The sequence below is a fragment of the Pezoporus wallicus genome, unplaced genomic scaffold (assembly GCF_028554395.1).
Source record: "Pezoporus wallicus isolate ANWC-B61680 ecotype Strahan unplaced genomic scaffold, APGP_CSIRO_Pwel_v1 scaffold_3294, whole genome shotgun sequence".
NCBI classification, from domain to species: Eukaryota; Metazoa; Chordata; class Aves; order Psittaciformes; family Psittacidae; genus Pezoporus; species Pezoporus wallicus.
Genome location: NW_026635478.1, coordinates 1,681,313 through 1,969,670, shown reverse-complemented (window position 1 = coordinate 1,969,670; position 288,358 = coordinate 1,681,313). Strand labels below are relative to the sequence as shown.

General features: G+C 37.6%; 2 protein-coding genes across 5 annotated transcripts; both read right to left on the bottom strand.

Annotated features, from left to right (window-relative positions):
* Positions 1 to 142,950: 142,950 nt before the first annotated feature.
* Positions 142,951 to 164,558, bottom strand: NEDD1 (NEDD1 gamma-tubulin ring complex targeting factor). Its single transcript, XM_057425157.1, has 14 exons — positions 164,343 to 164,558; positions 162,374 to 162,468; positions 160,867 to 160,983; positions 159,224 to 159,364; positions 153,733 to 153,962; positions 152,474 to 152,675; positions 150,706 to 150,889; positions 147,754 to 147,876; positions 147,509 to 147,556; positions 146,838 to 147,058; positions 145,659 to 145,821; positions 145,220 to 145,376; positions 144,314 to 144,380; positions 142,951 to 143,621 (listed from the first exon to the last, which is right to left on the bottom strand). The coding sequence occupies exons 1-14, from the start codon at positions 164,476 to 164,478 to the stop codon at positions 143,517 to 143,519; spliced, it is 1,989 nt and encodes a 662-aa protein (XP_057281140.1). The 5' UTR covers positions 164,479 to 164,558; the 3' UTR covers positions 142,951 to 143,516.
* Positions 164,559 to 171,634: 7,076 nt separating this feature from the next.
* On the bottom strand, positions 171,635 to 287,273 carry CFAP54 (cilia and flagella associated protein 54). 4 transcript variants are annotated; one of them, XM_057425127.1, is made up of 69 exons: positions 287,020 to 287,273; positions 281,703 to 281,808; positions 277,259 to 277,405; positions 274,981 to 275,152; positions 273,124 to 273,182; positions 272,144 to 272,287; positions 270,283 to 270,396; positions 270,082 to 270,183; positions 262,666 to 262,864; positions 261,500 to 261,583; positions 260,229 to 260,341; positions 259,890 to 260,058; positions 259,155 to 259,240; positions 257,034 to 257,168; positions 256,200 to 256,350; positions 254,251 to 254,309; positions 252,318 to 252,446; positions 251,489 to 251,636; positions 250,718 to 250,795; positions 250,513 to 250,634; positions 248,595 to 248,768; positions 245,106 to 245,198; positions 242,534 to 242,719; positions 241,401 to 241,543; positions 238,813 to 238,960; positions 237,281 to 237,436; positions 235,564 to 235,686; positions 233,287 to 233,427; positions 231,883 to 231,979; positions 228,765 to 228,854; positions 227,546 to 227,672; positions 226,608 to 226,677; positions 225,367 to 225,491; positions 223,401 to 223,631; positions 222,867 to 223,000; positions 221,011 to 221,189; positions 220,076 to 220,303; positions 218,489 to 218,712; positions 218,258 to 218,393; positions 216,460 to 216,574; positions 215,267 to 215,416; positions 214,563 to 214,760; positions 213,493 to 213,580; positions 212,833 to 213,039; positions 211,850 to 211,916; positions 210,051 to 210,233; positions 207,790 to 207,876; positions 206,668 to 206,790; positions 204,180 to 204,233; positions 202,647 to 202,857; positions 202,188 to 202,294; positions 201,035 to 201,204; positions 196,136 to 196,238; positions 194,559 to 194,697; positions 193,449 to 193,606; positions 193,068 to 193,250; positions 191,704 to 191,830; positions 190,110 to 190,265; positions 189,447 to 189,555; positions 187,567 to 187,672; positions 186,721 to 186,813; positions 186,064 to 186,205; positions 184,223 to 184,423; positions 182,767 to 182,975; positions 179,715 to 179,864; positions 177,870 to 177,976; positions 176,891 to 177,080; positions 175,465 to 175,542; positions 171,635 to 172,169 (listed from the first exon to the last, which is right to left on the bottom strand). In XM_057425127.1, exons 1-69 carry the CDS (start codon positions 287,178 to 287,180, stop codon positions 172,050 to 172,052), a joined length of 9,414 nt encoding a protein of 3,137 aa, XP_057281110.1. In that variant the 5' UTR covers positions 287,181 to 287,273; the 3' UTR covers positions 171,635 to 172,049. The 4 variants fall into 4 exon arrangements, with proteins under 4 accessions (XP_057281110.1, XP_057281118.1, XP_057281126.1 ...); XM_057425135.1 differs by lacking the exon at positions 175,465 to 175,542; XM_057425143.1 differs by lacking the exon at positions 261,500 to 261,583.
* Positions 287,274 to 288,358: the final 1,085 nt, after the last annotated feature.

Below are 288,358 nucleotides of genomic sequence, written 5' to 3'. Positions count from 1 at the left end.
CAACCAGCAGTATTTTAAACATATCTTCTTAGTTCTCACTGCAAACAAATCAAACGCTGAACTCAGGAGCACCCCTCACACACGAGCATGCTTAAATTCAGCTCTTATTCTTTTGCTTGAACAGAAGACAAAAGCATGTTTGCAGTTTAGTGAAATGTTCATTATTTGTAAGAAAGGAAAGCAAGGGAATGTAAATTGTAGGTATCTGTGGCCAGCAGCATTTCAAACTAATTACCCATTTAGAGGGTAACTGGGTCCATTCTGAATAGCAAAAGTTTATTATCTAACTATGTCATTACTTTTAGAGTAAGGGATGATTCATCTGTAAATTCCTAAGTAAAGTAAAGTAGTGGCAAGGATTCATCCCCAGTTTTCCATTTCTTGTATGAAGGCATCTAACACAGAATTCTCACACATCCCTTCTCAACATATAGAAGGGCAATATCTGAAGTTCAGAAGGTTGCAGCTCTGAAAGACAGGCAAGTCTCTCGTTTCTACATCACAGCTATTCCTGGAAGAATAACAGGAATAAGTAAAATAAGTAAATAGAAGTTTTAATCTTGAAATACATCAGACTTCAGAAACATACCAGTCTACCTGAACTCAATATATTTAGCACCTATGAAATTACCATTAAGCTCCTTCAGGGCATGCTGCTGTATGGGGTATCTTTATATGCACATCTTTAGGCAAGGACTTGATCTCCCTGTGATTGATAGAGGCGCTTACCACAATGGAATCATAATCAAGTCCGAGGTCCTCTGGAGAAATAAGAACAAATAATAATGACAGTAATGCTTTAATAACCTACTAAGCAAGAATCATTTCTGCTTTCTTGTAAGTTAATGTTTTTTTCCTTATCATTTATATCCATAAGATGTTGAGACTTATGTGACCACATTGTGACCACACTAGGGTCTTCTGCAGAATACCAGCCATAACTAAACAGCAGCATGAAGAACTAACATATGTATTCAACAAGTCTGGGGTTCTTTAGATAAACATTTTTGAGTTGAAGAACTTGCCTACAAAGCAGAAGGGAGAAGCTTGAAAGAGGAAAGGGCAATTTTATCATTCCAAGAAAGCAAGAACCCCAGCATTTCAGATCACCACTGTATGTGCTTCCTGAAAATGGATGCATTTGTGAATTTTGCAGTGGCAGGGGACTATAAGAACCTGCATTTTTGTGTTTGGAGGTATATGAAATATGTTGGTTTAGGCCAGTGGGGAATGGCAGATAAAAGGCTAGGAGAGAAAGGCCGGGTAAGAGGCTGGATTTAGAACAACAAAGGGTGAATTAGTGGGGAAGGGGAAGAACCAGTTAACACTGATGTAAAAGGATTTGCACTTCTCTCAGACCTGTGTTTATTCTGCCATTTATGGATATGAGAGGCTAGGGAAAAAATTAATAATAATAAAAAAATGGCTTATTCTACCTTTGGGTGCTAAGCACCTTGAACAAATGGGAAGGGGGAGAAAAGAAAGCCATACAAATGGGAAGGGCAGACTCTTACACACAGTAGTAAACAGACAGAATGCAAGAAAAGCACATCCTACCAAACACGTAAGATTATTTGTTGTCCCCCTCCTCCTCTGAGGTCCATAAGACACCCACATTCCCTGTTAATAACTGCAAAATGCAGATAAGACACAATGTTTGATGAAGATAAGCTCCAGATCTCTCAAAATAAAGATATACCACCTAAACAGATAAATATTATATGGCAAGGAATATACCTACAGTAAACAATTCTGTTGATGCAATGCAATTTATAATCTCATTTGTTGATTTTGGAACAACATGTTTGTCCAGAGCCTGTAGTAAACAACTAAATGTTCTCTCATCAGAAAGAGCAAATCAACCAAGTTAGTTAAGAACTATTCTAAGAATACTTAATAGCATCCAGGTTCAGTGACTGATTTTCTATTTTAAGCAGGAAGAGAAGTACAGCACAAACAATCTACAGGATAAAAGCCTGACAGCAAAAACTCCACACATACCAAAGAATAACATGTCTATGACAGCTACAACAGCAGCAATTTTCAGCTTCTTACACTACTCACGCAACGCACTTTGCAGTCATCCCTCTTGCATAAATCTGTATGTTATAATTTTGCATTCCAATGGATCAGTTTGTATGCTCCGTATCTGCAAATGAGCCAGATAATACAGAACGTGAGAAGTGATTTGTGCTATCAGTGACATCAGGAGTTTTGCAGCTGTAGTTATTAACAGATATTTTTTCATCCAGCAGCATCGACTAAAATCAATCATTCTGATAACTAGGCATGGCATGAGCTGTCCGCCCTGTCATTTCAATCTGATTAATCAGACATACACAGACCTTTACCTTAAAGGACCAATTGCTCACATTTAATCACAAAGATACATCCAAGCATACCATCACAAGTTACTAAATTTAAGTACAATTTACGTCTTATATTTTGGCAAATACATTTATGATAATATGGCTGTGGCATATAGATGTATTGTTTCATTCATTCTAGAAACATTAAAATCTAAGCTAATGTGTTGTACTTTGAATCATTTATCACATCATATTTGCAGCTTTTGAAGCTTCCATTATACACGTATCTATCTGCAGATTTATCCTAATAACCCAGGTGCAGATAAGTTATTAGTTATTATGTCTTCTTCAGACTATGCTTGCTAGACAGTGTGTATTTTCATCATAGATGAAAAGATGAAGATGATCATCATGATTTTCATCATAGATGAAAATTGACTTCATCTTACCTAAACATCCTACATTCTATTAACTGGTCTTTCTTTTGTTTCAATCTTCCTTTTAAACCTTGGAACAAAGCACAGCGCTTCCATTAAGAGTTATGCAAGAGCTGTTCTTTCTTTTTTCAGTTTTGGGGTGTGGGTTTTCTTTAAATCTGTTTGCTTTTCTTTTTAAAAGGAGAAGCATAAAAGAGAGTCTTTACGCAAGCATAAAACTCTATAAGTCAAAGTAGACCGCCCCAACAAAACCACACTGCTATGCTAAAAAACAAGTTGAATTTCAGATCTGTCAAACCAGCAACATATTTGACTCTGCTTGAAACATCCTACATTCCAGATACACTTCTCAATTTAGGCCTAAAAGCACAAAAGCATTCAAGCATCCTTGGGTTCACCACTACTCAGCAAACCACACAGGCATATGTTTCAAGTGAAACTTTCAGTTCAGAAGCCAATGAAATATAAGAATGGGCTTAAAATTCAGTGTTAGCCTTAGTGTTCTGCTGATACAAGTAGACAAGCCCATAATCTTTGGCTTTGCTGCCAAACTGAAGTAATATGTTGCAGACAACTGTATTATTTGCTATGTGTACCCAAAAGGTGACTCCTTAAGCTTTTAGATTCTTCAAAAGTATAAATTCAACAACATTTTACAATAGGGTATATTTTACTGAAGGGTCAGATCCATATGCAAAGAATTATCTTTTATTTACTGTTTCTACACTAGATAATACTTTCGCTTTATAACATGTACTTTTTCAGACTGTTGTACTTGAATCTATGTATGAACTGCCTTAGTAACATTTTTACATTTTACATTTAAATAAATACATTTTAAAATAATTTAATAAGTATTTTATTTAAATAAGGCAACAAATTGTTAGTTTAAAATAAAATACAATGTGAAGAAACTGGACCTTTCTTTCATTTGTAGCCCAAATGTCCAGGAGGCCCCTAAATGACAGGCTTCCATCCTATCTGCTCCCCAGCTGGGCTCTCAGAAAATGACAGGTTGTATAGGTTGGTGAGCACCACTTGCCAGAGAAGAGAAAGCATTCTTTTGCCAAATAATTTTGAAGAGAAGAGGCAAAGTGTTGGAAGCAACCGGAGTTGTTTATCTTTAAATAAATTGCAGAGACATAGATTCATGAACAGAATGCAAGTATTCACTCAAAACTGCACAGTGCATTTATTTGCTCAGTCCTGAACTGGGAGGTAGAAGGACACTGCTTTCCACCACGTCATGCACCAACAGTACATACATTATAACAATTCCAGAAGTTCAATCATCACTTAATAATGCAATCAACACTAGTCAGGCAGAATGTAATGGGAGTGTAATCACCACTAGAAACTTTAATGTAAGTGCCCTTTAAGATACAGAAAGCTAACTTTCCAAAACATTCCTCCTCATCACCCTAAAGTATTTTTCAGAGCAAGAACAATTGTTAATATTATTATACCCACCCAACTTTTGGTCTTGGTGTTGCAATGCACCTTTATCAAGTAGAAAACAGGTATCAATGAACCACACATCAACCTATAGTTTATGCAGAGTATCTTGTTGGGGATACAGCAAGTGATATTTTGATTTTTCTTAAGCTCTGCAAAGCAGATTGAAGTGAGGATTTCTGTAGATACAGCCATATACAAATCAGAAATTGAGAAAATGCAACCACAGATCAGAACATTAGTGCATCTAATGTGTAGCCCATCTCAATAGCTGCTAGCATCGAAGAATGTGCAAAATACCCACCGTTAATACATGATGATAATATCTCCCAAGTCACAGGTTGCGTCCACACCGTTGTCACTGAGAGCTACTCATTAGCCAGTTGTTGATTTTCGAGTCTCTATTTAAATAAGTTTGCACTTTTGACCTTCTGAAATTGGTAGAGATGCCTTTCACAAGTTAAATTCTGTAGTTGAGGGGAAAAAACAAAAATACTTAAGTTTCCTCCCTTCTCCTTCCCCCATCTAAGCCTACTGGCTCATAATTACACTAGATTCCCCTGGTTCTTTGGAAGATGATGAAGAGCTAGTCCCTACTTATCCCCTCTGCAGCAATCATCTTTGTATTCACCTCTACCACAACACTTCCCACATATGTACTTCTTCTATGCTTTAAAGTTTCATTCTGTTCAGCCTTGTATATAAAGTCATCTAGGTACACTTTCTGCTTTTTTCTTAAGACCATTTGATAAAGAACTTGACAAAAAAATAGTCTGAAATTCAGAGTAAATCAGAACTATGTTTCCCTCTTCAAAAGTTGAAAAGCTGTTAACTATCCCCCACTACATCACATTTTATTCATTTGATTTCTTTTCAATACTACACCACAGCAGCCCTCTGGAAGAACTTTTTCAAGTATTTTCTGTTTATGACCTTACTGTTTTATTAAGTATTTTGTTATTATGAAAAAAAAGGCTTACAAAAACTATCAAAATCATTTTCTTGAAGACAAGAAATTTCAGCCTTTTTTGATTTATCCTTCTAAAAATGTTTTCATGCTCAGATTTTTCTGTATTCTCTCCGACACTTTTGTGTGAGACCAGTTGATAAAATAATGTACTGAGCATTTCAAATCCAATTTGAAATCACTGATTTAGAAAGGCATACTAACAGGTTTTGACTTCTTTATTCCCACTCCTTATGTCTTATGCTGCATTCATGACTTCTCACCCTACAATTAGAAAACTGACCTGCCCTGACCAGAAGGCATATAGAATGGCAAAAAGCAAACTGCACAGAACACAGGACATTACAGCTTTACCTCTTTCTACCCAAGACCTCACAGCTCATAAGGAGCCTCTTAAGTTAGGGTTTCCTTATGTAAAAATAATGTAAATAAATCAACAAATAGACACAGTAAAGAGTAATTCCGAGTGGCTATTTTTTCTCACCACACACACAAAAAGCTTTTTTTTTTTTAATGTAGTAATGAATTTTTAGCCTCCTGAAAAGAAACACTTACTTTTATTACAAAAATCTAGTTTAAAGAGCTGAATGTCACAGGATATCATAGGAGCCATGAACTTCAGTGGGACTGTTCTTTTTGGCCCAGATTACCAAGAGTATCTTTCAAGAGAGGACCCAAGTAGGCATCCATTAACCAGGTAGGAAGAATTTCTTTCAACAGATTAATGTAATCCAATAAAATATTTCTTTTATTTTCCTATTAATAACATAGTACAGCCAAAGCAGGACACTGAAGACAAAGCAGTGGCTTGATGGATTATGAAATACGTCACACAGCAAGGCCCTTGACTTTCCAAGGGGGAATGAAGCAATTTGAATGGTCGGGATTTTCTTCACTGATTAATTGGATTATATTACGAGGTTTTGGGGAGTGGGGGGTTGTTTCTTAAATAGGTTTTAACTGGCCACTGTATGCTCAAGGTCGATGTCTGTTACTTCATTTTTTTAACCTAATAATTAAAATGAATTTAAGATAAAAAGCAGTACATTACTTCTTTCCAGTTGGGCTGACCCATTTTGCAGCTTCTAGCAGATGAATATACTTCACCTGCAAAAAAAAACCCAACATATTTTGTCTCCTCAGAGAAAATAAATTTATCAATAATGAAGCAATATTATGATCAACTACAGTTTCATATGACTCAATTTGTAGAAGGAAGGTTACAATTTTAAATGGATTTCTGTGTGGAGAAAATTTAAAGAAAGGGTTGTTCAGAAAACCTATTACATAATGCTCCTCAAAATTTCTAACTTGAATGTTGTCTCTGAGAAGTTAGAAATGTGGTCAACATGGTGTTCAACATAATCATGAACTAAGGCTTCTGGAAGACTATAATGTGGTTTTTCAAGAATGCCAGTGTCAGATTTTATCTCATCTGTAACTGTCATATTTATTTTCAACTAATTTAAGAAAGTGAAATACATTTAGGAAACAAGGAAAGTTGAGTTTATCAGAACTGAATCTGATACGTTAACAGTGTAAGTAATAAAATGAGGAATATTAACTACAGTCGATTGCTATCATCATACTGCAGTACAATGAGGATCACCTAGACACCATGCAATTCTTAGAGCTTAATTTTTATTTTTTTTTAATATGTTTAGTGTATTTCAGGAAGTCAACATTGTAATAATTTTCTAAAATAAACCGGGGGGGGGGGGGAGGGAGGAGTGATAGAGAGAAGTTGGTGGGGGCAAGCAAGAAAGAATTCTGCCATCATGCCCTCTTATGCCAAGCCTCTAGACACAAAGATGTCAAAAAGGATGGTTCTTACTGATTTAATACAATGAATATATAGAGAAGAAAATAAAACAGAATAGAGAAAAAGTCCCAGAACCTGTAATCAATATTAATATGGGGGGAGGGGGCTGGGAGAGAAAAAAATGAACAGATCCAAAGCAATATTTTAAAATAAGGTCAGTAAGATATATTTTATGCATATTTCATCATTAACTGATATGAATATACACCCAAAAAACCTACTAAGAATTTAATATTATAAAACTCTAAAAATTGCATGGTATGTTCTAACTGCTTTCAATTGTCAAGTGAGATGTGGACAGTGAGATAGGTCTGAAAGCATACATAGATTTTTTCTTTTTGTCATTGTAATATATTTGCAATTATAACATTACCTAAATTCAGCTTATATATCAACAAACATAGGAGCCAAACAGGCCTTTCCTTTTAGTTACATTGCAGTGATGTGGTCATAATTGACATTTTTGTCACGTTGCTGCGTAAGTCCCAGTTTGTGCTGCATAAATGCACAGAAATTCAGCTGCATTTCACTGTTCTCTTCACCTACCTGCCATTTTACTTTCTGTTCTCTTCCACTCTGTCTCTTCCCTCCAGTCTTTCATTGAGAATTCAGTATTACTTCTGCTTGTTGATAGGAAAAGGAGGCTATAGTGTCTGCAGACTGCATGGTCCTGAACGAAAATCAGCAAAATTGCAATCAACATCCACATAAGGTCCTCTAATTTCATTCTGAATATGAAGTATAGTTTAAATCACAACACTGCTAACGCTGAAGTTAAAAAAAAAAAAGAAAAAAAAAACCCTACACTAAAACACACAACCCTCAAAACAAAACCAAAAAATGACAAGAAAAGCCCCACAATGAAACAGAATATGTGATGAAATGAAAGAATTTATGCTCTAATTTTTATAGAATAGATTTAAGATAGGACACATCAACCATATTAATATTCAAGTCTTTCCCTTTAAGTATCACACAGCCACTAATCAGAGCTGAAGGAGACTGAGCTTTTCTCACACTATTCATTCTCATTTTAAAATGACTTAATTTTGAACTATTTTATATTCAAAACACTTTTCTTTATCTGGCATGTAACCCCTATAGTTCAAGTAGTTAAACAAACAGCACCTAATTTTATATTCTATAAAATTAATTTCAATAGAGTGGCTGATAAAACCCAGAAAGGTTTTACTATTTTATAGGTATTTCTAAAGTTTGTCCCTCCAGAATTAAATCTTCATAGCAGCCACTTCATAGGCAAGATGTTTTTTTAATGAGGTGTAACTTACATACGCAGTAGAATGTATTTCACAATACACCTGGTTGTGCTATTAACATATAAGCATATCTTAAGAAAAAAATTAAAACAACACAATGAAAAGCAAAGATTTCATCAGAGAATTACAGATCAATCATGGTACCCAAACCAAATGGTGCTCCTGGCACCACAACGGTCATACACTGGTTCTGTTTAGCAGCAATGTTTGCCTTACACAGTTAGCACTTCTTACCCATCTGAAACTCTCAGCTCAGCTTTTGCTTTTACAACCAGACCTCTGAAGCTGCATCTACTGGATTTTTAAATCACCAACATTATTGATTCCCTTGTAATTTAGGTTTAGGGTTTTTTTCTGATAATAAGATTCAGTTCATCTTGTCACACTTGAATTGCCCGTGATAATCCCTGCTTTCCCAGGCCAACACTGGTTGCAAAACAGAATTATTGAAATGCCAAGGAAGATTTTTTCCAAGTACTATTCAAACACCTGGACTAAGGATTTTTCCTTTTGAACATCATGCAGGAATTTAAAGCATCTAAGAAGGGAGACAAAACTTATTACAGCAACATGTAAAGAGACAATATGAATATCTTAACTATTTTTAGAATTGAAAAGCTTGAGGACACATCCCCCCCATCAGTTTCAGGCAGCTTTGCACAGGGCCAATGGGAGTGATGCAAAGGGTCATTCTTCTGCCTTGACCACAGCAGCATTCCAAAAATACAGTTGCACATATGTGCAAGAGTACTCCCATCCATCAGCATTTGTTTTGTTCACTGAAATGACTCAGCAATGTCCTGCTGCATTCAAAATATCATGAGGGCACAGAAAGAGAAAAGCCTGGGCTGATGTTACCAGTGAACAGAGCCTCTGAGGATGGAGATGGCCATGAGAGCAGTTCAAACTAAACCTCTTGCCACCTTCAGCAGTGTCTAAGCAAAATCCTCCTACCCACTCAGTTCAGAAAAAGGAGAGGAAACTCACGACAGTGAGATAGGAGGAGACTGAGGAAAGTATGTTTATAGACAATAAGCGCATACGGCACTTACAGTAAGAGCACTAATGGACCCCCAGAATAGGTACCAGTGCAGACAGAAGTAGAAGGGCCAGCTCGTCTCTGAACTACCCTTCCAGATGCATTAAATCTAATTGAATACATTAGTCACAACACTTTTGTCTGTATTTATTTCTGGTTCCACTTATACAAAAAGCTATGTTCTCATGGCAGGAATCTCTGCCTCCCCACTTTTCCATATTGCCTGTCAAATCACACACAGGCTTCACTATGGCAAAAGGTAATGGGCAGTGAGGTCCTTCCAAATCTGGACAAGAGACAAACAGAATCTTCTGTGACTCCCTGTTTTCTCAGGATGGTCCATAGTATTGCCATTTTAACAGAAGTCCTTGACGTATATGTCTTCTCTCTTGAAACCCACATATTCCACCCACATTCTCTCCTTTTTGCTAAGTCTGCTTGGCCAGAGAGCACAGCTCTTCATGAAGCCCCTTACACTGTAGGCGGACAGCAGCAATCACAGAACATATTGCAGAGATTAAATGAAACTTGAGGAAAATAAATCTTTTCTCTCTGATCTTTTAAAAGAAGTAAGAATTCAGAAGGGAGGAAAATGGTGATATGAATAAGAGCACTTAGTGCTTTTTGAGCATGTGTTCTACCATGTTTCCAGCTTAGAGCAATCCAGTCATTGTACTTTTCACTTAAGCTGCAAAAGCTGTATATCGGCTGTACTCACTTTGTCCCATGATTTTGGATACTGGTAACTTTCCTTTCAAAAGCCTGAAATCAGTGCTCTGTAGAGCCTTTCTCACATCAATGGGAATTAATTTTTTTAGGGGGTATAATGAATTTCAGAAGAGACTTCCCTAACAGCCCACACTGCTGTCCATCTTAAGTACATTCCTGTGATTCCATGCAGAAAAGCAGGAATGAAAGGCCAAGTTTTCCAACAATACCTTGTTTCTTCCATGTAGAAGCACCCCCCCCCCCCCCCCCCCCGGCCTGTTGAGGAAACATTGCTTTTTTGAGAAACAGCTCCTGCAACCTTCAGTTTCTCATGTCTTTGCTGTACCAACACTGTCTCTTGTGAGAAGTGTCTCCCACTGAGTCACTTTTCTCATGATATTTTGCTCCCTTACAGACTGTCTATTAAATTGTCAGCTGTCACAGAGGAGCAACTTTGTGAACAGTTGTAATAACAAAATCTCTCCAATAGCAGTGTTCCCTCCATATGCATACCAGTGGGGTTTATTTATGCTCATAAAAATTGTTGGAGCTTTCTTGTATATTTTCCACAGAAACTGGGAAGATACATATCATCTAATCCAATTTAAAAAAAAAAACAAAACAAAAACCCTTCATAAACTGTTTCCTACCCCTTATGGTTTGACTGCTGTTATTTATGCTGCTTTATACTCCTCATCAAGGTGGTCTAACCCTGTCTGTGCCATTGAGCTGGTGCCAGATACCTGTACAAGTGACACACAGAGGCACATCACAGCAACCTCCCCTCAACTGTGTGCTGCACTGATTAATGGGGATTGGTGCCCAAACATGCGTAAGAGGCTTGAGAAGCATCTGATAGCTGTTAGATTTCACTAAGCTTAGGTGTTGACACTTCCCACCCACTTTCCTCACCTGTGCAAGACCAGAGCAGGGAAGTGAGGCAGGGTGGTTAGACCACATTGACAAGATAAACACACGCCCTTGAAAACGCCACAGTCCTATTGATGTCAAAAAGCAATGGATTGGGTCCCCGTCAGACACAGAAAGCAGACATCTGCTTCACTGCAAATGCAAAGAGGAATTCATTAAATCAAGCATAGTCTTATTCCAAACCAAACATTATTAACATTTGAAGTGCTTAAAATTTTTAACTAATGTAAATTCCCTTCAAAGTCTCTTGATTTCCTGTGTTAAATAATGATAAATGTTCAAATCATGAATTTTATGATTTTTTATTATTTTATTGTTTAATTTTGTTGAGGCTTCTTGATACTTCCCCTGCGCTGCTCCCCCCTCCCTGTTCTATGCATTTCTCTCCCCCGCTGTGTGCATCTGCTGTGTCTCTCTCACTTGCTCTCTCCCTGCTGTGTACATCCACTATTCCTCCCCACCACTCCTATATGCATGTTTGCCATCTATCTCTCTCCCCCTCCTGCTGTGTGTATTCACTGCCTCTCCCCTTCCCCCAGCACATGCATCCATCGTGCATCTTCCTCTGCTTCTGCTGTGCACGAGTCTTTTCTCAGTAACTCCTACAGGCATTCAAGCACAACCTCCGTCTGCCTGTCCTTCCTCTTCTCTTTTTTTTTCAGCTCCTCTTTGCATATCTCTTATCCCTGCTTATCTTTATCCTTTTCTTCCTTCTGTCTTTTTGATATTCTGATTCCTTCTCTCTCCTTATCTGCACCACCCTTCCCTCGGCTTCCCCTTTGTACCATTTCTCTCCAATTCTCTCGGATCTGCTCTTGCAAATTGATTCTATGGGTAAAATGTTCTGCTTGCGCTGCAGAGGTGTGCAAACCTGCATTGCAAACCATCTAGCACTGTGTCAAATCTAATGGCAGCCAGCTTAATTTGCAGAGTAATTCTTCCTTCCTACCAACAGACACACAGGGTAGTCTCCCAAAAGACTTTTCCTACCCTTTTTTCCTCATATTTCTGCACGACTGGGTTTATTTCCATGTAAAGCAAAGTAGTTAAGGTATCTCAGTGCATAACTGTTAGGTTCATATTGGCAAAAGGAAAGGATCTGTTACAACACCAAGCCTAGCTATTGCAGTTAGGGTCATGACAAACTAAATATATTAATTATTACAAAATAGCTGTGTAGATATTGAATATTGTGGATGCTTATTGGCCTTGTGAAAGAGCAATCAGTAATGCGTAAAACAACACAAAACACTAGAAACTTGGTTATCTCTGCTTCCCTTCTCCTTGCCAGAAGGACCAGTGGTCATCACAAGTCAAGAGGAGCAGAATATTACAGGCATGGGCTCTGGCCATGCAAGCTTAGTCCCAGGCAACCCTGGAGACCCTGTAAGGTTAGATGTCCCTGAGGTGGCCAGGCTGAGATGGATGACTTTTAAAAGACAGAGAGCATCTCCTAGGCTGATGAACATTTGCTGGTTGGTGACTGCTTCAAGCTGCTGCTCATGACTGGTGTAGCAAGTCACAAGACAAACACTCTTGGCACAAGCAAGACTCCCATATCTCCTGAATGCTCAGTTCTTTCAGCCCCCTGAAAAATGACAAAGGCACTTCACATAACAACTGTTCACAAAGTTGCTCCTCTGCGACTGAGCTGACAATTTAATAGACAGTCTATAAGAAGACAAAATAGCATGGGAAAAGTGACTCAACGGGAGACACACCAAGAAGGTATTCTTCGTTATGTTATTCCACATATCTGCAATATGTTAAATATAGAAGCACTAACCAAACGGTAACACAGACTGGCTTTTGAAAAGGCATATATTCATGTTACAGGCATGCACAAACATCCCGCACACCTAAGTCTTACTAAGGTTTTTCAGATCATCATCTACTTAAAAACAGATTGGAACTAGAGTGCTCCCACCTATCAGTTCTGACCGTAAACTTGGCAAAATAGTTCCTACTCCAAAATGTGCAGCCAGTTCTGTAGTTTTTTGTCAAAGTCTTCTGTTATTGTGGTACTTCACCAGATTGCAAGTACTTCCAGAGCCACTGACAAATTTTATTGAACCATATGTGAGTTGTTAAGATTGTCAGTAAAGTACTCCCTGATATTAAATTCAATTTACTTTTCTTCCATCACAGACAGCACTGCTAATCTTCCTGTTTTTAAAATGAGGCAGAACTTTATATTAAAATTCATAATCACACCTGCTTTACATTTTGTATTAAATAAGTACGTTCTGTTTTAAGAGTGCATGATCAATGTCATTTTAGTAGGAGGAAATTTTGGCAGTTGCACAGAAAAAAGGGATGAAGGATTTAGTGCTTCAAAAATGACCTGGGATTGAGAAATAAGCTCAGTTGCTGAATACCTCTGTGAAAGTGATCAACGCAAAAATGGGTAACATTGCCACTGACATTTTCATCACACAGTTTGAGTGTTGACACTCCAAAGAGATAATAATAATGGTGCAAAAGATCAAAGTTCCTGTCGCAGGCTTTCTGCACTTTCAAGGAGATGATGGTACATCAATTTATACCTGGTTCAGTATTTAGAAATGTTCTTTTTCTTTCTTTATTCAAAGAACTTTAAGACTCATCTACAGGACTCTGTGCTAATGAATAGATTCTACAAAGAAACACAAATTGGGCAGGTCCATACCTATATATGAAAGCTTATAAAGTGAACTAGGATATTTCTAATGAAAAGAACTTTATAAACATGGACAAACAGTGGGAAAATATAAGGGATATTCTTTTCCACATCAAAATACCTGTAATATTTTTGTTACCTTCCTAAAGTTAAAAATGACATTTGTATTTTAAAGAATAAGTCACCACCATATCCCAACCAGACTAAAATTAATTTTTTCTTGGCCATCTAGAAATAGGTCAAACCAGTTCGAATTTCCTGCCCCTTTTGCCAAACAAACGTTCTTTATTTGAGAATAAATTTCCACGCCTTGACGAAATAAGCTGCTCACAGGAGAGTGATCTAACAAAAATGACTGAGGCTCAGGATATGAATGTAGAACTGATTGCTTGACCTGCTCTGTAACACAGCTCGTATCATGCATGTGCACCTGAATAGCTATAATGATTTGCACATCTTCTGTCTGAATGACTGCCATCCTATCTGTAATAACTTTACAAGTTAAATCACCATCTGTTTCACAGGCTTTCTAATGTTTGTATCTCCCTTTTCTGTCTGTGCTAGTTTTGGCTAGGGTAGAGTTCAGAAAAGAACAAAACTGTTTTCCTGTATTTTATGAGAAGAAGTATCCCTGCACTCAGCTGGAGAGCTAAACTAATGTAACTTAACTATCTCTATCAAACCAAGACATGGGTTTTACCATTCAGAGGAAATGAAATGAAAGCCAAGACCCTGTTGCCCCTATAGACAGCAAAATAGACCAAGAAACACATTACATATTTTCTTTCCTCTTTCCATCCTATCTGGTAAAGCTTCTTAAACATTAATGTAACAGGTGATAATGAGTGTACATGAAACAGATCTCTGACATGTACCAACATAAATTATACACTATTTATAAGGATACCACGTAGGTCCTAGGAAGCCATTTCCATGCTGCTATTCAAGTCTTCATTACTAAAAACAAAAACAAAAACAAAAAAACAAATAAAACAAAAACAAAACAAACAAGCAAACAAAAAGAAAAAAACACAAAAAAAAACAAACACCAAAACCAAACCAACTCACACATCAACACACAGGAAGCCAAACCTCCCTCTTCCAAACCTAAACAAAAAACAAATCAAACAAACAAAAAAAAGTCCAAAACTCAACAAAGCCACAATGACCTAACCTGGTCTACAAAACTCAGGGAAACAGAACATATGCCCTCCACCATCAGGGGAATCCGTAATCTCATTCCTTACATTTTTACTACACAATTACAAAAGCAGACAATGCTGGCATCTGCTGCATGTAGCTCAGAGATGATACTGTGCAGGTCAGAGATTTACAAAGGTCTGGCAGGAAGGGGCTCAAAGGTAACCTTTACAAAACATACCCCAATGTGGATTTGCAGAAGCATTCTGGCACAGTCAGAATTGCTATTCAGCTCCCAACAGTCCAGATTAAAAAGTCAGAGTAGAGATCATAGTGACTACTTATAATATCTTTCACACTGGACAAGATTAAGGTTAATCAGTTTGTCTCTCCCTGTGCCTCTCCTGGACACAGTCAGAATCTTTGGGGTTTCGTTAATGCTGAAAAAAAGTGTTACTCAATTAAAATGACAAATAGGCATTAGAAACTGACCACTTACAAAAGGAGCTTCTGCTATGCTTCTGTATGCTGCTTTATTATTCAGTTTTACTGACAAAAAGAAAAATTACTTTCCACTAGTTGTTTGTCATAGTCTGCTCTCTTCCCTCCCCATGACAAGCAGTTCAGAGAGTTAGCAACACGGTGCCATCTATCAGGAAGCACAGAAGCAGAACAGTTGTGAAGTCATTTTTTCTAACACACATACACCCTTAGTCTTCCCCTCCCTCTCTCTCACATACACACCTTTTCTGTCCACACCACAGTTTTACCCTCTTTAAACTGATAAAGAGCCCTCAGAGCATTTAGTTTACAAGTTAGAGATGTAGCCTTAATGGTCATTACTATAACACTGAATTATGCTGTCAGAAGAGCCAACAGCCCAGGAAACCCTTGCCTGATCCCAAACATCACACAGCAAAACCACAGAACATCATGTTAATGACAAGGAGTCATCCTGTGAGCACACAGGTTCCTTCCCTTGCCCCAGGGCAGGGTTACTTACACCAGCCCTTTATGCAGCCAAAGGCTATCTAACCTTTTATTAAAGGATGTCCAGTAACAACATCTTCACACCCTCCCTTTGCACACATAACTATCCAGCAATAGTAACCTCTAGATTGCGTCAATTTTACTGTGGCCATTAACCAAAAATGCTTCCAGGGAGCCAAGCAAGAGCTAAAGCTTTCAGAAGTCCCATTGGCAGCAGTTGCAGAAGTTACCTGCACAGAATGGAGGGTACAAGATGGGTATTAGTTCAGAGCAAATTTTTACCAAAATGGTTGAAAAAAGCAAACATACAAACAACAACAACCACTCAGGGAAAAGGGAAAATAGCGTAGCTCTGAAGTTTCTCTGTCCCTTACTACAAGAAAATGGGAGGAGTTATGCTACTTTACAAAGTTGCAGACCATTCTCAATGGAGAGTTCCTTGGGAATTTGAAACCAAAACAGCTCCCACACTGCAATTCCAGGATGAAAAGCAGAAACCAAAACAGCTCCCACACTGCAATTCCAGGATGAAAAGCAGAGCCCTGCAAGCTTTGAGATGTTAACCTCTCTTATTTTCAATTGCAGCACTACTAGCAGGGAGGGTATCTTGGGCATACAGACTTTTATCAGCTCCAAATAGAAGTTCCAAATATTCAAGAAACTGGATGCTGGCAGTTTTATACTGTCTTCTCATTGCAAAAGGAAAGAATTCATGTACAAAGACACTGTCTTCTTGCTATTAAAGCAAGCAACAGCTGAAAAACTCTGCTGTGTGAAGCATCTCTACTCATCTTCCTTGTAATCACCTCCAAAAGTCACCACAGATTTTGAAGTACAGGGCACTGAAACAAATGTTCAGTGCCTTTTAAAGTGTCCAGAAATTAATGAGCTGCCAGACTCATCAATTTCTAGAAATCAAGGTGACAGAACTATCAAAGACCCAGAGAAGTAACCACTGCGTTTTCTTGCCTGACCTTCTGTGATGATGTGCAGAGGAATGCAGGAGCCACAGGCCTTATTAGAGGGAAACAGTGCTTTGTTCTTGTAGCTTTCAAAACAAGGTAGAATGATCTTTTCCAATGCAGCTGAAGCAATTCTATCACCAGTGTCATTTTTTTTCTGATGTCTAAGCTGCCTTCTTCAGAACCAGTTCTCTCCATAAACACAAAGAGCTGGCCAAAAGACAGAATGCGGGTAGCTGGGCTTTCATCCACAAACCCAGTAGCAATCCTTGTTAAAGGAAAAATGTACACTAGAAACCAACAGTCATTACTGTTTATTTGCTGACAGACATAAGCCCAGATAAGGGGGGCAGCTTAAGCACACGGTCCAGGTCTCTTGCAAGGATAAGAAGCCCACTGCTTGGAAGGAGACAATGTGTTTTGGAAAACCAGACTCCCTAAAACCTGGATTCTGCTTTTTTGGCACTCAAGTGTCCTGACTGATTATTCCAGCTCATTTTCACAGTCCCATTTGACAGACTTTGTCAGAAACCCACTCTGCCCTTCCACCTTCTCCCTCACTTCAGTTTTGGCCTTTTACTCCTCTTTTGTTTGGTTATCCCTTCCACCCGCCTTCCTTTTGTTTCTCTGACATAAAAATAGAGAGAGAGATGACAGGTGACCTGAGGAAAGGATCAATCTAGACACTGAGAGAAAAGAGGCCCGACATGGTTGTCTGTAGATTACACAAATAGGGTGATGTATATATAGGATGATCTATAGGTGCTAAGTGCCCTGACTACCTGTCCTGCAACAGAAGAACAGTTCAACAATAATTATTCTGAGGGAAATACACATACGACAGCCAAGCACAAATATGCATGAAATAATTCAAGTACAGGTTATCTGATAAAAACTCGTTAGTTTTACCTATTAAAAACAAAAAAAGAAAAATAAAAAACAAAAAAGCAAGCTCCTAATGAACCTTCTACCTTATATGAAAATTTTAAGAAAATGTTGCTCAATTCTTACACCAGGCATGTCCAGCTACAATACCCAAATAATGTAATGCTTAATCTATGATCAGACTGTCTGGAGGTAGGCTTTTGCTTTAAGCCTAATTTAAGCTATTTTAAATTTTAAACAAGAAACAGACATTCAGGGAATTAGTATTGACATATTTTTCTTCCCAAGATCAGTAAACTAAACAATCTCCAGAAGGAAATTAACAAAATAATATCTTTTATGAAAAACAAAAACAAAAAACCACAAACCAACAAAAAAAAAAAAAAAACCCAGGTTTGTAAAACAGACACCTAATATAAATACAAGAATAGTTATGGTTAAGACTGCAACTTAAAAATGAGCTATAGCAAGGAAAATTAGAGCTACAATATCAGCTGTCTTTTTAATTAAAGTATTTTTCCTCTTAAAAGACATTTCAGTAGGACAAAAGAACTTGAACTGCATTCTGTTCTCAATTGCTTGACATAACCTGTCAATTCACAGTGAGAAAATGAAATTGTATCTATAAATGCTGAAACACTGGGCCATTTATTAATCAGTCTGGTTTTTGAACTGAGTTTCCTACTGATACATTATGAAATCTAAATATTTTTTACATGGAGAAGCACATATGAAGTCAGTAGCAAACACACTGCAATAGCAAGTCAACAGCAAAAACAGTGCATTTATATATAGTACAAACTGCAGCAGAAATTAAAGTAGCAGATGCACAGAGCAGCAACAGTAAAACAGTGCAAGGTGTTGAAAATCCTAAGAAACAAAGAATCTTACAGATGCACAAGATCTACTGTGTTGAATTCCAATCTTCTTGTATGTATCTACACATCTTAACCCTGTTATGAAAACCACAACTTTTTAAATAATATTACACATACACTATGCCTATTCCTTTTCACCTCCACCTAGATTCATACAGGTACAGCACTCTCCATACTGACAATTATAGCTCATACTCATTTGCTGCTTTTTCTGCATACTTACATTAATTTTGTATTTCATTCATTATAGGGTTTATTTTACTTTATTGACAAAGGGCCAAAATCCTTAAAGTTGTGTTTGAAGTGTCATGCTGAGCAAGATGACACTTCACGGCGCACATGCCCAGTTGCATGCTGTCCCCTACTCCTACAACTCCTGTTGTACCAGCAACCATCTACTTCTCCCTTAGGTTTATTAGACATGTCATGGAGGGTCCCTTCCAGCTATGTCATAAGATAATCCTGTTTCTGTGTAGATTGCCTGGTAAAATGGGAGAAAGTGATCTGTTTTACATGCTTACTTGCTTAGTTTCTCAAAGATCAGCCAACCAGTCACCTTTTAAGGACACTGGGTGATTTTTTGCTTTCCAAATCAACAGCTAAGCATGACTGTAGACAATGCTGAAGCCAAGGAACATACCGGTTTCAGACTTAGCCAGTAGCCCTTTACAAATCTCTTTCCCAGAATATCATGACTCCCAGATCCTGGCTCCGAACTGACCCCACTGTCAAAACACCTTTAAAAGGAGTGCTGCAGTTTGCTTCTCCCAGCCTGACACATAGTGCTTGTGAGGTATCCAGGCAGCAACTTCAATTAAATTTAATTTCAGCAGGAAAGACCTCTCAAGTGTAACAAAGAAGATATTACAATACCTACACTTAATCCTTTTTACCAGATTGCCCTACAATGCTCTGGGTCTATGACATGGAGTAAGAAGTGACTGCATGAAATTTTCAGGGGATGCAAAAGCATTTAACACCTTAAGTAAAAAGTAAAAAAGACAGTCCACCATAGCATTATTGAGGCAAACAGCCATACTCGTTCCTTAAAGAGAAAGAAATCCCTTTGCTAAGCAACCCCCTCATTTTGCAATGCCCTCACCCTAGTGAGGATCTTTATTACCCCCGCCCCCCCTTCCCTCTACAATTGCATTTTTCCTCAAAAGCAAACACCTCCTGATGCCACCTTCCCTCTGGACATGGGGAGACAATGGCTTTTTTGTCTGAGATGTGGCAGATGGCACCCTCAGAGCTGAGATGCCCAAGGATCCTCTCCTTGTGGTTGCCATGGCTCATTAAAGCAGGCAATAGCAATGCCAGTGCTTGAGGACTGTCTTTTTTTCTGCAGCAGCAGCAAAGGCATTTCAAAGGACAGCCATTAATAGCAGATTTCTTGATTCACCCTGACTGGCTGTTAGGAGCCCTGAAGAATTGATACCACAACCATGGAGACAGATCCAGAGAGCATCACGTGTCCCCACTCTCTCAGTCTGTGGCTTTTCCAGAAATGTCAATGATCACAACATCTGAGAAGCAGGAAAGAAATGTTGAAGCTGGAAGAGTATAAAAAAGGGAAGGAGCTTTCCTTAACTCCCTCTACATCAAGTAATTGCCTAGGCATATAACACTGAGGTCATGTAGAAAATTACACTATCATACCATACATTATGAACATTACTTGATGCTTAAAAAAAACAACCTCATAACAAACCAGAATTTGTGTATATATCTTCTTATAAATACACCATTATTTACTCAACTTCTGAACTGTATGTAAAGAGGTACATATACCTCAACTTACCAAAGCAAGCACAATAAACAACCTAAGTATGTTTAAAACTGTATTCACCTCTGACTTCTTTACTTATGATTAACATGCTAATTTATATTGATTGATACTAGTTTTGTGATGGCAAGATTCAAAACTTCCAACTTTGGGGGAAAAAAGACACTCACACCCCACCCCACCCCCAAAATAAAAACAAACCCTAAAACCTTCAGAAAGACTTTTTTCTTTTTATTCTCTAATAAATAGATAACTTTTCATTTTGTACTGCCTGTAGGCTTGGATAGTCAATATCGATTCAAGGTTTTATGTATTTCATTGTATAACAGACAAGCACAAGATCTTTCGCTCCTTTCTCTGCTCTTACTGATACTAGATCTAACAGATCGCATAATCCCAGACCTTAAACCCTTCAACACTGCACATGTATAGTTTTGCACTGCCTCTTAAGCAAGCCTTCGGTTATACAGCTCTCCTAGTCCTTAACTTCATCAAAAGACAGTAAATCTAAATAATTCTATTGACTTGAGCAATCAATTTGGGGATTCAATGCATTTTTGGATGAGGGCCCGAGGGGGGACAGTGGGAGGAAGGAAAGGGGTACAAGGGAACCTGGGAACCACAGTACTTACTACAGCAATACCACATCAGAAAGCACCACAAGCAGGAATTACAAAGCTCTGGGGACCCTTTTTGCACGTGTACAAGGAACGTGCTTTAAATAAAAGAAAAGCTGAATGCCAAAATGCCTAGAGGGTCAGACAGGCTCTTTGTGAACTTCCAGACAGAACCAAGACACTGGAAAAACAGTCAAGTGCCACTGTGGATCTCGCTGTCAGTTATTACGTAAAGAAATAATATGACCTGCACTGCAGAAAAGGCCTTGCTTCAGAATGGATATAGTAGTTCTGAGTATATATGTGTGTCCGTAGACAAACCATCTCTCAGCTTGTTAACAGAGGGTTATGTGTCCTGGCAAGTCTCATGAGACTGTATTGCACAGACTGAAAACATCTTTGTAGCAGTTTCAGCTAATAGGCCTTTCTGCTTCCTAATGGACCCAAATATGTCTTTTGTGATACAAGCCTCTTGCTTTTAGATAACCGAAGCTTGGCAAGTGACTTATCTTCAAAACATCAGCATAGATTATTTGTATGTGCCCATTACAGGACAGCAGTCAATACAGGCTTTCTCAAATCAGAATAGATCTCGGGAGAAGTTACATCAAACTACAGAAGTTCAATACCAAACTACAGAACAAATAGCTGGATCCAGTAATCACCTGAATGGTCCAATTACCAATGGTCCAAAAGTGCAATTACCAAGGCTGTTACAGCATACTTAGCATCCTTCATACCTCCTTCACAAATGACAAAAGGAGTTAACATTATTCTAAGCAACATTATTTCGCAGTCTCTCTGTAAGCAAAAGGATAATAATCATAATAATAACAAAAAATTCAGCCATAATTCAAAGAAAAATAAAAGGGGGGAGGGATAGGGTCGACAACAAAAACAACACACCAAGCCACCAAACCAGTTTACTTATATATAGCTTATATATAGGAAAGGGTTGGGGGGGGGGGGGGGGGAACTGCACTTTGACTTATTTTGTAATAAATAATGGGAGCACAGGTATGTTTATGTTCACCATTAAAAAGCCCCAAGAAAATCTTCTCTGCTGGCATTTTTGATAAAATTTTAGCAGACTCTCCAGTCTGCCTAATTGCTATGATACCGTACGCAGCCTGCCTCAAAGCACAGAACATATGGCATCCTCAAACGATCTGATATCATTTTTTCTTTTAAAACGTAGAAGTCGGTCATTGTTACCCCTCTGTGGAATTACTCAAACAGCTGCTACCTTCCAACTAAGAGGTAAGAAAATCTTTGCCTTTTTTGCTGCTGTTAATTTCACTGACATACTTCTGTCATATAATGAGAGTCAGTAATACGGCTATAATGCATTTTAATGTTGCATATTTGATCCGTGGTGTAAACAACACTTTGTTGAAGACTGACATCTACAAAAGGATGCTTTTCATGTTGCTTGCAAAGAAATACAAATCATGAGGTACACGCTTTAAACTGCAAGAAATTCATTTGATAACTAAAGCTATATGAATGATGATACACCGTTGATGTTCACTACTGCAATCACAAATGTGACACTTGAACCCACTCATAATGCATAAAATGTATTAGTTTTAGAAATATTTTCAACTCTTTATCACCAAATAGATTATTCCTTTTTAAATTGTCCTTTACTTACAGAATAATGATTTGCTAAGATGTACTTTTAGTTTATAATTGGAAAGTAGATGTGTCTAATGATACCTTACTCATTCTACATACAGCAGGGTTATGAATTTCTGGTTTCTGAGCTCTCATCTTCCATGGTTCACAGATCCCATCTCTCCTTGATCATCAGGGTATCTCCCCAAATTGAACTTTTTTTTCCCTTTCTATTCTTTCAAACTGACAAATTTTTCATTCTTTATCAGAAGATTAATGAAATAATAACTAAAGTGAGAAGAAGAACACACCACCAAAAGATACAATGATAAATGACTAAAAAAACCCACAAAGTAGAGGGGAAAAAATAGAAATGAGAAAGGGAAATAATCAGATCATGATCATACACTATAGGAACCACACATGAACATCACATCTCCCACATGTGATGGGGAAAAGGGGGGCAGGCAGAAAAGGTGCCCGAAATATTTTTACAATTGAGTCATGGGGACATTCTCATAGGGATCATCCTGGATCCAGCAAGAGAGTTGACCAAGCTTTGTTTTCCTTCTTTTTTTTTTTTTTTTCTCCTTTTGAGTTTTGGTTGTAACTCACAGTTTTAGCTAACAGATATAACCTTTTCTTCCAGTAGAAGAACACTAACAGAAAACAGTCAACAGTTAAAAGTTTCCAGAACCAGCAGATGACAAACATTTTTATAGCCTAAAGACTGCAGTTGTATTACAGTTTATTAATAAATAATTTAATCTATTATAGAAAAAGTGCATAAAGTCCCTCCTGATAGTTCAAAGGCTCATAATAAACCATATTTTCAAAATCTTTATGAACTCCAACACACCTGCATAGAAGAACAACCTATTCTGAAAAAAAACCCTATCATTTTACTATACATTAAGTGCCATCAGTATATTATTGGCCCTGTAATAAATAGAATTAACCAGGAAATAAATTACTGAAGAAAACTAACTACGTAAAAGATATAAAATGACCCAATAAGGGAAGAAATCACAAGGCATCCAATCCACAATATACATTAAACTTCAAAGACTTTTAGATAGCTCATAACAGACAGATCAGCAATGGCTTTGGTTTAACATAATTACCTGCCCCCCACCCCAGCTTCAGACTGAATGGGAGAAGCAGAGAACATACAAGTTCAATGTGTAACATGTTAGAATCTCTGCAAACATAACTTTCAACAATTTCAGAAACATCAGTAATTTAAAGAATTTATTAGAATTTATACTGTGGGATAGGTCCTTTCATGATTAGGTCCTGCTCAAAACTCAAAAATATAAAACACTCAAAAAAATAGATATATAAAACAAAATCATTGTGATGTGATTGAGCGTTCTTCCTAGACTTTTACAGCTTCTCCCAATCCTATGCTCTCATAGAAAGACATACATCATCTTTTCTATCAAAACTGTCTTCTTTTTATCATGGTTCCCTCCCTCAAAAATATTTCTATTAAGGTTTTCTTCTACTTTTATCAATGTAGGGGATTGTTAAGAATATAAAAATCTTTTCACTGGGATCTAAGTTACCTTGAGAACAGATATGCCATTTTTGCCAAGACATAAAACAGGCATCTCTCAATTATTTCAAATTTCAGGATTTAGAAGGGATAGTTGGATACATGCACATGCATATTTACATTACACTCATCATATGGTAAGAATATATTCTTGTCTATAAAGCCCACCATAAGCTTGAAAAAAAATTACCAGTGAGGTGACACTGTCATTCTCTTGTGGCACAGCCAAAAAAGTTCCAAATAATTATAATCAGTTTACAATTTTCCCTGTTGGAAGTCAAGAGTTTCCATGGTGCAGAGAGAGAGATTTTCTTGTCAAATCATCTGTGAGATCTATTTGAAAGAAGCTTTACTACATACTTTTCCAAGCCTTATTTGCACTTAAGCCTGGTAGTGTAGGGAAACAAAAAACATTTAAACAGTAATACTTGAGATAGTCTGTCTGCTTATTAGATCCTGCAAGTTAACTGAAACTTTACAAAAAGTAACCACAGTGCATCTATGCGGCACTTGGAATTAAGAGCTGTATAACAAACAAAGTTTATCAATCATTAACTTCAATGCCTTCAATGTGAGCTCTATAGCAAAAGACCTCTTACAGGTAGCACATGATTACATCTCAAAGCCTGCACAAAAATCAAACGGAAGAAATAAGCACACATGCATAGGAATGACATCCCCATCCCTTAAATGTTCTCTTCCACCCTATGAGGACCTGCTAGATTTCGATCTCTTCTGCAGAAACCATACTTTTCATTTTCCACCTGCTTCTAAGTAGCATAAGGAACGCCTCCTCAGAAACAGGGTCCTCTATTTAAGAAAATAAACGAACAAACAAGCAAATAAGTAAATCTATCTGAAGTTGTTTGACAACTGAACAACCAAATAGTCAAAACCAAAAAGCCCCAGGCTCCTCCAGCAGTCGCATCAGGCTGGGATGGGGGAGAATTTCAACACTTCAACACCCAGTTCAAAAGCCAAATCCTTGGTTTCTCCAGTAGGTGAGTGATAGCCTTTCATTGCTAACGACACTGTAACGGCCCTTTCACACCTTTGTGAACTTTCTTCATTAAGAGCCAGCAACCTGCTAAACAAATGGATGATCTACTTCAGTGACTCTCAGAGCAGGGGACAGTTCTTTCAGCAATGCCAGCTGAAGCTGCTTCATCCCCCTCCAAAATCCTTTCCCTGCTTCCCACCCCCTCTTCTGCATTGCCATCTCAGTTAAACATCCTTTATTGCCATATATCCATATATGATATTTCACAAGACAAAAAAACCCTCCGAATTATGATTTTTTTAATCATTACAGATCGATTTTTCAGCCACTTCTGTATTAATAAGTGAGCACTGTGTAGTTAACATTAAGACTGTAGTTCCAAACACAGTTTAATGAACTAAAAAAAAACAAAAAGGAAAAAAGGAAAAAAGAAAAAGCAGAAAACCCACCCTTACATGTATGACTTATTTCAAAACACAACATTCAGCAAGGAAGAAGACAGAAGGATAGGACTCAACTATCCGTTTATACGGCTGTGAGACTGCAGCACAGAACTTCAGCCTGCTCTGATCGCATGTGGATTGCAGTCGGTACTCCTCAAGGCATCACCCACAGCTTCCCAGGTTATGCACAGAGAGAAGGGAAAAGCTAACACCTCCCTTTTTCACATATGGTGCTAGCATATGCTAAGCAGACAACAGAACTGTAGAGCTGCAGACAGGAAACTAAAAACCTCTGCTTCAACCCACAGAATGAACAGGGGCAATTCCAGCAGTTAAATACCAGCAGTATGTCAAAATACGTTAGACTGAGCCCGTGGTAAAAGAAGCTAAAGATTTAAGTGATGGTCATCTGGTTGACTGCCTGCAGGTTACACTGTCAGAGCACTTAGAGGTAGAATTACACAGAGATGACAAAATAACTGGTCTTTGGTCTCTATTAGGGGAGGAGGATAGAAGGAAAGCCGATGCCAGTTAAGATAAAACCACATAAAATTCTTAAACCTAGATTATAACACTGGAATATTAGAAAATAAGGAAGTGCTTTTGATCTGTATTTCTGAGGAACAAAATAACAAAGGAGAGTTCTAGACTGGATCGTGGCATTGGTACCTAATATTAATAAGCAAACCATTTCTGATCTTAATTTTTTTTTGGCTTAAAGATTTCAACTGCTGGTTTAATTTCTTCCCCAGTAGGAAGAAGTATTCCACTGTTCATTTAGTGAGATGGCAAATGATAGTTACTGTCATATTACTGAACTCTGTATTTTTACCATGGGGGGTGAAAACCATTTAAAAACTGCCTAGTACAGTTCAGACCACTGCGAGTTTTTATTCGCTTCTCTCAGAGACAGCACATTTGCACCCAAAGAATACATTCTCACTATACAGGCATAGCTTAAAGTTTTTGGCTCCAGCACACTGTGTGAGAAGACACCGATTTTGTGTGCTCAAATCACAGCTGTATGCCTGGTTATCTGCAATCAGGAAATCAGGCAGGTAGCAAAGACTCTTAAGTGCTGTGCCAAACCAGAGTACCTGATAGCTATCATCACCCTGCCCCATACTGACATGTCAGCTGTCTTAAGCATCTGCTGAGGAATAACCAGGTTCCTTTTGATGCTGATCAAATAGCTCATAGTCACTGACAGGGCTGGTCCCTTCTTGGTGCTCCTCAGCTCCCAGAAATGCAATTAGGATCTCTCCTTGGCCCAGTCCTCTGAAGTAAGCTGGTTCATGCTGTTAAATCAAGAGAAAGCAATTCACCACATCCCCCCTCCCCCCCCCGGCTTCTTTCCATAGCCTTTCTAACAGTGGATGATTCATCAAGGATCAGATGAGCCAGTGCCAGCAAGGACACAATGCCTGGTGAGACACCTAGGATGAAAAACCACTTTCAGCAGCAGCAAGCCATTAGATCACTTCGGTCACTTCGTGTAATCTCAGCCTATGCCCAAAGGATCAGTGATTATGTTGTTACCTGTGGCCAGAGAAGAGGTGGAAATGTCAAGGAATAGAATTGATAGAACCTTTTTACCCAGACTTTCACAGCAACAGTGAAGCATTAATTTTGCCCATCTTTTGCATAAGCAGACACAAAAGTGCTTTTTTATAGCTACAGACTAACACTCAAATTTAAAAGCACTACAGAGACACTTTAGTAGAGGCACTAATTTGACAACTTTAGAAGCAGCAAGTGGGTTCAGAAGCAGAGAAAGATCTGAAACTATATTACTAACTTGGCTTGAAAGTTAAAGAAAAAAAGGAAAAGCAGTCTGTGAGATGCCAAAAAAAAAACAACTGATCTAAGCTAAACTTGGAAGTCCATTCTAGTTGTACAGAAAGCTAAGAGTAACTTTACCTCAATCCACTGATATAGCCTGTTCACCCAAAGGAAGCAGAAAGTTTTGAAGCCCTGAGTCTGCTAAACCAGGGGTCCAACCACAAAGCAGCTTAGAAAGCAAAAGGACTAAACAAACTGGCTGTACACCTTGCTTCAAAAGATGTATGTTTCAGGCTTCACAAATATCATGGTCTTTACATTAGAAGCAGTTCTGCTTAGGGGAATCACCAGGCCACCTAGCTCAAAGCCTCAAGTAAAATAAATAAATAAATATCGTACCTTTTAAAAACAAGAACAATCACAGTGTAAGATCTCATGGAGTTAAGAATCCTGCCAAAGATCAGCTTTCAGGGCTTAAACAACAGGTCAGGGAAGATATATCAGCAAAGATCTCACTGGGTGTGCAACTTTGTTTGTGGTACCATGTCTTGAAATGCACTTTGCATATGAATTATGAAAAACTGGCACCAGGGGTGGGATTCTGTGTTTACTGCCTCCTGAGGATCTGTAAGTTCTTAATGAAAATACAGTGTTTGTTAGAAATTAAGCACAAAGATCCTTCAGCTCATCTCAGGATCTTATGCAGAATGGCAGTTTCTTTCTTGCACCATTAATTAGCATTAGCAATAAAAGGTAACACATCTCATTAAATACAATGTTCTGCCATAGCTGTCTAATAATTTCATCATTTTCAAACTGTATTCTCTACAAAGAGCCTACAAAGATTTTTGCACAGGGATAACTTGCAGCTGTGTATATAATATCAATAAATGATATAACAAAACCCAACAAAATCCAGCTCACTTGCTTTTAGTTTTCCCTCATTATTCTTAGTAGGACAAACTTTGTTGCTTGTCTTTGTAGGGCTGGGTTAGGGGTTTTTTGTTGGTTGGTTGATTTTTTTGGGTGGGAGGTTTGGGTTTTTTGGGGGGAGGGGCATGTTGGGTTTGGTTTTTTTAATGAACTAAAGTATCCAGATGCAATCATGACTTCACAAAATGAACACATTTAATGATGAATAAAGTATTTTGCACGATTGCATATCAAAGTAGAATTACTTTTAAAATCAAAGTCATGTCATGATCATTCTCTGTAAATATATGTGACTACCAGAAAGCCATGCTTCTATTCAGCAGAAACATAAGGCAACTAGCTTTGCTATACCATGATGATGGCAAATAGCGAATATTAAAAAACAGGAAAAAAAATCATATTAAGGGAATACTGAGAACAGTCTGGCAGAAAAGGTGGAGACAACTGATGGGGACAAGGAGAAAAGGAAAATTTACTAACTTAATTTTCCCGCTCAACCCAAAATCTATAGTAGTAATAATAAACCCAGACAAAACTGAGTGTATTCAGATACCTTAAATAATAATATACTAAATAATAAAAAGGTAAATCAAATTTATTTGTGATATCAATATCATAAACTGAACTGGAACTGTGATAAACTCGCAAGTAATAAATTCAGCATCAGCAGTCCACAGAAAAGTGTGTATATACACTGTGCATACACCTCTTATTACTGTTTTCATCACTAAACAAATTCTTGCCCAGTTATATGTAGCTACTAGTCCCAGTTGCTACTGAAAATCCACACATCATCAATCAAGCTCAACCGCTCCCACAGAATGTATTATTGGAAGGTCAGTCTAATACTGGATAGCCAAGGTAGTGTTGATGAGAGTAAGATTATAAAGTTTGACATTTTTATACTAAATCAATTCTGAGTTATGTTTTTTTCTTCCCAGAGCGATAAACTACCACTGCTTCAATCACTGCACAAAACAGGCTGGGCAGTTATCCTCACATTTGCCACAAAGAATCTGTGTCTTTCCATAGAGTACACACAGCCCATTCTGTGCAGAAACTTCCCACACACTACAGTTTGCAAGTGGAATAAATCAACCTCAAGTTTAAGCTGTAACATAAAGTATGGATCACCGCAGCATTCGGTCATTACTACCATTCCTTAGTACAAAAAAGCAGTAATCCTACTACAAGACTTTTCAAATATAAAATCACTAATGTCCCTGTAAGAAAAGTATTAACACTTTACTAGACAAATAAAACAAGTTCCAACCAACATGAAAATTTCTCTGTAGGTCTACCGGAACGTATAGTTTAACTCAGCCTTCTCTGTGGCAAACTGCTATCGCATCAATTATGTTTACACTTGACCTGTTATTGTGTACCACGGGTCCATGCCACCTCCCATCTCAGCTGGAAGGTCAAGGAACAGTTGAGAAATGATGAAGAGCAGCTTTTTGAACCACCTCTCAGGACAGACTAGCATTTGTAGTCTGACTGAGAACTGAAAGAGATATCCTAACAGCCCAGCTGCAGCTAGGGCTTGTGTTGCCTTGCAACCATTCACAACAGGAAGACCACAGAAACTTCACAATCAAATGCTACAACTCAGCTGGGATGCTATAGCTAAGAAACAAGCACTAGACACTAGACCTAAATGACATACAGTGTCTATTCAGCCATGAGATCAGGTCCCTGTTCTGTTACCTCCACCCCACTGCTCTGCTCCAGGATATGCATGTTTTGGGGACACCCAAATCAATACAAGACATGACAGGACCCAAGATCTCCATATAAGCACAGCCAGTGCTCATATCCCTCCTTTCACATGCAGTTTACTAAATCAGTGTGTGGATGCACTAAATTAGAGAGAAGAATAAAAAAATGTTGAACAAACAATTTTATTTTTTTTTAATACCACATACAGAATATTCTGTCAAATTGTGGTCTGTCAAATGTAGTTTCAGTTATCTATTTACAATATGAAATAATCCTCCAATGAAAGAAGGAATATCACAGAAACCTACAATGATTCTGAAAGAAAAAAAAAAATTTACAATATATATATACTACTGAGCCCAGGGCACATCAACATCAGCTAAAGTAAAGGAAGGACTCCAGTGATGACCTGAAAGAACTATAATTAACAGGATGAAGAAAGTGATTACTCAAATGTACTCTGAAAGAACTGATCTTTATATGACATTCTCCAGGAGACAGTGCCAAAAACAAATAAAGAAACAAACAAAAAGCATGCTTAAAACAGATAGATGCCTCAAGTCAAAGCGTAAATTGGGATGATCAAAACATTGAGTTTCTGTTAGCAGAAGTCACATATTTTGGGGAAGAGGGAGGAGGAGCCGGGTTGGGGGAGAAAATCTTCTCTAGTTATCTGAATACTAGAAACCTCTGATTTAAGAGAAAAATTTACTCTGACTGCCAAGACAACCATACTGCCTTGACTTCCATGAATATAGCTTCTTCCTGATGGAATGTCACAGAACTTCTGAAAGCCTCTTGGTAAAACTGGAATTCCTAAGGTTCTCAGGCTGCCTGATACATCACAGGGAGCATCGGGAGATCATAAGTAAGATGAAGTGCCGATGATCTCTAAGGTCCATTCCAACCCAAACCATTCTATGATTCAATAACCTTCAGGCACTGAGCAAAGTCAAGGGAGACCACAGTGCACAGGTTGTCAACCATACACTACAGCAAAGCACATGCTCTAGCAAAAGTCTACTAAAACTAAAACATCTGCACTTCTCTGAGCTAGCATTTTCCAATTCAAATTTACTTCCTTCAGCTTTCAGTGGAATATTAAAAGAATTACAAACAGCAGGAAAATGATAAATTCAAAGTCACTCAACTATTCAATGGAAGGGCCAGGAATAAAGCTCTGCAGTCCCTGCCATCTGTAGTTGTGGTCTGTTATCACAAAATTCTCCTCTAAGACTTCCACCTCCTGCTTTATTCAGACTCTCATAATTCCTTAGCTTTCCACGTGGACACGTAAGATTGGAGAGCTGGCCTTGCCGGGTGTAAATGGTAAAAGACGGAGAACACTTTGTTTCATTTCACTGGGCAGTTTCTCAGCTGGGTCAGTCCCTTAATTTGGTCAGTGCACTAATCATACCAGTGCTTCTGTCAATACAGCTGAATGGTTGACAGTGGGAATGGGCATCAGGGAGCATCATCAATCTGATCCTGCCAGAACATTTTACAGTATCAAACCACAATCTTTTCATTAAATTAATTAATCTTGATTTAATTAACGAGTGAACTAAATAGCACTCTTTCAGAGATGGAAACTCATGTTGTCAGTAAGATACCAGAGTCATGGCAAGCTCAGATCCTAATGTGCTACATCTGCTCTTCAGTAGACACTGTAGGCAAACACTAGAAATACTTAACAAGGTCAGAATCTGTCAGTGCCGTGAGGTCTTAGAAACATTTTACATCACTGTAACAGAAGCCCTCAGAATGCCTGATGGGAAATAAAAACTTGCATACTACCTCCGCCTGCTGTAGCTACACTACCTTCTAGGTCTAGAGCTAAGTGGCTACTGTTAGCTAAGGAGAGATACGGACATGTACTCTTGTGCAGGATGAATGTACCATTGGCAGTTTCAAACAGCCTCAAGTCTGCTTTCTATAGTTAGTCAAGAGGTGGAAATATGTTTTTGAAATTTAAGCTAATTATTACTATTTTTTGAGAACAGTAATAGTACAATTATTCGGTGTTACATGTGGTAGATTGCCTCAGGTGAAAGGAAGCATGTATCCATATATTAAGTCTGTGGATTCTCTTTAACATATTTTACATTATGTTTCCCTTTTACTTCTTTGCAATGCTTTGCTTGGGGAACACTATAATACATCACTGACTACCTTTTATGCTTCTGCAAGTACTCATATCCTCAGTCTTAACTCTTCATTAGGATGACTGTCAGCTGTTTGTTTGGGGGACAGAGTTTTTAAACGAGAAATAAAATGTATCAAAATGATCTCACATTTCAAAACTACATGAGTAGTATAACTAAGGTAATCACTTCTCAGACAGTGAGAAATACCACTAGGCAAAAGGATACAATGCTGATAGATTATGTGTTGATTTACATGAATGTCAACATATTGGGAAGCATTACAAACCATTTAATCTACCATCAGAGTAGAGAACATTTAGGAATGAAAAAAAGACCAATAGTGCTTCATACACAATTTGGCTTGAGGGACCAGATGTATTATAGCTTCCATATGTCCCAGCCTACTAAATGCGTTTTTAATGGTGAGCTCTTGCAGAGCAAAATCTGCACAGTAGCTTGGGTAGTCAGTCAAAAAACAAAAATCATTTCATCCAGATTTGCCCTGAACTTTATTTCAGTGATGCTTCTGCATGCTCTGGGAGCCCCACAGGGGTCACAGAAGGGACTGAAGCATCACAGTGCTCTTTCCTAACATAAACCATAATAAGCCTTTCTGGATATTGTACAATGTCAGGGATATTAAATATAGATTATTGTTCTTATGACTCAGTATCACAGGCCATACTGACTAAATATATTGAAAGTTTCCACAGATAGGGGAACACATACCAATCTGTGATAGTGATAGATCATTAGTACTGGAGCACTTCTGTGTATCAAAACAAAACTGTTCCAAGCAATTGTCTCTCCAACAACAATGCTCTGGTGCTGCAGCTCCCTCAGGCCTTTCAAATTCTGAACAATTTTTCTTGTTTGGTACTGACTCTAAAGGCCCTAGAGATCCCCAGTGGAATTGAAACCAGCAGTTTTCATTGTTTCATTGGACAAGCAGAAGCTCAAGATAAATAAGGCACACAAAATTCATACCTGAAAATTACTTTTGTCAAGAGGACTAAAGGGCTAAGCAAGGGTTACTTAGTGCAACCCAACTTGCCATTTGGCAGACACCGGTATTAGGATCCCTTCTCTGGGTTCCATGACATGTATTGTTCACTGAGCAACAGAATAAACCCCAAGATTTGTAGGTTAATTAGCATTCCTTTAAAAAATTATACAATGCTTCAGTGACTGAAAGGCCAAACTTCTATTTTTACAAAAATTACACAGACGCATAGGATCTCAACTGTAATTGAAGTCTGGTAGGAATTAAGAGTTAAGAAACACTATCATGCAGAATACCTGAATGGGTTATTAACAGCCAGCTGAGATACTATAAGCTCCTACATGCACTTTGCTGAGCCTCTAGTGCAAAGTCAATGCACTTGGACAAATTACTTCAGACATTCTACACACTAACAGTGCATGTAACTTGATTGCATAGAATAGTATTTTTACATGTCTAAAAATATGAGTTCAAGATATAAGTTATTGCTAAGTCATGTAAGAGAAATTTTAAATACGGAAAAATGTTCAGACAGAAGTTTCAGTGAACTGCTTTTTCTATTAGAATAAAAAAAAAAGATTAAATTAGAATACATGAAGGGGTAATTCTGCTGTAACCTCTCAGAAGAAACAGATCCAACTCATGTGCTTATACCACCTAATATGATTAATTGTATGGACAAGTTTTCTGAACTTCCAAGGCAACCTGGATATTCCTAAATTGACAGCCTGCAAAAGCAGTTTCAGGAAAGGAACAGATTTTCACCTTAGTGGTCATAGCTTAGCAAACAGATCAAATTTCATTGCAAGCCACAGAAAAATTTCCCTACTTTTTGAATGACAAAGATGGTCCCCTCCCCCCCACACCCCACTGCATCTACCATCTGCAACAAAACTCCATCTGAAGTACCTTAAAAAACATTCAGCCTCTGATCATTACTTTCCTGCTCTTAGAATCCTGTAGAGAGCAATCATTGTATTACTGTTAAAGACGGCAAGTTATCAAACAAATACCTTCTAAAAAAATTCATATGCGTATTTTATACTCAGAAAAACAAGCTTCTTCAAACTCACAAGGAAAATGAAATAGTTCCAGGTACGACGTTTAAATCACCTCCTAGATTTACAAGACGCTTCATACAGACTTACACTGCTATCTACAAGATTTATTGCAAATGATTTAATGTTACTAAGATGTCTCTTTATTCTGTAATTTGCTCTATGCTGGAGACACTTTCACCCATTTGGACCTGCAGAGTTCTTTGTGCAAGGATGTGCTTGCATTGAACAGATTGAGTGATGAAGGTATCAGCCAAAAATAAGTAAAGCAAAGAACCCCCCCAAAATTTTAGTTTTCAATAGTTGCCAGTTAGACATCCCGAAAATAAAAATTCAACGTCAAGTCACTCTTAATCTAAACAGCACAAGGAATATGGGAAGGGAGATCATTTTGAGGGGTTTGAATGTTGAGGGTTTTTCTGCTTGTTACTGCAACTCAGGTATGATCTTGGAGAAAAAGAACAGAAAAAACTCTCAACACACCTGCTTCAGAGCTAATCAGAAAATTTCATGTTAAAGTCTCATTACTCTTCATTTCTCTCCACATTAAGCATGAACTTCTGTTTCCTCTGATGAGTATGTTTACTAGAAATTAGAAAAAGTAAAATTTTGATGAAAGACAGACTTTGCACCTGGCACACTCTCCCGAAGCATCACATCTGTCAGACACAGGTTACTTACTACAGTGTTGCATCAAATGTCTTGCCCTAGTAACCAGTTACTGCCTTTCTTCCCTCTTCTATCAACCATAGCTGATTAGTTCAATTATTATTAAAACCTTCACATCCACCAGATCTTAAACATTTAAATATGTGAAAGATGACTCTCCAGAATGCCTTTTGTTTTTCAATGAAACTATAAACAGTGAAATAATTTTGCAGTAGCTTGGGCTTCCTACAAGCACTGAATCAGACCACAATTGCTCTAGCACAATTGCAAAACAAATACTCTGTAACAGTACCTTTAAAACTGGATAAGAGATTTTTCTGTATGTAGCATGACAGGCACAGCACCTCAGTTGTTAAAGGCCAAAGCCATATGCCATTGCATGGCATATTTATTATACTTAATTTTGCAGTCTCTGAAACCAGGTATAGGGGTCTGCATCATCTACAGAAAAACACCTTATGAAATGAGGCACGGCTTCTAGATACGTAGTTAGTACTTGCAAACAGCAAAATTTCTTTACAGGCATAAAAGCTTTTTGTGTACTCACAAAACTTACTTTACTGGCTGAAACCAGCTCCCTGGAAATTACAGAACATGCTCTGCACCCAGAGTCCCACACTGAAATCAGCAGCCAGTGGTTTCACTCTTCCTGACCGTGGGAGAGCAAGTAGAGAGGTGTGCAAAGCTTAAAGGCTTAAGCCATGATAATGAGCTTGGCATCTGGAGAGACCTGGGACTTCTAAGTTCCCTCTTCTGCAATTCCTACTAATGAAAGCTTTAGGAATTTGGTGTTTCTTCAACCTAGCAGCAAAGGCACAGTTCAAAAGTGCTAAGTCATGAACTAGGCAGATCCTGGTATTTTTTTACTTTGCACTTACAGTATACTGTAATAGCATTCCTGTAACATTTTTGGAAGCACTTTAACTTCCCCAGATTTGAAGAGGTCTGAGGAACATCATTTCACACTTTATTTTTTCTTCTTTTTATTCCTGTATTTTTGAAAAGCTTATGAAAACAAAACAACAACAACAAAAAAAATAAAAACAAAACCAAACCCAAACATATTCAGTTCGCCTTTGTAAGCCAGCAACAGGAAACAGTGTTTAAAACTGTATTAAAACATACCTTTATTTCACCTAGCTGGTAAACCATATTCTCATACGGAAAAGGCACAGCAAGTATCTTTTATACCCATTATTCACTTATATTTGGAAATGCTGCTTTTTCTTTAATGAGTTTTTCTGCCTCAGAGAGAAGGTTGAAAAGACTGAGGCACAATTAGTTTTTGATGTCACATGATGCTCTGACAGAAGGTCAATTACAAAACCAAGGTAGATCACATCACTTTGTGGCCATTTGATGAAGCAGGACTAATGTTTGTATTTTATTAGTTAAACTCTACATTACTTATTAGGAAACTATACATCCTGCAGAACATGCATCCTGTTAAGAGTGCCAACAGTTAAGGCATAATAGGAATGGGACACTGACCTTTACCTCATTTTGATTCTCCAAAGTATCACCCAAGATTCTTAGGGACAAGCAAATTAGATCTCCTTCATTCTAAATGAAATGTTTATAACATAACTACTACCCACTTAGGATATGTACTAGATATGAAATCCCTTACTCCATCGCAAAAGACCTAAATGAGATCCACCATGTACCCTGGGTGACGTGTGCCTCCTGTCTCCAGTCACATTTCCTTTTTCATCTCAGGATGTTTTTCTGTATATCCTTGTCAAACGATGAATTTTATACTCAATTATGGTGAAAAAACAGTATTTTTTTTCTATATTCTAAAGGAAAGTATTTGTGTCTCTGCACAGTAAAGGTTCACACTCATTCAAACACGAAACAAGGAGTTATTCATGACTTTCGTCCCCCCTGCTGGTCTCTAACAACAGAAGAGCACTTGAGGTAAAACATAAGTTACAGAGAACAGAAGGACAGCAAATAAGGTTATTATTTACAACATCAGATAGAAAACCTGGTAAGTAAGAACAAAATGTTAGGAATCTTCAGTTTAAGTTGTGTATCTACTGGTAGCAGAGCAGAATAACTTTTGTGAAGAAAAATCATGCTATTCCTACCCTTTGGTTCCTGAAAATTCACCAGAACACCAGAAAAAGGAGAATGGATTGATATCGAGTTTCCAAACAGCCTTTGACAAAGTTCCATGTAGAAGACTTAAGAAAACTAAATCATCACTATGTGTAACAATAAAATCACATGCCATGGTGATTTGGCTAGAAAATAGCCAAGGCACTGAAAACCGTAAGCTGTTAAGTTTGTCATTCTTTTTTCCTTTCTTTTAAACTATCACCTAAATCTACCACACAAAATAAAATTTACAAAACAAAAATACTGTCAGTGACATATGCCTGAAAATTTCTTTCAAGCATTTTGCTTAAAGAGGTTTACAAAATAAAGACTTCAAGAGCCTTTGATATTAAAAACTGAACAAAACATTTTTAGTCATAAAAAGATTTTTGCCTTCAGTAAGCTGTGATTATCAGAAAGCAGACAAAGCAAGCATATATTAGCAAGTATAAATAGCAACACCACACCAAAAAAATTACATATCCCTAACTGCCAAAGACATTCACTGTAAAATGGCAGTTTCTATGTCTGGACAGCTCAGGGCACCATCTGTACAAGCCATATAGTTAAATTTTCAAGCAGATACCTTCACACTCTATCTTGTGATGCCCTCACAGGTGCAAGAAGTTCCTCAAAAATATCTACAGAGCCAAGGGACTGTCCTCTTTCACTTTCTCTCTCAAAAGTCCTCAATGCCTGGACCCCCCCCATGGTAGAACCTTGCAGCCCAATGAAAGAACCCACAATAATTGTCTGCCAACACCACAAATCCTTGCATGACAGGATCAAGCAACAACAGAAATTTGATCCAGATTAAATATCAGCACACAATCTTGTTTTTCCCACATTAGCAAGATCACACAATATCAAGTTTCTTCTGGCTTTATATTAGCTCTGGCAGAAGAAATGAAACCTGCTCTGGCACGAGACTTGTCAAATGTAAAGCTAATCTAGAAAAGCTTTCTTAAAGCCGTATTTAAAACAAATTATTTCATCACCACTGCCTATGACCCTCAGCAGTATCACTTCATGGCCTCCCTACCTTTTCCTACTGTACAAAATGGTCGACTCCTCCTGTCTTTTAACCCTTCAAAGGGAATGTCTTTCTTTTCCTTCTGACATCATAAGAAGCTGCCTAAATATAGTCTAAAAGTTGGGATACTTAGCATTATAGCAATAAAAGAATCTCAAGACATTGCAATATACAAAACCATAAAGAAAACTGGGTTTTGTTGAAAGTAAAATCATTTATAATTTGAAAAATATGCTACCCTTCCTAGAGTAACACTAGGTAATGCATTAAATAATCTCATTACACTAATCGTCTTTGTACCATGTATGAGAGATCTGAAAACTGATCACCAAAACCAATCAGGAAATCATTCCACGAGCCTAAGCACACAATCTCCAAGAAAAGACTTTTTGACTTTCACTTCCTCTACAAAAGCCATGGTCAAATATTAAGAAGACAATAAGCTTTGCTTATCTTTCATTGCTATAATGTACAGTAAGTTTTAACTGAAACAAAATGACTTCTGATAATCAGGCAGATGTCATTTTTCCTCACTACCCTTAAGAGAAGTAGCTCTCTCTTCAAAAGAGGAGATAAATTTTCCTGCTGAACTTAACATATACATCATTCCTTCATTTTGGAGCATAAATAATTAGAAACTAGTATGTACGTTTTTAACTTTGTAATATAACTTGTTTTCCCCTTCCATCAAGAAAAGGGAGAAAACTTGAAAACAAATAGGGGTAATACATTGGAGCTTAGGAACAAATAGTAACCACACAGCAAAATCTCTTGCTAGTTATCTAGGTTAGTGAAAGTAGAAGAGGCCCTGAAAAGCTGTAGAAGACATTTAAGAAAAAAGCTAGTTGACTTGACAACAGGATTTGACAACAGATGCAGAAAAGAGCATTTCATGCTGCAGATTGATAGGCTCTTAAATAAACTACAGAACTAGTAAAGTAAAAAAAAAAAACAAACAAAACAAAAAAGGGGTTTGACAACAATAGTCAATAACAATACTGCCCATTTTCATTATGATTATGATACAGAATTAAAACTGTATCATTATGATGATATCTGCACAATTCATATTTTTTATGGATCCTCATTTCCACTTCTTCTGAGAAGTAAAACATAAGTGGTAGGAAATATAAAAAAGTATGGAAAGGCCAAAGAAAAGCAAATATCAATTACTCTGACATTTGAGGACAGTTAGATTTTTCAGGTTATAAATGGAAAAGCAACATGATACGAATAAGCGAATAAAAATGACACTATTTCCAGTGTCATTAGGCTGTACAGACCTTTACAGGGGACACGGCCCCCAGGCCATTGCAACAGAAGAGAACAGAATGATAGCACCATTGCTCACTTTTCCATTATGGAAGTTTGATACCCTCCTCTGAGAACTCCTGGTCTAATCCATCTAAGTAATTCCTGTTTCAGTTAATGTTTCACATAACTTACAGATATACACCTTAAGACATTTATCACATAAATTACATCATCTTAAAATGGCAACATGGCCAATTTAGTGTGCTGGGAAAAAAAAGAGAGAGTGAAAATATGAACTGATGACAGGGAAGAATCTGGTCACAAATTCAGTAGGTATTATATAGTTACTAGATAGTATTTGCAACCATGCTGAGAAAAGACAAGACACAGATACCTGTAAGCCTGTATGTATCCACAAGCCTAACAAGTTTCATAATGCAACATTTTTTTCCTATCAGACAAAACCTGATGAAAGCCTAGTTCATGATTGCTGACATAAACCCCACTAAATTGCGGAAGAAGAATTAAAACCACTTCTCAGCAAACAGATCATGATTATAGTGATGTGCATTGTCTAAAATAGAAAAGTATGTCAGGTTTTGTCCTGCAGCAGAACAAAACCTGTTTTGTCCTGTTTTGTCAAAGAATGTGCAAACAACCTGATTTAGAATAAAGATTTATACGGGTCAGAATGAATTCCAATATGTCCTCTGGTTCAAGAGGCTCTGTGAATTTAAGACTGTCAGCAGACAGTCTGAACATTTTGAAAATGTTCCACACATCCCACCCTTTCTACTTCAATATGGATAGGAGGCACGGGACTTAGTAACCCAGCTTCTCTAACCTTTCTTTGAATTAAAGATGATACATGTGGTGTTATTTTCAGAACTAAAGATTCCAACACAATTCTATAAAATCATAGAATAGTTAAGGTTGGAAAGGACGTTAAGATCATCTCGTTCCAACCCCCCTGCCATGGGTGGGCCACCAAACACTAACCCCTGTCACCCAGACTGTGTCCAGCCCAGTCTTGAACACTGCCAGGGACGGGGCATTTTTTTTAAACCAAAGGTATGTTCCCTGTAAACAAATTAGCTGGCACAAAAGAACACTGCTTTCTTGTGGACTTACATACAGAACTCTTCAAAACATTATTGAACATAAATTGTTTTGTATTTATATAAATACCACCATTAAATTACTCTCCAATTTATTTTACAGAAAAGCTTAAACAATTTTGCTTACTTAAACTGCAAGTGAACTAGTCTTGCCCTCAGCATTTACCCTTCAAAACATTCCAGCCAATTTGAAAAGGAAACGTGGTGCAGAGGCGAGAAACAATACAAAAGAGATCTTTCCATGCAAGTAAATCCTACTTTCTTCTTCCATTCAAAAATAATGTCTCTAAAGATAAGTTCTTCAAAATGCACATGGCAAAACAGTGACACTTAACAGAACTTCTCCAGTAAACTGATAACGTCTGTTGTTAAAGCAGTCAAATGGATTTATAGAGTCTAGGAAAATGCTTAAGCAAGAGGGATTAATTATTACTAAAGTGACTCCCAAGCCATTAAATTTTATCAAGTGCAATTTCTTGAATAGATAGCTCTTGACAGCTGACAAAATGTTAAGCTTTAAAAATATTACCAAGCCTAGAACTACCTACCTCCAGAGGATTTCGATTTTCTCACTAACATCCCTGTAAGGATGGCACTAACAGCTCCGTACTGATCATGTTCTTATTTTCAACAAATTATTAGTTCATAAAGGCAGAGGATATAATGCAGCAATGAAAGGAAACTTGAAGTAGAGTTTCAGAGTTAACAAAATGATCTGACAAACATTAAAATGTGATTTATCAGATTATCGCAACTCTCACAGTCCCCCCAGTTTGTTCCTGCTGAGTAATGACGACTGTCTGAAAGGTAACAGGAGTACAACAGCCTGATAATATTACAGCATGATCGCTGTGACAATGCTCCTGCGATTGCATTTTGCTTAGCTATTCAGTCATTCAGGTAGGGTGCTTAAGTAGACTGCTGACATGTAAAAACACTGCTTCTTTGAACATTGTAAGTGAAGCATTCATCCTGCAAATGTCATTGTTATTTTGATCGTAGTGTTCATAAATTGGTGAAGGGCTAATGGAAGCTCCAAGTGAACACTATGCAATCCAAAACAAACAAAAATAAAGACTCTGAAATATTATCAGCCTTCTCCTGCACTGTATTAGAGCTGCAGCACAGCACAATATCCTGAGCTTTACCCAAGCCATCATGCTAAAATAACAAATTATTCTGACTTCTCCCCAGTTTTACTCAACACACAATATGCTTCTCCTAAAATACAAAACACTACCTCCTCATTGAATTTTTTAGCAAGAGTCTGTCCCTATTCAAAAGGGAAATCAGTTTTAAAGCACCTTCCTCAAGGGAAAAATTTAGGAGGAAATTTTTCTACTAAAAGCTTTACAAACTTATATCTAACACAAAATTTTATTCTGTATAACAGTATATTTCATTTATGCACATACATACTGATAAATCAAATAGATCCAAAATTAAATGTCCTGAAGATGCATCCTTAACTGCCTTATTCATAACTGTCTTACTCATCAAACCTTTGTCTTCTACTTACTTTCTTTTTTTTTTTTTTTTTTAAGGGTTTACAGGGAAATTTCTCCTTACTTAAATCCTGCCAGAGACAGATTCATTTGTATTCACTGATGTTAACAAAATCCCTTTGGCTCAAGGTGCAGGCCAAGTTCAAATAAAATGTAACTTTAATTTGGCAAAGGAACCCAAATAAGTGTTACAGACCTTTTTGCTTGTTTTGGCTGAAAGATTTCCACTGAAACCATGGATGAGGATATTTTTCAGGCAGCAACAATGCCTGGGTAAACATCTCTACTGCCTTGTAGCTGCTGCCTGGGAGATGGAGGCAGATATTGCTATAAATGTCCAATTCGTTTACTGAAGTTGCATTAGGAGGACAAAATTTGTGCACAACAAAATCTGATTCAACTTGCAATTTCTTTGAAAGTGCAATAGAAAGCACTTATTTAATACAGTGTTTGGAGTCTTGCTTCTTTTAAGGTACTATGCTCTGATTTTTCAACATCCACAACCAAACCTAATGTGAGTACCACCTCCTAAGTAGAGTGGAAGCAGTGACTGATGGCTTTTGACCAGAAGCCATTGCATTCCTGAATTAAAAAGTAACAACAAAACCCCAAACCACTTTTAAGGCAGAGATTCAAAAAGAATGAAAGTACCAGTTATGAACTCTGTTCTTAGAATACGAGAGTGCTGCATCAGTAAAAGAGAGGTGGCTGAGACTAGAATTCATTGCATTAAGACATGACTATATGCATGTAATAGTATGCAGGTGAGAAGTAAAAGCAGATCACATAGAAAAAAAGCAGCATAAAAATAGACCATAAAAAGTCAATTAGTATCCCAAATACAGGAAAACCAGGTGGTGCAGGAACAGATTGATAATTATAAACTGCAAAAGAGAACATTAGGATAGCGAGATGATAACGCTGAATAGATGAGAAGGAAAACTATTAAACTTTCTGAAAAATGTTGCTGTTAAAAAAATAGCAAGTCAACAACAAAAGACAGAGGAAAACAAAAGAAGCTAAAAGGAAAACATCTGCAGTATGTTACAGAAACTTCTGTCTCCAGTTGAGTTAGCATTTCTTACACTTTTCTTATTCCACTTTTATACTTTCTCAAGCTCACAGCATCACATACATGTAATTGTTTGCTCCAGTAAGGAGAGATAATGATCACACTTTGTACAATAATAATTACAGCTTAATTTTGTTTTTTATCCTCAGAAACCAGTGATGTTGATCACATACCTAACAACTCTCTTCACTGACAAAAAGGTACCTATGGATGTAGTATGACCATGCAGCCAAACTAGTCTAATGATTGCTTGCTGCCATTGCTGACTGTGCATCCAGCATTGGCATTTACCTACCCAGGGCATGACAAATTGAAAATAGTAAAAAACAAAAAAAAAAAAAAACGAAAAAAAAATAATACCACCAGTACCATCTCTCACAAATTTAGTTCCCTCAAAACAGCAAACTATATCAGACAATTAAAAAAGCTAATCTAGAACATGAGATCAGACAATAGACTAGGAACAGGACTAGCACCCTGCCTCAGTGGCAAGAAATTAAGGTGGTTTAAATTAGCTAAGTCGTAAAAGCACATTTCAAAATCCTGAGCATTTTCATTGCCAGCTGAGGATCTATCAATGAGATAGTCATAAACAGGAAATCAATTATAAGTTGAATAGCTTTCTGTAAGATCTTTGTCAAAATGCACCTTCTGGCAGGCGCTGAAACATTACCCACTTACACGTAATACTTTGAAATCCCCTGGACTAACCAGTGGGTATATTCCTGGTGAGCATACCACAAATGAAGTTAAACTGGGCTGTGCATGTCTCACCTCTGACCATTTTCAGTACCACCAGCCTTCCCCATGCTAAACCTGACCATCACCTGATTCTTCCTGAAGCAAGCCCAAGGTCACTAACACCCACTTGGAACCCTTCGCATCTGGCAACTCTAGAAATAGCAGACCCTTAAAGGAGCTGAATCAGTACCTCTGTTTTTTAAAAGTCTTCTAAGAATTTATTCTCTGTATCCAGGAGGTCACACTTGAAATATGGCCAACCTTGCAGCCTCCACAGGAAGAGGATGAAGTAATTAGTTAAAGTGGCCAACAGACTTCCTGTTGGCTGCTTTCTCCTCTGGCCAGGAACAGCTCACAACAAAATATCTTCCAAGCTTCAAAAGCAAGTTTATCCTCAGGCTGCTGTAACATTATCACATACAGAGTCATTGAGGGATCAGGTACTTGACAGACTCTTGCAACAAGCGGCTGTCCTTTGCTTCTTTTATAGCTTCCTTCACAGCTTTGGGCTGTAAACATTCCCTGAGAACTTGGATAATGGCACAGGTAGCGTCTGCAGTAGGCTATGGTCAAACACCCAGGTGACAAACAGGATGTGACAAAAATTCGTATTCTTTCACGTAGTAGCCCATCTAATACCAAAACTCTTGTGTGCTTCCTATCTGCATCAGGCTGGGCAGGGAGTGAAAAAGAAACAATTCAGGGTCCTAAGGAGGCTTTTGACAGACAGTGTACTTAGGGCAAATGAACATCTGAAGTACAAATATTTTTATACCACCCCAAAATAGCTCAAAGTCTGTCTTCAGAAGTATCAATAACTAAGAGCAAAAGCCTCCAGAACATAAGAGCAGCTGACAAAAACCATCAGTGCTGTACAGCATTTGACAAGAAGTACAACAGCCAACCCGGAGCTCAGAGAACAGAAATCCACTACCCAGCCTGCAGTCACCCAGAGCTCACCCCTTAACCTGTAACCAAGCCTGACCACCCTCTGGCCTTGTCCCATGCAAAGTGAAAACCATTAGACACACAGACAAAAGTGTTCTCATCACCAGAGCTGGATATAAAACTTTTACAAAAGATTCAGTATTCACTTTATACTAACATTCCTACATGAAAAAACAAAAGCCTAGTAGCCTTTAAAGACAAAGGATGTTTTCTTCTCAGTTTTGAGACTGAAAGGCATGTAGAAAGGAATACTACAGAAGAAGTAGCACACTTTTTTGAAAACCATTCCTGGTTTGAATAGACATTTATTTCAGAAATATAAAAAAAAAGTTCATTTCATCTTTCTGGTGAATGAGAAAAGAGAAAACAGACTAATTGAAACCTTATTTGTGTTACAACTGTTAACAAAAAATACTTCTTTTCTTCCATTGTTAAGAAGCAAATAGTGACAGTTATTTTTTTTAGGTCATTCTTTGCTCATTTTTATTGGAAAAGAGGAAAGAAATTAGAGTGCAAAACAGAAAATAGGAAAAACAAAAGCAAAATGGCAATTTTCTGCTATTATCACAAAATTATAAAGAATAGTTTAAAGAAAGTCTTTGTATTAAAGACCACCAGGAAATGAAAAAAAAACCCAAACAATTGTATAATGATATCAACTAATCTCTTAAGATTCATAAATTAACTCAATACATTCATCCTCTCAGTATGAACCTATTCTGTTGCTGCTTCTTAATAACTATTATAATAAACATAATAAATTTAAGCAAATTTCAGCTAGAAAGCATGAGCATGCTCTACTGAATCTTCATTTTATATTTTTAGCTTTTGAGAATATTCAAACTTACGTCTTGAAATTTCTATATAAAGCATTTATTTTCCTTATAAGTGTAGCAATATCAGAGATTTAGGGGCTAAAAAAACAAACCCCCTCACATTCTTCTTTCAGAAATTAAACCTCTCAGCCATTTGATTCTTTTTTATTTGCACCCCTCTTTTTTTTTCCCTTCCCTCTCCCCCCCCCCACCTTCCCTAGAGAGGCCTACTAGATATAAAGCTGCTATTGCTCTGTATGGAAATAGAATGTATTGAAAAGTAGACTGGAAATCATTTCTGTGCTATAGGATGGGGGGTTATTTCTAGACTGTAATATTTTAGCCTTAGTGTTTCATTAACATAGGTTTTTGCCTGCTTGCATTTCTAAAGTTCAGTTTTATTTTGGTTTGTCATTAAAATGAAGCACAGACCTTGCTTTTGTAGCCTAAAATACAGCCAAGTTGCAAAATCAGCTTCTGTTGACTTGCTAGTTGAAAGAAGCTTTGGGAACGTAACATTTGCCTGTTTTGGGAGAGGTAAGAATGGGGGATAGCAGAGGTTTCTTTTGTTTGTCATCATTCACATGACAGACCTACACCCTCAAATAATTTAAATTTTGTGTGCCGCCAATGTAAGTTCACAATATTATAGTTTACAACTTTATTGCGTTCATTATTATGCCAAAATAGCTGTTTCTGTATAGGAAACTAACAGAAAGACATCCTTTCTAAAAACAAACCCTTTGATTCATCAATGTTTAACAATATTGAAACAGACATGTAGACTTTACCCAAATTTTAATAATATCAACTCTATTAAAAGATAGTAATAGGCTTAAGCAAGAACTAAAACTTAAAGCAAGTTTCTTGCCACAGTTCTGAGCAACTGAGAAGAAAGCACTACATGAAAAACTTGCCATAAACCCTGGAACACATATTAACATCCCTAATTTACAGATAAGGAAATGATGCACAGATGTTATACCCAGAGAGGAACATGTACTTAACTGAGAATAAACATCCAGAATTAGCATGCTCACCTATGAACAGATACATTGCAGAGCTGCACTCAGCCCACATCTGTGTAATTGCATCAAATATCTTGGTTAACAGGGTTGTTGCTAGTATTTCTAGGGATCTCATTCTCAATCAGTTCTCCATTAATTCAAGCCAACAATTTGACTTATGATGCTTTCAGGGAGAACTTGCTTGCCCTATTTGAGCAGAGGTGTTTTTAGCTCACATAGAGTGGGCATTTTGCCTATGTAACTTCCCTGTTTTTGTTTGTCTGTCCTGGCCCCATGTTATGGTGTCGGTGGATAAATGCCTCCTGTGTGTTATTGCAGCTGACAGAAAGATGATGATGGAAGGCAGCAGGGATGTTTTACAACATTTAATCCAGGCAGATTAGTGTTCTCTGGCATCAGCAGCAGTGACATTACAAACATTGACAAGGCAAACAAAACACCTACTGAATGATTCAGCCACTCCTGGCTCTTGGTTTTCAAAAACTTGGTTCAAGCCTTGTGCAAGACGATGGCTAGTGTGCTGGAATCACATAATTGTCCAGAAACAGCAAGAGCATCATGTAAGAAAGATTCCTATTCTTGAAACTGTATGAAAAACTTGCCATGACCCATGTTAGCAGAGGTATATAGCACACATCCAGTGCTAGCCTGTTCACTGTTAGGAAGTCAAGTGAGGAGATACGTAGTTTATTCTACAGCTATCCCACAGATACTGCTTATGTGAATATAATTATGCTGGCTACCAAAGGCCTTCTGCACCTTTCTGAAGCCATCAATTGCACATGAATGCCAGCTACTTGCCAAAGACAAAAAGTAATAACACTCAAACTCTATGCCTGCATTCGTAGATCAGAAAGGAAGGGACATAAACATCAAAAGGTTTATGTCATCAACCAAAACAAAAAACCCCACACAAAGCTGGCAGTACCAGCTTACAGAGAAAACCTAGTACTTACCTGCTTTGTATTTTTGTTGGATAACATGGTAATTAGGCAGTGTCTTTTCCCCAGAATTGCAAGGGACCCTGCCTTGACCTATAATCATCCAACATCCACAAACAACTGCTGTTTTCCTTTTCTGTATTAACACTACAGCATCTGCCATTCTGCACAGTGCTGGAGGTCTGTGAAAGGTACTGTGCACACTAAATCCCTTTTTATTACTCTTCCAACAATTCCAAGGAGATAAAAAACATACCTGTTCTCTTTACACACCTTACTTCTCATTGCATGACAGTTCTTTCAGATTACAGATCATCCAACATTTTAAGATTTAACCAAAGATTTCCATAATCTCTATACACTCAGCCTCCACAATATTAAACTAAATCTGCTGTCTTAGATACAATTTTCTTTCTAAATGAGTAACATCCAGAGCCCTCCAGATGCCATATTAACAATAATTTAACATATTTCTAGCAATAAGGTTCATTTTATAATTATTTGCCATGAGTACCCTGTCATAGATATTCGGAATACTTTTGCTTTAAAGACATACGCATGTGCGAAGCACTTAGAAGTAATGATAATGTAATTCATTACTATTTAATTACAAATTAGCCTTAAGCTTTAACCAATGTTTATGTGGAAGACCTAACAATGTAGGAAAAAACATTTATCAGTCTACGTTTTCACCTTGCGCTGGATTAACAAGAGACTCTCAACTCTTTCATTTTTTTTCCTTTTCTTCTGTCATTTGCTTTCTGATTGTCATTTGCTTTGTGATTGTTCCTTTTTTTTCAGGCTGTATCTTTAGAAGATTTCTATTTTAGTATGTTCTTTATCTGCAGTAAGTCTCACTCCACCATTTCTAACCATGACTTTTCCCCTTCTGATCTGTGATTTCCTGACTTGCCATGCTAAAGTGTTTTACAAATGCAAATTTCTTTTTTCTCCATTAGCTAGGTACTGCTAAATTCTGTTATTAATCACCCACATAACAGCTGTTTTAGCAGTTTAAAATTCAAACTCTATCTGGAATCTACATCAAAAGAAGACAGCAAGGACAGTATATAATAACTGTTTCATCTTAGCACCATATTCTTTCTGCTACCTAGAAACTAATTAGCACAACATAATCACATATTTCCTGTCTAGTAAAGAAACAAGTTTCATAGGATAAAATTATTTGTACCATGAATCATTAGCCACTGCTTAATCATAGTTTGTATGTAATGAAGTGCTTTAGGTTGACCTCTGATACGCTACTCCTTATCTGAAGCAGTAAAATCACATAAGTTACATAAAAACTTGAGGCAATTTAAATTACTCATCTAAGTTGTAAGAAGTTGGGGATTTTTGTAGACATTTTTTAAAGTATAACATTGGTAAATGATCATTTCAAAGAACTTTTTTCTCAGAAAGACATAAAGGAATAAAATTCAGTTATAAAAATAAACTCACGGGTATTGTGTAGCTACCTCATTAAAAATTCAATGCACAACATGAACTTAATACTTAAGCAAAAGGTGCCTTACTTCAGGCAAGCCAAAATGCCTGTTTTTTCAAGCTGACATTTTGCATATGTATTCATGAAAATACTATGTTTACAAGCAACATTAATTCAGATAGGCCATGAAATACAGTGTCCTGACTCAAAAAATAGCTTTTAAACAGTCTAATTAATTGGTTATCACTGAATATTGAGCCTCTGTGCCAAAAAACACTGCAAAAGTTGGCAAGGCTTACAGCAAAGTAGCCTGGGAATAAAACCTGATATTCCTCTTCACAGTTCCCTGCTAATAAAAGCATTAACTTTAGAATACGTATGACAGGAAGTGAGGACCTTCCGTTGCCTCTCTGATACACTGGTGGTGGCAAATGGGCAATTTCCATATATGTGACAATTTACTAGTGTTACAACACATACCCAAATGCCTGAAGGCACTGAAGTGCCAGTCAGGAGAGCAGGGACACTGGTGACATATGATTATAAAAGAAGCAGCAAAGGGAAAAGTTAAAGAAAAGCAAAACAAAACCAAACAGCTGCACCCACCTACAACTCTGAATAAATGCTTCAGTGAAAGTTTCTTTGTAGAAGTGTTTTTAGAGGCACGATCTGAAATTTCATGTTCTCAGAGACACAATGCCATTCACTCTTATGAAATCTTAAACCAAAGCTGAAACTCTTCATTTCCCTGTGTCCATTCCTCCGAGTTCATAAATAGCTTGATTCATCCAGAATTAAATGCGCTGTGGCAAAAGTAAATAATCTTGTTACGAAAGGAGACGAATGTTTTAAGAGAAACCAAAAAAGTTTGCAAGACAGGGGTTGGGCTCAGCCACTACCATATAAGAGTTCATGAATAATTCAAAATTACCTGTGCTTGCCTTACTGAAGAAAATACCACACGAAAGAGATCAGTTGTCCTCTTTGTTCATTATTTATCATACTGTAATATCTGGGAACCGTTTAAATTTCTCTTTAAATGCACAACTCCAACTGTTATTAATGACACCAAATGATCTATACCACTACAATACACACTCTTGAATCTCTAGAAACACTGTCAAGATTCCCTTTTTTAAGAAGCTACTTTTTTTTCTTATATTTCCAACTAGCAGTGTTAAAAGCATCATCTAATATTACTGTACGTAAAAGGAGGCACACTTACAACTTTTTAAGTATTTATCTAGCCTTTTCAGTTTGTTCACTTCATCTAATTGGTAACTTGACTATAAATAGGTGGATTTTTCTTTTCAGGATAAACATCTAACCAAGTTCCAAACCTCTTCCCCAACTCAGAAGGTAACTGGGGGGTAAAAACCCACAGGAAAAAAAATGCAATAAACAATAAAAGGGACAGTAAAAAACAGATGCAGTAATAACTACTTTGAAGTCATAATTCTTTAAAAATTTATAGATTTCAAATTCATGAAATATTTCTTCTGCTCAGGAGCCAAGCAGACTACAAGCTGTTTGAAGAAATGGCTTTGGTCCCTTAAATTATATACATTAATTATATTCTGGGATGGGTGGGGGGAAAGAAATGGCATGTAGAGCCCTTTGCATATGCCTAAAGAGTTTTATGGTTTACAGGTCTTTAACGATCAATTACATTCTCTTCTAAAATTGTTCACTCTAGGCCACACACCTCTCAAACATACTTTTTCTTAGTGGGACATGTGTATCTGAGCATACTTCTTGTCACTTTCTGAACAGCTAATATGCTTTAGTGATTAACAATGGTCCATCCATCACATTTCCCTAGAACAGATATATCCACAGACCCAATGGCTGATGTATGATTCAAAAAGTAAATGTCTTTCCTCTGCACTTTCTAAAGCAAATGTCAGGTGGCTTTCACTGTTGTATGAAGCATATTGCTTCAGTACACAAATCCAACTTGCATATCTCTTCCAATATTCTTATTCCTTCATCCTTTTGGATGAAGCTGTGCTAAACAGAGCTATAAAAAACATGCGTATAGGTACACCCTATGAAGAACACTAATAGCCACCTGCTTACTCAACTTGGTGCATGGGCAAGTGAGACATGTTTTACGTTCAACATACTTGGAATCCAGCTCTGAATGTTCCCAAAATTTCCACATACATTTTTGACAAGCAAGAGGAGTATCCAAAACGTCTTGGCTCCCTGCCACCCCCCTACTTTCTACAGAGCAATTTTTGAGGAATCAGTTCTTATTCATTAAGTATTAGGACACAGAAAAAGCAGAAATTTGTGCTCTGAGGAATTTGGCAAATGATCAGTAAATATTTACCAGCTGCTCAGATCAGCTGGCTATTTTGAATTTAATCTAAGTATAATTAAACAATCAAGATATCAGGATTGCATTTAACAGTGTGGAATAAGACCATTCAAACATTCTTTTATTGTAAAGTTATACCAGCATTAATGACCATCAATGCAGATTCTTTCACTGCTAGACAAGTATGAGATTTTGGTTAACAACTACACCACAGTAGCTTCATAAATCATTGCCAGGTATTTGTAAAATGCCATCTGAGAAAAAAAAATCAATTTGAAGACGTTCACAGTCATAACAAAGTGGCTTGCCAAAGCAAACTTGTCTCCAAAGAAATAATGTTTTTGTTTAAATGTATATCGGTGCTTCATCTAGCAAACCATTCCTAAATGAGAACCATAGATTTTTGGCTTACTTTCTTAACTTGGGCTTTTGCCTGAACCGTTTTCTTTATTTTTTAGGAAAATCATTAAAGATTTTCTTCCTCCTTTTTTTTTTCTTTAAAGCATTTAAAATCCCAGTGCGAAATCTCAATTGGAAGGTTTTCAGAAGCAAATCATAAACTACTTGAAGGAGCAAGTGGGTTTGAGCTTTTCAACAAAGCACAATCTTTATCAAATTCATTCAGACACTGGAGTTAAACAGATGCTAGTAAAAGCAAAGCAGCATAAGGCGCCCTAATCCTTCTGCCAATTTCTCGGCTTTTGGTGTCTTGTCATTTCACTATTACCTATCCGTCTTGGAGGGGGAATTTAAAAAAAAAAAGAAAAAAAAAGGAAGGGGTAAAAAAGGTATACAAAAAAAAAGCACATCAGGATTCCTCTTGCTCTGGACATGAGCAACTGGTAAAACAAACAAAAAAAAACCCACCCAATTCTCACCTGCCTTAGGTTAGCTTTACAAGAAATATAATCACTATTTTTATGAAATCTGAGTCTGCTGAAATGATAAAGATTAAAATATCTTTTCATAATTATGGAAATTCTAAACTTAACAAGCATATTTAAGTACAACTGGTACATAAATTATGCCTATGATTACAAATGTTAAATACTACAGTACAGGCCAAGAAATGGCACTTGTATTCCATGGCAGCTAAATTCCCAGCTCAGTAACCCAACACCTCTACAATCTTACAGCACAGCACTATGAAGGTTTCTCCTACACATGGAAAATTCAGAACCAGCCTGAGTTTGTATCATCTAACTTGCACTTTGTTTTTAGTTTGCTTCTTTACGACTTCTTTTGGTGAATCACTGCCTTTTAGAGATTTCCTGATTAAAAGTAAGAAGATAAAAATAAAACCTATTTAAAATCTTCCTCCCCAAAATGCATGCACATTCATTTTCTTCTTCTAATTATTGTTGTGATTATTATTAAGTTAACTAATTCCATACATGAGATTGGATGCTCTTTTCCTTTCCAGTCTTCAAAGAAATAAGCTCATGTCAGTGCCTAGAATCACCTTCAGTGGCTTTATTTCAGTGTTTGACTTCAGTCACTTATTGGATATTCATTTTGCTAAGTCTTCATGAAAAAAATTGTTTAGTGATGGAAGTCCACTAAACATCAAGTTTGACAGTGATATGAAGACCCATTCTATTCAATTTAGAAGGTAAATCTAACAGACGTTAGGTTTAACCACTAGATAACCACTCTACTTGAAGAAAGCATATGGGTTATATAAGACTCATATGTGAAATATAAAAGGGACAGTAAGCAGAAATAAAACAGCATGAACAACAGCCTGCACATGGTCAGAAAAAACATAATGCAGATCAAATAGGATCTGTTCTAACAAACAAGTAATCAAATATTTCTTTTCAGTTAAAAAAAAAATCATGCAGCTGAATGTACAGTAACTATTAATAGTCACTGAAGAATAAAGCAGGTGCTTATTAAACACACAAGGTTAGTGTCATACTACAAAGTTGATGGTTTATGTTTTTTCTTTTTGATCACATGACCTTCTAAGCTCAGCTAAGAAGAAATGAGATGTATAGATAGCTCCTCAATGCACATAAACCCTCACAGAGGATGGGAGGTGGAAGTCACTCAGATATTACCTGTTTGAAACTCAATGCTAAGAGGCAGAAAAACCAAAAAAAGAATTAGGCTGAGAGAGAGAGAAAATACAGTATCGTCTACTGCACATCTCAGCATTTCAAGCTGTGGTTATGGAAGGCTGGGGACTATTTACCTACACTGAATACAGAAAAAACATGAATGCATCTCTTGCAAGCAGTCTGGTAGCTGAAGAGGGCTTATTAGCTCCTGGGTACTAATGATTCTGGATTCAATTCAGTATCTCCATTCTTGAAGATACTCAAAAGCCATGTTGATACAATCCTGGGCAGCCTGCTCTAGGTAGCCCTGCTTGAGCAGAGGGATTGGAACACATAACCTCCAGATGTCCCTTCCAAAGTCAGCTCTTCTGTGATTCTGTGTCTAGGAAGTCACATTCATGAGAAGGAATTAAGCATGTGCCACTGTCAGGGCCCTGACCGCATCCTCCTTTTGGGCTTTAAACTCACTAAATTCAATTAACTGGCTAAGTCTAAGCCCAACTCTGTTCCTGACAAGACTCGCTGAGGCTGTAACCACTGACTCCTATCTCTGCCGCACTATGGCTGGGCTGTGGCTGTGCCCGCTCTACCACCACCCTGGTTTTCACCCTGGACCAGACCTGCTGGCTCACATTCAGACATTCTCCGACTCATTGTGGACTTGCTGGGCAATCACTGGACAGTCTCTAAACCCTACCACTGTCTCCAGACATAATCCCCGACTCACACTGCCCAGCACCCTGGCTCTTTGTTTGGGGTATCACTGCTCCCCACCTGCCTTGTTACCATGCTTGGTTCCCAGCCCACCTTAGCTGCTTCCCAACAGCCCCAGCATAAAGAAAAATTAATTTAATCAGTAGGAAAAACAGAAGAAAATGCAATGGTATATTGCTACTAAATGTCAAAAGGCCAGGAATCAGAAGGACAAAAAAGTCAATACTTGTATTATTTATGCTAAACCGATTTGAGATAGGTACAAAGCAAGAACCATATCTGCAAATACAGCAGAAATTCCTGGAATATGGTAATATGTAGCACAGATAATACAAATTTAACTTAGAATATAATAAAATCTAAACACACAGGGACAAAAGAATGCTAGATTTATCTGGTAATACTACAAGGATTGAAAGATAATAGTGAATTCAATTTTTAAATAGATACTTTGAGTCTGAAGGAGTCCAAAATACTCCAAAGATGATAAACACATTACAGCAAAAGTATAAATGGTCATTTCTTACCCAGGGGTACAGGTAAGTGCAGTCAGCCAATGTCACAGTAAGCAGCAAGGACAGAGAAAAAAGTCTGGTGAAAAACATCAAAACAACCTCCTATTTTAACAAAAGCGTCCCTTTGATCCTTAGCGCTATGAACAAACAAAACCAAGTATTGTTTTTCATTAGAGTAGGAAAAAGGGGGAAAACAAGTTCTGAAGTTCTTCCAGAGTAAACTCAGTTCTCAGTGAATTTAATTCCTTCGGAAAACTTATCAAGCCCAATTTGCTGGAACTGGTGGAGAGAAAAGGAAAATGAGATATTCCCACAAGCTTCAAAAATAAAGTATTTCTTTTTTACCTGTATTGTACTGAGACATACTCAAAATGAAGCAACCTCGAGGAAAATAATGGTACTATTGAGCATCAGCCCAGCCTTTTTTCAACTGTAAATTAAACAGAAAAGCCAATTAGGAAGAATGATGGGCTCTTGCTTTTACTAGAGATAGCTTTTGTTCCATTTTCTAAGAGCCTAGAAAATCTGGCGGTTTGCAGATTTCTAAGACACATCTTCTGTGAGATTTCTGCCCTCATAACCTGCTGCATGCAGTTATGCACTCTTTATGCTTTCCAGAATTAACACCTAGGAAAGGATTACTATGGTCCTGTCCCAAACATCATTCATGCTTTTCACATTAATTTAAATTTCATATTTTTAATGTAGATGCTTTAGGTATTGAAATACATGGCCAAGCATCTGAGTAACAGAGAAATAGTTTTCAGAGCTGATTATCAATAGCAGTGCCCATGCAGAGTCAAGCTGGAGAGGGAAAATGAGGGGGAGCTTTGTTCAGACGAAGATCTGACATTTCAGTTGAGAACAAGATGACACTTAAAAGGTGACTTTTCCTTGGCCCACCCCTGTAACCACAAATCTGCCCAATGACCTGGGCTGACCCCACTGCTTATCCTGCCCTCTCATAAGCAGCTGTCTTTAAATTCTTTTCACATCAGGAGAGTATTTCAGCAAAGGGAGAACCATTAATTTTTGTGGCTTTATGTGACATTTCTGTTTTTTTGGCAGAATTTCTCTGAACTCAGAGCTCAAAACCAGATTTTTGTGAGTCAAGAAAAACAGTGAGGTGAGAATGTGACAAAACTGATTCTTCCCCCCTGCAGCTGCTGAAGGTATTTTTCAATAGGCCTTTAGTAAAAGATTTCCTTCACACATTTTCAGTGGTGCATCACCTCCTGACATTTGACTAGACACACCATGAAATCCTTTTCTGGCGAAGGAAGAAGGAATGCATGATGAGGAATACAGGACAAATTAGGATGCAGAGGTACGAAAAGTAGAGGCATTTAAAAAAAAAGACATTTAAATATCTTCAAACTTGAAAGATATCTTTGTAATTCAAATACTTTTGAAAACCTGAAATATCCTACAGTTGGTATGCAGAAGGCATACACAATGCATGTGCAATACATTCAACACCTTTATTTTTACTAAACACACTTGTTCCTCCCTTTGCGGGGGTAGCCTCTTTTCTAGTTCAATTTATACAAGACTGAATCGGGGTGAACAACACAGCAGTGCTTCATATAGTCCCACTTACAAGCTAAATACAACCCTGCCTTAGTAGCTTGGTAAGAAGCTACTCACAAGACTTGAGGTTCTCGTGCTTGGGCCACCTCACCTGGTACCTCCATCAAGAATGAAACCATTCAAACCAAACACACATCATCACTATCAGGTAGTTATAATTCCCCTCTCAGTCTGAATACCACCTCGGCTTATGACAGAGCTAAGGAAGTCTGGAAATGGAAACTGCTACCAGATATGCAGTTTCTCTCTCCCCACCTGCAACCAGCCTTGTGGAAAAAGGTACAGCAAACACCACAGCCAAGGCTTTTTATCACCAAGCATTTAACACATCATCGTATGTGCAGCTAAAAGCTACTGATTCACTCTTAAGGATTTAGGCAGGTATCACTGCCTTTCCCACTCATGGATCCAAATTCATAGACAACCCTGAACTACAAATATCCTGGAGACACGAAGCCTCACTGAAAAAAACAAACCCAAAACAGTTCCAGTACAGTCTAGAAATGACAGTGTGCAACACTGCTGCAACCGAAAAAGTTTGTTAATCTCAGCTTTTCTTAACACGCATATCCCAGCGACCACATGCCACACGCTCTCGTGTCTTCTCACCTTCTGTGTTTGCAAAAGGTATCTTGTATCATTTGAAAACAGACTTCCATCTCTCAGCTAGTCTTGAAGATTTATAAAATTTCTGGATAGAATAGAGGTAATTTTTAAAAGCCCAGACTATTGCATCTCTTATGATCCATTTCAATTTATTATTTAAACAACTAACATACAAGTAAGATCCTAGTGCACCACTTGGGACAACATGGATCATTCCCACACAACACTTCAAAGCAACACAACTCCCCCAAATTTATGACAACAGAAAACTTTAAATCATACACTATCTCAGGTTGGAAGGGACCCATAACGATTATCAAGTCCAACTCGACATGTAACCTTGCATGTTCCATACAATATAAATTATATGAAATCTGCTCATTTTAGCACTGATCCACTAGCATTTATGAAGGGTAAATATGGCCTTAGCTTTTAAAATAATTATGGCCAGTAACTGTATTAAAGCAGAAAACTTGAGTGGGAAGGTTCTGCAAAGACATGTCCTACCTGAAAAGGTTATCATAGAAACACACAGTAAGCACTGCCAAGCGATACAAAAGTTCAAATACACATAAGTATTATCCTTCAACAGAAATCACACATAGGGGATTAAGAAACAACAGACTATTTAAAGTTTTATTCTGAGCTAATCCTAAGTATTTTCTCTGTTGCTTTTATGGTCACAGTCCTGTAATAGTTTGTATTTGTTAAAGAGAAGTTTAGAGAGTTATTCCAAATAGGGGTATCAAACTAGAAACCAGTTACCTCAATAAACAAATAGGGCTATCCACCACTTTTCTTTGACATTGTGAATTCTAGCTTATGAAAATAACTATTGCTGTTAATTCTCTCCCGAGTTTCTTCTCTTCATCCCACCCATGGGAAAGAAAATGGGGTAAAAAAAAAAGAGCAATGTAGCCAAGAGAAATGGGCTGTTCTGGAAGAAATATTTTTACTACAAACGACTCTCTGGAGAGAGAGAAACTGGGATGTCATTATAAAATGACTTCCCAAAACACTACCTGTTCAAAAGATCTTTTCCGGCACCTGCCTTGGTTAGGTTCCTAAAGAAAAAATACCTTCTATAGATTTACTGTTTCAATTTACACAGTCATTTCAGATTCCCTAAGGTGTTGCTGCTAGATGTTGGAAAAGAAAAACTGTGCTGAATTAAAAGTTTTGGCAGATAAGATTTCTTGGCATTTTTGGCAAAATGATTCTAAAGAGCATAGAGTTTAATAGAAAGGAATGTCCCTTTGAAATCTAATTAGCATCTCCTTATGATTTATGAATTAGATGTAGAACATGCATTACCTCTAAATAATACTTTAAATACTTACGTTTACATTTACTGCTAAATGGTTAATGAAGAATAGTGGCTTCATCTTCAGCTTAGTAACTGAATGATATTTTCCAACTGTCACATTCTAGCAGAAAGTATTTATTCAATCATAAGCAGTGCTAATAAATACTATTTGCTGCCATTTTCTAACAAGAAATGGTATCAGCTGCCACCTGGATAATGTAAATACATGCATGCAGCTTAGAGATACAGGGACAGAAAAGGAATCTAAATTCTAAACCTGAATATTGTTGGGTATTTTTAATATTTCATTTTGAAACAAGCAAACAAAAAAAACCCCAAAACACTTGTTCCTTGCCTTCCACTTCACATTATTGAATACATTCTCTGGGCTGGTCTTTAATTTCTAAACACTGACAAAAACTTAAGAAATTTGACAAAAAATGCTCAGGTTTTTTTCACTGCCACCCTCTCAGCTTACAGAACTTCCTGTCTGGAATGTTTTTCCACTCTGATAATTTTACAAAATCCACTTAATTACAAATTCCTTTATGGAATAATTAGACTTTAAAAGCTTTAATAAGATTAATCTTCTATACTTCACTACTTCACATATATACAGTGACCAGAGGTGACCTCCAGGGTTGAATGTATGAGAAATATGCAACCTCTAGAGTATCTTCCAAATATACTAATACTAGTATCTCAGGCATGCATAACGCATGCACATGTACATTGCTACCAAATCTTAAAGGTAGATTTTGCTTCTAGTAGTGAAAAAGGTGGAAGTATCTTACAATGTCTGATCCTCTAGCATAGAAGTTGTTGGCAGAAGAACATTTTACAGAACGTTTATTAGATAAGTTAGCAATAAACCACCAAATGCTTTTATATCAAAGCTAGTTCATTATTTTATTATTGCTCAGGACTAAAAAGAGAAATCTTACATGATCACTTAATATTCCTACACCTTTGTATCAGCTTTCCTTGCCTTTAATCATAACAACACACATACCTGCATGAGATTAAAAATACTGCAAGCATCCCACAGTATCATCCAGTGCTTAAATGTGTTGTCCTCCAGAAGTATTTTCTGCGTATATTGAAGTTGCTTGCTATGAAGTATCAACTTTTCCAAAGCTTTCCTCAAATTCTGTCATCACTTTCTTTACCTAAAACTCCTTAGGCATAAAATAAAATTGCCTGTAATCTAAATTTTTAAAATGGAATTTGTAGAATACAAGTATCACATTTCTCTTATATTCATAATATTTTTTACCACTTTTAACAAAAAAAAAAAAAGTAAAACCATTCAAATAAAGTGGTTAAGAATTAAGCTCAATATCATGCATGCTGCTGAGGAGTGGTTTGCAAATAATTACTGATTTTTTTAAGAGTGTGATCTATAGCAGCATTTAAAACTCCATTTCAAAATATAAATCTATGCACGTTACTATATTAATAACGATTAGAATACAAAAATAAACAAAGATAACGTACAAAAGGCCCCTTTTGCTTAGAGACTGATCTTTTCAAGCTTATTCCAGTACTTTACTTGCTCCTAATTATTGTTCAATATTCCTTTCCCAAGAGCACATTAATAATAATAAAAGGAGGCTCACAGCTATGATGGCTGATTTAGAGGTTCAAATTCTTCACTGTAGCAATGAGATGGTTTTTAAAAAGGCAAAATGCCAGTCACGAGATTCTACTAGACTATTGGTAAACTACTGACAGCAGCACTGCAGCAAATCAATCAACAATGCAAAAAGCTGACAAAGAAAGAAGAAAATAAAGGCTTGCACAAGTTTGCAGTTTACAGGCTTTTGTTGATACATTGTGCTGCCTAACGACATTTTATATTATATTACAGGAGAATTCTAGAATTTGGTGCTAGGACAGGTCAACAAAATCTAAATAAATTTCAAATTTAGGAATACATACAAAACATAAAATATTCCCCTCAGACACCCAAGAAGAGACAAAAAGACAGCCACATTCCAAAATATAACTATTTCAAAAATTAACTATTAAAAACAGCTTTTAAAACCAATGAACTCTGATAGGTTTGGTTTGGGTTTGTTTTTTTTCTGTTGGGTTTATTTTCTGGTGGAGTTTTTCTGGGGTTTGGGGTTTTTTTTTTCTATTTTTCCAGGATGCTATTTTTAACTAAATTATTTGCATTAAACTTGAAATCTAGTTGGGAGTTAGAAATCTCTCAGTTAGGGCTAATTGACTTTGCCTCACATGCATAAAAACTCACTAGATTAAATTACAAGCAATCAGTGGTATTTTTCATTTGAAACAGCCTTTGGTGAGCCTCATTTATAAACAAATAAGACACAGCATTATTAATTTATTAATGGACTCAATGTAGTATATAATGGCATCATTAATACCAAAGTCACTTCTGTTCATGTAACTAATCAGAGTTCCAGGAGGGGAAAAATTAATGAGATAAATGTTTGGGAGAAAATACAGAAACAGCAAGTACGAAAACAGTTTTTTAAAAGGTCTATTGAGACCAGCAGCTGATGAACTTCTGACAAGAAAAGGTTGTGCACAGTGGTCAAAAGGCAAAGGCAGGATTGGCTTGGCCAGTGAAGTATCCAGTATCACACCAGTTTAACCTGTCTAAAACACTGACAGTAACTAGCTTTAGAAAACATCAGTACTAAGTATTGTTGCCCATTTTTGTCAGGACCCTATGAAGTATCAACAGATAGGTCTTACTGTCACTGCCCAGCCTCCCTCCTGCCTGCCTGTACCTCAGGACTCTATTTCATATCAGCACGGGGCCATCAGTCCCTGCCCCAGCAACACCACAGCCGTGCCCATCTCCAGCACGGATTCTGGCCCTGCCTCAAGGACGGACCCTGGACCTGGGTCATCCCTCCTCTGGCCTGGGACTGTCAATGGAACATGTCATCAGCCCCTAGCTTGGGGTGCAGACCCCTTGGGACTGTGCCCCATGGGTGAGGGTCACCCTTGGCTCCCTGTCCCTTAGAGATCAGCCAGTTCTTGCTGCTCCCTGACAATTTCAACTGAAGCTGAAGCAGACAAGTACATTAAAGTGAAAGACAGATGGTGGTGCACTGAAACAAAGGTTTTATGTTCACAAAATAAACAGAATTTCCAGTTACATCTGCCTATGCACATATTCAAACAGTTTAGCTTAGGATGCAGGTTTTTTAAACTGTATTGCTAGATTTTGTTGCTTACTTGCAATACAATCATTTTAGAAGATTTTACACAAAATTCACAAACCTTTTAAATCTACAGTAAACACTGGATTTAGCACCTCCGTTTTAATTCATGCATATTTTGTTTTATATTCATGCTGACTATGCTAAAGTTTTAACTAATTCCATTCCATGTTGCTTCATGTTTCCTTCTCTCAAACTACATGCTTGGGAAAGGGAACTTCCACCTGTTCTGCTGTCCCAGACAAAGTGACCAGCTACCAACTCTCAGCCCTCAGAGACACCACAGCAATGCACTTCCTGCACATCCTGCAGGTGCCTCTCACTCTCCATATGGCTTCTCAATGACTCTCAAAATTACCCAAAACCTCCTGACTGACCACTTGTTTGGGACCAACCAACCTGCAGTAGCTTCACTTGGCTCTTTGGCAGCCTCACTGATTGGTAATGTATGCACCCAGAAAACACACTATGGTTGGTAATGAGCCCTGTGTAGCAGGTGTGGAGAACAGCCTCCCCCAGACCTCTTTGATGTGCTACTTCTGATTCACCACCCATGCTAGGAAAGCACTCGGCAGCTCAAGCCATGCTTCTCTTGGGTATGACATAAAACAGAAACATGGAGTTTGTTTTAAGAGCTTGCAGCCATTTTCTTGGGGGGGGGGGGGGAAGGAGCAAATGAAAGGAACAGATGCATGCAAAATAAAGCAGTAATTTATAAAATAAAATCCTCGTTCACCCAACAGCTTGCCAAGTCACATCTTGTCTCCTGGCTTGACATGGCCCATGTCAGAGATGACCGACGGAGGGATGCAGAGGAAGGAGAGCACGAGTTAGAAGAGATTACAAATTAGACAGTGAGAGAAAACCTAACAGACACAAGGAGGAGAAGCCAAGCACTGAAGGGCTAACAGCACAGGCAAGCAGAAGAAGCTGTCAATATTGCAACAGCTTGATAAATTAGGCATTTTCAGCTGTTCGGTCAATTGCTGAGGTGAGCAGCTCGGGAGAGGACGCCTTCAACACCGGAGCGGGGGGGGAGATCAGCGTCCAGGAGCCTCAACTCAGAGCTGCGAGAGCCACCGAGGGAGCCTCAAGTCCTCGACAGGACCTGCCCGGGAGCCGGCAGCTCAGCTGACGAGAGCGAGCAGCTGACGAGAGCGAGCAGCTGACTCACACGGGGCGGAGCCTGAAGCAGCGGCACCAGCCCTCGCTGGGTAAAAACCTGCCCCAGGGAGCGCGGCGAACAGAGGGGGTCGAGGCGGTTTGTGCGGGCAGGCGGGCGGGATGGTGAGTGCTCGGTGTATGAGCAGGGCCCGGTGCGGGAGCTCTGCTCTGGCTGCCCCGGAGCTCAGGAGTGTTGCATCCCAACCAGAAGGAAATGCAGCAGGAGGGCCAGGAGACCTCCTTGGATGGATGAGGAGTTGCTGAGGAAAATTCAAATGAAAAAAGAGGCTTATAATAAGTGGAAGCAAGGACAGGTGGCCTGGGAAAAGTACAGGGATGTTGTCCGGGAAGCTAGGGACCAGGTTAGGAAAGCTAAGGCCCAGTTAGAATTAAACTTAGCTAGAGGTATTAAAGATAACAGGAAGGGATTCTACAAGTACATAGCAAATAAAAAACAGACTAGGGAGAACACAGGCCCCCTCTGGAAGCTCTCGGGAGAACTGACTACACAGGATTTGGAGAAGGCTGAGGTCTGAATGACTTCTTTGCCTCGGTCTTCACTGGCAAAGGCTCTGACCAAACCACCCAAGTCTTGGAAGGCAGACGCAGGGACTGTGAGAATGAAGACCTTCGGCCCACTGTAGGAGAGGATCTGGTTCGAGACCATCTTAAAAATCTGAACATGCACAAGTCCATGGGACCTGATGAGATCCATCCATGGGTCCTGACGGAGCTGGCAAAGGAAGTTGCAAAGCCGCTGGCCATCATATTTGAGAAATCATGGCAGTCAGGTGAAGTTCCCGATGACTGGAAAAAGGGAAATACAACCCCCATTTTCAAGAAGGGGAAAATGGATGACCCAGGGAATTACAGAGCAGTCAGTCTCACCTGACTGGCCTGGCAAAATCTTGGAGCAGATTCTCCTGGAAGGCATGCTAAGGCACAGGAAAATCAACAAGGTGCTTGGTGACAGCCAGCATGGTTTCACTAAGGGGAAATCCTGCCTGACCCATTTGGTGGCCTTCTATGGTGGGGCTACGGAACTGATGGATGGGGTAGAGCAGTTGATGTCATCTACCTGGACTTGTGCAAAGCATCCGACACTGTCCCACACAACATCCTTGTCTCTAAATTGGAGAGACATCAATTTAATGGATGGACCACTCGGTGGATAAAGAACTGGCTGGATGGCCTCACACAAACAGTTGTGGTCAATGGCTCAGTGTCCGGCTGGAGATCAGTAATGAGTGGTGTCCCTCAGGGATCGGTGTTGGGACCAGTCTTGTTTAACATCTTCATCGCTGACATGGACAGTGGGATTGAGTGTGCCCTCAGCAAGTTTGCCAATGACACCAAGCTGTGTGGTTCGGTTGATACCCTGGAGGGAAGGAATGCCATCCAGAGGGACCTTGACACACTTGTGAGGTGGGCTGATGCCAACCTCATGAAGTTTAACCATGCCAAGTGCAAGGTCCTGCACCTGGGTCAGAGCAATCCCAGGCACAGCTACAGGTTGGGCAGAGAAGAGATTCAGAGCAGCCCTGCAGAGAAGGACTTGGGGGTGTTGGTTGATGAGAAAATGAACATGGGCCGGCAGTGTGCACTTGCAGCCCAGAAAGCCAACCATATCCTGGGCTGCATCAAAAGGAGCATGACCAGCAGGTCGAAGGAGGTGATCCTGCCCCTCTACTCTGCTCTTGTGAGACCTCACCTGGAGTATTGTGTGCAGTTCTGGTGTCCTCAACATAAAAAGGACATGGAACTGTTGGAACAAGTCCAGAGAAGGGCCACGAGGATGATCAGGGGACTGGAGCACCTCCCGTTTGAAGACAGGCTGAGGAAGTTGGGGCTGTTCAGCCTGGAGAAGAGAAGGCTGCGTGGAGACCTCATAGCAGCCTTCCAGTATCTGAAGGGGGCCTATAGGGATGCTGGAGAGGGACTCTTCATTAGAGACTGCAGTGATAGGACAAGGGGTAATGGGTTAAAACTTAACAGGGGAAGTTTAGATTGGATATAAGAAGGAAATTCTTTCCTGTTAGGGTGGTGAGGCACTGGAATGGGTTGCCCAGGGAGGCTGTGAATGCTCCATCCCTGGCAGTGTTCAAGGCCAGGTTGGATGAGGCTTTGGGTGATATGATTTAGCGTAAAGTGTCCCTGCCCATGGCAGGGGGGTTGGAACTAGATGATCTTAAGGTCCTTTCCAACCGTAACGATTCCGTGATTCTATTAAAAGTCAATTGACAGCTCAGCCACATCCTCTGTCTCTGGTGAGTTTACAAAGGAAGATGCTCCCTCCCCCTCTTACTAAGCATATTCCCACTTTTACAGGCAATTTCAGACTCCAGAAACTGTTAAATCTTCCTGTTACAGAAAGTGCAGCCCACCAGTTACACCAACAGACATCTGCCCACCCAACTGCACATCACCCTCAGTAGCCTCAACACCCCCCACCCCTCTCAAACACGTACCAGTATTTGTGTCATCATCAAGGTCAAGGCAGCAGAAATAAAGGCTTGTGAGCCCACTGATCAGTTTATACTGAAAATGCCTGCAGAATGCAGACTTCAAAGACTTCAAAGCCAAATTCCTCATTTCATAGCCAATCTTTCAAACTGCAGGTGATTCTATGCAAAGATATGGATAGGCAGAGAAAGAAAAGTGGGGACATGCATAAAGACAGCAAATGTCTGATGCCTCATTTTGGATCCATATTTTTTCCATGAATTGTGAAGAATACTGTGTGCATTTATGTGCATTACTGAGGGCATGCATTCGGTCTTACCCAATAAGCACGGGTTGCTTCCCCAGTAAGCATAGTCTGCTTCCCTCCATTAAACCAATTTGGCAAACTATCAACCCACAGACATGCTGAGCCACTGCTGCCAGCTTTCAAAAAAAAAAAAAAAATCACACCAAAGAAAAGGACAAAGAAAAAAAAAAGAGGGGGGGAGAAAAAGGAAGGAAAAAGTAAAAAAAGGAAAATCAATCAAGATAACTGGGAATATCCCCCTCCCTTCCCAAAGACACGAGTGGAGAAAGGAGAAAAAAACTTCAAGAGCAGTTTACATTTAAAAAGTCATTCTAAACTGATTTAGCTGAGGAAGTTCAAACCTACTTTGATATGTTGGATTATAGTGTGAGCTTGTCCTTCTGATTAGCATTAGGACACTAAAAGAACTGACTAACATTTATTCCTGTCTAAATTATGACAGCAATTGATCCTTTATTATTAAATTTACAAATTTACCTATGATAAATATGGTTTGAAACTTCTATACATTTAATATTGGAGAAAAACATTGAATCACAACCAAAAATGTTTTGCTTGTTATTTACTGCAGTGTGAGCATGCAGCACATCTGTTGATATCACAGAAGACACTCATGGGAACGAGCTTGAGATGTATTCAGGATGTGTGACTCACCGTCTGGGATAAGGAAGTGTTTAAGAAGCATCCCTGCTTTTGGTGGCCTAGGTGACTGATAAAAATCACAGAACAATTTAGGCTGGAAGGTAGCCTCTACAAGTCACCTGGCCCCAAACCCTCCTTCAAACTTCTTGTTGAATCTAACTTCAAAGTTAGATCATGTTCTTAAGAAATACCCAGTTAAGGTTTGAGCATTTCCACTGACAGAAATGCCCTCTCTGGGCACTTTTTCTAGTGCTTAATCATTATGACAGGCGAAAAATTATTTTTTTCTAATATCTGACCAGATTTATCTTGTAACTTATGCCTGTTGCTTCTCACTGTGTGACTGGTACAACCTTAAGAGAGGTCTTCTTTGTAACTTCCCATTAGATACCTGAATTTGAACACTAAAATTATCCCCAAGCTTTCTCTTCTCCACACTCAACAAATTCAGACACTTTATTCCCTCCTGTATCATTTCTCCAGCACTCATCTAGGTGACCCCACACTGTACTCTCTAGGGATCTTTTGCTGGGAAGTCAAAGTTGGACATAGTACTCCAGGCGTGGACTAACAAATGGTGACAAAGATGAAAAAAAAAAAAAATTACTTCCTTCAACCTGCTATCTGTATTCTTCCTACTACAACCAGGCATGCAACTGTTTTCCTGACACACATGTTCAGTTTGTCCAACCCAACGCCCAGGTCTTGCATACTGCTCTTACACAGTCTGTGCTGTCACACAGAGTAACTCTCAGAACAGTAAAACCACCACAAGCCTACCAATTGCTTCACCTGTGCCAAAGCCCTGAAAGAGAAAGCCAGCTGCTGCAGGATAAACTGTCACATGAAGGTTGAGAGGTCTGTCACAGAAAGATGGATGGACGCTCTACCCCAGAAGTTGCAGTCTTTTCTTCCATGTCAATCCCTGTCCCTAAGTGAAATAAGCTAAACGCAGAATCTAACCAGAAAGTGTATGTAATCTGCTTGCTACAGTGCTGCAGAGCAAGTTGTTCCATTTAAATGCAAAACTGAAGTGTCAGCAGAATAGGATTTACCAGCTTTTGTTATGAGACAGTATTTGAGAGAAATGCTCAGAAGTCATCCAGCATTTCGAATTTTAAAAATTTAGAACAACTGAACACAAATTTTCATCTAACTTATTGAGCAAAGAAGTGTAAAAGGTCAAAGCAAAATATTTCTAATATGCGCATGCCACAGAACAGGGTATCAGGATGGGAATTTGAGGATGCAAAAGCCAGCCATATCATTTTCCTCCTGTAAAAATGAAACTATTAATCAGCTACGGATAGGAACTTGCACAGGCTTTATCCACACCACTCTTCAAAATGCTTCTACCTTTTATATATGCATTGTAAGAGGAATACAAAGCAGAAGGTGTATGTATATATACAGTATGTATACTCAGCATACATACTACATTTACCAAATTATATTTACCTCCCTCAAACATCTGATAATACACTTGTTACTTAAGTTCTGATTCAGTGAGGTATTCTACCTAGCAAGCTATTATTGTTTCAAAGTCCTCACAACTTCTTGAGGCTTTACTATTATTGTAATAGGCTCTATTTCAAATATTCCCAGATGATACAGAATTGCCCAGGAGAATACACCAACCCTTTACTATAGACACTAATGGATCCTACTGTTTAAGCAGCCCTTTCTTTATGCACAACATTTAACATCAATTGCATCAGTTTGGTACAGCTTTATTATCCTAATAATAATCAGCTTCTCCTTCCCCATATCAAAGATTAGATAAACACTCAAATACCTGAGGTGCCACTCTTTTCTGATGATGGATTAAATGTTGGAGTTGCAGTTTCCTTAAGGATGGCTAAACTAGAGGCTATCTGGAAAGGAGTGTAGACCCTGCCAACATGAATGTATTGTTTAGTTGAGCAAACAGAACAGACTTTTTAAAATTCTTTGGCTGCCTAATAGATTGAAAACAATCCAGCAAACCCTTTAAAAAGAAAAAATATGATCTGCACAAAATGTTAACATGAAAGCTTAGTCGTCCTTGTAGCATAGCGTATAAAATAGACAGATGAATGGTTAGTTATGAGTCCCAGGCTTCCAAAACTTATAGTTAAATCCCTATATGCATTTTGCCGCTATACTATGTTTCTGAATGAATGGCAACTTTTAACTACTCTATAGAAGCAGTGCTAAATCCCTCAGCAGTGCAGCTTCTCAGTATGCATAAGAGATTTCTGTTGAGTCTTCCTGAAAAGACAGTGTAAAAACATGGGAATCTGAAAGGAAAAGCAGCCAACATATCTTTCAAAATAAAATGAAAAAGGAAAATCACACACAGAATAGCTGAAGCTGGAATGGATGCCAGCAGGTAACCTAGTCCAATCCCCTGCTCAAAGAAGGGCCAACCACAGCAGGTTGACCACGGCCATGTCCAGTTGGGTTTTAAATGTCTCCAAAGATGCAGATGCCATATGGTCTTTGGCCTGATGGGTCTAGTCTTTGATCACTCCCACAGGATGTAAATTTCTTATGTTTGAGTTGAATTTCCTGTATTTAAATTTGTTCCACACTGCCTCTTGTCCCTGGGCATCGCTGAGAAGATCCTGGTTTGGCTTTCTTTACTCCTTACCATCAGCAGTACAGGTGTGAGATGGAGAGAAGCATGGAATGAGAGGATCCGGAAATAATGGTCACTACTTGTGAATTATAACTTACCTATCTATATTAGACTTGTACAAAAACCAGATGACATGCAGACAAACGCCTTCCTCCACATACTTGTGTTTAGACACGATTTCTGAATTTCCAGGAAACTACACTAAATATGTATTTATAAATACAATCCGTATTACATATACTACAGAATATAAGCAGAAAGCAAACTCTCATGGCCAACACCCCCCTTTCCCCAGCTCAAAAGCCATAGTAATGTAACATTCTTAGAAGACTATTCCCAGTTTAAACTAAAACTAACCAGTTATGAGGCCACCTACAGTAGCAGAATTTGAGTCTTCTTACATACTACATATCTGATATTTATGAAGTAACACTTAAAGGACAACTAAGGGGAGGAGTAATAAAGAATTAGTACATGAGGGACAGGACAGAATATCCTGAAAGAAAGAAAACCAACCATTCGCAAAATAAAATGCCTGTATTTTTAAACAGTGTAACACAGAAACCACAAGGGGTAATGGGTTCAAACTTAAACAGGAAGTTTAAGTTAGATATAAGGAAGAAGTTCTTTACTGTGAGGGTGGTGAGGCATTGGAACAGGCTGCCTAGAGAAGTGGTAAATCCTCCATCCCTGACAGTGTTCAAGGCCAGGCTGATAGAGCCTTGGGTGACATGGTTTAGTGTGAGGTTGTGAATGCTCCATCCCTGGCAGTGTTCAAGACCAGGTTGGACGAGGCCTTGGGTGATACGGTTTAGTGTGAGGTGTCCCTGCCTGTGGCAGGGGGGTTGGAACTAGATGATCTTAAGGTCCTTTCCAACCCTAACTATTCTATGATTCTATGATTCTATGACATGGTTTAGTGTGAGGTGTCCCTGCCCATGGCAGGAGGGCTGGAACTAGACGATCTTAAGGTCCCTTCCAACCCTAACTATTCTGATTACTGTTCTTTCCCATTTCATAATATACCTGAAATTTAATCTTCTGGTATAGGAGATGCAAGTACTTCCTGAATTCTTCCCTACTAAAGATGGGTGGCATTGAGCTTCACTTGAGTGCATAGTTAGTTGTGGGCTTCCTAGGTAAAGTAAAAGATGCCATGTGTATGACAGAACCATGAAGTACACGTTTACAGAATTTTGGTCTTTGCAGGAACTAAAAAAGGATGTTGCAATAACGAAAAAGATATTTTAACTGAAAGCAACTTTCATGTTTTACTGAAAACCTCTTCTGATTTTACCCTAAAAACCATGTCAGCTTCCTTTTTTACTTTTCTGGTTTGTTTCTATCCAGTAATTTCTCATATTTACATTTTGCTGTAAAAAAAAAAATAAATTCTCATGAGTATCCATAACTACTGATTGCTGCACAACACACATGGGTCTTCACCTATAAAAATACTCCTGATATAATACTGAAATAAGCTTTTATTTATTTATTTATATTTTAGTCGGGTTTTTTTGTTTTGCTTTACTTTGGAGGGGGTCATTTTTTTGGGAACGTGAAGGAAGGTGTTATTTTGTTTCTAAGATAGAAACCCTATTCCTAACCCAATGCTGTTCCTATATCCTCTCACAGGTATCTGTATAAACAAAAAAAGTTGGCAAAAATAAGAGTAATGGTCCACCACATTCTGCATTAAGGTTTGGTATACTGCAAACACTTTCCTGTATTTTAAAATACCTTAGGATATTACAGAAAGTTTTTATATATTATAAGGAAAAAGACATTTTGGTTTACCACAAGAAAAATGCTGTACACTCCTGACAAATTAATCTTTCCTTGTGCCGTGACACTTGTTTATGAACCTGTAAAGACCTGTAGAACTATTTCGGGTAATGCATAAGTCATAACTACCACCAGGTAAGAAAGAGAACTGCATCCATAAACCAAAAGAGATAGTAGTGTGATAATTCATGTTGCATTTTGAACAAACGGAACTGTGCTCCACATTCTCAAATAATACTGTATTAGAAACTTAAACTACACTGATTTCTTGAAGTCTCTGAAGTTTTGCAAGAACATGGTTAGCAACACAATGAGTTGGCTCTGTTTCACAAGGGATTTTTTAATCTTCTTTTCTCTCAGTTCAGCTGTTAGAAAAATAAAATTCCTTTAATAAAATCCTCCAGAGACCATCTTTGCTACAAGTAGAAACTATCAGGCTTCCCATCCTCACTTAGTAACTGTGCACTTGATCCATCTGTAAAATACATCCATTACCGCACGCTGATCTTCTCAGTGAAGTAAAGGAAGATTTTCCAGCTATTTGCAAGCTATAGATCACTACAAATTCTCTCATACAGGCAGCCACCAGTAGCATCTACAGTTACAGTGTTTTCCTGCATCCTTTCCACAGGCTTCAATTACTCCTTCAGAGTACAAAGACATTCTACAGAAAAATTTCAGGTTACATTATAATGGTTTGGAAGAGCCTGCACACATTTCTTTAAAGTTCACTGGTCCTGTAAAATGACACTGACACAACTTTAAACCAAAAGTAGCAAATATTTCTGTGACCCTTTCCTTGTAAACTCTGAGTTCATACATTACACGTCTCATAAAGTTACTGCAACAGCCTAAAGCATTTTCCAAAAGAAAAATAAAAAAATCTGTGAGGGCCACCTGACATTTTAAAAGATGTGAAGAATCAATAAAAACTATCTGCCTTCAGATACTTTTCAGATGGGAAAAAATGCAAAGCATAAACCCCTGTACTTCATAAAAAAATATAACTACAAAGCTCTGATGCACAACGAAAAGTAGAAATACGTGTTTCCTTTCAGACAAATCCTGTGTTCACAAACTCTGTGGGCCCTAAATAGCAGCCAGGGCCAGAAGACTTCTGTAAGGGCTAGAAAAAGGTAGAAAAGCTTAGCTTCAAATAGGGCTACACAGCACTTTGGAGTTGTACAATGTCATCAAATCCTGAGGTAAAAGTGGCATCAAGTCAAACAAGGTTCCAGTTGGATAAAAATCTTCCAGAGAAATCTTCTGGACAAGTCTTTCAGGAAAAAAAAAGAAACAAGAAGTCGCTCAACGGCAGTCAACTGCAGTCTCTACCTACTGGCACTGACACTGCTGGATTTCAACAGTATCATCTATTTTTATACCAAAGAGCAAGAGACTTAGAGATCCGTATTTTTAACAAAAGGCCAAAACTGATTTACTTCAACCATCTAGAAGTCTCAAAAGGCAATAATTTTTTTCTCAGAAGTATTCCAGTTTAAAGAGGGTAGATTCAGGCTGGACATGAGGAAGAGATTTTTTTTTTTTTTACAATGAGGGTGGTAAAAAAACTGGCACAGGGTGCCCAGAGAGGTGGTGGATGCAGCAGTCCTGAAGACACTCAAGATCAGGCTAGATGTGATTCTGAGCAACCTGATCTAGCTGAAGATGTCTGTAGGGGGTTGGACTGGATGACCTATGAAGATCCCTTTCAACCCAAACTATTCTATGATCTTCTAGAAGCCTGGCCCCCTTTTTAATGCCCTGTGAGGGCTTATGTACAACTGAATCATCTCCTCACAGAGACAAATCATTCTGTTCTTGCAAACCAAGAAGCAAATCATGAGGCAAGTCATCATTTTAAAAACAAAGAGCGGATGATGGTACTTTTAGGCTGGAAGGTAACCATTCATTCAGTAATCAGTAACCTGACTGATTTAGGTTCTACAGGTATAAATAGACATAAATTACTTACTAGATGTTAATAGTGAAGTTGATTGTGCAACTGTTCATCTACCCTTCTAGTGATCACAAAAATATATAAAATTCTACTCAGAGATGCCTGAAAGAATTCTTAAAATTTTCAGATTGACCAGTGCTTCCAGAGTTAAAATACCAGGGACTTGCACAGAAATGCCATTTAAATCAGGACACCATTTCAGTCAGACAGCAAAGGAAAAACATAACGAAAAAAAGAAATAAAATCAAATGTCAAAATATTTCCAGGTTTATACTGTTGTTAATTCAAGCCTAAATATAAAATAATGATAAAATGTGAAACTTCCACTCTAACAGACATTGTTTGATAATTCCTTGTAATTTTAAATCACATGGTACATGAGAATGGATAATATCATACAAAAGAGATCAAATAAATGAGTTAAAATTACACAACTCAACAGTCAGTAGTAACATTTAAATCTAAATAGACAGTTCTGAAAAAAAAATAGGGGAAAAAGTATCTAATAATTCAATAGGGAAATTAACTAATGAAACACACACATTTAAAGTTTCCTCCTCTCACCTTTATTGTTATTAATGCATTAGTCAAACTATGATTGCAAAGTGAGATTAAAGTATGAAAAACTCTGCCCCAAAGAACTGACGACTGAAGCATCAGTGTAGCACTTGAGGAAGTTAAACTTTAAATAAATAAATAAACCCCTCAACTGCTCCCTTCCCTCCTTTACAAAGCTATGCACCTGTCAAGTTTTCTGGAAGAAGGGCTTTCTCTGAGACACTTCCCATTTTGACTGGGAACAGGAAAGAAGAGAAAGGTATCAGTACACCAAAAAGACCTTATTTGTAGTTCCCTTTCTTCACAGATTGCAGCCTTCACACAGCTGCCCTCAGAAGCTTCCAGCAGAAGCTGGCACCTCTTGCTGCCAGGGTTGACTTACTGCCTGCTTGCACCCTGAAAAAAGGGTGGACACTGCCCTGTGGAGCCTTGTAACCTCAGCCACCCTGTTGTCCTACAGCAACAACAGCACCAGCAACAGCCCTGAGGCTGAGCAAAGCCCCACACTGTGCTGACAATCCAAATGCAGAGCGTAGCACAGAAGCAGGATTCCCATTCCCTGTCTGGTCCAGTTCTTTCCCCAAGACTCCAACATTTACATTAATAATAAGCATTACCTTCATGGACACCATGGGAGAAGCTAGGATGGATGCCCCTGGATGTGTCTGCTGCTCATAGCTTTCCCAGAACAAAGTGGGATCTGCTCTCCTGCAAATCCATGCACTGAGTTAAGTAATAATGGTAGTCATGATTTTGAGAATTTTTCCTCTGATCATGCTAATGTTGCCTGTCATTTTATGGTTAAAAAATGAAATATGGTAGATTTTTCAGGGATTTTACTTTTAAAAGGTCCCAAGAAAGTCAGGAAAACACATGGGATTACAAATTCGTATCAGCATTTATTTATTTAATGCTGCCTATTTAATTGATGAGGCAAATCTATCAACTTTAAGTTTTATATAAAATCAAGGAATAATTTATAGAATACACCTACTTCTGTGTATTTCTACATATAAATAGCACATATTTTTCATTTTTAAAACCTGGTAGACAAAGAGACAAGCCAGAAATTCATCACGAGCGCCAAACAAAATACTATCCCAGATTTGAAAAAGGTGGAAGTAATAGCATATTCATGTTTGTGTGGCCATTCATGCACAACAGCACAATAAAATACACAGACCAAGAGAAATCCAGCACTGGTTGTTAAAGAAAAGAGTTATTCATATTAATTAAAAAAAAAAACTTTTAATATAGAAAATAGTCATTTGAGCTGTTTAGAAATATGTGTCTGAAATGCTAAAGTCCACAACAGATTAATAGGTAAAATATAGGCAGGACAGCTGGGATCTTACAGTAAATAAAGTATATACCACATCTGACAATTTTTCTTTTACTTGTAGCACATTTACAAACCCCTAGTGGTTGAATTAAATTAAACGATTTTCTTACTCCTAAATTGGCCAATTCCAAGAAGCTTTGTCTGATTTAGTTTAAAGAAAGACTCATTAAGCAGTAGCCTCCATTTCTTTCTTTGCAAGACAACGTGAGATGCAGTTAATGATTTGAGAAAGAATCTGTAGGCTGCAACTAATGATCCATTTGGGTCATGGTTTCTACTGAACTTTTCATTTCCATTTACAAGAGATTTTGGTATCTTATACAAAAATATGGCTGCATCTCTTGGTCAGTGTCCTTTCACTGACAGCCCTCTGGATCTGCTGAGACTCCATATCAAATAAAACTTGTATATCATGTGAAAATTGCATATTTTGGGGTGTCCTAATTGAAGACCAACATAGAAAAATTGTTTTAACTTGTCAATATACATTAAGTTGTAATTTAATACTTCTTGGAAAGTACTCATACAGATTTTTGCAAAATTATTTTGTCTTCCCTGCATACACAGGATAATTGTGGGAAGTCTGTTAGCTACTTAACAGGGCTGAATACATTAACTGCTTCAAGTTCTTATTACTGCTTCATTCACTGATGCTCCCATCAGCGCATGCAACATGCATATATATACACTTAAGTGTATCTATATACGTGCATATATATACACATACATGCTTATGGTAAATCTCACGCCAATTTTGATGTCAACATTTCAGCCCAAAAGAACTTTGCTGCAGTAATGGTAACCTTTTTTTTCCTTAATGGAAACCAAAACCAGTGAAAACAACCATTGTAAAAACAACAGAGATTAGCCTAGAAGCCATTTCTTAAAAGCCGGCATTTGTTTTGATAGGTAGATTTCCTACCAGATTGCTATGAAGAACTTCTGAAAAAAATCTCTTTGCAGGAAGACAGAGCTCTATTACTTTAATTTGCTCTCTCACACCAAAATCTGTTTTTTTTCAAATTTTCAAATTTTTCAAAGCTTTCTTCAGCTGGTAACTCCTCAACCCCAGACACCAGCTTGTTCCCCATTTAAAGCATCAGATCAAATGCATACACGCATAAAAATGAATCTGTCCCTTAGTATGTGGTTTACTTTCCCAAGCATGAAATAACTGAGGCTGAAGAAACAGTGGCACTGGTGGAGCCTCTTGTTTACTGAGTAGATGGAATTGAGTGAAAGAATGGCAACTCTGTTAAACCACAACAGGACATCCTAAGTAGAAGGAAAACTTAGATGGAAGCAAAATATTTACTTTCCATTTTTCTTCATTTTGCTACATGCCAGCTGGAAAAGAAATTCTGACTGTAACACATTGCCTCATTACCAGTTAGAATTACTATCTTCTCTCCAACTCTCTTTCTACATTATTGCCCTTTCAGTTTCTGATAACTACCAAATACACAGCTCTTATAGAAAATAGCCAGGTCAGAACCACTCTCTACCTTTCAAGAAATTGAAGGATTATAGACTGAGCTCCTGACAAAATTGCTGATTGCCCTCCTATTAAGAGTCTCATCTGATACAAATTATCATGAACTTTACATTTCAACTTTCACTGGATTTCAGCATACTTACAGTCTGCTTCCTCTTGCGGGATGTTATTAACTATCATTACAAACAACTTTTCAGAAGGAATACAACATATCCTAATACTCTGGAGCACTGTATCTGCATGTTGCAGGTACCTCTATTCTAAATTATCCTCCCACTCCACTATTACCTCACCTCCCACTCTCTGCAATAAAAACAAGATTTGCTTGATTTATAAAGGAAGTAAACATACTGTTTCACTAGTTTATAATAGCATAAAATGGACTGAGCATGGTTCAAAGATACATCTGCACAACTGCTTGATCTATATAATTTAACCACATTGTATTATTTCAGCTTTACACTTTAATTGGCTTTGGAAGAAATCTATAGAAACTGTGGGGTTTTTAATACAGTATATCCAAGATAGAGTCCTGATATTTTCTAACACATAAAATTACATTTGAAATAGCGAACTAATGTAAGACTCAGAGGACACCAAATGACTGAAGACTGCCATTATTCAGGCTCAACAGAAAACTCATCCTTTTCTTTAGATTTGTATGAATAAATACAGGTCTCCAAGACTACCATCACCTTGTATTTCTTGGTTTATTACACATATAGTAAAAAATCAAAATATCATAAATTTTCCAGACCAGTTTGCTCCCAAGACATCTATGCCTCACGCATTTTTGTAGTTCAGACAAGTTTTGTCTCAGAAGTTCAAAAAACCAATCCAACTAAACCTCAGTCCATTAAAAATACATTTTTCAGCTAGATCAGTTAGCTGATCTGTTCACAATAAAGCTACACCATAGTTGGTACATTAACCAGGTAAGGATATGGGATGGCTGCAGAGAAAAGCAGAAGAGCAGGAAAAATAAAAGACAGAGGGAGAGAAAAATGAACAGCATACTGCTGTGCTTTCGGTGGCAGTGCCAGATCAGGACCATGAGCAGCTCATAGAATTAGTTTAAGGTCACTGCTTATTTGTGGTCTTGCTTCTGCCAGCTGTTTAAAGCAAGTTTTGGTGATGAGCTATGCTTCCAGTAAAACTAGCCATTAGAAGTGGATGTCCAGCTAGTCACTCCCTACTGAGACTTTGAATTATAGCATAATTTGGGTTCAAAGAGACCTGTGGAGCTCCCCTTGTCCAAGTCCTCACCTAAAGCCAGGCTAAATTTATGCCTCATCACACCACTTAGAGCAATGTCCAGTCAACTTCTGAATATTTCCAAAGAAGAACCAAAGACAGATTGCGACTGCGAATCTACAATTGAAGAGAGTACCTGGTACATGCCAACTGCAAGCTAACCATTTGCAGCAATCCTTTGGTTTAGTATTTTTATTTATGCTTATTTAAAGAGTTAGTAGAAGCACCAGATTTTACTTCGTATCACATTGCTGAAGACCCCAAAATAGGGAGGAAAATGATGAAATCGCCACCTCAATGCTCAACAACAAAAGGAATTATGGTTTCAGGAAAAGAAAAAAAAAAACACCCATCTTTGAAGAACTGAAATGCAGTCATTTTAAGGAAAACAGCCTTTTGCATCACTTCCCATTAGTTAAACAAAAAAAAGATAGCACACATTCTAACTATGGAAAATGCCATCCCTTCACTGGAAAAGCAAGCTACAGGAAAAACAAATTATTATGGCTGCTAAATACCACCTACTTTTGAAGCAAGCTAGACAAATATTTTCTGAAAAATGACTCTGCTAAGTTGAGCTGGATGCAGATACCTCTCACCAGTCTAAATAAATCTTAAAACATGGAAGTTGAGGAAGCTGATGGGGTAGCTCCAGTGACAGTAGAAAAAAGATGAAGAGTAGTAGGATAAGGTTGCCTCTGTCTCATTCACTTCTATTTCCTTACAGCTCCTGCCTACAAAGGCAAGAAAAAATGGACCGGTAGCAACAGTGCCAGCACCGGCAAGAAAGAATAATTTTGATCTGAGACCAGAAAAGCCTCAGGTGCCCACTGATACTGATTACCTTTCTCCTACTGCTGCCCCTAAGAGACGTAAGAAAAGATTTGGTTTATTTATAATGCTGTATGTGTTGGAAACACCTTTGTTGACTTGAGCTCAACATATTTATAGCTTATTAAGTAAACGGGATCATTCTAACACAGAACAAGCCACTGGGACATATTCCAAGGGAGAAAAATACATAAAAACAGATGCTTACAATCAATTTAGTTTGTTTTCAGAACTATATAGTAACTGCATGGTTATGGCAGCCTCCTTTTATTGATTTATTTCACCTTTAAGAAACATATCAGGGAGACTAAAGCATTTCACATGTAGTTAATGGGATAAACAGCCTTTTCACCTGTACTTCAAGGCATCCAATCCCTAGCCTGCATTGCTAGGGACTAAAAGACATTATCATCTGACAGCTCTTCACTAACTTATGTAGTGGAGTGTTGTGAGTAAAATCACGTTAAGAACTCTTCCAGATACCTCTCCAGCCCTCCAGCCCAAACGGTACATTTCATTACTACACCCTGAGTCAGAAAAAAGTATAAAACACAAAATAGTTTGAGAGACAAAGCTGGGGGGGGGGCAAAAACAAATGGAGTCTCGTCATACATGTAAACCTGCATTAATCCCAAATTGGATACCTAATTAAGATTATTTAATTAACATACATTTTCCATTATTTTCATGAAGGCTCAGAAAATATAGCACAGTTCACTCATGCAACAAGCTTTCATGTTAGCCTCTTTCTACACCTCCCTGCTGGCATGTTTGGCAATACTGCTCATCACAAAAATACATTGAGCATGTTTGCTTACTCTTGATACATGCACACATATTTATCTTCCGTTACAGTAACTACTCTATCCATACTCTTCATTCAAGTTAAAATTCCTGTTCATACACCCATTCTACTCAAAACCACATAGCTACTCTGCTCCTAAAATAATTATGCACTGTAACCCTTCTCCTCACATCTCTTCTGCTCATTTTATGTAAGGCAGATCTTAATTTGTGAAATGCTATAATAAAGCAATCTTAGGTAAAGTATTGGATCCCATGACCTTGGATTTGTTGAGACTTTCTGTTAAGCATGTAATACACTACTACCACTTCAAAGAAGGTAAAACATTCATATCACAACCATAGATTTAGCTTCTTTCTGTTGGGAAGACTTAAACTCAAAAAGGGTAGTTAAAAATTAAGAACCTGTCCTGTCACCTAAAAATGGTCCTTCTAGGATTCCTACTTTATGCAAAGTCAAATTAGTTACAAAATATAATCAGTAGCAAATTTGTACTATTTCCTATTTTGGTTATTAATTTTTCATTATTACTTGCAAATACTTTTTACTGCAGACTGACAAAATGGTCTCTATGGCCTCCCTCTCATCAGGAAACACCTTCAGATAATAAACGTTTGTCAGCATCTCTAGTTCACTTTTCTTCCTGTAACTCCTGAACACATTGTGGGAAAGTAGCTGTTCCCTTCCCTTACTCTCATTTTGAAAAAGCATAAATAGTGAAGAAGAACTAATTTAACCCTTGGTAGGATTTTCCTGCACAACTTTGAACTAATATCCTTACCTTTTAGTGCAGTCCTGAGAAAGCACTGCTCTGCATCTTGTCATTTGTATTGAATCATGAAAGATTTTAAGATTCACATGAAAGAAAGTATATTTTAGAACATCACAAATACAAAAATATCTCAAGTATATGGAGGAAAACCACAGACTTGACTGTCCCTTTTACATGGGTGTCAGCACAGCAAATGCTGCTCAATGCTCAGATGCTCAGCGAAGGAAAATGACCTGCAATGGTGTCCAGAAATTTGTTCTTAATAATAACCAGTATATTAAAATGTCACATTCCTTTATGAAACAGTCTCTGCAAATAGTTTTTAAGAGAACTTTTTACTGAGATAAAGAAGAAAAAGCCTGCACACTAGGGCAGCTGATAGACTTGTGGAATTTATTAAGTTCAGCATAAATGCTAAGACTAAATGAGCTTCTTTAATTTCCATAATGAAATTGTTTTTGTAAAGTTAAAAATACTGTAATGAGGCCAAAACGGTGTGCTTTCAGAGACTCCCATGGTGAAACAAATGAGATTTTAGCTTCTCTAATTGGGCATACTGCAAGCTGGGCTTGATGCTGTCCTCAGCACAGGATGTTTGTTATCCCTAACAAAAAGAGGTCTACAGCTGTCAGCATAATATCATATAGCTTTTCTGAAGCCAAGCCATCAGAAGGAAGGCTGCTGCTCTCTGACTGGGACCACCCAAAGGGAGAGATCAAGTAGAGAACAGCTCTACTCTTCCCTGATTAAGAAGTTATTCGTAAGGTAATTTGTTTACAGCTATTACAGAGAAGCTTTTGAAGCAAGGATTGAGTATTCCCAGAATCCTCCAAGAGAATTTCATTTGATTAAATAATGAATATGGATATTCCCTTCTTCTTTCATTCCCACCCACCCCTTTTCCCCTTGCTTATTAGATCTCATTACCTGTCAACACAGGCCTTCAAAGCCTGCCTGCTCCAGCAGGAGAAAGAAAAATGTTACGGACATTGCGTTGCATCTCTACTGCCAAAATCTCCTGGTTTGCTGCCATGTGCAACACCACAGTGCTGACCTCCAAGCCTTTAAAACTTGAGACTCATTTTTAATAATTATTATTTTCATTTTTCTCCTACACTTGTTTTCAGGTGGAAGCAACAGGAAACAAGAAAATACTGAAAATAATTTTGCAGCTATAAAAACCAGCCAGTTATTTTTTTCACATCTTAACAATGATTTCATATCTGAAGCAAGAAAAATAATTCTACTGAGAAAGACTGCTGAGTATTGTTCAGGGCTGAAACAGAGGGAATGTGACTATACATACTTTAAGAAGCTAAAGAAAAGGATATTTAATTCTAATTAGGTACATGAAAAAGACAGACTCCCCCATAAATGCACACTGATGGAGGTTACTACTCCTTTACTCCAAACCTAAGCCATCACTGTAAGATCAAACCGTTTAACCCCTGACAGAATATTTTACTAGACTAAAAACATTTTACTAGACATTTTTACTAGACTAAAAGTGTCAAGCCATAATTTTAAAGTTACTTCCTTAGTTACTATTTTAGTTTTACTGTAATGATTCTATTCATTGCTTCAATGTCACATTCAGAATGTTCACATATTTTTGTATCTAGTCTTTTATTCATTTCCTGATTTTCTGCTCTGCTTTCACTTTTCAAGCATTCTATTGCCAAAATGCTACAAACAAAAAAATCAGGTTTTTTTACAGAAAGTTTTTGGAAGCTTGATAGTCAGTTCTGCTGACTCAAAAAAATAGGAAATATAACCTTTAAGATGAGAAAGCAAAACATTATGATGAACAATAAATAAAAGAAAATCAGAAGTTCAACAGATGTTGAAAAAAATAATACAAAAAAAAGGAAAGTACAGGAAAAATAAGTACAGGTAAAATTTTAAACCATCAAAATCAATGAATTTTTGTAAATGTATTTCACCCTTTTGCTTAGGTTTTGAAGACTGCAAAAGAGCATGGCAAAACTGCACAGGAGGAATGAGAAATAAGGTTCTCCTTCAGCAATCAGAACGTTGTCAGGATTGTATAAGACATCCATTTAAAAATATATCATAGCAGGTATATGTTTAGAAACTCTTGGGAAATTACCTTTCTTCAACCTATTTCCATGACTGTATTACGTTAATATTTTGCAAGGGAATTTAGGGAAATATTAGCAGGAGATAAGTAAATCATTAGGTTTTTTTCATCTTAATTCAAATTTATTCATTAAAGCTTCCCAAACAACTTCTACAGTACATGAATCAGATTTAAATAACGAGATATTTTAATTAATTTGAACTTGGAACTTCACTTTGGATCACAGAAAGCTTCTTAGAGAATGCTCAGAGGACCAGCATGGGGTAAAAGCAAAATACCACATTACTAGGAGTTCAAAGAAAACATATCTTGAGAGCATCCTACACAGACAATGATTCCAGGACAAAAATAAAGAGTGGGAAACTTATTACAGGCTTTTGTACAACTGATTTTAAGAGTATCCAAGAGTACCTACCTTTGTGTCTACTATGACAGAAGAGGCTAGGCAAAAATTATATACTTCTTACATACATTCATTAATATGTGTAGAGAATTATTCAAAGTACAGCCTTTAAGGTTTTGAAAGAACACAGACAGTCTGAGCAACTCCCCCCATATACCTACATAACACTGTAAAAGATGTTATTATGCCATGTATCTACATTAACTGAAGGAAGGGTCTAGATTACACAGCCTAAGGGACAAATGCAAACATTAAAAAACTAACTGCCTCCTGAAACAGGCATAAGACAGATTGTAACTGGCAACTGGCTGTCAGTTTTCAGGGAAAAAAAACAAAAAAAAAACAAAAAAAAAACAAAACAAAAAGAAAACAAACAAATGATGATGTATTTTAAAAAAATATGTATCATCTCAGTGTTAACAACAACTCTAAACCAGTTTTTTTACTAGATCATTTATGTCTTAATATTTAATTTGGATCTAACGTATCCACTAATTTATTTCAGTTAGCCCTCAAAACAATAGGCTATCTTCGAAAATTTTTCTGTTATACTTGCATTATAAAAGGAGAAGGTGTTGAAGTGCAAAATATCTTTGTCTCACTGTTTTCCTTTTACACATTGTTACCACAATGAACAAATTACATTGTCCCATCAACGGGCACATCTGAACAAGATCTATCCTGACACAAAGCAAATAATAAATCTCTCCCTGTAATGAGTTCTGCTTTCTAATATATTTGCCCATTATTTTAGTCTAGAAGATTAAATTTTATAAAAACTATAATACAAAGCACACGCAAAATGTACATACATATATATAAAAAAGCTTTATGGCTAAATCACATTTTGGTATTCACATTATTTCACAAATAACATGTCACCTTTATTTATACTGATCGGACCAGCGGTTCTTTTCTATCAATTGAAGCAGCTAATTTACTTTCATTGACCATCCAGCAGTATAATGTACCACCTGCTTATTGTGATTTTCTCTGGCTAGACATTAAAAAAAAAAAAAAGAAGAAAAGATAAGAAAAATCCCTTTTCTCCCCCATTCTGCAATTTAACTTTGTCCAAATTTAATCTTAATTTTTTAATTCTCTGAGGCATTTTGTGAGTGAAAATGCTGGTATTTTTACAGCACCACATCTGTAAATGCACAGTGTGATTAGTGTAAGACAAATCCTTCAGGTATATTGCAAGTGATGCAGCATAGCTGAATTTATTTGAAGCAATGCAAAATTATTTGGGTTTTTTCATCTGTTTATTTGTTCACAGGCAGACAGATAAAGAAGATTAAGCACTTTTTTCCACTGTTGTGTGGAAGTAGAAGATGCGCATATGGCAATAAAAGGGCAGAAAACAGTGTTATAATAGATCCCAATATTTTGGAAATAGTTTGCTTTTCAGCCCACTTCAATATTTTAATCAAATTAAACTCCTTTAGAAAAATGTAAGTAATAATGTGATGAGGAATCCTATCTAGCCAAGTTTTCTTTGCTGTTTTTATCCCCATCTAAGAGTATTTCTATTTCTTTGTAAACATTCACAACCCCACCAAATGCTAGTTCATATTTACTGCTGAAAAACAGCAAAAGGAGCCAGAAGCATGTTATGTTCAGTCTGCTACTTCATTTTGGGTTAAGACACTACAGTTTTGACAGTAGGGCCATCTGCTGTTAACTTTCCTTCTCATCATAATACTAGTCCAGTCAAAAGCAATTAAGTGTGCTTTGCCATTATAATATGTAGATAATTATGATAAATTACAGTTTTTAAACCAGCCTTGAATTATGCATATGGTAGGTATTTTCCTTGCAGTTACTGATGTAAAAAATGTTCCTGCATTTGCAAAATATTTCAGCTATCTTATTGATGATGTTAGTTCTGTAATGAGATATCTACAATGAAATTTCTTAGGCACAGAGCCTGACAGTCATTAGAAATCTATTTATATCTCAGCAAGACATTTTGCCAAGTAGATAGAGTGGTAACATTCAGCACTGCCATTATACAAAATACTCAGAAAATGGTCTATGTTATTGTGTCACAAAAATCCGAAACTTATGCAAACGTACAAGTAAGTACCCAGAAGAATATTTTAGAATTTGTTACAACATGGAGGTACTCAAGAGTCTAACACAGGCTAAAACAACTGATAAAACCATCACTTGAAGAACTACACACTAATGTTTTCTGCTGAGCTCCCTTTGACATTGCTCAAGTGAACCCCAGGATTAGCCAGGCATAAATAAGTGACAATTTAAAGTGGAGTCAATAAAAAATTTTCCTCTACTGTAACACTGGATTTATCTTGAGGATACCTTTTTATTTGGGGAAGAGAAGAGAGAGGTGGGATGTGTGTCATACTGTCATAGTTTCTCATAAGTTTAACTGAAAAATCACCACTGTTAATGTTTTATTTTTAATGTTTCCCCAGTATTTCCTTGCAGTGAATGGATTTCTTGAGAAATAATCAGTCTCTACGATGCATCCACATGCTTTTCGTGACCACACCAGCACTAAGTGATAATCCAGGACCATACATCTAATTCTCACTGGGAATGTGCTACCCACTATGAAATCTGGCTCTTAAATCCTAAGCACTAACAGCAAACGGCAGCACCTGAGTCATGGCAGGTCGCAGAGGACCGATGAGGAAGAGAGGCATAAAAAATATGACACAATAATGCCAGCAGCAGCAGAATCAAATCTCAGCTCTGTTAAATGCACAGAAATGGTGTCTGTGTGGCAACGGCCTTATCACCTTCTCCTCATTATGGCCATGCAGTGTTCAAATACAAGTCAGAGAGATAAAAGTCAGCAAAAGATAACTCTCAATTCAACCGACTTCAAAAACTTGCAGTTAAAGACACAAATGGTATGAATTGATATTTAAATCCTTTCTCTCAGAAAATGCAGCAGAGTAGTGTTTTCACAAAGCAGTGATACAGACAGAAAACCAGTGGTCAATATATGCTCTGCTTAAATGTCAGATAGTTTGCTCTTTAGCTGCACTTGCAATAACCACGTAGATTCAGAAGCAGGAGATAGCAACAAAACAAGAGCAGAAAAACCCTATCTATGCCTTCTGATTCTGAGCACTTCAAGACAGGAAAGGATAAGATCTCTAACTAAAAGGAATGGAGCATTTATATAATTCTGCTAGTACAATAGATGTGTTTTCTCTCCATATCCCTCTGGTAGCTGAGTCACTGCTGCTAACAGCTGCCAGCACGTTACCATACCTTTTTCTCCTTGGCAGGACAGGCAAATTGCTCCCCACAGAGCAGATGCCAGTCAACATGGCAAAAGGAATTGTGCTGAGCATAATTTCTCTTCCCATAACACTAAATTGTTTTCAAAATGTTTGGTTTCCGTCAGACCACTGCTTGGGGTGAGCTGTTGCTTCTACATTTGTTTTCTTTCGAGCATAACATTAGGTTGTACTCAATTTCCATAATCAATTAAGAAAATGCAGTGGATATTTTTATTTTGGAACTGCTAAAGAATGTAACAAGCCATTCAGCTGAAAAAGCCCTTGTTAAAAAAACTATTAAAAACTTAATGTTTAGCTAATTTATGTTTACAAGATTAGTTTTGCAACACATCACACAAACTAAATTTTAGTACTCAATACAGTTCTGCACCAAGGATTTCAGAAGAGGATATCTGGATTGCAAGGCTTCATGTCTAATACAACAATACAATGCAATGTTGAGTGGGGAGAGATGCATGTAGCCTATAAACTGTGGTATAAAAGAAACTTTTTTTGCCCTTTGCAAAAAAATACATTTTCTGAATAAAAACAAGAACTATAGTCTCTCCTTGATTGATTAAATTGAATTCATGTGTGAGCCAGCCCACCCTCAATTGCTAATGCAGGAGTCTGTTCAGCAACATGCAGAATGACAAAAATATACACTGAAACTTTTTGGAAGCAGCAATGCTGATTTCTATCTCCTTAAAAATGTACATCAAGATCCAGAACACCTAAACATAAATGCAAATAGAATTTAGCAAGAAAAGTCTTCCTTTTAAGCAGAAACATTCTCTGCATACTTTTAACACAAATCTGCTCTCGAAACACAAATCCTACATCAAAATATAATTAGCACCATAGCTACAACTTGTGAGTTAAAGGGAAAATGACATAACACAATAAACTAAGCAGACCTGGGGAAGCCATTTCAATGGAGATGTTTCAGTTTGGTAACAGTATTGTATGTGCATTTTTAGTGTTGCATGAATAGTAATTGTCATGAATGTATTCCAACTAAGAAACACTAACCCCAAACTAAAGTTCATACAACCTCCAGTTTACAGGCAAAATTTTTCTTTCCTAGGACTCTGTATTCCACCTGTGGGCCAAAAGGATGCCAAGGTAGGAAGCCCATTCACAAGGTAATATAATTTGAGGGGACCATGGCACTTGAGTAATTTCCCAGTACAGCTACAGGTGTCAGCATGGACAAATCTAGGGAGGAAAAGGGATTAAAAAAACAACATAAAAAAATTTATTTGATGGCTATCCTCTAAAATACTTACATTTGAGAAGCGAAAATGTTTATTATTAAACCAGGTAAGAGACATAGGAAACATATGCAAAACATTAGGTACTGTTAATGCCTAAGTGACCAGTTTTGGCAGGGTAAAGATGTGCACCCTAGAAAGTGATGCCTTGGTACTCTCTGTCAGCAGGAAAAGCCTATATATCTTTGTGAATGCATTAAGCTTATACCTGGTCTTCAGCAACCAATATGGGAAGTGATTTTCTTAGTAAGATAGGATGTTTGAGTGAAGCCCTGCTTGGCACTAATTTCTTTCTAAATGTAAATAATGAAACACAAATGAAGTGGAACTCTTGAATTCTCTGAGGCTAAACTCAAAAGATACCAGTCTTCACCACCTTCACTTGCATCAACTCTATTATCACATTTTGTCAAAGCATCTATTAATCTCACTTCCATGGTATTTTAAATATTTTCCACAACTGCAAGTTGTGAAGATCTACTGAAAGTTGTGTTGTTTAGTACCACTGAAAAAAAAATGATATTTTCTATTAAAAAATAAATAAATTTTGAATTCCCAATTTTATTCAACACTGAAGTCTTCTGTATCAGATAAGCTGTAATGCTACTCTCTACAAGCACTCAGGAGGAACTATTAGCATTTAATAACCATCTTAACTCTATTCAGTAAATGCTCCCACTCTTTTGGTCCCTTATCACTCAAGAGTGGCTTCATCTGCCTGAAAGCACCCTCCTGCCATGAGCCTGGCAGCCAAAACCCCTGCAGCACTATGAGGGAAGTACAAAGCAGGCTGAAGAAACCTCTAGCACAGCCTTTCAAAAAGATAGCACATCGATCTTCCCAGGACTGTCAAAGACACCAACATAGGAGAGTGATGTCCAAACACACAGAATGATGTCAGGAAAAAAAGCTAAATTCACATGTTTGGTGTACATAAAAAGGAGATGAACTCAACATCGGGTAAATACCACTGGACTTGTATTGTTATCATCCATTCTACCCCTCCACTGAACCAGTTATCTGCATTCCCAGGCAGGCACAAAGACCTTGAAGCCCTCAGTAATATTAACAGTGCAGTAAGCATGTCGCAGGCAGCTGGCTCCCCCCATACAGATGGGCATCTGTGATTACCAGAGTTAAAAAACACAAAGCATGCTTACCGAGTTGCATGCTTTGGCATAAGACCTGTCATTTTTGCCCTCTGAGCACCTAGTATGCCTGAAATGCTTTGAGATAGGGTAGGAATCACTGCATCCTCAGGAAAAATACTGTGACTGTGTTATTGTCCCAACCTATCAACTAATGGGATTTACAAAAAAATCTACCTAAAAGTACAACTTGTTCAGTGTATCTTAGGATAGAGAACAGCGAAAGTAAAGTATCTATCTATCTCATACTGTTTTCAAACCTGCCAAGTAATAGATGAAGGAATAAGATAATCACACAAGAACAATTCTGAGGACTACAGAATTATTTTTTCATACTACAAATATTATGTAGAATAAAAGAGTAGAACTAAGAAATATGTCCCTTTTATGCAGGTTCTCACTTGCAATGTACTGCTTATTTAATGACTGTCTGGACATACATACATACAATACAGCATCTCAAATACCTTCAAAATGAAGACTCTGCCTGTGAACCCTTCTTCTGAAGCAGAATGTCTTCTAGAAGAGAGTATCATTGTTACTTTTGGATGCCTGCTATCCACTGTCAGAAAATCCTAAGTTTTTTAAACAATGCAGGAATGAGCAGTAAATTGGCTGACAATGCTGTCTTTTAACTCAGACTCAACACTAGCCCTAGCTGTGCTCACTTCCAGTACGTGGCAGTAAGCTAGCACAAGAGGAATGGAAATTCTCTCGTGTTCATTTTTACAATGATTCAGATTCTTGGCAAAAGAAGCAGAAGCAGTAAAAGTAGAAATATTCATCCAGAGTATCTGAAAGGTAAAGGTAAATTTCAAAACACCTTACTTGTGCTTTAAAATAAAGATTTGCTGACATCTGGTATGGTTCAGCTGGCTGAATTGCTTTGATTACTCACCCACAGCCAAGTTCTTTTTTATTTATTCATTTACTCATTTATTTCATGGTTATAAAAATGTGTTTCATAATAAATATGGAGAGTGACAACACAATGCTGATTAACAAATATGATGTTCTCAATTTCTTTAACAGATTTCAGCTTTTAAAAAGAAATTGTTTGTCTACAAAAATGTCAGTCCTAAATTTTATCCATGCCTCTGCTGTCACAACTTGGTTTTGCCTTTCTTTGGATATGCTAAATTTATAGGTGTTGACAAAGTATTAAGAACTATAAGAAAAAACTGTCTGTGTGGAGCACTTCTATGAAATTGTATTATAAAGACTGTTCCTCTTCTAGCACACAACAACCCTAAGCTGCAGATCACAGCAGGCTAAGAGACTTCCCTGGGAAAATAAAAATGCAGGCATGTGTACATTCACACTGCTCTAAGAACCTACTACAGGCCACCAACAGACTAAGCCTATCACATCTCTGGTCTGACCTAATGTAGTACATCCACATGAACCAATTTCCCACAAGAAGCATAAAGGAACAGAAAAACCCAAACCCCAAAAAAATAGTTCTCAGATGCCACCTACCTTGCTATTCACCTTCCTTACTTTCCTCATCATCTTAAACTCCATCACTTCATGGTTGTGTAGCCTGGGCTACCATACACCACCACACTCAACAGGCCCTCTTTACTCATAAGGAGGAGATCCAGCAGACCATCTTCTTTGATTGATGGGCCTAACGCCTGCCTCAAAAAACATCCTCAACTCATTCCAGAGATTTCCTTGATTCCTTGTGTCAGACTATGTTACCTTTCCTGAGATACTGACAGGTCAATCACAAGAAACAGCTTCCTCCAGTTCTCCAATTTCATACAATTCCTTTCCTTCAGGCAATCTCCAATAGGTGCTTACACACACATTAATGTTAGACTCTTCTTTGGTCTTGACCAGCCTGTTTGTTACTGCTTCCAAAGCAAATCTGGCTCTGCGAATTCAAGCCACTATTTGGTGCGGAGCAAAAAGCCTTTCTTCCATCTTATCAGTGGGTACTTCCAAAAGAATCTGCAGTCATCCACTGCAGCCCACCATTTGTGTCAGCTCTCCCACATCACAATTCTGTGATGGCATACAGAACTCTTATTCGTCCTTTTTGCTTCCTATGCACTGTATGTTCCTGTAAAGGTACTTGAGATGGGCCACTACGGTAAGCGGGGAAGGCTCATGTATAATTTTGCCATTTAAACACTTCTCTGGCCCTCATTCCTCCATTTATCTTTAGGCTTTGGTCTCCATTTCCTGGTAAACCAAGGTTAAAGCTGTTCTCCCTACATTAGCAAAAACAGCTGCACGTGCTAAAAAGCAACAACCCTACTATCTTCAAGACAGGCTGCTCACTTCCAGTCAGTATTACAGTCATAAAGGGTACCTTGAACAATATGAATCTAGCACACATTGATACAATGCTTACTTGAATCTGCAAATGACCTGAATATTGAATATGGTTCTAAAATATACCAGCACCCATGCAGCTGAATCAAAGCTGTTCAGACACGTGCTCAAACTTAAAATCACATGTAAAGCATTCTTTCCCCACATTAGAAGGACATAAATTTATGTTTGTATTGTTGAAGAACAGATTAAAAAAAAACAAAACCAACCAAACAAAAAACCCAGAACTACATGGTGTACAAGATGCATGGCTGCTCCTATGATGAATTTCTGAATACAGAAGGACAACAACTCCAGGTGATTCAGTTAAGCAATGAGATAAGGATGTGATTACCCTTTCACCACATGTTCCAAAATGCTTCTTTCTCTACTTCTTCATATCTGCGTGAAGCAGAACTTTCTGGAAAAAAAAGTGTTGTTAAAAACAAGTACAGTAACCTGCTGAGTACTAAGAATGAGCTACTTTTATGTCTGAAACTTCCCACTGCTCCTAAACAGATTTGTGACTCCAGGTAGACTCATCTATCTCATTAACAAGAAGTACTATTAGGGGAAAGACAGAAACCTTTGAATTTAATTAAAATTCAAGTACATTTTGTCTGAATGTACATTTCTAAATATGTTGCTACATACAAAAGGAAGAGCATAATAAAGCTGTATCTACCCACTTGTTTACAGAGAAAGAATAATCAGCTAATATTTTGAGAGAGTGCTATGAAAATATTCAAGGGAGTGGGGAGGCATCAACTACTAAAGTTTGGCAACTCCTGCTTATAGCTTATCTTTGTGTGCCACGGCCTACTCCAAAAGTTACCTAGTAGAAAAAAGTGCATCTTGATACCGTAACTTCAAACTCAAATGTCTTAAGGCTGGAAATAAAGACAGTTGAGGGGCAGAGGAGCATGGAAATGCACTTATCAATCCTGACTTCTCTTTCCATTATAATTTGTGACTAGGAGGCTGCACAGATTTAAGATTCTTAATCATATAAATCTATTTTTAAGTAACCTTTTAATTTCTTTTAATCTCTTCACAGTTGCTTTAGCTAACTGGTGATCTTTGTAGACTGCTTGCATTACGTGGAACAGAAAGCCTAGCCACTATAGGTTTTATAATTATGTTCTCAGTCAATACCACCAAACCAGTGATCTCATTTTGAAAGTAAAACTAACAAAAAGATGTGTTACCAAGAAAATACGCAAAGGGAGAAAGGAGGATCATGAAAGTGTTGAGGAGAGAGGAACAGGGAAAAAGCTTAAAGATTCCTTTTGCTATAGAAGACAAAGCAGAAAATCAAATCTAGAAGACAAAGCACAGAGCTAAGACAGTGAATTTTAATTGCTCTTCATATGAATTCTTAAATATTTCTACTGACATCACTGAAAGCACACTTATTTTTCTTTCCCACAAAGTCCGGAAGGAGAGGGATTATCCAAGAAGGTTCACTGGGCTTATGACTGTTAATGAAAAATTCTGCCGTCATGCTCAGTGTCATAAATTTTGTTTTGCACAATAACTGACAAACACAAGATTCAAACAAATATCTGCTTAGCTATAGATTCTCTACTCCTACAAAAAACAAGCTGAAAGCCAGTAAAAAAAAAGCAACCAAACTAAACCCAGCAACAGCAACTTCAGTGTCATAAGAGACCCCCTACTTCAGAAGCAAAACCCATCTGAAGAAGCCCACGCAGGTGGTGGGTCTCTCCTGCAGTCTGAGAATTACAAACCACATTTGTAAGATGGGAGTTTTGATCCAGTCTCCTGAGGTAAAGTCCCACTGACTTTAACTGCTTTTTTGGTGAAACACTACAAAGCTACAGCCCAACCAGAAGAAGCAGCAGCAACGATGTTCCTTTGATCTATTATGGTCCTATACCCTTGAGATCCAGCACCCCAAATCAAGACAGCAGACCCATCACAGGTGATGAACCTCCCAAACATCATTCAGGCATAATTCTTTTCAGGGTCAGATCAAAAGGCCATCTAAACCAGCAGAAAACAGCTCACGCTCACAGAAAGAATATAAGAAATAAATCTAGTATAGAATGGTCATTCTCAAATCTTGCCTTCCAGTGAAGACCACTGTTGTGTGTTTTTTTTCACTGCAAGCACCCCCATAAAATTCTACCTCAACAGAGTGCACTGGAAGCTGATCAATACCAAACCAAACCCACAGTCATCTTCTATTGTTTTCATGCCTACACCTCACCTTTAGAGGAGTAACAACATTCTAGTTCCTGAGATACAATAATGAGCTTCCCTTGTGCTGCCATCACCCCTTCAGTCCCATACTTGCATGAGTGTCCTTGTTTTGGCTGGGATAGAGTTAATTTTCTTCCTAGTAGTTGGTGCAGTGCTGTGGTTTGGATTTAGTATGAGAATAATGACAATGCACTGATGTTTCAGTTGCTGTTAAGTTGTGCTTACCCTGAGTCAAGGACTTTTCAGTCTCACATTCTGCCAGTAAGGAGGGCCACAAGAAACTGGGAGGGAGCAGAGACAGAACACCCAAAACTAGGCAAAGGGGTATTCCATACCACAGCACACCGTGCCCAGTATATAAACTAGGGGGAGTTAGCCGGAAGGCCCAGATCACTGCTCAGGTCAGGCTGGGTATCAGTGAGCGGGTGGTGAGCCACTGCATTGTGCATCACTTGTATTTTTTTTTTTTTTTGCTTGTTTTATTCCTCTCTCTGTATTTCCTGTTATTATTATCATTAGTATTGCCAAGAAACATACTGTCCCTTTTCAAGAAGGGAAGCAGGACCAACAAATAGCATACTGTACCAAAAAACAAACAGATAAAAACCCATGACACACAACAACCAGGCCGTTTGTACCATTTGTACTATTTAATTCATGTGGGAAGCAGAGGGAAGAAAAAATAGTGAAAAGGACTGAACTTCATGGAGGCTTCATCCCTCAAATCAGGTGCCAGAAACTTGCTCAACTTCAGCTTGCAAGCGTCAGAATTCAGAAACCTTGTAAGTTTTCCATTGCAGCAAAAGGCAGAGCTTTAACAAACTACAAGACTTTAATTAGATATTAAATAAGATAGCCTTTTCCCAGCTCCATCCCCCAGGATATGTTCAAAGGGAGCTGCATTTCACACACTGAAAACATGAACAATTTTCAGCACTTGTAAACAGCAGTCTGAAGAAATAGAGGAAAAAAGTATTAACTTTCAAGGCTTTGCTTCTACAATCTGACAGAATCAGGCAAGCTGGAAAAATTCTGCCAACCTATCTCTGAAATACACCGCAATGTTTTAATTAAAACAATTTTGTGCTTGTATCTTTGATCTAGGATCAAAGTGATCACCCCATATAAAGCTGAACCAAGTATTCAGGTATTTCAAATGCTGAATGATGGGCCAACTGAGGATTAAAGGTCAGGCCAATAGCCAAAAATGTAGTAAAACCAGACAACACTAAAGAACGCTTAGATCTTCACAAAATGCAAATAGCCTTCAGGCTTGCTATAAGATTACTCAAAGTGAGACAACATGATCTATTCAAGTTGCACTCCAGGCTGTATGTCTAAAGACATGGTTGCGCTCATGACTATCATACCAATTTGCTGTATGATCTGTTCTTCTGGAGTCACCTGTATTTCCCTACTGACAGGGTAGATTTATTCTGCAGTTTTATATGACTATCATGGTTCCAGTTCCCTATGGGGTGTATATCATTTCGCTTTGGGCTTCCTGTAATCTGTCCAAAATGCTTTTGCCTGGTAGATTTTCATACAGCTGGGAATGAAGTTAAGGTCTCCTCAACAATCATGGTTCCTCAGGGACTATATATGAAATCATTATTGCTCACATAGTAAATTCCATGAGCATAGCATATCGATGAAACCAATGCTCTTTCCAGTGATTTATTTAGTTGTTGACTTTTAGTTTCCCTTCCATGTAAGGGCTTTTTGGTTGTTTTTTTTTAATCAGAGGTAAGCAAGTTTCTGAAAAGTTCTAGTTTGATCCTGGGCTACCAGACAGCTAGAGCATTAACAATAATTCATTAAGGACCACTCAGGTTTTGACTGAGATTCCAACAACCACTACAGCCTTTATTACAGGTCTGTCAGAGCAACTAAACCTGAGCAGTAACTGCCTGTCCTGAATCTCTCTTCTACCAATGCTTTCTGCATTATATCCTGCCTGCAGTTTGCATCATGTCTGCAACAAAACTAATTCAGCTACATGTTAACAAGTGTTTCTCAGGATGGCATTATAGGAAATAATCAACTTCAAGATGATACTACAGTACTACACAGATACTACAAAATACAAGGGTATTACTAACAATCACAAAAACAGAGACACACAAAAAAGGGCAAAAGAAGTGAGTGGTGTAACAATCCCATCTTGAAAAGTGTAAAGTTTTGTCTGCTTTCAAGAGAGGGTGGATATTCACACCACTGAAGCTTAGGTGCTTATGTACGCAGCTAACTTCCTGCAGCTCCCCAGTACTCAACAGAGAAAGAAAGGCTTTTCTAAGAATAAATTCAGAGAAAAGACCTAGTGTAAGTATTCTGTAGAAACAATTTCTTCTAGAAGGGATGAAAACATAAAAGGAGCACTGAGGTTTGGTGGTTCACACTGAAACACAAAGAAATACTAAAAAAAAAAGGAAAATCCTCATTATATCTTCCCATCTCTTCAGGCTGGCAATGTTTGATGAATCAGACTTTTGATATGACTGGATTACTACCTTCTCATTTTCTTCAAGAAGTGTTGCTCTCTGCAATTCTGAATCATGGCCACAGAAAAGAGATTTCATGGATATTTTGATAAGAAGGTACACAGAGTTCATATCCTCCCAGCATAGCAATGATAATGTTTACCTAGTGTTTGGCTTCTGTGGCTATACAATTTAATTAACCTTATGGTAACATCAGCATGACCTACGGTAGAATAAAAGATGAGGCTTCATTTGTCTCACTAATTTCAATTTCACTGTGAAGTTTCAAAGCAGTGATGGGGAAAGTACAACACAAAAAAAACCTACCATATTCTGTAAGATTCCTGAATGATGAAAAATGACTATGAATTACCTTCAATACATGAACTACTGATTATTTGCTATTGTGTCACTGTGAGTAGTATCTTTTAATGTTACCAACATGCAGGGCTGCACTGTGAAAAGGTCATAATGTAGGTTTATGTCATCCAACACTTAAGGATTCACAGATGATCAACAACTGGTCAGCCAATAATCTTATTCATGGTCCTGGATTTGTTTAGAAAACTGAGAACTTGGTTCCTTGACTTCATTTTATGTAAATTATAAGATCATATACACGAATTATGCATTTTGCAAGAGAAATGCTTTCATGAGAGTTTGCTCTATGAAGAGCAATGGTAACACAAATCACCTTGAGAACACCTGAAAGCTAGTCACAGCATAAGGTGTGTAATTCACACAAGAGGTGGACAGAATAGAGATCTTCCTATGGAACAGAGATCAGATCTCCAGTCCTGTAGCTCTTCAGAGCTTTCTAAAAAAAAAAAAAAATTTTTTTCTGGCATTATTTGGATGGTTCAACACTTTCTATTTAGTTACATTATTCAGAAATTTGTTTATGGCAGCATTCTGAGATGTTAGTCATGCTCCTTGTCTTTTATTCTTAAAAAAAAAAAAAAACAAACAAGAAAAACAAAAAAACAAACCACCACCCAAGAAAAACCCAACACATAAATCTTGCAATTAAAGTAAATATAGAATAGTTAGGGTTGGAAAGGACCTTAAGATCATCTAGTTCCAACCCCCCTGCTGTGGGCAGGGACACCTCTCACTAAACCATGCCACCCAAGGCTTCGTCCAACCTGGCCTTGAACACTGCCAGGGATGGAGCATTCCCAGCCTCCCTGGGAAACCCATTCCAGTGCCTCACCACCCTTATAGTAAAGAACTTCTTCCTTATATCCAATCTAAACTTCCCCTGTTTAAGTTTTAACCCGTTACCCCTTGTCATGTCACTACAGTCTCTAATGAAGAGTCCCTCCCCACCATCCTTACAGGCCCCCTTCAGATACTGGAAGGCTGCTATGAGGTCTCCACGCAGCCTTCTCTTCTCCAGGCTGAACAGCCCCAACTTCCTCAGCCTGTCTTCATACGGGAGGTGCTCCAGTCCCCTGATCATCCTCGTGGCCCTCCTCTAGACTTCCTCCAACAGTTCCATGTCCTTTTTATGTTGAGAACACCAGAATTATGTTAAATATATATATGTTTACTCTCTATATATATATTAAATATATATTATCTTTGGATTTCTTCTGTTTCAGACTAAGGCAGTTGATAAGCATTTGCTTAATTCTTGCCCAAAACACTTCTGCACACACAGGTATAAAAGCCACATAAGACTCAGTTCAGTTGTACAGCACATGACAATCATAATCCTGGCTATAGCAGCTGACATCTATATCTGTTCCTCCACCTGGTGAGTGGTAAAACCAGACCAATCTTGAAGAAAAAGATGAGGAAGCTGTTATGATGAAGTTCCATTAAGTTACGTATGAAATAATTTAAAGTCCCTCCATAGTGATGTATAAAATAACTTAGGTAGCCTCAAATGTCAATCACTTGTTACTACTTTTAAAAGCTGATACTTTTCACTACTCTTTAGCTGATACTAAAGAAAAAAAACCAAAGAAAGGAAACAATCTGCAAATACAAGACATGTGATAACTCAGATCTCCTCTTTCACCCAAGATCTCTTCCCTCCTCTAAGTAATTTTTGTGAGAATAGTTATCTTCACTCAAAATATTCTTAGGAATAAAAATTGCTGTAATAGAAGGGTTGCTAGCTGGTGAGCTCAGATGTGCAACAAATGCTACAAACATATGCCTTAACCTTCCCCCCATCCCCCAAGGTATTCTTCAATGCTTGCTATGGAAGAGCGAGTGATTACTAGCACTTCTTAAAGGAAAGGCTAGAAGGAATGGGAAATGCAACTACGAAGTGACATAGTGGCCTGGAATAATTTCAGAAGTGAAATGGAACACAGGGCACAAAATTTTCTATGCTATATTAAGAAAGTCTCTTCAGTACAACCAAAGCCAAATCAGAAGCTCATAAACATTAGTCTTTTTGCATTAATTTGCAGTCAATGCCTGGTCATCTGTGATTGAATTTCAGTCAAAAGAAGGGGCAATTTCAGGAACAGAAGGACTTTAAACTTACTGCTCTTTGAGCAGCTAAACTACTGGCACCTTCCACATCCCTCACAATCCCCAGAGTTCCTTCATCTTCCGAACACCTGGCATTGTAATAGCCCATACCCAACATCCCCAGAACCATGCCACTATATATCCAAGTTTATTCCTACAGTCCTCAACACAATACTCTTATCTTGTTCTCTCCCCACCCCCCCCCCCCCCCCCCAGCACCGCAAACTAGCTCCTTCCAACAATACATACTAAAAATAAAGGCGATAAGAGCAGAATGCTCCCTTCCTCACAATGGAGGCATTAACATGGGTCTCTCCACTCCATGTCAACTCCAATTTTCATACAACCTCTAAGACCTCAACTATTTTAGGATCTTGCTTTAAATTGGCCAAAAGATCCATAAGCTATTAGAGCACAGACAGAAATGGAATAATGGCATATGGCTCATTCCCTTAAGCAGGCAGGCAACAAGTTAGATAAGAGGATGCATTTTACAGAAGAATATTCATGTCACTACTCTGTGTCATTTAACATTTTTAAATTTACAACTTTTGTCTGCTAATGCACATCCATTTGAAAAAGGTAGACCAAGGAAGAATGTCAATATAGAAATACCTAGAAAGGTTTCTTAAGCACAGTGACACGCATCCCAACATTGAGAAGCCAGTTTAAATAAATAAAATCAGTAATATTTAGGTAGATAACAGCAATAGTTACCAGTGATACCCTTTGCTGCCTTGACAATAACTCAACCTAAAAGATTTTTTAAAAAAGTTCCCTGTCATGCAGATGAGCTAAAATGCTGATTCCTGAATAACAACATATTTGGACCATTCTATGGTACAGCAAGTCCCTATAAAAGGAATACACACAACAATAGAGATAATGGAAAACTGACACCTTATACACTTTGTTATTTTGCACTGTTTTCTGAAAGGCCAGGGTAAAACATTGTATGACACACTGCAGGGAAGACCAAGAAAGGAACTCGGCAATTAAATTTCCCAAATGAATGACATTTTTGACATTTCTCTTCCCTTAAGAAACTTCATGACTTGGCATGGGTTTTTGTTCTGTTTCTCCCTAAGAAAAAAAAATCAAGATAATGATAGTAATTGGTAAACAGATGAGTGAGAAATCCCAGCAGCAATCTCATATTAAAAGGCCACACTGAGTATTACTGAGGAATACTGCTCAGTCACATTTCTGGTTGACTCACACATGTTTATTTTGCTCTCTTCTTTTTTTTTTTTCTTTAAAGAAAACTTCCAAGGAAGATATATTTTAAGAAAGTCTCAAAAGGTCATTTAACCCTTTCCTTGCCCCTGGTAGAATCAGACAACCTGTGTCCTAAGACTTCAAGCAGCAGATACCCCCATCCCTCACCAGGCTTTAGATAAGGTTCCTTCCCTCACTCACTTTCACAAAAGTCCTTTCCTAACACCTGACCTGAATCCCCCTCATTACAGTTTAACTCACTGCTTCTCCTAGTCTCAATAGGCCTTGTAATTGCTCTTTCCCCCCTTTATTATTCTTACCTTCACACTTCTGCTGTTTACCCCACCTTTCTTGAAATTCAGTGCCCTCAACTTCATACATAAGTTCAGCCAAGAACCTATTATACGTAACATAATGTAATGTTGTTTGTAATTTTTTTTAAACAACAGAATAGTGTTGAGTCACATTTAGTGTAGTATCCAATACAGTTGTTATGTTTCTTCAGTTTTGTCTAAGCAGGTGTTACTCCACCTTGTATTTGTGCAGTTAATTATTATAAAGTGTAGCAAACTGCAACAGTCCTCATTAAGTTTCACCCAACTTTTTACATACTCTTGGTCTAGCATCTTTATCCTAATCCTGTCCTCCAAAGCTCTTCTCGCTGTTTCCTCCTCATGATCACCTGTAAAGCAAGAAAGTATTCTGAACAGACCTAAACTAAAACCCCAGAAACACATTCAACCCCCTGTTCAATAGCAGATGCTTCACACAATTAGTCTACACAGTTTCCTAACTACTAGTTGATTCGGCTTGCAGCTGTTTCATCTATTATGTATTTCTTTTGCTTGCTTTTAAGTGTAGCATGCAAAATAAAAGTGCCCATGTGTTTAAGGCAAGATGCATCTCATCTGCAGCTTCTCTGACAGCTATATGGCCTGCCACTTTTATAAAACTGAATTACACTGGCTTGGCAAGAGTTGCGCTCAATCAAGACACTCTGTATTTATGTTTATTTTTTCAAGGTATTTGGCAAAGATTGTGAGCTCATGCACTTTTCTTTCACTTCAGTTAGGTACATGTCCACAATTCTCTGATTCTCCTCTTCCCTTTCTATTCTCTTGCCTTTTCCATCTTTCTGAAAATTCACCCTTCCTTGATGTTTTCTTCAACATAAATATTTCACCCATTTCCCTAAATGCTTAAGGGAGACATTCATCAGGCTCACCTAATAAAACAGACATCTTTCTCTTGCTCTTTTACAACAATCATGCTAGCTACAAGGGAAGATCACCATTAATTTTAATTTTTCTTCCTTTTAATCATTACACATAGACCTCCACATTCAAATTCAGCTGCAGCCTGTACCTTAGAGCAAGGATGTACAACCTTGATAAACCAATGCCATTCCTATTAATAAGGCAATATAAATATTCACGCCTCTGAATCACTTCACCAAATTTGTTATAGCGTATGACTGTGACTACCTAATAAGAATTTCAGTTCTTCCTCTTTATTTCTTGCAAATCTTGTATGGCATTTCGAAATTCAATTTTTTTCTAACAACAGAAAAGGCATATACGCATTTCACAAGTACCCAAGAAAAAACACACTAACTAGACAGAGTGACAGCATGCATAAGGACATGCACACATATCCCCATCTCATTTTCTTAGTAATGAACTAAATTGTTGGTAAGTCATAGCAATAGCCATTGTTCTTACCCATAGGCTGTTGTGTATCTTCCTTGTGTGTCCAAGCTCATCCTTTTGTAAACTTGTACTAGACCCCTATTCCCACAGAAAATATGTATTTAAAAAAAAATACACTAACAAACAGAACAAAGGAAAAAAAAACAACAAAAAACAAAAAAGTCCAGCTTGGACTAGGAATGAAGCAGCCTCTCTGCTGATTGCAGTCTCCAGTCTCAGGGTATCAAAAGCCCAGAACTTTGCACAAGGTTTAAGTTTACCTATTCTCTCAATTTCCAGAGGTGCTATGATATACAAAAACAGGCTTCAGTGGAATTTTGGGTGGCCAGTATAACAATCACTGTTAAAATATGGATCTTTAGGAGCTGTATTAACTTTGAACATCCAGAACTGTCAAGGTTTACAAGATTTGTTAACTGATGGACATAGCAAACTCAACAGAAAACAATTTTTTCTTGTCTTTCTCTTCATTCCTCTCCTTCCTCAACAGCAGATACTAAATTAAGTTTACATACAAAGATACTGATTTTAACAGTTCTTTGGGAAGCAAGGAAGGGTTCCCCTTTGTTTTCATTAAAACTATAATCATAGAACCATAGAATCGTTAGGGTTGGAAAGGACCTTAAGATCATCTAGTTCCAACCCCCCTCCCGTGGGCAGGGACACCTTACGCTAAATCATATCACCCAAGGCCTCGTCCAACCTGGTCTTGAACACTGCCAGGGATGGAGCATTCACAACCTCCCTGGGCAACCCATTCCAGTGCCTCACCACCCTAACAGGAAAGAATTTCCTTCTTAGATTGTAATTTAGACAAAAAGGCATGATAGCTTACATGATGGATGCATAAGGCAATGGCAATAACTTTTAGGAATTACTAATGACCAGATCCTCCTCCCCTGCAAGAGCTGGGCATGTATGAATTGCTTGTTTGTTTAAAGTAGTACTATCTCAGCCATATTCTTTCCCTCACTCAACACTTTGCCTCACTCAACAAGATGTTCCAGTCATCTTCAACATGAGACCAGCCAAACCTTAGCCCCACTGGTAAGAAGCACCCTGAACCAATTCATTTGTTTACCAGGAAGTAGAAGGCCATCCTTATTGCCCCTACCCCACTGGACATGGAAATGGTGAGAAGGGAGCTGCCTGCCTGTGGTGGTAATTAAACACACACACTCCCAAAATCCATTCTCAAATGCTGGTTTATGCTAACCCCCCAAAATACACAAAATTTTATCAGAACTTAAGATGATAGAAAATGCAGCTGCCAATAAGGAACTTAACTCACTGTTACTTCACTCTCTTCCTTTTCCTGAATCCCAAAGCCAGGTAAGACATAAGCTTTTGGCAGATTTCTACCTTTTCATTTTTTTTTCTTTTGTTGCTGCCTTAACATTGCCTCCACATAACTACTGTATTTGGGGCTTTGTTTATAAAAGAAGTTTGGCAAAGCCCAGTATCCTTCACAATATACCAAACCCATAAATATTAAAACAAAAAAAAACTAAATTATGTAGGATTTTCTATACTATCAGCAAGCCTCTTTCTTCTTGCTATGTAGCCTTTTATTAAAATCTAATACTAACAACAGATTAATGTGACAGCCAAGAGTATACAAACCAAGTTACAAAGGAAAAAAGCTTTTATTACTTTTCCAAAGACACAAGGTAGCTTAAAAGTAACAGATGACAAAAATCACTAAGGGAGGGGGAAAATAAGTGTTTCTGGAAAAAATATTGAAATTGTTAAACAGTTAATTGGATTGCAGGGCTTACAGTTAATACGGCTAACGCAGCAATGCTCCTTAGACAAAGTCTTTACCTCCACTGCATATTTCCCCATGTGTAAACCAAGTACTACAGAACTTCAAGTTTTACTTTTCTTCAGCATTTGAGAAGTTTCAGTTCATATGATGGGAGTTATGCACTAGCATACAGTACCAATACAGACAATAACCAGGACCAATAAGAAGTAGTAGCAAACTGGATTAGTCAGATGCCAAAGATATGCATAACAAAATGCCCCAAAACAGGTTCTGTCCAGCTGGAATTCTCCAGGGGGTTAAGACTTCAAATGCAACAGTTGCAGAGCTCCAGCTGGAAAAGTCCTTCTCAAAAGTCATTAGACATCAGAGAGTGAGTCATTCTTTGGTGAACATTAATGATAAAAAGTTTCAATGCCATTAGTGAAGTCAAACGTTAAACTTCTTCTAAACCATTAAACAGATGTTCCAGCCTTTATGCTAGCATGACTTTTTTCCTAATTGCCTCAAGTATGCCTGTTGAGTCCTGTGCAGAGTTGCAGGAACTTCAGCCAAAACTTTTCTCATCTCCTTCCACCTTTGCAGTTCCTTTTCTTGATTCCCTCATAGAGAGCAACAGCAACAGCTACGTTGCTAACAAAGCTGGGTCTCACAAACATGAAGAGACAAGGCTACAGAAGTGACAGCAGCAGGGGAAGGAGGAACATGTTCTGCAGGTGGGTTTGAGCATCAGGAAAACACAGTGGTGGGCTGGGAGGTAGTGCACAGCAGAAAGGGGCCAGACACAACTCCAACTATCCTGTTTACTTCAGCCCCAGAGTGAAAATTGCCCATGGAAGAATCTACTTGTTGGCATAGGTTAATCGCCTGTTAATCACAGAACAGGTCTTTAGAATGAACTGTAATTAAGCCTTTTCTCTCCTTTACTCCCCCTTGCCCTTAAAGACTATTTACTGCACAGTTCTGCCCCTTAAGAGGCCCATGAGCCTGGGAATGAAACCAATAGAGTTCTTTATTTTCAGAAGACATTGACTGCAAATAGCTTCCAGCTGAAATGTTAGAAATCTTCTCAAGTAAAACGACTTGATATGACTCATTTGCTAATGTTATGAGCCCATGGCACAAAACATCTTAAAAAAGACAGTTTTGTCTAACTGCTTATTAAATAGAGTCAATTTTTATATTACTATGTTTTCATTTTCCTTCTACATCTCAAATAAACTAATTTTGCAATAATTAAGCAGTTTGCTTTAATATACTCCTGCTGATTTAAACAGGAAACAATACAAGCAAAAGGGTATACTCTTTATTAGGTCAATGATAGTTTCAGTTTGGTGCAGTAAATTAAAATTTTCATTATACACAATTAAGCAACTTCGTTAATATTAACTGCCATTTTCCTCACTGGTTTGGTTTAGTATATTTAGTATATGCAAATAATTATACTGAGATACACATGCATACATGCTCTTTCCACTTACTATGCCTACATTACTTGCAGGTAGAAACCAGTAATGGGCATCTGAAAGCCAGTTAAGTAACTACATCCAAAAGCCATCTTTCCACCAAGAAAAGCTGTCCATCATGGGCAACAGTGTAAGAACTACTCTCACAGATGTGTGAGTTAGATATACGGGAGCATTATATGTGCCATGCTGTCTCATTACTTACTCATTCTTTTAATAAAGCTGAGCTTATTTGTTTTCTAGTTACAAAGCCTGGGCAAGGGTCATAACCTGGACTGAAATGCCACACCACAGTACAAAGCCACTCCAATAGAATCATAGAATCATAGAACAATTAGGGTTGGAAAGGACCTTAAGATCATCCAGTTCCAACCCCTCTGCCATAGGCAGGGACACCTCACACTAAACCATCTCACCCAAGGCTTCATCCAACCTGGCCTTGAACACTGCCAGGGATAGAGCATTCACAACCTCCCTGGGCAACCTATTCCAGTGCCTCACCACCCTAACAGGAAAGAATTTCCTCCTTATATCCAATCTAAATTTCCCCTGTTTAAGTTTTAACCCACTATCCCTTGTCATGTCACTACAGTCCCTAATGAAGAGTCCCTCCCCAGCATCCCTATACGCCCCCTTCAGATACTGGAAGGCTGCTATGAGGCCCCAACTTCCTCAGCCTGTCTTCATACGGGAGGTGCTCCAGTCCCCTGATCATCCTTGTCGCCCTTCTCTGGACTTGTTCCAACAGTTCCATGTCCCTTTTATGTTGAGGACACCAGAACTGCACACAATACTCCAGGTGAGGTCTCACGAGAGCAGAGGGGCAGGATCACCTCCTTCGACCTGCTGGTCATGCTCCTTCTAATGCAGCCCAGGATACGGTTGGCTTTCTGGGCTGCAAGCGCACACCAAAGCCGGCCCATGTTCATTTTCTCATCGACCAACACCCCCAAGTCCTTCTCTGCAGGGCTGCTCCGAATCTCTTCTCTGCCCAACCTGTAGCTGTGCCTGGGATTGCTCTGACCCAGGTGTAGGATCTTGCACTTGTCATGGTTAAACTTCATGAGGTTGGCATCAGCCCACCTCACAAGCGTGTCAAGGTCCCTCTGGATGGCATTCCTTCCCTCCAGCGTATCAATAGTTAACACAACATTCATATTTGTAGAAACATGAAGTTTTACTTTGCAAAAGAGGGAGTTACATTATGGAAGTAGTAATAAAAAAAAAATAAAGAAACCAAAAAAATTTTATGAGTGTCTACCTTGCAGAAGGGAAGCAATTTTAAGCCAAGTAATTGGTACATTTTTTAGCGCATTATGTTTCTCTAAACATGTTCCTGTAGGTGGAGATTAGCATACCTTTTCTTCAAGGGGAAAATTACTTGTCTTCTATAGTGACTGGAGCTGTCATTCCAAGAGCTGACAAATGTTAACAATCTCTGGAGGTGTTCTTTACAAACATCTCAAAAATAAATATGTATATTCAGATCAAGGATCCAATGACCAAAGAAAGGTTAAAAATATAAGAAAAATGTCACAATTTGAATATTCATAGGCATCATATATCCATCAATTCCAACATAAGGAAAACTATTTTAAAATAGCTTTATCACATTTAAAAGTAATACTGAACTCTGCCAAAAATATTATTTATTAACAAAACATTTACTGCACCTTCCTATCTACTTTGCAGATTACATCAAAGAAACAAAAGTAGACAACAGCTCTTTTCCAGCCATCCAATCTACTGTGCAGACAAATTAGCAAAACCCTTTCATCTGCATTTCAAAAACTCTACAGATCTTTTTCTTTATATTATGTTTTTGTGCTCTTCAGTGCATTCTCAGCACAGTTTCTTGAAAGTGTTTCCAATACTTGCAACAGCAGAACATGAAACTGAACTGCATTATCCCACATGCTTACAGCACGTCCACAGAGTCCAAACAAACCAACCAATTTGGTCAAATTGATTTAATAAAAAAAACACAGTAACTACTGTAATTTATTTAAGCTATGATGCCAACATCCCAAGACACTGTCTATATGCATAACACACTTAAACATTTAACGTTTCAATGATAAAACTCATCTTTACAAAAAAATTATAGCAATACACTAATATACAGAACATGAAAAGACATGCAAATACATTTCATTTCTCTTTGCAAGAAACTGTCAATCACAAAACAGGGTGTCTTACTGGGACTCTGACCAAGAAACTGTCTTTTGCTTACCCTTTCCATATTATACTTCAGAATAACGGCTATTAAAATCAGAACCAAGTAGTCAAGCTTCTTTGCCCAAGATTAGACTTCAGCTAGGAGCCAACTACAGTGTCAGACAGCCTTAGCTAAAATTACAACTACACATAATGTAGGACCACCTTCAGAGAGCTATAATCTGAATTATAATCAAAATAATAGAAAAAAATTGGCAGTCAATACAACTCACTAATGTAAAATCCAAGAAAAGTAGAAAAGAAGGAACAGACTGGGAGACTTCCATTATGTTCACATTATCATTTCAAAACTTGAAATTTCTCAATCTCCCAATGTAAACCAAGGATATAATTTTAAAATTAGTACCCTATCAGATGAATAACAGAAATATAAATAAATAAACCTTCCAACCAGTTTAGCCCAGGACTATAGTTAGCTCATTCAAATGAGCCAGGAAGCACACCACAGAATTCTCAACGCATTTAAAGAATCTCCTTCTTGGAAGAGATGGACCTTCTTTTTCCTGCTCAGGGTTAGAATTGAGGATTAGCTTTGAGCACGTGATCATCATGTGATGGACCCAACACACAACTCCATATAAATCCATAGGTTCTAAATGATGGGATTTAGTGATAACTGGCTGAAAATTTAGGCTGCCCGAAAGCAGAGATAAAAGACTTAAGATACAGTGACTTCAACCTTACTATAAAGCTGGTATCCCAACAATAAAGGGGACCAAGTAATATGGATTGAGGGCATTCAAACAGACAATTTTTTCAAAGTTTGGACTATACCTGCTTTGTGTAGTTGAACAGGAAAAATCACAGCTTCAAATCAAGAAATGCAAAATACCCCACTGGACACAAAGCAGAAATTCTTGTTTACTTAGCTCTTCTTCACCTTCCCCATTCAGAAACCTAACTTCCCCCCCAGAAGCAGCACCTGACATTTTCTTTTATTTACTGTGGAGACAGATCCAGATTACAACCCCTTGTTCCACAGGTGGAAAGGACTCAAGGCGTCTCACTATGGATGAGCTATACCTGCCCCACCTAAGAAGCATCTCATGCATCCTCCCACACTTAGCCAATCATCTAAATCCTGCAAAGTTTAAGAAACAGAATTATTCAGCAGGATCATACTTCTACCAGACAGGTAAATACATCGAAATTTCTCTCTGCCGATTGGATGAAAATGGGAGAACAGCCTACACCATTTAAGCCTCTGAAAGGCTTAAATGAAAGACAGATTATAATTTACTTCAGTTCATTACATGAAAGTTCAGAGTGGAGAAAGGAAGGAAGCTGTGATACCTTATCAGTCAGTAAAAAGACATTATTTTCAAAGCAAAAGTAATTCAGAAAATGATGAAAATACATTGTAGAAAACAATTATGTAATTAATATTCAGTATTATATAGAGAATACATTCTGACATTATACAGGTTAAGAAACTGAGAAATACTTCTAAAGAGAGAAGGTCATATCCATACAGCCAAAACTATTTGATTATTTCTACTTTCCTTAGTTTTTCTTCCTCTAAACAGGACTGGGATTATTCATTAGCTGACTGAAGCCTGCACCACATCACATGCGCTGACATTGTGCAAAGCCTGTTATTAATTACTTTTTTTGATTATACAACTTCTTTGTTTGCAAGTAGGAACAGTTTTTTGTCATTAGCCATGGTGAGATGCCAATTTAACTTACACTGGAACAAGGAAGATGTGGGAGTAAGCCAAAGTTAAAACTTTCTGATACTAAACAGCAGGTTGCCTGATATCGTCAGCATTAGCATTTAAGCTCACTGCAGCTCAACTCATTTTGTATCAGAGGAGATTTATATCAAGCACTGGGAAGGCAAGCCATCTTCTGGTTCTGTCTTATGGAATTAGCATCAAGAACACAAATTATAATAAGCAACAAATAAAAGCATAATTAAGGGAATATTTCAAGTGCTATCAAAACTTGTAAAGGTTACTCTGGTGCTAGAAGCATCTTCTGAACATCTCAGTCTGAGGTACTTCTTGAAATTAAACATTTTCTTTTCCAGTTGAAGTATATAGTTTAGTGGAACTTTATATATGTGCAAGCTAATTTGAAGCTACATAATTTGTTTCAATTTACGCCATTCTGAAGTAAAAATTAATGTTCATTTATCTCTTTGTTCTCACCTTATGCTGATATCCCAAAAGGTGTGAGACTATGTCAACTGCAAACATTCACAAGGGCATTTTGATGATCTTCTGTTTAAGTTGAAGCTTGGTATGTACCATGTCCACGCTTATATACATCTTAGAATGGTTTGGGTTGGAAGGGACGTCTAGTCCCAATCCCCATATCATTAGCAGGGACGTCTTCAGTAGCATGAAGAAAGAATCATTTTTTTCTTTAAAATTCTTCCCCCTGAAAATAGGGTCTTCTGCTTTACAGAAATTGAAATTTACATTTGAAAGACCAAGCTTGCTTCTGTCTTTTACAAGCAAAACAACTGTCTTGCAACCAACTTTCCCTACCACTGGATCAGCTTCAGATGGCTCAGTAACAGTTCGGAGGAGTTCCCACCAGAGCTGGAAGCCTGGCAAATGCTAACTACAAGCAGTAAATTTGAGCTTAATTTTACAATAGGCAGCCCCTGCCTTCATCCAAGAAACTTGTGCCTCATTTTAGATAACATTCCATTTCTACCTCACACAAAGTCCTAGAAACTACAACTGCATTCCTACTCCCCATCAACGAATACAGCTTGGAATGAAGATGGCAGAAAACATGCTGCCACCTTCCTGATAACCTCTTAAGATGTGACTTCTTATGTGAGACAATCTGAACACTAAGAACAGAGACAGGGTCATTTTAGACCAGACTTGCTTTCTAACTGCACATCACAAATGAAACCTTTTTTTCTAAGGTATAGAAAAAGGTTCTTAAAGATCTTAAGTATTTAAGTCACAGAAGCAGGAGATGAAAAATGACAACTCTCCAAAAAACAACAAAATATACTGGGTTGTTTGTTTTTTTAACAGCCAGATTTAAAAATGCCTCCCTCATCAGCATGATAAAAATAAGGATTTCATCTTTAGCAAATGGCAAATTCTTAAATGGAGTATTAATTTAAATAATAGCATATCAACACTGCAGCTCTGACAGTTTACATTAATTTAGCAACACAGAAAATAATGAGGGTTTCTTCACTTAGGCAATTAAAAACAAAAACCAACAAACAGTGTAAGATCTAAAAGACTACCTACTGAATCAGGAGAGCGAGTTTGGAACAATTTACTTTTTGCATGTAAGACCTGCATAAACTTTCTTCAGGAACTACCACTGCTCCTAGTCTTGCTTTGCCATTTTTGCATTATGGAATTTACATATTTTCTCTTTTTTTTCAAAAATTATCCCTGTTATGAGCATTTTCTGCTTTTGAAAATGACAGTATTAGACTATTCCAGTTGAGGAAAAAGCACCACAAGAGTGAAATCTGGGTAATTTAACCTGGAACAGAAAATCACTAGGAAACAAGAATAACAAAATCCACAACTAAGTAAAGATATTTCGTCTCAGAATATTATTTGATTAATAGTAACTCTTATGAAACACTGATTCATACAAGAAAAATATTTTCAATAGAACTATTTAACTATGCAATATAGAGACATAAGGAAAAAAATCCCCAATTTTTCTCTCTTTCTTGAAATATACAACATGAACATACTTTTTCAAACATAGGATGATTACTTAAAGGCAAGAAAGTTCCATTGTGTTAAGACAGAACTTCTTTATTAGAAAATGCTTTACATCACCAAGTCAAAAAGAGCTGACATCCAAAAAAACCCTCTGTATTGTTCTACTGCATTCCATTCCTGTTTCATCAACCCAATATTTGTGACAAATTAATTCTGCCCTGTAGGCCAGTGAATTTCTATTAACAACTTATTATGGAGGAAAGTAAAAACAACACAGTCAAGAGCTCTACCCTTCAGACAAAGCAAGCTGTCATTCTGCTTAACTTCTACAACAAATGTAGTCAGACCCACATGAGAGAAAAGAAACACCATTTGGCATTCAAACTTGAGGTGCCAGGATGCATTAAAGCAGAAAACAAGCCTGGATTGATTACTCCAATTTTAAAAGGTCAAGAATTGCTAAGATTTTTTTGTTTGTTTTAATGCATATTTAGTTGATTTACCAGGCAATTGTTTTAAATTGTAAATTATAACCCTGTATAATGGGTACTGCCTTAATTAGATTTTAACTATATGCTAATCTGAAAGTGAGTTTTTTGTTTCATGCTTTCTGAAGGTCTGCTAATAAATACTGCATATCCCATAAAAATACTACATTTATAATTATATTCTTGTAATGTAAAATGCAGAGCTTCTACAAACTACGACCGTTTAGACACATTTAAATTTCATTTGAAAATGACATTTTTGTTTCCCTCATATGACCAGTGTTTTATGTCAACCACTTTCCAAATGGACAGTGATGATTAAAGAAAAGATAGAAGCTTATCAGTATAATCAGTGGTAAAATTGCTGCAGTGCTATTTTCACTCATGATCATCTTATCTTTGAAAACTAAACTTTTACTAAAGCATTTGACCTTAAAGAAAATAAACACCCTTCAGGCAGCAATGTCAAATTTAAGTCACTGGAAATATAGAAGGATAAGGCCAGCATGCATGATGCATATACAATCTGTTAGACTACAAGGTTAATAACATTCAAACCAGCAGCACCTTTACTTGTCTGGATTTGCGGTGGCAGATCCCCAAACCAGAGGAGCATTCACTCAGAAAGGAACAGAGTACAGCTGCACAGCTAATGGACATACTGCTCCAGCACCCAGCCTCAGCACAGGAATCAGCTGATCAGCAGCCACCACTGAAAAACTGCTTTAATTTGGTGGTTACCACCTATCTCTCCAATGACTTGGTAACAGGATGAAAGTATAAACATGTGTTTAAATATGCTGCTGACATCATACAAAAGTTAAAAGCTGATCTCGCTTCCTTCACACCAATTACTCCAATGGAAAATAGGCATGGAGGCGGTTCTGTGGAACATGACCTCTGCAGCTGCATCGCTGTCTGCAACCATTGACCAAAATTACTGCATGCAGACCGTTCCTCCCTTTCCCGTATCTCAATTTTCCATGCACAGCCATCAAATTTCATCTTTCAAGTTTTGATTAACAGAAGTATTATTGCATAAAACAGCCACAGACCAAAGATGGAAGGAGAAGCAGAGGTAATGCCCATACACCTGTCCCCACTATGCATCTCTTCAGACATTTCTCTTCGGGACCAAAGTGTATCTGAAGTACACTACCAGTTATATGCTCAGAAGTCCAGAAATGGATCCAGCAAAATCTTCAAATAACCACAATGTGTGCTAAAATCTGAGCAAAACTGCAGAGGAAGCCATACTCATCAATGCAATGAGATATGGGAAGTAAATTAATCTTGATTTGCCAAAACTACCTACCTGGTGCTCTTAGTCACTTCTGCATTTACACTGGCACTTCAAAGAGCACTGTAGTGAAAATACATGTTCCTGTTGAAGCTGCACACCTAAATTCTAGTGCAAAATTACTTAAGCAGCATTCCAGACATATAAGTTTTGTTATGGCTTAGGTTTTGTTTTGTGGTTTAGGTTTTCTTGTTGTTTTTCTCTTTTTTTAACTTGAAGTAACTTTATTCTACCCTTAAGCAAGTAAATTGCTCCTTTCCATGGAGCACTGTCAACAACAATCCTGCATAACAAAATGCTGCTAACGCTTCACAATGAGGTTTTCTGTTGGTGCCCAGAAATACATCTGCAAGAAAGGGTTTATTCAGAACTAGGTTTGTAAACTAAAATAATATGTTCGTATCCCTTCTCCCTCACAGCTGCTGATGATTACAGGCTCGAGATGAAACATATGCAGAGAGGCTGGTTCTGAAAATACAGCCCTTAAACAGTGACTTTTTTTGCTGTTTACCTTCTGATCTGACTCTTGACATCCACAGTTTATAATCGACAAACATTTTTAAAAGCTTTCACATTTTAATTATAGATACAGGCAGAAATAGTGCAACATGGGAAAAAAAGACCTTCAGACCTATCTGGGGCTGGCTGTCTCCAAATCCCTGCCTGCCTATTTCACCCAGCAGACAGACAGAGTGCTGTTGGAGGGGAATTTATAATGTCCATTTATAATTATAATAATAACTAGAATTTCCCAAAGCTGAGGGAGCGGGACACACACCTGTGCCCGAAGTCACCACATGCAATGCTGCCGTGCTTTCTGTATGCTCTGGGTGCACATGTGAAGGGTTTCTGCATGCTGGAGAGTCTGATTTCCTTAGCCCTTTCACATTCAGCTTTTAGGAATGAATAGACCCTGGAGTTTAAGCACATCATTTAAACATATTTTGGAAACAGGCGTTTGTTTAATGTACATGCTTGTCTTTAAACATAACTTTGGATGCCAGTGTTAAATTAGCAGTGACCATCATCAGGTCATTAACGTGAGAGATAAAGTCCTTATGCTTCCACAGGATAAAAGACTAAACATAACTGATACAAACAAGTACCAATTTCTTTCTCTGACTAATTTAACAGAATCACTGATGTTGGAGGACCCCCTGCTCAAAGCAGGGTCAACTACAGCAGATTGCTCAGGGCTGTCTTAAGTCAGGTTTTTAATACCTCCAAGACCGCAGATGCCACAAACTCTCTGAGTCCAGTGTTCAATCACCCTTAAAGAATACATTTTTATTGCATTCAAACAGAATTTACTGTATTCAGTTAGTGCCCATTGCCACTCATGGCCCTTGCCTCCCATGTTGTCACTGGACACCACTGAGAAGAGCCTGGCTCTATCTTCTTTACTCCCCCACCAGCAGGTGCCTACTTGCCCTACACGGGTAAGATCCTCTTAAGTTTCCCTTCTCTAGACTGAACACTCCCTCTCCTCATCGCCCTTTCATCATCTCCCTGGCCCTTTGGTGGCCTCACTCCAGTAAGTCTGTATCTTGTACTGGGAAATGTGGCACTGGCCCAGCACACTTCAGCTGTGTTTCACCATGCCTGAGTAGAAGGGAGTAGAATGAGTAAGGGTATAATTCTAATTACATTCAATCTTGCACACACCTTTCCCACATGGCTGAGATGGAGTATCCAATCTAAAAGTAAGAGTAAGGCTTTCCCATACTTGTGAACAAGAGTTTGAATTTCTCCTTCAAAATATTTTCATCTTACTAAGTTCACATTCCCGTGAAGGTAAAACCACTTTTATCCTGATGTGTAAATCTGAAAGTTAACAAAATCTTTGGGCTTTTTACCACATAACCCATAAAGTACAACGCAGTCAAAATTGTCCTTCCACTCATCCAAGCCTATCATGCTAATACCAAAAGCAATATAGCTGAACAAGTATACTTCTATGGTATCAGAGAATTTCAAAATGAAATAAAATCAGAATTTATATAAAACTATTATGACCTCCAGCCTTCAGAACTGCCAACACAAGAACATTAGATTTACTCTTCAAGAGTAAATAGCTAGCCTTGACCATGTGAAATCTACAAGACTCATTTTTATATTTGTGTATGTATATAAATTACATTCCCCCCTGCCACAAGCCTAAAAAAAGACACAGCTCATCTTAGCTTGCAGGTCTTGTAAAAACTTTTGAGCAAGCACAGGAGTAAATATAGCTGAAGTTTAAAACTCTTCCTGCAATGATTCTCTTGTTTCTGCCACGTGTCCTGTGCAATGGGATCTATCCATTAGGGCAATGAAACTGCCTTCCTGTGCGTGGGCAGCACCTAGTGTGCTGTCAAGGCTACTGAAATATGAACAGAAACAGTAAGACTAAAACCAGCTTTTGAACACAAGGCATTTAGGCATACTTTAAAAAATAAATCTCCTGCATGTTTTTTGGAAGCTGAATTCCACCTCACCAGATCACACCATTCACATCTTTGTAACAGAGGTTTTTTAAGACCCTGTACTACAAAACCAAGCGAGATAAAAGGCATTTTTAAAGGAGCACTGGGGTAGTTATTAGAACAAGCCACTTGCACCTTAAGGTGAATACAGGTGTAGGCTGCCTTTTTTTAAAAACAGCTGGTCTTCTAACTCCACATAACTTTTCATTACTTAATGCTTAATATTTTAGAATGGAAAGAATGCACAAAGGCATGAATGAAACCCGTTTTTGTACTACGAGGAGAAATCCTCCTAAAGTAATATGGTCCCATAATTCAAAATCTGTCCTAGGCCTCCTCTATAACTTCAGAACTGTCTGTAATAGCATATGAATGGTTATGTAGAATATCCTTGGCTTAGGAAATACTGGAGTGTCATGCATAGCCAGTAGACAACCTGTGATCTAAATAAGCACCTGGTTAACTTCAAGTAGTTGCCCTTTTCAGCATTATAACTTTTTGTCATCTGTGACTATACATATTCATGTATATACACATATTTATCAGCAAAGGTTTACAACTACAGCAGTCAGTTAAGAGCAAGCTCACTCTGGCCATGATTAGGAAGACATTTCTGAGTGGGGTACAATCAGTTTGCACACAGCATTATGCATACCACAATCTCACAGCTTCTCCAACTTATATCTGGCTGCTACTGTGCACTGGGTTCCTCTGTGCCAAAAGGCTGTTCAGATACCTATTCTCACTTGTTTAGATATTTTACTCACCTTTTTGCTTTCTTTAAATTTTTCTACATTAAGTTATAAAGTACTAGACAGCCAAAATTTTTACTGCATTCAAACAATGCAATTTTTTTTTTTTTTTGGCAGTTATTCATAAAGTTGGAATTTAAAGAACAAAAGCCCCTCTTTTCAGAGGTGGTAAAGAAATCCCACTGCTGAGTTCTTGGGAGTCAGCATAAGGTTTTATTTATACCAGGAGAAATTATTTCAAGGTGAAGATCTGCCAACAAAGTTCAGCCACAGCAGAAAATATTTTCAGGGTCAGTCCTACCAGCATTTTATCTTCCCTCCCCAGTTTCTGGTTCTCAGGTCAGTACCTGTATGGAACTGGCAATTCAGTTCAGTGACAAACAGGAACCATTTTGAAAAGCGGTTAATTCCGCTACAATTATTAGGTACTCCAAAACATTCACTCAATAGACTGTCACTACCATAGTTCTTCTTTTGTGTTATAGGATCTTTAGGTATGAATTTGAATTTGACTTCTTCCTACTTTGCAGAAAGATGTAATGCAAATGATGTCAAATCTCTTTTTGTTCAGGTATAAAACTTGCTGCTAGAGACTAAACACCAAAGTTAGAAGGCACAGCCTTATTAAATATTAATATTCTGCTAGATTTTTATATTCCATTTCAATATATTTGTGGCCAATAACCATCCATTTTCCCTGTTGCAGGAGCTGAGCAGGTGTGCAGGTAGCTGGTTACCAAGACAACATACTGGCAAGGGATTAGAGCAGACACTTGTATGTGTATAACTCTGAATAATGCAAACACTGTTAAGTGATACATTTTTCATTATCTGAACATCACATGATGGTTTATGCCATTTACGTGGAGTTTTTTGCCTGTTGAACATGCTACTGCTAGGAGCCCAGTTCAAACCTCACAAGCAGATGCAATTATAGTTTCATTATAACAATGAAAATACCACTTTGCACGTTTCTTCTATGAGCTCGGTAAGTAGTTGTCCAAACATCTGTTCCATTCCCTATATCTCACATTTAGAAGAACTAAGCAGCAAGACATGCACATTTATAAAAACAAAAGTAAGGTGAAGAAATATATAACTGCATCAAATATATCCACATCAGTAAGGCTGGGTACTTTGAACAGATACTTCTCTGCAGTAATTCTCACCTAGTTGCTCAAGAGATGGATACCAGGCCTTTAGGAATATCTTCAATTTTGCTTTGTTAAACTGTGGAGAGCACTGCAGAACATTTGACAGTGTTGTATCAATGAGCTATGAACTAAAATGCTAAGCAACAACCTATTAAAAAAAAAAAAAATCAACACAGGTGAGCAGAAGCCATGGATTAAAAGCTTTTCAGTTCTTATTGACAATTTGGAATGCACCTATTCAAAACAAAATGCATACTACATGTGCTAATTTTAATGGTTCATCTTCATTTCACATACACTGCCAGAGGAGAGAAAACCTATGGCTTTCTCCACACTTCTCATAGTACTAGCACACTCAACTATACCAAATTATGTCATCTAGGAAAGCACAAGATAATGAAAAATGGCCTTTTTTAGATTCACTACAAATCAGATTTACAAACTCATATAAGATCAAACAGCTATGTTCTAGAATTCAGCAAGCCTAAACCTCCACTTTACAATCATCCATAATATGCAGAAGTTTCCTCATGTAGATGGAAAATGTTAAATGTCAGTGTCATTCTGTCCCCAGCAACATGAAGGAGAAAGAGGTACAAGTACATGATCCTTCAAACGAGTATTTCTAATATTGAAACTAGGAGAAAAAGGTTTAAGTGCCACTACTTTAAATTCACAGATTTCAAAATGAGAAAGATAAAACCCGGTGTATTTTAACAGATACACCTATGCTCTTCAAAGGCAAAGAAGAACTGAAAAGACTGAAAAGACAAGTTCATGTGGTTTTCATCTTTGTTCTATACCATAACTGCTTCCTGCTATGAGCAAACCACCTTCCCTTGCCCAGAACTGAAACACCACTTTCTCTGCCTCCACAAATATTTTTGGGGATGTTTCAAAGTCTTTATCAAAGTCAAATCTCCCCAGAATGCTGGAAGTTATGTGGGCTTAATCTCACTTCAAAAAGTTCAGAGCTTAGAAGACACAGAGGAACCCGGTGGATATTAAATGCATTTTAGCAATTGAAACTATCCTGCTTTCAAATACCTGGTGTCCTGGTACCTCTGGAAGTCCTGCTAGAAACAAGAATACTTTTGGAAAACTTCCACATTCAGCAATTAAAGGTAGAACCTCAACAGCCAAGTACTTAAAAGGAGGCTTAGGCTACTGAAATTAACTGATGAAGCATCTACATATTTCTCAGTCCTGTGACATTAAGGCCTTCAATATCACAGATAGTGAATCAAAATGAGACTCCCTGAGCTTTGACATACCTGAGCTTGAAAATCCTGATGCTAGATGTTTACAGATTAAAGATGCAAACACTTGAAACACTTCAGACATGTGACTGACCACTTGACCAATACTATTTAGTTCAATGAAGCAACTTGCATGGCCAAAATTAGGCTTATAATTAACTGTTTCCAGGAAGGGCTTTAAATTTTGCTGCAGAGTGCTCAGAAAAGATGACTCAACTTGTCAACTGCTTAATTAGACAGAGTTGTAATTCTCTCACTAGCTTCCTCCAAAGAAACAACCATCCATTTCATGTTGCAAACATCCCTAATGTCTCATCCTGATTTATGCTCAAACTTAGGAGAAATATCGCTTAAAATCAAACTCCAAAGCATACAAACAGGTACTTGTGGAGCTCATGCCAGCCATAATCTCACTGAAGTAGTGCAACTTTACAATAGGAGTATTTTTTTTTTAACTACTGTAAGTCTTCTGTCACAAATAGCCACAAAGTGTTAGGCTTTGTCAGGATCCCAAGAGCATTTTCAGCCCCCAGTGTCCCTGCCCAGTCCCTTGGAACTCCCCACACCCTGGCCAGGACACAGAACCTCACTTCAGCTCCCTGGGGCCATCAGTCCCTGCCCCAGTGATGCTGCAGCAGTGCCAGTCTCCAGTTCCCCACAGCCCTGCCCTGTCCTGCCCCGCCATGGGACTGAATTCTCAACTACCCACAGTAATGAGGGAAGGTAAGAGATAATACAGACTAATCAAATTCCAGATAAAATAACATGTAATGAAATTAGAAATGGTACAAGACTATTTCATACCGTCATTTTTAAAGAATTCAACCAGATTTCTGCTGCTGTTGCTTTCATAGAATAATTGTTCCTAATGGGCAACAAGTGCAATAATATACAACTAAAGCTTCCTGCCGTAAGAAGGCAGATCACTATCTGCCTCTTCCTCCAGAACATTATTCTTCTGGTGGATTAACCCTGTCAAACAATCAAATGCCACCCAGCTGTTTGCTCACTCCTCCTCAGTGGGATGGGGGGAAAATATAGGATGAGAAAGATTGTGGGTGGAGATAAAGGCAGAGATATTGCTTACCAATTACCTTCAGAGAAAGAAAGACCCAATATGGGGAAAATTCGTTCAATTTATTGCAAAGAGAAATACAGGCAGACATTAAAGCAACACCCTTCCTCCCTTCCCCCAGAGTCAACTTCATTCCTCCAGATACCTTCCTCCTTCCCCAAGCAGCAGAGGGGAAATAAGGGAACAGGGACATGACAGTCAGTACACAGAGGTTCTTCTCCACCACCCCTTCCCTCTCTCTCTTTTCCTCTGCTCTGGTGGGAACTCTCCCAAAAGGCAGCTGTCCTTCAGGAAAACTTTGATCTCCAGTATCCTCCTTCTTCTTCTCCTCTGGTCTCTATTTCCCTCTGCTGCTCGACACACTTTTCCCCTCCTCCTCTCTCTGCCTGGCATTTTTTGCCCCCTTTTAAAATAGCTTTTTTACAGAAGTGAACACCCGTGGTTGATGAGCTCAGTTCAGAAATATGGTGGGGCCATGCCCAGCAAGGGACAGCCCCTGGCCTCTTCTCACAGAGGCCACCACTGCAGCTCCCCACCCTCAAAATCCTCCAGGGACACCCAGTGGAATGCCAAACAGCATCCAGGTGTATCACCATGAAGTTTCTGGAAAGAAACCGAGACCAAACAGTATACTCAGAGTCCCAAATCTTGAGAAGTTCAACATTATGGCATCACCTATGAGGAATTACAAATTAGAGTGAGGCAAGAGGCAAACAACCCTTGTGACAGCAATGCAGAGCTCTGGGGATGTTGAAGACTGGCAGAACAGAATCTACACTCTCAAAAAAGGACCAGAAAGAGAACTACTTCGGTTTAGCTCTTAGAGATGGGGAGTAATGCGGTTTACTGAACTTAAACCTGGTCACCTTTGCAATATAGCAATAATATCTCAATTTAAAGCAGCACAGAAAGAGTTTGTGCTAGAGAGACCACAGGCATCTAAGTATCCACTCTCCTCCACAAAACCCCTTTGCTTCAAAGCATATCAGAGCTTTTGGTTGATGAGATTTTGTGATTCTTATTTATTGCGCTCATGTTGTGATCAATCATATAGATTTTCGGCTGGTGCATTTGCCTCAGAAATTGTCATTTCAGTTTTATCTGCTGTTGCCAAACTTTGGTCTCTGAGCTTTCTTTGTTAAAAAACATCTTTATCACTATACACTACATTTGCCCACAGCATTTCCCTTGCTGAAGGGGGCTCTCATGAATGCTTTCAAAGAGGGGCTTTCAAAGATGTAACACAAACATGCCCCTGTTCAATTTTAATTACAACAGAAAGATATTCCCTGTGGTCTTTGGCAATCCAAACATTACAGAGACTTCAACTAAGAGCTAATTAGGTTAAAAACAAACAAACAACAACTTGTTTGCAAAACATATTACTTAAACATTCATAAGATTCCAATGCGCCATAAAATATTGTAGTTTCTTGAGGTTATGTTTGTTTCTACTTAAGCAAGAATCTAATTCTACATTTTTAATAATAAACCTAAAGCATTTAAACTAATAGCTTTAAGAGGTTCAATATACATATACCAATAACAGCCATCCTATTAGACATTATCACACACACAGCCACTTGTACAAACTGTGATGGCCTCCAGGAAACAAAACTGCAAGAGAAATGAAAATCTCACAGTAATATAAATACATCTCAGCAGCTTCTCATTCATAAATAATACTGTTTATATATCAAAATTGTATTTTCAGACAAAGGAAATGATAAGATTATACAGTACCATCTTTCCATTTGGTTTGGGTGGGTTTTTGGCTTTGTTTTTTAAATCAACTGCATCCTACTGTGGATTGTTCTTTAATGTAAGAGGACAACCATCGCTGGCATCCTCTCCAGCCTTTCAAATACTTTTTATGTAATCAACCTCATACTTCTATTGAATCCTGTAGAGTTAAACTGCAGGATTTCGGACAAGGTTTTTATCAAATCCAGTGGCACTCCAGAAACACTGCTAGTGTTTACAAAACTGCTCCACCATTTCCCCCCGCTAACAAGGGAAAAGGAAAAGGACTAGGAAAAGGAAAAAGGGTTAAAAGGAAAGGAAAAAAAAAAAAAGGAAGACCCACAGCTATAAAGGTTATAAAAACTAGTGTTGTTTTCCATACTTTAAGCCTGTAAAATTCATGGAATTGCAGTTGCTTCACATGTCCCTCTTCACAGCAAGAGACAGGTACAGGCACCTGTAATGGAAATATTTTCAGCTGAGAGCTCTTACAGGGAGAGCTCTTTCGTCTACATCCATTTCTGTCAATGCATACACAAAGACAATGTGTGCTACAACACCCTCAGTGGCAATTTCTCATGGTTTCTCTAACATGTCTGACCTAATAATCCAGGGGACAGCTAATTGCTCTTTATAGCTGTGGCTAAGCTGAATGGCTAAAATTAGCCTACGTGAAGCTGAGACAATATGGACAGAATAGAAGAAAACAAATGTAAAAATTTAGCAAGGACCTCAACTCATGCTCAAAGGGGTATGCCTCCAGTGTGTATTACTTGCTGAGACCTTGTTTTGATACTCAAACAGAAAACAAGTAACTGCATTCTTTCTGCATCCACAATCATCTATTCTTCATGCTCACCTTTACCACAGATGTAAAACTTCCCAATACCCTACAACAACCTCCAGTTGTACAGCAGAACAATGGAATACACAAATATGGTGTGAAACAGAAAAAAAAAAAATCAGAGATTAAGGGGATTGTCAATGGGCATGGAGGATCTGCAATAACAGGGAGCGAGTTAGATTTGCTTTCTCAGGTGACCCTGAATGTAGAGAATAAGGAGACCGCATCTATAGTCAAAAAAAGGCAAAATCCTATAAAGTCCTACTGGCTCTCTGTAAGCAAGCAGCAGAATGCCAGAAGCCTACCTAGCATCTGTGTAATATAATCATGGTACAGCATAATTACACATAATCATTTATTCCTTTCCTGAATACTAACTAACAGCTTAAAAACATGTACCTTAAAGCTCTTGCTGTAGGTCACCTCTACCTGTCAGAAGACTTATTCCATAAACATACTGAATGTCATCTAAAAACTCCATCATATACGCACACACTAGTCTTTGCAAGACAAAACAACCACCTACTGCAGATGCAGCTCCAGCTAATCCAACCTGACTTTGTTCTACAGCATGTGCAGTTTGTTCTGGGAACACTTTTCCCTCCCACCAGATACTTTTGGAACTAATCTCCATTTTCTGAAGAAACAGAAAAAAGAGATTAGGCTACCTGAACCTGTACAGAAAGCAAGTTGTGGCTTTCTGAGCAAAACCACAATCCATGCAGAGCCGGCTCATGGCCTCTTCTCTTGCCCTGATTTTGCCCTAATGGTCCTGTACTGATACCTGCAAAGACACTGGTGGGTCTGCACTGACTCTCAGCACTCCAATTCTGGGAAGACCAGATAGCTCAGCATTAGCATAGCATGAAAATCTGGACTCATTTCAGGTCTAGTGCTCCAAGCTGATAAACTCCCTAGAAACCCAAGCAGCACTTGGGACCTGGCCTGGCCCTACCAAGGCTCACAAGGTCGGGCAATGTCCAGGAATAGCAGTACTACTGAGATGACTTGGTACCAGCATAGTTCAGTCTAAATCTCACAGCAGTGTAGCTACCTGGCAGAACTGCGCAGGCTCTTCACAATGCCAGGTCTGCCATCATCTTTTGTAGCCTAAACATACGCCGATAGCTGGAACTGACTGTAACCCTGCACTCCGACACAAGATGCAGACATCTTCCTCCCACTGCTCAGCACTATCTCCTTATTCCTACTTTCCCAACCTCCTTTCACAATCAGCAGTAACTGCTTATCTCCTCTTCTGTATCTTCCTCTGATCCTCTCAGGAGAAAGGGCATTGGCAGATACTGCATGATGCCAAAAACACCGAACGAGGCTGGAGAGGTGACTTACTATCATGCTAGTACTATAAAGCCCTCTTCCTCAAGTCACAAACTGCTTCAGTTCTCAGAGCGCTGGAGTTTGTCAGGCAGGTGGTTCACAGTAAACACATCTTACACATGGCAGCAGGCATGGACCTTTGAGCAAAGCGAGCAACTGCAGCATCCTGCGTGCAATCGTTTCTGCGCCCCTTTAAGCAAGGTACCCTTTCTTAATTTCTATGTTTCCACAGAAACACCAGATGAAAACTAAAATCACTTCCCTGCTGCTCTGTGGGTTTTATTTGCTTGCAGAAGGTAACAAAGCATCCATGAACTGTCCATACAGAATTAGAGTGATGCAGTGTAGATTAATTCAGAACTCACTGTACAGCCAGGTCCTTGGCATGGAGCAATTAAAGCTGGCTAGAATTTTTTAAGAAGCAACGCTGCTTCTGCATCACTCCAAGATGAGACCATTCTCTGTGTATGAACTTTGGTCAGAAAGAAAAAGCTGACACTGGAAGTCTGAAAAGCCTCTAACTGCTAGACTTCCAAAAAAGAAAAAAAAACAACAAATCCAAAACACAGCAAGATAGGTCAATGCACTCAAGTTCTTCCACAGAAGCACTTCTAACATTGTGGGGTTATTCTGTGATCTGCTCCACTGGCAATGGAGTTGTTCCAGAGTATTTCAGAAGTACTGGACCTCTTCCTCAGTAGATCACAAAAGGCCCAATGTTAACTACCTTCAGTTTAATGTAAAAACCTACCTGCAGTCCATAGTACATTTTACAGAGGTGGATGCATTTGTTCTCATTGTCTTCTTTGTTATTTGCAACACAACCCACATCATCCTTCTGCTCCCCCACCATAATTTTACTTCCACAAAGTCATTAAAAAACAGAGACCCTCCTTGACATGTGCGCAGTGAAGCTGCATTTCTTGAAGGCAGCAGTGACAGAGCTGTTAAATTAGCCTCTACCAAATGGAAGAAAGTCTTGTAAGAGAAGGGTCCAGCCTCAACTGGGTACTTACTTCAAGTGAAGGAAAAACAGTAAAATACACCTTCTACGTGGAAGAGAGTTAACTGCTGAATTCCTTCTGCTGTCCTAAAACTCACATGTGCCTCAGGGTTCATGAGATGCAGCGATAATGGCAACATTGCTGAAAATTAACCAGACAGAATGTAAAGAGGACATAAGAGTAGGAGACAGTCCCTCAGCCACAAAATCAAAACCACCCAGCACATTAAAGAAAAACAAGTGTGAAGTTCTCACTGAGGTTCTTAACTGGAGTAGGGTAAACCTCATGCAAAATATACACATAGCTCCAAAACCAAATTACTATCTCCATTTTCAAAAAAAAAAAAAGCCCAAAACAAACTGATGCTGAACAGTGGACCAGACAAATGACAGCTAATAAGTTCTCAGAGACAGAAATTACTGAGATGGAAGCAAAATCCAAACAGCTTACTGCTGTCAAGTTGGGGTGGCAGAACAACCTTAATCACAGAACACTGAAAGAAGTGGTACATGAAATTGCAAGTCTGATAGCAGGGATATTAAATAAATCCATCAAATGAGGGAGTACCACATGACTGAAGAAAACCAAATATGGCGCCTATACTTGGGAGGGAGGAAAGAAAGAGGGGAAAAAAGTCATTTTGGTAGTACAGACACACCAGTCATCTACAGATAGCACATAAATCTTGAAGAAAGAATGGGAAACAAAAGGAGATCAAATGAATTACAGAAAGCAGATCATGTCATACTAGTCCAAAATCATTCTTTTATTTTATTCCCACAAAAAGCGTTGTGAATATCATCTATCTGGATTTTAATACATCATTTGCCAAAGCACTACACAGGCTAAACTGGAAAAAGCGAGAAAAGTCAGCAAAAGTATAAGATATATAAATTAGATAAACTACTTAAAGGATAAACAAGAGTAAGTGAAAAGTACCAGGCAGAAAGCTCCTTTACTAAAGAAGTTCCTTCAGATTAGTCTTCAAGGACACAGAATTGAGCATCAGAAGGGAAGAAAAGCACAGCAGTGAACACAAGACAAGGTTTAACAATGCAAGCAACATACAGTGCCTTTAAGAATTGCAGGTCTAAGATCAGGATGATTCCAAACTATCAGCATGGTACTATTCATAAGACCAGGAAAAGTGTAGCCATGAGAGCAGGCAAATGCAACTGATGATGCTTTCAGAACTATCTGGAGAAGGGCCCTGAGGTTGGCCAGAGTTTTGAGGTGGATCACATTATACTGAGCCTTTTACAGAAAACCATGTTTTCTGGAGCAATCTTAGGTCTTCAATTTCAAGAAAGTAGGTTCTATTGGAAAAAATCTAGAATACACAAACTGAGTAGGGAAGACAACAGAAGAAAGAAGGGAAAGGACCACACTCTGGGCTCTCTTTGCCCACTGAATCCCTCCAGGGGCAGGTCTCTGCTTCCTGACTTGATTATTCAGGAACTTTCTGAATTTCAACAAACTCCACACAGACCTCTCAGAGGCCACTCTCTGTACTCCCCACTACAGACTCTTTCTGCTTCAGTCTCCCAGTTTACAGAGAAGCTCCTGGGCATGACCACAGTTTCCCACAAAGAAGCAGCATCTCCCTCTCTTCTGCAGGTTGGGATCTTCATGCAGGCTTCTTAAAGCCATTTAGGAGACAATGCAAGCAAACAAAAACCACCATACATCACACGTGTACAGTACATGACAGTATGCCATCAGCAATGTCCAGGCATGTGGAGTGCTTTAATTATGGTCAACATGAACAATGCTGGTCAGCCCATCAGGGAAAAACAAACTCGAGCAAGTGCAAAGAACCCCTAGCATAAGCATGGGGGATATTTGGGAGGGAAAGCCTAAAGGAATACGGATTCTTTGGCATCCTCAAAATCCCAGGTGCAGCTGGCAGAAGAGCTAGGCAAGCACAGAACAAACAGCAAAATCCACCCGAGAAACTTCCAGGACCCTGAACCCTGTTAGCTGGCACTGACCTTTACACTGTGGTGACTGCTGCTAACAGGCTATCAACCAGTGAGCCCAAAGGTATTTCAGGTGCGCCTACAGAGGCACGCTTGCAGCAACAACTCTGCTGTAAAGCATGCTCAGGGGGTAGAGAACTTGCTTTTTCATGTGAAAACACTGCAATTTGTCTAAGCCAAAGTGAGAAAGAACAGTCCCTCAAAACAGAGAACAAAAAGGAATATAAGTGAATTTGTTAGTATGGGCATAAATAAACTCAAAATTACAGGAGTTTGGTTATAGAGCAGCTTTCCAGTAAAAGAAATCAGGGGAAATTGCCTGACTGGTGCTGGGATAGAGCTAAGCTGTTTCTGAGGAAAAGCTTCACCTCTAGAGGAATATACGGTCAACAGAGACTGAACCTGGTGATGGGGTGCTGGTGCCCATCAACTTCAACACCAACCCAAGCCACATCTGACCATGCCATACTGTTCTCGCCTTTTCTTTTCCCTCTGCCTGTGTATATCACTTACCTGCTGTGCCTTTCTCAGTTCAGATGGCAAACCCTCCAGGACTGTGACTGTGACTTTTTAGGTATACGTATCATTCCTGACAGAAGCCCCAGCAAGGCCTCAAGGCTTTACCAAATGTACTTAGATAAAGCTTAACAGGATCCATGAGCACAGTCAGTGAAACTGGTGCCTGAAGAGGCACTTCAGCAGGAAGTTAGACTGGCTGAGCAGTTAGACTGAACCGTTCGCATTTGCTGCCTCCTCTACGGTAAAACTCAGGTGCATGTCTACTAATAACAACGTTTCCAAAACCAGTGTGGGAATGGAGTAAATATATAAATAATCAGAGCTCAAACAAAGTACACATGAACATTTTACCAGACAAAATGTATAAATACTCTCTCCATCTCCGTGCCAACAGACACTTATCTCTGTGTGAGAGAACTCGAAGCACTAATGCAGTGGCAGTGCTCATGTAATGCAGACAGGCAGAAATCAATGTGCAAAACCTGGTACCCACCCCCTGCTCCAAAGACAGAATTTAGGCTCTCACAGGTATCCCGTTCTCACACTTGTGTAGTTCCGTATAGAAACCAGAGAGGGATGAGGGCTGAGGACCTAAAAAAAGTGGTTTAGAGATGATACATCTCTGAGCCACAGCATCTTCCAGTAAAGCTTCTTTCTTTCAAGGCAACCTCCCCCCCTTTCCTACCAAGTCACCAGGGCCCAAGTCCCAGTCCCTACTGCCTTATTCCTTCCCTCTTCCCACCTCCTGACACAGACTGGCTTGTATTTCTTCTGCATTTAAATAACCTGCTGCTCACTTGGAGCTCTGGAAACAGAAGCTCCCTTTTCTGTTTCAGGATGCAATTTAACCTCAGCCTGCAGCAAGAGGGAACCACTTAGGAAGATCTCTTTGAGCTCCCAATAACTCTGAGATGCAACATTCTTGCTTGCTCAGCGAGGCTGGGACATCCAGTTTAATTGCACAGAGATGACAGGTAAGTTTTCAGAATTTTATTACTGACACCTATTTTTCACATACTTCCAAACTTGGCAAGAATTAAATACAGGCAGCAAAAGAACTGTTTTCCTCTAAAAATGCAGAATTCTGCCAAACCTACCTCACAAAAGCCCACAACACCATGGTTGAAGGGGCTTTTGCAAGTGACAAAACAACATTTTTCCCCCCACAAATTCGTTTTCAAAAGGAACCCTAAGCATTCTAACAAGACAACAAACAAAAAAGGCAGCTGGCATAAAAACTCTCAGTCCCAGTGCTTAAGAGGTTACTACAGCTAACGGGAGAGAGCCTGCAGGCCTGACAGAAAAAGTCTTCCCATCTTACAGTTCAATAAGCCAAATGTTTCTGATGCCTTGAGTCCCATATTAAACTCACTTCAAAAATAGACTACATGTAAAGGAAAAGTTGTTTACTCTAAGCAGGAATATCAGAAACCATTTAGAATTAAGAAAACTTCACAGATAAGGCTTTCTTTTTAATTTTGGAAAAGACTAGATTAAACTCAAGAAGGGTTATCTCATACAGATGAAATTGGGACGAAATTTTAGGCCAGAAAAAAAAAACTATGATCAGCACCAAGAACTACTTTCAACTTTACGGAAACCACAAACAGAAGGCTTACAGAACAGAAATACCAGCTCAATCAGCTCCAGTGGGAGCTGCAGTCAGCAGAATCGCTAACTCCATTGTATTAGGGGGGACAAAAAGGCACATTGACTAAGATGTAAACATAAGGCTTAACATACAATTGTGTTCAGAAAACTGACTAACAGTATATGCCAGCCTGGTACCAAACAGACTGTTTCTCTCTGTATTCTTCAGATCACGGTAGCATGCTGAACACACTGCCTTAACCTACCTGCAGCACTGAAAAGCCCCACACATTTTAGAAGGACCAAGGCAGGCAATTCCAGATTATACTGAAGTTCCATTTATGAAGGGAAAAATTTCTCCCATTTGACCAGTTAGGCAGTAAAACAGTAAAGGCAATGATAACTAGCATAACTAGCCTATGTATATGCTTCCATTTTTGATGGCACAGCTGGAGGTGAAGCAGCACTTGAGAAAACAGCTTAAGAATCCCTAACAATGACAGCAATCCCTGCACCTTCCAGAAGAAGGAACTCAGACAAGTGTTTACTGATGATGATGATTGCACAGTATGAAGAGCTTACCTACCAAGTTAGCCAAAACTTGCCTTCCTCCTGGACAAAGACAGCTGAAAACATACCATGCAGCCTGACAGTGGTCCTCTAGCAAAATCTGAGCCTGGCAGAGTTTCAATCATCTACAGCACAAGGCTCAAAGCATACAAGGGGGAAAATCTGCAGTACTGCTCAGTGGTTTCAGGGATGTGTGGGGAGATTGCAAGTAATGGTGGGGAACCAGAGGAAAATGAGAGGTACTGAAGTATAAGGGCAACTGGTGAGTGCAGGATAATGGATACCAACTTGGGTGGATAGGTCAAGAGAGAACACCACTATAGGAAACCCAACTTTGTTGTCTCAGATATTCACAAATTACTGTTTCTTTGTTTGTTGTGGTTATGTCTCATCCAATCCAAACTTGCCTCAGTGAGGGATATAAAAAGAGGTGTAACACAACACTTCTTCTGTATCCCATTCGGAAATTCTCTGTGTCCAGCCCCCGCTACTCAGGCATGCAACCCTTCCCACCTTCACTCTCCATGATGGTGTATTATATGGGTGTGAGAGAAACACAGCTGCCGGAGCACACAGGTGGGACTCTCATATCAAATAACTTCTCAAATATTACTGCAAATCCCTTGGCATCCTCCCCAGAGACATCTGACTCCACTTATTATTTCATTTCCTGTTTGTTCCATTGGAAGTTTCCTTTTATTTAATTTCATGCAGCTTGGCAGAAAAGCATCAAGCAATTAAAATGAGGTATATACAGCACTCACAAAATACTGCAGAAGTCTCTGATGTTCTCTACATCATTTGAGTTAATTCACATTTCACAGATACATGCCTATAATGCCTCCTTTCACTCTGCACTTCACTCCCATTTGCAGATATTACAGTTGAATTATATAACTGAATCAATATTCATCAGTAAAACATCTAATTAGCCATCAGTTTTATACCTTCAATGGCTTTCATGTTAGAGTTGGCCCAGAGATGACACAAGGGTTTCAGCAGCAGGAATGCAACCACTGATCTTGGCACACAACCACACGGTAGGGTTTTGCTCACTGTAGAAATTACAATGTAAGTTGCTCCTTGAGTGTGGGACCTCACCAAAGTGAAACTCTTAACTTGAAAGCAAAACACATTCCTCATTCTCAGAGTCGTGAAATCACTGACATGAACAAAATGAAATCCAGTGCGATGTCATCTTCCTTATTCTGAAGACTGAGCAAATCTTAAAAGTTAAGAACAGTTGTTCATCTAATCAAGTTAATTCAGAAACCTAAAGAGAGGTAAGGGGGGGCAGGAGGGAAGGGAGGAGGGTCTCAATCAATTTCGTGTCTCTGATGATCTTCCCAGGAACATCATGTTAGAATTGTCTATCTAAATTCCAGACTGCTGAAGTGCTCACTGTCTTTTAATAAGCTATAAAAAGTTCAAACTGTTTCCAGCTCCAGTTCCAAAACTCAGCAATGTAGTGAAGTAGCATCAATAAAAAAGCATAGCATCTTGGCAACAGAACATGCTGAAAAACTCTGCGAGATGCAACTCAGCTTATGAGTTTCAGGCATTTGTTTATATGCTGTACTCCTTTTTCTAAGTATCCATCTTGCTTTACAATTAGAAGTTTCTAAATGGTTTCTGCAAAGTTATACCAGGATGTATTTTGTACCTTCTATAGCATCTTTGCAACACTACCCTAGTGCTCCAAAAGCTTTGGCACAGGAACGTGCAAGGAAAACTCCACTGCAAGTCTAATTTACCCAGCAATCTGTAACATAGAACAATCCCTTTGAACTCTGTGTTTCAAAACACAACGAGTTTATTCATTTAGTCCTTACAGAAACACAGTTAAAAACTGCAAAGGAGGTTTAACTCCTGAAGCCACTATCAAATACTATCATCCATAACTCCAAATCACAAGGGACCACCACATGCACCACACTATTTCAGTGCCAGTTAACACACTGTTTGAGCTCTCAAAACAACCAGTGTATTCTATTATAAAAATAACACTTTCACAATTGATGCAATGAATATAGAACAGGAAACTTGAAGAACAAATCCTCTGCTGGTATAGATCCATCTACTTCAGCTGAGCTCTGTTACAAATAATTTCAGCTTTATTACTTAGTAAGTATGCAATTTAAATAGCAATCCATTTGAAATTAAGAATCTCTAGTACTTTATGTGGATCACCACATGACTATTAAGATAACAAAATTAATCACAGGTTTTCTATGTCATCCTGGGTGGTTTTCATGGTTTCTACTATTGTAGCAGTGACACTATATTTCTCTCTGACACTGTCTAGAAGTTAAAGCTCTTTCCTGAGCATTTTCGTTATCACAGTCATTCCCAGATTTGGGGAATGAAACCTGTGCTATGTACCAGTTGGTTGTGTCTCTACCCTATTTTCAGGATAACTAACTGTTCACATAATGCAGCTTCATGATCTCAGAGAGCAAAATCCGGCCATGTGTCTTCAGCCAAGTAATCAAGAAATAGAGTGAGCATAATCATTTTCACTTTTAAAAGCTGCTGTTCCTTAAAAAGGGATAATAGTCTGACGTTCCAAATTTATTTACAAGTTGTTTATCTATCTCCTGCAGCTTAGGAAAATTAGAGGTTCATTATTCTGCCTTGCCTCAGCCACATTTTAGGTGCTCAATTTTCAGCTGAAACCACAGGTTCATCTCTCCTTGCTTTCATAATACATTTCAAACCAAATAACTGTCAACTTTCACATATGGTCTCAAGCACACATTTAACTTTGTTTTTGTTTTCCTCTGCTTCAACACCTCCTCAGATTACTCAGCTTAATTCTCTCTACCAAACACCATTAGCATTCAGTCTTGTTTTATTTACTACCTCCTCCTGGGTTTCACCCACTTAAGATCTCCCTCGTGGTTCTTTAAACCCAAAGCCGTACAGCACCAAGCACACAGTGCCTGTTTCCCTTGTACTACAAATTCATGACACATGCATCAGTGTGACTCAACTCCAAATGAGCATTACAACAGTACTTGCATTAATTGTGATTTCTGACAGCCCTGGAGAGTCTTCATATTAAGAAATGGTCTCTTGAAACAGGTCTAAGCGTGCTCCCCCATTACATGGCAACAAAAGGCTAAAGTGAGAGGAAAGAAATAAGGGGGCACACACTAGAAATATGCATTAAGAAAAGTTAAAGAGAAGGTAAATTAGATGCCACTCCACTCTATTCTAACAGAGAATGCACACAATGAAACAACCATAAACTAGAAGACTTTTTTTTTTTTTTTTTTTTTGGGGGGAATCACTTAATTCCAAATTGTTACAAACCACAGTATTCCTAGAAAACCACTGTTAAATGCAAAACCAGAAATTCATTTACATTGAATGTGAAATATTCCCCATAATACCGTTCTTAAGTAGAAAATAATTTTCATATATATATGCTTATATATATAAAGTAAATCTATCCAACAGATCCATGGAAAACCTTCCTTCTAGGCTGGTTATTCAGTAATTACTCACAACACCATGTCTCACACCTTCCCAAGGCACCACACTCTAGCTAACATCAGAAAAAAAGAGTATTAAACCAAATGATGGTGTTTAAGCCAGGACTTAACCCTAAGAATTCAGAAACACTGAGTAAAGCAGCAGTACCTCCTTCCCAAGCTGACAAACCTTGCTTTTATTAACATTTGTGACACTGCTCCTTATTGCTTTATTTCAACCTATTACTCAGAAATATTCGACTTTTCTCCAACTAAACAGAATAGCACTCTATGAGATTTTCTAGAAATAAAAGCAGCAGCTCAACATCAGTGCAGTGATAGATGAAGAATAAATAAAAGCCATCATAAAGTAGCTAGGATGAAGAAAGTGTTCTAAAAATAAATATTCACAACAGCTTACAAAGAAATATGCACTGCTTTAACCAACATTATTAAAATATATGAACCCTGAATCATTGCTTGTGCTTGATGTCATAGGAAATGAGTGTTGTTTCTGTTCTAAATGCCAATGGCCATCACCATTAATAATTAAATGAAAAAAAAAAAAAAAAAAAGGAACAGTCCATAGACTGTAAGGAAGAATCAGAAAAGGAAAGAAAAAAGTGTTTCAGTCATGGGAAAATGACTCCTTCATGACTTCACAGGCACCTTGGCTCTTTCCTTGCTCTCATTCCTTTAAGTATACTATTAAACAGCAATGTTCAGGACAGGCAGCAAACATAGAACGATACACGGAGTGACTTCATATGGATGAAGGGGGGAATGTAGATGTACTACCCAACACTGGGTCCTTGACTTATCTACCTTGAATTCCAGCCATACCCTCAGTAGAGGGAAACATTTCCCCAGGGACTTCTGCTCACATTTGCCCCCACAGAAGCGATGCCTGTTCACTGGCTGGAGAGGGGGCACAGCCAAGTTCAGCATCCATGCCCTTCTCCAAGTGTCAAGGACACTTCCTTAAGCCAGCCACACTAGGCAGGGAGCCAAATAAAGTTTCAAATGCTACATTCAGTTGTCAGTGTCCAAGGTCCCCTCCAACCAGAGCATGTGAGAAAGCATGCATCACCATCTCTCTGACCAGTGAGCCCTTCTGCACATCGTTAAAAGGACATACACACCCTCTTCCATAGCATCTAGAAGCACCAACCATCAAACTTCTCCTTGTGTCACACCTATAATGCTACCACAGACACAACTTCTACCAAACATCTTCTAGTCTTCCAGTCAGGGTGCTGATAAACAGCAATCCAAAAGCTCATCGGTGAAGATCTTCTTGAACATGTTACCCAGGCATGTTGCTCTCTGCTCTTCACTGAACACAAAAGCATAGCTCAGTGTCCTCCCAATTAAAAAAAAACTAGGAACAAAGATCTCCACAGCTCCCTTCACAGCTGCATGCAATCAGACTACCCTAGGAGACTACCCTAGGAGAAGCCAGCCCCCCTACAGCATCCACAAAGCCATGCAACGCACTCCTGAGTGTGAACGACCACAGAATCCAGCATCTTCAGAAATTAACACAAATTTCCTCTCCCTTCCTGAGCCACAGCCACTTCACACATAAACACAGCCTCAGAAGAACACTCTTGTCAAGCTGAAACAGCTACAAAACAAGAAAAAGGTGATTCAGCTCTGAGGACAGGCTCTGCTCTGCTCTAATGAGCACTGACGCCTAGAAGAGTGGAAACTAGTGAGACAGAGGCTTTCAAAACTCACTGTTTCCTTTACTTCTATGTCCTCTCCTACTGACCAGAGGCTGATAGGAAATTTTGCTATTGTTAAAAGATACAAACAAGATAGTCAGAATTGCTCAGAATCCAATCAATACATTCTGGCCACCAGTAACAACTCCAATCATAATTCCTCACCCTGTATAACTAGATTTAAGGTCATCTGGCCTTATTCTGGGTATCACCACTTCTGTAGGTATTTTTTTTCCTATCGCACTGGTAAGTCCCATAACTTACGGTAAAGTGAGCCTGACCTGAATTTCCAACAAGTGAAAACAACTGTACTGAATCTATGCTAAAACTCCATATGCTAAAGGTCCAAGACTGTGAGTACTTAAATCCCCCTTTAAGCATCTAAATACAAAAGGTAAGCACTGAAGTTGCCAACCAGCCCCCACAAGCACCTGACAGACTCCACTCTCTGCTGCAAGGTACACAAAGGTACACTACTAAAATCCTGACAACACTAAGTAACCTTATACCAGTTTCCATCCAGGCGCTGACAGAGAGCAAGTAAGACTGTCCTATGACTGGGCTCATTTACAGGACCAGAACCAACATGAGGACTATATATACTACATATATATACATATATATGCATGTCTGCCACACAGCAATGACCATGGAAAAATTATAGGTTCTGTAAGCAAGACTTCTTTTGTCATCAAGAGATGCTATCTTCAAATCCCTTCAAAACCCATGCCAACGGGAATGAGATGAGACTGTGTGTTTGCACTCCTCTAAAATATTGGACTGAGCCATACTGAGCCCAAATTCATGCACCCCCATGCATGCTGATGCAGCCCAGCCAAGCCAGTCATGTCTAGCACTTTCTCTTGGTTATCTTTGTACTGATGTGGCATTAGCAAGGATGGCTGTTCTCCAACAGCTGTAAGACCTCGTGTTAAGCCAGGAACAGTTCTCCCATCCTGTGACTATTTCAACATTTTTGTGATGACTGAGTTCAACAATTACTAAACAATTATGACACAGAAGACGTTCTTTGGGTACTTGCCATAAATGAGGAGAATGTTACTTCTAGTCCCTGCTCTACCTGCACTGGAACAGAAATACCGACTGATCTTTCTGCGTGGCCTGCATGAGCTCCGCTGTGTTAACCATTCACCACAGCCAAGAGCTAAAGCAGGGTACCCCACAATGTCAAAAATCACCAAGACCTTTAACTATACAGGGCCATGTGCAGTCTCACTTTATCAGAGCTGCATAAATACAGCAATACTGGGTTAAAAAAGGTCTGGTTCTCTGTCTGACAAGTTAAAAATACCCACTAAAACAGTTTAATTACTTTTTCCCTTGCTCTAAGCTTAGGAAGTTTACTGTTTTCACAGTGGAAGGAAATGAGCCAAGGCAAAAGACATCATCTGGTAGCATCCTACTTCTTATTTCACATCTTCCTTCCATCCCTAGAAAATAACATACATCCTGGTGAATACATCCTATATTAATTACCAAGAACAACTGTCAATAAAAGATTCCTTAGCGCTCTTTGAAATGCCTTTAATACCGTGATATCACTTCCATGTAACTCTACGATGAAATACAAATGCCTTTGCATCTCCCCGGCGCTAAGTGTTGGAATGAATATTTAAGAGGCTTCTTCGAGTAGTACTTAACGCGCTGCACAAAACCAGTGCCGTGACTCGCCTGTTGCAGGAGGAAAGAACTAACCGGTGGCTCATGCGGCCACCGGCGGTTACGGCTCACACTAATTAATCACTTACCGACGGCAGCGGCGACCCCCACTCCCCCGGCCCCGCACACGCCCCAGCTCCGCACTCCCGCTCGCAGCCAGCCGAGGGCCGCCACTCGGAATGCACCGGCGCGCCGGGGACGCGCGGAGACCGGGGTGCACCCGTGGGACGGACGCCGCCGCCGCCGCCGCCGCGGAAGGAGCGCCCAGGCGTGGGGCGGCCCTGCCCTCTGCGGGGGCCCGGCGGTACTGCGGCCTGCCCGCGCTCCTGCCCGCGGCCCGGGGGTGCGACCAGCGGCCGGAGCTGCACGGCCGTTGGTACCTCTGCGCCAGGAGACCGGGCCGGGCCGGGCCGTCGGACCGAGGTTTTGTCAATGCGAAAGCGTAGCAGCACGCTCCGAGCCCGGCACTAGACACCTGCGGGCTTCGTCTCTGCGCGTGTAACGTCCCTGTGCGGTGGTACCTGACAGATAAAGCACCTTCGGGGGTGGGGGCAGCAACAGCGGCGTGCCTTCGCTTCTGCCTGGCCGCTGAGCGTGCCCCAGCCCTCCGCCCCGCGGTTGGCCCGGGCACGCCGAGGCGGGGAGCGGCTGTAGGAACCCACCCTGGGCCGCCGCCCGGCCGCCTCCATCCCCGCTCCTCACCGGTGCCACGCACGGGCGCCGCCAGGGCTCCCCGCCGCCGGCCCGGCCCGGCCCAGCCCTCGCTCGCAGCAGGAGCGGCCTTCGCCTGCCCGGTGGAGGGTCAAGGCTCTGCCCGCGCGGCCGCCGGAGCATCACGGCGGGGAAGGAGCCCCGCCCGCCTCGGCGTGGGGCTGCGGGCGCAGAACGCTTGGGAGGGAGGCCCGGAACGAGGTGCGGGAATACCCGAGTGCCGACTGTGCCGCCTGCCCCACGGCCGCAGCGCGGCGGGCTCATGGCCCCCAGGCCGAGCAAAGGGGGCACGTTTGACTCCTTGCTTCCCTCCACCTCTGCCATGTAAGTTTTCATCACAGAACCCCATAGGTCCTGATTTGTTTTCTTTGTTTTTTTTTGTCTTTAATGCTCTCAGACAAGCCCTCTGAAGTTGATCACTCGAGGCATCACACCCTCAGGGCCGTTAATTTGATCCCGGTTGCTGAACTAGTACCAGTAGTTGCCTGTGCTTTCTCTTTAGGAGGCTGGCACAGCATTATCGGGAAAAAACCCAATAGGTGGCTGAGATAAGTGTTATGGATAGAAAAGTTTGTTTACGCTTAGCCTTGGTGTGATGGAGTGGATGCTCATTGAAAGAAGCATTTCAAGGACCTGGAGGGCTCCTGTTATTGAATCCTCAGTGCTGTGACTCAGTGTGTGTGGCAAGGGCTGTAAATCCTCTGAGAGTTGTTTTCATTCCTGGATGCTCTTAACACACAGCAACAGTGGTGAGAAATGTCCATCTTTTCCTCTGCAGCTGGAGCTGGCTTCTATTAGCCAAGCCTTGCAGGTCCCTGCGTTAGGTTGCTACCTATCAATTTACTAGGAAAAGCGAAGACTAGAAAAGCGGCTTCAGTGCAGAAAAACACAAACAACTGATCTACTTTGTAAGGCAGACATTAGAGGGATTATTTTTTTAAGCATATCAGTTAAGAGGAGCAGTTCCAGGTTTCTCTTCAATTGCAGATAAGCTCCAAGGTCCCCATCTTCAAAGGAGATTAGCAGGTGAACCAGGTTAATTGCTCAGTCATCATTAGGTGTGTCTCTTCTTCTCCCTCCTTCCTAAGGATGCAGTGTGTGATCATCAAGTACAGTCAGGTTTCTCAAGGCCATCCTTGATTCCTGGGAAAAGAGGGCAAAGTATGCACAATGCAGTGATCCGAAGGGTGGACTCTTCCCTGAAGTCACATTCTGCCCAAAAAGGAAGCTGCTGAACTGATTGAAGGCATTGTAACCAACACTGGATCTCTCAGAAGGACGAACCTTCACAGTCCTGTTCAGTACTCTTCCTGGTAGCTCTGGTACTATGTATGCAGAGACTAAACGCACGGTAATAGGCAAAAGTCACAAGCAGAGCAAATTATCAGTGGATTCTAAGAACTAAATATGAAATATTTTGGTTTCTTCCCCTTGCATTGAGTGAGACCTCTTGCCAAAGGTGATTGCTAGTGGGTGAAGAGACTTTTGTCTTTTGCCTGGGTCATTGCTGGAATTGTAATACTGACAAGCTACCAATTCCCTCACATGTATAACTATGCCATGAAGTTTGCCACACAAGTGCCACTTAAATAAGGTGGAAACACAAGTCAGCTGCTTCAAGCAGTGAAATAAATGCATACACTGCCTGTCTTGACTTGGCATTAATCTGTGAAAGGTCAGCATCAATTAAGTGCTTTCAGTTACCTACACGAAAATCAAGTACATTTCAACTCTAAAAAGATGAAGGTTTTTAAAAAGGTGCAGCAGTGCTTATCTTGCTTGGTCCCACTGTGCTCCCATGAAAACCACATGGTCCCATTGGTTTTCAGACATAAATTCCTGTATTTTTAAAACGCATGGCATAGCTTTCAAACCATTCATACCCCTGACCGGTCTTGCACTTAAAAGTGGAAACACCTAATGGTCACACTAATGCCACCATTATTTGCCTGATCATGGAAAGTAACATTTAAAAAACACCACGAAAATAAAGAGCAAAATCAACAATGGGATGGGCAGTTACAGGAGTCGTAGTGTCATCGTTAGTTGGGTGTTAGTTTGACAATAAGTTCAATATGACCCAGCAGTGTGTGCTTGCAGCCCTGAAAGATAACCATATCCTGGGCTGCATCAAAATGGGAAGAGAAGTGATCTTGCCCCTCTACTGTGCTATCATGAGACCCCACTTGGAGTACTGTGAGTTTAGGTGTCCCTGGCACAAGAGGGACATGGACCTGCTCGAGTGAGTCTAGCGGAGAGCCATGAAGGTGGTCGGAGGATGGGAGCATGTAATGACAGGACAAGGGGTAATGGCTTCAAATGGAAAAAGACTTAGATTAGGTATTAGGAAGAAGTTCTTCATTGTGAGGGTGGTGAAGCACTGAACAGTTTGCCCAGAGAAGTTGTAGATGCTGCATCCCTGGCAGTGCTCAAAGCCAGGTTGGATGGGGCTTTGAGCAGCCTGCTGTGGTGGAAGGTGTCCCTGCACATGGCAGAGGGGTTGGAACTAGATGATCTTTAAGGTCCTTTCCAACCCAAACCATTCTATGAGTCTGTGATTCTGTGATCATTGGAGAACATTTGTCCCTCACAGTTGGGTTTTCTGCCATTTCAAAATGGCCCAGGGCAACTCAAATACATCAGTCATGACATTACTTCCTGAATCATCTCCTTGTTGTTCCTGGTTTTTTTGTCTTTTCCATCCTGAAGCATCAAAGTTACTAAGGAAACAAGAAGCGGCATTTATGTAGGTACTAGTGGGCCCCACCCATACATGCCATGCAAAACGAGTCTTGATTCGTGGTGTGTCCTCCATCTGGTGGATTATATTCCATGAGAAAGGAAGCCCTGCAGCAGGGCTATGGGCAGAATGAGGCTTTGCTGTATACCACCCTGGAGAGAGTGTCTAGGAGCAGGGAAAGAGACTTGTAATTGCTTCTGCCATTGCTGAGAGGCAGGGACTCAGCAGCTTTTCCACAGCCAGAGGAGCTCATGAGATGTCAAACTCATGGGACAAGTATTTTGGGCACAGCATAGTGACACTCCATCCCCACACTTTGAGGAAGAGTGGGAGGTGGAGCTCCAGCACTGCATCCATGTCTTTAAGGTCAGTGTGGCATGGAAAGAATTTTGTGTATTGTGGCATTAGGACACAGTGTCTATTGAGTTTAAATTTGCCTTAATTTTCAAGACCTGCTTCCTGCTCTTGGCAAGAGGATAGACTTCAGTAATAATAGAACCATAGGACAAATCTGCAGATACTTGCGCAATGTTGGAAACTTAAAACTTGAGTGGATGATAGTAAGCAGCAGATAAAGCATTAGATAGATCTTGTAGCATTTTATTTATTCAAGTAGACAAAATGCATCAGCATTTTGCATCGCAAGGAGTGTGGCCAGCAGGTCGATGGAGGTGATCCTCCCCCTCTCCTGACCCTGGTGAGGCCACATCTGGAGTATTGTATCCAGTTCTGTGCTTCTCAGTACAAGAAAGACAAGGAGCTACTGGAGAGGGTCCAGCGTGCTGATAGACGATCAGGGGTTCAGCTCTGAGGCCCCCACACAAGAGGGATATGGACCTGCTAGAGTGAGTCCAGAGGATGCTCCAGATGTCTGCAACATCCCTCTTATGAGAAGAAACTGCAGGAGCTGGGCCTGTTTAGTCTAGAGAAGAGCAGACTGAGAGGGAATATCATTAGTGCAGATCAGTATCTAAAAGGCAGGTGCCAGGACAATGCTGCCAGACTCTTCAGTGGTGCCCAGCAACAGGACAAGGAGCAATGGCCATAAACTGAAACACAAGAAGTTTCACCTCAACATGAGGAAGAACTTTCTTTACACTGAGGGTGCAGAGCACTGGAACAGGCTGCCCAGGGTGATTGTGGAGTCTCCCTCTCTGGAGACATTCAAAACCCACTTGGACATGCTCCTGTGTAAATTGCTCTAGGTGCCTGGCTTGGCAGGGGGGTTGAACTGTATGATCTCCAGAGGTCTCTTCCAACCCTAAGGATAAAGCGATTCTGCGATTGATAAGGAAGTTTAGTGATGAGCACTGGAACAGCATAAACCCAGAACTGTTTTAAGTTTTGAAGCTATGAAATTAGGGGGACAATCCCATCTACTTAGCCCAAAACTTTCAAGAAAGGATTGTGTTGATTTGCCCTAAATTTTGATTGGCGAGTCTGAGACCCTATGAAAACATGAAGAACTTGCTCTTCAGAAAACAGCTCACCCTCTGCAATAAGGTAATTATAAAAAAATAACTCCAGGTGGACACCTCTTGGTATTCAGCCATTCTGGTAAGTAGTGCTACAGGAATGCAACTGAGAGCTAGTATTTATTTATAGCACTGATTTTTAAAACTAATTCTGAAACACTTCTGCCCTGTATTAGCTACTGTACGTGTTTTTGTAACCTGCAAAGGCACGTGTATGTAAATAACCTGCATAGGAAATTGTGTTCTTTTCTCAAGTGTCCTTTTCTTGGTGTAATTTGTTTCCTTTGCCATTACTCAGAGGACAAGTAGGGAGGAAAAGACTAAATCAGAATTATCACTCTTGCAAAATAATAGGCTGGAAGAGCATTGTCTCAAAAATTTCCATATAGTGACGCAACTTTGTAGCATAAGAAATTGGATGGGAACCATAATAACTTTCAATTGCATGAGCCTTGGTATTTTTAGCGAGAGTGAGAAGGCAAATGAAGAATTCAAGAGAGGTGCAGAGCTCAAAGCATGACCATTTGTGCTGCGACCTCTTAGAACTAAGGGAGAACAATATTCTGCTAATAAGGACAGCAGAAGTTTCTACAGCTCAAACAGATTTCACATGATCCTCAGAGGTACAGTGACAGTTTTAAACTCTCAAAGGCATTTGTGCCTATGGCTAAGCCAGGGCCTGCATGGGACAGCAGCCAACACAAAGCTGGGAAGTTGCCTCTGAGAACTGCTAATGCTAATACATAATGGCGAGTGGGTGCATTAGGACACTGATCAGCCCATTTTAGAGCCCCAAGCCAGACACAAAGTTTTGACATGGTGGAGCCCCAAAACACCATAGGTGTTACTGCTCATGCTGCATCAGCTTTTGGAGACCACAACTGGTTCAAGATGGGCAGAGTCCAGAAAAAGAAGGACCAGTTGTCATGCCACTAAGCATCTCTGGTCCTTATAGAGATGAAGGAATGGCACTTTCTACTTGAGTTTAGGTCGGAATGTTTTAAGTACCTGTGAGGCTAAGGAAAAAGTAGCAGCAGTCTAAACTTCTCTTCCCTTTGCTTTAGTCACTGGTTGTCTAAATCCAGGTGAAGAGGGAATAACCTGAGAGCTTCTGCAGATTTAGTGTCGGTTTCCAAGCTTACTCTAAAATCTAAGGTGCCTTCTGGACCAAGAATATTTTTTTTTTGTGTAATCACCCCTTCCTCCCCATATCATGAAGACACTCTTGAAAAGCCAGTTTATCAGATGCACTGCCTTCCCCAGAAAGCTTAGCAGTTTATTTTGAAAACAGCAGGTATGCGTTCTAACCCCAGGCTAGCTTTCCACAGGATGAAAACATCTCCTATGAGCCTATAACTAAAACTGACTATTTAACAGAAAGTGTTATTGGCAACTGCTGCAGACACCGTACTAGGTATGATGGATCATTGTCCACACCTGCATGATTACTTCTCATGGCTCTTAGTCCCACAAATATATCACTAAGCTAAAAACGATGGATTTACAATGACTTTCAAAATATTCATTAAATATGATTCCACTGTTGTGTTTCCTTGTCCTACAGCTGTGCCAGTCACAAGTATGAAAACAGGAACTGTCAGAGGACAGGTAGGGCCTGTACTTTCTTTTCTGCAGAGATGTGCAGACACAGCTGATTTCACAGTTCATCTTGAAAACACTTCAGAATTGTTTATTCTTGTCCCTCTAGCCTGGGATCTTATCTTTGCTAGTGCCTGGCACAGGATGCTCAAGGAAGAGTACGAGACTCTTTCCACAGTTTCTTCTTAAGAGAATTTGTTACTTTGCTTCCCTAGGATGCTCTGCAAGAGGCAATGTAAAAATGGCCATATTGAGCCCAATCAGAAAGTGCTGCTCTTGACACACACCAGTAGCACTCACAGACACATGTGAACTGATGGGCAAGCATATTGCATGTCACCTGTCAGTCATAAGGATCCACCAAGTATAAGATCTGTTATTTCTGTATCCAAATTGTCTGTGACTATTTTTCATCTTAAGGTTTAGTATCCAGAGTTATAGAGGAACTCTACAGTTTTGCAATGAAGTCTGTAAAGCACTTTCTTCCTTTTTGGATGTCTTGTTCTTTGTATAGAAGGGGCAGTGAGCAACTTCCAAATTCATCTGTAAGTTAAGTGTCTGGAAGATGCAGGATCTCTAACTCACCAGGAGCTTGGGAGACAAGATTACCACCCCACCCCCAACATTATATATATATATATATATATATATATATATAGCTGTGAACATGATCTCTGTCATGGCTGTAACAATTGCCAAGTTGGAAAGGGGAACTGTACATCTGCTCTTTACTACAAAAGCATGAGGTAATGTGAACATTCAGTGAAAATGATTTGATGCCCTACGTGAACCCACAGAGGCAAAAGAGAGATTACTGAAGAATTTTAGGTAGACCTCTACATATTCATGGATCATGCTCATGCCTGCTAAGGTAGAACAATTCCAATGTAGATTATTCTCTTTAAGTAGGTCACCACAGCATTTTTTTCTCAAAAAGGTTAAAACAAGCTTTATTTCAACATACAAATCAGATTTGTGTACAAGGCAAAACCTACCCGTATGGTGGTAGGCATAATGGGTCTCCACATGGCATGTGTAGCTACCTGCACTACAGCAATCCTGGAATATGGAAAAAAGCCCTAAAAATCTTTTTAAAAAGGCAGAAATATCTCATTTTAATCACTCTTGCTATACTCGCCTCCATCTGGGGATTAAGTAAAACATTATACAGTTCTGAGTCAAGAAAACAAATTATCTACAAGCCAAATACCCAAGATACATGTCTGATTCCCTGCTGTTATCTGGGTACACTCACAAGAGCACTTGGGGAACAAATCAAGAGAAGCATGTATGCGAGGTTTACTTCATTAGCACTGCAAAGTGTGTAGAAGAACGGTAAGATATTTCTGCTACCTTCAACTACAATTGTTTTCATGAATTGTGTGGTCAATGTGTCAAGCTTACACATCCTATAATCTTATAAAAAAGTTCTCTACATTGTGTGTTAAGTTACTAAAAGTTTTTTTACATATTTTGCTTCCTTTCACTATGAAGTCAGATGTGATACAGAAATATTTTAAAAGCTTATAAAAGCAGAAGAACCGCAAACATTTCAAGTCCTGTCCCTAATATTAAAGGATACTTGAACACTCTCATTTTGCTACAAGATTGTATTTGTCATTAAATGACATGAAAAAAAGGAACAGTCTCTTTTTTAGAGAAAGTTAAAAATAGAGGAAAGGTATACACAGGGTTTGGTTTTTTTAAGTTTTACAACATATAAAAATAAGTTACACTATATGTTATGGCTTTCTGATTTAGTACAAGAGTGCCATCATGGACTTAAGCACTAGATGTTGTAACTAGTTAACTCACCATGTTCTCAGACTTTCCTGGTTCTGAGTTTTGATTGTGTGAAAAGAAAACAAAATATTGTGAAAATTCAGAAGCCTCCAGAACAATTCTAGTAGCAAGAAGCACTTGTAGGAGTCACTCAGACAAGTTTTTAATATAAAATTAAACTTAATGTTAAATTTTTAAAATTAATTTAAAATTGAAGTTTTAATTTAATCTCTTGGCACAAAAAAAGGCCAAGCAAAACCTCCCATGAACTTCGGCAAATTCAGAACTTCATACTCGGCTTCATTTCAGAACTGTTTACACACAAGTATGATACCATTACGCTACTGAAGTAATGACTTCTCCTTAAGGTTTGTTATGTTAATCATACAACTGAAATACTGGTTAGATTTGGTATGCAGCTATCACAAAAAGGCTACAATTATGCTAAACAGACAAGAGGCAAAACTGCAATACAACTGCTCAATATTGTGTTGTCCACTATGAATTAAAAGCGAGCAGGAGAGGGCCCAAAAGATGCTCAAGTCAGAAATAGAAAGACTGCATCTACACAATGGTATATTATTAATGTCCGAGTATACTTACATGTGGAAGTCTAAAGCTGCAGACAGACTGGACAAGCTATGACAAAAATAAATAAAAAGAATTCTAGTTTCATTGCTAAAGCTGTAACAAAAATCTCAGTGTGTAGCGAAAGCCATATTTGCAACAATAAAGTTTACAGCAGACATGCACAAATTTCAGTCATACGAATATAATAAGAAAGATCATAGCACTGAATCTGGGAATATTTTCATGCTTTAGTTTAACTCAGGATAAAAGTTGCCAGTTGCATAAAGTTAACCAAATACTGTACTTTCCAGCTCCTTACAAACAAGGCTCCGTATCACCCAGAAGATGAGCTTTCTCTCCCCTTTTTCTCCAAGAAAAGTATCTGAAAGGCAAGCTACAGTGATTGTTTCTGACAACAGTAAAATAAAGAAGCAGCTAGAAAAGTAGGTATAGCCAAAAATTCTTACAGAAAAGGCATCTGTCCTGGTTTGATTTTGTTTGTAAAAAGGCACTTCACATATTGCTAGAACTCCGATAATGTACTTATCCTTTTAGTTTTTCTGTTAGAAGGCTGTATTTCAAGGTGGTTAGCATGAGTATGCAAACATTCTTTTTACAGTGTTTATCAATTACAATTTTATAATTACATGTAGCATCTTGCACCATTTATTTAGAAAGAAAGACTCATGTTCAAAATAATAGCAGGTCTTCATACAATACTTCAGTGATGATGGATGATCTGTCATAAGCAACACACCACCTGTAGTGAGTTCATGCTAATAAAATTATCAGTGTAAATCTTTCAGAAATGAGTCCTCAGTCTTCTGTTTTCCTCTCGTAGTCTCTCAATTTCAGCTACTAAGCTTTCATTTACAGAATATCTTTCGAGTAAAGCATGCATTTCATTCTAGAGAAAAGAAAAAAGTCCCAATCAGTAGCTATAGTTAATTATTCCAATTTTACCCTGTCCGTTTTCATATCCCTTTTGAAAATTAAATAACATAGATAACACTGTTCTTTAAAAATTTTGGTAAGAAAAGTAAGATTATTTTTTTTTTATACTGACATACAGTATTTTGATCATTTATATATTAGTGAATAATTTATCAAAGGATATTTTGCACTTCTTCTGGATGAGAATCTACTAATAGAGATTCCATTAAAATGTTCAGTACCCAGACAAGGTCTTTGTAATGCAGATCAAAAGAACAAAGATTCATAAAAAGGTGAAGCTAAAGAACATAGTTCAGTACGCAATGCAGTACCTATAAGTAAGCTTTCTATTTGAATTCCATCCGTCTTCCTTACTCCAGCCCTTAGTCCTGTCAAAATGACAGCTGAATTTGTCTCCCTTTTATCTTTTTATAACTCCTGAAATATGGAATTCATAGTAACTACCCAATGCATATGCTCCCTTTATTTATCCAGCATAAAACAGTTTAACAGATTCCAGTTTACAGTTTCTCCCTCCTTCACATCCAATCCTCCCTTTCTTGTTTGTAATAAGCAAAACTGATTTTCAATTTTGAGAAGCTGGCATGCCTTGGTATTACTAAAAGGAAAAGTGAATGTATTTCCCATCATGCTGTTTATACATACCAACTGCACATGGAATTGCTTGATCATCTCCACTTGCAAATTCACAATATCTCTATGGCATGCTTCTCTGGGGGAAGAATTGCAAAAGGTCAACACGGGATTTTTACTATACTATATTCTTATTTCAAGATATTTAAAAGTATTCAATGTATTTTCTGTCTGTTGGCAGACACAGAACAGCTATAGCACACAGACCTACTAAGCTAATTTTGCATTGCTTTTCGTCATCAGCAGTCCTTTTTCCCTCCGTCATCTCAGTCAACATACTTCACCTTAAAACATGTGTTAGCCAATGGTGCCCTAGATACAGCTCCCTCAACAGCTCTACCTGCTTCAAACTCCACTCTAAATCCATGCTAACTTGACTTCTTTCATGACAAGTGGAATGTTAGTTAGGTACCTACAAACACCAAGTAATCTGACACCATCACTTACCACACAGACATTGTTAAATGTAAAACTTCACCAGTAAAAAATACACACGGTATTTTACTTTATACACGCCAAGCTAACAACAGTCATAGCCAGTACAAGTCAACTGCCTAGATCAAACTCTTCACAGTGTCAAATTTAAGAGAAATTTCTCCTGCTGGGACCAGGTATGAGTGGGGAGGGAAAGAAATCAGCACAAGGTTTCATAAAGGCAGTAAGGACCTTGTTATGCAGATAAATTTACCACCCAAAAATTATTCAGATACTCATTCTGAAAACATGTTAGCAAAGCCATGCATTAACTGCCTTCAGAGACAGCAGTTTAATCAGTCAACAAAGCTAGATTTCTGAGATTAGGGCTCTTAATGGTTTCATTTTCTAATAAAAGTAGAAATTTCTTAAAGCAGACGCTCAAATATCTTACAAAGAAAGCATGCCACTGAAAACAAAAATATCCTGCATGAATACCAGTACCTGAGGTCATCCATTGTTTCTTGGATCATATTCTGAATGAAGTTTATTTGGAATGATGTCAGAGGTGCATTTGGTCTGCTACTCCCAATATTTTCTACTATTTTTTCTGACAATGAACTTGCAATTCCAGCAGCAACTGGTGATGTTATCTTTGGACCTTTACAATTAAACATAAATAAATAATGTTTAAAACAAACAAACAAAAATCAGTGTAATGAAGTACAAGAATTTTTATTTGTCTTGAGGCTTGTCAGTATTTTATCTAAAATATTACTTAATAAAAAAAATAGATTTAGACTGAGTCTTTTCAGAGCCAACTACAGATATTCTAGGAGGTCTAACTGGATTTAAAGAAGCAGCAACATCGGATGTTCTGTTTTCACGCTAAGGCCATTTTATCAGGTTTCATATGAGTTTACAATCAAAATGATCCACTTACTTGTTGAGGTAGTACCATTTACTGGTAGATCGTATGCAGGATGGGCCTGAGTATTCTTCGCTAGTCTCTCATTTGTCTCAGGAGCCTTTACAGCAGTGAATGATGGTGGGGGACTTAAAGTTACAGATTCTGCACTTGATGAACTCGATTGTGAAAGCTGACCCTAAAAATAAAAGCAACAATAAAAAATACTAACTCTACTTCTTATAATTACCTAATTGCGCTTGAAGACTTCGTTTTCAGAAATGCACTTGCAAATGTTTTTAAGAACTTACTCACAAATACATGCTTTTCGTTTTCTAGCAAGACATCTTACAAATGGATTGCTAAAATATTCAAAATTGCCTCAAGTGCACACAGACAGAAAAGAGCACAAAAGGCAGGGGCCTCTTAATTTTCATATCAAACATTCTGTGGAGATACTATAAGCATCATTCCTAGCCAACTCAAGACTTCTCAAAAGTGATACAAAAGAAGGCAGGGTCTCTGCAGAAGCATATCAAAGATATCTTAGATGCAGATAGGGAAAAAAGAGGGTGGAATTGACCTAATAAACAACAATCGTACTAGTCAGCAACCAACTAGTGGTCATTCTTGATCTACAAGACCTTCTTGGTCTATAAGAAATCTAGAGGGGGACTTCTTACAAGGAGAAATGGCTTTAAATTGGAAGAAGGTAGATTTAGATTAGATATAAGGAAAAAAATTCTTCACTATGAGGGTGGTGGGACACTGGCACAGGTTGCCCAGAGAAGTTGCGCGTGCCCCATCCCTGGCAGTGTTCAAGGCCAGGTTGGATGGGGCTTTGAGCAAACTGCTCTAGTAGAAGGTGTCCCTGCCTGCGGCAGGGGGTTAGAACTAGATGAGCTTTAAGGCCCCTGCCAACCAAATCATTCTATGATTCTATGATTTTCTAGAAAAATAAAAATACTCTTCAGGCTAGCCCAGTTTTGTTTCATATAAATTCTTGTAACCTGAGCTTATTTAAGAGAAGCATACATTTATCTTCCACCGCTGAAGGCCAACACACTCAGACTGCACAACATTTTACAGATCTGTCACTAGTGTGAACAGTCACAAAACAAGATTAGATGGGACACTATTACAGAATTTTCCTTCAAGTCATAGTATTCTGTGAAGTTTCTAAAAAGATCACATATAGGCATTAAAATAGCATACCTGCTTTAAGAGTTCTGTAGATTCTTGTTTTCCAAGACTTATTTTCTTTGTGTCTGCCTCTGGATGTTCTTCTTCTTTAATTGGAGACCCTACAAGTGCATGTAATGGGCTGGACCGTATTCCTTGTGCACTACTGCCCACAGGGTTTCTTTTTGCCGGAAAGGCAGTGGCGAGATGTGGGAGAAAATCCACACCCAAAATGTAGGACTGAAACTCCACACCTAAGATGAAGAGAGAATGGTGAAACACACAGGTGCAAAAAGAAACAACCACACAGCTAAATCAATCCCACAATTAAAACACCTGCACACCCACAAAAAAAACAATAAAATCACCCAAAATGCACCCACAGAAACTAAATCCTTAAATCCAACTTATCCTGTCACTATCTGTATGAAAGGAATAAACCAAGTGAAGCCTCTATATATCACTATAAACTGCATAAAGGAAAACCAGAATCACTTTAGGATAGTACTCTTAATTTCCTGTTAACAAGCTGTGTCTTAGCACTTCACTGTGTTAGCCAATTTACAGAAAAGTTCAGTTTTTTCAGTGTCCGCTTTCATTGTTTGCTTATTTTCAATGGTGGAACAAAATTAGCATGTAATAATTAGCATAGGCCTTCAAAGGCCTATCACTATCAAAGAAAAATGTACTGAAAGTGTATTTACCATCTCCTTTTCCTTGAGGATCTTCATTCACTTTGTTTGCAATAATATCTACAAAATATCAGAACACAAGACAAATTATTTATTAAACAAAGCCTACACCAATATTCACATCATTGCATTGAGTTCATAATCAAAAGACAAATTCAAATACCAAATAGGTACAGTGTCCGGTAACACGCAACGTCAAGATGTCATGATATATGTAGATGAATGATGCTTCACAAATTTCAGTATTAACAACTCACCATCTCTGACTGGAGAAAACACATCTCCTAAACTGCTTCGACTGACATTAATATTATCAGCACTTTTCCCATGATCTGTTTCTTTAGATGGAATCACATCCAAGCTGCAACTATGGGGAAAGCCTTAAAAAGACAGTAACAGTCAGTTAGTAATTGATAACAAGTTATCCCTAAACAATCTCACAGCAATCACAATGCCTGCTAAGTGCAAAATGCACATTAGATCCTTCTACAGATTCCAGTTAGAGGGTCAACTTTAACTTCCTCATTTGGGCTGGCAACAAAGATGAACATAACTAAAAGTTACAATACTTATTAACAGAAATAAGATAGTCACATTCCTGTCCTCTTTAAGAGGGAGAGTTGCCAAACTGAATAATACATTCATTTTCAGATAAATCTACATAATGGATGCAGCAAATTTATGGACTATCAGGTGAAATGAAAACTGGCAAATGCACCTTCTGCTAAGAAGGTAACCACAATCAAATGACCAAAATTTAAATTTATTCTACAAGAAATTTGCTTCACTGGGGCCGTTAAGCATACTAAAGGGTATTCTATGAAACATCTATTTTAAAGTTTACCTGATGTTATGATAGTCTCTGCTTGTACCTAATACTAGCAAATTGGAGTGAGGTTACAGTTGTAGACAAAAGAAACCTGTTCCTAGACCTTTCCTCATCCACCCTCAAGCCCCATTCCTGATTCAATCAGGAAAGGAATAAAAAATTAGCTTTTCTATGCATGATAGAAGGGACAGTCATCGGAAGAATGGAAGCATATCTGAGGTCCAAAAATAAGCTCAATAATTATTCAAACTACAGTTTTTACATGAGGAATACATGGAGAAGTGAACTGAACCGCTAAGATAACCATCTAAATAACTTTTGCAGTTTAGTATGTTTGAAAGACAGATCAGGACAATAAGCAAGCAGCTATGCTGTCATCACCAAACTGCTAAATCAAAAAAGTGCCTAGATTTTGCTTGTATAAGATAAGAACTGGTCAAAGAGCATTTGTGCTATGCAAGACATAAATAAATGTCCTGTAAATAAATCACCTGTACATACAAAAGCTTTATTTTGTGCCTACTTTAATAAAATAAATTAACAAACCATTGTTCATAAAACCTTTCTATATACATAGAGAAGTAGTATAGATGTATGTATACTTCCTCTCCATACTACTTTTTCAAGTGATCAAAATGTGACTTTGTGGATGACTACAATTAAGCATGTCCAAGTATTCACATAAACTGGAACCTGAGTCAGGTTTAAGGTTTCATTTTTAAATGCATTAATATGTCACATTTTCCACACCTTCACATACGTCAGTTGTGACGTAGGACTGCACTTGCTAGTGCAAGTTAAACAGGAAGTTAAACTAGAAGTGTAGTTATCAACCTGTGCCAACATCTACAGAGGATCTACACGGAAAAAGCATACCATAAAATAGGGCAAAATGTCTTCTGTATATTTTTACCGAGTAAATCTAGACGTAGTAAGCGCCTAAACCAGAGGACAGCTGTTAAATAGAAGTTTTATGGGAAGCCAACTCAAAGTACATCCAAACTTCTCATCACATTCTGACTTCATTTATACTTTTGTACTTATAAATAGTCTGGGTCTTTTTACCACAAATATTTTACAGCTGTCTGAAGAGTTGTTTTTTTGTTTTAAAAATGTTGTCAAATTGCTTAACCAAATGCCCCTTATTTCTCCAAAGTTAGAGCCCATAATCAGGGTCCAGAAGAGCTTCCACAGAACAAATACAGTTTGTGATCCCTCATCCATTACCATTTTTAAGTATAAAGTCTCCATTTCTGAAGTATATAGAGGTCTTTACTTCTAGTGAACACTCGGTTCAATGAAAAATATCTGCTTTACTTGGTGAGCCTTTATTTTCTTAAAATATTTATATATTACGCATGGTCCTGATAAGGGGTAACAGCTATTACATCTTCAAAGAAAGATAAGAAAACATATATTTTAACAGAAATCAAATTTTACACACCGTTCAGTAATGTTGATTAGTAACACTCCTTGTATACATAGGAAGCATTCTACTCCACTTCGTACTTCACTGCATACCCAAGGGAAGTCATTAATACAAGTCCCTACGGACTGCAGTGGCTTATTGCCTAGTTACTGTTGCTAAATGTATTTCCCTTAAAGAGGAGGGGAAAAGTGTTGTTGCATTAAAATGGTTTGAAGACTTTCTTTTTCCAATAATCAAACTAACAGTGTAATGATATGACCAGAATTGAATTCAGAACTCCTGAACTCAATAAAATTTTAAGAATACATTTCACACAGTGGCAGAAATTTTGAATAATGCTCAGAATTCTTGTAAAGAACTTGTTAATTTCAGAAGCATAAATAGCAAGTACGGTTATACAACTAATCATACTTGCAGCTATATTTAACATCTTTCCTACCATGTGATATTGGAGTCATGCCTCACACAAAAATACAGTTCAGTTCTCACTTGGATTTTTAGACTAGGTTTCTTTTTCCCTGTGCTTTGTTTGGTTGACTTTTTTAGATAAGGCCTGTTACTCCTGCTTATTAATAGAATTACAATTCATTAGCTCTGCATTCCATACAAAAAAAAAGGACATCAAAAAATACATCATGTATGCATTCTGACTTCCTGTAGATTTTGTTTACAAAAGAGCCCCACAATATTACCATAGTTTTCTCCTTCAAGTCCAGAATTCTAGACTTCACATGTCTAAAGCTTGAAGTAGCTCCCAATTCACTTCCCACAGTCTCCTAGTGTGTCTAACCCAGCAGGAGAGAAAAAAGGAGCAGATGCACATGCAGTTCCTTCAAACAAATGCCCTTCCCACAATGAAATTTGTATACTGTAATGGTCAAGGTACAAAATACTCCTTCCACCTTCTACATTATGCCTAATATTATTGTAAGAGCAGGAAGAGGACACTACCTGTTTTCTCCTGAAGAACCTCTCCTCCCTTATTCTCTTTTGGCAGTGTCACAGATGAAACTGTTGCTGACGCCTGAGAGGCAACGTTTTTTATGCCAGTACTTTGAACTCCTCCAAGATTAGTACCAGCTTTGACTTCTACTTTTTTGGATACAGGTTTATTTGAAGAACTCGTAAGGTTAGACTGAAAAAAAAAAAAAATAGAATAAAGTTATTATTCCTTCACCTAAAAGTAAAAATATAAGCGAGTATTTCTCCTTCAAAATACTAAAAAAAAAAAAAAAAAAACAAACCCAACCCTCAGTTCAAGTTGCAAAGGTTGCCTAGGAGATATGCCTTTACAAATATTTTAAAAAGTATCTTAACGTTATTTCAAAGAACATGGGAAACATCTGTATTATTACTTGAATACTATGTGGAACTGCAAAAGAATAGCAACAGAACTTAAGGTATCAACAATGCAGTGTCCTGGCATGAGCCAATTTTGATCCTAGGTTTAGGGATAAGAGGTAAAAAAAAAAAACAACAAAAAAAAAACCAACAACAAAAAAACAGATTACATTATTAAGGGCTCTAAATTGCAAAGGAACAGTGTTGTGGTTTAAGCCCAGCTGGCAACTCAAAACCATGCAGCTACTTGCTCACCCCCCCATCCTTCTCCTCACACTGCTCCCAACAGGATGGGGAGGAGAATTGAAAGAATGTAAATCTCATGGGCTGATACCAGTAACTAAGGTATAATACAAAACTACTACTACCACCAGCAATAATAATAAGGGAAATAACAATGGGGAAGAATATAAAACTTAAGAGGGGAAAAATAATAATAAAAAAACACAACCCAATAAACAAGTTATGCACAACACAATTGCTCACCACCCACCAACCAATACCCAGCCCTACTTGAGCAGCGATCTGGGCCTTCTGGGTAACTCCCCCCAGTTTCTATACTGGGCATGACGTGCTATGGCATGGAATAACCCTTTGGCTAGTTTGGATCTCTCTGCTTCCTCCCAGCTACCTGTGCCCCTCCTTGCTGGCAGAGCATGAGACTGAAAAGTCCTTGATTAGGGTAAGCATTACTGAGCAACAACTGAAAACATCTGTGTGTTATCAGCACTGTTCGCAAACTGAAGTCAAAAACACAACACTGCACCAGCTAATAAGAAGAAAACTAACTGTTATGGCTGAACCCAGGACAAACAGTCAACCACTAGCAGTAACTGTCCTAGAAATAAAGAACCCCCTTCAAAGGTTCTCCCTGTCTCCACTGCATGGGCAGTGGGATTTCTGGCTACAGTAGAGCCTAATTAAGTCTTGGAAGAACCTCTTAAGCCTTCTCTATTATTTAATCAACCTTACTATGTATTTACACCTGCAAAAGACCATGCAAAATACCTGAAGACAGGGAGCTGCGTGTCTTCCTCTTAAGTGGAAGGGCCACCACAGACCTTTCTACTACTGCCCACGAATGAGTCTAAGGTGCCACAAACCAATCTGCAATGGCAGCATATTCACACCAGCAAATTCAAGACTAAAGTTTCACTCAGTGAAAACAGAGTGGGGTGGGGGGGAATTCCAAATTAAAAAAAAACTTAAAATGGCACTGAAGACCAAGCAGTTTACAATTTCTGCCTTGGTGTGAACCACTTTTGTTGGCATCATTAATGCTTACAAATGGAATGCTAACATTTTCTTTTAGAATTTAAACTTATGCTTAACATTCATCAATCTACGTATTGACTGATAAAAAGGAAAGTTTTTTTACCTTGGAAAAAGTGCTACTGAACTGAAGACGTATGCATTTCACACAGCCTTTGTGAGCGACAACTGTTTTCACTGGTAATGTCAGTTGTCTTAAGTCATACTGGCAGATTTTTCCCCGGGAACATCCTATAGCCAAAGTAGTACCATCAGGCATGAAGTCTACTGTTGTCAGAGGAAAATCAGCTACTATTGTTGTCAGTAACCTTCAAATAGGAGAAAGGACAGGATAAAGAAGCTTTTAGAGTTCAGAAGTTAGACCTCAAAACAGAGTATCTAAAAATATAACTTCATAATTCAGCTACGGGTCCGTAGTTCCACTTCTCTAGTGCCAAGTAAATTCAGGGAAATACCTTACGGAACAGTGGATTAGGCTTATACTACACATTCCTGCTTAACAAATCAAAGACTGCGTGTACCCCCCCCCAAATTCCACCAGGACAGGATCAAACTGCCTTCATAACAGCAGCTGACACCAACATGATTGACTGTCATAATTTTAAGTAGCAATCATACATTGTACATCCTTTAGCTTCCCAAGCCTGTATTCTCTAACCTTCTCGCAACTCTAGGAACAACTTCAGGTTCTAGTTTGCCTAGAAGCCAGACTCCTGCTTTTATTCAGCCGGAGTGAAAGCACAGCTCACACCAGAACCATGAAGCCCTTTGTCCTACCCTCTTATTACACAGTCCCATCACCTATGCCCCATGTTTCCTTCTTTTCAAACCAATACTCTACCATATTTAAGGGAATAATTATTCACTGTGAGAGTGGTGAGACACTGGAAGAGGTTCTATGACTTCATAATATTTAAGGATTGCTATCTCAGCAGCTCTGTGTACCACAGTTGTGTCTTCTATTATGAAGCAGAAAAGCAGACAAACTAAGCTCAAGGGCATGAAGGGGCACGAAGGTCCTCACAAGCTGTACTGCCCCTTAGAGAAGCTAATTGTTCTGCATCAACAAGAAAAGCCGCCACACAAGCACTGCAGAGCAGTCACTTGTATGTAGCACCTCAATTAGTTGCCACATGCCTTGGGATTTTTTTAGTTGTTTATTTGGGGGGGGTGTCTGTTTGGTTTTTAAATAAAAAAGCAAAATGGACTATGGGACAGGTTCTCCAGTAGCAGTATGCCAACCACTTCAACCATTCTGAATATGGTCTGAATTAAATGTTTCATTTCATAGTTTGGCATGCCTTTTCATTTCACAAGAAATAAATAAGGATCCTTCCAAAATCAAAAGGAGTTTAAAATACTCACTTTTTACTTGAGGTGTCATAGAGAATAATTCTTTTATCCAAACCTACAGTTACAAGCAGCAGCTTATTAACTGGAGAAAAGCAGATTTCTGAAGCTGGTGCTTTATGAGCATTTTCAAAATTATGATATGGGTTCTGGCTATTTACATCCCATAGAGTTACATTTCCACTGTCAGAAACACTGCCCAGCAAGGATTTCTTAAAGGATGAATATTTCAAGTGTCGAACAGGCTGTAAAATAGACATAAAAAATGAAGTGCAATAACTATCAACACCATACTAGATTATTTTCTAAACACACAAACACATTAGAAATACAGATGCTACACTAAGTTAAAGTAGTCTAGAATGGCTGGCCACGCTGAAAAATAAAATGTGTTTTTAAAAGAAAAAAAATCATTTTTCATTACTATGCCACTTTTGCTATTAGAGGGGCAGATATTTTTTTTCCCATGTACCAGTATGGGGTACCATATGAGCTGATCAGCAAAACGAATGACAAGGTTAAAAAAAAAACCAAAACCACAAACTTCTAGAAAAGTTTCTTGATTTTTCATCAAGTATCATGCCATCACACACACTACAAAATAACCCACACCACATCTAAAATCAGTGCAGTGTAAAGCTACATTATTTTACTGATTAGTCGCCTGTAAAGAACGTTAAACTTAATTCCCTTCCACTGATTTTAAGTATTTGATGTAAGCCAATTAGGTAAGACAGACTCCAGAGTTACGCATGTAGATCCTGCAGAAGAACAGACTTTTGCATGTTTTATCAATGCAGCCTTGCTATCCCAGAACCATGTAATTCAGGACCTTAACTTGCCTTTCAGAAGCAGGCAAGCATTTTGTTTACACCATATAGGTTCAGAGGATATTTCAGAAACTCACTGCTCTAATACTAACTTACAATACTTAATTTCCAGATTAATTTATGATCCATTTGCACCAATTCACTCCTGTGCCAATAATGCCCTTACACTTAAATTGCTTCCAAACTCCCCAGTGCTGCTTTTTCCTGTTTTAATAAACATCGATACCTCACCTTCTTTCAGGCTTTATTCCACTATATGCAATATGCAAGATACAGCCTCCAAAGACTTTTTCAGTACCATCAGTCTCTTTGCAGCTCTCATAGTTTGTATCTTTCTTGCATATGGACAACCCAAATCTTGTACGATCCTCAAAACATTTTGCTATTGCCTTAGCAAAGGCAGTAACACTTCCTCCATTTTGTACTGTAAATACCTATCCCAACATATCCTAGATTGCATTTTCTTTGTTGTGATTCAGTCTGTTCTGGCTGCTCACTGCCATTTTATGATCAAGCAGCCCGAGCCCTTCTTTCTCTTGGGACTTTTCAAATCCTAGTCTAATAAGAAAGGCCTCAGTGGGGATGTCTCAATTTTTATCCTGGGATATTTGTTCCCATGTATATTATTTCAATCCTTTATGGGCACTGCCACTATCCTCTCTTACGGACAATATCTTCCAACTGTGTCTCATCAGAGCTCTACTTCTCTGTCATAGCCATTGCTGAAAACATTAAACAAGATTAGCTGCTGCAACCTAACAAATATTTTCTTTCAATATTACATACTGTCTTCTTTCCTACAGCCTATTTCTTACCCCTTCTCGATCGTTTTCTAACCTACATCCTCTTCTTCTCACAAGGCACTGAAATAAGGCTCTACTCAAGTCCAGCTGGATGAGAGATGTTACATTTTATTTGTCTGAAAATGCTCTCAGAAAGCTATTATATTATTTCAGTATAGACCATACCACAATGAATTGTACTGGATTTTATCCTATTTCTCTCTTTAACTTCATTTTAATGGAGATGTGTTGGCTCACATGCCTCCAAACTAGCACTTGTATTGCATGTCTCACTGGAAGCCTATTTGCTCCACAAAGCAGCACCCTCAACTGCATATTCAAGTAAGACAGAAGATGACTATTTATAATCAATATGGTCCTCCACTGGACATGGAGACATTTTTATTAGCATTTTCAGTTTGTTTACATTAAAAAAGGAAAGACTGAGTGACTCGGGAATAACATCTTCAATTATATACATGATTTACATGACAAACATGCCTGTCCCTCACAGTTCTCTAAATTCTTCAGCTCCAAATACCTTCCTTACTGCCTCTGGCATTTGCTCATGTTCCATTTTCTCACTCCTCCATCCTCCTGCCCACCAAGATTACTTTCTCCAGCTTTCCTCAAGCCTCCCTTACTATCCTGCCAAGTCTCCCATTTCCTTTTCTCATTTTCCCTTTTAATCTCACAGGCCCAAGGCAAGTTCTCCATTCTCTTTCATATACATTCTTCTCCATATTACCTCTGTTCCCCACTTTCCATTGAAGTCATGGTGTTTCCTCAGAACAGCTTAAAAGTTTAATTTCAGGTTGCCGATGAAGGAGATGTGAGGAAGCTCCTATTTACTCCTCACTTTCACTGAATTAGGTTAGCAACAAACTTCACTCGCAACAATGCAATTTCTAGATCAGACTCATGGAACAGAGGTGCTTAAATTTGAATACACTTCTACAAGACAGTCAAATGCATCCCTGACTATGCTACATGTCGAAGTTTCAAACTCCTGCCCTGACAGCTGAAAGGCGGCATGAAAAAAACCTCATCTCTGAAAGGCTGCTTGACAAGATAAAGCCAAAACATTTCATCTCCCAAAAGCAAGTCAATTAATTTGAAGTTTTATCTTTAAGCTTCACAATAAAACAGCCAAATGAGGAACAGTGCACTTCAGAAAAGAGTTGGCCCATTGCTGAGAAGAACTTTTTCACCACTGGGAAACAAGCAAAAAGCCCAAAGCTAAACCAAGTGGTCTAGCATCATTAATTACCTTATTTAAAGACAGGATAGTTTCTTAATCTCCTTTATACCTTACTGAGCCTTGTAAGTGAGAAAGCAGAGGTAAATACAGTTGATAGTCTTCAGCTTTTAAAACTATTTTCACTGCATGGAGTGACCAAAACTCATCACACTTCTTTACAAATTAGCCAGCTGTTCAAACAACTGAACTAAATCCTGTTGCTAGGAGAATACCACCAGGCAGTGAAGACTTGAGCAAACATGTTTTGAAACAAACCTTAATTCATCCTCACAACAGCAAGCAGATAAGAATCTGGTAGTCTAAATAAATACCAACAGCAAAGACAAATTACAGGATTTGCAAACAACTCCGTGCAAGAACTCAACTCTAATAAAGCACAAAGGTGTTTCTAAATCAAAATCAGTTAAGAGAATATAGGCCAATGCTCATATGAAAAGAAAATTGGTTAAAGTCACAGAAAGCACTGCAACCTTGGGCTATTCTACTGCTTTTAGAGTCTATCCAATATCAGAAATTAACTGGCAAGGAAACTACATTCCATCATGGTAACACAAACACAAGACAAGCTAAATTTTGTAAGGTCAGTTTGACCCCACATTCCCCAATTGTAAATAAAAGTTACTAGGGAGAGGTGAACCCTACTAAGCCAGACAGCTAGTGCCAGGATCAAACAGGACAATACACTGGGTATCTATTCAAGATTACTCTTAGAAAATTGGGCCCCTGAACTATAAATCAAGTAAAGGCTTTTTAAATCTAACAGAATTACACTAGTCTTAGATATTTGCTTCAGTGCACAATTAACCCTGAAATTCTTTACAAGTACCAATTAAACCCCCAAACAAAAAATAAAGCTATTTTTGCACATAAGAAGAAAGATAATTTTTAGGATGTAAAATAAGCTGATAAACTGGGACATCTAAGTAGCCATCTCATTACAGAATTACAGCTCAATTCCATTTTAAATTAAGACTGCAATCAAAGAACTGCCCCCCTTTAGAAAATGTTATAGACCCTTTCAGAAGTGAACAGTAGCTCTGTGCTTGCAATTACTTTGATTTAAAACTTCAAATATCTTTATCCATCTTAAAGGTCACTCAGCTTTGCAGCAGGCCTCTTGATCTCATCTACCAAAATAGCTATTCATTGCATCACTTACTCCTAATCACTTTTTGGTGGAAAGAGTCAAATATATCAAACAGGTTGATGTAAATCATCCTCATAAGAATTTCTTAATTTTCCAATTAACTAGCAGCATAGTCCCTGCTCTGGATACTCATCTCAGCCACGTAATCCCACCATGGATTTCCCTATAGCTCCTGCCTCCTCTTCACATATTTCATGAGATTATAACAATCCAATCAGAAAAATGAGCTGACTACACAGATGGATTTTTAAGATCAAACCAAGTATGAAGTACAATTTTGCTTCAATGTAAGTATGAGACTGGTGATGGATCAGACACTGCAGCACCTAAAAGCAGAGAGTTTGAATTTAACAGAGATTTTTCAACAGAAAGTATACCGCAATTCCCGCGATGCTATAAAGTTGTAAGAGATTTTTCACCAAGTTAATACTGTTCATGCTAGACAGAAGACAAATTTAACTTCACACTCTAGCTGTAATCGAGGACCAAAAAAGCTGTTGCAGTAACAGAAAATGAGTAAATCAAAACTTCAGTATTCCCTGCAACATTAAAGGTCAGGTTTAGGACCAAAGCGATGTTTCTGCATCCCCTAGGCAGCTCCTACCTCTGTAAAAATGACTTGGTAATTAAAAAAAAAAAAAAAAAAAAAAAGTATGCCTAGAACATAAATATTTGGCTGTGCCTAAGACAACATTCAGACTACGAACACGCACTGGAACTTCTGATGGGACAACACAGCTCATTTACTACCACAGGTGCTCTTACATCAAGGGAATTCCCCTAATGACATCCAATAATTCTCCAGTATCTTTTGAGCCTGCAGAAAGAAATTGCAGTGTAAAACCCTACCAAAGCCCTTAAGTAGTACACATGCTTTGTGTTTATCTTTTGTACAGTTTTCCTTCAAATTACTTACCAAAATCTTACTTAAACACCTAAGTAGGTAATACAAAATCTCATTGCTTTTCTCCTTGAGCATCTGTGCAATTTTGATCTCCAAATTAAATGAATTTATTATTTCCAAACACAGGCTTAGATTCATCTCTACTATACAGATGTCTCTGTTTAGTTGTAGATCTTATTATTTTGGGTAAGTCAGAACCCAAGCTATGTGATCGCTGTTCTTTGCAACAACATATATCAAGTCGTGCACTGAAATCCTGCTTCGGTTTGTAAAGCCAACTGTTTTCCATTCCGTTCTAACATATGCAGAAGTTTGTTCTTGGGGAACCAGAGTCTACAAAGTAAACTTTGTTGTAACCTATATATAAGTAAAGATACTTGAGAAATTTGCATTTCAATGTTGACTATAACTGAAGACTAGAATACACACAATGGTCTGGCTTTTCCTTTCCTTAAGTGCACTCTTGAAAATTAAAAGGAAACAGATTAACAAAACTCAAAAGCTCTTGATATGTACTTTCAATTTCTAAACACTGTGAATTAAGGCTTCATACCTGAAAAGAACTTAATACAGATAGCCTACCTGATGGCTGCCATAACCAAAGGGAGTACTTGATAAATTGGTGGTAACACTGTGTAGGATAATTTCACCACTCAAAGATCCAGAGGCAATGTAACTGTCATTCCAGTTATATGTAATACACGTGACTTCACGTTTATGATCCTGTGGGGGAGCAAGGTTAGAAGGAGATGGTTAAAGACATTCAGGATAACCGTATTTCTTCCTAATCTGTGCTTTTGCAGAAAAATTTTTTTCTGATAATCTGTAACATTTAAAAAGATTAAGAGTTATTATGGAATATCCCAGGAAACAGCAGCAGAGCGTACTGAAGATCAACCATTACATTTTAACCACTGTTTGTTTCCAGAAGATTGTTTTAATAAATCAGTAAAGATGATGCTGTAATTATATATGATACTTCAATAGGACAACCACAAAGATATCTATGACATGTCATTAATGTTATTATAAAAGTAAATTCTTCCAGAAACCAGCGATATCTGAATAAATTTTCTGTTAATCTGGTGTACTACTGCCAGCTTTCCCTTCCATCACTTTTTAGTATTAACACACATATTTTCAAGGCTAGGCTGGACAAAGCCTGTGGTGAGATGGTTTAGTGTGAGGTGTCCCTGCCCATGGCAGGGGGGTTGGAACTAGATGATCTTAAGGTCCTTTCCAACCCTAACGATTCTATGATTCCGTATTTACCAAAAAGTTTTTCAATACAGTCATTTGCAATGATGACACCATGTTTACTGAATACACAGGGGAAGACAATCAAGTACTTTTAGCCCAAAAAGGAGAAGGAGATTTTTAAACTATTGTATTAGCTAGTTAGTAGCTTTGTTTCAAACTGTAACTTTAAAAGTCCGGGGGAAAAAAAAAAAAAAAAAAAACCAAGAAGAAGAAATCAAAGCTGAAGTATTATAGCCTCTTTTAACAGGGAGAGCAAATCATCTACTGAAGGCATCATGGAAATATACTAGACCTTCCCAAGTTGGGCATCATAACAAGGTTTTAAAGAATTCATACTGGACCAGTTAGAAGTTGACAACCATGTCCCAGTTTTGCATAACATTAGTTCTACTACTGTATTCTACCAATACAAAAGTGTTGTCTGGTTTGATATACCAGAAACAGCAATTACCTGAAATGCTGCCCTTGGAAAAGATCCCCATCAGAGAATATCAACACAAAACTCCAAAAATAAAAAGCCGATTCTTAAAATTGTTAAATTAAGCTTAGTATTTACAGCACATAAAGAACTTAAACAGGAGAGATGTAGGTTAGATATAAGGAAGAAATTCTTTATTGTGAGAGTGGTGAGGCACTGAAACAGGGTGCCCAGAGAAGCTGTGGCTATCCCTTCCTTGGCAGTGTTCAAGGCCAGGTTAGATGGGGCTTACAGCAACCTGGTCTAGTGGAAGGTGTTCCTGTCCTTGGCAGGGGGCTTGGAATTAGATGATCTTTAAGGTCCCTCCCAACCCAAACCATTCTGTGATTCTCTAAGAACACAAAATTGAACAAGACATTTAATGGGTGCTTGCTCTCATCTATGAACTTGATCTCCCAGATACATGACTTAGAGAAAGCATATGTTTTACAGCTGGCAGGAAAACCTGAAGTTATGAAAGCTACAGTGCTTCCTCAGCCAAACTTACCTTAAGGCTACGGTAAACCTTTCTGGATTTCAGATCCCAGATATTAACTGTGTTATCAAGGCCTCCACTTACAATATATGAAGAACTAGTATTTAAGCTTACACATGTCTGGCTTGCCTGACAGAGAAGGAAAAAAAAAAAAAAAGTATGTTAAGGATAATTAAGGGGTTTATCAAGTGATTTGCACAGTGATTTGTGTTTTCTTCTTCATTAACACAAATAGTCCCACTGACCAACAGTGCTACTGGTACACTACAGCCATTTCCCATCAAAAAGCATTTAAAATGCAGTCCAGTTTGGACATAAGTTTAATATACTTTAAGATCTAAATAAATTAATTCGTAAACTCTTACTTTCCTGTTTCAATTTTTTAGCACCTTTTCCATCAATATTCATTTTCCCTTTAAATTACAGCCCCCTAAAGTGCAATCATAAGGCTTCCACTCCAATAGTGTCTTTAAAAAGAAAATGCTAAGTTCAAAAAAAAAAAATGCCTCCTTAAAAGAAAATCAAAACGTTGTCTAAGTCATGTACTTCACATTCCCTAAACATTACAAAGAATATTATAGCAGCAAACCTCATAATTTGATAAAGCGATTCTTTTTAAAATAGCTGAAGTACCAGCTTTCGGAAAAAATGTCAATCTTAATGATAGACCTAGATAGAGGACAAATTATTATGCAGTTCTATCATGTTGAAAATTCACTTTTAAGTTCCTGAGATTTGAACAAAGAAAACACAAGTCCATCTAATTATTGACATGGAAAAATTGGAAATGATTCCATTAGTAACAGATCAGATTTAACGAAATCTCCTGGACAAACACTCCACTTGTGAAAGCCTATGCTTCAGCAACCTTAAGGTCAGGTTTGAACATCTTTTCAGAAAGTTTCCAGTCCAAATTAGCATTAGAATAGCTATCCAAAGAGAATAATTAGAATGGTTTAGAGCACTATCAAGTCAATAAAGTAACCAGTCAAGATACTCTCCTAAAACTAAGTCCACCTTTCTGAAGAATTTTTAGTGCCACACTTCCATTTAACAGGGGGAAAAAAAAAAACACCGTAACAGAATTTCATGTATTTTCAAAAGCTGGCACATGTACACCCTTAGAACAACCTTTGCATAGACTCATGTTTTTCAATGTACAATTCACAGGCATACGTAATACTGACAATTCAAGTTGGAAAATGCAGTTCAAACTTGAGCTCTGCAGTCACCTACACATTAGATCAAGTTTGGACCACTGGCTGTCTTGTGCTATCACACTGGAGCTCAGAAGGCCAATTCCCCTAACATAAAGCTATACAAGCATCACATGCTATTGTAGAACCACTACTCTCCCCTGTTCGTATGTATTTGACTATACACAAGGAGATGTTTTTACATGTGTCATAACTCTAACAATACTAAAATTAAATTGATCCCAACAGTCAGATGCAATACAAACAGAACAAAAGGTGGAGTGGGGAATAAAAAAACAGGGAACCGCATAACTCATACTTACTCCTTCGGCTATTTCAAAGAGTGGAACAGGTTTGCTTTTACAGCTTGAAACAACTATTTTATCACCAGCAGCAGAAGCAGTGGCCAGGTATCTATCTTAGTCACAAGTTAAGGACCATAATTGTGTTATACTGGTGATTAATATAAGCAACAGCAAGTTTCCCTTACTAAACAGAAGACAGATTGGTTAAACAGTCTAGGTACTGTACCTTGAAGGGACCTAGAAATAAGAAACATAAGGCTATTTTCCAAGCTTTCATTAAGAAGCTCTTGCATTAACTACAGCCCTTACTTCCCAGTATAAGGCAGAGCAATTTCTTTCAGAGAGAAGAGAAATATTTGACAGACATTATTTAGGAGCTCTTAACCACTAAGACAGCTTAATCAGCCTACATTTTTGTTTCCCTACCACCCCCAAGTAAGAGTCCCATTTATCACTAGAGTCCAGAGGAATGTCTAGCAGAGTATGGATTTAAGGAACAGCCCTGTTTGTGACAAACCATATAGTTTCTAAACTACAATGCATGTTTGTTAATTTGTCTCCCCCTGTACTGAGGGAAGAAAAACAAAACCCCCAAAAGAACCTTTTACAATACCAAGCACCTCAAAGTAGTAAGAAAAGCCTTCAACTGCAGAGCATGGAATCTGCCCCGAACCCACACCAAACAAATCAAGTAATCATTTAGATCTGTTCCCTGTATGCCTCCAGGCCAATGCCCATAGTGATTTGATATTTGCTTATTTAAGAACATGCAGGTTAATTAGCTGGATTTAACACCAAAGAACTGGCAGGCAGATCAGTGCTTCCTATTGCTTTCAGCATTTTAAGGCACCGTTTTAGCTTACAGAATTTTACAGAACCAAAATCAGTGCTTTACCCCTAACAAATTAACAAACATTCAAAAGCATACAGAGTAAGAAACTTCAGTTTTAGGGGATGGAGGGGAGACTAGGCAGAAAAAAGGATAAGAAGACAGTCTATAGCTAAAATTTATTAAACACGTATAAGTATATATAAAAGCATTGCCTCTATGCTTCAATTTCTCTGCAAGCTCCATAGCCAAAACATTCATTTGAGCTCTGATTGTTCTAACTTTTTTCCTTATCCATCCATTTACTTGCAGACTTAAGAGGATAGATATTCATAACTTGCAGGACTTAACTGTTTATGTGCCAGCATCCTGCCTTCCTTTTACATCAAGATCAGGCATCACCACCTTTTCCCATGACAGCCATACAAGCTGTTCAGCTGACAGTACACCATTTGCATTACTCATATATTCACCTGGCACCCATCATCATCCTGTAATAGGCCTCCAAGGCTGAGGTGAAAGGTCTGAATGGACCAGATCCATTCTCAGCATAAATAACTACCATTCTATGAATGTTTTCCTTCACATCATGTTTGGGCTTCCTCTGTAAATGCTACAAACAGCACAAAGAAAACCAGTGCCTACAGAGTAAATGGTAAGTATATGCTATCAAAGCCTATCAGAATCAATGAGAAGCTGTTCAAGAACAAACAAACAAACAGAATCTTTCATTACAATTTTCCTCTCTACACTATAAATAGAATTTTATTACACTATTAATTGCTTTGTTCAACCTGGTCAGTAAATTAAGCACTGTGTTGAAAGTGAATATTGTAATCAGCTATTGAAGAAACAAATGAGTAAGCTTTACAGTTGTTAGGCAATTCAAGCATATCATAATCATTAAAAAAGTGTTAGCCTCCTAAAGGAAGAGAAACTTCTTCAGAAGCATTTACCAGCATGAGCTGATTTTGTACATCACTTCAACACAGAGAGCCACAAAATTTTCTTGACAATATACACAAATCTTTTCATACAAGACTTCAAAACTGCATCAGGCCTGTGATTCGCAGACACATTAACAAATGTAATAAATAAATAAATTACTGAGATTTTGCAGAACACCCACAAAACTACGGTTCAAACTGTAAAGGATACTATTGCTGGCCCAACACAGCGAGCTGACTGGATGTGTGGGGGTATGTGGGTTGAACTGCTCCACCACAGTTAGAGATAAGGAATCCCAAATTTTAATGTCATCTCCTGATGAAGCAAAACGTATGCTTTCTTGCATGGCTGCACCTGGTTTTGCAAAAATAAATTAAAAAATTAAATGCACATGTATATAAAGTAAAATATGCAACAAGCAACTTTAGAAGTCAAAAATATTTTAATCTATACCATCTAATGCTATTTTCTTGATAACACGGGCATTTATTTGGAATTACATTATTACTACAATTCAGCTGAGTATACTGCTGAAAGCAGCAGACACTACACACTCTTGTTACTTGAATTCTTGAAAAAAAAGTATGCTTTCTTTTTCACAAAGGGAAAGCCATTCCCTCCGGGGCATCACCAAGAGACTCGAATGATGCTATATCTCCGCAGTTTACAGCTGTCAGTCACGAAGCCGTGAGTAGTTCGAAGCCTCATCTTCCACCAGTAGATGGAGATATACAAGCTAGAATCAAACCGGCTGTTGTAGGGGAAGGCTGCAAGTTTGGACCTAAACGACTCACTGCGGCGTTCGTCTCACCACACTGTGAAGGAGGCATTCGAGAACCCTTTAAACTAAACTTTTAACAGTAGAATACCAGCCACAACAATCACATTTCAACGCATCTTACACAACGTTATAGAACAAATAGATCATCAACAATGTACGACTGTTTAGACTGACACCATTTTCAGAGTTAAGAAGCCAGGTTAGCAGATTCCAGGTCTGTAAAGTTTATGCTCAGCTTCTTACTCTGAGTAATTTTAAACTAGCAACAAACAAGAACTAAAAGATAAGACTCTCCTTCACTTGAGAGCATTACTGCCTTTCAGCCTAAAGTTCCAGGGACGTTTCTACATAGCTTTAGGCCACTAATTCTCACTGCCGAGAATGGCACACAACACTGACAACGCTACCGAGGCAAATCTAGCGCCCACAACCGCCCGCGCTCGGCCGTTGCTCAAGACATCAGCCGCGGAGCTACGCTCCGCTCCCTCGCTGCTCCTCCAGCCTCGCATGAGGCTTCTCTCCCTGCTCAGCACTTTCAGCCCCGGAGGCCGCGGGAGAGCCGCTCGGCACCGACACCGCCCGGCCCCGGCCCTGCTCCTGCCAAGGCGGGCCCCACGGCGGGCCTCCCTCCGTTCTGCGCTCTCCCCGCGGCGCGTCGGGACGCCCATCATCCCCCGCCACTGCTGCCCACCTGGCAGGACGGACACCAAGCCCAACCCGTGCCCCTTCCTTCCCTTCCCGTCGCCTTTTCAGATGCAGGGATCGGGATCGGGCCCGGCACCAGGCGCCTGGGACCCCGATTGGCTCAGGGCCTCTTGCTCCCAGTTCCCTACGGAGTCCGGACACTCCCGGCCAATGAGCGCCCTCCCTCGCGGCCGACTTTCCGCGCCGGATCCAACTTCACAGCCCGACCCAACAGCCCCCGCGCGCCTCCGCGTCCCCCGGCGGCTACGGTGGCCGGGAGGGGAAAAGTAGCAGGCGGGCGGCGGCGGCGGCCTTTCTCGCTTGTTGGGACGTGCCCTGAGGCCATGCATGGCCGCGCCCGGGCAAGGACCTGGCGGGGGTCTGGCCTTGCCGAGCGGGCCTGCCGGAGGCACGGCCTGAGCCTGGGTGCCTGGATGGGGTGCCGGGTTTCCCGGCTTGGGCTTCTGGGGAGACGGGCACTGGCACCGAGCTCCCCCCCCCCCCCCGGAAACTGCTGGGGAAGCGTGGAGCCGGGCACATGTTGGGCGACGAATCCATTCTGGTCTCCGCTATAGGACAGGTTTGAGTGGCACCGAGTGTGGTACCGGCCACGTCTTAAATCGTCACCTTGGAGGCAGGGGTGTGTGTTCAGTACTGAGTAAAAAGCATCCAGCACAGCCCACCCGGTCCTTATTCTTCACTGGGACATCTTGGTGGCACATCATATTAATTTATTAATTAAAATAGTATTATTAAATATTAGTTATATACGATATCAGTTATACCTATTGTAATTAATGCATTCCAAACAGAAGTTTCTGCTCTGAACCTGTCAGCTCAAGTCCATGGAATGGTTTGGGTTGGCAAGGACCTTAAGATCATCTAGTTCCAACCCCCCTGCCATGGGCAGGGACACCTCACACTAAACCATGTCACCCAAGGCTCTGTCCAACCTGGCTTTGAACACCACCAGGGATGGAGCATTCACAGCTTCCTTGGGCAACCCATTCCAGTGCCTCATCACCCTTACAGTAAAGAACTTCCTCCTTATATCCGATCTAAACTTCCCTGTTTAAGTTTGAACCCATTTTTAAGTACAGCATACTAACACACCTGTTTGTCACATACCCCGCTGCGCCCTTTGTGTTTACTTGCAGTAACAGCAAGTAACTGAAAATTGCAACATCTGTATCTTGACTTGGAATACAGCTGTTACTCTGGTCATGCGGAACTTTATAGAAGGAGTGGTTTTATTATTTTCATCTGGTAAAATAAAAGCACTTCCTCAAAGCTAATATGTATTTTCACTGCTTCTGCTTCCTAAAGCTAAGTAGAAAATTATTCCGTAGAAGATTGTCTTTAAAGGAATATTAGACATGAAATCTGTAGCAAAACTGTTTCTACAGAGATCTGGTTTCAAATAAGTCTTCACCTTGTGTACCCTCAGAATTGGTAGATCCGAGATACCCCTTTCACTTTCCTTTGCCAATGAAGTTTTGATTTCCCAAGTTCATTTAATTTCTAGTCTGTGTAAGTGAACTCAGAATCAGGGAAAAAAAAAAACTTCTTGTCATTCTTATACAAAATACCATTAGTATTTCCCTACAGCAAGGAGGTGCACATACTTATTGCATCTATTAATCCTTATTAACCAATCATTAGTCATTTTTAGATCATCTATTATTTGTTGTCTGAGTCTTAAGGGATCTACAGCATTCCTGAAAGTCTTGTACCCCCACTCCACTTTACTCGCCTGATTTGACTTTAAACCAAACGTTTTACTTCTAAGGCCAATACTCATTATTCTGTTCTATGTTCAGTACACTGAATGTAAAGCTTTTACTTTTCTGTAACATTATCCTCTAGCTTTTTTTCTTCTCACTGTGGAGTGTAGCTGTGTTTACAGGCAGGTAGATGAGTACCTGTCTTCCAAGCCCTGAAACCTTGAAGTTGAACAATTAATGATTTTCAGGTTTTTAAGTAAACATAACCAGCATTTTTTTTGCTTATTCTTTACCTCCTCAATTAAACCTAGGACTTCTGTTGCCATTTTTTATGCCAGTGACTGCAGTATTTCTTGTTGGTATTTATAAGAAATCACTGGAATACCTTGGTGTATCATCTTCGGGGAAGGCACCACAGCAAGAAGCCCAGTTCCTAAAGCAGAGTTGGTGCTGTTGTGGTGAAGGGTGAAGGCCGCCTGCGCAAGCCAGGGCATTCCAAGCAATTCCGCAAGGCTGTAATCGACAAAGTTCCCTGTGCTGACCTCCCCAGGCCTCGGCAAGGAGACACATGACTGCCAGGAAGCAAGGAGCTTTCCCTAGAACACTGCTGGGTTTTGGTGGCTGCTGAAACATTCTTTTCAATTCTGGATGTCTGGCCAGGAGCTAAACCCGCCCTGAGGGTGCACGACTCTTCACAAAGCTTCACCCTCCTTACAGCTGTCCTGAGCACAACTAGGAGAGACTACAGAGCCAGGCCCATCACCTTGCGATGACTTCTCATGTAGCATATGCTGGTTTTCCACTGTGTGACACTGAGATTTTTGTACTTTTTTTCCTTTGCACATTAAGTAGAATCCTAAATCATGTTGACATGGGAGACAAATGAGAATAATTCTAATTATCTCTGGGGTTTCAAAGTGGAAAATTAAATTGCAGTGGTAAATATTTGACTTCAGCACTTGCCTCTGGACCCTTTCACCCACTCTATTTTAAAGATTAACCCATGCTTCATATTTTGACTTCTCTCACTTGATGATGTACTTGGTATCTTTAACTCAAAGAAAATCTTTGGCAAACATAAATGGATCTCTTTGCTGGCTTAATTAGTTCAGCATATTAGCCTGTAATTCCAACAATTAATTCTAGTTCCATCATTATTCTTTTTAAAGATCTTTCTTCTTGGATTTCAGTGCAAATGGATTTGGAAACAAATGACTATCCCTTTTACATTCTGTCTCAATTGAATAACAACTTTCACAATAATTCCCTGCATCTTTCATTCAAGGATCTGAAAATATTTTCTAAATGTTGATGCAGAAAACTTCAAATACCTCACTGATGAGGGGATTACTGCTATCTTCAGATAAAGAAACTGAGGCATAGTGAGGCTAATTAGGAGGATTATTTTGTTAGATTGATGTCATCCAAAAACTGGATAAATAGTTAGGCAAACAGCAAATGAGCATGAATTGGAGCTGTAGTGGAATTTAAAACCCAGTAATATACAAAGGAATAAATCTGTGCAAAATTGCCAATTTCCACATCATAAAATTAATTTAACCAGCAATAATTTCAGTTTGCTACATATTTGTAGGCTTGAGACAAGTACCATGAGTGTCTTGAATATACAACTCTCTACCAAGGCAGCAATATAACTTAAAACCATATTGAAATAGTATTCGAAAAATGAAGTATTCTAAACCCCATTCAGACCTGTCAGCATTAAACTCCCTGTTCCATTTCAGTTTGAGCCTTAGCACATTCTCGATGATGCAGTTATTACTTACAGGACCAGAAGCCTTTTTTTGTTCTCAGGATGCTTACTTCATTCAGTTCACAGAACAGACAAAGCCAAAGAAATTTAAAAAAAAACCAAACCAACCACCTCTTTTTACTGTTTTTTAGTTCCCTGTAGGATCCTTCTCATCCCTCACCCAGGGGATGCACTGAAGATAAAATATCATTCATTTCAGAATCCTTTCAGTTTGTCTCCACAGTGCTGCTTCTCTCTCTCTATTTCCTTTCCCCATCCCACAGTTTATCAGATACCCATTCCTTTCACAGATGTGGAATAGAGAAATATTTCAGTTAAAATTTGAAAAGACTTGGTAAACATGCCAGTGGTTCAAAGCTGTCGAGGAGGCATGTAGCCCTTCGGTGGTGGTGTACAGGGCAGATCACTGAGCAGACCTTCATGTACATTTCAGACTGAAATCCAGAAAGGTGCCTTTCCCCTCTTCCTTTTTAATTTTGGAGACAGTGACACAGATGAGTCTTCTATAGAAATATAATTGAGCATGGTGCTGACACATATTTATTCTAGTCTCACATATTGAAAGCTTCAGTCTGCTTTGGTTGGAAAGGAAAAACCCACCCAAACTACTATAATACATAAACCAAGAAGCAATTTACTTTGCAATTAGGTGTATTATTTTTTTCTGTGCAATTACTGGAGACATTTAGATACGAGCTTCCTTTCTTACAGACAGATTTTAACTAAAGAGTTGAATTATATGCAAAAATAAAAATGCTTTCTTTTGAAACCTGAATTGAATACTGAATCCCATGTTTATGTTTTAGAGTAAAATCTGCTGCTATGGATACAGTGAGGTCAACATTTCAACATTATTATTTTACTGTGGTGTGTTAAGGGAGATGGGAGGATACTATTTTTGTTTCAACAAAAATATCTTAGAAAGTGTAATGTATTTTAAATGCATATGTAAAGGATTTTATTTAAGATTTCTCTTTCAAGTATAGGAATTATAACAAGGTCCAGACTGGCAGCACTGAAGAAACACCTCATCTGTAATAGAACTTTACTTCCATTTTCACCTGGTGCTATAGGGTGTTTTACGAATACTAATCAAGCTGCATAAAAGTCCTATGATAATCCTCAAGGTGACCCCAAAAATCAAAAGAAAGGTTTATACTTTTTACAAAGCACAAGGAAAGATTGCAATTTTCTACTTGTTCCTTGTAAAATTACTGATGTCAATTTTTATCTTTCCTGCTTTTTGAAGACCTGCAGAAGAATAAATTCTTTTAATTGAAAGAATGATACTACTAAGGAATATCTTCTCCAAACTGGCTGTTAGGCAGTTGAGTTAAATAACTATTCTAATTCAGTTTTAAAATTGTTGACAAATATGCCTTCCTTATCAGTTTCTCAGTTTTCACTTTCTTTTTTTTGTTGTATCATAATCCTTCTAGTTTTTCTACTACCTTCAGCACTCCAGAAAAGGCTACACAAAATAAAAAATAGCACAACTTCTAAAAAGCTGCACATAACACAAATAATGCATCCAGTCTTCTTTCTTATATAGGAATAAAGAACAGAAAATCTCACCCCATTTCTTTCTGCTACTGACAACGGTTAAGATAATTATGCTGAATCTTTTACCTCTCCCTCTCTCTCTCTCCATAAAGGAAAACTTCATTGAATCGGGTGATATTTCTCTGAAAGCCCAAGCCAAGGTAAATCTGCAGTTTCCAAATAGCTCGAAATATTTTACTGTTGTATCACTGGGCTACAGCACAGGGAGGGACGGACTGAAGTGAAAGGGGCTGGCAGTTCAACCCAACTGTTTATTTTCCACCAAAACTGAGCCCAGGAATGGTTAACTATTCACTATTAAAATCCTGGTTATTCATGGCTACATAGAAGCATAGTTAATGACAGGACAATTTTCACAGGACACCTGCTCAAACATCCTGGGTGGTTTTTTGCTGTCTGTTGCAAACAAATTATTATAACTAGTGAAGGAGTGCCTGGCCTTGTGATGGGAGCAAAACCAGAGGGCATGAGCACTCTCTTATGCAGGCTTGTTAAACTATCTCACTTCTTTGTGTCAAATTCCCCATCTCTAACACTGGGACAAGCACATTACCTCAGGTGGCTGTTATTAGGGCTCATTAGGGTTTTTTCAGCATTTTAAAATAGCATTTAAAGCATTGACAACATAAACAGAGGTTTTGTTAGCTTTTTAGAATGATGACCAAAAATGTTCTATACTGTATCAGGTTTATTTTTTTAAACTGGATTTGTTTGTTTGTTTGGTTTTGGTTTGGGTTTGGTTGTTGTTGTTTTTTGGGGTCTTTTTTTTTTTTTGGGGGGGGGGGGGGGTTGGGGGCTTTTTTTTCCCCTCCAGAAAAATGCTTTGAAATTATGAAGACATCTGAATGATCATTTTCACCCTCAACAACATGCATTGTGTTTAAGATACAAAATTCTGAAGTGCCAGTTTCCAAATAGAAGTGTAAAAGAGCAAACTCAGTGATGAGGCCGAAAAAGAAAATCATTCTCAACCTCAGAAATAAAACCAACTTTTAATAACTGCAAAAGCAATTAAATTGCTGATGAGAATAAAACCAGGGAAAAAGCAATATCTATTAGCAGATGCTGAAGGCTACAAGCCTATGCAGCTGTTCTAAACAATAAGAAACTACTGAAAAGCTAGAAAACCCCCAACAAACTCACTTAATTATAGATGATTGAGTAAATCAATTTTTTAAACCTCTTATTAAGGAACTACTTTTAATACACTCAATTCCTAAAAATGTATTTTAATTTTTTTAACTATTAATTTTAAATCATTAGAAATGAGATAAAAATGAAAATTATAAAACACAATACCCTAGTGTGATTAATGAGGTTGTTTCATTAACATAAGAAGTTAAGTCTAAATCTGTAGCACTCAGCAACTGATTAAACTGCAAAAACAGAATTTAGTGAAACAAAGAAATGATCCAATTGAAAATACTTTCTTCAGTTATTATACAGCCATTGGCAGGATCAAACATAGCTTCCAAACTTGCTATCGATTGCAAAGTAACATCAAATGGGATCTGGGAAAAAAAAAAAAAAAAGAAAGAAAACAGGAAAAAAATAACTATTAAGCTTATAGTTACCAAAAAAGTACATGTATACAAATATCTCCATATTAAAGCCAGATTTCTGACCTAAAGCCAACGAATAAGTTAGAAATATTAATTCCCTCAACTGAAATTTGTAGTTAATGAATCACAGAATCACAGAATGGCTGGGGTTGGAAGGGGCCACTGGAGGTCACCTAACCCAACCTCCCTGCTCAAGCAGGGTCTCCTGGAGCACATTAACTCAAGATTGTGCCCAGGCAGCTCTTGAGTATCCCCACTGAAAGAGACTCCACAACCTCTCTGGGTAACCTATTTCAATGCTCAGTCACCTAAATGATCTCTCACCCAGTCCTCCTCAAACAAGGGAAAGACTTCCTTTCTCCGGACCTTCTCTTGGGTCTCTTGGGTCAGGGATTCCTGAGGGCTGGCTTTAGCATTAAAGACTGAAGTAAAAAAGGCATTCATTATCTCTTCATTCTCTGCATCCTCTGTCACCATAGTCCCTGCTCCATTCAGTAGCAGGCCCACATTTTCCCTAGTTTTTCTCTTATTATTCATGTATTTGAAGAATTGTTTTTGACATCCTTAGTCAGATACAACTCCATGTCCATGGACATGGAGAACTATTGAGCTGATTTAGACACTAAGGAAAACTAAAGAAAGGGAAGCTTGGAACAAGCCATCTCGAGAGGTTAATTTTTAATGCAAGTATTTTATATATAAAACTAAAATTTAAGATTGGAACTTCCAGACAGTATACTTTATTATCTCCCTGAAGAAGATAACTATTCATGAAGTAGCTTTAAAAACAAGCCAGCTGATCAATTTTTATTCTTAAAAACATGAAGAGTCAGATAATTTTAAATGAATAATTCAATAAAAATGCACTTTTTCCACTTTCTGGATCAAAAGCACTGTAGAACACACAGACAGAAAAAAAAGAGAATCAAAGAAGAGTAGTTGGAAACATGATAGGAGTTAAAGTGTGACAGCTCAGAGAATGAGAAAACAAATATCATAAATTAGAACTGACTTTGTCCAATTAATTCACAAGAAGATGAGCAACAAAAAAGTGCATGTGGGGAAACATGATGTAAAGATACATAAAAGCAATGTATCTGCTGTCTTCTCCTGCATGTTTGAATACAGCGGAAATGTATTACCCTGTGGTATTTATAGTGCCACTTTGATCTTTCCACCTTTAGCCAAGAAGACTGGGTAATGCACACAAACAACTTGCTTGGAATTTTGGAAATACTACGTAGAAATATGCTATACATAATGAAGTGCTGAGCTGTCTGCAAGTCCTGTTGGCATCAGAGAAGAATGAAGATACTCAGTGTCTTGAAGGATTAGGCTTCCCTTGCTCAACTAAATATGCCATAGAATCTCATTTTGAAGTCTCTATCTGAAACTTTGTGATGAAAAGCCCATTGTTCCATCTGTTGAATCATTTTAGCTTGTTGTGGCATTTACGCTGAATAAAGCAGTGCAGTTAACATTGTATTCTTATTGAAAGTACAACACTAAATCTGCTCCTTCACTTTCATCGTAGACCCACAAATAGAAGCAGGCAAAGTGAAGAGGGATTCACAGGAATTTAAAACAGGTCCAGGAGACCCATGTGATTCTAGGAAAGCTGAGCTGTAGCTATCCCTAGGTATCTGTCAAATCTCTTACCATGTAAAATAGTTCTGTGGAACTGTGAAAAGTGTAGCTTTGGAGAATGAATGTGTCTGTATTTTTATGCATTGATAAATCCAGATTGAGTGATATGAAGGTCTGGGAGTCATTTAGGAGAGACCTTCAGGATGGATAACAAGGGGTAACAAGAATGGTGCAATATGCATAAAAGGGAAGTATGCACTCCTAGGTACCAGACTGCAGGATGCACAGGACAGCATTACAGATAGGCCACTACCCAAACTGTTCCCAGATAAAACTCAGGATTCTCTTGCAGCAGGAAGAGCTGTCTGACTGGAAGACTACAGTGTATGCCTTATACATTATAATTCCATTGTGAACAATTACAGGCAAGATGTTTGAGGATTTGTGGTGAGGGGGAAGGGGGTATGATGTAGGATCATAGAATGGTTAGGGTCAGAAGGGACCTTAAGATCATCTAGTTCCAAATTCCCTGCCATGGACAGGGATGCCTCACCGTGTCGCCCAAGGCTCTGTCCAACCTGACCTTGAACAGTGCCAAGGCAGAGCTTTTACCACTTATTTGGGCAGTCTGTTCCAGTGCCTCACCACCCTCACACTAAAGAACTTCTTCCTTATACCTAACCTGAACTTCTGTTTAAGTTTAAACTCATTACCCCTTGTCCTATCACTACAGTCGCTGATGAAGAGTCCCTCTCCTGGATCCTTGTAGGCCCCGTTCAGATACTGGAAGGCTGCTATGAGGTCTCCATGCAGCCTTCTCTTCTCCAGGCTGAACAGCCTCAGTTTTCCCAGCCCTTGTTGAACTTCATGAAGTTGGCATTGGCCCACTTCTCAAACATGTCAAGGTCCCGTCAGATGGCATCCCTTCCCTCCAGGATATCCATCAATACACAGCTTAGTGTTATGGGCAAACTTCCTGAGGGCACACTCAATCCCACTGTCCATGTCACTGGGCAGTGTGTAACATGTCACAGTGGATTCGAAAATCTTCCTTGGAGTTCCTTGGGCCCTGGCAGCTGTGGTCCTTTCCTGATCCTCAGGGTGGCTGAGAACACTGGACACTATTGCTGCCTGCCATGGTTCCCATAGTCTCCTCTGGGATACTGACTACAATTTGGTAACAAGAATACAACAGCACAGACAAAAAAAATGGCATGCTATCTCTCAGGATATGTCATGGGCAAGGCAGAGAAAGCTAAAGAAAATGAAAAGAAAGCCTGAATAACTGTAAAATCACTGGTATGGAAGGAAATTACATTTGGCAATTGTACCATGGAAATTCACTACAGTCTGTGCAAACAATGACCAGAAAATGGTGCATAATCTAGATGAACCCATTGTGAGTGAGATTAATTTTTAACAGTTTTATATGTATAAAATGGTAATCCTAATAAACAGTGAAGATATTCATAGTTTTGCAATCATACACATTTGTATTTCATTTATAAACATGAAAAAATAAAACCCAAATGGAAAGCCCAACAATGTATGAAAAAAAATGGGCAGATAACATAACGCTATAATCCATGTTTTAGTTTAACTGAACAACTGTTTTACTTCAGAAAACAAATTTTTACTGTTAAGGAGAAGAGCATACCTCAGTTACTGGCAAGGACAAGGCTGGAACAATAGACAGGAGTGCTTTGACTTCAGATAAGCACTTTTTGGCCATTTCCTAGTAGTATAAAACAAGACAAATCTAATGTTGTACTATCAGTTTCCTCAGATAAACTAACAGATTATTCCTTAGCTTTACAACATTTTTCAGAACAATCAAGTTTTAGGTTATTTTAATTGAATTTACCACAAAATAAACCTTAGCTGATGAATATAAATTTTCTGCAACACAAATAGCTGGGTTTGCTATACAAACACAAATGCCCTAACCTTGCAGTTTCAACTGAGGCAAAATTGCCCCTGGTGCAAGTATTAAATCCAGTGAGTGAGCATACTTTTGCTATGTGTTTACTAAAGATGTTATAAATAAACACTTTGATGATGATATTTATATGTGCATAATGCATGGCATGTGAATTTTACTAGCATTCTAAACATTGTTTTTCCAATTACTGACGTATATTAATGAAAGTTTGAGCAAAACCCTTCAGGTAATCAGAAGAACCCACTAAAGGATGGCTCTGTCTACCCTCTTGAAAACACTGTGATTGGCCAAAACATTGTTTGTTCTCCAAGCTGGTCAAAATACAGCCTTGTAATAATGGCACAGTGCACAATTGTCACTGGTTCACAGCATCCATCAGACAAAATGACAGCCTCTACATCATTAATCATTTCATATAATAGATATAAAGAGAATCCTGTCATATGATAAATGTCTCCCACTTTGAAAATAAACGTCTATTTTGCCTTGGCATTTATCAAGCAGCAGTTATGCTGTGGCAACATTCTATTCCAATGACATTATCTCAAACAGACCACATGGAAAATTCTGAAATTACCTCTTTTGTGTGTGTGTATGTGGGGGGAAGTTATTTGGTTGTGGACCATATGCAGCCTTGCTAATAAAAAGAAAAGAGGAAGGTGGCATAGAGAAAATGAAAATAAATTCACTGCCAGTTTTAGTCCTGTCTCAATAACGTTATTAGAAGGTTCCTATTTCAGAAACCGTCACTGCCCATTTTGTATTGGAGATGTGCAAATGATTTTTAAAAAGCACTTTTGGGTTGATCACCATACTAATTTAACACTCTGCCAAGCATTTCCAGATGGGGATTATTTTAAATTAGGCATCAATTTTCAAATCTACTTGAAGATGCAGCCTTTATTTTCAAGTGGAAGGTTGAAGATGCCTGACATTTTTGTAAAGTGACAAGCAATATACAAGGAAAAGAAAGAGTTAAATATTAAATGAAAAGTGAAAATACTTCAACAGTGCTTGAAAGGGGTGAGGGAATTTTAATCTTTTATGTTTGCCTTCTAAGTTACCTGTCATCATTTATTTCACCAAACAGACATCTTGAATAAAGTCAGACATATTTAAGAACAGAGCTGTTCTCACTTACTTCTGTTTTTTCATCAAGATGCACTTTTGTAAAATTCATTTTGGGGGGTTTTGAAGGAGTTGTTTCCAAAGTTTCACTTTGTTCAAGGAAACATGTGGGTTCTGAAGCCGAAGACAAGCTGTTAGAACTTTGCATCAACACCTCAACTTGCTGCTTCAGATTAGATAGTTCCCTCCGTAAGCAAATAATTCTGAAAGAAGAGAAGATTTTTCATTGTTGCTGTTATAAAATAACAATATTTGATGTTTGAGGGTTATAATTAAACTGACCTCGCTTTTATTACATATTATGTTCTACATTTTCTTTCAAGACTAAACTCATAAATTTACAAAAAGAAGTTTTCCATTAAAGACAGTGGAAATATGTAATGCATTCACTTTTTGCATTAAAAATTAAAAGAAGAAGTATTTTCAGAATGCCTTGTTAGGAAAAGATTTTCTCATCCAACCAGCACAAGGGTGGCAGGGTCTCCAACTTTTCTTGCCCCTTTATTCCTTCCCCTCCATCTGATTAGCATTTCCAAAAGTTCTGAGGCTAGATGAATGACAAGGAAGATGTAATGGAAAATGTCACAGGATATAAAAGCAAAGTCTAAGTCTAGGATAAAACTAAGAAACATTTTTGCATGCTCAGAGTTGTAATATGGGATGAAGATTGTAGCTGATCCAGTGAGAGGATGGGAATGACTGCTGGGGTTGCTTCTTAGATTTGCTAGCGTTCTCTTAAGTTTCTATGCCAGTGTAATGTAATGAGCCTATTTTTCTCAGTTCTTTAAGAATCAAAACTAAAATGATCATGTACTGAAAAGGCATATGTTGGATGGGTTTAATGCTGTGTACAACACCTTAGAGTTTTTATAGTGAAGAACCTCTGAAAAGCAAAAATGAATGTTTTTAAGGATTCACAGCTTTTTAAGTCAAGTGGTTGACTGATCTTTAAGATACCATGAAATAAGAGGATAAAGTCAGTGATTATTTACCTAGACAATGGAATCCACAAGTGGCCTGAAAATATAGACATTGAACTGAAATTCTTGATGTCACTAATCTTGACAGGCTCTGTATTATAAGCATAAAGCAGCAAAACCTGTAAAAGAGATGGAATCAGTGAGCTGTAATGCAGTAAGGTATCTGTCATAGACCTGAGCTATTTCATTTATACTAGATTACAGTAACTATCAAATACAGTGTACTGATGAAGACTTAGATAACTGACCTTCCAAAAACTGGAGAGTGTGGACTCACATGAATTTGTGATATCATCAGTTTTAATAGGTTTTTAAGCAATTTAATTATGGTAAAAAAATTTATATGGTTAAAAATTTAATTATACCCCACAGAGTCACCATCAAAATCCCAGTGTTATCCTGATCCTGGTCAATCAATTCCACTTATGCTCATGTCCAGAGTTCTAACTTCAGGTAGGCTGAATTTCCCAAGGCCCTGTGTAGTTACTTAAATGTGCTATATGGCCTTGTGCGTGGCTGTCCTCATACTAGGTTTAAATCACATAACTCACCAATCTAAAAAAGCTGTATCGATATAAGAGCACAAGAAAATGAAATTGAATGTTCTCATCTTTCACTGAAATAGTTTTCTATTATGATTGAAAATATGCTTCTCTGAATAATTTGACTACATGGAGAATGTCAAGAGTACAGCATTCATGTATTACATGTTTTCATGAGTTCTCTCTGCATCTAAGGATCTGTAAGGTCATGATAAAGTAACCTGCAAAACTATATTGAGAAGTATCTTATATGCACTAATTTCACAGGGCTTCTATCATAGAATCACAGAATCACAGAATGGTTCTGGGGTTGGAAAGTATATTACAATCATATAGTTCCAACCCCCCCTGCCATGGGCAGGGACACCTCCCACTAGACCAGGCTGCTCAAGGTCCTGGCCTTGTACACTGCCACAAATGGAGCATTCACAACTTCCTTGGGCAGCCTGTTCCAGTGCCTCACCACCCACACAGTAAAGAATTTCTTCCTTATATCTAAGCTTTATCTCCCCTGTTTAAGTTTGAAGCCATTATCCCTTTTCCTGTCACCTGAACTTCTGTTTAAGTTTAAACTCATTACCCCTTGTCCTATCCCTACAGTCCCTGATGAAGAGTCCCTCTCCTGGATCCTTGCAGGCCCCCTTCAGATACTGGAAGGCTGCTATGAGGTCTCCACGCAGCTTTCTCTTTTATAGGCTTACTAATAGAGAAGAAAATGGTCTAGTAGAAAATTTGATACTGATCTGATCTGCCCAAAAATTTGGAGACCATGAATTTCTACTGCAGTAGCAGAAATTTTACATACATGCTGTTCCCTTGTTTTAAAATAAATTCCATGTTTTAGTCTGCTGCCTTTTTCTGTTGCTCAGATCTCTCTCATCTTTCATGTTTAGTCTGACTTTTTAGAGAAATGAAGTTTACAAGATCCCATTTTCCCTGTATAAATATATCTTTAATTTTCCAACAGTTTCCCACCAAATAACATTGTTTGAATGCATCTGTCAGTTCTAACCAGACTTAACAAAGTGGAGGTCTTAAAGACATCATGAATCTGCAGCGGGTGTAAATACAACATGGCCTGGAAGCATTATATGGTCAACAAAGTATTTCTTTGGTCTGCCACCAAAAAAACTGTCCAAAACCCCTGCATTCTGTTTGTCCTGCATACCAGGTTTGCAGCACAGCTGTTGTCCAGTTTGCCAATCAGCATATGTATAATTCAATTAAAAAGCTGATCAGTCATAACACAAATATTCTTTGGAAATGAGACTTTATTTGTTCCAATACCTAAGGAACTGTTCTGGTGCAGTTATACCTTAGTCTCTGTATGGTTGGATGGCTTTGCCAGAGAAGGAATGTACCACTGAATGTTAATTTCCTTATTTGGAGCATTTGCTGCCCTACTCTCCATCTGATGCTCTGCTTCTGCAATGACAGAAGCTGGAGAAGATATTCCTGGAGACACCTGAAACAGGAGAGGATTTTGAGTTGTATTTTTTCTAGTGTAACATGCCAAATCTGTTATAATCTAGTGTCTACTAGAATCAGTATGACTTTCACACCCACATAAATGCATGCTTATTTAGGTAAATGGGTAATTTTAAAAGGTGCCAGGATGCAAGTTAATGCTTTTCAAAATTCACGAGACATTTCATAGGTAATGCAAAGGACCTCTGGGCTGACTTAGAGACACCTACAGTAAGAACAATTGTTACCTTTGACTTATCTTCCTTATGGCATTACTTTTTCTGCTGAAAGACAATATTTGACATGCTGACCACACAAAATGTAGTGCTGAAAAAGTAATTTTTTGGCTACACATAATGATAATTAAAATAGTAATTGGAATGTTAAACTAATGCTTTATTTATATTTACCTATTTGTTTTCTTATTAGCTGTGCAACTAACAAAGGGTGATACCTAACTATTCATTAAATAGTTCCTGTTTGGCTGTCATTTACCAGGGAAGTAATGGAGAAATATTGTAAACCAAGATCTACTCATAAATAACAGCTTTTATTAAAAAAAAAAAATATTTGATTTAAAAGCTGAGCAGTGCCATACTTTTCCTACTTTTTCAAGTGTTAAGTATTTCTGCAAAGAGCAGAGAAGTTCAGAGTGACAACGTGGGGCAATGCTGAAGTATATGAAAACGTTGTTAATGTCTCCATGACTGGTTCCAAAATGTGGGCTGCCTGGGCAGTTAGTTCAATTTTGAATGTTCATTGCTGAAAAAAGCTGGAGAATTTTAACCACTTCATTTTCAGAAACTACTGCTCATGACAGGACACTAAACCCAGGTGGTGGATTTTTCACAGTGTCATAATCTTACTTGTAAAGCCAGTTCCCATCTCACATCAAAATATAGAAGTGAAGATAAATCTGAAGTCATGAATGGTGAAGTCATGCATTTGAACATAAGGATATTCTTCTAAAGGACAATTAACTGGGGATGATCCATGCCACAGACTCAAAACACTGAAGCAGTGATAACAGCAGCCATAACCTGTGGTATGCCATGAGGTATGCATGGCTCACCCACCCACTACAAGGATCTTCTACATTCAGGATCTTTAGTTTGGCAATGAATCACCCACTACCCTGCTAGCATGGAATGTGAACAGAATTATGAGAAAGCACATATATGGAGGTGGGGATAATTGAATTTATTCCATGCCTCTGAACTAGAGCTTTTAAAAGTGCATTTTATGATATATATTTCTTTCTAAAACCTGTAGTATGTTTTCTTTTTCACTAAACTGCATCTTTCGTTATTTACATTATAATGAATCTTCTTGAGGAAGGATATTACAACTCCTGTTGGCAAACTGGAGGGTTGCTGAATGAAGTACAAAAATATTTATCTATTCAACTTTCTCAAAAGCCTGAAAACAACAAACTGTCTTAGTTGTTTCCAGTACTATGTACTATCATGAAGTAGTATACAAAAACAAGCATGCAAAATGCAACAGGGCACACAGAGCTGAAAAATACTTCAAGATTCAAAAATAGAATTACAAAGACATGTGCAAGTGAAACAACCTTTTACATAAAAATCATTCTTTCAAAAACTTATCTGTAACTGTACTGTTAAAAATCCTAGTATCAAATTACAGTAACATTTTTAAAATAACACAGCCTTCTGAATAAAGCTTCTAAAAATGTTGTGATAAAAATCAGTGAAGCTTAGAATAAAAAAAAAATAAGAGCTTTATGCTTGTTAGCTGTCTGCAACAGTGAAGCTAACACATGATTATGCAGCTTGCACCCGTCATGAATATGACAGTGAGCTCTGAAGCTTATTATTCTAGGACAGTGTAATACTAATTATGTCCAAAAAAGACTAGACAGAGTAAAATAATTTTTGATATACGATGGCTTCTATAAATGTCACATACCATATATTTACAATTTATTCAGCATCACAGTCAGCTCTTTGTTGGGAAATGAGTAATGATATGCTGTCCAACATGGCAGAAAGTTCACCAACTCTAGAAGAGCTACTTTCACAAAAGTATTTTAATTCATTTTTATAAGATATCAAGTTCTCACTCCTCAGGGCTCCCCTGTATCTATCTAATACTGAACATAACAGGTAAAAGATAAACCATAGAGAGTAACCAGCCACTTTAATTTTTTATTATTAGGATAATTATTAATGTGAGAAGTGGAATGGAGAAACTTTGAAGAGAATTATTTTTACATTGGATCTTCAAAGACAAATTTCATTCAAAATTCAAAACATATTGCAGGGTCACAGTAGACTCCAGAATTCCAAATCAAGATTTCTCTGAGTAATATAGTGTGAGTGCCTATATTTGAAACCTCAAACAGGCTGTTTGCAAGCCAGAGATCTGAAAAGATTAATTTTCTAGGCAGCTGACAGTCAGTGAAAAAAATTGGCACACACCAAGTTTGAGGAAATATAGATTATCTGTTTTTTAAAAATCATTATAGGCCAAATTAATAATACAGATACTATACATACAAATGACATTGGGAGGACATTTTTGGTATGAAACATGGAGATCTACAGGATTAAAAGCCTCAGTCCTATCAAATAACACAGCCAACTTAATTAACTAACAAAATCTTCTTAAATATCATTCTGCCTAATATTTTAGGGTCTATATACACTGGGAATGGGATAGAGAGAATTTTTGCAGGAATGACTTAACACAAGGATATTTGCATTTGCTATGACCCTCACTGCTTCCTCAGGATTTTGGGTTTGCACCGATCCTTTGCATAATGAATTTCACTCTTCTATAGGGTCCTCAGAAATCTCACCATTGGAACTAGCAAAAATCTGAGTGAAATGCAAGTATAATACATATTTTTGAAACATCAGAAAAGAAACAAGTACCTTTGAAGAATCAGCTGGCCTATCAAGTGGCAATTCTACATCATGTAACTCTTCTGGGAAGTTCTCAAGACAACACACTGAATAATGAACCAAATGCTTTTTAAGAAAGGAATGCATTTCTGCTATGCGTAGAACAATCCCTGTGTCAAAAACAGAACTAAGGTGTCCATCTCTTGCAGAAAATGATCCAGGTCCTGAGTCAGGGGCAGCTTTGAAAAGAGATTTTTATTACATCATCATCTGCCATTAAAAAGTAAAGTTTCTACCGCTACTCAACATTCACAGATTTTGAAAGTGTAGTATAATATGTAAGTCTATTCAGTATCAAATAAATTCATTTCCAACAAGCATACTGATTGTTCTTAAATATTACAAGGTTATGCTGTTTGCATTGCAGTTTTTCAGACTGGAGATCTGATTAGGAAACAAGCTCTGTCTAGGTGTTATAAACAAGTATAAAATGATAGGTGCAGTTTCAAGGTTTTGATACTTGAATTTGGATGTATAATCAGCAGCATATTCATTAGATGTCTAACCCCCCATTAGAATAAATGCATATTTATTCAATACAGTCAAAAGAAGTTTTAAGAACTCTTAAATCTCTAATTTAGACAGCTAGTAGCTGATCAGTTGAGTTGCTCCATAGGCTCCATGACTGGTTAACTTCAGCTGAGATACACATGTACATTTTGACACCTACTTGTAGTTACTTTACTGTACTTATAGTTCTGTAGTAAGGTAGAATTCTTCAGTTTCATTTGTTGCTGCAAGGAAAAAAAGCCAAGCTTTTCTGAAATTACTACTTTCAGATGCCAGGTTTTCTCTCTAGGCAGCACCTGTATGCAGTCTAGTTCTGTTCTCATCTATAAGGTCATCATTTGTATATACAGCAGCTGGCCATCAGATGTAGATGGATAGTATTAGGGCCCTGAAATCCATGTATTCTTACTCTGCTTGAAAGGTCCTATCCATTACCATCTTTTGTTTACAGTGAAATAAACCAAGTATGTACATAACATCTGGGGTTTTAGTCAAAACATATTCAATAATGCTCAGACTTCCCATTTACACTACACTGAATTCTCATAAACAGGACTCCAAACTGAACAGATTTCTTTCTGATGTGACTTAAGTCTGATGTACCTAGAACTAAAAATAAATATAGATTATGACTATTTTTTTAATGCTTCAGATATAGTGAAAGAAATTAAGTTTTGAGAGATGTTTTTCTGGTAGCATGATGGCTTATAAATAATTATTAAAAAAGTTATTATCTTCACTTCCAGCACTTGTAAACTGACATAAAATCAATCTTGATTTCAGTAATTTTTTCGCATTTATACAAATTAAAGGAACTCAAAATGAGACTATCTCAGACGATAGCCTTTGTTCTTGTTGGCCCCAAGAACAATAACTTATCTATGGCAGTTTTCTAGAAGAAAGAAAAAAATCATACCAAATAGAAGATTTGTATTATAAAGTCTTTTTAAATAGTTGTGGTAGCGAACTAAGTGAATCCATGTTATCGTCTCTTTCTTCTGTCTGGCCTTGGTGGCAAGACTTTCTGTTCCTTCACTTTGGCTCTGCTTGTCTTCTATGATTTGCTCGGTTTCAGTAGAAAATGCTTTGGGACTTTCAGAAATAACATTATATCCATCTGCAAATCCAATAACAGTTCAACATTAGACATTAAGAGAATGGTTGCATTTCAAAAGCTATTTCTGCATTGTGTTGGAGTTGACTAATCTGTAATTAAAAATGTAGCTTGTGAACCTCGTTTTAGTTAAGAGGAAAATTCTTTCTATTCTGCTTTAATATTAGTTGAACTGGTAAAGAAATTATTTCTCAAGGCTGTTTTTTAAGAAGCTAGAAGGGGTGGAGAGCAAGGTGCTCTCTCTTGCTCTTTGAATTTAGACTAAACCCCTTATTTCTATATATTGTTCAATAGCAGATATTTACTAAATGGAAACTGTAGTAACAGTTTCCCAACGACAACAGTTGAACTTCCTAATTATTTATAGGGAGTTACGTACTCTGCGATGTTTTTTGTTAGCTTCAAACCAGCCCCTTCTAGATATTAAGGACATTATTAAGCACATTAAGCACAATGAAATGTTTTCTTAAGTATGGACTTTAAAAATTAATGTTTGGTTGCTGGGGTTTTTGTGTTGTCTAAAAGTTACATTTATGAAAAAGAGGAAAATATATCAGTAATAATCACTATTCATTTTTCTTTTCACTGCATTAGTACACGGCTCCTCAAAAGCCTATACAATTCTCATTCCAAACTGGACAAACATTATGTTACAGTAATTCCTAATAGTAAACTTCCAGAAAGTAATTATGTGTGCTTCTACAAAATCTGAATGCCCCCATTATTCCTGATATTTAACTGTCAATTGTAAAACCAGAATTCGTTAAAATGGCCACATTGTTTATAGATGAAATTTAAACAATGTGTTTCACAAATGGTTTTACAGAAAATATTTAGCATGCTGTGCTGATAATTTCCATTTCAATTTATCTTTATATATTTTGGCCTAGTATTGCTTTCCTACATTCTCTATTCTTTTTTGCATTGCCTAACAGAACTATCAGGAAAAACACCTGCTGCATTTGCTAAAAGAAAAAATGATCTGTAATTACAAGCAAATGGAGCTAGTACAAAACAATCAGATTGATGGAAAGTCTTAGCATATAACACTTGTTCTCATAAACCAATCAAGACACATATGTTTGAACACTGTACAGTAAGCTGACATTGCTCAGCTTTGCCAGCAACAGATTGCAGAGCAATTCAATCTTTGTCAGTCACTTGGGATAACTGAAATTAAGCCACTAAACCAAAATTTTATCACCAAATTAATGGTTCCCAGTTTAGACACAGATATTGTGTCTTAGTGTTTATATAACATCTGGTAAACAATATCCCAGAATTCCTAGTTCGACTGGTTTATTTTTAAATCAAAAGCTTCCATTTCATCAACCCCGTTAGATGTAAAATAAATGCAAAAGTTGGAAACAAACTAGGCAAAGGCAAAGTTCTACCAAGCTAATGGAAGCATCTCTAGATGTTAATCCATTGGATAGGAAAAACAGTGATTTTTTTATTATTATTATATAGACTTTGAATTTTAGAATACAGTATCCAGGCAGATAACTTACTTTGCTTTTACTTTCTAAATTTGACTTATAAATTTTCATAAATGAAAATTATATATTAAAGGTATTACTAAGTTACATGACATATATAATTTATTAGTTAATGTTCAAATATTACTAAATATAAAGGAATACCAGACAAAAAATCTCTGTATGAAGCAAGAAGATCCATAGAAGCAAATTCTGGGATTTTCTGTTGCACTGTATCCTTCATGCTGTGTTCTTTAATACTCTTCATTCCAATTAATAGCTGAGAATCAAGTACAGCTTCACTGACCTAAAAATAATACTTATTTTATTCAGAACCAGTTCATTACAATATTTACGTAGATCTTAAAGTCTGAGAATAGTAAAATGGTGACAAAAAATTAATTAACTCCATATACCATATTTTTAAAAGTCAGGAAAATACCCTATTTCTCTTTGACATATAGTACATACTAAAATAAATCATTACTGCTGACAGCTTAATTATTGCATAAATGATTTCAAATCAGATATCCTCATCTGGATGCCACTGCTATCTACCAGCATGTCAAATACATGTATAGACATATCAGGCAGGGTGCTCTTTTATTTGCACTGAATCAAACAGAGCCAGATCTGTCCAAGAGAGATTAAATGTACTACTCAGACCATGTAAATTTTAATTTCCTCAAATAAGACCCATGCCAAAAAATTCAGGAAACCTTAATTCTCGTTCTTGTTTGCATTGTCTTGTTTGCTTGTGTAAGTAGCATGAGATAAAATTCAAATAAAATAAAAATTACCTCTTTAGAATATTATACCAACCTGTGTAGCTGCTCTTACTGCAATCCAGGCTTGTATTTTGTAGCCTTCTGATTTTGGAAACTCCTCAGGAGAAAAAAGCTCTCCAGAAGAGATCTAAAATTATACATCAGTTCATAATTAGGATTCTAACTGTATTATGGTAAAATATATTTTAAATACAGAAAAAAAAATCCTTCTACTTACAGTATTATTGTTTTATTTGCAAGTTATAAAAATAAGCACTGATTGTAAATCTATGATTAATTGCTAAAATTGAAAAATATTATCCATAGCATATTACTTGACTGCTACTTGTAAATATTCTCAGAGCAGCTTAAACTATACTCAATACTGTACACAGTTTTGCTATAATTTTCCATTTTCTGGAATCTTAATTACCTCTTATGTTACACATTATACTTTGAATCTATAGCTTGTAGCCACTTCAGCGTGGCTTTTATATTCCTCATGCTGTCATACAGATTTGTACTAAAAACTTCAAATCTGGTAAAGTATAAATATTGGCACTTAAAAATCAGTCCTGAATGATGTTTTCTTTGCAGGGTACAAATTAATTAGTACATAATCAGAAATGAAAGCACTGTTGGTTCTGTTTCTTATTATTTTATACAGAAAATATATTAAATGTTATCATTCAATGCAATAAACATGAAAAATAACATCAACCAAGACAAAATTCTTCTGTTCTACTATACGATTTCTTTGTGTGATTTTTCTGGTAGGATTTTCAGCATCAGTATGATTTATAAGTCACTATAAGTAGAAGTTTGGCAAGATACACGATGTTTTAACAGAAATATACTTCCTGCTTTGAAGAGGCAACTACCCAAAAGATAGAAAACATACGTTTGATTTGGAAGGCACCATCTTATCTGTAGGTGACACATCCTCGTTATTTGCGGCAAAATGCAAATATAATAGTGCTATTTCAAGGTATGATCTTCTTATTAACCTGTAAGAAACAACACACAGATCAATCATTGTTACTATCAAAGTACGCACTGCAATGATACAGACTCCTGCATAAGACTAGACAGTCTCACCAAATAAATCATTCATTCAGCCCTCATCATCTACTTAAAGTGTATGTCAAATGTAAGTTGCATTATGTGCAACAAATATTCCATGAATAAATAGCAAATGTTTAGTAAGAAAACTGTAATTCTGCAAGGGAAATGATCTTTCTGTACAGAATCTGTACAAGTTCCTCTTCCTTCTTCAAGTTAAGGTATATACCCATTGACCTCATTTCCCTGAAACCTGTGTGGCTGAAATTGGATATGGGTTTTCAGTCAAGCTCTTTCAAGAATGAGTGAAAATATATACAGTGATCCGCTCCAACAAGTCCATGTCTTTCCTGTACTGAGTACTCCAGAGCTGAATGCAGTACTCCAGGTGGGTTCTTACCAGAGCGGAGTAGAGGGGCAGAATTACTTTCATCAAATTGCTAAAAAACACTACATCTGGAGAACTTCTCTGTCATTTCTATTCCCTATAGGTTTATAAAATCCTTTTTATGCAGGCTCCTCCTGGCTTTGGAGATCTCTCCAGATCTCCCCTATGAATTAGCTTTCCTAAGTGTAGCAACTAATTCCTGCTCATGTAATTACTATTATTGACAGAGTCATATTGCACAAACTTGACTGTTTACATAGTACAATAAATTCCAGCTTTGGTATGATTTGTGCAAAGCAAAATGCAAAAGCCAAAGAGTGCTGCACAGTTCAAAATAAGGCAAACTAAATGGGAGGATAGTGAGTTCCGGACTTGGTGACAATTTAGTTACCTTTCTAGTCCTGCTAACAATAAAGGATTTGAGACATGAAGAAACAACTTTAATTAAATAATCCCATAGATACCAGAGAAGATAAGGATGTTCAGTTCTCTAAAATAAGAAAGCCAAGGTCCATTGATGTTGCTGTACGTTCTTTTAGGAAAACAGTAGCAAATTAAATAAGTGTAGCAAATTAAACTTGCAAAACATCACCACAGTCCATTTCTGTACTATCTTCCATCATGCTGACTGTTTGTAGAGGTTTATTACTGTGCTACTGCTTCTGCATTCAGAGTTCTGGTTCATTAACTTAAGTAACAGAATACCCAAACAAGCAATGTAAATTGCTGCCTTTACACTGTCTGTAACCAGACATGGCACATTAGTCATTAAGACTGGTCAAGAAACTAAAAAACTGAAGTCCACTGTATCAAAGTTGCTTGACAGAATTTATTGGCTGGCTTGGCTCAGCTCTTCAGGCATCTACACTGATAACTAATGCCAAAGTCACTGTCCTGCTATCTGTTACAAACACATTTTCTATGCTCCTTCTGCCTCTGTTCTTCTGACTGTTTCAGGCTGCTAACCTTTTCAAGCTGGATTTCTATTATCTGGAAGGGTGCAGACCACAGCTCATCTTCTGAAAGATGAATAAAATCCCTGCTTAATTGATAACTCTGTTCCTGGTGTTGACAGAGAGGGCACAAATTTGGAAATAGAACAGACAGCTATAACTTTGTATCCTCTAAAATGTGCTTTTAAATATTCTCAGCATTTGTTTTAAATAAGAGAATAAATAAGTAGCTCTTCTATACTGCCATAGAAGAAAAATGTCCAGAACATAAAAGATGCTTCATAATAGAATTCCCACACCAAATCTCAGAAAATGGTCAAAAACCTATATTAATTTGTGATTAAAATTATTTTGTAAGTTATATAGCTAGTTTCTTACTCAAATTTTTGATCATGTTGCTGGCTGAGTTTTATAGCTTCCATCAGGGTTTCAACAGCTCGAGATGACTTGTTATTGCTTGCTTCAGCTATCTGGCGTTCTACCTTACCTAAGAAAGACATAGAAAGCAGATTTGCAAGGGGTTTTTTATATTTTTTAAGACCCAACATGTTTTTTACCTCCAGAAAAGCTGAACAACTTAGTGTATTACCTATTCTCTTCCCAATAAGCAAAATGTTTTCTGGTTTGTTAAAAGGTAATGCATGATGCTTGAATAGCAAATCACTTCATAGCTAAAATAATCAGCCTTTGGAATCATAATGACTCCTAAGATGTAGTGATCCTAACTAGTAGACCACTGTAACTAGAAGACCGCTGTACATGGAGGAGTCAATGTACAGGCACAGTCCTGTTCTGTGCTGCACTATGCTGCACATACAGTATAGCCATCAGGTGGGAGAAGTTCTGCTGCAGGTTTGCAATTATTTGTTGCATAATGCATCCTGAACTATGCTGCTATGATATTAAACACAAGCAAGAGAGGGTGAGAAATATCCCATTCTGTTCTATTTTTACAGTAAAATGTCTCCTTTTTAAGAGAGGCCACATGCATTAACGCTGCCTAGGAAGACTATCATGATGTACAAACAGGGTTTTATTTACCTATCTGAAAAAGAAGTTCAGCTTCCAGATCTATTCTTTCAGTTGCAGATGCTCTGCAAAGCTTCAATGCTGATTCTAAATGTTTGAGAGCACCTAGCCATTGCAGTGGGTCTCCTCTTGCAGGTGTACAAGCTACTTTTTCAGCTAATTTGTGTCCTAAGGAAAAGAAAATTAGAAAAAAAAAAAAGGGACAATTCTCAGTAAATTATTTAATAGAAAACCAATTTATGCAAAAAGAAGCAACTTTCTTAGAGCAAATACTGTTAAAGTATTTTCTGTTACAAACCAATTCTCAAAAATCCGAGTGATTGATGGATATAAATACAGAGCTATAATGTTGTTTCACTACTTCATGATGCCATTGAGGTTTACCTAACCATCTGGAAGAATCTCAGGGTACACAAATCAACCCCTTTCACAAACTATCTGGAAAGAGAAGCAATAAACCACTTTATAACTCTATTTGACCTGGCAGTTGCAGGCAAAACCTAACCTCTCTGAGCATTTCTAAATTCCTTCTGTGCTAACCAGTTCTAAAGGCATCTTTGATGCATTGTATCCCTCTTGTACCACACTCCCAAATATTCATCTGCATTCACAGCATCTTCCTAAAAATGTGGATTCTGAAACAGGAACTGGTCAAACGTGGCCAATACTATGAGTAAGGCTGGCCATGCCTGCACTGATAAGCAGTAAAGCACAATGAGAGCGGATCTCTAGAGCAAACCAGCTGATGACCAGACAGCCACAGCAGATTCATTTCAGACTATTTATTTTGGACTACCTTTATTCTAGTCCTAAGGGGTGAATAAAAAGTAACAGTTGGGGTGCACCAATATGCTCCTCCCAGAGCATATATTCCTGAAAAAAGTCAGAGCACTCTGAGGATGCTCCACAATGCAAACCAAAGTGCAGTAAGTGATTTCTAGATTTTTTTATTCCATTATAATTTAGATACACACCTAATTAAGTTTAGCAGAACGAACCTTGAGGCAATATCCCTTTCCCTATATTTGCTATACAGCAACAAATCTCAGACAGATCTTAAAAGTTTTTCTTATGTTACTATTCAGCATATTTCCAAGTTTCTATATAAAGAAACGTTAGCAAGAAAAGTTATTAAAGGCTAACAACCATAACAGACACTATTTATTCTGTTGGGATAAATAATTATTACCACTATTCCATGGTGATTGGTAAATACTAAATCATTAGTTAGTTCCCATGTAACTGGTTCCAGAGAGATGGAACTTATACAGGAAGTTTTCACAGAATGAACATTTTGTACATAAGCTGGCAAAGTATTGTTAACTTTCACTTTTTAAAAATTGAATTTACCATTAATTTTAGCAAGCTATAACATACATATTTAAGCCTTTGTTGATCACAGTTCCTGAAAGAATTGTACCTTGCTTACACACATTGCATAGAGCTGAACAGCCATCTATTCTTAGTTTTTGAAATATTTTAGTTGTGTAACAAAAATTATTTATTACATCCTTTAATAGTTTTCATGATCAGTTTATCTGCTGTTGCATAAAATATGAGTGAAAAGTAATGAAAAAATAAAATTAATGACTTGCATTTTTCTTACCTATTCTCATTTTGACTTTAGCTAACAAGTTCATGTGTGGCAGGTAGATATTTTTTGTAGGTAGGACCAGGCAAGTCAAGGTACTGTCATCTATTTGCTGTTCAATGGGTACTCCACAAACAAAAATCTATGAAAAGAGTATACTTTGTAAAATCAAATTGCAGACAGCAAATCAAATAGCAGCTTAACAAAGTAAGTTAGGCATGGCAAAAACCTGGAACTCAAATGAGTCTTGTAAAAGAGCATTAGAAAAGGGCTTGAAACTCCCAAACTCATTTACTTCAGTTTGTACTTGTCTTCTTTGCAGAGGAGTTTGGTAACAAATGAGTAATTTCAATGAACATTTGATCAAATTTATCCATGTTAGGCTTTGGTTTCTAAAATCAAACTCCCTCAAATCAGTCTTTAAACAATAGATCTCCCAAGTAACCTGAGCCATCAAAAGAAATTGTCATTTCTCCAAAGAAATCTGACATCCAACAAAGGCCAGGAAAAAAAAAACATTTATGAAACAGTCAAATTTTCATTCATGGAAATAAGGTGGTGGGGACCTGCTGTAAAATGTTAAATCGCTTGAAGGCTAGTAAGTCTCACAAGTGGATTTCTGATATTCAGGTTATTCACATGATTCTTTATTAGCTGGGTAAACAAATATTTCAATGGATTAAACTTCTGTATTAGGAAATATAAGGAAAGAATTTGATTCAAAAGCTTTTCTTCATAAACTGTATCAAGAACTAGTAAAGACTGCAGAAGTGTATGTCTATTTTTGGATCACCAAATAGGTAAATGGTTTTACCATACAGTCTCCTCACAGATTCCATGTCTTTAGATTTGCTTTTTTATTGCATATATAAATTTTTACATGGAAATAATTTCTTCATACTTATTACAACAATCTGTCAATCTAAAACATCATAAACAATAGGCTGCTTTATGTAGACTTTCTAATTCAAATTATTCTAAGTTAAGATACAATTTTATGAGATGTGTGTCCTCCTTGAGGTGCTGAGTATAAATATATCCCACATTTCAAATAGGAAAAGGGAGTGTTCCACATCTCTTTAAAAGTTGAACTATGTATTCCAGTTATCACATACGGAGGTACATTTTGCAAGTATTCAGTATGTTCAACTTGTATGAAAATACCAGACTACATACATGAGTATGCATGATGAATATGCATAAATAAATTTGTCAAGATTAATTACTTCTTTTTAATTACTACTCTTTAATTACTATGTAATCTAGGGAAAACTGATCAGTTAAAAGGAATAGCCCTTTTTAATAAATCACTAAAATAGTTTCCGGAATAGATAATTGAGAATTTGCAAATGCTGTGTAAATCACCAACATATACTCACTGCTTTAATGGTAAGCTTGTGTGCCAAAATTAGTAAGTTTAATGGTTCCATTGTAGAAGAGCAATGTTCTGTATCTTCTGTTTGCAGCGTTAGTATGTCTGCCAGCAGAAGCATACTTTTCACAAGAGTCAAAGACGCTGGAGGGGAAATTAATGTATCCTCTTGGAGTAAACTGATGATACTCTGTTTGGACATGGACAACATAAACCAAAGCAGTTACTACTTTTGCTGTCTATTTATGAGGACAAATCACACAAAGTGAAAAAAAAACATCTATTTTAGAGTCCCTATTTCAAGCTTATTTAATGCTGGTGTCAGCTGTTCTGACTACATGAAAAATACTGCAAAGAAAAGCAAACAATTTCTCCTTTGTGCTCAAACCTCCACAAGAAGTTTAATGTCTGCCACAGGACGTTTTTCTTGCAGGTCAAGAATAGCAGCTTGCACCATCATTTCAGCCTGAGTCTCAGTATCACCAAAGGCTTCTGACTCTAGTATTACTTCTTTTAGCACACCTCTGCGTTCAGCCACATAATTTTCTAAAATAAGAGAATATATGAATAGTAAAAATTCAATAGAAAGACTTGGCAGTTTCTTCTACCATGCTTAAGAAGTTACTTTCATACTAAAACTTTACAGAAAACCTGACATTATAAATTCCAAATTTACTACTTCATTAATCCTGTGCCAAATTTACTTCAAAATGAAAGGAAAAAACCCTTGGTTTTTAAACTTCACTTGGTTTAAATTCATCCAAGTGCATTCTTTATATTTAAGCCACCAGCATAACTAATTAGATTTTGTAGATCAGATGCCATTCTCACCCATAAAAAATATTCTACATATTCACAAATCTGATCTTAGTTATTTCAAAATAGTAACAGTGTTCACAGGAATTATCCAGAAAAGATTAAACAAGAGTTTGGCTATAGAGCTAAACTGTGATTTTGATACTTATGTGAGCATCAAAGTTAATACTAAGTTCATAGAACTAAGGAATTAAAAACACGTCATTCATACTCAAGCTGCAATATTGCATTTTTAGTATCTTACTAAAATTCTAAAAAAAAAAAAAAGGGATCTAGAACATTTTTAGAACATATAGGAACATTTCATGTATTAGAGATATAAAAAGTGAAAAAAAAACCCTTCAGAGACCTTTGAAACTGGAAGCATGTAGCAACAGTGTTTTTTAAAACAAGCATACTTAATTACATCAGAATGTTTGAAACTTTTCACGCAAGTGATTTATCGAAAGTAATGATCATTAAATGAAAAGTAATACAATGCTTTGCATTACATGCTCTAGGGAGAGTTTGCACTCAGAAATGTATTTTCCTTATTGCATTAGCTTAATTTAATACAAATCACTGCTCAGTGATAATACAGCCCAGAATTAATGTTAATATTTTATTTTTTAATGAATAAGAATTGTTTCTGAATTTGCCAGGATCTAAATTTACCAAAGGTCTAAACCAAAAATGGTAATACCTTCCATATCACCAATACCATGTATCTGCGCTACTAGTGCAGTCACTAACGTTGTACGACACCTTAGCCATAGATGTACATTTATACGATCTTGTGCTGTTACATTGTGAGGCAGTCGAATGTCTTTGATGTAAGAGTCCTAATAATTTTCGAAAGCAAGAGAAATGTTACTTTCTAAGTCAAGTATTCTGCTACAAACAAATCAACAGGGCAGCATCAGTCCAAAATAAATTCAATTAATACAAATATATCACAAATAATAACATCATTATAACCAGAAGTTTATTTGAAGGACAGATACATATTTTTTTAACAACTGGAGGCCATTTATTATTCAACTTTTAACGTATAGGAAAAAAACAATTGCAGCAAATTAAAATTAAACCAGTTTTTATGAGAGGCCCCATGAATATATCCATATACTGTATGTGTCATGGAGAATAATTCTAGCAGTTTGGACTTTAGTCCTCTCAAGCAGGAGCATTACACAAAACTCTAAGGCACATAAAATGTCTGATTGTAGAGTAGGATCAATACCAAGTTCTGGTACCTCACTGGTGATTAGAAATAAAAAATTAATGTTTTATTTCTAGTTTTTAGTATTTTGAATGATTAACGTATAGTACTGGGAGTGTTTGGAAGAATGCTCAACTCTCTGTGCCATCATCACGTATTATAAATGCAGAATTTATACAGAATATAAAAATAGTCCTATTACCAAAATTTTACAGTCTATGTTTGAAAGATTTGTTCCACCAAGCACTAAATGGACAGTGCACAAGTTGTGTTGTACTTATACAAAAATAATCATTGCTTGCATTGATGCGAATGAGAAAAAAAAAATAATTGCTATAACTCAGTTACTGGATACATGGCAGTCCCAAGAAAATGTAGGAGCAAGTGAAGAAAGACAGAAGACCTTGATAAGCAATAAGACAAAATAATTAAGCTGCATTCAGGAAAGTCTAGTTTCATGCATGTCATAAAATCTGGCCTCACTGCTCAATTGCTTTGTTCATGTAAGTCAGTTTGATCTGCTGTGTGCTCAAGAATAAATGCATGGTATATTGCATATTTGCTTTCCAAAGTATACGTTGGTATCCCTATGTTTTAGACAGCAGAAGTCAGCTGAAATCTTGCTAAATTTGGAACACAGCAGTGATGTGAACAGCAATGGTTGCTGTCCTCTTTGAATGAGGATACTCTTATGTATGTTTTCAATCAGAAAAAGAAAAATACCTTAACTGAAGAATACTAAATTTCCACCTTATAGCTATTTTTTCTACTTTCTTTTTGCTTATGGAGAGTTAAAAGATTCCCATTGTTGCCAATTGAGAGTGTACGAATAAAAAAATGTAATTCCAAACCATATGTAATTAAAATGATGATTACAGACATATTAAATATACTATAGGCAAGCAGATATCTAAAATACGTCAATTTTCTCCCCAGGTTAATGGTAATCACATAATGCAGATGGCTGCTATGTTCTAGTAGCATTCTGGAAAACACTCCGCACTCCGTGCAAGACTTCATATACTAAGAAGAAACAGTTTAATACAAATATCGACACATACCAAACACCGTTTTTCATCATTTTCTTCTTTAAAATGTGTCTCTTCTGTCCTAAAAATTTCTGCATCTTGAAGAAGTCGAATTGCAGAAAAAGCCAAAGCAGCACTGTGACACAGAATGACATTATCAAAAAATACTAACTACATTTGCCATTTTGTGCTTTTATAATGATACATACTTCATTTCTGACTAAGAGATGTCTTTCAGCAGTTACCAATTTTTGCTTCAGTAGAACAAAAAAAAAAAAATGCATTTGGATTGTATCCTGAATCTGTAGACACTGCAGTATGAAATTGAGAAAACAGCAGTAAAAGTTTTGCAAATAGCAGACATAACCTGATAATAATGGATAAACCAAAATATATCCTATCCTGTTGGAGCAATTAGAACTCTACTATGACTTTGAGTTACGTATATCTGCCTTCAAGAATGGGCTTTTAGAAATTAGAATATATAAAAATAATTCAAATGACAAAATATTAGGAGAGTTCTGTACCTAATCCACAACTAGAGAGGTAAGAAAACATGTTCCTTAAAGCCTTTCCAGGTTATATGCTAATCCTTCTGTTAAAACCACATGATAAAGTACACAAATGATCTTAGTAAACACCATCAACCAAAAACTGAACTAGATGCCATCCTGGCAAAACCTCATCAGTAAGAAATAATATGGCACTGACTCTCTGCCCCCCACCCCCAGTCATAAATCCTTTTCTGGAATTTGCTCCCAACAGCATCTAGAAAGATACAGACGCTATTAGGTCTGGTGCAGCATTCAACCACACATTTCAAAAAATTGTGAGTTGGGATCTTAAAACATTGTCAGGTTTCTTAAAATATTATCTAATAGTTTGGGTTTTTTTCTTTTTAAAGCATTCAGATACACTGTAAAATTTTCATGACATTTATAAAAATGTATATTTATAACAGCAAACCTTGTGAATGCAATTATATTCATTATATGAAGACACTTGCAAAACCAACATATTGAGAAGATCCTTTTCACAAGAGGATTTGTTGCTCAAAGAACACACTACTTGAAATAGAACTGCCAACACCAATGTCTCAGGTCTGTTTTCCATCTCTAATTGTACATTTTCCCTTACATCTCTACTTTCCTACCTCTTCTCTGAAAATTTTTTTGGCTTGGGTTTGGTTGGTTTTTTGTTTTGTTTTGTTTTTTACAATCCTACTTATTCTCTACCCACTGAAACGTGTTCCTAATAATGCAGAAGTAGTGTAGGGTATCCCTAGCTCACCTCTTAAAAGATTTTTCCTCAGGTCAATTGTTAAAAGTCTATAACCAATATTCCTATCTATGCTGCTCTTTTACATGGAGAGACTCTTTACATGAAGACTGGCTGCTCTGAAGCACAAAGAAAAAATAATTTATGAACACCTTAAGTCCGTTTTACACTGACAGAACACTGTAAAGAGTTTTTAATGCAAGAAAGATGCAGTCTCTGTGAATTTACTGCTGTTGAGACGTTCTAGACTAATTGCTGTAAACGCAGAGTTCTTGATTCATGCTCAAAGTCAGAACATGAGCTGCACTACTCTGAAATTACTCACATTATTCTGCCAACATATATCTAAGCACAGGATGGATAACCTCCAGAGATGAGGGTAGTTAAAGTCTTCCTGTCATTTCTGATTCTAGCCTGCTTGCTTGCTTTGTGATGTAGACCTGGATGGATTACACCAATTCAGCAGAGATATACCCCAAAGTAACAATGAGAACCAAAACCGTTAATATCTTGCCTTTCAGCTCTCAGAATTCAATCCTTATGAATCTCCTTCATCATCCCTTTACCTCAGTTTTATTCCACAAAATGAAACCAGAATCAATCAATGTTGAATTTGATGATAACTTTCTCTCTAACAGTGGAAAAGACAAAACAAAATTTGCTTATAAAAGCAAAACAACAGTAAGGATAATGCAACGAAATATCCCCACTGCATTTTCATTCTTTTTATTAAGAAGAGTTTTCCCCTGAAACCAGGCATCAATGTTAAATTTACAGAAAAAACTGACATTTTTCTAAAGATTGTTTGGGATGCTATGGCCTAATGTTTCTCAAATAATTTGGAGAAGGTGCAGCACCCAAGAGTATATACAGCCTTTTAAGAATTATTAACCTAACTTCCTGAGCACCACTGCCTCCAGTTAACTGCTGTTGTCAACATTTAGCAGTTCTGAAAATTAGGCCACTTTCACCTACATGCTTACATATAAATGACATGAATAAAATGTAGACCACAAACCCAACTATTCATATATGTATTGCTTTAAGCAGTAATGTATTCATATAAGCAAACAAGCACATATTTGGGTAATTAGAAAGCTCATATACTTAGGGGGGGGCACCATGCAAGTAGTCTCCTTGAGATCAACAGAATTAGTCCTATATGTAAAATTATTCTGGGCACAAATTTTTTTGCAAGACAGAAGCTGTAATGTAGAAGCTTCCCTTGATGAAATTTTTGTGACCCTCTTCTGCTGTCAACAAGAGTGATGTGTCTATATATTTCCCTTGACAAAATACATATCCTTTTATCAGCTGAATCAGAAAGTGACAAGATGATCAAAATAGGAAAGTACAGCTGACTATAACAATTTCACCACTAAGTCATTTGCCAAAGGAAAAAAATGATGAATTTCTGTAATAACATGCAAAGTTTGATTTCTAGGCTGGCAGGCAGGAAACATTCAGCTGTCTGAAGGAATGTTTCATTTGTATCTAAGGCAGATATATCAGCAGTGTCCATGGATGGCAGGGCAATAAAATTGTAAAATAGGTTAAAAAAATCCCAACCAACCAACCCTTTTTTTTGTTTGTTGGTGGTTTTTTTTCCTGCCACTCTTAATATAAAAGGCCCATTAAACACCTATCAAAAATTTCAATGTTCTCAAAAATGATCCATAAAATGCTTGACATCCACTGGAACCCGTGATACTCTAAGAAAGTTTCTTCAATCTGAGACAATTTATAAACCAAAAGAGAAGCTAAACTCTAGATGCAACTGCATGTCAAAAAGAAGGGTGCTGTACTGAAGATGGCTTGCATACTGGAACGCATTTAGCAGGAAGAGAAAGTTTTGGTGTGAACTCTACTAATATGGGTTTTAAAAAGCATAGTATCAAGGTAAACTGGGTTTGTACACAGGATATTTCATAAATCTGCATACTAGTCCTTAGTTACTAACGTGATCATTTTATTAAATCCACATGGCACTGGAAAGCACAATGAGGTCACTGTCCAGTGATTTGTTTTTTTCTTTGCCAAATTTATAGCAAATTAATTTAATTCAAAAGGCATTGAAATAGATTAATATTTCAAGATGAGAAATGTCCACAAAGAGCCTACAAGTTCTTGTTTCACATCTTCACTAATGACATTACTTTGAAATTATTACAGTCCTAATACCTGAACTTTGGGGAAACTTCTACTTTTCAAAATAACTTGAACAAACCCTGAGTGAAAGACAATACTGCAGTACTATTTTCAGTTCAGTAGTCTATACAGCACTTTGAACCTCTTGCTCTTGTCATTTTGCTTCTTTATAGCTGTGCCATAGCAGCTAAAAGGAGATTGTGCTGTTTAAAGGCTATCTGATTTGGAGGTTTGTTTATTCACCTAAGACAGCTGGGAGAAGGAAGATAGTTTGCTTTTGACATAGAAGAAAACATTTCTATCTTTTAATTGGGTAAAAGGAAAAAAAACACTGCTACAGGTGGGCCTACTGAATCACCTACAACTTCATCACCTACATACCTTGATTTAAGAATGTTACAGAAAACTTCACCAGTATTCCAACAATAAGAAATGTTAATTTTGCTTTTTGCTTGGCACTTATTATAATGTAAGATTTAATGTAACACTTTTGGTGTGTTTAGTCAGACCTAACAATAGTTACAAATACTGACTGCAGTCTACCTAATCACAATATAGTCTGGTGACAGTGTTACCAAGGCTGTGTGCTGCATCTCTAGTTAACAACTTGTACCCTCAAAGATTTTTCAACCTAATAAAATATTAGATAAAAAGAGGTTGACACTAATAAAAATTATGTAGTGTTAGACTTTTATCCTTCCAACAGAAATTAATTTAAAATTACAAATATGCTAAACAGAAGAATCCTCCTAGCTAAAAGATCAAAACTATGTTCAGAATTTAACATCTATGAACAGTTAATATATTTCTGTGCATCACATATATTCAAAGAACAGCACAACTGTAATTTCATGAAGTTCTCTGAAAGAATTCAGAACCTCAAAAAAATCACAGAATTTGGAAATTGCAATTGGGAGAAAATATCTGGCAGATCATGTAAATACAACAGTATTTTAGACATTATCACTAACAATATGCCTCCTAAAAAAATATTTTCTAATATGTTAAAAGTTACATTTTACATTTTAATTTGACACCAATAAGTACATCAAGAAGAAATGTTCTTTTAGGATAGTAACATGGGCATTCTAGAATAAAGTAGAATACAGTAGTTCAAAGATAATATCAGTGCTCTGCTGTACACTTAAAAGTATAAAAAATGCATTATCTAACATATCCAGATTTTACTTTAACACAAACAGTGAACATTGCAGCTTATTCTTGGTTTTTTGTATACTATATCAAAAATCCCACCACACAGAGAAATCACAGACCAATAATTGATGATCTTTTAAAAAGTAAAACAAAGTAGTAATAAAAAATGAAATGCCAGTGTAACTTACATTTGTAGATATACTATTGGGGTTGTTATGGCTGGTTACTAAGATTTAGAATATTAATGCAGACATAAGGATTCAAAGAAAAAATGCTGATTTTTTTTTTTTTTTTTTTTAATCTTTGGTAGTCAAGGGTGTGCAAGATAAAGTTGTTTTTAATATTACTTACCTGAAAGCTGCTTGATGCCATTGCTGAGAAATAGCAGCAAGCTCAAGTTTGGCCTCCAGAAGAACCTCTAAATCTTCAGCAGAACACTGAGATACCTCCCCGTCATATTTGTCATGTATGTTCTGCACAAGATGGCTAAGACTTTCTTCAGCTTCTGTCAGTAGAATCCCCTAGAGAATAAAACAACATTGTATGATTAAAAAAAATAATGAAAGGGATAAAAAAAAAATTCTTCAAAGGTATTTTATTCAGATTTTTACAATATGCCTTTTCTATAAATAGCAGGAGGGATTAATTTTGCCTTTTTTCAGGTTTAGAGATTCAATGTATTGAAAGTAGCAACATCTTAACTGCGCCTGCACTATTACAATTTAGCTTTACCACATATTTTAGGGCTTATAAATATTACATGATAATTTTCCATTCTTCATTCTTATCTTGTAGCTATACTTGATAATTTTGTACTATACTTCTTACTATACTTAGTAATTATAAACAATACAATACACTATTAAAATAAAACATTAAAGATGCTGTAAGTATATTCTTTTCTACCTATATTTTGATAGATCCTTGAGTGAGGTATGTATCCTGAAAATTCAACTGTAATTTACGGTCTGTCTAACAAACAAAGCTGTAAGAAGCTGAGAACAGCACCAACCAAACCCCCTTCAAACAAAGAAGCTAATAAGATGGGGTTATATTTTCTCCAAAATAAAGTATCAGAAAGAGAAACATGAAAACATCTCAGACATTTCACATAAATAGGCAATGGTTTTCCATTTTTTTTTTGTAGAGCACACTGTTCATCAAAAAGTCTCTGATGTTCTCCTACACCACCGTCTGAAAGATTATTTTACCTTGAAATCCCATTCAGTCTTTTCCCTTGTTGTTGAAACAGTCATACCAAGACCTGACTGTGACATTTCCCATGGAGACTGTTTGAAAAACTGCAGCAAATCACCAAGACTTGATGTGTGGCTAGTAAGATTACAGTCAGATTAGAAACAGAAATGTCAAGTCCTCTTATTCATGCCATTCTCCCATCATAATTTCTGTTATATTGAAAGTATTAGCAATGTGTTTGGAACAAACTCAAGTTTCTTAATCACTTTTCATAAAATAAAAAAAAAAGAAAAAAAAGGCAAATTACCTTCAGCATGGCCATATTTAATTCATCTTTACAGTCAAGAAGCTGCATCATTGTGCTGTTTTGCTCCTGTTGTCTTGAATTCTTATCAGCATTCTTACCAGCATCACCTGTCAAATACATTTCAGATGAAATTTCAGATAACAGATGCAGAGCCAAACCGTTCTCAGATACTCTTCATATTTGAAGAACATGCCCTTTTCTCTCTATTTATAATTTGGACTTTCAATATCAAAATAAATGAGGAAGAATGGAATACAGTTCTAATGATATTTGGGATATTCGCTAAAAAAAAAACCAAAACCTTGAAAAATCTCAGTACTTATTATTTCAATAATGACTGATTTTTCTATCAACATTTAATATGAATATTGTTTGTAATATGAAAACTTCATGCATATGCAGTTAAAAGTGGAAACAAGTTGTAGAAGAAATGCACTTTTCCACCACCCTTATAATTACCTTTTGATGCTGTAATTGTGCTTGGCTCCTTCAGCTTGTCGGTATCAGCAAAATAGATGTGTTTTTCCACTTTTTCAGGTATATTATTTATTGTGGCAGAAAGGCAAATAATGAAATGCATTTTGGCTAAGGTTAGTTTATTCATTGTGTTTTGGTTGCACAGTGGCACAATTGTTAAAGACAGATTCCGATTAAATATGTCCTCCAGCACCTACAAGAAAGTTAACAATTGGGACTATCTGAAATGACATATTTTACACTTTTCTTGTTCAAAGTATATTCTGCCTCTATTAATAATTATGTTTATCAACAATTAATATGAATATTAGTAATATGCTCTTAGTCATAATGGATAGGTTGCTGTTTTCCTTTCCAAACTTCATTCACCCCTTAGTAGAATATGCTACAGTCCCAAGTGATCAGTTTTCCAGTAGAAGGTGCACCTTTGGAGTTATAGATATTACTCTGCGAGTTCTAGTTTTCTGCAGTGTCCATAGCACTCTTTGAGCTAAGGCGGTCATAAAAATATGTAGGTAAATCTATAGTTAAGAAATCTCAACTCAAAGAAAAGTCTGTTGTTATAATTCACCCTAACTTGAAAGAGTAAGCAAGGAGAACTTGTATCAGAACCCCTCTAGCGTTTTCCATAGGATCCTTTTGTTATTTATTATAGCATCCTTGCTTCATCTTGAGTTTAATATTCTCACTTTAAATTTATGAATTTAGAAGTTGAAGGTCTAGACAGCTTTGCAAAATCATAAGGAGACCAATAAGAGCCCCATATAGACTGTGAAGTGTTGAAATCAAAAGCTCAACTTCAGAATAAATCTGAAACTGGTGAGATCAAAAGCTGTCAAGATAGACATCTCATTTCTGTTTTCTAATATAAACTGTTGTAGGAGACACACAAGATTACTGTAAACAAAAGAGAGAAAAGCAGAGGCGGAAAGGGGAAGGAAAAGGAGGAGAAAAGAATGCTGGTTCTTTTTTACTTTATCAATTTATTTTAATGGTACAGTTTCTTTTCCACATCCTATTACAGTTTAGCCCTACTGGCTCAATGAATTCATTTAGGAATATGTGATTTTAATTAAAATGAGAAATGACTCACCTTTACAGACTCACTTTTTTGGTTTTTTTAGCTCCCCAGAAATGGGCTGAACCCCAATCTAAATTAGGACAAATCTATGAAGACAGCTCTGATTGATAGGAATTACAAGGCTAGATAACGCATTTTTCTCAGTATTTTAGCAGGATAAACACCAGACCTTACAAATCATGACAAAACCTGAATAATTCAACTAGCATGTTTTGCACAAAGTCATAGATTGGTATATATTAGGTCTCACATCTGCCTTGAGACATAAAATTTAAATTTTAGGAATTGGTAAACTGCTGAGGAGAATGTTTTCTATTTACTGTTTTTTACTAATAACAGGTGTATTGTCTGAACTAAATAATCTCTAACTGATGTCAGATAAATAAATATATATATCTAGCATAATTTTTTTAGCTCTTTCAGATTTTTTTTACCTGTAAATTTGTAACAGTCAGGAGAGATTCTGAGGAGTCGAATTTCTGTAAGGCCTGTAAAATGGACAAACCAAAAAATATGTATTGTGTTACAATATGAGTATAAAATAAGTGAGTTAGCAGAGCAGTGGACAAGTATAGTGCATTTCCAACTCTACTTTGAGGGCTCTAAAAATACCAACAATTACTTGGCTTCTACAAGCTTTACCTGAACCACAACCTGAGACCCAAAACTAATCTCACACCTTCTATACTACTCAGTAGAATTCTTCAACTTAAAGCAAGGCAAGAAAAAGACATAAACCAACAAAAGTCCTATTCCAAATTTTAGGAGCTCTATGGACAGCAACCATCAATTGCCTTTATGTTCTTTATTTCTAATTGTGGACTTAGCACATGCCTCCTCTGCTGTTCACCAGAGCACAAATCTGTAAATGGAATGGAAATAAGAGCTACAAGTCAAGAGGAACTTGAGACCTCAGCCTCCTTGAGGGCTCTTAAAAAAAAATATTTCTTCACTTATATGTGTTCCCATTTTCTGAAACCTGACCCTAATTCCAGTCCTTACTCAAAATCCCTTTACCTTTTCATCAAGAGAAAAATCAGTCAACTGAGAAGAAGGAAAAAGCCGGAGGTAAAGATAATTTCCAGCCTTTCTTATAACTGGGAGCCCTACATACAACTGTCACTTGGGTTCTACATGATTTTTATTAAGTCTTTTATTAATTCTATACTCCAGATTTAGCCCTCTGTCATCTCTGTCACTCCCTGGAAGATGAGTCCTTCTTATTCTGAGAGCTATTCAAAAGTCCAGCAAGCACTTAGCTTCTAGATGTGTCACACCAGAGACCTAATGTTGCACCTCCTCTGCTATTCACGTGAACCCAGTTAGAAGAAGACAAGTGACAAATCAACCAGACCTCATCCTAACTCTATGAGCAAAATAGGCCTTAAAAATGCATTTTAATCTGGCTAGCATCAGTAAGGAGTAAATGCATTCTGCTGTAGCCATGAAGAGGGAAGCTTTGCAGAATCAGCCCCAGTGAGGATGCTAATAACTCTTGTGCCAAAAATGCTGCGGCTGCTCTGTGCTGGTTTTAGCCATTATGAGGCTGCAATGTAGGGACAGTCAGGCCTTGGGGCAGCTAGAAACTCCCTCTCAGGGTTTGGTGAGGTAGGAGGGGGGAAATCAGCTCATTAAACTCAATTTTCTCTGTAGTGCCAGCTTCACTGTCTACAATATAGAGTAAGGGAAGCAAATGTGAAGTCATGGAGGTGGAATTCCCCTTTCAACATCAGCCTGTAATTATCACCCGATTAGAAATATCATCCTATTGCATGTACAGAATGTGGCTTTACAGTCAAGTTAAACCCTACTGTCAAAAGGGATGTCCCTACCTATCCCACTAGTGCTCTACTGTTCTGTCATGCTGGCACACGTACTTTGTCATGGAGTGACACCTACCCAAAAGCATCACTCATAATTGGGAATTTGATGGCATACAGCCAGCAGTAACTCATTAGGTTATTTTGGTATGTGCTTGGAAAATAAGAAAAGCTATGTAATTGTTATGGGGGAGGCTTGCCCAATAGCTCTGGACTATATCTGCCTGCACAGGTATGTTCTCAGGTAAGACAAACAAGCCCAGGTCAATTGTTAATAGCTTCATAACCTTGTAGCACATTAGTGATCAAAGGTGAGATTACTGCTTGGCTTTACGTATGGAGAAGATTGAAATGATTGATCTGCGCTGATGTGACTATCAAGGCTCTGAGGTTGCCAATATCTCTTACTGCCCAGCATCTCCTGGGGTTTCCCCCACCTTGCCCAGGTCTCAGGACCCTATTTCAGGCCCCTGGGGCATCAGCCCCTGCCCAGCAACACCACAACAGCGCTGGTCTCCAGCTCCCTACAGCCCTGCCCTGCCACAGGCCCCTGAAGCCAGGCCCACCCATGGGCTCAGATCCTGGCCCAGCCTCAGACAGATCCCATGGCCTTGGCAGCCATCCTGGGGCTGAGCCTCCTCACCAGCCCTGATCACAACATCCACCTGCAGGAAGATGTCCCAGCAGAGCCTCAGCCTGTCCATGGCCCCAGAGAGGTGAGTCATGCCCTGGGCTGGGGTTACCCCAGCTGCCCCTCAGCTACTGTGCCCCTGGCTGGGGTGGTGGGAATTTTGCCATTAATGGGATAAGAAATCTATCCATACTTTTTATGTCTACATATAAAATCACGCATTATTTTTTCAACAGTATATTTGTCATTACTCACTGTGTAAAACAGACAGCATGTCCATTTCAATATTTATTTTTGTTCCTTTTGTTCAATGAGAGGAATTAATGTCACTTCAATATCTATTATTTGACCTGCCTATTGAAAGAAATTTAGGAATTTTCCAGGAATGTGTAATAACTTGCAGGAGTATGTACAGTTTAATGAACAGAACTGAATATTAATAGTTTGATGTTGTACTTTACTGGTGTTTACCATTATTTGTTCAATTATTCTGTATCCTGCAGGTATTTTCCATGGAATTCTCTCTCCACAGTTAAGCAAAGACAGTTCATGAAAGGCCTCCGTAAAAAATCCTAGATCTGTCAGTACTTTAATCTGTGAAAAAATAACAGAGCCTTTTATTTAAATAATTTTCAGTTACACCATTTGCTCAAAAAAAAAAAAATTCAAATATTAATTTTCAAGCAGATTTGGCTTCTAGAGCAGTACATTGATGGAGAACATTCTTTCATGGAAACAAACCTTTTGCATTTTATTGTTAATAAGTGAAATGTCAAAGACCAGTGTTTCACTTTTAAAAACAAAAATGAGCAAAAAGAAAGAAAAACATATTTTTTAAAAAACTTGCTCCTGACAAAGGAAACTTCATACATTTGGCTAGAGATTTGAGTATTAGTCCAAGATCAGCCCCTTATCAAAATCTGTTTCACAGATTGCACTCATCTTACTCTCATAGTACTCAGTTACTCTCCCTAACCATATTAGCATTTCCTGAAAATATCTAAACCCAATAATATATTGACTGTTACTACAAGTTAGATTCCTTAAAAAACAAAACAAAACCAAACCAACAAGAAAACATTAGTGAAATGACAAAAGTCTGTTCCCAGAAATCTGCCAACCTAGTTCCACACTGATATTGACAAAAAAATCCAGAAGTGAACATTGTGAACAAAATATCATTAATGTTCTGCTCTTAAAATAACATTTAAAAGATTGGTGGAACAAGATAAAAAATGCCAGGTACGAAGTTTGGATCTAAGAGGGATAACCTTATTGCAATATCTTTAAGGAGAATGCTTGTTAAAACGAGAGTAGGAAGAAATGATGGAAGTACTTAACAGTCTCTGTAAGACATTAACATTAAAACTGTATAAATAACCATATATTCTACTAAAACTAAGAATATAAATAATTGCATTTAAAAAGTAGTCCTATTCTACAATCTATTGTGCTAAGAACAGCTAAACTTTAAAGCACTGCTTTTCATAGTAGTGTTATAGGAAGAAATATTTAATCAACTACATTTAACAAGTAAATGAAAAGTTTATTTGAAATGCAATATGCTGCAATAAACAAAAAAAGTTTGATTACCTTGAAGATTCTTCCTTCAATAGATTTAACTGGGTCCTTACAAATCTCAGAAACAATGTATTGGTATAATGTGAACAATGGTAAGATCTGTAAGAAAATATTAGGTCATCTAGCTATAAACATCATAAAGGGTACAATTATAGAAACATACATTGCAATTATTCATCACAAATCTAGAGCTAATATAGGAGTACTGCTTTCACTGCCACATACCACCACTATTTCTGTTACGCTCTATGAAGGATGAATGTGTAAAGTTCTTCATCTGGCTAAAGCTAAGCCCTTAAACTATCTTTTATGTGATTCACAATGCAGAAAGTAAAGTTTCCCCAAATTATTCTGTGTTTGAGGTGAGGTTTTTTTACTACACCATTAGTGAGTAAACCTACTAGAAAGATCTTGATATAAGGGATTTCTAAAAGTGCATTTTGATGCCATATTTTTTTCATTATAAGTAACAGAATAATAGAACTCTGTAAGCTTTATAAAATAAACACAATGAAGTTCTGCAACTAAGTGAAACGATACCAGTGGTAAAATAAACTGATGGTGATGAGGTTTATTGACAAATTCACTTGCATTCATTCCAAATTGTAAGTTTTTGTAGGGGCAACTAACAAAAACATTTTATAGCTGAGTTCTAGTATAGTATACAAACACTGCAATTATTATTATATAATATTTCAGTAGAGTCCTTCCTAATAGACATATGTGTGTACTGAAAATGAAAGAACTTCCAGAATTTAATTACTGTTCAGCTTTTACATTTTTCCTCACTTTAAAATGTCCTCAAGCCTGGAAAATGCTAACAACATTGCTACTTTTTTGTCAAATGCAGTTTTAGTTTTCATAAAGTAGCTTAATGCTCCTGAGTCTGGATTACAAATGCTTGAGGCAAATGTTTTAATTGTACCCATACAGCTTCCAACTGGTATTTGAAGTAGTCCAACAAAATTAGTCTTTGAAATCTTATTTTTAATAAAACTTGAATCTTGATGTGTTTTGATTTAAATGTCAAATCAACTTAGTGCCCACTATCCAAAACACTCCCACACATTAAGAGTTCAGTGGAGATGAAGCTCTCATCCTGCTGAAACTGCAATTGCTTTGATCTTGATCTACGACCTGGATCTATATTCTACTAGTACAAGTGCAGAAAGAATCAAAACTGCGCATGGCCACATGAAGCAAGCAGTCAAATTAAGTGTCCCTGCCTCCAGGTAACTGTCTACTCCCTGATCCCACTTGATCTCCCATAGTAAGGGCATTTAGACAAAGCTTAGTAGCAAAATGAACTCCAATAAAGCAGGATGGGAAGAAGCAACAACAGGATGGAAAACAGACAGTTAACCTGAAGTTCCAGAAGAAATCAATCCAAGAAATGGCTTGCTGACAGAAAAGGGGTAGTATCTTCCTGCCTCCTCCTCTCCTACTCCTCTCTAATCCCTCTTCTATCTATACCCCCTAACCTTTTCTTGTTCCCCTGCTGCCAACCACACAATCTTTTCCCCTGCTCCTTTCAGGACCTTTTCATAAGTGGATTCAACTCATTAAAGCAGGAGAAAACTACTTTTTCTGCTGGGGAGTTTTCTGTTATGCAACTAGGAGAGTTCACTTACACAGGTATAACAATCGCCTGACATGAAAATCTGTCAGAACATACAGGACCAAGCAGGAACAGAGGTAGAACTGCAACTTTTTCAATACTAATAAGCAATTCAGTCTATTTATTCCAATGTACAGCACTGCACCTTTGAAAGAAGTTGGGTTGACGTGGAAGTAGTCAGTCATTAAACAGAGGAAATATGCACATGATCAACATAAGAGGGAAGCATAAAAACACACCATACTAAGCAATAAGAGGACATGAGAAGTAGAAAGGCAGAAGGGGCTTTTATTTATCAAATGTGCAAGTAAAATTATTGAAAGCATTCTGGACATACTGCATTTAAAGAAATTCTCAGTCCAGTGTACTTCAAACTGTATATAATAGGAAATTTCCTCTAAAATGCCTAAGTTAAGTATGTATAATACAGGATGACCATGTATTGTCATCCCCTGAATAAAAAAGTACCCCAAATATTCTAAAAACTATAGGCAGCAAGATATTTGTTGCCTCTATCTCAGTGCCACAGAACCTAACCATACAGTTATGTTGCTAGAGTTTCAGAGTTATCTAATAAGTACTAATAAGTACACCAAAAAAAAAGAAAGACTTGATGTTTCAAAATTCATTTCCAGAGTGTAAAAACAATACTTACGATTAAATTTTGTTTTGCACAATGTAGTTCAAACATAAGGAAATTCAGGCTTGCAACCACAGTAGAGATATCACCTCTGTAGCGATCGGAGAACAAGTCAATACCAGGAATAAGCATATTTGTTTCATACTGTGCAAAGTCACAGTCAGATGTTGGATGTGGAAGAGAAGCTCTAAACAAGGTCTGAAAGTAATAATGATTAACTAATTGTGAAAAGATGTATAGGCATTACTGAAACACTATAGAAGTCCAATCCTTGAGACTCAAATTATTTCATAAATGAAACTTTGTCAATGTCGTAAGTATTCAGTTGTTTGCAGACAAAACCGTGAAAAATCTTTTTAGAAAAAAGGGCTTTATGTGTGAACTTGATGGAGGGAAAAAAACAGGCTGTAAATAGGCTAAGGACAGTATTTCATAGAACAAGCAAAAGAAAAAAACTAATCCAGGTGTAGAAAAATAACCAGGAAAAATAATCCTCAGCAAGTACTCCTCAGGACTTTAAGGGAGTAACTTCAATGTTCCTACTTTAAAAAGGGAGGAGTGCTGACATTGTCTCTGATATTGGATATTCCTTCCCAATTGTGTTTAGCTTGTAATTAGCAATGATATGCTAGAGAAAAGTGCATCTACATAGTCAGGGCTAAGATACTAACAAGCCTAAATCCTGTACAAGAGGTGGAAAAATAAGGCTATAAAATCTTTCCAAATCAAGGAACAAATTATGGCCTTCATCTTCGCAAGGTACAGTGACAGTAATTTATTATATTTTTCAAGACACTCACCCTGCAACTGCTCCTATCCCAATTAATATCAAACCCGCTTCAGTCAAGTCACAATTATTTCTACCGCTACATGACTGGAACAAATGCTTACTACTATTTCTGTCAAAATGAGGAATAAAAATCATTCAGCTTTATATCACCATCAATTACAGTGCTAGAAGCTAGTAAAAATTCTCCTTTACCTTTTTTTCTTCAACTTGTTCTCCCTTTGCTGAATTTAGCAAGGTTTTAAACGTGGCCTAGCACAGGTCATACATCCACAGCCATGGCTGGCACAAGATGCTTAGAAAATGACATTGGTTTGTTCTGGAAAAAGCCAATTAACTTCCTGCTGCTGCACTGGGATGAGTAAGCATTGATCCCAGTGGAGTATGACTGGCAGAAGACTGGCAGAATACTTGCAGTTCTTTTTCCTGTATCACTTTTGATACCGGTGTCTTCAAACTTCCTTTCAAGAGTTTGGCTTCTGATAGCTCACAAACAACTTTAATAATCTTATATTCTTTGAAAATGAAACTGAATCATTTTGACTATCCTCTATTTTTAGAGCACACTTCTAATAGACATGAGATTTTAGTATTGCAAAACAATATTTTTAATGCTAAAAAAAGATTTAAAAACTTCTTTTTCTAAAGAGGCTGTTCTCCTGATTGAAAATTTATTTGTGACAGAGAGCACTCTGCTATTGTGGATGCCATCCAGCTCTTCCTGAGCAGAACGCTTCAAGAGAACAAAAATATATTTGACTGCCAAATATTTTAGCCATCTTCATTTTCCAGTATTTTATTATTTCTCTTAGACACTAGCCTTTCATTGAAGTGATAATCTTTAGGCTATAATACAGGAATAATATTAAAAAACAGAGAATAAATACATCTAATGTGCATAAATTGTCAACTACCTCTGGTCCCCAGTTTTCCTTCTCAACCAAAATGAAAAAGAGAAATATTTTAATAGAGTGTTACTGAGATTTAAATTTTAGAAGCAATTCATCAACTGAAATTGTATTCTTACCTTAAAAAGTACAGCAGAAAAATAGCAGTATTTGGTTCTTAAGCTTATCTTTGATGTTGCTATATACCTGAAGTACAACAAATAATAAGAAATATGAATGCAAAAGATGAATAAGGAATATGAAATATCAATATAAATTATTCAAACTCCTTTTTATCTCATATAATAATACCAACACAGTCTAGATGGTTTTGATATTGGAAAACAACTGCCTGTTCTGTAGACTTGTGCTCAGTCATGCCATGCAAAGAAAGAAGCATCTAACCAAAGACATACCTATGCAAAGGGAGTTGTCTAGATGCTAATGCTTTCAAAGCTCCCTTGGCTCACAGATATTTCACAGTGTTATTAATATGACCTGCTTCTCAGGTAAGACAGTTTACTCAGTTGAAGCTCTGCCTTTTCATGGGTATAACACTTCTAAGGTCATTTAGAGCTGGCTTAGATATTTCTAAATTTTATATTTTGTACATTTCTGTATTGTACATCCATAGTGTTTTACCAGCAGTCAAGGAGTACTGGACAAAAATATGCATGGATGGTAGACTTTAATACAGTAATTCAAATTTCATTTAGTTGTAATTCACCAGAAAATGAGTACTTTAGGCAGTAAATCTGCCCTCAAGATAGATTAATATTTAATATGTGCAATGACTTGGGAGATGTGATATTTTGATTGAAAATCAATATGACTGTAAAATCCTTGCACTTCTGACTTTTTATCATTTTGTTTTATTTCAGTGATCTCTCCATATAATATACAGCTGCAATTAGGATCAAAGATGAGCATTCAAGAAAAGGGAACACGCAATGTTATCCAAAAGAGAAACTTTCTTCCTGAAAGGAAAAATTCCTCTGCTTTTGAGAAGTCTTTTTTATAGCAACTTCTTAGTGTTTTTAAATTAAGTTCAAGTTGCACAATGTCCTGGATGAGTAATTTGTTTAAAATATGAAAGAAATATATATACAGATAAAATACTTACTGAGCTATCTTAGCCACTAAAACTGCTGCATGTAAACATCCCCAAATTCCAGCCTGAGAAAGAAATTTCTGACTAATATCAGTCAATCTTCCATCTGTAAAGCAGTCTGTAGCATTTTTTGGAAAACATAACTCTTGCCAGTTGCTAAGAGCATCAGCAATGTTGAGTGTTTCATCAAGGGCTTGACACCAATATTTAAAAGCAGCTCTGTAACATATGAAAAACATTCTCATCATATTGCTGACATTTTCCAAAGTGGCAGATAAGATTTGCTTCATTTTACCTTTATTGCCTGAGATATAACTAATTCTGATTAGGTCAAAACCTGAAATATATTTTCCACAGTACAAAGAGATATCATTCCTGGTCAGCAGACTTACTGGGACTTAAACTAAAATGAAATTGTCAAGCAACAGATATTACTTCTTAAAAAAACACTGAGATGCTTAATTTTTGCTTAATTGTAATTAGGTAGATAAGAATTATAAACAATTCTAGAAAAAAACAGAGCCTCTCAATACATAGTTAATAGTGAGTTAGGTGAGAAAAGTTATATGGACTTAAGGACAGCACAAGAACTTACAAAACAGTTGAAGGGTATATGAAGGCCAATTAAAAGATAACAAAACTATGCTCTTTTTTGATTCAATAAATACGTACTTTTTGTTTCCAACATAAAAGTGAAGATTTCCAAGTTCGTGTAGAGCCTGAACCTTAAGGTCTCTTTGTTTGTTTATTTCAAGGATGCCTGTTATTTATTTTTAACCAATTAGAAAAAAAAAAATAACATCACATCATTAAATCAGTTACTAAATTTTGAACAAATGTTGCATGAGAAGCAGACATGCATTCAGATTTAATTCAGTGCATGAATATTTTTGAAAGGTTTATTATGCTTATATATTTGCCTTCAAATATACAATTTCTTATTTCTACTAACTTTAAAAGCAAGAGTAGGATGTATATACGGACCTGTTTACCTAAGCTTTTGTATTTTGGTTGGGTTTTTTTTTTTTTCAGATCCCTTAAATTTCTTCATCTCCAAGAAATAAATTGGGAAGCAGACCACTGGCCCTGCTAAACCACACTGCCTGCATACAGCATAGTAGCACTGTCTGGCTCATTCCTGGATCCCTTACATCAAATGAAACCACTTACAGCATCTATTGACCTGCTACACTTCACCTATTTTGTCATACAGCAAAAAAGGTAATAGTGTTGAGCTGTAACCATATGAGTAAAGGCATACTAGAATGTAAGATGGAAGCCAAGCAACTAGATCTCATATTCAAATGCACAGAATCTGAAAGGTCTGTTTGCTAGAGAAAAACAAACAAACAAACAGCAAAATAAAACCCACAAAAAACCAAACAAAAAACAAATCCAAAACCACAACAAAACCAAACTACAACAAAACCAAAAACCTATCATGGAATTAAAATGAAATCGGTAAACATTACAGCAGATTTTTAATTTTGGTATTAATCAGTACAACATCACTGAAGTAATGCTTTTCCGTAAAATGAGATAACTCTAGAGGTTATGAACCAGGTAGTGGCTTGTTTAGAATCTAATGCATGTTTCCTGAATCGACAGAAACAAGGCTGTGTATTTTGGAAACCAGCTTTCAGATAGTTACAGCTATGTGACAGAGGAAAATAACACTGGAATAAGATAGGCAGCATGATATTACCTCTCAGCTGTAAAAAGAAATTCAGGGAAAAAATTACCAATTGTTTGTTCATAGGAAGTGATAATTAGTGAAAGATGTGTGTGTGGTATTGATTTACTCTCAACCCTACTGGAAAAATGAAATTTTTCTTGAGAAAGGTCACATGGTGTTGGTAGATACATCACTTCAGCTCCTGCATCAAATTCCAGCCTTTTCCTTGAAGAGATTTTACTGCTGATTGCTCTTCCAGGTTTTTCTAGAGCAGAAAAGTGATTTTTATGGTAAGTTAGGAAAAGGAACATACTATTTTCTATACCACATTACTTAAAAAAAATATGCATTTCCCGTGTATCCTGGTTTTATCTGGTTTCCTATGCTATTTTTCTCTCTGTGTGTCTCCTGATTAAACTCACTGGATGTAACTCATTGGTCAGTGCAACCAAATAAATATATGAACTCCGTTAGAGAAAATATACTTGGTAAGATCTGCCAGTCAGACCTCTGACAGAGGTTTGGTTCTTACAGACAAATGACATAGCTGCATGAAAAAATTTTATTATCCAGCCATTAGACACAAATCATAGGAAATCAGACTCAGAGCCTGTGTGCTTACAGAACTTCATATATAACTTTATATTGTTTTTTCCGGATTGTCAATAACAACTAAAACTTGAATTTAAAAAAATCTATTCCTTTCACTCTTTGTTATTTGAACTGCATATACACTTTATTAAGTGAGAAACACTTCAATAAATAACTTACCTTGTGTGTATGCAAGAAATAATGAAAGTAGTTTTCTGCTGTGTCTCAGTGCTCTGCTGTGATAGTTAGCTTTTTGTAGACTTTCTCTAAAACATTTCAGTGTATCGTTCACATCAAGAGGTACAGAAACTAGGGCTTTCGCTGTATTCACTAAAAGGAATTAATACAGAGAACAATTCTGCATTACATAAACATAATTTTTAAGAAATCACCCTGGAACACATATATTTGAACAATTTCAGATCTTCAAAAAACCTAAAATATATTAATATAATTGTCACCTTTGTTACCTGTTGGATTATGAATTAAAGCAAAGGTATTAACAGGTACACTTCTGAGCATTTATATGTTTTTCAGTGTTACATTTTACTTGTCATGTGATATCTATATTCCTTGAATTCCATTTGCACTGGGCATGCCTAAGCTCAGCTCTCCGCTTTGAATTCTGGTTTCTGAAGGCTGGGAAAAAGACTTTCAGTGCAACTGCTGATCCTATTCACCACAATACCATAGTTCCTATGTACCAAACCCGTGAGTTGGCATGCTCTCTCCACTGACTGCATAATATTACCTACTTTCTTACACGCAGCATTATCTACTTTTTCACAATATTCCTCAGCTTGAATTTGACACAAACCCTTGTGTTCAATGCATCGATATATCTGTGATAGGAGGAACTATGCTTTATGAACTTCCATTAACTACTATAACATCTTAATTCTGACTGTAAACAACTGTTGGTAATAGAGGTGTTTTGCTACCTTACAGTTCACTTCAGTTTTTATATTGATTCTACTATAACAGTGGAGGTTCGGTTAACTTCTGGATATATTGCTGGATAGCCAACAATACCAGTGGAAAACTGAACCAAGACCACCAAGCTCCCTCAGCATACTCTAAGTCAACTGGCTTTTGGATGACAACTGCTCTTCTCTGTTTTCAGATACAGTCTGAATATAGTTGGAAAGGTCTTAACAACATTACTACCCATCCAAAATATCAGTAATAATAATTTGAAGAGAAGACTGAGTTTCTATTAAAAGAGACAGATTATAGTAGCAGTGCAAGATCTATGATAAAGAGAAAAAAAAAAAAAAGCCAAACTCAAACCAAAACAAAAATATCCAGTATGAAAAAAAAAAAGTAAGGGTTTAGAAGAAAAGAGAATTCATGATACTGAAATGTGCTCTGACCTGCATAGTCATTTTTCATCTCAGGGTAGAAAAAGCATCCAGGAAAAATCTGTTCACTAGCAGAATTGGCAACAGGCAGCAGTATTTTCTGCCCTATGTAGTTTCTGCAATTCATCTAAAAAGCAAGTTTTGTTACATGATAATTGAATAACATTCGGAAAATCAAAGTCTGGTGCTTAAAGTTAAGTATCTAAATAGCCAGTCATGAAAAAAAGAGGACTAATTTACAAAGACATCAATGACCCATAACTAGTACTCTTGTCACTAAGAGGTGAAACATTCAGAACACCTAAACATTAGATATAATCCATAAATATTTAGATATTTCTGTATTAAACTTGTATCTTATTTGGTACTTGAAAAAATCATGAGCAATTCGTTGATGTTCAGCAAATATTCTGCCTTTCTTTGTCTGGATAAATGCATGCTTGCAAGGAACCTGCCAGTGTAAGTATGCCTGAAGAGCACTCTGCCTGTGAAGTACAATGTAACGCTGCATAGGGATATATAAACAGCTTTATGCAATTAACAGCAGCAGACTAACCCTGTCAGATAAGCAAACTTCTATAAAGGGCTAATCCAGCAGAGACATTTTATTTTGCTAATGTAGCTACATCACTTCAGAGGCAGAAGAGCCAATTCAGAGCTAGTTTTAGGCTCTCTGAATGGCACTGCATTATGGAAATTTAGCCATACCCTCCGAATTTCTAACTTGACGTCTTTTTTGAACAATCCTTATTACTATTAACAAATGGTAGTCTTTATAAATTGTCTTTCAAAACATTGAATACTCTTCCACCACATTGCTCAGATTACAGTGGTGTGTGGCAGTTTGTCACACTGCCCTCTTTTTTTAGACAGTGACTATGTTCTGAATGGCACGGCCTGAAAGAAGTCATCAGGAAACAGCCTTAAAGAGAGACAAGACAGAGCCCATCAGCTGCCCTTCGCAAGCCAGGACCGCTTTCTGAGTTCCTGGGCAGCAGTGGGCTGTCCCTAAGTAAGGCAGTGGCTGCTGAACCCCATGTTCCTGTTCAGAACAAACCTGTTTGGAATTTCAAATCCACTTTCTCCCCCTTCTCCTTCAAGTCCTGTGTTTATATTAGTAATAGAAACATATTAAAAATCTCAACCATGCAACTGACTTCAGCAAAACCTTTTAGAAATAAACCTTAGGATAAAAAAATTATATATAAAAAAACCAAACACAAAAACCACCCACAAACCAAAAATCCTAATATTTAATCGCTAATTCCATTTAAAAATTCTAAATGGCAATGTCACTAAATACATAGAGCCATAGTTTTTAATGAGAGGAACTTGCTGAGCAGCTTCAGGGTTTTCTGCTGGTGATCATGTTTTTCACATTTTTTATTGGTATTGTCAGTATTCGGGTTGATTAACTTTGGTCTCTAAGAGCAATGTTCCAATGCAGACACAAGCAATCTCTTTGTATTTCATTTTAATTACTCACAAAGATTTCTCAATATCCAAATAAAAGTTTTCAGGTTAAGAGTGGTGTTAAGAACAAACATAAAATTAGATTTAGGCTCATAATACGAAACAGGTACATTATGTATGAAGAAATGTTCCCTGGGTCACCAAGTCTAGACCTTTGCTGCTGCTGGAATCATGTCATATAAGCCTTTTCATGCACTTCAATCAATTATGTCCATTAATTTATTATAATTTACTATTTGCGAACATTATGAAAACCATGTTAATCTAATCAGTGAAAGTACTTCTCCACATTTATTTTATATTGAGTCAGCACCCAAAAAATAAATCTGTGGTTCACCTTATCTGCATTATTAGAGAGAGATTTTATGAAATTGGGTTCATGGCTGTTCAAGCCACTGAACTGCTGTATCCTTTCCAGCAGCTGCCTCTGAGCATACACCAGCAGTGGACTCACTTGTTCTGTGTATCTCTCACTGAAAAAAAAAAGTATAGTAATTAAGCAAAGAAATGGTTATATTTAACTATATAGTGTTTCTTCTTAGGTTTTATTAGAGTTGGTGTGACTTACTGTGTAAGTACATTGAATTGTACAGCTATGTGTACCAGTGCTTCCCACTTCTTCATTTTATATAATAATTCTATTGTTTTAAGAATCAGATTACATATCCATTTCAAGTCAACCACATTCACATCATCCAGGGGAGACTGTGGATGGAGATCAGAACCGCCATTTTCATCCATAATACCTCCTAAACAACTGGGAATGCAGAAGTCTCCTTCAGGATCCACAATCTACAGGAAAGAAATATTATTCTACGTGTTATTTTCAAATTTGTTTTTAAGACAAATTGTAGAATCGTATAATAGTTAGGGTTGAAAAGGACCTTAAGACAATCTAGTTCTAATCCCCCTGCCATGGGCAGGGACACTTTCCACTAGACCAGGTTGCTCAAAGCCCCATCCAACCTGGCCTTGAACACTGCCAGGGATGGAGTATTCACCATGTCCTTGGGTAACCTATTCCAGTGCCTCACCACAGTAAAGAACTTCTTCCTTACATCTAACCTGAACTTTCCCTGTTTAAGTTTAAACCCATTAACCTCTTTTATATGGGTCTGAATCATGGGTTATCTACCATTATCACCTGCGACTCCTCGAATGCTTTCATCAGTGCTGCCTCGGTACAATTCTAAACATTCATTGGACTGACTATGCATCAAATATTACTGGGCTTAAACAGGCAGGGGTCACCAGTATCGAAGCTATATTGCTGAAATTGCAGCTGCGCTGGGCAGGGCACGTCTCTAGGATGAAGGATCACTGCCTCCCTAAGATTGTGTTTTATGGTGAACTTGCCACTGGTTGCTGCAAGAGAAGTGCCCCAAAGAAGAGATATAAGGACTCCATGAAACAATACCTTAGCCTTGGCCATATTGACTACCAACAGTGGTCCACCTTGGCCTCCAATTGGGAGACATGGAGACACACCATACATAATGCCGTTGTCTCCTTTGAGAACACATGCGGAACTAGTCTCAAGGAGAAAAGACAACGTAGAAAGAATCACGCCCCGCCTATGCCACCCAAGAGACCTTCTGTTTGGCTTTTTGCAGCTGGATTTGCCTATCCCACATTGGCCTTTTTAGTCATCAGTGTGCTTGTAGTAAGTGTGGGTAAAGCCCTTCCCAAATCTTCGTCCACGAAGTCAAGCCATGACAGTGACAATCCCTGATGAAGACTCCCTCTCTGGCATCCCTGTAGGCCCCCTTCAGATACTGGAAGGCTGCTATGAGGTCTCCACTCAGCTTCTCTTCTCCAGGCTGAACAGCCCCAACTTCCTCAGCCTGTCTTCATATAGGAGATGCTCCAGCCCCCTGGTCATCCTTGTGGCCCTCCTCTGGAATTGTTCCAACAACTCCGTGTCCTTCTCATGTTCAGGACACCAGAATTGCACGCAGTACTCCAAGTGGGGTCTCACAACAGCAGAGTAAAAGGGCAGAATCAAATTATAAAGATTAGAAAATACTATAATCCTCTAAAAACTTGTTACAGAGAATAACTTGGAGATACCAGAATATAATGCAAGAGAAAGAAGTGTCTCCACTGAAGATGTGACAATAAAGAGTATACTTGTCTCAATAAAAATATTTTTTACCTTAAGAGACGTGCTTGCTTGTAGTTCAGTTATCATATCAATGATCATGTCTGATGCCAAATAAAAAGGGAACCAGATGGTGTTCCTAAGGAAATCTCTGGTAATGGGAAATGTATCCATTTGGGAATGTAAAGGGTTAGCAATGAACTGTAATTCTTGAGTATAGTTCCAAAGTTCACGACAAGCATTTTGAAGCAATGTCCAGTGGCCACCACGGTGAGCAAGAACCTGTGTGTAGCATTCAAAATATACTTTGGAAATACAGAAATGTAAATCTTCATTCTTTTATTGAGAAGTTTAGGAATAAATAATCTTTCAAAATTACAGTCTATGGATCTTTCTTAATAACAGATCATTCAATATTTCAGTTTATATAAAGCATTATAGAACCTTAATTTGAAATTTTTCATAGTAGCATTAATTTATAACTGAATCTAATTGTTGCTTTTGGTATGAGAATGAAAAATTAGAATTAATTCACACCACATATGCATTTGTTTTTACTCAGTTTTAGAAAAGTATGTGGCAAGAGTAGTCAGTATTTCCTTTCAATCCCTGTATATGCTACTGAGGCATTCACTGTAAAGGGACCTGTAAAAAGACCTGTAAAGGGAAGGGTAAGTCTGCAAGTACTTTCAAAAAGATTTAATAAACACGCGAAAGAAAGTTAAAAAGAGTAAATAAATAAAAAAACCCACAACATTTATATGAATTATTATATGTTGGATAGAAATACACATGATGACAGGGGATATGCCTGACTTTTCACACATTGTACTCGGATGTTTTGCAGAAGATGAGAAATCCTTGCTTTTTCCCACTGAAGCTTTTTTTAAGCTTCTGAAGTGTGGGGGGGTTTTAGCATAGAAAATAGTAAGTATTGTAATGCAATGCTTATTACTAAGTAAAATGTTTAATAAGAAAGCACATCTTACCACTGCTTTTTTTAAATGCAAAAAGATTTTTGCAAAATGCTCCAATAAAATGGTATTTGTCAGGAACTGGTTGCATTCTCTGGGGGAACAAGAGACAGATGTTTCTGTATCTGTGGTTTGAGTTTGAGGAGTATTTGTTCCACTTATTTTAATGCTGGGCTTAAAAGATTTATCTCTACCTGAAAGCAAAAAGTTTAATGGTTAAAACCAAGTTAAAGTTCTCAAAAAAAGAAAATATTATCAGCCAGCTAGGATGTTTCTATGGTGGCTAAATACTTACATGTTAGGAAATGCCAATGTTAAGGTTATCATATTTATAAGGTTATGATATTTAAAATATAAGATGCTTTTACTTAAGCAGTGAGAGAAGCAGAGATAAAAAATACTTCGAGCAAAATAATAATGTGTACCAAATAATTTTCAGCCTCAAAGGAAAACGCAACCCTCATGGAAGTTAAGTTTTAGGAAGAAATCACCATGTGGCAAGCTGCCAAGAATCTTTCTGAAACAGAGACCTCTTAAAAGGAGAAGTAAGAAAGAAAGGAAGATTTCTATCAAATTCTGTGGTCTGTGTAGAATTGCTTCATAATTTCATTCAAACCAAATATCTTCCAAGAGGAAACACAAAAGTTCGTGGTAATGGCATACAGTAATATCTTTACAAAGAAGCTAATTACAAACTAAAGTATTTGACTCGATGGCAAACTAAACTCTTCATGAAATTAATTCATTCAGAATTGCTGCAAAAGCCAGGTGGTAGTGCACAGGGTTTTAAGTAGTTTTCAGCAGCTTTCTGTGACTCTTCTCAGTGACTTGCAACCATAAAGATAAAAGAGTATAACTAGAAGCCAGCTGTTGCAAAGAGAGCAAGTAAATGCAACTGCTAGTTTTTGTCATGCCTCCTTGGAAACTGCAAAGAGGAGGATTGATTCCTACCTAAGGAAATCCTACAAGGAACGATAGGAGAATTTTGCTCTCTACAACTATGGCAAGAATGAATTCCCTGAGGTGCTATTAAAAGGACGAGGGCCTGAGATTTCTTCTTGAATTTATGGTGGCTAGGCAGACTACCTGCATCACCAACATCTAAGGTAATGAAAGTCTTACATTTCACAGTTCCCACAAACAGGAGCCTGTTGCCTCCTGTTGAAACCTCAAAGGATGTTACTGAAAATAGCTGGGATAATAGAACAGACAAATGTGAAAGACAGAAAACTGAAGTACAAGTGGTAGAAGACAAAAAGTTGATCCTGAGGTAGCCTCCACCACAGGAGAACATTAAGGAGCAAGCAGTAGAGAAGAAAACCTAAACTATTCTACTTAAAATTTGAGAGATAATAAATAAACATCAGCCTATAATTTTAAGAAAGCCTGAATGACCCAAGAAATTATTGACCTGTTAGAAAATCTAAAGGAAGCTATAGACCAATTAACAGCCATAGAAACTTATAAAAATTATCACTGCATTTAGAATAACCTGGAATATTATCAATTTAATAGGTCTAGGTAGCATGGCTTCTGCAAACCAAAAGCTAATATCATTAATTTATTAGAAGTTATAAACTCATTACTAAAGTATAGGATAAAGAATAAATACTAGATTAAAAGCAAATAATACAATAAACAATGCTCAGAGTTATTATAAATGACCCATTAGTGACTATGACTTGGTTTATGTTAGGTATGCCAAAAAGATAAAATAGAAGGGGCACTTCCGAAATTCAGAAACATCTTCTCTTTAAATTGGTATGAGTATTTTTCCAAAGTTGATGTGGAGAATTAATGATAGGGGCTAAGACAGAAAATAAGAGAAAGTTGAAACTAATTCCAGTTATGCACCCATTAAAAGTTCTTACCAATTTGTTCTTTGGTCATTCCTGACTCTATAATTACAGAAGGAGTTGGTGTTATGCTGTTCTCTACAGCTTCTCCCACCACTATCGTGCCACAATTATTTAATGAGAATATTTCAGGATCCAAAATACTGTAACTGCAGAATGGGAGAAATATAAGAAAGTACAATAAAAACCCCAGATATAATATCAAAATTAATTTCAGTATGCATACAATAAATTCAGTTTCTCAAACGTGAGTTTTGATTATGTTTTAGCAGCTTTAGGAGTGACAAATAATGAACGGTGGTCAAAAGTTACAAGTAACCAAAAAATAGCACCGTATATTATATTTCAGAACTTTCAGGCGACCAATCAAGTGAGCAATCAAAGATGTGTGTGTCACTGGCCAAAATTTGTTACATATTAAATCAGTTTGCATTGGAAAGATGAACTGTTCATATGATAAACTGACTGTAATTCATATCTGTTTGCATTAATTACAATAACACAATAAACTATATTAATAGCAATCAATGATAATGCAGCAATATATACCTGTCCAGATGCTGTGAACCAAAAATTCCAATGTTGCATTGCTCTTCCAGATTTTTTTTAAATAAACTGTAGTGTGCAACTGCCAGATAGATATTCATCTGAGACCTCCAGGGCATCTCTTCAAGACACATGTGACGAAACTTCTTTTTTTCTAAGTAATTACTCACAATTGGTTTCAGCAGTACCACTAAGGTGTGACGAGCTGCTTTTTGCAACTCTTTCTTGCATTTCCTAAACCAAAGTATATGAAGTAACAAAATATGAACCTGTGTTTTCTTGAAGCTCTAGAAAAGAAAATTATGGTAAACATACACAGAAGTATCCCACTGCATCTCCACAGACTTGCATTCACTCAGAAGAATAAGACATATTTCTAGTAAAAGTATTTTTTCTGCAGTCAAGAAAAGAAATTGTGCTTTCCCTATTGTAAGCGCATTTATAACACACTAAATCCTATCTTAAATTTTACCAACTTCAATGAGATGTTTGACTTAGTACTTAGAAAAAGTTCAGGTCTGTGTTTGAAGTTATTTGTACCTGAATCATCCACACAGATTATTATAACAAATACAATGTGTTTCAGTCTATTCAGGAGATGGCCATTCTACTATTACACTATAAATTTGGATCATTATTTTTATTGCTGTGTTTTGGCAACTAATCACCCTCAATGTGAAGAAAACATTTTATTTCAGACTTGGATGCCTGGCTTTAATTTGCAGACAGATTATTTTATGTTTCATTGCTAGATCAAGCAATTCTGTATTACTTGGCACACATACCATGCTAAAGTCAAATCAGATCTCATTTTTAGTTTTTTATGAACTGTAAGCTGATACCTTAAACAATCTAAATTATTTTTTGTTGCCTGTTTTCCACCTTTAAAATGTGGGCAGAAAGTATACCATATATTATACAGCAATGTTATTATGTAGGATATGAAAGAGTAGCTGAAAAGACAAAAAGCCCAGGATAAATTAAACATCCCATTTCACTGGAAGCCATGAAAGTGATGTTAAGGTGTTTTTTTCTGTCGACAAGGAAAAATTGACTGTTTAGGTAAATCTTTAGTATTCAGTACAGTTTGAATATTCTGGGGTGCTCCAGAATATCTCACAGAATGGATATGATCCCTCAGTGTTATGGTTTAGTGGTGGTCTTGGCAGTTCTGGGGTAATGGTTGGACTTGATGATCTTAAAGGTCCTTTCCAACCCCGTTGATTCTATGATTCTACATTTAGAAAATAGTATATGGAAGACTTTTTTGAGGTTCCTTATACAAACACTTCCAGAACCAGCTATGCGATTGCATGTATTCAGGTATTTCTAGTTTTCCACTTGTTAAACGCTGGAAACATAAGTAACCAAAGCACCAGGTAATGAATATGATAAATTCATTTAGGTCAGAAGGTACCATTATTAGCGAGTTAACCAAATATATATAATTATCCGCCAAAAGAAGACATGAATTTTCATTTGTTTCTATCAAGAAACAGTTTTCTGAAGTTACAGAACAGATAAACCAAAAAGACTAGCAAAAGCACGGCAAAAATCACTCTGAAATTACCTGAGCATCAGGAAGAAATAAACATTCTTTGTAAACTATCTAACAGAGAAGACCCCCTAACACAGTTTGAAAAGCATTGCAGTACACAGATTGACACAGCTTTTCCACCATGATGAATCAACATGCTCAAACTAACACAACTGAAATAAAGTCTTTGATTATGAAGAGAAAAACTTCAAAATCTTCAACAGTTATTCTCTTAATTAGAAATAAGACTGATTTTGTTCTCTTGAGTGGAAGCCAATTTTATACCAAATTAAAACAGAAAAGTAAATGGACTGTGCACAAATTCATCCCTTTGATAGAAAAAAGTTTCATAATAGACACTTGATTGTAAACTAAATCGCGGCCAAAGTATTTTGGTTCTGTATATAAACCTGACAACATATGCTCATTTACCTTTGTGCTTCTGGAGATTTCTCTATGCTTGGATGTTTCATGAAATACTGTCTAAGGGTCTCTCCTTTTTGAGTAGGACTCAAAGGTTTTTTTCCTGGTTTCTTCAAAGTTGATTCTCCTGGTTTCTTTGAGATATTTGCCAAAATAAGACAGCAAAAGAAATATTTAACATTCCAGTAAACTTTACAATTTTTCTGGGGGATGTCAAATGCCTGATACTAAGAAGACAACCAGGTCCCCAGGTTCTTTCTTTCATACGCCAGTGTTTTTCATCTCAAAAATGGTAGTTCTTTTTCTATTATTATAAATAGTAAAACTTTGCAATACAAAAAATGAGACAGAAAACATTTTCCCTAATCTATTTCAGATGCTAGCAGTATTACAGCATTACTAGAGGGTTATAAGTGAGAAAGCTCTTCCTCCAAAACAATACAAATCCATTAAGATTATTCTTTCCAATAAAAGCAAAAGATATTAAAATAGTTCTGAACATAACCCTTTATTGTGCAATTAGAATATCTGCACAAAGAGTTAATCATGAACAACTACTCATAAGAAAGTGTAAGGACAACATATTGTATAAACTGAACTGGCCTCCTTTTCTTAATGTGACAGTACCCAAGGCATTTCTTATTAATACATTGAGTTTTTAATGGCAGCTGAGGAAAGGCAAGTTTTCATTGATTTTTGGAATGCATTACTCTGACACATCTCAAATTCCTCATAGTTGTCTTTAAAATAAATCGCACGCCAAATTTTCTTCCTGGTTTTAGGAGTGCAGAGGTGAGCTGAGGATTACAGTTTGTATCCCAACTTAATAATAATTATGCATGTGGGACTTTTTACAAAGTAGGGATAGTACAATGGCACTAAACTGAACAAGGGGAGATTTAGATTAGGTATTAGGAAAAAAATTCTTCCCTGTGAGTGAGACACTGGCACAGGTTGGCCACAGAAGTTGTGGCTGCCCCATCCCTGGAAGCATTCAAAGCCAGGTTGGACAGGGCTTGGAGCTACCTGGTCTAGTGGAAGGTGTCCCTGACTGTGGCAGGGGGGCTGGAACTAGATGACCTTTAAGGTCCCTTCCAACCCAAAGCATTCATGATTCTATGACTCTTTGTCTCTTGCTGAGATTTTTATGAGACAGTGTTTAAAAATTTATTTTAATGCTTATGGTATTGTTGTTCAGTAAAGACGTGACTCCTTGAAAATAAAGCTCACTTTCTGAAACACTAACTCACTTCAGTGTCTTTCGGAGAACCTTTTCCTTGTGTTGAAACTCCATTGACACAGAGAAGTTGGTCGTTCCTCCTGACAAACAAATAATATCTTGATCATCATCACCATCATGATAAACTCCTTTCATAGTTAACAGGTTATCTTTGGGAATAGGTAGGGCATATGCAATCTCTATTTCATTGGGAGTTTTAAATTCAGCAGGTTTTCTTTCCTATTACACCTTCAGAAAATAGGAAGTGCTCATTTTCAATGTGTATTTCAGAAGTCTGAATTTACAGGTAACAACTATCTCACCTTCCCATCTCCTAGTAAAACATAACAGTTTTCTTCATTACACAAAATCTACTCTGGAATTCTTCAAAGAACTTCTTCATGTCCAATTTTTTTGGTCTCCTGTAACAGCAGTTCTGGTTACCTATGTCTCCTTTTCATTATTTGCCTTTCAAAGTTTAGAAATACTGGCGTGTAGTTTTTACAGTTATAGTTAAATTTCTTTGGGATCCTTTTAGGTAAGTGTCTACAATTTGGTTCCACTTATCTTTTCAGTATAGAAGGTTTTTTTAGACACTGCAGTAGGCCCTGATCAGTTTGCTTTTGATTTAACCAGGCATACTAACTTAACCTTCTGCCTCATAATAATATTGCAAATGGACATATTACTAACTGGTGTCTCTGAAAAGGAAAATCCTGGAAATCACTGGTGGTAGAAAAGACTTTCAAGCAAACACAGCCATGGGCGAAGTCTCCATGTACGATGAGGTCACAGTACAGTATTTTCTGCCGGTATATAATCCTTGCTGCTCATGGAACTTCTGAAGACTAAGAGCCATGGAAATAGCTCCAGATGGGTCTTCTACCAGGTATAGTTTACAGTTTCTGCTATAACTGTGACACTGGTGAACCTAAGTAACAGTTTTCACTAGTACTATAAGAGATCTACCTTTTCAAGTACACTTCCACATCTTCTGCCCATTCCAGAACACACTGAAACTTCTCTTCGTTCAGGATTTTATGCAAAACTTGAACAAAGAACTCAAGAAAACGTGAACTGTTTCTGAATTTTATCACTGCAATAAAGTAACAAATAATTAACACAGGTTTTGTACTTACGCTGTTGAGGTTTCTGAATTCAGCTATAATTACAGTTTCAAAGCACACATTTATATCACATTGCACGCTGATGAAGAGGCATACTGATACTAAAATCAGGTCATGATACACAGTAGTAGTTGTTAAATACTTACTGTGAGTGGGCAACCAGAATCAAAAGTTTATTCTATTTACACTCTTATAATGAAAAAATTCTAGGAACTGAGAAACCAGGTTGGGAACTACTTTTGTACCATGCAGTATGTAGTGCAAAAATACAACAATACCTAATTGTACATATGCCTGAAACCCTGAAGAAAAAAATAAAGCAAGTATAACAAAGTAACTGCATCCTATTCACTTAGGTTGCCCTTCTCAGTGACAGTCACATTAATATTCGAGCATCACATAGATCTCATTGCAGCAGCGGAGCTGCTAGATTTCAGGCAGCTTTGTCATTGTTTGGAAACTGCTTTTACTGTTTGGCTGTCTTCAAATTTTTTACCATCAAGAAATAACAAGTATTTATGCTATCTGAAAACTACACTAATATTACAGGCTAGGCTGTAAAATACCACTGTGATTTTGAGCACTGGTATTAAACATAAGACAGTAGCAAAGTCCACATACCAGAATTTTAAATCCTATTTCAAAAATATAAGTGTACTCGGATTTTTGTGAATTCCTCTTGCAGTAACATAATTTCTTGTGGCATTTCAATTTAAAAAAAAATTCCACAAAACAGAATCTTTGAAATTTGCTACTTCTTTTAAAATGAGCTCATTCTTAAGGTTATTAGAAAATTAAAGTTGTTCTAATTATTTAATATATTAATATTTTATATAAGTAACATCAGCATCTAAAATAATTTGTTGCAAGTATTTCAAACACTTCTAAATGTGCCTACATAAGAATTTTTTAAGCTTTGTTTTACTTGATTTTGTATATTTGAGAACAAAATCAAAAGAGAGTTTCAAAGAGCTTATTCCAAGCAAGAATTAGATAGCTTTACTGGCAAGTTTCTGAAGTAAAGAAGCCTTTACAAATAAAGCATACACCAATTATCCTACCTTCTTGATAAGCCCTTGTTGATGTCCAACATGAAATTACAGGGTGGAGTAACAGAGGATCTTCCTTTCCTGTAAGCTGCAATCCATGAGCTATATCAATAACCAAATTAAATCCATTATGACAAGCAGTGAAAATGTGCAATGAAAGCTCTACCTGGAATAGCAAATGAAGGCTCTGAAAATCCTTCTTTAGCACACTTTGCTTTTAAATATCTCACTGTCATCCAGAGAGAAATTCAAATGCTTTTAATTTTAACATAAGGAGCCATGTCACTTAAATAATGAAGAGCTTATGGATGTGACTGATGAACTAGGTACTAGACTAATGATCAGGGGTCTAACAAAAGTCTAACAAAGGATGTGCAGTGAGGACATGTCCAAAATGTATTTAAAGCTACACAGCATGAACTGAACATGATGCTATGAGTGGCTAGTGCTTACATACATGCTTGGCATACAGATAGCATGAGTAGGCAAAGGAATATTTTTTTTCTTCACCTAAATATTTATATAAATGTATGTATACAAATGTAATTCTATTCTATAAATAATATAGTAGATATAGATGCAAATAATATATACAACATATAGACACAAATAATATATATATTATATAGGAGAACAATAACTTGGATTCCAGCTTCAAAGAGTTAAACACAGCAGTGTTACCAGCTGATAAGCACCAGAATGATGTTACATGTCCTAGCTGATATTTTGCCTTAATAAAGAAACATGACCTAAAAATTGTCCTAGGCAAGTTCTGTGGGTGGGAAAGATCAATGCAGCTAGTCCCTGGAAAAAGCAAGGTTAAAAATGCACTCTGAAACAACCAGTTGTGATAGTGGATCAATAACTACACTCTTCAGTGGCAGCAGTCAGTTGAAGTCTGTTGAATGCAAATGATGTACAGTTAAGCATGACAGTCAGCAGGACAAGGAGATATCTCTTAAAATCTTTGTTTTAGGACAAGTCACACCTTTTGTTAGTACTCTGTCCTATTTGACAAGTTCAAAAATATATTGCCTCAAATGAGTGTTTTCACAAACAATAATACCTCGCAAAATTTTTTACATGGGAAAACATTTGACATTTCAGAATTTAAATTGCACTGTGTATAAAATAGTTTGGGGTTTTTTTCAGTTTCTCATGAAAGAGGCAGATGCAGCTCTTTTCCATTTTTCTTGTAGACAATCACCAATGGAATGCTAAATGTTGATCCACTTTTAAGGATTTCCTATAACAATTTTTTTCCACAATATTTTTAACATCATGCCCTGCACATTGTCCGAAATCACTTATACATATTTGTAAGGGCTGCTGTAAGCTTTGTAATTTTGTTTTGCACAGCCTCAGCAAAAGACTCTTCTCCAATTTGTATCCCAAAACTTATTGACAAATATGCTATTTCAGAACAGAGCAGACTTCAACTGTCAAGTATTTGCCACTTAACTGAAAATGTGTTCTTCTCTAACTGATCAAGCCATTAATTTCAGTTTCTGTTAAGTAAGAATGGAACGTCATTTTATTAAGTTATCAATATAATTTTCAACTAACAGAATTCATTCATTCTGAAACTTATACTACAGGAATGACAGCATCAATGTCAGCAGCAAAAAATGATCAATGCGCAGATGAATGGAATTTTTGTGTCACTCTTAAACCTCCTTATTCCAGGATTTTTTCTTCTTTCTCTTCTAAGACAAATGCATTACAGAGATGATGGACAATAAGTAGAACATGAGTCAATAGCATCTCCTTGTAGCAAAGACCAGCTGGATCAAAAACAGCATAGCCAGCCAGTCAGAGGAAATTACTATTCCGCTCTATTCAGCACTGGTGAGACCACACCTAGATTACTCTGTCTGGTTTTGAGCACTGTCGTAGAAGACACTGACATACTGGAGTAAGTCCAGTGAAGGATCACCAAGATGCTACAGAACTAGAGCCTATGACAAAGCAAGAAGTGGCTGAGAGAACTGGATTTATTTAGTGTAGAGAAGGCTTACAGGAGTCTATGCCTGCCTAATAGGAGGAATATAGAACATGGAAACAGACTGTCCTCATGGATAGCAGAAGAGGCAATAGACACAAGCTGGAAATTAGGAAATTTGAAATAGATATAAAGAAAAACTTTTTAACCATAAGGGTGGTCAACTAAGGCAGAAGTTGCCTGTAAAAATCACAAAACCTTTCTCCAGAGAGATTCAAAACTTGACTGAACAAGTCCCAGATCAACCTGATCTTATTGTACCTGTTTTGATCTGGGGGTTGGAATAAATACATTCCAGAAATGCCTTCCAAACCAAATTATTCTGTGATTCTATCCAGGCACCAAGCAGTACAAAATATCACGTAAATATAATGGAAAAAAGATCAGCAGTGGCTTTATGGTCTAAGTTCTAATCAAATATCCCTTACAAGTCATGCTTTTTAAGTTATCTAACCTTGGCAGAACTTTAGCCTGAAAATACTTGTGCTTAATCCAGACTCTAAGATATTTTAACTTTTATATATTCATATATTTATATATATTTATTAAGATAATTATTAAGATAATTTATTAAGTAATCAATGTGATTTTCAATTAACAGAATTCAAGAGAATTACAAGATAGTTAAATGCTAGTATGCATCAATACATATACATTCCTTCATAAAAAGGAAAAATTCTGTTAACTTTCCTCAGTAAGCCTTTTCTCCACTAAAATTTCCTGCAGTGGTCATTACTGCTACCACTGATAGGGACAGTAAGACATGCTATAAATGGGCAATGGTCTTTTCCACTACTTCTTCTGATTTAGGAAGATAAAACAAGCACAAATAACACGGAACCCAATTTACACAGATTCAGAAAATGTACATACTTGAAGAAGAGAACAAAAATGACCATTCCTTTCTAAGAATGACTGTTTCGGAAGAAATTATGAAAAACAGTAATAAAAAGTCATTACACACATTGCTACCACACATATATATGACTGAAATTATTATTTTGGTTGCTTTAGCATGGAAGGTATACGAAATAAAAGTACTTCTTAAGTAAATAACTTTTACAAATAAACCATAGAAAAGTCCATAGGAAAAAAAAAAGGTAAGAAGTGTTTTAATAGTACACCCACCTGGTTTTGTCAGTTTGAGGAGATGTGATTCAAGAGCATTTAGATTTTCTGTTGCTTTTTTCATTGCAGCTAAATGGGATGTCTTTGCAGAAGTGGTCTGAAATAACCAATACTTAGTTATGAAAACTTAGCTTTTACCTAACTAAAACCAGTGGTTCAACAGTGGAGTTTAGGCTAGATCCCAAGTCTTCTAAATCTGTATCTGATAAATTCATCAGCATTGTTTTATTTTCTTTTAAAGTGAAATAAAACAGACGTTCATGAATTTTTTGGTACATCTTCAAAAAACTGGCCATGCTTCATTCTTGATTATCTCTAAGGGAGTAAGTGAAGTTGCTCTGCCGCCAAACAGATTTTTAGGGAAGTCCCACATGCTACGATAACATACTTGAACAGATTGTTTGACAAAATATGTTGGTTTCCAAAAAAAAAATAATTTTATGTGGATTATTTACTGCCTACAGAAATTAAAATCTTCCTTTGGAAAGAAAGTTCTTTTTTTTTTTTTTTTCACTTCAGTGAGAATGTAATTTCTCAGTCAGCCCTACTTGGCTCAAGATATTAAATTGTTCCTGTGATCTTAGATTCCTTGCTATTTTTTGATATGAACTTTTGAGTAGCTAACAAACTCAGCAATAAACAGGGAAGAAAATTTTATTCTGGATCCTACAAATTTTCTTACAGAAACTCTTCCATGTAAGCTAATTGACTTTTTGTCCCTCTCTTTAATACATCTCAGTTTCATGCTCACATTGCTTCCTTTCTTCATCTCCCACTATTGCTACTTTCCTCTCTTTTTCAAATCTCCTCTCCAGTAAAACATCTTCTAAAATTATTTAAAGAAAAATCAGACAGAAAAGCATGGAGAATCAACACTTTACTCTGATTTCAAGTTGCAGGAAATCCTCACAACCTCCTGCATCTCTGTAATTTAAGTATTAAGGTCTTAGAGGTTGAAAGTACTTCCTACACTGGGAAATATTATTCAGTCTACACAATTGTTAATTTACTCTCTTATTAGGACTCAGTTTCAAGCAGCTGCTATACAAACTGAGAGGTTAAGTTTCTTCATTATTTGGGATATTTTTGCTCTTCTTTAGTTACACAATTTCTTATTTTTTTTTTTTATCTAATAAAGCATTCCTAGAAACTATATGTGAAAATCCGTTAGGGATGCTTGTCTAGATATATGCAGGACCCTCATGGCTGTGCAATATTTGCTAACCACTCTCCAACACAATGAGACCCTGTTCCCACTGCAATCTGCAACTGGAACTCTAATTCTACAAGGAAACTCTTATACCATACAATCACTTCTAAAATAAAAACTTTAAAAATGTACTCTTCAAAAAAACCCGAATACAATATTTGGCTAAAAGAAAGAGTAAAAATCAGAGCAATTACTTTAAATTCTTTGTCGTAGTGTGATCCTTCAGTTTTCATAGCTCCTGACAGGCAGAGTGAGGTTGGTGAGCAATTCAGTAACTTTTTCCCGTAGTTAACAATAATTACTGCTAGTTCATATTCTTTCCATGAACGCAGTACCTATTAAAGAATCATCCATTATATGTTGTTGTTTTACATAACATGTAATGTTTCATTATTGTCTACTTATAATTGTCAAAATGCATGAATATTATGAATAGAAATTAATTACTCAATATTTAAGTTTCTTTTCATAAAAAAAAAACAGCACTATAGGCCTTGTAAAATAATTGGAATTGCAGAAATTTCATCTATGTTTCTACTTCTGCTTAACCTATCCTTCAGAGAATAGAAAGATTTAAACAGAAGTATCTATTGCTGTGATTGACATTCTTCCTGTTCTCAGGCAGTACTGCTATCAAAGAATATAAAGGGCAACTAAATGATCCTCATTTACTTCTCTGGTATCAAGTGCACATTTGAAAATCCCAACTGTATTAGTGAAAGAAGTGGTGAAATTTATTTTTTAAATTCTGATATTTATAAATGAACAGCATAAGGAATGTTTTTATATGGCTTTATCTTCTTTAGATAGAGCTCTAAAGGCCAAAGTGCTTCTACTATGTGCAAGATAACTTAATGTTAGGTTATTTGCCTCTGGGATACAAAATAAGTATATAGATTATTTCAGGATAAATGTAGCACATGGCATGACTGTAATTCAGCGGAAAACCATACACCATGGATTAATCAGAAGCATTTGCAATGCACTTATTCTGGTTGCTGTTCTGTATGCTATCCTATTGAAATGCTATCTCCAAGGTAAAAAAAATCATCAGTACCAGCAGACAGCCATTTCACTGGGGAATCCAGCAACAAATGAACACTAGATCAAGGTTTAAAGATTTTTAATAGGCTTTATCGGCCTTGATAGCCTTCACTTGCGCCCTCCCGCCACAGGCCAGGAGCTCCCTTTCAGCCTAACATCCCTGCCAGGTCCTGTGTGACAGGAATGCTGGTCTCCAGCATGCTCCAAGCAACACCTGGGCCTGGCAGTGCATTCACTGGTCTGGACATCTGACCCATGGACTGACTCCTAAGCTTGACCTCAGACTGCTCCCATCACTATGGAAATAGACCGCTGGGCTGTGTCTGACCCTAGCTACCCTCACTAGACCTGATCCTGACCTGTGTATTGACTTCCCAGCTTCAGCTCGGACCAGCCTCATCACAACGAACTCACCCAATGATTTACACCCCCAGTTGAACCTGACTGCCAGATGCTACTCTGCCAGCCACAGCATTGCCCTTGGCTCCCAGCTTCCCAGCCCTCACCATGCCCTGACACTGCCCTCACAGCCATGAAATAACTGATTGATACAAAGAAAATGACATCACTGGAGCTTAAAATACTCATCTCTATGAAAAGAATGAAAACTGGGTCTTCTTGCAGTGCACTTTTAAGGATATTTGGTACTGATTTGGTCTTGTGAGGTGAGCACAGAGATCCAGCTGCTATAAAAACCAGGGTGAGGGATCACCAGCACAGGGGGATCCCTCAAAGCATTAGGCACAGCTCAGCTTCAGTATGAGCTCATAGCCAAGGTGTACTCAAACCTGGAGAAAAGCATCCTACATTTATCATGGCAGGTACATTTATCATCTAGCATGTCTCCATACCTGAGATAAAAATCCTACCATTGCTGTGTTTCTCCTAATCTCACTAAACAGATTGGGTATCTGAATCGTAAATTTAATCTGCAGATATGTGTTACTGCTAAAAGTCAAGGTGTTTATGTACCTGCTGCATGTGGGACTGAATAATATAAAGTCTCTTGTATCTAATTAGCAAGTAAGACAGATATGGTATTCTGATTAGAACTACAAATATGGCCTATTTGGAGTAAATAAACTTGTAAATTTCTATATTACATATAGGCCTTATTAAAAATAGTAGTACCTTAAATGTAAAAATAACCAAATGATATAAAACTCAGATTTCATGTCGCAGACTAATAGTTACAGCCTATCTTCTGAACAAACGAAAGTTCTCAATTCTATTAAAAAGTCAAAATGTCATTCTATAAAATGCACTGAAAGATACTAACAAATATTTCTGTATTCTTACCATTTAAGAATACCACTTCTCTAAGATATCACTCTGTAGGCCAGTGTGCTATACTTTTTTTTCTTATTCTCTAAATGACACGAGCTGTACCTTAAATCAAGCTATAGGCACAACAACACACACCATACCTTTGCTGTATAAAACGAAGTACAAGCTATCATATGCTGCATACTTTCATAACATCCTGCCTGCGTCCTCTGCAAAGTAGCACTTGGAATTTCTTGAAGGACAGCCAAGCACTTAATGAGGATCTGCAAATACAAGGGTTAAAACGAAGTTTGGAGTCTGCAACACATTTACAAACTTGTATCTCTGTGTGATGCATTGTATTTGATGTCGAACTTCAAAAATACATAGAAATCTAACGGATAGGACAAAATGTTAGCTCTATGAAAGCCAATAATAAAAATTCCATTGAATTTAACAGTGTCAAGATTTCAACCACAGCCCATTGGAATAAATTACATGTTCACACGAAATCACAGATAATTTTATTTTTTTTTGCTGATTTAATTAATGTGAAATCAAAGAATGCTTAATTCAGTGAAATGACATCCTCCTAGTAGAGGACTGCCTAAAAATACATTGAGCTGGTCAGAATTTTAAATGAAAGAAAAGGTTTCCAGTATGTTCTAAAAATAGAAGATTTCTTTCCCCCATTTTTGTCTATCAGACATGAAAATAACACTTGACTAAATTATTCTTCCCTTTAAATAGGAAATCTGAAACATGAGCCATTTCCAGTGGCCAGCTGTGTCTTTAGCAGGTGATCTCAGACAACTTCTTAAGTGAGAGACTACCCCTGTATACAAATAGATCTATTGTTTTTTTCCTAAAAACTTCTCAGGGCCCTGAATGCCCCAATAGTAATTCCCTGAGCAGGCTCACTTCGGGCTTCTCTCACACCTTCTCCCCAGGGGCCCAGGAGCCCCAGCTAAGGTCAGGCACAATCCTTCTTTCCCTGCTTCAGCTGTGGTATAGTTGTGCTGGTCTTCAGTCCTGTCTCCCAGACAATGGATCTGTTGTAGCTTTGTCTCCAGTCTCTAGCTCCAACTCCTGAAGCTCCTGCTTTTTCCTCCTAGATGGACCATAGGCTAGCCCAGTAACTTCACTTGCTCTGAACTCTCACTGGATCCTCTTATCAACACCTTGTTCTGTCTGCCATGTTCAAATGCTGCTAATCTGTGCCCTTCCTGCACTGCAGTCATCTCATCCTACATCATAAGGCAAACATGCTCCTACTGCTGCTTCCTGAAAAACTACATAATTATAGGTGGAAATCTGCATATTTCTACTGTATCATTATTGAATCTAAAAACCCCCACATTTGCTGCTTCAGAAATGTTAGGATAGGATTCAGGTACTCTGTTTTCAAAAAGAAGTTGTTTGCTTCTAGAAAGGAGCACATGACTGAAAACTAAAGACTGCATTATCAAAATATTGAATAGCCTTCTTATTTAAGATAAAAACTGTATATGAAGCAGACATTCCAAAAAAAGCCATAAGCAAATGCTGCTTTTCTTTCCTCAAAATTGCCATCTGCGTATAGCATTCAAGTAGAAGTTATTTTAAAAATACCAACAAATCTTCCTGAAGAAAAAATTGGTATTCTGCAGCTACTTTAGCATATCTAAAAGCAGAATCTGTACACCTTACATGGAACACATGCCCATTGTGAACATATAAAATCATAAAAGGCTTTTCTTTCAGAAAGTGCTACTTTTCAGAAGCTACTAAGAACTCAAAGCCTAGATATTTAGCTCTCCCACTCCACTCTAAGTTTAATTTGAATCACTGTAACTGCAGGACTTGGATGCCAGGTGCTTTGCCTTAAAATGCTCTCACCTGAACTACTGGCACTGAAGAAATCTTGTGATAAATAATTGGAGCAAGGAGACCATAACATTGCACAACAGACTGTAGGGTGTAACTTGCATCATTCAACCAATTGCTAAGCTCAATTGCCACAGTCAATCTTTCACATTCTGCTAATCTAGCAACCTGTAGAAGAAAAACACATTTTGATTCAAATATAAATTATGTTGGTTTAAATCATTTGAGAGTGAAAGAAGACACATTATTGCAGTTTAAAAAGCAGTGTAAGGAGCAAGTAAGAAGAAAGTTTAAAAATTAATTTACATTGACACCTGCTAGAAGTATATGAACAAAACCAACATTATACATGATTCTAAAGGAAATCACCTAATTGTGCCCTCTGAATTTGCCCATATAAACTACAAAGCCCAGTTAATAACCTCAACCTGTGTGGAGAGAAAATTTCACATACTAAACTCTCAGACTAGGTGAGGGAAGGATAAATACTCCCTCCTTTCCCTTCCAGCTATCTGCTGAAGTTCTTGCATGTGTTAGCAAACCCAGTAAAGTCACTGAGTAATCGCCTACTTGGATTTTTACAAGACAAGTATTTCAGCCAAGAAAGAGTGAAATAGGAATGTAAAACTACAGAAGCTTGACTATCCAAAGAAAAAATAAAGCTTTTCTGTCATTAACATGCCATTATCCTATAAGAAAGTCTGAAATAAGATAAAAGAAGCTTAGTATATTAAAATTAATATAAGCTAGAATGCCTACATTAATAAAATATATATGTATTAAATAGCAGAAATTTTTAAAATTAAAAATCCAAGATACATCTTAGGAGGACAAAAATAACAACTATTATAATTAATACTTAAATTGTAGTCTACCACCACTGAAGTGAAGGAAAATCCTTCCTCAGTTGGAAACAGTGGGCTTTGGATTAGACAATAACTCATTCAGAAACCATCTTCCCAGCAGGATACAAAATAACCAACAGCTACTCAAATTCTTTAGAAAGGAAGACCAGATAACTCACAGAAAATTAAGTATTCTGTAAACAGGACTCCTACATTGCAACATTTATACTGCAATGATGAAATAAAGCTGATCAAAAAGTAAAATCAAATCACAGAATTGTGGAATGGTTTGGGTTGGAAAGGACCTTAAGATCATCTAGTTCCAACCCCCTTGCCATGGGCAAGGACACCTCACACTAGACCATGTTGCCCAAGGCTCTGTCCAGCCTGGCCTTGAACTCTGCCAGGGATGGAGCATTCGCCATGTCTTTGGGCAACCCATTCCAGTGCCTCACCACCCTCACAGTAAAGAACTTCTTCCTTATGTCTGTCTTGAACTTCTCTTGTGTAAGTTTGAACCCATTACCCCTTGTTCCAACACTGCAGTCCCTGATGAAGACTCCCTTTCTGGCATCCCTATAGGCCCCCTTCAAATACTTAGAAGGCTGCTATGAGGTCTCCACACAGCCTTCTCTTCTCCAGGCTGAACAGCCCCAACTTTCTCAGCCTGTCCAGCATGTTATTTTAAGACACACATACTTGTTCCTTATAAAGTATCTCATGGGAACAGATGGAATCACAGAAGAGTGCTCGTTCCATGACACTAATGTCACAAACAACAAGTATACTCCTCAGAAAGAGTTTCAAGGTAATAAGAGAATTCTGAGATAGAGCTTCAAAACGTAACCTACAAAATAAAAAAGCAAAAGAATGGTAAAAGCATGTTAATGATGATTCAGATATCACATGCCTGAAACTGGACAAAAAGCCTTACTGTTGCTACTTCTGGAAATAAGATTTATATATAAACCTGAAAAAAATGCTTAACATTTCTAATATAAATAAAAGGGATAAAGACTCCTTTTCAAACTTTTTGTCCACCTTCTACAATCCTAAGACAGCTTTTCCTTAGTTGTTTCTTCTAATTTCAAAGTAAGTAAAACTTAGTTTGAAAACTTGCGGTGCTACAGCTTATTTAATTGTCTCCTTACATACAGCCTTTTTCTGTACCCCAACAATGATGCAAGCAATTGTGAAGACCATTACTAAGTATTAGTAACAGACTCCTTTCCATCACTGGTTTCCTGTATTACAAGTCTCAAAACAATCTGTTTTCTTCTGCATGCTTTTTTGTTGTTAGTGAGTTTTCTTTCTTGTTTGGTTTTCCTTCCCTAGGGATAGGGAGGCATTGCATTTTTTTTAAATATTGTAACAGGAAAAGTCCTATAATTTTAAAGCATAAGAAACAAGTTCCTCCTTCTCATCGGCTGCATTTCCTAAAAGAGACTGAAACTCAAAAAAAAAAAAAAAAAGATATGAAATAGACACATTCACATAACTTGACATTACCAAGACATCAACAGGCCTTCCGGCTGAAAACAAGAGGTTTTCTTTCCTTCCAGCTCCCTCTACTGTCTCTTTAAGTCCTATGCACTTTCAAACTAGCCTATCTAATTTCTCGGTATCGATCAGTAAAACTGAAACTGCCTCATTTCAGGTCTGATACCGCAGCTTTGAGAATCTTCCATAAAAGTTATTAAAAAAAAAAATGCCTCTTGAGCTGTATGTGCTTAAAAAAAAAAAAAGAACTGCTTAGGAAAAAAGATTAAGAAAACACAAGTGGGAAAAAAAACCAAGCACAGTGACCACACTTGCATTCCTGCTTTCCTGCCTAGGCCAGGGGTAGATTTAAAACATCCACATACTCACGAAATAGGATTCTCTAGTGATTATCTGCCTGCATCAATGCAATCCACAGGCTGCCTGTAAGTCCCAAATGTTCTTATGGCATCTAACACCAAGACCCCTGGTAAATTTATATGCCTAGTATCAGATGCATAGTGGCACTTGAAGAACAGAGAGGATACACACTAGTGGCCTGGCTGAGCCCCAGATAACAAGTATGCTTAGACACATTACTTTCTCCTGTAGCAGGATTCAAGGCACACACAAGCCTACATAACCTGCTTGTGTCCAAACAGCATTACCATGAGAAAACGGTGGGCTCTGAGGCAACTATATCAAAACAATATAGAGTAGATGCTAGCTACATTACATGTCTCAGAATAGCTGATTACCAATTATTCTATCTGTAAAGTGGAAATGAAAGTATATTGAAAAAGCTTTTAGAAAATCCCCATAATATCTATTTCTTGAAATAGTTATATTATTTCTTCTTTAATTCTTGAAATATTCAAGAACTATTAATACACATGCAAGAAGATTCCTGCTTGTCACTATGGTTGCAAGACTATTCCAATCTGTTAAACTGAAAGGAAGATGATGAAAAACTTGCTCATCCCTCTTCAACAAACTTGCCAAAACTTTCCTAAGGAAAGGATTAATCTAAAAAGAATTCCACACAAGTGAAGATGATGATTTGTGTTCAGTTATGTTGGATGTTAACTCATTATCAAATTATAAGCAGTTGACTAACATTTACAATAATTTATTATTACAGTATTTCATGTCTACTATTTTATACAATTGTCTTTCTTTTATCAGGGAATTAATTAAGTTTTGATTTATTTTTGCATTTGGATCTACTGAATTTCAGTAAATGCAACCACAAAATTCCTAGCTGGGATTTGTCATAACAAAAAACCTATAATATTATGGTTGAACATTTGAAATTTATTTACAAATGGATTAATCTGAAATACCTCTTCCAAAGTACTCCAGCATATTCAAAGATTATTAACAGATTTATATAGCCATTCAAAAACAAAATTACCAAGTTATTTATGTATTTTTGGTGGTGTTCTGGACAAAATTTTCAGAGTTTGTGAATTTTACTGCCCCCTTAGTTGGCAAGTCAAGAACCCAATGCATATAACATATTTCACATATGAAAATGAATCATACAGAATTAATAGCCACTTCATAAATATTCCAAACTATCTTCAGAAAAATATCACCATCAAAAATTAGGTGTATAAATAACATCAGTCCATAAATAACAGAAATTCTCTGCTAATTAAAAAACACCAGATTTTTAAAACACATTTCACACCCTTTTTTTTTCCAGACTGTTTTTCATATTGCAAGTCTGAACAAAATTTCACAGCCTGGTACTCGTTAAAATAAAACGTGCATACCTATAATTAACTATTTTCTAAATTTGTTACCTGTTTTCAGCTATAGTCAAATTACTACTTGCAGAAATAACAGCTGCATTGGCAGGCAGTGGAGAAGAATGTGAAACAAAATAATTCCACATTGGTGAAAATGCCTCCCTGGCTAATGTGTAGTTGCCCGTCTGATAGGCTACCTACAAAAAAAATTTAAAAGAGAAAACCAAACAAGTTTCCATGTTCATCAAATAACCAAGCCAAATATGATTATAGTATAAAAAAAGTGTTTTAAACCAACAACTTGTAAATTTACATTTCTCAAAGAATATTCTGACATATTTGAATAAAACACATGTAGTAGCAATCTGATTCTACCAATATTAGTTTGCCTTCAGAATTAGCATCAGGGAAGGCAAAGGAGTTTCTTGACTGCTAACCAAAGATGTAACAGCCCTGTGTGGAATACTTTATAGGTATTGTGCTGCATTTTTTGAAAGCGTATTATTTCATTTACGTTCATTTGACTTTTGCTAATACTGCAGAATGCCCTGCTGCTCTGTATAATGGGATGTAAACGGAGCTGCCCAAGTAGGCAAAAGCTTGCGTGGATGTCTCCTCCTTTGGAAAATTTTAGGAAATCTTCTAACTATTCCCCACGATCTGATCTATAGAGGTAGACAATTTCATTTTTCCCCATGCTACAATCTAGTTTAAATCTTTTTCATTAAGAATAGTGAAAAATAAGATAAAGGTCTGACAGAGCCTTTGTGGTCTTCCACAGGACAGTACAAAAATGATTTCAATAAGAAAACGACTGGATCTGCTACCTGGTAAGTTCAATCACATTTTTCATCCCATACTGTAATGACTAATAAGATGATTACTAGCATTTTGTCTCAATCACAAAAATTAAAAAATAAATTATAAAAATGAAGAAAGAAGTTAAATGCAGACCAAAAAACAGGAACAGGGATAAGAAAACTAGCTGAGAGATATCTTTCTCCTTAAGTTAAGAAGAGAGTCACTCAAATATACCATTTGTTACATTAAAACTGTGATTTGTGCCTATCAAGCTTTTGTCAAGAAAGACTTGAGTTTTTATCAGAAGGATTTTTAAATCTACCAGTGAAAACAAGTAATTAAATCATATTAAAGTATATGTTTATTATCAAAGACTCTAATCCTACCTGAGTTAGATAGGCTCGAACAGTAGTAACAGAAAGAGGTTGATAGGCAAGGATTGGCTTAGTCATTTCCCCAATAGCATCACCAATAAGTTTTCCATCAGAAGAATATGCTGCAACTGCAAATATGTATTTCTCATTGGGTTCTAAGCCTTGTATTTCCAAGAGGCTTTTCCCATCAGCTGGTATCTACCAATAAAAATATTTTATGGTTACATACACTGTGCATATCAAAAACAAATTGCAAATTCTAAACTTTTATTGTTAAATATATTATTTAATGGTCATGAATACAATCAAAGTACAACATGCATTAACAGACATATCATGTTTCCATGTCATATTAGGTTCTTGAAGACAATGAGAAAACAATCAAATGACAGGAAAAAAAGTATTGGTTTTCTCTGGAATGCAGTTGACTATACAGAGCACATAACCTAAGAGAACAGTTAAGTACCAGGACCTGGAATTTCTCTAAGACATGTTTGTCCATTTGCACATGCATAACACAAGTGTGCATGCTTGCAGTCATTCAGCTGGAAACATTCTAGCCCTGACCTGTCCTTCTACAGAAAGAACATACAGCTCTCCTTCACACACACCACATGCGTTAGCTATGGGCAGAGGATGTCTCAGGTCCTCTCAGCATCATTAACATAACTCTAGAGTTTGTAAAAGAAGCAACGTATTTTCATGATCTTCTCTTCATTTTTCCTTCAAATAATTCTCTAGCTGCATTTTGACATCACAGCTCACTCTTGACAGGCTTTTCCACCTTCCCCTGCATAACCAGGACAACTTAATTTAAAGGAAACTTTCAGTCTTGAAACAAGAAAACTGACACAGTGACTGAAGCATAACCTAAGAAACAAGATCATTGTAATGTAGCATCAACACAGTGCTCTTACTCAAATACTGTCTGGTCTTCATAAGCAGACCTCTGAACAACAGAAATCCCTTCAATTGCTGGGGATGAACCAGAAGATCAGAAATTAGTGTAAGACAGTCTGAGGTGTCCTTTTAGAGAAAGCTTTTTTCATGTTGATAGGTTGACAGATCATCCTACCACCAAGAATTCTAAACCTTTTTCATAGAGCAGGAAGACAGAAACTTTGTCTTCATATCAGTATTTTGCAAAAGCATATCCCATATCCTAAAGCAACCAGAAGTTCCATTACTAAGGCATATGAATAACCACAGATCTGCACAATTCTCATCCCTGCCAGAGCTAGGACAGTCAGTGGCTTGGATGGATTGCAGCAAGTTCACAGTATGAACAGCTAGCAGTGAGGTGTAAGTCTCCAATAAAACACTTAATCCACCTGGAGCAGGAAAGTATATTGAAACTAGCTCACTGAACATCTCAGGAAGCTTGATTCTCTGGATTTGATAACAATATAAAGAATAACATCAAAGCCTCTATTGCCAGTAGCTACACATACCTCTTCTTATAAACCTTCTTTCTGGGGGAGGAAATGGGGGAACAGGCACAAAGGGAAAGATTTCCACTCCATCACCAAAGAAAAGTCTATCAGTGTCAGTATAAAGCTTGCTCATAAAACCAGGAAAGCTTGAAACATTGAGTAAAAGAGGTTGAGGTCATTATTCTGGTCACAGTGCAAAACAGAGACCTGCCCTGAAAAGAGGAGAACTCTTCATGAAGAAGATTTCCAGATATGAAAATGATCACTCAGGTCTGAGATTATGGTAAAACTTTACTGAAGAGGATGTGCTAAAGCTTAAAGCTAAAGCTTAAAGCTCCTTTCTTAAAACACAAATTGCAGCATATTTGGATGGATTGTGGTCATTTTCACCAAAGGAAGAAAACTACACTAATGAAAACAAACCAACCAACCAAACACACAAAACATAAACAAACAATACAAAACCCACAAATTCATAAAATAAAACATCAAATTGTAATAGAGAAATACTATAAAAGAGTATTCAGACAGTCACATGATCAGTCATAAGTAATCAAAGATGTGAGTGATCATTTGTCATACTGTATGTTCACAGCATGAAAGGGAAAGAGCATGAATTTAGAACTCAATCATGTCTGAACAGGAAGATTATTGAAGGAGTTAGATTACCATGTTGTCAGAATTAAGGAAAGTAAGGTCTTGTTAAGAAGAAATAGCTGATAGAAATTACACAATTAAGAAAAATATAAAATTTTATATCTGCTTAGAATTTCTGCCTTTGTTTTAAATCCCTGGAAAGTACTGTCTGAGGCACACTTTATAAATACGTCACATAATTTGTTTTCCTTTTATAATTCTTAGACATTGCTCAAATAACAGAGTTACAACACAAGGGATAGAGACTTGTCTAACATGAAACTTTTGAATAATTTAATTAGCCATTCAAAAAAAAGGTTCCTAGAACTTTTGGGGCGTTTTGGTATGCCTTCAGCCTAGCAAAATTTCAGTTGGTTAAAACAAAGATCAAAAAGTTTGTCAAAGGCTTAGCCAGTTACTTGATTAAAAAAAGATGCCAGAAGTATACATTGAGAAAGTTGGGGTTTTTTTGAAGGGAGAGAGAATGACCTAGAGGAGTTTTACCTCTGTCTTACCTGTTCTCCTGCATTTTGAAGTTTATCATTATTTAACCTTACTTTCACATTACTTCCTCCTGCTACAGAGCCAAAAATACTGTACCACGAAACCTTTGAAGAAAATGAGAACAAAATGAGTTGATACATAATAGTATTTCCGACTTTTGCTTATGTACAATGTACTAATTTTGTGGAAATGGCCTCTGAAAAAAATCCCAAACTTAGGTAGAAAAACATACAGCCTAACTGCATTATAAACATTAATTAATTGATTTAGCTGGACAACTGGATGTACCACAATGCCAATTAAAGCAGATGACTCTCCATTATGCTATCTCCTAACTTGAGCTACCCTATACTTCAAACCTATCCCAAAGCATAAACTCTACAGGTCATCCTGTAGATTTAAACTCATCTAGGTTCATTATTTGATCCTTGCAATCAGGACATCAGGATCTGATTCAGCAAATGACATGAGGACATATCCCTAAAAGCAGGCAACAGAAATGCAGATATTATGTAATGCAGTAATATTTCCTAAACAAGCCATGGTTTTAGTTCGTATTGAAATCAGTGGTTCTTTTAATGCCACTGAGCTTCTGATACTCTCATTGGGCATATCATCTACACTTTCAATATCTTTAACCAAGGAAGAATGTGATCATGCAGTCCTGGATCACTGCTCAGTCATGTCCAGTAAGATCAAACATGAAAAGTAATTTTTATTTCATCTCTGCAGAATTGGGAAGATGAATTTCAGTAAATTACACATATTACACTTGTGTTAAACTTCTGCTAAAAAATGTACTAACTATTTTACTTTCAGTAGACAGTTAAACAGACCTGAGGTTTGGCAGATTAAGTCATTTTTCAACACATAAAAATTCTGTACAGCTATAATATTTTTCTTGTAATACACGTTTTTTCTTGCAGTGAATCCTGACTTTTTCAGAAGGAGGTATTGAAATAGATTATTTTCAGCAAATGAGCAATTTAAAGATGAGAAAATTTTAGCAGCTTTGACTTCCATTACAAGAACTATGTCTGTCCAATTAAATCCTAAGTATCCATTTATCCTAAGCAGCTAATTAAATCCTAAGTACCCGGTTAGTAAATTCTGAGAGAAAATTGCAAGACTAATAATAGCATTGCGCCATCTAGTGGCCAAATATGTTACATTAGCTCAACTGTACTGAATGAAATGAAACAGATGAACTATTGTTCTTTAAAGAATTTATTGTTTTAAAATTTAATGTTCATTAGGAATAAAAATTAAGAACTTTTACCTAATTAATTTATTTTGCATTTCCTAATCAAACTGCAATAAAACTGCAAGTTATAAAAGCACTGTTCACAGAAACATTCTTACCACATTTAATACAATTTGAGTTTCTACTGGGTTTAAGCACATTATTTTGAAGAAGCTTGCAAAATCACCATGAAATCCACCTGCAGGGTGGCAATAAGTGGACCACTGCAGTGGACTATCCTGGGACCTGCCCTGTTTAATATCTTTAGCAAAGACCTGAGGAAAAAAAAATGAGCACACACTCGCCAGGTTTGAAGATGATGCCAAATTGAGGGCAGGATTGCTATTCAGGGGGATCTAGAATGTCCAGAGGAATGGGCCAACAGGAACCTCATGAATTTTAACAAAGGCAAATACAAAGTCTTGCACCTGGGAAGGAAGAATCCCTTGCAAGGACACAGGCTGGTAGGCTGGAGAGCAGCACAAAAGGATGTGAGAGTCATGTTAGACATCAAGCTGAACGTGAGCCAGTGGTGTGTCTGGCAGCAAAGCAGCTTCAAAGTATCTTGTACTGTATTAATAGGCATACAGTTAGGAGATTGAGGAATGTGATTATTCCCCTCTGCTCTGAACTTATTAAATTACATCTAGATACCATGGTCAGTTTCCCTCCTGCTCCCCATCGTTATAAGAAATGTTGAACTAGAGAGATTATAGCAGAGGACCACCAAGATGGTTGGGAGCTGGAGCACTAGCCCTGCAAGAAGAGGCTGAGGGAGCTGGGCTGGAGAAGAGGTAGGGGAACCTAGCCTTGAATGCCTGCAAGCAAGTGATGAAGAAGATGTAGCCAGGCTTTTCACAGTAGCACGTGGTAGAAGGATGAAAAACAGCAGATGTAAATCAAAGCAAGAGAGATTCCAACTCTGCATAAGGAAAAAAGTTTGGCCTGTTGGAGCAGGTTGCCTAGAGAAGCTGTTCAGACTCCATCCTTGAAGGTTTTCAGGACTGACTGGATAAAGCCCTGAGCAGCACATTCTAATTTCACAGATGGCACAAAATTAATGGGATATAGAAACCTTTAGAATTAGTTTTAAGTAATGTTAAGTTTGATTGCTTTGTAACAGTAGCAATGGAAAATTACTGAGGTGCATGATACACAAAAAAAAAAAAAAAAAGAATATAGCTAGAGAACATACTGAGAATTCTTGTACAAGATAAACCATTGTAGTTGACGTAGTTTTAGGCCCTATGACCTTAGTACAAAATGAGTGTAAGAAAAACAGGCTAGAAGAACAGGATGCAATGATAAGGAGTACCTGGGAATGGCAGGTGTCCAGGATGGGCTGCAGCTAAGCTAACTGATAAGTAGAAGGACAGGAGGATTATTATGTCTGTGGTGTTAACAAACCAATTAAGCTGGTATAAGCATCTACTGCACGCGCTTCAAAGGCTGCCAGAAGTGATGAAGATTGTTGCAAAAAGTAAATGACCCTCAGAGACCACCACCACAATTTTGTACGCATGCGAGGAACTTTCTGGAAAAATTATGTAATCCATACGTAGCCTCATGACTATGTATGTATGCCCAGGGACTATATAAGGACAGCTTGTGTAGCAATACGGGGATACATGTTAGGAGGAGCTATCCCCCGTGTCTCCCAGTGCCACAATAAAGAATACCTGCTTGTCAACTTGAAAACTTTGCTGGTGAGTTTGTTCCTGGAGTTGCCTCTGAATCACAGCCAACCCTACTTTGAGCAGAAGGTTGGATTAGAGACTTCTCCTAAAATACCTTATGACTTGAGTAGTTCCATGATTCTGTATGTTTAACAGAAAGTAGGTTTTTCTACTTGAACTATGGCACTTCAGCACTTCATTAACAGAGTCTTTAGTGTGGTAACTTCTTGCATCACATGATGCAACATCCTTGTATTGCTTCAGAGGGTAACTAGGAGTATGCCAGCCTCTAAATGAGAGAATGAGCTTTCAACAAGTAGAATAAATATTATATGACAGAAGCATCAAGGAACATGAAGCATGAGACGAAGAAAGTGTCATGCAAATGTGAAGATCAAAGCAGTGAGTCACAATTGACTCACAGAGGTCAAAAAAAAAGAGCATACTTAATTAAGTCAGAATAAAATAATCTGTTCAAGAACAACAGATAAGAGTGTAATGAGATAGTGCTGTTGAAACAACTTTTGCTTGCTTGCGTATTGTTTAGTTATTTCTTACACACTCATAATGAAAAACATTACCTGAATATCTGAAGAGAACGGGGCTGGTTTAAATGTCATGCAGCGATGTGATCTAGAAAGTAATAGAGGAGGAGGAGGAGTCCTGGTTTTTTTCTTGCTGCTCATAGCTTCTTTGAGACTGTGATACAATGCACTTTGTTCGGCTTCAACTTGCTCAATGAAAGTTAGTGCTTCCTACGATTTAAATTAAAACAAAAGAGAAAGCTATTGAACCACAACAATCCAACAGATTTAACACATACAAATGATATTCAAAATGATCTTACAAAAATTCACTGCTATGTAGAAAACTTATGGATTTTCATATCATCTTACATCCTAAATTAGGATTAATGGTATTTTGTGTAAGCCTTACATAGGCAGATTAATTTCAAGATGCATAAGTCTGAAAGATAAACAGGTCATTCAGTTTATTCAGGACAGTCCTATAAACTTGGTCTGTTCTCATACATTTACAAGGCTATATGAACAACCATATCAGCCTAGATCACAGATTGAATAAACCTTGTATGTCATGTCTAAAAATGACCAAAAACTAGCCATAGATTTATAATGAAACAGGGAGCTGAGGCTTAATAAAGTCTTAATTACACTATATAGCTAATCATTTGCACAGGCCCTCACTTCACCCCAATTCCTTCCCCTCCCACTGCTTTAGGTTAGGGCTGTATCCACCCGAGTGGGAAATGTTCAAGGAAAGACACTAGATAAAGAGCAAGACATGGAGCGACTTTCCCTCACATAACCACTCAACTTCTAAAATTGGCAACTGGAAACTTCATTGCTTCCTTAAAAGGTGTACAGTAGGAAAGACCAGAAGATACAAGTAATTCTATACAGACTTCTTGGATGTTCTACAATAAAAAAGGCAAAACTCTCAACACAGAAGCATGAAAATAAAGGCATGGATTTGCTCTTTATGAAATGAGCACTGTTCAGCTCAAGGAGGATAATTATTTGTCCTGGGTTCAGCAGTAGCAGTCATTTTTCTCCTTCTTAGTAGCTGGTGCAGTGCTGTGTTTTTGCCTGAGAACAATGCTGATAACACCAATGTTTTTAGTTGTTGCTAAGTCATGTTTACTCTGACCAAGGACTTTCTGAGTCTCATGCTCTGCCACGGAGGAGGAGAAGCTGGGAGGAAGCAGAGACAGGACACCTGACCCCAACTAGCCAAAGAGGTATTCCATACCACAGCATGTCATGCCTAGTATATAAACTGAGGGCAGTTACCTGGAAGGGCTAGATCCCTGCTTGGGTAGGGCTGGGTATCAGTCAGCAGGTGGTGAGCAGTTGTATTCGCTTCCCTTGTTATTCCCCTTATCATAATTATTATTATTGGTGGTAGCAGCAGTGGTTTTGTGTTATACCTTAGTTACTGGACTGTTCTTCTTTCAGCCCATGGGAGTTGCATTCTTTCAATTCTCCTCCCCATCCCTCCGGGAGCCAGGGGAGGAAAGGAGGGAGTGAGCGAGAGGCCGCATGGTTCTGGGCAGCCGGCTAGGCTCAAACCATGACATTATTTGAGCATATAATTAAAATATGCTGAAAAATAGGATGTTGAAGGTTGCAATGGGAAGAAGAAAAACTGCATGACATTTTGGCAAGGCATAGGTTCATAACTGCAAAGTCCAGGTGATTAGGTGTAGAACGAAGATCAGATCTTCTTTCAGATTTTCTGCAATCTTCATGTGTGCACAAAATTTTTGGGATGTGCTCTTTCATTGTTTTAAGTCACTTCATTCTGTCATCATAACGCAACTTCTCAGGGAAAATTTGACAATAGAAGTTGCAAAACACCTGATGTCCCTCAAGTTCCTTCCATTTGTCTTATTTTTTAAGGAGTATTCCACGTCTTAATTGCACAAAACATGAAAAACTGTGATAAAGAATTTTTACCATAAGTTGTTTTTTTTTTTACCTCTAGTAGCTGCCTTTGGGAAGAACTGGTTAACTCTTTAGGGAACTTCTGTACAGCCTTTTGCATCAAAAAGATTGCTCTGGACAGCTTATTCTTTTTTATTTTTTCCATTAAAAATTCCTCTGTAAGAAGGATATTTTAAGAGATTTATAAAACAGCAGCAATAATTTACTGTACTTCTAGAATCTTAATTAATAAGCCTTACCTGTTAAATAATGTAAATCTTTAATATCCTTCACACAAAACTTGCTAGACTTATGATTTCCATCATTCTTTTGGGCATCTATGTGGGAAGGAAATCCTAAGTTATTTATAGTTCTCTTGAGAAAATTTGAGTGAGAGGGGTTAATGTGTAATTTTGTAGTAAACCTCTGCTCCATCTCATGTTCTTTTCTTTGTTTCAAGCAGAATTTCTTGGACTGATTGTACCACTAGTTACACTAACACCACAGGAAAAGAGGGATCTTGTGTTTGATCACAGGGAGCAATGCACATGGAAGCTCTGTAGTGTCAAATACTAGCTAGAAACATAGGAATGGAGACCAAGTAGAGTTGGTTTGGTCTTTTTGGTCTGCTGACTGGGAAGAGATAAGGACAACTTCACAGGAGTAGAAATTCAGAATAAAATATTCAAGCCATTCTCCACAGAGAAAATTAGCATTACAGAAAAAAAGAAAATCTGCAGTGCATCCCCCAGTTCTCCAATACTGGCACTGTAATAGTTAATATTATAACAGAAAAACAACAAACTGTCTAGGAACCAAATTCAGTCATTGTTAGCAAAGTTTAACTCGCATTGATTGAGCAGAGGTTAGAGACTAGTATCGTGGTAAATCTAGATTCTGCAAATTCAGTATATTATTTCTGTGCTCCCAACATCAGCTCCTCTACAGAAAGAAGATACTCCTTTATTTCTTAGTATTACAAAATATATTAACTAAGGACTCTAATCAAGCTATGAAAATAATTTACGTACCTTGTGTCATTTTAAGAAGTTTCACAGCTACTCGATGTTGAGCCTGAATGAGCTCCAAGTGTAAATCCATTGCAAAAGTATCACCTGTTCCCATGTTATTATTAGCACATCCCAAAATAGAATTCAAATTCTGATCATTTGAGTCCACCTGATAAATAAGAGAGGCAATTAAGCAAACAGAAACTTTTCTTACTTAACTTACTATATTGATATTGACATTCATATTATTATTTCAGTAAATTGACAAAATGCTGAAATTTGTCATATCTGTGTAATACGCAGTTATTCCAGAAAGCATGGAAGGAGAATGACCAGAGAAAGCATGAATTGTGGACAAAGAAAATTTGACAAAACCTGAGAATCAGTAGGAAACAGGATTAATAATCAATGTGAAACTGCAGAAAAATTTGGTTTATTGTGTTACCAGTCTACAAAAAATAAAGATCATGTTGGTGTAGAGTGATATTTAGAAAATCTGAACAACCTTCAACAGCAAAAATTAATTTTAATAAAATTGCAACCAATAAACATGAAAGAGGTTTCTGGTTTTATTTTATTAGATAAAGCTACAAATTATAATTATTTCCAAAAGAAAATGGCAACGAAACCCTAATAGAGTTTATAGTTTATTGCTGAAAGAGAAAAATGCTATTTCTGCTACACATAGATTTATTTTTTTTCAATTCTTTTCTCACATGGGGCAGAAAGATGACGTATATTTGATAATGCAAAGTTCCTAAGTATGACGAAAATACAAGTTTTGTCTCATCAAAATCCAATATATTATTTATAGATCTCATTGCAGTGTAATTTTTTGCAGACTTTTTACCTTTGTACAGCAGTTGTCAAATATCGACTTCCCATCTGGTAGAAGGGTCATTAAGTGAGATGTGTTCATTCCATCAATTGCTTTTTCAAGAATTTCATAAGCAATTTGTAATTGTTCTGTAGAACTTTTCTGATGTGAAAACACACAGAAACATATTTTATTTGATAGTAGCATTGAAAGTTATAATGTGGACTATCAAAAGTAAAGTGCTATTATTTTTAACTGTTGCAGTTTAAATTCTGTCAAGTAATCTTTCCATAAGCACCGCTCCCCATGCTTTCATATACCAGTATCAGTGTTTTAAACTTCAAGAACTGATTTTCCTTTGTCTCTCAAAAACAATTTACTAACTCAAAGAGTCAGCTTATAGAAGAATGAAGCTGAACTTACAAGAATTGAGTTGACAAACACTGTTTTTCACAAGCAGTTTTTCAGTGTTCAATTAGATGCTGTTAAGAAAAACTAGGTTTTTATAAAACAATACATTTAAGTAGAATGTTGCTGAATTAAAAATTCTACATGTGTGTAAACATTAAGACAGGGTGTCCTGCCTTCATCTGTAACAGTTATTATTCTCCCTCCCAATAGCTGGTGCAGTGCTGTGCTTCGGCTTGAGTCTGAGAACAATGCTGGTAACACATCACTGTTATAGTTGTTGCTCAATAATTCTTACTCCGATCAAGGACTTTTGAGTCTGATGCTTTGCCGGTGAGGAGGGGCATGAGAAGCCAGGAGGAAGCAGAAACAGGACACCGGATCCAAACTAGCCAAAGGGGTATTCCATACCACAGCCTGTCATGCCCAGTATATAAACTGGGGGGAGTTACAGGGAAAGGATTGATCACTGCCTGGGTCAAGCTGGGTATCGGTCAGTGCGTGGTTAGCAATTGTATTGTGCATCACTTGTGTTCTCTGAGTGGTTTTTTTTTGGTTGTTATTATTGTTTTCTATTATTATCAGTATTGTTATTGTTGGTATTATTTCTATTACCATTAGGATTAAAGTTTACAGGGTTGTCGTGGTTTAAACCCTAGCCAGACAGCTTGTTCACTCACTCCCAGTGAGTGGTGCCAGGCTGAGAGCAATCGAGGCCCCCCCCCCACCCCTCCCCCCCAGGGCTCTCCCCGTCCCCGCTCCCGGAGGAACGGGGAGGAGGATCGAAAGAGTGCAACTCCTACAGGTTGAGACAAGAACAGTCCAGCAACCAATGTACAACACAAATCACCACCGCTACTACCAACAACAACAGTGATAAAAGAAAATAACAAGGGAAGGGAATACAGTACCACCGGCCAAGAAACCAGTCCCACCCAGAAGCCCGTGTCCTTCAGGGTAACTCCCAGTTACCCCCCACCCCGGGCATGACGTGCTGTGGTATGGAATACCTCTTTGGCTAGCCTGGGTCAGGCACCCCGTCTCTGCTTCCTCACGGCTTCCCCTCCTCCCTGGCAGAGCATGAGCCTCACAAAGTCCTTGGTCAGGGTAAACATCACGTAGCAACTGAAAACATCGGTATCACCAGCACTGTTCCCAGGCTGGAAGTCAAAACACAGCACTGCACCAGCTACCACGAAGGAGAAACATGACTGCTACTGCTGAACCCAGGACAAGGGTCTTTAAAAAAATGTACAATTAAACCATTTAAAGCTTATACTATACATGGGTATAAAAAAAGTGTACAGTAGAAATCAGCATGGTGATGCTGGAAACAAAAAGTTTCAAAGTAAACTTTTTCCATATCACAGATTATTAAAAAAGATTACAGGAAAATTTTCAGATTTTATTTCATTTGGAAAAAAAAAGAATCTTTGTTTTTTTCCTCTGCACTGGCATGATGGTGTGAAACTCAGCTGTATAAAACTAAATACAGAGCAGAAATAAGTTCTTATGCTATTCAGAAACATTGTATTAATATAAATAAATTAGACATTACCATCAGTATTTCAGGCATATCACAGGTTTCATCTTGCAAGACAGAGGCATTTCTTTTTCCTTATTTATAGGAAGAAAAATCAAAAAGTGAAAATGAAATATATTCAGACAATATTAGTACCATTTAATTAGCACTACTACTGGTTTTAGAGTTTAGCAATAATTCTGTTCTTCAGTACTTGACTAAGAGAGATAATGATATTGTTTCATGAAAAGCTTTTCAGAGTTTAAACATGATAGCTACGTATGTACGATTATACTAATTCAGTATGTGATTATCCAATATTGTCGTATTTTTAAATGTACCCTATATTTCACAGTAATATTATATCCAAGCCAATGAAACTTGGACTCATTTTGTAGTTCCTCACATTGTTGTAGCATTCATACTAACTTTCCATTTTTAAATCAATTCAAATCTATTGTTATCTATTTCATAGTGGTTTCAATGCTAATTTAACTTATGTGAGAATTTCAAAATATATGAGGTAATATTCTTCTGAGATATACTATTTCAATTTAATAGTCCTTGAAAAGGCATTATCATCCTTTTAACATTCATTTTGGTTGTTTAAATTATTTTTTATTATAAGGAGTGCATCCAGAATTGTGTTTTCCTTTCCAAAACAAGAGGGAGCAGCCCAAACAGAGGAAGCAGTTTCTTTGTTCTTGGTTACAGCCCACTAGCCTGTCAAAATTTTATTTCTTTGCTGAAATAAACTTGATTTTTGCCCTCTCAGACGGACAACCAATTCTTGTACTCCTTGTGCCACTTTTGCCTGTTTATTTCTGCTTGTTCATTGTCTCTTTCTCATAAATAAGAAAATTTCTATTCAGTCAGTATTCGTTCATTTGGGGGTTGGAACTAGATGATCTTAACATCCTTTCCAACCCTAACTATCCTATGATTCTGTGATTCGGTAAAAAGACTCTTCTCAGCATGAATAGGTGCTTGATTGGCTATTTATCACCCTGTTTTGACCAGTGGCTCCTATCTATTCAGCCTTTTTTCCTCCAAAAAGACATATTTACCCTGAATTTAATTAATAATTTAATTGCAGTGATACTACACTGAGGATTCATCCAATCTCCATCAGAACTGAATGGTTTTCATAACATCACAGAAAACAATACCTACTCTACCTTTTTTAAGAATAGTAACATGCTAATATTTTCTTACTTTCAAACAAACAAAAGGCATTTTCATCCTCTTCTGTTTCCAGATACACTCTAAAAGGGTCCTTAAAATCTACTTTCTAGTTACCATAAAACTTTTATGAGAGATATTACTCATATTTCATCTATATCTACATCAACATAGAACTTTTATATGTCTAAATATTCAGATTTTACAATATTCATCAGCTTTTGGAAGGAAATTTGTTTAATGTGATTGTGATTGCATTAAATTGTAATAATGGCAGCCAAGGTAAATTTCAAGGACAATTGAATTCCTATACAAAAATCAAGACTGGTGAGGATAAGTGATGCAAATTAATGACCCAATAAAAGCAAAGCTTTAGTATGATCTCAATAGTTCCCTCTTCTGTTTAGCCTACCACCAGTCAGTCAGCACTTGAATGCTCCAAATGACCCAAAGCGCATACTGCCTTCTACCCAGCCAACTTTTAAAGAACACATGAGTGATCTAAGGCTACTCTGAAGGGACTAAGAGACATATAGAAAACCTGAGGAGGTTGAGTTCATAAGAGACGTAATTCAAAATGGGGTTACTTCAGTAGAAGTGGAAATGCAAGAGAATAAGGCATAAAGCCTTTGAAAACCAGGGTTTCTTTTAGCTCTGATTATGGATGAAATTGCGTATACAAAAAAATTATTATATCATCTCAACAATTTCTTTACAATAACTTTTGAATATGTGCATTTGTCAAAGTTCCAATCTTGAAAGTCATTCTTGAGAGACAACAAAATTTTTATTGAAAGCTTTACCTGGTTTTGTCTTAGATTTACTTGCAGAATCAGCTATGTTTTCCAATATTGCGGTTAGATGTAAGGTTACCTCTGCAAGCATAACAACATTACTGTTTGCTATGCTGCTCTTTTGAATTACTTCATTTATTATCCAGAGTATATGAACCCACTAAAAATGGGGGAAACAAAATTAAAAAAAAAGCAAGACAGAGTTAAAACAAATTTTTGGAAAACATTTATATATTACAGAGGTAGATAGGGTTCTGCATTCATTCAAAGTTGTTTAAAAAGATTTACAAACATGAACATAACTAGTTTCTTCGATTTGGCTTCTTTTTTTTGAATGCCACCAGACTAAAATGCTGAGTTTATACTGCTCCAAAGAACATCCTCTCAGTCTCGGGAAAAGTTCAAGTAAGGCTGCGGCTCTATCCAGTGCGCCACACACTATACCCCATCTCCCTTCTCCTTGGCTGTAAGGTATTTTCACTTTGTTCAACCAGTCTAGTGTACTTTCTCGAAATATACTGGTATTTTCACCACAACACAACAAATGCTTCTTAGATCATGCCTGAATGCTTTCTCTATTTTAGCTTCTTTCCACCATGGTCCACTGACAGAGAATGGGTGACCTTACTGGGAAAAGGCTAAGAGGTGTTTTGATACTGGCATATGGAAACACAGTGTGTTCAAAGCGTACATGCAATTTATATTTCCAGTAAAGAAGATTTACTGCATTTTACCATGAGAAAATGTATTTAGACTGGATACCAACATTTTATCTTCACTTTACTATAACAGAATAGATTATACTATTTACTATAACAGAAATAGATTATAATAAAAGAGTACTTGGTAAGCTTTGTATTTGCAGATGTATTTCAAGTAGTCATTTCCACTCATCTGGATTTGCTCAAGTCCTGCTTTACACTTCTGCCACAAAAACATTATTACATGAACAAGTATTTCTTCATCAGGTTGGATATTCTGGAAAGAAAAAAACAGTGTAACTGTAGAAAGAAGTATGTACATAAACACTGTCAAAACAGTACATAACAGTTTCAAAGTGTTTCAAAGTAAATAAACTATTGTCATATTAAACTTTCCTATTAGGGGTGACAACATTTTGAGAGTTTAATTAATATTTTTTAAGAAGTAATTTCTGGTAGACCACCCAAGCTTTTCTTCTCCCAACAATACAAGTGGGTTTAGAAGTGAATAATTTTAACTATTTTTTTTATTAAAAGTAACATAGACAAGAAACACAGTGAGATGAAAATTACATGGAAGAGACAAGCAAATTAACTGTGAAATGTTATAATAGTCAGTACATTCTGGGGAAACTAAGTAATATAATTTAACAGGTTCGTTCTTTTTATCATAGTATTTCTTTTATTACAGTATTTAAATATTTGGAGAAGAAGATCTAAATTAGGAGGTTTCATTTTGCACATACAGAGTACTTCCATGACTGGTTGGTGCATCTCCAACAAAGGAGCAGTGATGAAAAACTTAAAAATCTAGAGAAAAGGTTGGAGTGCAATATGTTACAATGGAAAAATGTTAAAACACATCTGTACCTTGTGAAGAGAATATTTAACAAAGTCAAAACTCTATTCAATTAACCTGACAACACATTTTAAAAGGCAATAGTGTCCTTCTACACTTTGTTGGAGATCAAGGGAGATCAAGGATCAGTGCACATTTTAACATCATTAATATCAGAGTTGGACTAGCATCTCAGGTGGAATGAAACTCAAGCCTGCTATATCCTCACTAATGTGCGTATAAGATTTCAGCAATATTGTTATTGAGAAGTGGGGGAGAAAAAGACTGAAGAAAAAGTAAATCAAGATGGCTTTTGCCACTCATTTGGTGGCAGCAAGCTGTTAATTCCCTCAGCTATATCATCTAACTTCACCATCAGTGAATTCTCTGTTAATCAGGGGAGAATTTCTCTTTCTTTCCTGGGCAGATTAGGTAGCAAGGTGATTTGTGAAAAAGTGTAGGTGAATTAGGAGAGTTTAAATCCAGGTAACCTGCCACCATGATACAGTGGTCATGTAAAACTAATGAGAAATCAGTCTATCTAAAGGTATAACTACCTCACAGGCAAGATATTTTGACTAAAAATAATATCCTACAGCTAAAAATCTATGTGCCCCAATTATACACTGGAGCAATATTCAAATTACGTAAAAAAATTTTTGCAGTTAAGGCAGACAACATGTTAGCAGAATAGGCTTTTTTCTAAGGAAAAAAATGCAACAGTTTTTTGGGTCACAAAGTAATTTTATGTAAATGCTAGAGGAGACATTGTGCTATATTTTTTTTTCCCTTACAGTAGCAATTAAGGAAAATCTCAGTTTGAACAAGTAAGCTAAAAGTGGTTACTCTGGGAATAAACCATCAGATATATAATGGGATTATTCCTTAGCGGACACTTCGGCACAGAAAGTCCCACTCTCTACGGTTTGGTTGTTGCTACTGCTTGTTTGTTTGTTTGCAGTGAGAATTTACCTTAAATTGCTGGCATACTGCTCTGGAAAAAATTATCATTCCTCAGGGTAAGTGCTCCCATTTCTACAAATATTGCAGAAGTGTTTTCAACAGATGAGTATATTTGCCCTCCTAAATCTAATATATTTTAAAAAATTTAATCTCTGCTTGATTAGCTGAAATGTGCAATTAGCCCTATGGTCTGCCAAAGAGATTTAATCTCTCTTAAGCATTTTTAAAGTAGCCTGATTACATATCACTGATTTAAAAAAAAAAAAAAAAAATTGAAACTACTATTTTAAAACAAAAGCAAAACCACAAATTGATTGAATTTCATAAGGTGGGGGTTTTTTTCATTTTTCATATTCTTGCAATTTGTTAACCATGCATCTGGTTCCTTTGGTCTTTGATTATGTGCATCCATTAGAGATTAAGTGATTCATTGAGAAGAAATGTCTCTAATTCTGTTATTACCTGCTTAGATGTGGAGACACAGGAAAATAGGGTTGTTGCCAAAGTGATAAGATCATGAGAAGGCTCTCCAGGCTTTAAGGAACTCCCTATACTCAATGTTTATTAAAAAAGGAAGAAAGGAAGGTAAGATGTTATTTCTATTTACAAACCTGTGCTTGAAAACATGAGTGAATTGACTTACGGATTTATGCCAGCAGATAATGTAGTCTAAGAAACAGTAAATACAAACAGGACAAATATTCCCAAGCTGATTCACTTTTGTGAAAAGTATGCATTTCTACTTTTGGAAAGAGAAAGATTTTGAGATATTTGCAGGTTTTTGGAACGTCATAAATTAAACTACAGTTGTTTTAAAAAGTTTTTCTTGCTTCAATGTAAAGAAATCTTACATAAATGAAGTGTAGGAACATAGAAATGAAAGTCAAAATGTTTACTTCACTTTTTTTCCTGAAAACCTTTCTGAAAACATCCATTCGTTTTACATCTTTGCATAGAACTTGATGTATGTTTAACATACATCCTGCATTTTCATACTTGAAGGAAATGGTATGAAGTCATGATTTGGCAAAAGAAAACTGGAGAGAATTCAATAGTGGCAGTTTCTCAATTGATTTTTTTTTTTTTTTTTTTGGTCATAGAATACTGCATGCAGCATATTACATAGTTATTAAATAATAAACAAAATCTCTTGCAACAAAAATATTTGAAATGAAAACACAGCTGAACAACACTCACCCGTAAATGTTTGCTTCTTTTCAGAATGATCAGACATCTTAGCTTCTTTGGTATTACTTTCACTAACAGAAAAACCACGCTTAAATTTTCTTGGAAATCGTAAAGATTGCATCAGTGTAAGAAGTTTGAGCTCCATTTCAGCTTTTTTCCATGTTGGATCATCTTGAGCCTAATTGAGAAGGAAAAAAATAAAACAACCCACAAGCATCCCCCACCCCCCAAAAAAAAACACAAAAAAATCCAGTAGAAATTTGCCTTAAAAATATGTACTTGGAGTACTCTTCCTTACCCTGATAGGAAAAGACTACATACGGAATGTCTAAATAGCATCCATATTACCTGAAGAAAATTAACGACAAATTCAATAGCAGAAGCAAACACGTCCCATTTTTCATAGCTGTAAGCCAGTTTTATGAATTTCACAGCAGCACCTCCAGACACCCCATTTTCTCCTGCAGTGATGACAAAAATATTTTATCTGGATTTTATATATACATATAAGTGTATATATGTATGTGTATATATGTTTGTATACACACACTGTGGAGTTTCATTTAAGTTTAATTTAATTTAATAGTTTGGGCATTGATAAATACAAAGATGAAACTCCACATGTTTTTGAACAGTCAGCATAATCTTGAAGGATGTTTTAATAGCTCTACAAGATACAACCGCTTTATTATTTTGCTGCAATACCTATGCTTTAATGATGCATCTGCAATGTCCTGCTACATTCCAAAGAGGTTGTACTATTATTGATATTAATGTACCTGTAGAGAGAGCATCAAGATCTAGTTCTTTCTGTTGCAGGAAGAGCTTGAAACTTGGCTATCACCCCATAATGACCCTTCTTACCAGAAATCTAGTTTTAAAAAGATGCATAGAAAAATGAACAATTTCTTGGGAGATAGGTGAGCATTTCTCATTACTGTATCAGAAAAAGTGCATGTACACATAGGAAGTCTATTTTCTTACTCTTCAGGTTTATCCAAGCCATGGTAAAGCAGAAAAGAGATTTCCTCATCCTTGGAACTCTAAGCATGTGTCCTAGCTAATAAATTCATCAGGGTTCTGCATTCCTAAGAATATGCCACAGTCATTGTCATATCACCTGGGCACATTGTCACTTGGCTAACAGACATTAACAGTATTAACTTAGTAACAGGCAGCTGTTATTTTCCAAAGCAACGTAATGATCAGTCCAAGGATCTCAACAAGCTTACAACAGTCCTTCTGTTTACTGCATCCCACTTCTTTTCCATAAAATGTACCAGGACATCATCACAGAATTTGGCCTTTGAATGATTGTTTAGGGGCATTAACATTTCTAGATGAACTGTTATGCTGAGCATTATGTGATTACAATGTCCATATATTAATGTACGTTACTTAAAAAATACTTGTGTTAAGAAAATCGTAATGACACCTGTACATAATCCGTTTTGAATGTCTTAACATTATGCATATAAACAGGCATATCTCACGCAAAGAGGACAGTATTTTGCATTCCCTTTATGCATAGAACTGATACTAACATGAAAATTAACTCTGCTCACCAAGTGTTTGCATCATTAGGTACAGAATCCATTAACAATTCAAAGCTGGTTTACCTGTTAGTATCAGCTGCAGAAGGGTTGATGATGCATTAATTATATCAAAATTACTTCCTTGAACACCAGTACCGGTCACTCCACCTTTAATTTAGACAATCATTAAATCAGTTTATACTGTATTTAATTTGTTAGATTGCAATTAGCCAGTAATCATATCAAGAAAATACAATTCTGAAGTGTACTTAGTTCTCCATATGTTCTTTTATCAACAAAATATCCCTATACCTATGGCTATATTCAGTCCAGAGCTGAGTAAAAAAAAGTTTAGAAGGAATCGCTGCATCCAGTGTTTTTCTCAAGTTTTGAAATCTAACTTTGAGTGATTTTGGGGGGGGGGGGGAAACCAAAAAACAATATGAAACACCATGGTATGTTGATCTTGCCTGGCTTTCAGACTCCCTCCTAGCTGCTCTCTTACTCCCCCTCCTCAACAGGATAGGAGGATAAAAAAGGTGGAAAAGATTCAGATACAGACAGTTTAATATGTAAAGAAAAAACTGCACAAGCAAAGCAAAAAAAGAAATTTATTCACTATTTCCCATAGGTAGGCAAATATCCAGCCACTTCCTGGAAAGCACGTACTCAGGATGTCTAGCAGTTGCTTGGGAAGACAAACACCATAACCACTAATGTCCCCCCCAACCTCTCCCTTAGCCCCAGGTTTTACTGCTGAGCATAATGTCATATAGTATGGAATAGCCATTCGGTGAATTCAGGTAAGCTGTACTGGCTGTGTCCTTTCCCAGCCTCATGCACACCCCCTGTGCACTCGTCTTTGTGGGGAGGAGGGTTTGAGAGGCACAGCTCAGCATAGCCAAAACCCTGGTGTGTTACCAGTGCTGTTTTAGACACAAATGCAAAGCACAGCACTGTGTGGGCTGCTATGAAGAAAGTTAATTCCATTGTATTCAGAAAAAATAGGAAAAAAATAGTATAGATTTTTACTGCTATAATAGATAACAGAGATCGATCCAGATTTTTATCTTAAATTTTGTGAGGATAAGAAAGATTGCCTGCTTTTACAGGTGTTACGGTTAAAAATGAAATACATGCCTTTAGGCAAGCTCTTTATTTTACACCAAAGAAAAAAAAAATAAACAAAATGGAGGTCTGGGCTCCTCACCGAAATCCTTTACACCCTTTTAGCTACCATATGCCATTACCTGAGAGGATTTCCAGGCCTGCAAAAAACAGCTCTGCAATGACTTCACGAATTCCTATTTCATCTGGAAGAGGTGGAACAGGGTGACACACACCCCTGCTACTATCAGACAGAGCTTCGAGGATGGCAAGGAACTGAGCTGCAACACCGTCAAACATTTCTGTCAGCAGCTGTTCAGTTGTAGTGCGAGGCCATGACAACTAAGTAAGAAAAGGTAATGTAAGGCTTGTAATATCTCAACTGAGTTACAATAGAGCAAGACTTCTTTCAAAACAGTTTGCCACCAGAAAGTAAGTACACATTTAAAACAGAAAATAATATGCTGTAAAACATATTGTTGTTTTGAATTTCATTCTTCAAAGGCACAGCAAAGACTCATGCTGAGTGGGTCCAGTACTTAAGAAGTGCCTTAATTTCATAGCAACCAGATGCAGTGATGCATGACATTTTACTTCAATAACAATTCAGTAGAAAATATGAGTGAGAGTATTAAGGCCATGTCGCATAAAGCCACCTAGATCTCTCCTTATAATGACACAGACTTGGCCACAAAGAGCCACATTCAACACAGAGAATCAGAGAAATATTAGGATGCTCAGCACTGCAGTGCAAACAAAGCACTCTCATATTCCCCCACTTGCACCTTTCAAACAGCATAATATAAAAATACAGAGCAAAACACACAAAAATATATTTGCACTATTGACAGCTAAGAAATCAATGACCTATATAAGAAAATATTTTAAAATTTTATTTCAGTGCTCTGTTTACATGGTTATCAAACCAGTAGCAGACATAAGCACTTTAAAAGGCTGCTCATAATCCATCAACATTTCATTTTATTTGGTGCTTTCCTAAATAAAAACACTTTAGATCGTTTGCTAGGCACATTTAACTAAACAAAAATTTGGCGATTTCCTTCTTTCCACATCCCTTACTTTGGCTTCCAAATTAATACTTACAGGCAAGCTCAGATGTGTACCTGATGAAAAAAGACCGGTCTATTTAATATCTAACAGCATTTAGAGTATAAAAGCTAACAGGTTATTTTTGTTTTCAAATAACTTCTATATAAGTGAGCACCATTAATATAAATATATATATAGTTATATATAGTTATATAACTATCTGTCTTTTCCAAAGAAGGAAGAATTATTTCTGCTGAGAGTAAAATGAAACACAAAAGATAGTTAATATCGTATACTGATGAAGCAGCTTATCCTGGAAACCATTTTGATGCACATGAAGGACAATAAAAGTGTCAGAAGTAGGCAGCATGGATTCACAAAGGGAAAGTCTTACTTGACCTGCTTGATACACTTCCATGTTGGAAATCACCTGCCTGATAGACTTGGGGAAAACAGTGAATGTTGTCTACCTACATTTCAGTAAGGCCTTTGACAGTGTCTCCATAGCCCTCAGCAAGTTTACAGATGACACAAAACTGGGAGGAGTGGCTGATATACCAGAGGATCATGCTGCCAACCAAAGAGACCTCAACAGCTTGATAGGAACCTTATGTCATTCAGTAAGGAGAAACACAAAGTCCTGTACCTGGGAAGGAACAAACCCATGCACCGGTACCTGCAGGAGTACCAGTACCCAGATGGAAAGTAGCTTGGCAGAAAAAGTCTTAGAAGTCCTGGTGGACACCAGGTTGAACATAAGCCAGCAATGTGCTTTTGTAGTAAGGAAGGCTGACAGTACCCTGGCCTGCATTAGGCAAAGTATGGATAGCAGGTCAAGGCAGGGGATCCTTCACCTCTACTGGTGAGGCCACACCTCAACTACTGTGCCCAGTTTTGGGGCCCCTAGTACAAGAGAGACCTGGACATACTGAAGAGAGTCCAGCAAAAGGCCCTGAAGATGTTTAAGGAACCAGAAAGAATCTGTACTATGAGGAAAGGCTGAGAGAGCTGGGACTGTTCAACCTGGAGAAGACAAGGCTCAGGGGGATTTCCTCAATGTATATAAATACCGGGAGGGAGTGTGCAAAGAAGACAGAGACAAGCTTTTTTCAGTGGGGCCCAGTGGCAAGGCCAGAGGCAATGGGCACAAACTGAAATGTTTGAGGTTCCTTTTAAAGAGCAGGAAACATATTTTCACTTTGAGGGTGACCAAGCACTGGCAGAGGTTACCCAGAAAGTTTGTGAAGTCTCCATCCTTGGAGATATTCAGAAGTCAACTGGGTGCAATGCTGGACAACTGGCTCTACATGGCCCTGCTTTAGCAGAGGGGCTGGACCAGATGACCTCCAGAGTTCCCTTCCAACCCCAGCCATTCTGTGATGCTCATTTTCCTAGCAAAGTAACTTCAAACCAAATTTTCAAGATTTTTCTAAATAAATATTATAATGATGTTTGCAGACTAGAAAATTTCAATGCAAATGATACTTTTTTTTTAAATAAGTTGTGTCATTGTATTCAAAATATCTTTTTCCCCACACTGCAGATTTTTATTTTCTGAGCCCAATCTAGTAATCAGATGTATGCAAGCAGAAAGCAATATATATCACATATGATTCAGGCTAAAAACAGGTTGCAGGTTTTGTTTAAATACCTTTGTTAAAGGCAGAATTACATGAATTTAATTACATTAATTACAGAATTAATTTACTACTAAAAATATTTTTGTATAAACATTTTCTTTCATGTTTAGAAAACAAACATATCGATGCTGAAGAACCTCAAAGTGAAAGCAAACAAGCTAAATAGACTAGCTTATTTCCATTTTTCAAGGTGATTTAAATACAAAAACAAATTCTACTGCATACATACTAGAAGACAAGGAAGAGCTTGTCTAGCTCCTTGCTAGTCTATGCATAATGTGCTCTGCAACATGCTGGACTGAGCTGTAAATACAGCTGTTCTACCTGTTATACTGCATTGGACATGTTCAATAATTAAAAAAAGAAAATGTTTTGAAAGTCAAAACATTAGGCAAAAACAAATGTCCTGTATATTTGCACTTACTTAATACTTACTAAACCTACAAAATATTCTGAAATAAGTATTAAACAGTGCTTTCAGATTTTACATCATTCAAGGAAACTTGTAAAACTGCAAAAGGCATGCAGAAACAAATACGAAAATTCAATATGGTTCCTTCTTAAATAAGGTAATGAAAACTGTTGTAGCACATTTTAGAAGTAAAAGACTTCAGGGTAGGTAAGAACAGTATAATTTTAAACTATTTGTTGTTAACTTGAGGCATTCAGCTTTGTTAGAATGTCAAAGAGACACTGCAGAACAATATCAATTACTGAAGATTCTTTAAGCTTCTGGAGATCTGATCCTGCTACGTGCCAGACACAGGTTCCTAGTAACAGGAGGGGTGCCTGATGAACAAGCACCCTATTTGAAAGCTGAGTTCCTAATGTCCTAAATGTTCAGCAAGACTTTTAGCTGATTATCATTCAGAAGACTTAAGTTGATTCTTCCAGAATCAACTGACCTAGAGAAAGCTGGCTGGAACCTTTATATGTGCAAACCACACACACTTGCACATATTGAGGTTTTGGCCCTGTCTTGGATAATGGACAATTTCCAGTAAGTGAGGTTTGGAATGGATCGGTTGTGGTGTCCACACAGCTGTGTAATATTAATTGCAATTCAAATCAATGATTTGAAACCAAAGTTTCAGATAATCTTTTAAAAAGCTTTGGTGAATAACTTCTGTAACAGAAGTGTTCAATACAGTCAGATCACATCTGCAACATATTGGTATAATTTTGTCCTGGGTTCAGCAGTAGCAGTCATTTTTTTCTCCTTCTGAGTAGCTGGTACAGTGCTGTGCTTGGAGCTGGAGTAGCTGCACTGTCTGTTGCTTTGCCCTCAGATCCAGGGACATTTTTTTTCCTTTTGAAGGGCTGGATAGTGTTGAACAAAGCCCTGTAAGCACAGGCCAAGCCCCAGCACGTTGCCGTGATTTGTCCATCCCTGGTATGGCCAGAATGACCACACACCTCATTTAAGTGTTTTACTAATTCTTCTGGATTTTGCAGTTGTTCAGTGGTGAAATTCCAAAGCACTGGAGGGGCCCACTGACCTAGGTACTTGCCCATACTATCCCACACACCCTGCCACTCATGGCTGTCCAGCCTCGGGGAAAATCTCTTGGTCCTCCGATATCATTGTCTAACCCCAGACAAGACCCAAACCTGACTCTGCTTAACTCTTGAAATCAGACAAAATGGTCATGGGCAAAATACACTCTGTATGCATGCCAACATGGTAACCCCCATCACAATCAGCAAACAGGTCTCAAGGGTATTTAAAGGCCATTCAAAAACTTTGAAACTCTCAAACAATGCTGCAAACAGTCGGGGGGGGGGGGGGGGGGGCTGGGAGGGTAAGAGAATGTCTCCTTCACATGTTGACCACCTGAGAAGGAGAAAAAAGATGCATAGCTGCTAAACACTTCTATTATATACTTCCCAAAGCATAGAGGTGGTGACTACATTGGGAACATAAGCCAGATCAGTTTCATGATGAATGATTCTATTGTATCACAAGTTATTACCATAAAGTACAATGAGACAAGAACCTTAGCCCAAGCTCCCCACTTGATAAACACTAACACAGCAAATACCGACTGTAAGTAAGGTACGGTATGCTGAAACTGTGAGATCAAGAGAAACAACTTCGGGGGGGGGAGGGGGGCAGGGGGAGGGGGAAGAGGGAGGGGAGTGAGCAAGAGAGCTGCGTGGTTCTGATTTAAAGCCTGGGCTTAAACCACGACAGTTCTTGTTGGTGCCCAGTGTGGGGCTCGAAGGGTTGAGATAACGACAGATGTGTCTAACCATATTTGTGATAAGCATTCATTGTTTCGGATTAATAGTCACTCGTCACAATGATGATTTATTGGCTGTCAAAGTTGTTTCTCTTGATCTCACAAGGATCAAGAACCCAAGACAAACTTCAATATAATTTTACTATTAACCATAAGCAGTTCAAGTAAGCTATCTCAGATGCTTCTGTTAAGTCATTCTAATACAGCCAATTTTCTTTTTAAAAAAACAACATAATATAGACTAATGGCAAAGAAATAATTATTTAAAGCAGTACCAATATTAATTATTTAAGACAGAAAATACATCATTCTTATTTAAAATTATTTGTCTTTTACTGTACCTAGTGCAGTACATGTTTTTATAAAGTATTTTATAAACAAATTCAATGATTATGAACAGACACCCCCCCACCCTCCCCCAGATTTAACATATTAATTCGGCTCTGAATGTCTGAATCTTTTCTAGCATCAGATAAACTGTTGCAAAGATATCACTTTTTAGCACCATTTCCTTTTGTATCTAAAAAAAAAAATGCAAAGAGATTCCTCAATTTTGCCATTGTATTATGAGGTATATATGTAATGGATCTGTATCTACATCATAAGAATTAAAGAATAATGGAAGTCCTTTCAAAGGAAACCTTGTGAAACTCGAGGAAGTAGTTCTACTGGGAGAAGTGCCAAGCTCTGCATCTGGGGAGGAATGCAACTATACACATTGGAAATCAACTTTCAGAGTAACAGCAGTACGAAAAAAAGACCTGGTTGTTAAACTTGAGCCAGCAGTGTCTTGTCAAGAAGAACACAAAGTGCATAGGTTACACTAGGAGAAGTGTACAGCACACTGAGAAGTTATTTTCTTCCCTTTCTTGGAACTCATGAAGATCCACCTAGAGTACTATGTATGCTTTCAGGCTTCTCTGTGTAACAGGGATGTCAAGAAACAGGGTCCCATGGAAATCCATGGAGATACCAAAATGATTAGGGGCACAAAATGTAAAAGAATAGGTTGAGGAAGCCTTAGCTGGCAAAGAGAAGGCTCATGGGTGACCTAATAGCTATTCACAACTACTCGAAAAAGACTTAGTAAAGAAGCCAAACTCTTTTCTGAGTAGTATAACAGGTAGTAATGGCCACACTTTCAACTGGACTAGATGAGTTCAATTCAGGACTCCGAAAGCACTAGGAATGTCTTACAGATTGGGCAATGGGAAAAGTGTGTTAATTGGGAGGGTAGGGCGGTACTGGAAAAGGTTATCTAGACTGATTAGGGAAGCTCCTTCATTCAAGGTTGTGAAGATTGTTTGATCTATCTTGGCAAAAGTCATGCTTCAAATCAGAAGCTGGACTAAATGACTTCCAGAAGTCCCATGCAGCCAATATCTTTAGGCCTATGATACTGCAACAGTAATTCTTCATAACATATTGTTTGCAAAATAAAATAATTTACTACATAAAACCAAACTATCTATAGTTAATCACCATCAGCTAACAGCATTACACAGAATAATGCTTTTTATGACAAGATGGTGTCACAAAGAGATCACAATCTTTTGCTTGCCCAGGTGCAAAGCATCCCAATCAGCAGGCAATGTTACTCAGTGAAAGAATGTGGCTTTGGGAGCTTGCTGATTAGCACTTTCAGTCACTTCTCTCTGTCAGCTTCCTATAGAAAACTGCAGGAATTAAATTCATTTAAATCACATTTGCAAATAGTAGGAAAGAAGAACAACCTTCTGCCTATCACAAAGGGCACAACTGCTCAGACAGAAGCATCCCCTTTGGCACAATAAAATCAAAATGAAAACTTTCTATTCCATCATTACAGTCCTGAATCTAGGAAGGGTCTTAAATCCAAAAGACTTATAAACCTATAACCAAAAATGGATCATACAATCTAAGTAACATGCACAACCATTACAAACCCACATAGTAGCATAATGGCATAAAGATAAACTCAACTTCCAAAGTCTGATATACTAAAGCTCGCATGCTGACCGAAAAAAGGGACAATGTACTCACAAAAAGCATTTTCTTTGCTTATTTATAATTCTTATCCCAATAGCTTTTTTTTTTTTTTTATATGGGCTGTAAAGAATAAAAGGAAAGAGTGAAATTCGAAGAAATTCATTACTTTCTTAAAGGTCTACTCCATATCCTCGATGCCTTTCTCTAATTCATAGTAACCTGCAGAAAAGTAGTCTTCAATCTCTCAAGACTTAAGGGACTTCCCAATGTAAGCACAGAAAACTTTGAAAACATGGTTAACTTTTTTTCAAAGTACCCCTTTATCTACACAGTAATTTAGCAGAGCAGGATAAACTTAGGACTGCACACACTTGGTAAGAATTTGAACAATATTTCTCTTATTTTTAGTACTAAAATAGTTGATAATTATGGTTGAAAAGCTAGGAAAAATCAGTATTTTCCAAAGTAGTAATTACTTCATATTCCCTTTTTTCTAGTTTGTTCTGAATTTTAATAATAAATTATGTTAACTATGATATTGAAAGAGTAAATCTTTCTCCTTGTGAGTAACATCATTTGTGTTAAGCAAAATGATATCACATATTCATCACATGCAAATAGTAAACACAGAGATAATTATACAAAATGTTAGACTTACGTTTTTTGTTTCTTTCAGGGTAACTCTTAACTTAGGTCGAAAGTCAGTTTTTTGCTTTCTTCTGGGTTCATATACTGCTCTCTTGAATATCATTACTGACATCTGACATAAAGGGAGAAGTAAGTAAATAACTGTGTTATGTGTTCTGTTCATATAGATTGTAACTACTCTACCTGTTTATAATGAATTGAAGAATGATACCTTTACAGTGGCCTCTCTAAAAATCTTGTTTGTTTCTGAATTTTCCAGCGAAGAACTGAGAACTTCCAGTTGCTTCAGTTCATCAATTTTAATGAGACCACGCCGAGCAAATATCTGTCCAAAATGTTAGGGAAAAAACCCAAACAATTCTATTTTCATATTCTGTATGCCGGTATTTAATTTTAGAATCATAGAATCATAGAATAGTCAGGGTTGGAAAAGACCTTAAGATCCTCTAGTTCCAACCCCCCTGCCATCTCATTCTTGAATTCAGACAGCTGAAAACTGCTGCAGTGAATCATCAACAACTGAAAAAAAAAAAAAACAAAAACAAAAACCTTTGTAAAACACCTATTGTATGTATTCATGAGGGCTGGCAACTACTTAATGCTAGAAATCTATGAGTATGATTATATTAAAGAGTGCTGTTGCATTTAACTTTGAAATGATTACTCATTGCTTCACTAAGGGGAAATCCTGCCTGACCCATTTGGTGGCCTTCTATGACAGGGCTACGGAACTGATGGACAGGGGTAGAGCAGCTGATGTCATCTACCTGGACTTGCGCAAAGCATTCAAAGCTGTCCCATATGACATCCTTGTCTCTAAATTGGAGAGACATCAATTTGATGGATGGACCACTCGGTGGATAAAGAACTGGCTGGATGGCCACACTCAAATAGTTGTGGTCAATGGCTCAGTGTACAGCTGGAGACCACTAACGAGTGGTGTCCCTCAGGGATCGGTGTTGGGACCAGTCTTGTTCAACACCTTTGTCCGTGACATGGACAGTGGGATTGAGTGCGCCCTCAGCAAGTTTGCTGATGACACCAAGCTGTGTGGTTTGGTTGATACCCTGGAGGGAAGGAATGCCATCCAGAGGGACCTTGACACACTTGTGAGGTGGGCTGATGCCAACTTCATGAAGTGAAACCATGCCAAGTGCAAAGTCCTACACCTGGGTCAGAGCAATCCCAGGCACAGCTACAGGTTGGGCAGAGAAGAGATTCAGAGCAGCCCTGTGGAGAAGGACTTGGGGGTGTTGGTTGATGAGAAAATGAACATGAGCCGGCTTCAGTGTGCACTTGAAGCCCAGAAAGCCAACCGCATCCTGGGCTGCATCAAAAGGAATGTAACACACAGGTCAAAGGAGGTGATCCTGCCCCTCTACTCTGCTCTTGTGAGACCTCACCTGGAGTATTGTGTGCAGTTCTGGTGTCCTCAACATAAAAAGGACATGAACTGTTGGAACAAGTCCAGAGGAGGGCCACGAGGATGATCAGGGGAGTGGAGTACCTCCCGTGTGAAGATAGGCTGAGAAAGTTGGGACTGTTCAGCCTGGAGAAGAGAAGGCTGCGTGGAGACCCCATAGCAGCCCTCCAGTATATGAAGGGGGGATATAGGGATGCTGGGGATGTTCATTAGGGACTGTAGTGACATGAAAAGGAGTAATAGGTTCAAACTTAAACAGGGGAAGTATAGACTGGATATAAGGAAGAAGTTCTTTACTGTAAGGGTGGTGAGGCACTGGAATGGGTTGCCCACGGAAGTTGTGAATGCTCCATCCCTGGCGGTGTTCAAGGCCAGGTTGGACAAAGCCTTGGGTGGTATGGTTTAGTGTGAGGTGTCCCTGCCCATGGCAGGGGGGTTGGAACTAGATGATCTTAAGGCCCTTTCCAACCCTAACTATTCTATGATTCTATGATTTACATGTGGAAACACACCTTCACTATGCAGTTAAATTTCGGAACACAGGCAGAACTCTAAATTCATATTATATGATAAGAGCAGGAATATTTAAATGAATATTCATTTCCCATTTGATTGCATCTGAAATGCTACATATGGTAAATCAAGATACCTCTCCATGGATGCTGTCTTGACAATCAAAATAACACTGAGAAACTGCAGTATATAGGGTGGTTCTCCACGTCAAATAATGCATAGATAAGAGCGCAGTGGATGATTCCATACATACACTGGCCCACAGTAAGTATTCCAGGACCTGTATTGAAGAAATCCAGTTTCAAACTGAATGCATGTTAACCTATATAAATACACTTCCTATTACTGAAGGACACATAAAAAGACTTATCTCACGTGGTGGGACAAATTAAAAGGGAGAAAAAAAAAATCACAGAAATTGTATTAATTTAAACATGTTTTGTTGACTACAAAAAATTCCTCCTGCAATCCTCCTTAGTCCTAAATTAAGTCAACATACAGGTTTTTTGTCCTAAATTAAAGAATCTGAAATACCTACAATCGATCCACCTGTTTCATGTATAGCAAAAGCCTGAAAACATAAAAGGAGGTGCTAAATCACTTCTGATTTCAATATAATACATTCAAAGACAAAAAAAAATACATCCTTCCTGCTCAATGAAAGACTAATATAATAACAGATAAGAAAATTTCCTGGATTAAGGCCTAGTCAAACTGTGCTCAAGTTTTAGGAGAAGAAAGTACAGCTAAGACAAACAAAAATTACACTCACAGTTTAAAAAAAAAAAAAAAAAGGGCAGGGGGAAGGGAAAGGTCATTTTTATCAAGTATTTACAACTAAAAATCTAGCCACCAGGTGTCAGTACATTTCCACACTGTAAGAAACAAAAGACCAATTCCTGGGATTTGATACAGAACACTGAAACATATCCCATCTCAGCAAGATATTATGCTGGACTCCATTCCACAGCTGAGAAAGGAACAGAGTCATGAAGGCATGAGGGCTTAAAAAGCAGCCATTTTGCAGGCGATGAAGTGCTACTATTGACAATGACAATGAAATAGAAAAAGGGTACAGTGTTATGCAAAATACAGGTGCATTTTATTTTGCCATACCTTAGCAGACTGACCTATCATCATCAAATGTCTGCATATGGTGTAAATCTGAACAGTACCTGCAAAAGTAAATCAAAATTAATAAAACCTAGGTAAATTCTATAATCCTACATGAAACTGTTCTGCTAACAAACTGAAACTTTTTTTTTAATATCTGAGTTGTTATTTCCAGAGGCTAAAAAATAAACTAATTATTTTTCTATAATGACTTTCAAATTAGAGAAGACGAAGGCATTAAATTCTTGGATGATATTAGCTTAAAAAGTACCTACACAATGAAGTAGTATAATTAAAGAATGAAATCTTAAACATGCACTCTAGCATTTTTTTGTTAAGTAACAGATAGAGAGAAAAGTCTTATTTTTATATCCAAATGCCAGGCTCTTGTTAAAAAAAAAATTACCTCTCTTCACAGACCTTACCTTACATGATTCTTTTAAGTCTGTCATGGCACTGTCCTGGCAGACACCACCACTATTATGTGATATTAAGTATGATTGTGAAATGAAGAAAATTGATTGTGAATACTTTTCAAGAACATCAAAGTGACTTACAAATAAAATCCTGTCAGAAAAATATTTAATTTAGGCTATGTCACAACATTTCTTTTCAGAAATCAGCCCCAGAAATATAAAAGACATTGCAGTTCAAGGTGGGGTGTAATGGGGGAATCTCTCAGAAAGAGACACTGGTGGCAGCAAGAGGCACAATAATGTCAACTGCCATAGCTAGAAGAGTGTTATTATCCCAATAAGCAAGAATGGAGCAAGCATTAGGAAGATTTCTTTTTATCAGTCAAATGCGTAACAAGTCACTGAATTTATTGCCAGAAACTACAGAAAAATATTCAGGAACTGGGGAAAATCTGAGTTATTGACTACTTCTAATTAGATTAGATTATTGGCTAGGCTTGGTACAGAGATCTGTCCCACACACAGGTAGTGGGACTTAGGAATGGCAGGAGAGTATGTTTTGATTTTAATTCTTCTCCCATAGAAGCAGACAAACAAAAGCCACACCTCAAAAGTAGGGACTGAGGGCAACAGCATTCTCAGCAAAACAGAAGGATATGAACTTTGACCAGTTATAGCTTGGAGAAAGTAAAGTTTCCAACATTAAATTAAAAACACATCATCTCCCCAACTTACATTGCAGCAATTGACCATAGCACAACAAATCAGTAACAGCAGATTTTGACTAAATAACATTGCCTTTCAAAGCAGTATCAGAAAAATATAAAAAAAAAAAAAAAAATCTCTGTGTATCTAGTTCCTGAAAACTCCATTTTTCCTCTTTTTATTTTTTATTTAATTCAAGCATTTAAAAGTAGCACACTAAAATTATCTACAGAGATTTAAATTCTTGTATGACATGGGGTATTTTTTAAAAGTTTTATTAACTCTAGCCTTAAAGATCATTTAAAAAACACGAAGATGTAATGTCAGACAATCATTTTCTACTTTTATATCTGAAATCCTCTTTTCAACAAAAAACAAACTCATTAACATGAACATTTTATTGATAACAAAATCCTGAGAGTTTGGGGTTATTTTTACTCAAGGTTCATTCAGAAAATGCCCTCGTTATGCTCTTAGATTTCATTTTACTACTACATTCTAACCACAGCAATGGTGAAAAAGCTGTTACTTTTTCAACAGATCACCTGGAAAAGGCATACAATGTGAAAACTTCAATTTAAAAATCCCTTATTTAAAAAAAAAAAATAAAATTGCCAAAATCCCTACTGTGATGGAAGAGTAGCTAGAGATTTATTTGTGACCCTTAGGTTGACCTTAAAGAATAAAGTTTCCCTCCACAAATTTGCTTAGCAAAGGAACGTAAAAAAGCCTGTGGTACCATTGTAGATTAGCCAACACAAATTTTCCTGAGGTAGCGCCACTTGCATAATGAGTCGTATTGAGGACAAGACACTGAAGCAAGTCTTCAGGGACTCTTGATTCTGAAGATTTCTGTCACTGCTGCAAACCATCTGATAAATGCAAACATTTCTTTCTTGCAAAGCATGGAACTAAAATACATGGAAACATACATAACATTAATCTACATAGTTCAAATACATGCATGTATCAGTTTCACATCAGCGAAGTACAACAAATTGGTGAATACAAAAAGATCAAGTATCCAGGAAAACAAACAAACAAAAACGACAACAACAAAAAAACAGCTTGACATTGAAAGGCACATTGAAATATGGAGAAAGTGCTAAAGCTTTAAGATTGCTGTACCATTAGCCTCAGTCAGTTTCCACTGCATCACAGGATGCAAATAAACCTAGTGCACTAGGGCTGTTGAAAGGGCCCTAGGCAGAAACTATGAGCAAGGCATTAAACTGATATTCAAAGAATCTGACTTTAATCCTTAGCTTCTCTGTAGATGCTTGCTGTAAACTAAGGCAAGGCTTAACTTCTCTGCGCTTTACTTCTCCATCTGTATCACAGATACCTTATTTCTCACTCTCATCCATTGCTTTTCTTTTCTACAGACGCATTTTTCCTTCTTTTCCTTGTAATACCTAACATGAGGTGATCTCAGTCTTGCCTGGAGTGCAGTATCATGTGAGCAAACCAATATGTGATAAAAAGATCTAAGTGGGACACAGCCAGTCAGTACCTATCAACATCTCAGAAAACTACTAACCTGATAATATTTGAAATGGTATTCTTTTTTGCAGTAAATTCACTGAAACTGGAAATTTCAAGTCTTGAAATAACTTTGATTTCCTCCTTTGATTTTTCCTTTTGATTAAAAATCAGAAGATAGTCACAGAAACCTGCCTTTAAATGTAATAATTTGGCATATTATCATTATCAACTTCCAGTTGTAGAGATTATTGTCAAACTAGATTTCATATACAAAAATCTAGGGGTATCTCAGTGTCTCAAGGCCAAGTGCTAGAACAGGCATTTTAGTATAGACGATAACATGTGGCACTAGGACTGATTCAAGGTCTAGGCAGACAAATAGAAAACAGGAGAAACCATCTCTGGAACTTCAAATTTACTTATTAAATATATTTATATATTTATACAAATAATGCAAAAAATAAAATGGATTAACATAGTCTTTGATCATATTCTCTCTAGGAAGCTGAACTATGTTTGAAAAACAAAAAATAATATAAAAAGAGTATCTCTTCTAACATGACATCTGCTTCTAGCTTTTAAGCAAACTTCTTTTTTCTCCTCACTAAACACCTATTTACAATCTAACTCTGACTAGAGGAATATGAATTTGATTAGCTCAATACAGAGGAGATCCCTACAGTTTCTTTTTGTTGTTTTGGATCACAGTATAATTTGCATTAGCTTATTTTGAAATAATCACCCCATACTGAAAATACAGCTTCTCAGCAAAGAATTGCTTAAGGTAAAATCTAACATACAGACTACACCTACAGAAACACTTTCCTCCATGGATAACAAATGATAAATTGCAAGCCCATACCTTGATAGGCAATTAACACAAAAGAATGCCAACATACTCTTGAGGTTACTCAGCTTCACAGAGCTTAGAGTACTGCCAAAACTATTACTGAATAGTTCTGCCTCTTTGTTCACAGTGAGCAAATAAGCTATTGATAGTCACGCAATGACACTTTTTACTATGTCATGAGCTTTTTTTACATGCCATATTTTTGCACATTTATGGTCCAAATTGCAGTACAATGTTTTAATTCTCTTGTACTCTGTCCTGTTCTTGGATCACACCATACAGAAATTTCTGCAGTTGCAGGACACCTATCAAAATTTTACCCATATCCTGATTCTAAGAGTGGTTAACAGCAACTGTTTCAGAGCAAAAACTGCTGTAAACAATTACAGAACAACACAGTTAGAAAGAGTTGTCTTTTTAACATTAAGTTGATAGTAGTTGGCTTACGCCACCAAAGCGTAAGCACTTAAATCCCCCTAAAAACATGCAACAACTCTGGATGTTCATACCATACACATGGCTGTTAAATATCAGTACAATCCATATCAACAAACTACTGAAGATTAGTTAATATTAATTAGCATAGAGTATATCTGTGGAAGATAAAATAGGCTACTTATTTTGAATCTATGAATGTCTTAGACCAAACCCCCCACCCACCCCAAACAAGCAAACAACCTACCGTAAGAGCTGCTTTTCTGTCTTTGAAACCATTTGGAAAAAAGGTGGATTTAAATTGATGTACATCATCTGTCATATCATCAAGGTGCACAGAAATGAACTGTTGAAGATATCTTCCATAGCACTGTAGAAGTGCCATCTTATACTCCTGAAGAATAAATAATGTTCTTTTTCTAGCTTGTATAATACATTTCTATTTCTATAAAACATGTTATTTTTTATTATCTTTATATTAAAAAGTATCAATGCGAAAGAGCAGCAGGAAGTAAAACACTAAAGTTTCATACAAACATTCCACCATGTAATTTCAAACGTGAACACTCACCATATGAAAGGCTGAAGTGCTTTAAAGAAGACCTTGTGGTTTGGGAGTTTCTGTTTAGTTTAATCATAAAGATGACATATCATAGAACAATTGTAAAGTATAATCCTGGGCTAATGTAATAAACTCAAAAGGTTCCTGGAATGTCCTGCAGCTTTGCAACAGTAATGATAATGATACTATACTTCTGAGAAAAGTAGAAAAGTACTTCATAACGTAGAGCTTTATAAATCATATGTACTTCTCTTTGCCCTCTTTCTCTGATGTCAAAGCCATTTTTTTATAAAAGCAACGAGGAAGAGAAAAGGAAGAAAACAATGAACTAAAAAAGAATGAAACAAGTGACAACCTGAATTTACATATGGCCAAGAAGTCAGCATTAATAGACCAGAAATTGTCACTGGATCTTTAAGAACTGTTAACAAACAGGATGTTGAGCTTTATGTCTCATTCAAAATAGAGCTCTGCAGCAGCATATTGAGCCACTCTTAACATCATGCTGAGACTATGGTTCAGCTCTGACTCAGATCTGGAAGTGCCATTTACTGAATCACCTTCTCCACTTCCTGCAGCAAAGATTATCTGGAGGCTTCTCTACCAACTTCACTAATTCTAGTGCACACACACATCAGCTGTGATAAATTCTGAGGGGAAAAGTAACTAATTTGTATTCATACATATCTTTCATATTTAATCACAGAAAATTTGAAAGTATTTCCTTGTATTCACTTTTTCAATATAAATTCCTACTACCATGTAACACCCTGAATTTTTAATCATCTGAGGAGTCTAACTCACATGGCCCTATTGTCCTCTTTGCTGTGTGAAAGCAGCAACCATATACAGAAACTTTTACTTTCCATGGACAGCCATGGACAGCCAGTCACTTGTGTAACCTAGTACTATGATTCAGGCTGTTATAACTCTTAGAATCCAAAGTCATGGATTGGAATACCATTAAGCTAGTTACTAATTATTAAAAAAAAAAAAAAAAAAAAAAAAAAAAAGAGGTAATTTCTCTCCCAAGCAGTTCAAAATAAACGTATACGATCAGAGATAACAAGCAGATACAGGCAGAGAAGGAGGGATAAAAAATGAGTCAGTAATGATCAGTATGGTGACTAATGGGCTAACTAATTTCCAGATAGATGACATAATGAATTTAGGTGTGTCCATCCAGCCAGCAGATGTATAATAGGAAGGCATCTAAAGTGAGAAGGCATTAAAAAATAAGAGGACAGAAAGTTAAGTTGCTGCATACCCATTGACTACTCATATTCAATAGTTCATTTTTCAAGACTAGGCATCATTAAGTATCATATAACAAAGATAGATTAAAATTTAAAATAATCACCAGTAGTTTTTCCACACCAGGGTATTTATGGCATAGCATCTACCCCAGCTAACACAGAACTTGGTGTTACAACCCATTCATCTTTCCAGCAATACATTAACTAACATCCTTCTCATAGTTGTTTTTTTTTTCATTTTCTCAGGGGAAAAAACTGAGGGAATGAAAACTAGGCTTGTAAAGTTAAAGCAATGCTCTTAAACATGGGAGTTCCAAAGAGACCTCATTTCAAAGTTTTAGGCTGGCCATCAAAACAATTTTTTCAATTATATTGAAAGCTTTACTGTAGAAAACCACCTTACACTAGAGGACTGATGTTGCAAGCATTAGTCTTTACTCAGCATTCTAGATTGTTTTTAGGCAGTCCATGGTGAAGTCACTAAGCACCTTTAATGTAAGTGCCAAATTACATCCGAGTTGTGCTATGAGAAGCCAATGAAAAGTACAGAGAGCAGTTTGATATGTTTGAAATAGCCTGCGTATGCTGTGAGAGAAGAAGTTCCCAGGCCCTGAAAGTTTTATGTCATATTCCAAGCAGTTCCTACGGCCCAGAAGCTATGAAAACTTGAGGAAACATGAATGAAAATGCCTAGGTAATGAAGGGCCTATTAACAATGCAGTTATTCAAGCCTCCTTAAGAATCTCTGTTAGTATTCCTAAACCTACACCATGAGCTTACGCCTTCAGTTATAATGTTGTTGACTTTTCCATATGCATTCTTCAACCTAACAGTGAGTATTAAGTGCTGCTGAAATTCAGCTTGCTGATCTTTATGCAGAAGGCAGGCCACTTTTGCAGAATGCTTTAGGGCAGATGCAGTGAAGGAAATATAAGACTCTGTAACATCTGCCTGACACTCATACTGTCGCCATAGTCTTTGGAAAAGCTCACCTAGTAGCCACATATATACACTTTCCATACATAGCATGAATAGTATAAATAGCATTTGTCCTTTCTGTATTCCATACATGAAGGACATGAAAGTGGAAGAACAGTTTCACGGGATGTGTTCCTGCAAAGGATGGTCCCTCAAACTATCTTGATACATTTCCACTTATACCCTCTTCTTTTCTAGGGAAAAGAGGGAGTCTAATAGTGCCACGTGCTGCACAGAATGAAAAAGGGTGAAAACGGGTGACAATTGGCATTTAACTGCTTTCCTAAAGCTAAAGTTAACAGACTGCTCTTAAAAAAATATTTTAACTTTAAAAACAATTTTAATTATCTGTTTTTCTTTCCAGGGGAGGAGGCATGTTGAAATTCAATATTCCTATTCTGAAAAAAAACATGAACTTGGTCTAGCCGATTAATTTTTATTATGATTATGTTCAAAAACTAAGTAGAAGTTACAGAAACCTTTCCAAAAGCATGGAAGAATTCTACTGATTATAGACCTTCAGAAAATTTTGTGCTATAAATATAATTTTTCTATTACAATCAACTTTTTATAAAACTAATATCAAAAATCTATGTCTGAAATAGGCCTGAAAGACTAAAGGACATGGTTAAAATGTATACTTGACTACCTCAGAACACAGACGGACTAAACAGCCAGAGTTTTAAGCTAGGAAATTATTATTGACCAAATAAGTATCTTCTAATATTTTTGTGGCAAAAAGTAGAAAAAGCCACTGATGTATCATTCTATGATTCTATGATTTCAAACACGAAATAACGTTAAGCGGATAGCATCTATTTAGGAGCTGTCCCTTACTCTAGTTTATGCTAATTCTCTACAAACTTTAAGTGTATTTTCTCAAGCAACTTCTCAAGTACTGCACCTTCATAATAAAATAGCCTATAATTCTGTAATGCTTCAACATTTCTGCTTCATAACTGTATCACTTAGGACCACACACCCTTCTTCAATCTTAATAGGAATGACTTGCAACTAGCTTTCAACTGTACATCTTTGACCTGCTCCTGAGTGTTGTCTGGTAATTACCCTTGAAAGCCCCAGATTTTACAACATGATCTTCTGACACAAATATCACCAAGGTAATAAGTGGCACACCTTTGAGAGCTTACTTTCCAGTAGACACAAAGGACAATTATTATGTATGAATATAACACAAACCCAGCCTTACTGAGCAAGACCAATAGTCACTAGCCCAGTATCCCAACAGTAGCCAGTAACAGATGACGAAGTAAGAGTATAAAAATAGAGTTATCATGTAGTGAAACACACTCCCAATACTCTCAAAGTCTTCAATAGCCTAGCTCCTGAATCTTTTTCAGTTGTGATTTACCTTTTCTGGGGCGACAAGAACAGCACAGAGAATTCAAGGTACAGGAGCATCATTGATATATGAGCTGTGTGATGTGTAATTGCACTCTGGGTTTTGCTCTCGGTTCCTCTCCTGACAACTCTTTGCATTCAATTCATATTTGGTTAACTGAGCATAGAGTTGACATTTCAGCAGAACAAACCACCACTGCTCTATCATCATCAATTTGTAGTTAAGCAGCATCTGAAGGCACAGACAGACACTGTACTCTGTCAAACAAATATTAAAGACGGTTTCTGGGGTATTTAAAAAGGCTATGGGTGCACAGAAAATACAGATATAAAAAAAAATATTTAAAAATCAGGGCAATTTTACAATAATAAGAAAGAGATCCAAACCACCAACTCTCACTGGAATTATTTTGTAAAAGCTTTTACTACTTTCTAAATAGTTTCCAGTAAAATATGATTAAAAATTAAAGTAGCATAGAAACATAATAAAATAAAGACTGTGATGGAGCCTTTTCTGTTTTCATATTACTTACTTTGATCTGAGCAAGGGAATCACCAACTTTCAGAAGTTTTTCATTGTAATACCATTCTGGCAATCGAGGCTTATATTTGATCCAAATATTAAACAAAGTATTTGCTCTAAAAAAGATACAAGAGAAAAGGTTTCAGATTAAACTGGCAGAAGACCTGCCTTAACAAGTAAACAAATCAGGAAAACTTCAAGTTGTGAAAACCCCTTTCTTCCAAATCTGTTTGAACCTCTACATATTTCAAAACAAGTGATCATGAAAACTGGATTTAACAGGCAGCCAAGGACATTTCTGGGTTTCATTTCTGTCACTAGTTCTTATCACACATTTAAAATGGGATGAATTTTCTCCTGTGTAAATTCTTATTAAAATGTCTTAGTATTAATCCCCTTGCATTGTTCAAATACGGTGACAAGTAAAAAATCTGTCCCACCTTTCAGCCAGTTATTTGAGTGGCTCTGCTTGAAGAAGCAATTTGCCATTTTAAAGAAACTCAGTGAAATGCAGCTCACAATGATTATTGCCTGGAAACTACAAATGTTAAGAGCAGGAACAAAGATGACAAAACAACAATGCATGTCAGGTAACAGCAAACTTGGGAACAGGTAGCCATGGAATAAGCCATAGGTCCATATAGAGCTATGGTGTACAGAGCTATAGGGCTCATGGTTATAGACCTATACCATGAATCACAAAAGAAGAAAGTCATTAGAAAGCCTCTAGCATGAACTGCATTTGGCATGAAATGCTCAGAAATTTTAAATCATGTAGGGTAGGATTCAGAGAGAAAAAAATGATACATTTGTTACATAGATTTAAACGTGATAGTTGCAATGTTCTTCTGTTGCCTCTGCCTGTTATTCCAGCCACAGTAGTCCTAAAGGATGACTGTGTGACAAGTTACTTATTTGGCTGAACCAGTAAGCCTCCCATAAATGGTAACTGCTTGTAAGCAGTCTGCCTTCTCTGTAGAGGAACTGACTACATCATGGCAATATTACAGTCCTTACTGACTGTTGACTGTTGGTCTAGTGCTCTCAATGTACACCTTTTTCCACCCTCAACTTCTTTCAGAAAGCTATATTCAAACTGAACAAACAATAATTGATCAGGCAGACTGACAAGCAGAACTGGAGTTTTCAGAAAAGAATCCTTTTATTGAATTATTAGTAGCATTGAGAGTGTTCACGGTGCCAGGTGTCTCTTACATTTATTCTCTTAACAAGTCACTTGTAGAGAAACCTCAGCAAAGAGTGCCTTGTGAAACCACAACAGTTAAATTATTCATAGGTAGCAGTTTATAAGGAAGGAAAACAACTGAAGAGAGAGGAATTAATGTTTGAAAATAACATTCTAGCTGAGTTCTCACATGTAAACCTTATGCTTATTAATGTGAGGTAGCTGGAACTTCTCAACCTTTTAAGACAGTGATGGTAGACCAGAATGCAAGACACTTTCTTAAACTGTTTTCTAACATTCAGGAACTTGGAACCCATTTTCACAGTCTTCCAGACAGCTCTTCATTTTAGCTTATAAGAAGACTCACAATAAAAAAAAGAACAACAAGTAACATGATTTTTTGCATACAGAAATCTGCAAGCCACCTTCACATTTCAAGATGAAACAAATGGCTGTATAAGAAACCTGCCAAAAGGATCTTTACACCAAAGAACTGCAACAATCATAAACCTTTTTTTTCTAGAAGTTATCGTCTCAGCACAATTCTTAGTTCTTGAAAGTAAGCAGCAAAGAAATAAGCAGGACATTCTAGAGGTTTATCCTAAAGGAAAAATGCAGTAACAGCACAAACTAGGCCAAAAGAAACAATCTGAATAAAACGTTCTGAGGCGCTATGTTTTTAAAGGAAACCATAGCCCAGTCTGATGAAGAGCACCTTCCAAATAGGCAATGAGTCCCTCCTAGCCCATCCATAAGCAATTAACAGCCTGGGTGGCCACTGACTTCTTATACTGAGAGAAGTATCCCACTCTAGTTAGTAGGGAGAAATCTGCAAAGAGGCTCCAAAGTGAAGGAATCTGTCGGGCATCTGAGCAGTGCTCCTTTGGACTTGGAAGAAGCTTACTTCCAGAGTCCAAGAGGATTGATGGATACTACAGGGTGGGGAGGAGGGAGAAAGAAGAAAACAAAAAAAAAAAATTGTAATTAATCAGGTTGTAAGGCTGTAAAGTAACTATGGTAAGAATTGTGAAAAGGTCTGGAAGGAGAGACTAATAAACTTCTTTCAGACTGATCAGCTAGCAAGTCACCAGTAAAGGTCATTTTCATTTTTTTATTTTGAACACTTGAGATTCTTAGATGTAAAAAACAAGTAACAAACCTGTAATAAACTAGTTTAGTGAAATAGTGACGAATCTGAGTAGACTTTCAACTGCAATGCAAAGGATAAGGTAAACCATCTCTTCTACAAGGCCATGACCAACTACAAGTGATTTCATTGCACAGGAATTCTTCTTTCACACAAAGTAGGAGAGTGAGATACTTCCCAAACAGCTCATCAGCCTTTCCTTTAAACAGGCTGTAGGACACCAGCATAACAAGTTAAGCAAGTGAATTCTTAAAAAAATACTGGGTTGCTGCATCTCAGAGGTTAAGTTTCTTTATTTCCAACCACTCTATGAATATTTTTTTTCTCCCTAAGGTGAACCCATAATAGTGTGCACAGGATAAGGCCCACATGGCTACACTTAAGGATAAAAAGTCTTTACTACAGGTAGTAAAGGATTCTCTGATACTGATCAAAAGAAGTCTTACTAAATAAGGGTGGTTAAACCACACGAGACAAAATCACTAGTTCAATGTAATCCTTTGATGGTCTGATTGCAAAAAAAGAAAATAGGGTAAAACAACTTCTTGTTTAGTTGAGGAAAAAATACTTCTGATTGCTACTTCTTCTGATTGAAAATATTCATGATTACAGTACAGGGCAGGTCCTCAGTAATTTTTCTTACATTGGAACATTGTAAGTGCCTAAATTATGGCCTTACTGTTGACTTATCAACACCAAAGACTGACAGCATTGAAGGAATAAAGCTGACAATTTTCTTTTTCTAAACTAAACATACTTGCCATGTGGAAGCTGGTGTTCTTGCTCCTTGAATAACAGGAACACTTTGATCTCAACCCATACCAGGAAAAGTAGCTTGACAAATGACACAGCAAGAGGTCTTTAGAGCATTTAGGAAAGCATCTGCAACAGCCATTACCTTCAGAAATTCATAGGAACAACTAGACTAAGGCTGGTTCTGTAAGCAGCACACACCCCAATTTTGAGTTATCAAACAATGAGAGGCAAGGGAGAAACAACCCTGAAATTTCACATCACAAATAAATACTCATGACTTTCCTAGCTGCCTGAACACATGCTAGTAATCAGAACTCCAGTCTTCTTCTACCGCCATACTGCCCTATACAAATGAAGAATGCCAGAGGATGCAGAGCTACTGGGAGCTTTATGTTATGCAATGTTCTCAATGCCCTGTAATTTTGGTATGGATCATCATTACCAGTGACTTCTAGGATCAAGATACACGTAGCATCAGTCCTCATCTCCATGATGAACACTGCAGAATTCTTTGGATGAGAAAATGCTCTCATGCCAACCAAGTTATGTGTGGACATGTCACATCTTCAAAATACCGGTTTGAGTAAGACACAGCCTATTCAGGCCAAAACACTCCAGAGGGCATAGTAAAGAAAAGCTTTGAGATCGTGATCACAGAAACTGGTAACTTAGGTATGACATTGCAAACATATCAGATGCAGAATGCCCAACTTCCAACAATAAGATACAATGAATGTGTACAAGATAGAACGGATGTGTTCATTATCAGTAATTCTGGAGGCATCTAAAGCAGCTGGGTGGTGTTCCTTCATCTAAGGGGACTAGAGAGAACAACTTTCAAAGTAAGAATACAGATCAGCTAAAGCAAAATAAGTTCTGAAGCTAAGAAAGGCTTAAAAGTAGCAAAGCACTGAAGCTGCTGAAGCAACATAAAAAGCCATACTGAGATTCAAACCACTAGAGGTAAAAGCCTAGACCTGATGATGAACATACCACATAAACAAATTAGAAATCCAGGCTGCTTAGATAAGGAAAGATCTCCAGTGCAGACAAAAGCTTGGCTGCAGAATCTGAGTACCTCCTGAAATGTCTACAGCTCCTTTAGAGAAGTGTCACTTGTGAACTACATCTAGGAAAGCTCTGAGTGAAACAGGTAAGGGTAGAAGCTGCATCCAAGTGAGCTAACCATGCTGTAACCTAACTCCAGTGCTGTTCTTGAATGAAATTTTGATAAGCTTGGAAACTTTATTTTTTTTTTTAAGACCTGTAAATTTAGAGCACCACTCAGATAATAAAATAGAAAATCAACCACGTACCTTAAAAAAGTATTTGAACTCTTACCTCTTAATGTACCTAAATGCAGTAGGGAGAGCTACATGAGAAATGCACAGTCTATGAAAGACATATGCATGCACTATGAATCATACACAAATGCCAGTTGCTCTATCTTAACTGCATTACAAAATCTAGATTTATGCATACCCAGTTATATGCATGTATGCGAGCAAACAAATACACACAATTATATTTGCCATATGTTCTGCCTGCATCAATGTGTATAAAGATATACCAACATAGACATAGACATATGCACAAGAAGAGCTGTGTGGTGTTATCCTCACGTAGCCCTACTGGAAAGGAGTGCATCTTTTAAAGGCATGTACGTGCCCACAAGTTTTCACCCTCACACGCAGCAAGTAGCACATGTTGGTGGGCTGCCAGTTGCTCCAGCACTGAGAAGGGATTTTCCTCCTGGAAAGCTCAGGCAGCTCCAACACAGCCAACAGTGGTGCTGCCAAATTCCGCATCACCTTGTGGTTTTCCCCTAAAGCATTAGCTTCTAGGAAGTGCAGAAAAAGGAGGCGTTCAGATGTTGGGGGTTTAAAAAACAAACAAACAAACAAATAAAAGAAACGGATTGCCGGTGTTTTGGCACACTGCCGGAGAAGCTGAGGCAGGTGATGAAGCGCTCCCCAGGCCAGAGGGAGCGGGAGGGAAGGGACTCTGTGGGATGCGGCTTGAGGAGGGAGCTGGGAAGGAGGAAAAGGGCAGGAGGTCCCCGCGACGGGAGGGGAAGACCTGCAGGGAGCCGGCGCTGAGGGACCCCATGGGGGGCCGCAGGGTAGGGGCTGAAGGCGGAGAGCGGTAGAGGAAGGGGTGTTTGAGGCAGGGGCAGGTGGGACCGGCGAGTGGCTCCCGGATCGGGGAGCGACGAGGGGGCCGAGGCGCAGCCCCTACCCGTGGCGGTGCAGGTTGTGCTGCTGCGGCTTGGCCTCGCCCGCGCCTCGCAGCCGCCGGAGGAAGCCCAGGACGTCCCGCAGCTCGGCCTCGAATCTGTCCACCACCGGGTTTCCCGGCGCCACGGCCCCGAAGAAAGAGGCCGGTGGGGGCTGCGCCATGCTCCGATCCGGCCCCGTCAGGAACGCGCAGCGTCGCCAAGCAACGGCCTCGGGCAACGCCGGGACCGAGAGGCGGCGGCGGCCGTGGAGGCCCCTGGGCCTCTGAAAGCTCCCCGCTGAAACCCCGTTCCGGGAGGGGCAGCGGGGGGACGCAGTCTGACTTCGTCCCTGGGGAGGAGATCCTCGGCTCGGGGGTCGGGGGTAGCCGCCGGGGGGCTAGTGAGGGGGCTCGCACAGCTAGAAGGGTACGAGCAGCCAGTCCTCGCACGTCTCTCCAGCAGGTTTTCCTTGAGCTTTCTCCCTCCGAGGCAGGTGAAGAATCTTCGGGGCACCGTCCACCACAGCAGCTAGGACAGTTGCTAGCACAAGGCGTTGCGGTATCGAGTTTGTTTGCAGTGCAAAGGCTGCTGCGGGCAGCTGGGACAAGGCCAGGAGGTCCCCTGAGGGACAGTTCTTCAATAACCTGTTCACCAGCAGTGTCGTTTTGAACTTACTGACTGCATCACTGTGTGACTACAGATAAAAGAATAAAGTGTGTTAACCCTCTAAATGTTCTATCTATTGTACCACTACGAGGGTGGTGAGACACTGGAACAGGTTATTCAGAGAAGCTGTGGATGACCCACCTCTGGCAGTGTTCAAGGCCAGGCTGGACGGGGCTTTGAGCAACCTGGTTTAGTGGAAGGTGTTCCTGCCCATGGCAGGGGGTTGGAACTGGATGAGCTTTAAGGTCCCTTCCAACCCAAATCATTCTGTGATTCTGCAATTCTATTAAAAAACAATGCGGCAAGCTAGGAAACAACCAGGCTGTATTTATCGATGTTATAGGAAGTGGCCACAGAAACCTATTTGTTTTCAAGTTCTTTATATACATTAATATAAAGGGGTTGGGACTGGATGTGAAGGAAACTAGCTATGTTGGCATGTTCATTGTCATGATGAGCAAAAGGAACAGCATAATTGAAAACATTAAAGTGAAAGCTTGGAGATTCAGTGAGTGAGCAATGAATCCTGGCAGCCAGGGCCAGTTGGAAGCAGTTTCTTGACACTGAATGGAAAAGGATCCATAGGGAGGAGTAAAGTGAAGAAGTACCTGAAAAGTGCATCCACGTAATTCACAGGTGATAGTAAAGGAACTATACTTTGAACAGCGGGAGACATGCAACATTGGCATGCTG

Excerpts from the sequence above, each read along its gene's own strand:
- NEDD1 (XM_057425157.1), bottom strand. The coding sequence starts at position 164,478 with ATGCAAGAAAGCATACGTTTTGCTTCATCAGGAGATGACATTAAAATT. Across the intron at positions 153,963-159,223 it reads TTGGTTATGGCAGCCATCAG|CCTGTTCGACACTTGAAATA; the intron begins GTAGGCTATCTG and ends TCTATTTTACAG. Across the intron at positions 150,890-152,473 it reads TCAGTAGCACTTTTTCCAAG|TCTAACCTTACGAGTTCTTC; the intron begins GTAAAAAAACTT and ends TTTTTTTTTCAG.
- CFAP54 (XM_057425127.1), bottom strand. The coding sequence starts at position 287,180 with ATGGCGCAGCCCCCACCGGCCTCTTTCTTCGGGGCCGTGGCGCCGGGA. Across the intron at positions 223,632-225,366 it reads AAATCTCCAGAAGCACAAAG|GAAATGCAAGAAAGAGTTGC; the intron begins GTAAATGAGCAT and ends ACTTTGGTTTAG. Across the intron at positions 207,877-210,050 it reads GTGCAAAACAAAATTTAATC|ATCTTACCATTGTTCACATT; the intron begins GTAAGTATTGTT and ends ATTTTCTTACAG.